General features: G+C 40.6%; 1 protein-coding gene and 1 non-coding gene across 2 annotated transcripts; one reads left to right on the top strand and one right to left on the bottom strand.

Moving 5' to 3' along the window:
• Positions 1–34,690: 34,690 nt before the first annotated feature.
• On the bottom strand, positions 34,691–34,765 carry Trnat-ugu (transfer RNA threonine (anticodon UGU)). Its single transcript has one exon. It is a non-coding gene; the product is annotated as a tRNA-Thr (tRNA).
• Positions 34,766–129,397: 94,632 nt separating this feature from the next.
• Positions 129,398–268,427, top strand: LOC126412674 (cytochrome P450 4C1-like). Its single transcript, XM_050082378.1, has 7 exons — positions 129,398–129,490; positions 159,773–160,022; positions 174,884–175,085; positions 185,328–185,552; positions 212,460–212,690; positions 250,848–251,048; positions 264,975–268,427. The coding sequence occupies exons 2-7, from the start codon at positions 159,808–159,810 to the stop codon at positions 265,410–265,412; spliced, it is 1,512 nt and encodes a 503-aa protein (XP_049938335.1). The 5' UTR covers positions 129,398–129,490; positions 159,773–159,807; the 3' UTR covers positions 265,413–268,427.
• The last annotated feature ends 19,931 nt before the right edge of the window (positions 268,428–288,358 follow it).

Here is a 288,358-nt window from a genome sequence, read left to right as displayed (position 1 = left end):
ATGAGTATTGCACAATTATTTTGAAAGAAATATGGTTAGAATACAGAAAGGAGGTATAGATAGGACTTTTTGGGAATAATGATGATCGAAGGGAGATCTCCAAGAACAAAAAAAGGTTTTGTTCGCAAAATACTGCAGTACCAAATGTTACACTGAAAACGAACCCTGTCCTTTCCATTGTGTTATCCCCCTAAGTGTTTGTGTACCCTTGTGTATTTGTTTTCTTCCTGTCGCTGTGTACTGTTTCATAGAATTTTTTCTCTTCTAATACTAAGCTACATTCACTATGATGAGGAATACTGTTATCCTCAAATATAATTTGCATTAATAATATGTTATTTACTTCGTAAAGATGTTTAGACATTATTTATTCTGTTTTGTTGCTCATATGTGAAGTTGATGTTTCAAAAGTTAGTCTGATCTTTATGTGTGTACTTTTGTCATTGTCCTTGTAACACTGATGTACATGTTTATTTCTATTCTTTTGTAAAGCCTGTTTTACTACAAATGTCATCTATATTGTTATATTCTTTAATGATGTATTTTGTACCTTTGTTATTGTATCCTTATGTTATAAAATTGTAATTGTCACCAGTTTATCAAATTAAGTAACTCATAAGTTTCATTTCACTGCACACGTTTCTGTTGGTTATAGTATATGGACAATATGTGAGAAGTAGGGACTGTTAGTGTTTGCACATGTGTTGATAATTCAGCAAGGGACTGGATAACAGCATTGCTGGTTCTAAGGACAATTCCAAAAACTTTGTGAGTGCACAAGTGGTGGTTATGGACTTGCTATATTATCCGCAAGACTCTTCAATGGTGACTGTGCACCCACACAGTCACAACAGGTGGCTACTGGCCATCTCTACAAGGACTACAGTGGGTCTGCATCTCTGATGACCCACCAATACCAGTATTTCTACAAGGACTACAGTGGGTCTACACCTTTGATGACTCACCAGTACCATTATTTCTACAAGGACTGCAGTGGATCTGCACCTCTGGTGGCCCACCAATAACATAATCTCTACCAGGACTACAGTGGGTCTGCTCTGTGATGACCTACCTACCAATATTCTTCAAAACGTCGAATGACTCTGCTGTGGGTTTCCTCTGTTGTGGCCCATTACCTGTCTGCATGTCAAGAGTCAGCACTGTCTTTCCGTTGGAAGGACAACAGTACTTCTTCAAGACTGCATGGAAATCCACTACTTCCGTGTGCATTCTCTTTTACTGCTCAGACTTTGAGAAAAACACTGCAATTTTATTGTGATGAACGATCAGGACTGTCTTTATGGACTGTGAGAAAATTTTAGCTTTTGACCAACATTGTATCGATAAGTGTGTGCATCTGATTTCTTTGTTATTGTAATTGTGAAAATTTTTTTCAAATCTGTATTGGCCACTGCCCAAAACAATTTGTAAAATTTTTTGTGGGGAGCATGGGGGCTATGTAAGTAGGCTGTTTATGTTTTCTTATTGGCAACGTTACGTAGCGCTCTGTATGAAAATCACTGGCTGTGCTGTGTGCAGTCTGTGGCTAGTTTGCATTGTTGTCTGCCATTGTAGTGTTGGGCAGCTGGATGTGAACAGCGCGTAGCGATGCGCAGTTGGAGGTGAGCCGCCAGCAGTGGTGGATGTGGGGAGAGAGATGGCGGAGCTTTGAAATTTGTAAGACTGGGTGTCATGAACTGCTATATACATTATGACTTTTGAACACTATTGAGGTAAATACATCGTTTGTTCTCTATCAAAATCTTTCATTTGCTAACTATGCCTATCAGTAGTTAGTGCCTTCCGTAGTTTGAATCTTTTATTTAGCTGGCAGTAGTGGCGCTCGCTGTATTGCAGTAGTTCGAGTAACGAAGATTTTTGCGCGGTAAGTGATTTATGAAAGGTACAGGTTAATGTTAGTCAGGGCCATTCTTTGGTAGGGGTTATTGAAAGTCAGATTGCGTTGCGCTAAAAAAATATTGTGTATCAGTTTAAGCACAGTCATGTATAATTGTTCAAAGGGGACGTTTCAGTATCAAGTTTCTAGCGAGCTCTAGTCCACTCTTACTTGGGATGTCAAGTACTAAAGTAGCATAGCCTTCAGCTAATAGGAAGCAACCTCTAACAAGGCTCTTAGTAACGTATGGCCTAAGTGAGGCCTCAATAACTATCTGTCTATAATTATTTGTATGCCGCCAAGAAGAACCATGTACAACCAGTTAAGTACAATATATATTATTTTTTACCAACTAATTCTAATTATTTTAGTCGTTACATATCCAGACCATACAGTCAGCATCTTATCGACGTTACTGACAAACCTGCTGTGATTTATATGTTTCTATTTAGCATTGGCCACCAGTCAACATCGGCGACGACTCGTTCGTCGTCATCATAACATGGAATGGTGTACACTAATGGCTCAATGGTCGATGAATGAACCGTTTTTGCATACAAATGTACAAGGTGGAGTGAACTACACTCCTTGCTGAATGGATGCATTGTCTTGAGTGCTGAATTGGTGGCCATCAAACGAGTTCTTAGCCATTCTCATTCCTTCACTGACAAGATGCTTCTGATCTTCAGTGCTACAGCAACTCCCTAAGCAGCCTTCAGGCTGTGGACCAGTGCTACTCTAGTCACCCATTACTGACAACTATCCAAGGTCTTTTTTCTGACCTCCATCAAGCTGGATGGCCAGCCATTTTTGTTTGGGTCTCTGGACATATTGGGATCTCAGGGAACGAACATGCTGATCACTTGGCAAAGTTGGCTACCATGATGGCAATTTTAGAAATGTGGGTCCCAGTACTGGACCTCTGATCGACTCTAAGCCATCAATTCTTGGATGTCTGAAACTAACAGTGTTTCACCCTGGGTTCCCCAAACAAACTGAGGACAATAAACGCGACCATGACAATGTGGCAGTCTTCCCTTCGGGCTTCTTGCTGTGAATCCCCTGTCCTTTGTTGGCTACACTGTGTCCATACTTGGCTGACACACACCCAAATTCTCCCACGTGATGACTCAGCCTACTGCCGATATGATACCTGCCTGATGGTGGGCCGCATCCTACAAGGCTGCCCAAATTTGGATGTTTTGCGGTATATCTTAATCTTCCTGACACCCTACCTCTGCTGCTAGAAGATGACTCCGAAGCAGCTGACCTGGTTTTACATTTCACTCGAGAAGATCGTTTATACTTGTCTCTGTCAAATGGGGCGTATTGGTCTCAATGACAGCCTGAGAGTTGGAGGGGCACCCTCGCTTGCTCTGGCCCCTATGCTTCCAAACTTCTTAATCTCTTTTACCCTCGACGTTTTCAATGTTTCATCTTTCCTAAACTTTTATCATCTTGTCTGTAACGCTCGTTTCCTTGGGGTACGGATGGTGAGGTGGTGCTGGCGGGATGCAGAGGATGCATCTCCTACTGCATACCATGCTCCAGGGAGCTCCAACTGCATTCTGGCCAGAGTAGCTCCCTCACCTGATCCCCACTCGCTCTCCTTCTTCTTGATTTTAACTTCTCTTATTGTGTCTTGCATACAATTTGGCTGCCTAGGATTTGCCTTTCTATGAGGGTCACTCCAAAAGATATGCACACTATTTTTGTAAAAATACAGTTTTCATTCTGCATGTGTGAAAGTTTTACAGTGTGTAGACACATCCTTCCTGCTTGTTTTCAAACTTAGTTCAACCCGTTCCCGTGAGTGGCGCCGTCGCAGCATGTGTTCAAGATGGCTGCTACACTTGACGTTCGTCAGAAGCAATGTGCTGCCATAGAATTCCTCAGCTGTGAAAACGAGACAGTGGGAAACATCCACAAGCTGTTGAAAAAGGTGTATAGAGATCCTGCTGTCGATCGCAGTACAGTTAGTCGGTGGGCAAGCAGCTTACATGATGAAAGCGGGCACGGCAATATTTAGGATTGTCCTCGCAGCAGCAGGCCTTGTACTGCACGCACTCCAGACAATGTACAGAGAGGTAACGAACAGGTGACTGCTGACAGACGCATCGCAGTGAACGAATTGTCACGCTACGTTGGGATAGGGGAAGGATTGTTTGCAGAATACTGAAAGTGTTGGCGTTAAAAAAGGTTTGTGACAGGTGGGTTCTCAGGATGTTGACAGTGGCTCACAAAGAAACAAGAAAAACTGTATGCAGTGAAATTTCGGAACAGTAAGAGTATGGTGGAGATGAATATCTTGGAAGAATTGTGACAGGTGATGAAACACGGCTCCATCATTTTTCATCAGAGGCGAAGAGGCAATAAATGGAGTGTCATCGTGCGTATTCATCCAAGAAAAAAAATTCAAAACCACACCTCCTGCTGGAAAAGTTATGGCTACGGTGTTTTTCAATTCCAAAGGACTATTGCATGTTGACATCATGCCAAGTGAAACCACCATAAATTCTGATGCATATGTGACAAAACTGAAGAAACTTCAAGCTCGACTGAGTCGTGTTCGACCACATCGGCAAAAGCAGGATGTTTTGCTGTTGAACGAAAATGCACGGCCACATGTCAGTCAAAAAAACATGGAAGCAATCACAAAACTCAGATGGATAACACTAAAACACCCGCCTTACAGTCCTGACCTGGTTCCATGTGACTATCATCTCTTTGGGAAACTGAAAGACTCTCTTCGTGGAACAAGGTTTGAAGTTGATGACTCCCTTGTACACGCTGCCAAACAGTGGCTCCAACAGGTTGGTCCAGAATTTTACCGTCCGGATATACAGGCGCTGGTTCCAAGATGGCGTAAGGCAGTTGAGAGGGATGGAAGTTATGTGGAGAAATGAAAATATTGTTCCTAAGGGATGTATCTACACACTGTAAAACTTTCAAACATGTAGAATAAAAGATGGATTTAAAAAAAAAATAGTGTGAATTTCTTTTGGAGCGACCCTCGTATCTTTCTTAGGGTTATTCCTAATTCTATACATACAAGACGAAGGGACTGATGACATCGCAGTTTGGTCCCTTGAACTCCAACGACGAACCAATCAACCTATCTGTTTCACACCGTGCCTGCACTATGGCTCATGTGTTGCCTCAGTTCTAACTGCTAATATTTCCTGTCACATAATTTTCGTTTTTGCGTTCCCAATCACGCAGTACTTTATGGAATTTTGTGGGAGTACTTTCATGCAGTATGTGGACTCTCTGCCATCCCCTTTTTATTAAACTTACACGTCTCAAGAATATGGTGACTTTTGCTGTCCAATTGTGATGTACGTTTTTTTTTGGGATTTTTCTAGGTCTCTTTTGTCCTTTTGACAACACTGGGGTGAGAATGATCTCAGATACTTCAGTGATTTTATTTGTAATTAACGTCCTGTACTCTCTTTTCATTTGCTTCATTTTAGAAATTTTAGCCACCTAGTTCCCTATCTGACATTTTAGACTTGAGGATCGCTTCCCACTGCCATATAACGCAATATTTTCGTTATTACAGTTTGCACCAAATGATGGAGCTTTAAGTGTTCAGAAACCGGTCGAGTACACAATAAAAGATTGTGATTTAAGCAGCTGTTGTACGGTTTCTTAATTTTACAAAATGGGCCATATGCTCTCATTATTAAACATTGAATGGTTATAGTATGGGTGATTTGCACTCCGTCTTAATTAATAGGTAATTTTTCACGCATCTTAATATTTAGGATGTCATACCTCCTAAACTATGAGTCGTGCAGCGATATAATTTTGCTTCTAAATTCTTTGGTATATGTTCACAATGTCTGGAAAATTTGTTGCGAATGTAGCAATAATAAATTAAAACAACAGGCCTGACGCAACAGTTTTCAGCAGCTAAAATGCAACAAGGGATTAGTTTTTCTCCTTTCATGATTTTGTGACCGGAGGGAGGAGGGCGTTTGTAGCGAGAAGAAGTTTCATAAAGGTTTGAAATTTTGTGCAGAGTTTGCTGCAAGTCACCAAGCGCTCGCACTCTGAAATACTGGATGAATATAGTCTGGATATTTGCGCATGATGAGCTGCACTGCCCCAAGACAGATATACGGTCTCTAAATGTAGTACACTATTGTTTGTAAGAAGTGGAACACTCAAAAGTAATGGTCTGCAACACGCCACAACAAGCCATGTAGAACAGTGGAACCATAATAAGCGACTTAAATGGAACAAAGGTGGGGTGCACGTAGACCTAACTACGCCGTATCTTGTGTGACCAGGCAGGTCAGTGTCACGCAACAGTGAGGCGTATGTGGAGCCGGTGGAGAGAAGAGGGCAGCACACAGCGCTGGCAGGGGTACTGAGCGACAAGATGTGACTACACCGCGAAAGATGACTGCTGTCTTGTCCGCCTGGCCCTGATGGACAGAGCAGCATCGTCCACTGTACTGGTGCGACGTCAGAGCACTGCAAAAGGTGTGGACTTGTCTGCGTCGACGGTTTGACGCCATCTTCTATGGGCTGGAATGGTGCCATTGCGTAGGCTTCCACTGACCAAAACCCATCAACGCTGCAGTCTGCAATGGGCTGCATTGGCGTGCTGAGTGGCAAAATGCAGTCTTCCTGGACGAGTCTCACTTCAGCTAGTCCTACACTGATGGCCGCATGCGCGTTCGGCGCTGCCTAGGTGAACGCAGTCGTGCAACTGTATTGTTGAATAGCGTAGTGGAGGAACACCGAACGCAGTGGTTTGGGAAGAAATTGCCTGTAACACGTGATCGCGCCTTCTTCGCCTTGAGGGCAGTCTGAACAGCTACCACTACATGAGGGAAGTTTTACAGTATGAGGCCGCTCCGGCAACCCGTTTCACATGCCATATTTCAGGAGGACAATGCACGATCGCATGTGGCGAGGGATCTGCGTGCCATGTTGAAAGAACGGTGGGTACCGCTGCTCGCCTGGCCTGCCCCTCACCTGACATGTCCCCCATCAAACATGTCTGTGATGTTCGTTCAGGTCCTCCTGCAGCCACAGTGGACGCTTAGTGGACTCACCCACAAACCGCCCAGCAGAGTTCAAACGGTTCAAATGGCTCTGAGCACTAGGGGACTAAACATCTGAGGTCATCAGTCCCCTAGAACTTAGAACTACTTAAACCTAACTAATCTAAGAACATCACACACATCCATGCCCGAGGCAGGATTCGAACCTGCGACCGTAGCGGTCGCGCGGTTCCAGACTGAAGCGCCTCGAGCCGCTCGGCCACACCGGCCAGCCCCAGCGGAGTATTCCCCGACAACATATTCAGACGCCCTTAGATTCTATGCCCAACGTCTAATGGCTCTGCATGCAGCACGTGATGGCGCTATTCCGATCTGAATTTCCACAGCCAACGGGCATGTACAGGTCTGTAATGCAGTCATTAGTGTAGCGTCATGTCCTTAATCGACGGAATAAATTTCCTTGTGATCACATCTCTCGGTCTTGGTGTTTCACTTTTTCCAACCATTAGTGTACTTGTCTTACTGTTTTAAACCTGTAATGCCAGACTATACCTCTTAATAAATAGTTTACGACAGCATTTTAAATTCTTAAATATGGTCAACAATTATATGAATTATTGAAAATCAAAACTCTGCTGTCTCTCGATGATGTTAGGCAGACAATCTGCAACTCAGACAGGGTTAGCTATTTAGTGGCAAAATTGTTCAAATAAAGCGATAACTACTGTTTATTCAAAATTCTCTTCCTATTAATTTGCAGCCATCACCGAGAATTCTATTACTGTAAATGCGAAAACGAATTGAAGAAAAAAAATATAAGACACTTTTTTTAATTGATTGGAGACTTCTTTTTAAGCATACAAACGAATGGAAAAACTGGTAGAAGTCGATCTCGGGGAAGATCAGTTAGGATTCCGTAGAAATGTTGGAATACTCGAGGCAATACTGACAATACGACTTACTGTAGAAGATAGTTTAAGGAAAGGGAAACCTACGTTTCTAGCATTTGCAGACTCCGAAAAAGCTTTTGACAATGTTGATTGGAATACTCTCTTTCAAATTCTGAAGGTGGCAGGGGTAAAATACAGTTAGCAAAAGGCTATTTACAATTTGTACAGAAACCAGATGGCAATCATAAGAGTCGAGGGACATGAAAGGGAAGCAGTGATTGGGAAGGGAGTGAGACAGGCTTGTAGCCTATCCCCGACGTTACTCAATCTATATATTGAGCAAGCAGTAAAGGAAACAAAAGAAAAATTTGGAGAAGGAATTAAAATACATGGAGAAGAAATAAAAACTTTGATGTTTGCTGACGACATTGTAATGCTGTCAATGACAGCAAAGGACCTGGAAGAACGGCTGAACGGAATCGTAAATGTCTTGAAAGAAGGATATAAGATGAGCATCAAGAAAACAAAAGGAGGATAATGGAATGTAGTCGAATTAAATCAGGTGATGCTGAGGGAATTAGATTAGGGAATGAGACACTTAAAATAGTTAATGAGTTTTGCTATTTGGGAAGCAAAATAACTGTTGATAGTCGTAGTAGAGAGTATAGAAAATGTAGAATGGCTATGGAAAGGTAAGCGTTTCTGAAGAATAGAAATTTGCTAACATCGGGTATAGATTTAAATGTGAGGAAGTCTTATGAAAGTATTTTACGAAGTGTAGCCATGTATGGAAGTGAAACTTGGACGGTAAACAGTTTAGACAAAACGAGAATAGAAACTTTCGAAATGCGTTGTTACAGAAGAACGCTGAAGATTGGACAGGTAAATCGCGTGACTAATGAGGACGTAATGAATAGAATTGGGATGAAGAGAAGTTTGTGGTACAACTTGACTAGAAGAAGGGACCGGTTGATATGGTACGTTCTGAGGCATCAAGGGATCACCAGTTTAGTATTGGAGGGAAACGTGGAGGGTAAAAAATCGTAGAAGGAGACCAAGAGATGAATACACTAAGCAGATTCAGAAGGATGTAGGCTGCAGTAGTTATTCGGAGATGAAGAGGCTTGCACAGGATAGAGTAGCATGGAGAGCTGCATCAAAACGGTCTCCGGACTGAAGGCGACAACAACATTGTTACTTTTCGCAGGTGGTTTTTTGTGAGAAATATTTCTCATCATTCGTTAATTTTCCTTTAATTACCTTAGTTAGTACAATCTCAGAATATTAATCATCCTTGCAGGTACTGTACATCACGCTAAATTTATCTTGAGCATCTCATTCAAAATGGTTCAAATGGTTCTGAGCACTATGCGACTTAACTTCTGAGGTCATCAGTCGCCTAGAACTTAGAACTAATTAAACCTAACTAACCTAAGGACGTCACACCCATCCATGCCCGAGGCAGGATTCGAACCTGCGACCGTAGCGGTCACGCGGTTCCAGACTGAAGCGCCTAGAACCGCACGGCCACACCGGCCGGCGCATCTCATTCAGTGATAATTCTGATTTCTTGCAGTCGCATGTCACTGTGTGTTTCGACATTATGATCCAGAACTTGGTGGTTGTGGGCAGTAAGATACATTTGGGAGGACGACGATTCAATCCCACGTCCGGCCATACTGATTTAGGTTTTCCGTGATTTCCTTAAATCGCTCCAGGCAACTGCTGGGATGGTTCCTTTGAAAGGGCACGGCCGACTTCCTTCCCTGCCCTTCCCTAATCCGATGAGACCGATGACCTCTCTGTCTGGTCACTTTCCCAAACAACCCAACCCAGCAGTAAGATAAAAGGGCAAAGTCGATTGATGGAATTTTAATTTCCAAACTAATAATTACAAGTGCATTTTTTACACAAGGAACACAAGAAAGATAACAGTTTTCAGGCACAGATTTTAACTTGGTCTCATATGACCAAACTAGCAAGCATCAGGTTTTCCTGTTAACAAGAATTAAAATACCACATTTAGAAACAGCATGCTATTAATAAAAATAAAAAGGAGCTGAATAATGATACAGCAGACTTACAAAACAGACCTCACAAATTCTCATTCTAGTACGGGTATCAAATGTTTAACATGGAGAAATGTAAAAGAACAGAAGCTTTCCTTATGGAAAAATCATCGACGTTTGTCTTTTCTGTTGGCTGTCATTAACATACGCTTTGGTACACAACAGGCTGCCTGCATTCTCACACAGAGTTTATATGAAAGTTTACAGTGGAATGATTTACATGAAACAGTTTAAAGTGAGGCATAGTACACAGCAATCCTGTATCAGCATCCATAACATCAATAGTGAATCACGAACTATGGCCAGTCTCTTTAACACATTGGGAAAAGTCTGCATTCAAGAATTTGCGTAATATGCCCTAGTGTCTCATATCAAAAATGATAGAAACCACAGGACAGCTGAAACCTAACGTCCGCAAGCCATAGTTCCACCACTTTGTCCACTTGGCCAGTAGTGACCTGTCCTCCACCATCACGAGCCAACACCCGGCTCGCTGCAGACTCAGTTACGTCTGGGCCTCCTTCACAGTGAGCAGACAAGCAGTTCGGTTCACTTTGGCCTCCCCACTTCCCCACCCCACTCGGCGTGGCCAGACATTAGAGCTTCCAGCTTCCACCATCTAGGGCATATTATCGCTTCCAGTGACTTCTCTGTATACATTTAGTAATCGTAAGTTTATTTTAAAATCCTGTGTCATATATTTACATTCATGGCATGCACTACACATTTTCTGTAATGACTAATACTGTATGGTGGCTTAAACAATTTTAATCCCCATCCATGAAGGTGGTCCAAGACCGAAACCGGTAGATACGAGGCGTGTTTTTTAAGTAAGTACCGTTTTGAAATTAAAAAAAGACATGCTAAGATATCTCAATAATTTTATTTTTACATGAAAGCCTATACCTTAGTCTACTTTTCTACATAATTTCCGTCAATATTGAGGCACTTGGCATAACGTTGTATCAGTTTTTGAATACCCTCCTCATAGAAGTCTGCCGCCTGACTTGTTAACCACTGCATCACCACCGTTTTGACTTCGTCATCGTCTTGAAGACGCTGACCGCCCAGGTGGTAGTCATTGGGTGCAAGATCGGGGCTGTACGGAGGATGATCTAGAGTTTCCCATCGAAAAGATGTGATGATATCTTTAGTCTGATTCGCCACATGCGGACGGGCGTTGTTGTCTTGGAGCAAAACGATGCCCTTGCTCAACTTCCATGGACTGTTGCTTTGATTCTGGTGTGACGTAGGCCACCCATGTTTCATCACCCGTAACAATTTGGCTTAAGAAATCATCACCGTCGATATGGTACCGCTCAAGGAAAGTCATTGCACTGTCTAAACGTTAGGTTTTGTGCACATTCGTCAACATTTTCGGTATCCAACGTGAGCACAAATTTCGGTAATTCAAGTGCTCGGTCACAATGCCATACAAAACACTGCGAGAAACATTAGGAAACTCATCCCGCAAGGAGGAAATCGTAAAGCGTCTGTTTTCTCTCACCTTATTGTCCACTTCCTGCACCAAACTTTCATTAACGACAGAAGGACGCCCACTCCGTTGTTCATCATGCACATCTGTGCGGCCATCTTTAAATGCTCACACCCACTTTCTTACCATTCCATCACTCATAATGTTTTCTTCGTAAACTACACAGATCTCACGATGAATATCGATCGCTTTTAGGCCTTTAGCACTAAGAAATCTTATAACACTTGGCGGGGCTCACGATTATCGGAGGCATCTTAAACACTCACAACGTAAACAAGGAAGAATCAGACTGTAATGGCGTCAGTGCGTAGATCAAGGTACAGGCTTTAGTGTAAAAATAAAATTATTGAGATATCTTAACACGTCTTTTTTTAATTTCAAAATGATACTTACTTAAAAAACACGCCTCATATTTGGGTTCAAAGTAATATTTGGGTTTAAAACATGAACAGCTGATGTTTCAGACGTGCATTTTATGCAAATGATTGTCTTCAGATTCAATATTTGTTCAGAATGTGGACCGCCCTTTTTAAAACCACCTTGATATTCACCTAAATTGCTCTCCAGAGCTGTTTCTATCCTGTTAAGAACAATAATAGAAAATATGTTATATGCAACTGGCTGCAAGAAAATTCTTCTGTTTTGTTAGCTTCTTGTTCATTGCCTTTCTTACGTAGTGGCTGTATCAAGGCCATCTTCCGCTCTCTGGAGAGTTTTTCTGTTTTCCAAGTTTTCTCTAAGATTAATTTTAACTCTTTTTTTATTTATGGTAGAGACCATTTCAAAAGTTCTCCTGTAACAGGGTTCTCCATTAGTTTTATAAAATTTTCATAATTTTTTCAATGTCTTATATAGTGGGGGTAAATTTTCCTCTTGAATTTCATGAGTGTTTAAATATTCGAGCTTATGAATTGATTTTGGACAACTAATAAGCTGATCAAAATATTTCGGTGAGCCTGGTCCCATGCGTCTCCGTTGCTGGTTTTATATTTGAAGTACATCTACCCAACTCTCTAAATCTCAATTTCTCATCCAAATATTAATGGAGAAAAGCCTCTTTACCAGGTCATCTAAAGGAAACAGTTTCCTAATAAACTTCGTTGTATAATCGTTCGTTTTATCACCGTCTAGCCTATAGCCTTTTTTCTTTCAAGGGTAGTAACCGTCACTGAACCGAATCAATTGATTTTACATCTGTAAACTGAACTGTTATTTTTAAATTTTGTAATAAATACTTCAACATAATGAGGGAAAAAAAAACAAAGTAACTGGTACCAGCGAGAACTGAACTTTCTAAGGTTCCATGCCCCAGTCGGCAAAAATGGAATCTTTATATCACCGCATTGTTTACGTCTATCTGTCCGACCGTTGGAAACTTCTTTTCCCAGGAACGGGTGGACGTTTCAAGTTGAAATTTATGTCACATACTGATGTCTATGGTCCCTCGGCGATGTACAGAATTTAAGTTTCTAAGTCAGTGCAGTGAAAAGACACGGCCATGCATGTCACGTGTTTTGACACTCGCAAACTCACACATCAAAACCTATAGGATACTGTCCCATGGCCTAGTGTCATAAAATTTGGCAAAAGGAAGGTTTCACAGTATAAGTAAGGGGGAAAAAATCCGAAAATTGTTAATATATAATTACATCACACGAAAAAAATTCTTTTTGCATTTGTCAGCAGAGATTGTAATATTATTGGGATTTCTGTCGTATGAAAGCTGTGAGTACCCTTGGAAAGGCATTCACCTATCTGTATATTAAATGATCAACTTATGAGATGAGACCTATTCTTTGAAAGACATTTGTTTTATATAATATACGTAAGTGTAAAGATGCGCATCTAGCGCGGACGCTAAAACATCGATTGCGCAGTCAAAGAAACATTTTAACAGAAGCTGAACTGAACGTTCCGCTTCGATCTAAATAAAAGATGATAGTAAAAACTTTTGTAGATCTTCAGATTTTATCGTAATTCTGCTTGTAATGTGAAGGCGTAAAGAAGGTCGACTTTAAGCCATAAAAGTGAGCAGTCTTGCCAGCGTGCAGACATTATTAATTAATATAATTCGAGTAATTTATGTTCGATACAGTAAACCGGCGAGTTATTGTTATGACGGTGTTGAACGGTGCAAGAATTGTCTTGAAGGAAGGAGTAAAGTAATGACTGTAATTTGTGACAAAAACGTGAACCAAGGAGCTAGCACAGGACAGGCTGAAATCTGATCGCACCATACGGTTAGAAAAGTACTTATGTAAGTAAAACTGTTTATAAATAAGCCCTAATTGCTTGTGAGAATTGTTTGAATATATTTAGTGTTTACCAGATTTTTTATTCTATTCTTTTCCTTTATATTTTTTTTTACCTCCATGTCATATTATTTTTGTAAATATCAAACAGCCTTTACTACAGCAAAGAATACTGCGGCATCCTGGTCGTAGACAAAAGGCCGCTCCTTGTCTTCAATACAACTCATAGCTGCCCCATTTATTAAAGGTTTCATTTGCAAATGCAATTTTTTATTGTTCATTGTTAAAGGTCCCTTAGGTGATTATAAATTTCATACTGATTACATAAAGAAATCCGGGTTGTTCTTTTCCAAATAATAGAAGTCTTTGCGTAATCAAAAACTAGCCTCCTTATTTTTATATATATATATATATATATATATATATATATATATATATATATTTATTTATTTATTTATTATCAGATTAAAATTGAAAGAATTGAAATATATTTAACTTATTTGTGTTTTTCTTTTATCATACTAGAAGATCAAATTGAAGTTAAAAAGGTTGACGCGTTTCGGAATTTATCCATCATCAGCTATCCAGGAGCGATTGCTGCACGCAGATGTGGCGTTTCAAGTTTTACGTGACACAAACATCAGCAGACTAGTCTGCAGAGTAGTCTGAGAATGTTCGTTTCACATAAAACTTGAAACGCCATATCTGCTGTGAGCATCAGAACACGCGCAGTGGAAAACAGGCGGCTGCGTCGCTTCTCTCTGATTCAATTGTAGTTCGGCCAGGCGTCATTTTAGCGCTCGAGACTGGTTTCCAGTTGTCGTGGAGAGAGCGCTACGAAACGTGTTTCGTCCGTTTTATTTGCAGACCAGCACACATTTGAGGAGAGTGGGCATTATTTTGACGCGATCTCTGCCTCGCATTGCAAGAAAATGGTTGAAATGGCCCTAAGGACCATGGGACTTAACATCTGACGTCATCAGTCCCCTAGATAGAGCGCTACGAAACGTGTTTTCGTCCATTTTATTTGCAGACCAGCACATATTTGAGGAGAGTGGGCATAATTTTAACGCGATCTCTACCTCGCATTGCAAGAAAATCGCTCAAATGGCTCTAAGGACTATGGGACTTAACATCTGACGTCATCAGTCCCCTAGATTTCTTAAGGGGACCGCACCCTACCTATCTAATCCATGTTAATTTAGGCAAGTATCTGACCCATTTCTGAAAAAAACTATTTGATGCAAGACCTTAATATTTTTACTGTATGTTACATGATGCTAATAGAGTCAACTGTACTAAAATCCACTTTATCCATTTTATAGTTTTAAGAAATACTTTTTTAAATTTATTAACAAAAAATGTTAAGTTTTTTCTGCAGAAAATATTTTTGTGAGCTTTCTAATGCAGGAATATTAATGAATTTAGTACCAGAGGTGGCTTTTTATGTTATGGAGAGTCTCTGAAAATTTCATTCATTTATCTATAATAGTTTCTGATATAATGGGGCACATGTACTGAAAATTTACTTTAAAGAAAACACTTTTGAAATTCTTTACTTACAGTTAACTAAAACTTTCCTGTTGCATATGATGGCCCTTCTTTGGCCTCTAGCAGGTCTTCCAGCTTCTTTTTCACCTTCCTGGATGTTTGCCTTTCTTTCTTGGCCATATTATATGCAGACCTGTCTGCATCGGCTATCCTCATTCATTTTATTGTAGAGTTGCAGCCGAGTGATAATATTTTCACCAGGATTAATTCCCAGCTATTTCAGTACCCAGCACTTTCCAATATTACCACAATTGAATGTAATAACAGTATCATGAACTCCTAGTTTCATCGTATGCATGCCTACAAATACAGTTTTAGGAAGGCGGTTCGAAATTATGCTGTTGAAACATTCATTTGGGTTCTGTGTCTGCCCATGCAGACATTTCCTTAGAAGGTCAGGATGAGCCAAGTCTCTGTTAATAGGTTTAATTGCTGTAATAACAGCAGCAGGAAGAGAATGCTGGTGAGAATAAGATTCTCCGTTGCCTGAGCCCTTTGTATTTGCACCACGAATTTTCTCCTGATGGACGCAATCTATGACATGGCTTATCATCGGTAGAGGACGTATGGAAGAATATGGTCCAAACATCTGTCTTCATTGCCTCCAGATTTTCTTTATTTCTCCTAATTGCCTGCCCATAGTATACCTGCAAGTTTTCTGTAATAACTGCTCGCAGTCACACTTGAACAGAACTAACCGCATGTTTGAAAGTGTGTTGTTTACACACAAGAGAAACAAAAGAATACCGACTGTTGCATTCCAAGGATAGCCAACACACTCGGGGGTAAAAAAAAAAATCCCAAACGTGCATTGTCGGGGATATAAAGATCTAAAATATATGCAGAAAAGTGGGTGACAGAAAAGTGGGTGTGGCACATAAACACACGTGGTAGGAAAATGCTCTTTAAATGCTAGAAAAAAATTTATTTCAGCAAAATACTTTTCAGAGTACTTAAATAAAACCTTAATCTATCGAAATATGATGAGAACCGAAAATCGATTTTTTTTACCTGACTCACGGTGTGGCCCCCTTAAACCTAACTAACCTAAGGACCTCACACACTTCCATGCCCGAGGCTGGATTAGAACCAGCTATCGTAGCAGGCGCGCGGTTCCGGACTGAGGCGCCTAGAACCGCTCGTCCACAACGGCCGGCGCATTGCAAGAGAAACAGCATAATTTTAGTGCGATTTAAGCCTCGTATTCGAAGCGAAATGCCATACTTTAGTACGATATTTCCAGTGTGCCACAACGCATTAGCACATGATAACCAGCTGCCACTGATGCCAATCTCTGCACCGAATTGAAACGTACTGCTACACTTGGCACAAGATACGATGATCAGCAGTAAGAAAACGTCTCCTCAATAAACATGGACAGAACACTGAACTAAAAGCTAGTTATTGGCGCTCAGTGAAAAGCAAAGACTGAACCGGGAATAGCAGCGAATACAAGTGGTAACAGAGAGCAGTCAGCAATAATGATCAAACAATGCCAAAATGACCGAATGTGTCTGGACTGCATCCCGTGCTTCCGTTCAGCTGTTCCCACGACTTGCTTCACACAAAAGAAATTACCTAATAATTCACCGTGCACATAAAACTGCAACCTAATTAAGCGACTGTCTTCTTTTGGATTTTCCCAATACCGTATACACGTGCCTTGAGCAGACTACTTCCAGTTTTAACCAAGGTCGCCATCACCTGTGTAACAGCCAATACGTAACAGGCAACGTCAAGGCTGGGACAACATCTTGCAACATTGTGGCACACTGCGGCAATGTGGCGTGCGTCGTCTTGTAGTATGCTACAAAAGGCAACATCATGCGGGCTACGTTGCATAAGGCAGGTTAAGTTATATCAAAGCAACAGAATTTGTGCTAAACTGAGTCAGTCTCGCAGGAGAATGGGCGATGAAAGTGATTGCAGCGGCTGTTTACTTGGTCATCGTACGCGCCACTAACAACAGAAATGAAAATAAACGGAAAAGGAAACGATTGGGGAAGACAAGAATATTTGAAGAAGGCCGACGAACGAGTATACTAGTACGTCTAGCACCAGACGATGGTGTGTTATTTAGAAGTTTTACGAGAATGTCCAGAGAAGACTTCAATTATTTACTACAGTTAACTACACCTCTTATTCTAAACAAAGATACCAATTGCCAAGACAGTATTTCGTAATTCAGTAATTACATAAAGTCAAGTACACAACATTCAATACTCACTTTATGTAAATAATTTTTTATTTTCGTTTTTAAGTAACTTATAACAGAAATTAAATAATTCGTACAAAGTATTTCACTTACTTTTTAACTTGCAAAAATTGTTGGGCTCCTGTGATGTACCTGGTACTTCAATGAATTCTTCACTCTCACCAGTACCGTTGTCAACGGAAATAATTTCACAATTAGCTTCTGGATAGCTTATTTCTGCACTGTCTTCCGATATGACAACCGATAACGATTTGTCGCTGGGAGTTCGTTTCTCATATTCCACCAACGCTCCTTTGAAAAGCACATTTGTAGTGATGTGATTCACATACGTCTATGTAGCTGGGGGAAATTTTCTAACCTAATTGGCGATGAACCGTCCATACACACTCCATTCTTCTCTGTTGTTAACAGTTTTTAAAATCTGGTAGGCTTCCTCAACTCTAACATCTCTCTCCGTTTCCTGAGCAGTTCTTTTTCTTTGGTTTAGTAATTCTTTTCTTCCCAGCATGAACCTTAGACCTTGACGTTGGTGGGGAGGCTTGCGTGCCTCAGCGATACAGATAACCGTACATTAGGTGCAACCACAACGGAGGGGTTTCTGTTGAGAGGCCAGACAAACGTATGGTTCCTGAAGAGGGGCAGCAGCCTTTTCAGTAGTTGCAGGGGCAACAGTCTGAATGATTGACTGATCTGGCCTTGTAACAATAACCAAAACGGCCTTGCTGTGCTGGTACTGCGAACGGCTGAAAGCAAGGGAAAACTACGGCCGTAATTTTTCCCGACGGCATGCAGCTTTACTGTATGGATAAAAATGATGATGGCGTCCTCTTGGGTAAAATATTCTGGATGTAAAATAGTCCCCCATACGGATCTCCGGGCGGGGACTACTCAAGATGATGTCGTTATCAGGAGAAAGAAAACTGGCGTTCTATGGATCGGAGCGTGGAATGTCAGATCCCTTAATCGGGCAGGTAGATTAGAAAACTTAAAAAGGGAAATGGATAGGTTAAAGTTAGATATAGTGGGAATTAACGAAGTTCAGTGGCAGGAGGAACAAGACTTTTGGTCAGGTGAATACAGGGTTATAAATACAAAATCAAATAGGGGTAATGCAGGAGTAGGTTTAATAATCAGTAAAAAAAATAGAAGTTCGGGAAAGCTACTACAAACAGCATAATGAACGCATTATTGTGGCCAAGATAGACACGAAGCCCACGCCTACGACAATAGTACAAGTCTATATGCCAACTAGCTCTGCAGATGACGAAGAAATGGAAGAAATGCATGATGAGATAAAAGAAATTATTCAGATAGTGAAGGGAGACGAAAATTTAATAGTCATTGGTGACTGGAATTCGATAGTAGGAAAAGGAAGAGAAGGGAACGTAGTAGTTGAATATGGATTGGGGGTAAGAAATGAAAGAGGTAGAATTTTGGACAGAGCACAACTTAATCATAGCTGAAGGTTGTATACATGGAAGAAGCCTGGAAATACTGACAGGTTTCAGATAGATTATATAATTGTAAGACAGAGATTTAGGAACCAGGTTTTAAATTGTAAGACATTTCCAGGGGCAGATGTGGAATCTGACCACAATCTACTGGTTATGAACTGTTGATTAAAACTGAAGAAACTGCAAAAAGATGGGAATTTAAGGAGATGGGACCTGGATAAACTGACTAAACCAGAGGTTGTACAGAGTTTCAGGGAGAGCATAAGGGAACAATTGACAAGAATGGGGGGAAGAAATACAGTAGAAGAAGAATGGGTAGCTTTGAGGGATGAAGTAGTGAAGGCAGCAGAAGATCAAGTAGGTAAAAAGACGAGGGCTAGTAGAACTCTTTGGACGACAAAAGAAATATTGAATTTAATTGATGAAAGGAGAAAATATAAAAATGCAGTAAATGAAGCAGGCAAAAAGGAATACTAACGTCTCAAAAATAAGATCGACAGGAAGTGCAAAATGGCTAAGCAGGGATGGCTAGAGGACAAATGTAAGGATGTAGAGGCTTACCTAACTAGGGGTAAGATAGATACTGCCTACAGGAAAATTAAAGAGACCTTTGGAGAAAAGAGAACCACTTGTATGAATATCAAGAGCTCAGATGGAAACCCAGTTCTAAGCAAAGAAGGTAAAGCAGAAAGGTGGAAGGAGATTATAGAGGGACTATACAAGGGCGATGTACTTGAGGGCAATGTTATAGAAAGGGAAGAGGATGTAGATGAAGATGAAATGGGAGATACGATACTGCGTGAAGAGTTTTATAGAGTACTGAAAGACCCAAGTCGAAACAAGGCCCCAGGAGTAGACAACATTCCATTAGAACTACTGACAGCCTTTGGAGAGCCAGCCCTGACAAAACTCTACCACCTGGTGAGCAAACTGTATGAGACAGGCGAAATACCCTCAGACTTCAAGAAGAATATAATAATTCCAATCCCAAAGAAAGCAGGCGCTGAAAGATGTGAAAATTACCGAACTGTCAGTTTAATAAGTCACGGCTGCAAAATACTAACGCGAATTCTTTACAGACGAGTGGAAAAACTGGTAGAAGCCGACCTCTGGGAAGATTGCAAGATACTAACGCGAATTCTTTACAGACGAGTGGAAAAACTGGTAGAAGCCGACCTCTGGGAAGATCAGTTTGGATTCCGTAAAAATATGGGAACACGTGAGTCAACACTGAGCCTACGACTTATCTTAGAAGAAAGATTAAGGAAAGGCAAACCTACGTTTCTAGCATTTGTTGACTTGGAGGAAGTTTTTGACAATGTTGATTGGAATACTCTCTTTCAAATTCTGAAGGTGGCAGGGGTAAAATACAGGGAACGAAAGGCTGTTTACAGTTTGTACAGAAACTAGATGGCAGTTATAAGAGTCGAGGGTCATGAAAGGGAAGCAGTGGTTGCGAAGGGAGTGGGACAAGGTTGTAGCCTCTCCCCGATGTTATTCAATCTGTATATTGAGTAAGCAGCAAAGGAAACAAAAGAAAAGTTCGGAGTAAGTATTAAAATCCATGGAGAAGAAATAAAAACTTTAAGGTTCTCCGATGACATTGTGATTCTGTCAGAGACAGCAAAGGACTTGGAAGAGCGGTTGGACAGTGTCTTGAATGGAGGATATAAGATGAACATCAACAAAAGCAAAACGTGGATAATGGAATGTAGTCGAATTAAGTCCGGTGATGCTGAGGGAATTAGATTAGGAAATGAGACACTTAAAGTAGTAAAGGAGTTTTGCTATTTGAGGAGTAAAATAACTGATGATGGTCGAAGTAGAGAGGATATAAAATGTAGATTGTCAATGGCAAGGAAATCGTTTCTGAAGAAGAGAAATTTTTTAACATCGAGTATAGATTTAAGTGTCAGGGAGTCGTTTCTGAAAGTATTTGTATGGAGTGTAGACATGTATGGAAGTGAAACATGGACGATAAATAGTTTGGACAAGAAGAGAATGGAAGCTTCCGAAATGTGGTGCTACAGAAGAATGCTGAAGATTAGATGGGTAGGTCACATAACTAATGAGGAGGTATTGAATAGGGTTGGGGAGAAGAGGAGTTTGTGACACAACTTGATTAGAAGAAGTGATCGTTTGGTAGGACATGTTCTGAGGCATCAAGGGATCACCAATTTAATATTGGAGGGCAGCGTGGAGGGTGAAAATCGTAGAGGGGGACCAAGAGATGAATATACTAAGCAGGTTCAGAAGGATGTAGGCTGCAGTAGGTACTGGAAGATGAAGAAGCTTGCACAGGATAGAGTAGCATGGAGAGCTGCATCAAACCAGTCTCAGGACTGAAGACCACAACAACAACAACAGTAATCTTTTTCTGTTGCTGCGCTAGTATTAGCCTTAGTCGTAGGAAAGGGGAATTTTGTTCTAAATTCAGTAAAGGCGCAGTTGGGCGATAAGTCTGGGGCTGCTGGCTGTGTGTGGTAATAGTCGGCAGCCAGTAGGCCAGACAGGGTAAACAACGCGCGGAGCTGCAGCGGCGTATTTCACGTACGATTTGTTTAGAGTGGAGCAAGAGCGAGGAAGGGAACTGCAGCGTTGCTTTAAGTTATTGTGATGTATGAGGCGAAGCAGTAGGTCAGAGCCGGGAGTGGCGATGTGTAAGTGACTGACGTATGGGAATTTACCCCTGCCATAGTTTCTGTCTCTCTCTGACACTACGTCAGAATCGAGGGGAAAAGTAAATAGTCAGACACTTTTAGCTTGAGGGGTGTGTGCCAGGTCAGTCGAGGACCGGTCACACCTGTGCCAGTCTGGCAGCGATGTTGTAAATACTCTGTGTAAAGCTGTACTTTGTGTGGTGTCACCGCCAGACACCACACTTGCTAGGTTGTAGCTTAAATCGGCCGCGGTCCATTTAGTACATGTCGGACCCGCGTGTCGCCACTGTGAGATCGCAGACCGAGCGCCACCACAAGGCAGGTCTCGAGATACGATATAGCACTCGCCCCAGTTGTACGACGACTTTGCTAGCGACTACACTGACGAAGCCTTTCTCTCATTTGCCGAGAGACAGTTAGAATAGCCTTCAGCTAAGTCCATGGCTACGACCTAGCAAGGCGCCATTAACCGTATCTGAAGATAGTCTTATTTGTATTATCAAGAGCGATGTACCACAAGGATAGAATAAAGTTAAGTATTCGAGGAGCTGCATACTTTTCTTATTAGCATTCAATACTTATCCTGTTCCAGAATTCACGCCCGTCTGCGTTAGATTTCGGCCTCCTCTATCTACAAGGTGTTGGCACATTTACCAACACATCACTTTGTTTATATGTACTTGTTCGCGCTGTATTCCGCGTCTGGGGACACAACACCGGACTGGAACGGGACGGCAGCCGGGTACTTGGAGATTGCACGGTCAGCCTGAAGGAGGGCAGTCACAGCGGTCTGCAGCGGGTCCAGGACGGGCCACGTTTGCTTCCCACCTGGTGTACCGGGGTCCGGGCAAGGCGTACACTGTGGGAGGCGTGGCAGTGCTGCAGCATTGCCAGAGACAGCGGCGGGTGTTGTCACCCGGCAAGCACCACTGGTGGCAAGTTGCGGCACAGCATCCAGGAGGGCGCGGGTTCGAGTGACAGCAGCGGCGGCCCGAGGGCCACAGATGACCAGTACATCCACCTTCATCTTATGATCGGATAGAGCAGGCCAAATGGGTCAGAGGTCAGTCTCTAGAATAGTGGGCAGCTACATGGCGCAAGATGTGACGCCTCTGTGGGCGGTGAACAGGCGAGTGTGGCTGACTTCCATCGTGGGGCGGCCTTGATGACCACAGCAGTGGTGTCAGCAGTCCAGGAGTGCTGAGACGGCTGGACTCGTGGAACAGCGTGCGGGTGGCATGCCGACATTATGCTTCTGTAAACTAGTTGAATAAAGGAATACTTCCGAATACCGCTGTATCACTCTACACTGCCCCCTGACGCTACTGAACTTGCTCGGCCTCCTATCGAAATATGGCGCGGTGGGTCCCGGCTTCATCTCAGCCATCTTGAGTCCCGGGTTCGACCATCGACGGCCCCACAATAGTGGTGTCAGAAGTGGTGCTGGTTACAACCCTGGTACCGGATTTCCACTCCCACATATTATATCGAGCAATTAGCGCTGAGGTGTGCCTGTGTATAGGTGTAGTTGAGGAGTCTGGTTACGTTTGTGACAAGTTCAGAATCCTTTGCCCCGAGGATAGAACCTGCAACTGTGACAAACAAGCGATTTCGCACTCAAGATGGTGATGGTGAGGATATGGCTGTGCCTTCTGCAACCTTCTCCGCATCGGTTGTGTCCCTCACTCCTGGATGCTACGATATCTCCCGTCCGTGGTACGGCGATTGGCGAAGAAGTTATTTCCAGCAACCCTCATGCTCGCGAAGTGGCTCCTCCTGAGCTGCCTGTGTGTGGAAGGAAGAGGAGTCCGCCCCGCCCCCCCCCCCCCCCTTCGTCTTTGTGTCCTCCGTTACAGTCTGAAATGCAATATCTTCCTGCTCCTTCGTCTTCAGACGCCGACGGTTTCCCGAATTTGCCGCCTACAACAACTTATGAGGAGAATAAAATTAGCGACCAAGTATCACCTGCTGCATTGGTTGTTCCACAGAGTCCTTCCGCCTTAGTTACTGGAACTGCATTACATGACCCTTGTTCTGAGGGGTAGGAGGCTGTGCCTATGACCCCTCCCACACATCCGTCTGCAGAGGCCAACATGCCATGTTGCCGACAGAAACAGCGTATACAACCTGACCGTGCGGCGGCATGTAAGAAATCTAAGAAAAAAGGTTGCGATGTCGAGGTTTCTGCGGTGTCTGATTATTCTGTGGACTCCGCAATGGATCTTGACTCTCAGCTCTCTACCTAGTTCTGCTCTGTACGTTCCGTACATCCCCGTAGAGCTGTGATGAATGATCTAAGCCTGCACGTTCCTTTCCTTAAATGTTAATTACGTGGAATCACAACAGCGATTGGTTTCGCTGGGTCAGTTCATTTATGATTCATGTGCGGACATAACATTATTACAGGAGGTGTTATTTAGGCATTTCTGCTTAACTGGTTTTCGTGTGATCTTTAATGTAACACCCAAATATTCTACGAGGACCGCGTTATTCATTTGCGAAGGCATTCCTATTGCTGAGGTGGAAATGTTGGATTCTGGTAGGAGCATAGGTTGTCACTTTTTAATCTTACCTCGGTTCTTTTATATGCCCCTTCTGGAACTGGTGGCGCAGTGGATGGTTTCGCGTTTTTCCAAAGAGGAAATTGTTTATCTGTTGTGTTAGGGTCCTCCGGGTATTCTGTTGGGTGGTGGTTTTAACTGTGTGTTGCGCCCTCCAGATCAATCTCCAAATTTTAATTTCTCTCGTGAATTAATGAATTGCTCCGCTCCCTACGTCTGAAAGACGTCTGGATATGTAAATATCCGACTTACTTAAAATTGCCCACTGCACTGCGATTTCTAGTAGCAGGTTAGACAAGTTTTACTTATGAGACTACTTGCGCGAGAGTATTCTTAATGTTGAAGGCATCGACGCTCCCTTTACGGATCACTGTGCTGTGACCACAACTCTCAATCTTGAACGGCAACCAGCCAAATTGTGTCGCCCTCCGTGGATGTTAAACGTCGCTCACCTATCTGACCCCTCTCTCGATGCCGTGATGCCAGTCGTGTGGGAGCGTACCCTGTAGTCCACTGGGAAGTACTCTTCTATCCTCGACTGGTGGACACAGCTGACAAAACCGAGGCTCAATCAAACTTTGATACTTTTCTGTTCCGCCAAAGTGCGAGACTTTCCTAGAACTTACGAAAATCACTATTCCACCCTGTGTGAACTTTATGATGCTGTGGATTACGCCCCTCTGCGTATTGCGGATGTCAGGTGTGTGAAGATAAAATTGTTGACCTTGAAGAGAATACGAATGGAAAGTTTGAAAATGCGATCCAAGCGACGTTCATTGGTGCATCTAACAGGCTGAAACGTGCCCGCAGCGATTGCTGCGTTTCGGAAGAACTGACCTCTTTATATCATTTGCTTTGGCATCAGACCCGTCTCACGACAAATAATGGCGTCTTGGATACGACAATGACATCTGAACATAATGAAACGCTCTTAGATGCCTTTCAGCCAGAGGAAGTTTGCAAACTTGTTGTGCGATCGCTTTCGCAAAAGTCCCCGGGTCTGGATGGACATCCCAAGGAATTTTACGTGCGCTTTTGGACGTTGTTGGTAGCTACCTTTACCACCCCATTTGAATGAAGTGTTACAGATTAGAGTAGTGACGACCTAGTACAAGGTAGGAAAAATTGTTTTGATCCCAAAATGCTCTGGACCGGCTGCCACTGATAGCTTTCGACCAATTACTTTGTTAAGCTCTGATTATAAGACTGTGGCAAGGGCAGTTAGTAGCAGGGTGTCGGCTCTGATGGAAATGATTGTTTCCAAAATCAAAGCAGCGTACCTGGTCGTACCATTCTTCCCGAATTTTGTGTCGAGTGTCATGAGGTGGTTTCTCTTGCTGTTGTCACGTCCGTCCCTTGTGCCCTTGCTTTTCTAGGCTTTGATTAAGCGTTTGATCGGCTTTATGCTTCGGATTCTGGAGGCGGTTGGTTTTACTGTCGACATACGGCGGGTTTTTCAGCTTCGATGGATGTTAATGGCCAACTGACGCCTCCGATGACGTTTTTTCCTCAAGAATTATGAATTATTGTTTCAGCAAATGTGTTTTGAAAAGCTTACGACACTTTTCGAGATTTTTAAAAGAGTAACACAGTTAAATAATGATGTTAATGTAAATCCATTGTATTTAGTGGAAAATTATTCGATCTGTGTTATAAATATGATTCAAACAATAAATGTTTTACCTCCAATAAATAACAATGACATTATGTGGTACTTTTAACGATAAAATTCCAAATTACACACTTGCATATGTAATTGCGTATGGTGAAAATAATTTAACTTACGAACCACAGTGCAGAATATTGATTGATTTTTTTTAATTTCATCTAATTTTTTGGTTACTCAGTAAGAAACTTCTTTTAAAAATATATGCATAAATATAATCTCTTTTAAAAAATTATTAGATTCAAAGATGATACTTTTAGAAAATTTCTTGACATAAGGCCATAAAGAAAAACGATAAATCTTAGATTATGGCTTTTTTTAAAAATTTTACAGAAGCATGCCTTGGTCCAGAATTCTCAGATTTTACTGCTTGTGAATGACAGATAAAGCAGGTTGATTAAGGTGTTCCCTTTGAATTTTTGCCAGGTAAGGTTGTGCAACCAAGCAATGACTGGAATCTGTGGCAATTTTTTTCAGCTCCACAGTAGCTCGAATGTAAAGTTGTATCTGATGTATTGCACAATTCACATCATCAGAGCCACACAACTGCAATGCTTTAATCATGTTGGATACGCAATCACGAACAATACAAACAATGCTTGATGATTTATGATGCATTATTGAAGTATCATTCCAAAGTTTGTCGATATTAAGGCACCCGTATGACACCTAGTCATGACTTCACGTTTCAAAATTATAAAAATCTTGCGACAATATTTACAATGCCATGAGAAGAAAAACTAAATAATGAAGTTCCAGCATGTAGGTAAGACAGTGTCAGCTGTGAAAGATATTTTTTCAAATTCGTCAAGTAAGTTTTTTACTTTTCTAGCCAGCTTATTGTATAAGTTATTGCAGAACTATGAAGTAAAAAAAATTATGACCTTTCGACTTCCACTTTGAAGAGCAGCATTCATTTCTCTGCAAAAGCCAGTACCTCAACAAAATTGCCCTCCAGAGGGCAATCATTTCAGCAATCACACAATCCATTTGTTGAGACTTTAGGTATGATGAATCCCAATAAGTATTAACTTGCACACTTTATTGTAGTGTGAGTTGTTATTTACCATCTTTGACCAAAGAAAAAGAAACCTATAACAACAACAGCATAAAAATAGTAAAATACCCCAAGAAATTAAATATGTAAAAAGTATTACAAATATAAAATTCCAAGTTGTTAAGTGGAGCATGTCAATAATCCGCAGTGTGCACAACTAAAGCTACAACTGTAAATGAAACGTTTTTGAAGCAGTGTGTAAATCACACTGCAGTGTCTCAGTAGGGTGTTAATTTACAAATATTGTATTTTATTCTTCATATTACATACTAGGTTTTGGTAACTTACCATCGTTAGTGTTTATTTTAGAATTGATGACGGTTACCGACTCCTAAATGGGAGATAAAATTCTTAGAAACATTTTTATACAGAGTGCGATAACTTTTTAAAGTGCTCACCTCAGATTAGATGAGAGGCAGGGACGTAAAACCAGTTTAAATTTCGTGTAGTGCTGCCAACATCACTCGTGTACGACTCATGTACTACACGGTGTATCTATCCCGTGACATGGACTATTATGTGCTTGTATCGTTAAGTACTGGCAGCAACGAGAAAAGTCACATTCTCTATCGACATGTACCAACGCGACCCGACCAGATCTAAGGGTGGGGTGAGCTGTTTAAAATTTTACCGTATTGTGAATCATTCGGATAAAACAGCTTTGCACCAGCAACGGACAGAGCTCACCCTATAACAATCGAAACTATATTATCAGTACCGACTGTATTGTCATATAAATACTGACTAACCTTTTCATTTTTCGCCTCTACTGGAAGTTTGATAGTTTCTCTAACTTCTCAAACACTGCAAATTTCGCGACGTGTAATGATTTAAGATGTCTCTTAAAAGCAATGGTAGTGAGCCCTTTTCGCGAACGTACCTTGTCACAGATTTTAATTTGGCAATCAAATCATTAAGCTCAACGAAATAGTACCATATAAGACTTGTTTTTGGTTTCATTATTGCTCTCTTTAACTAACGTTAAACCACAAAACTGTTGACTAAGAAACACTGTACAATATAGTGATATTAGGTAGCAACACAGATTAACGAGCGAGAAAACGCTATATTTTCGCGGTGATGGACAGAGATGACTGCGTAATAAACCAATAAACGCAGCAATCGCTGAGGACACGTTTCAGCCTGGTACATGCCCCAGCCGAGAACTCCCATCTTCGCGTTGGCGCAATAAGCGGGCGCATCGACAATCTCGCCAGTGTTGAAAGTGTCGATATAAAACTGCAGGAGCGGATGTGCAAAAAAGTGCGGAACTGTCGCATCACTAATCTCTACCTTCCATCTGTCACCGAACTTGTTATTTAGAAGCCCACGGAGATAAACCCTAAAATAAGGAGATGCTCCATCTTGTATGAAGTGCATGTATCCTCGCACAAGTAAAGGCGAATCTTCTGACTGTTGTGCAAGGTCATGACGCACCCGACTGGTTTTTCCAGTTGGGTGCAAGACCGCTGTTGCCACACGCTGCTTGAGCCGGCAACACACGTTTGAAAAGTCTGGCGCGAGTTACTTCTTTACAGCTGATGACAGTAGCGTTGGGTCGAAGCACCAGTGATGTAGACCATTCTCAGGAGAGCTTGATATACAGAGTATTGCAATGTTGACCGGTGTAGAGAAATTTAACAAAGGTACGATATGTGCGCTCATATACATGAATATTTTAAATTAACAACTAACAAGTTGGTAGATGATCTTCGACGGAGATTTCTTTGGATATTTGTTTCTGTAACACGTGTATTCGACATTCACTTATTTACCACACTTGAATGTTCTGCTGCACATTACTATGAACGGACTGAACGCTCGTACCCGTTTATTGCTCGGTTCTATAGTTCTGAAAAGCTTGCTAAAGAAATGGACTCTATAACAACACATTCAGAAGGTACTACCTACCGGTGGACTAAAGAAGCTGTGAACTGGTGCAATGCGACCTTTCAGTCGACTCAGTAAAGGGAACTGCAGTTCTGTTTACATCGAGATACAAATATACGCAAGTCCTCACTTACAGAGAATGTTATTTCCCACAAACAGCATGAAAGCATGTCTTACTCCAGTGAACTTGGTTTCGGCGGTTACAACACCCGAACACGTAAAATCACTTTTTTTTTAAGATTTTCATCGGCTGCAATGGAAGCAGTATGAATATACAGGGCGATTCCGTGACATTACAAACTTTCAGGGATGATAGGAAAACGTAAGTATATCAGTTTGCAATATGGGACTAGACCGAAAGTTAACAGCGAAGATCATTCTGATACCTATGACAGTAGACCTCCTGTATTGCAAGTGCGTAGCTTTCCATATATTGAGAGATAGTAGACGAAATTGGCTACGGAAAGGGACGCTGTTTATAACAATATGGATTGTGCAGAATTTGGATTCAAAGAAAAGAGAAGTATTCCAGGAACTAGGGAGGTTGAAGATAGATGCACGTACCGTCAGTGAAACAAAAATCAAGGGGATGGGAAATGAAAATATAGCAGATTATAATCATTTTTACAGTGGGGTTAAAAAGGAGAAAATGACAAAGAATAGGATTTCAGCAGCTGTCCATGACGAGCACAGAAGAGATGTCAAATGCTGAGAGGAAATTGATGGAATAATCACCGAATAAATCTCAGAATATGGCCACAAACTGATCATTGTCGAGGCTTATGCATCTACAAATGACGCTTACAGCGAGTTTAAGATGAGCTATATGAGACATTAACAACTGTGCTAGAGAGCACAGGTGCCCACCAAGAAATAATTTTATTGGGAGATATTAATGGAAAACTACGGGTGACCACTGATAGTGTAGTAGTGGGAAGATATCGAGATGATACAACAAATGTCAATGGAGAAAGGTTAGTAGATATGTGTGAGACATTATCTTTGAAGATTTTAAATGGTTTTTTTCCTCACAACCAGATTCACACGTATGCATCCAGAAATATCTGCTCAATAATAGATCATATTAATCAAAATAAAAATTACGATAAGAAAAAATGATGTTAGAGTCTACAGCCGTGCATAATGTGACTCATACCACTTCGTATTAGGCGTCACGGTGGTTCTAACATCCAAGGGCCAAAGATAAATTAATGAGGCAAATATTCCCACAAAGACAGTGGATACTATGAAATACAACTTAGATAGGTTGAAACAAGAGTTTGTACAGTGATTGACGAGAACATTATGACTACCTACCTAATAGTCAGTACGTCCACCTTTGGCACGGATAATAGCGACGACACGTCGTGAGATGAAAGCAATGAGGCTTTGATAGGGAGTTGGTACCACATCTGCACACAAAAGCCGCCTAATTCCAGTAAATTCAGAGGAGGGGGACGATGAGCTCTGACGCCACATTCAATCACATCCCAGATGTGTCTGATCAGGTTGAGATCTGGTGAGTTGGGGGGTTACCATATCAACTGTAACTCGCCACTGTGTTCCTTGAACCACTCCATCACACTGCTGGCCTTGTGAAATGGTGCATATCTTGTTCAAAAATGCCACTCCTGTCAGGGGTGTACGTGGTCTGCAATCTGTGTACGATACTCCTTAACCGTCATGCTGAACTGCCCGGGCTCCACTCGACCCATGGATGCCCTCGTGAGTGTTCCCCAGAACATAATGGAACCGCCACCAACTTGTCTTCATCCCAGAGTATGGTTATCAAGGAACTGTTCTCATGGAAGACGACGGATTGGCGCCCTCCCATCGGCATGATGATGAAGGTTGTTGTTGTTGTGGTCTTCAGTCCTGAGACTGGTTTGATGCAGCTCTCCATGCTACTCTATCCTGCGCAAGCTTCTTCATCTCCCAGTACCTACCGCAACCTACATCCTTCTGAATCTGCTTAGTGTATTGATCTCTTGGTCTCCCTCTACGATTTTTACCCTCCACGCTGCCCTCCAATGCTAAATTTGTGATCCCTTGATGCCTCAAAACATGTCCTATCAACCGATCCCTTCTTCTAGTCAAGTTGTGCCACAAACTTTTCTCCCCAATCCTATTCAATACCTCCTCATTAGTTACGTGATCTACCCACCTTATCTTCAGCATTCTTCTGTAGCACCACATTTCGAAAGCTTCTATTCTCTTCTTGTCCAAACTGGTTATCGTCCATGTTTCACTTCCATACATGGCTACACTCCATACAAATACTTTCAGAAACGACTTCCTGACACTTAAATCTATACTCGATGTTAACAAATTTCTCTTCTTCAGAAACGATTTCCTTGCCATTGCTAGTCTACATTTTATATCCTCTCTACTTCGACCATCATCAGTTATTTTACTCCCTAAATAGCAAAACTCCTTTACTACTTTAAGTGTCTCATTTCCTAATCTAATCCCCTCAGCATCACCCGATTTAATTTGACGACATTCCATTATCCTCGTTTTGCTTTTGTTGATGTTCATCTTATATCCTCCTTTCAAGACACTGTCCATTCCGTTCAACTGCTCTTCCAAGTCATTTGCTGTCTCTGACAGAATTACAATGTCATCGGCGAACCTCAAAGTTTTTACTTCTTCTCCATGAATTTTAATACTTACTCCGAATTTTTCTTTTGTTTCCTTTACTGCTTGCTCAATATACAGATTGAATAACATCGGGGAGAGGCTACAACCCTGTCTCACTCCTTTCCCAACCACTGCTTCCCTTTCATGGCCCTCGACTCTTATAACTGCCATCTGGTTTCTGTACAAATTGTAAATAGCCTTTCTCTCCTTGTATTTTACCCCTGCCACCTTCAGAATTTGAAAGAGAGTATTCCAGTTAACGTTGTCAAAAGCTTTCTCTAAGTCTACAAATGCTAGAAACGTAGGTTTGCCTTTTCTTAATCTTTCTTCTAAGATAAGTCGTAAGGTTAGTATTGCCTCACGTGTTCCAACATTTCTACGGAATCCAAACTGATCTTCCCCGAGGTCCGCTTCTACCAGTTTTTCCATTCGCCTGTAAAGAATTCGCGTTAGTATTTTGCAGCTGTGACTTATTAAACTGATAATTCGGTAATTTTCACATCTGTCAACACCTGCTTTCTTTGGGATTGGAATTATTATATTATTCTTGAAGTCTGAGGGTATTTCGCCTGTCTCATACATACATCTCATACATACGATGAAGGTATCGGGGTTTATCAGATCACGCAACGCTCTGCCACTATGCCAACGTCCAGTGCCGAGACCCACGTGCCATTTAAGTCGTAGTTACCAATGTCGTGGCGTTAACATTGGCACATGCATGGATTGCAGAGGTCCATCGTAGGGATGTTTGGTGCACTGTCTGTTCAAACACACTTGTTCTCTGCCCAGCATTTAAGTTCGATACTAGTTCCGCCACAATTCGTCGCCTACCCTGTTTTACGAGTCTGCCCAGCCTACGACGTTCGACATTCTAATGAGGGATGACCGCCCAACCCCACGATGTCTGGACGTAGTTTCACCTTGGTTTCCTCAGCTACTGAAGACCCTCAGCAAAGCATTCCTCGAACAACCGACAAGTCGTGCAGTTTCCGAAATGCCTGCCCTGAACCCCTGGGCCATCACAATCTGCCCTTGGTGAAACCTGGGCAGAACTCTCGCCTTCCCCATTTTACACCGAGCGAGGTGCCGCAGTGGTTAGCACACTGGACTCGCATTCGGGAGGACGACGGTTCAATCCCGCGTCCGGCCATCCTGATTTAGGTTTTCCGTGATTTCCCTAAATCGCTCCAGGCAAATGCTGGGATGGTTCCTTTGAAAGGGCACGGCCAACTTCCTTCCCCGTCCTTCCCTAATCCGATGAGACCGATGACCTCGACCTCACTGTTTGGTCTCTTCCCCCAAACAACCCAACCCAACCCCATTTTACACACAGACAGCTCGCTCACTGATATTACATGCATCATGCGTGTGTGTGACTAGCATTCATTCCTCGCCAGGTGATTCTGCTGTCGCCAGCACAGTTTTATGTTGGTAGTAGGTCGATAATCACAAGTTCTGGCTTATCAGTGGACAATTTCATAATAAATTACGGTTGTCAAATAAACTGAGTTACTCAGAAGAAGAAACGACGTAGCGTATGTACCAAGAAATTAGAGAATTTATGCATGAAGCAGCATTTGAAGCATTGGGGCAGTAAGAGAAAGAAACAAAGCGGCGCCCATTATGATCGACTCAAAAGTACTGAAGAAAAATTTGTTGAAAACACCGGAGAAATATGGTAGAGACTTGTATGTTAGACTGAATAGATAAGTAAAAAAGGACATTTGCAAGAGAAAAACTGAAACTAGAAAGAATAATTGCGAAGGAGACGATCGATGCATGGGGGTCACAAACGTGGCGGCAGCATGGATAATGATTGCATGGCTGAGGAAAGAAATAAGAGAAAAAGCAAACCTACCGATTATCTGTCTGGTAGAGTGGAAAACCATTTTAAAGGCTTACTAACAGACGAAAGGACAGATTATAAGGATATAAAGTGGGAGATATGGGAGAACCAGGAGGGTGAACAGTTGGAGAAAACTGCGGAAGGGGTACAGAAAGCTGCTGCGCAAATGGAAACTGGGAAATCACGAGGGCCTGAAAATGTAACAGTAGATTTAGTGAGGTGTGGCGCAAGTATTCTGCACGAATATCTTACCAAGTTCTTAAATAAAAGTATGTGGAATGGGGAGAAGATTCCACCGGAGTGGAACTTAGTGCATCTAAACCGGCCACATAAGATAGGAAGCAATAAAGTGTGTAGCAAATTATCTTGGCATAAGTCACACAAGTACATTTAGCAAGCTGTATTGGAGGATTTTAAAATCAAGAATGGAGAAGTTTCTAAACGTAAAGAAAGAACAAAGTGGCTTCAGAAGAGGCAGGTCATGTGTAGATAACATCTATACTGTGAGACACATCGTGGAGAAGAGATTGGAAACCAATCTAAGCAGTCACTTGATCTTCATAGATCTTGAGAACGCATATGACACAGTGATACTAAAGCTATTTTTCGAGGTGCTGTGCTCAAGAGAACTGCCAAAACTTTATGTAAGAAGCATCATAAATCTCTACAAGTCAGCAGAATGTGTCATTAACATAAGGAAATAAATTTCTAGAAAGGCCTCTAGAATAACTACAGGACTGAAACAAGTGTGCTGCCTGTCTCCCACACTCTTTAAGAGTGGTGTAGAAAGTGCATGGGCATGTGGATTGTGGACTGAACTAGGGAACCAGCGTATGTACACACTTTGCTACGCTGATTATCAGCTCAATACAGCGAACGATGAAGAGGACATATCTTACATACTAAGGAAATTGTTGGAATTTAAAAATTATTTTTGAGAAGATGGAATATCTGTGGAGATGAGGGAAGCAACCTGGACATTGATGGACATCTTATTAAAGTGTGTGTAAAGAGTTTAAGAACCGGGGTAGTATCCTACCACATGATGGGAGATGTGACAGAGATATCCCACAACGGTTCAGACAGGGAAGGCCTGCTATCCCAAAACTAAACCCTGTACTTTGGTAATCAAAAACGAGTTTTAAGGATAAAATTCATTCATACAAATCCATCGTGGAAGCAATAACAGCCTATGGTTGTGAGTACTGCCAGCTCTGAGAAGTTAACGCAGAACAGGAAATCAGCGATCATAAAGCGGTTACTGTATCGATGATTTCAGCCGTAAATAGAAATATTAAAAAAGGTAGGAAGACTTTTCTGTTTAGCAAAAGTGACAAAAGGCATATTACAGAGTACCTGATGGCTCAACACAAAAGTTTTGTCTCAAGTACAGATATGTGTTGAGGATCAGTGGACAAAGTTCAAAACCATCGTACAATATGCGTTAGGAATGAAATGATAATTAAATGGACACCCTAGCTGAAACAGGCGTTGATGTACTTTATTGGGGACATGTTGAAAATGTGTGCCCCGACCGGGACTCGAACCCGGGATCTCCTGCTTACATGGCAGACGCTCTATCCATCTGAGCCACCGTGGGCACAGAGGATAGCGCGTCTGCAGGGACTTATCCCTTGCACGCTCCCCGTGAGATCCACATTCCCAGCATGTCCACACCACTACATTCGTAGTGCGCCTAATAGATGTTTGCCCATCATACTCATTACTCGTGGCAGATTAATCTACCATTATATAACCATATATAATATGCGTTAGATGAGTATGTGCCAAGCAAGATCGTAAGAGATGGAAAAGAGCCACCGTGGTACAACAGCCGAGTTAGGAAACTGCTGCGGAAGCAAAGGGAACTTCACAGCAAACATAAACTAGCCAAAGCCTTGCAGACAAACAAAAATTACGCGAAGCGAAATGTAGTGTGAGGAGGGCTATGCGAGAGGCGTTCAATGAATTCGAAAGTAAAGTCCAATGTACTGACTTGGCAGAAAATCCTAAGAAATTTTGGTCTTATGTCAAAGCGGTAGGTGGCTCAAAACAAAATGTCCAGACACTCTGTGACCAAAATGGTACTGAAACAGAGGATGACAGACTAAAGGCCGAAATACTAAATGTCTTTTTCCAAAGCTGTTTCACAGAGGAAGACTGCACTGTAGTTCCTTCTCTAGATTGTCGCACAGATGACAAAATGGTAGATATCGAAATAGACGACAGAGGGATACAGAAAGAGGAAAGGCCGCTGGACCTGATGGGATACCAGTTCGATTTTACAGAGAGTACGCGAAGGAACTTGCCCCTCTTCTTGCAGCGGTGTACCGTAGGTCTCTAGAAGAGCGTAGCGTTCCAAAGGATTGGAAAAGGGCACAGGTCATCCCCGTTTTCAAGAAGGGTCGTCGAACAGATGTGCAGAACTATAGACCTATATCTCTAACGTCGATCAGTTGTAGAATTTTGGAACACGTATTATGTTCGAGTATAATGACTTTTCTGGAGACTAGAAATCTACTCTGTAGGAATCAGCATGGGTTTCGAAAAAGACGGTCGTGTGAAACCCAGCTCGCGCTATTCGTCCACGAGACTCAGAGAGCCATAGACACGGGTTCACAGGTAGATGCCGTGTTTCTTGACTTCCGCAAGGCGTTCGATACAGTTCCCCACAGTCGTTTAATGAACAAAGTAAGAGCATATGGACTATCAGACCAATTGTGTGATTGGATTGAAAAGTTCCTAGATAACAGAACGCAGCATGTCATTCTCAATGGAGAGAAGTCTTCCGAAGTAAGAGTGATTTCAGGTGTGCCTCAGGGGAGTGTCATAGGACCGTCGCTATTCACAATATACATAAATGACCTTGTGGATGACATCGCAAGTTCACTGAGGCTTTTTGCAGATGATGCTGTGGTGTATCGAGAGATTGTAACAATGGAAAATTGTACTGAAATGCAGGAGGATCTGCAGCGAATAGACGCATGGTGCAGGGAATGGCAATTCAATCTCAATGTAGACAAGTGTAATGTGCTGCGAATACATAGAAAGATAGTTCCCTTATCATTTAACTACAAAATAGCAGGTCAGCAACTGGAAGCAGTTAACTCCATAAATTATCTGGGAGTACGCATTAGGAGTGATTTAAAATGGGTAAAGTTGATCGTCGGTAAAGCAGATGCCAGACTGAGATTCATTGGAAGAATCCTAAGGAAATGCAATCCGAAAACAAAGGAAGTATGTTACAGTACGCTTGTTCGCCCACTGCTCGAATACTGCTCAACAGTGTGGGATCCGTACCAGATAGGGTTGATAGAAGGGATAGAGAAGATCCTACGGAGAGCAGCGTGCTTCGTTACAGGATCATTTAATAAACGCGAAAGCGTTACGGAGATGATAGATAAACTCCAGTGGAAGACTCTGCAGGAGAGACGCTCAGTAGCTCGGTACGGGCCTTTGTTAAAGTTTCGAGAACATACCTTCACCGAAGAGTCAAGCAGTTGAAACACGTATGTAACGTAGCAGCGATGGTGAGGCACGTTAAAATCTTTGACCAGAGAGCCTATTATCGTAGTTAGTATGCGCTTGACCGCGCGAGTGTTACGAGCAGTCTGTTAGTGGTAGTCGTGCAGTACAGTTGCGAGCGATACGCTAGTAGTCGTCATGCAGAGCAGTCGGTCAGTAGTAGCAGCCCAGTGCGGTTGTGTGATGTAGTCTGTCGGCAACACTGGTCAAGATGCTGAATGAGGTATACTGTTAATTAAGATAATCATCGGATAATGTAAAGTTTATTTATTGTAATTAATTTCCAACAAGTGCCCCCAATAATAATTTTGATTTCAAAAGCAATTTTACAAAAGATTTTATTTAATTGAAGTAACAATTTCGTTCCACTTCCCTTAAAGAAAAGTTTCAGTTTTCAGTTAACTCACAAAAAAAAAGGAATATTATTATTTGCAATGCAGTTCCTCCAAGCCGTGCGCAAGAATAAGAGCAGAAATTTGACTAGCAGTTACAATGAGGTAAGAATTTAATTCTGATTTTTGCACAGGGCCAAAGACCGATATTTCGGTTTAGTTGAATTATCATTATCACTGAGATTTTCTTATCACTGAGTAGACTTTAATTTTTTGTGTGAAGAATTTATATTTGAGTCAGATCGCGATTCTCACTTTTATTGTCATTAAATTTAATTGCTAGGGAGGTTACGTTTGGCTCCCATTCATTTATTATTTCTGTCATTAAAATTTTGCTAGGGAGGTGATGCTTCTTGGCTCCATTTCTATTAAATACTGTTATTAAAATTTCAGTGGGGAGGTTACACTTAGCGCAATGTCCATTAGCATTCAATAATAATATCATTTAAAATTTTTGTGGGGAGGTTACACTTGGCAACACCCAGTCCAGGATCGTATTTCGTTGAGAGTCTTTTGAGCAACAGTCAGATATCTGCTCTTATTTGCTTAGATATAATTAGGATTTGGCGCAACGCTTTTATTAATCTTGTGACTTTCTTTCTACAGGTCAACGGCAATTCGTTGCTTTGTTGTATTTGTGTGTTGTTTTTGCATTTGTGCTTATTGTTTTGTGAATAATTGTGACCACTGTAAAAATGCCGCGAAAGACTGTGAATAGTGTATCGCGAAGTATTATGAATGAAATTACCGACTCAAACAACTTTACCGATAGGACATATGACACGCAGTGTAATGATGACAATCCTGCGTTCACTAACAATCAGTGCATTCCAACCACTAGTGATGACTTTTACCCTGATAATGAACAAACGAACTCAATTGTCTCGTCTGTTAATTTGACGACAATTGATGACGCAGAACGCTCTATTGTAATGAGCGCTGCCGAGCTTAACACACCCGATTTGGAAAATTCAAGTAACGTACAGACAAATTTGTCTAGTGAAAATGAACAGTGTACTGAAAGTAGGACGGATTTATTTAATTCCGAAATAATGTCTGACAGTGTACATCCGACTGACAAACCTTTTTCTAAATCTCAGAATAACCAAATGGTTACGGTAAGCGAGAAAGTTCCAGATCCACCACTAAACAGCACAGAGAGTATAAACGCTAACTTTGGCTTTGAACAAATTATGGCAAGATTGCTACAACAACAATTTAGTGAACAGAACGAAAATTTTAGACAACTTAGTGACCAGGTCAGACAACAGAGGGAAGATAGCAAACAAGATAACGAAAATCTCAAACAGCACTTAAATGAAAAACTTTATAATAATGACGAAAATCTCAAACAGCTTAGTGAACAAATTAGAGCCGTTGCCGCGCAGTGTCATGACACTAAGGAACAGTTGCGCGTGGAAATTGAGGCTTGTTCACGAAAAAATAGCGAAGAAATTAAGTCTGTTGCGCAAGAATTAAGGGAAATGCAAACAGCCGCAACAGAAACACTCAGAGACGAAATTAGCGGAGTCGCTAAACAATGCTCTGAGAAAGCTACACAATTACGGGACGAGTTTAAAGCAATGACGGTAGAACTTTCGCGCACAATGGACGCAAAGATAGACGCGAAATTCGAACAACAGAACACTCAGATGAACGAGCGCTTTAATCAGCACATACAAAACAGTGATACGCGTTTCCGCAAATTTATTCAAGATCAAAACAAAGTAAAACGACAAGTCATGGAAACAATCACTGCACAAAGACAAGAGGACAAACGTAAAATGTTCGCGAAAGCGAAGACGTATGTAGACAATAATATTACTACAGTGTCCGACAAAATTAATACCATAGAACAGTTGAACGCGGAATTACGGGATGAAATTTCTGATCTTAAATCAAAAACAGATACACACACAGTAAATATTCAAACAGTGACAGACAGATTCGAACAATTAGAACTAACACAGGATTGCGATGTCATCAAAGCTGATGTTAAAAAACTGAGCGAAACTACGCGTAAGTTGCAAAAACAGATTAATGCGTCTGATTCTAAAACCGATGATCAGGTTAAAATACTGACTGAAAAATGTGATGAATTGGCCAGTCGTATTGATGTTATCGAAAATACTAATGACAATAAATCAGACGATACTGCACCGGTTTCATTTAACCAAACACCTGAATTTCAAAATTTACAGCAGACAATTAATGAGATCGATTCATCTAACAACACGTTACGTAGGAAGTTGTCAAATTTACAACAAGAAGTAACAGAGATGAAAAACATTTCAGTTAATAACATACCACAACAGACGCCACTTTATGAACATCTGTCAGACTCACGCAGCGCATATAATTTGGGTAATCTACAGAGAGTACGGGACTTAGATTCCGATCAACCACAGTTCAATAGATTCTCTTACGATCCTGAACCTGTTCCATCACACAGAGATGATAATTTCGATTACAAACATTTTCTGTCAGTGAGAAAGTTTAAAGTATTTAAAAACGATAGAACGCAGATTCACCCACTGGATTGGATTCAACAATTTAGCTTTGCTCTTCCACCGACTTGGCCTGTAACACATAAACTTGAATTTATTTGCAGTTTTTTGGAAGGCGAACCGGCAACTCGTATGAGACCGATCGCGAGACAGTGTTACTCGGTAGAGGAATTTCAGAATGCTTTTCTGTCAGCGTACTGGTCGAAGACGACACAGCGTGGAATTAAAGATCAGCTAATTACACTCCTGGAAATTGAAATAAGAACACTGTGAATTCATTGTCCCAGGAAGGGGAAACTTTATTGACACATTCCTGGGGTCAGATACATCACATGATCACACTGACAGAACCACAGGCACATACACACAGGCAACAGAGCATGCACAATGTCGGCACTAGTACAGTGTATATCCACCTTTCGCAGCAATGCAGGCTGCTATTCTCCCATGGAGACGATCGTAGAGATGCTGGATGTACTCCTGTGGAACGGCTTGCCATGCCATTTCCACCTGGCGCCTCAGTTGGACCAGCGTTCGTGCTGGACGTGCAGACCGCGTGAGACGACGCTTCATCCAGTCCCAAACATGCTCAATGGGGGACAGATCCGGAGATCTTGCTGGCCAGAGTAGTTGACTTACACCTTCTAGAGCACGTTGGGTGGCACGGGATACATGCGGACGTGCATTGTCCTGTTGGAACAGCAAGTTCCCTTGCCGGTCTAGGAATGGTAGAACGATGGGTTCGATGACGGTTTGGATATACTGTGCACTATTCAGTGTCCCATCGACGATCACCAGTGGTGTACGGCCAGTGTAGGAGATCGCTCCCCACACCATGATGCCGGGTGTTGGCCCTGTGTGCCTCGGTCGTATGCAGTCCTGATTGTGGCGCTCACCTGCACGGCGCCAAACACGCATACGACCATCACTGGCACCAAGGCAGAAGCGACTCTCATCGCTGAAGACGACACGTCTCCATTCGTCCCTCCATTCACGCCTGTCGCGACACCACTGGAGGCGGGCTGCACGATGTTGGGGCGTGAGCGGAAGACGGCCTAACGGTGTGCGGGACCGTAGCCCAGCTTCATGGAGACGGTTGCGAATGGTCCTCGCCGATACCCCAGGAGCAACAGTGTCCCTAATTTGCTGGGAAGTGGCGGTGCGGTCCCCTACGGCACTGCGTCGGATCCTACGGTCTTGGCGTGCATCCGTGCGTCGCTGCGGTCCGGTCCCAGGTCGACGGGCACGTGCACCTTCCGCCGACCACTGGCGACAACATCGATGTACTGTGGAGACCTCACGCCCCACGTGTTGAGCAATTCGGCGGTACGTCCACCCGGCCTCCCGCATGCCCACTATACGCCCTCGCTCAAAGTCCGTCAACTGCACATACGGTTCACGTCCACGCTGTCGCGGCATGCTACCAGTGTTAAGGACTGCGATGGAGCTCCGTATGCCACGGCAAACTGGCTGACACTGACGGCGGCGGTGCACAAATGCTGCGCAGCTAGCGCCATTCGACGGCCAACACCGCGGTTCCTGGTGTGTCCGCTGTGCCGTGCGTGTGATCATTGCTTGTACAGCCCTCTCGCAGTGTCCGGAGCAAGTATGGTGGGTCTGACACACCGGTGTCAATGTGTTCTTTTTTCCATTTCCAGGAGTGTAGTTTACCAAATTATGAGAACTCCAATTTTCCCAGTGTCACGCAATTTTTTGAGCATATGGTGCAACAAAACCAGTACCTAAGTGAACCATACAGTGAATCCGCACTTATACAATTATGCATCTCTAAATTACCACGGTCATTACGAGTGTCACTTCTAACGGGCCAGCAAAAAGAAAATATTTCAGCATTCAGAGATCTTTTACAGCTCTTGGAAGTACAGCAATCTGATTATTCTTTTGTAAACAAAAACCTTTCGTATAATAACCAAGGTCAACAAACTTACGGTAATTATGATCAGGGACGTAATTTCAATAGGAAAAGTAACAGAGGCTTTAGGAACGACAACTACCAGAACTTAAATCACAGACAAAATTCAGATTATCAATATCGTCAAAATTTTCAGCAACAGGAAGCACATTTTGGTAACAATAGACGTTTTCCACCACAACAGCATGAAAGTCAGCCGGTTGGAATACATAACCAACAATGGAATGCACAAGGTCAACCGGGCTTTAATGTTCCGCCGCGTGCACGTATAGTCCCTGATGCAAGAAATAGTAACGTACGGCAGCAAGGAAACAACTACGTACAAAGAAGGCAGTATTTCAATTCCTATCGCAATACACCGTATAGGAATGACTATTACGACAGACGTAAAAATAATGAGAACAATTTTCAGCGTACATCTAACAACAGTCGGACATACCAACAGCAAAATTTTACACAAGAACCTATTCTCATGAATGAACCCGACAGTAGGTACCATCTAGAGCGTAATACGTCTGGAAGAAGTAATAGGACAGTTCAAATAGTCGAAATGCCACAGAATACTCCTAATAATAATAACACGTCAGATAGAATCTGACTAGATACTGTACAGATCGCATCTTCCAATAATACAAGCACTACTTTTGACACGCAAAATGTTGTTCGTGAAAATGTAATTACTTTTGACGATATCAGAGACACTCTCTTGCAGGAAATACCATTTGTTGAGAAAACTATTTCACATCCTGTCATCGAAATTAAAATTGGTTCATCGAAATTCTCAGCAGTAATTGATTCCGGATCGCCTATATCAGTAATAAATGAAGAGACTTTTAACGAGTGTAACAAAGAGAATACTTATCCGACATTACCTTTAGGCAAAACGAAAGTGAAGGGAGCAGTATCGAGTAAAGGTGTAGACGTTAAATTACAGACGCATTTATCATTTTGTATTGGAGGTCATACTTACCACTCAAATTTTTGGATTGTTCCTTTATTGACAACAGACGTAATTTTAGGTACGAATTTTCTGGTACAACACGACGCAGTCATTGATTTTCAGAATTCTTATTTAATGTTAAAGGATGAAAATATACAATTTGCTATAGAATTTCAGCACTCACTATCTGCGGAAGAGCAAACAATTAACCGCACAGAGGTCATTTCCGCAACACGTAACATAGACTGTAATCCCACATTGTTCACGGATACGTACGTACACAACTATAATACTCCAGACGAAGCTGACTACGACGTAATGCAATTGATTTCTGATAAGGTTAAAGAGAGCAGTGCAACTACAGACGACGAACGAACGCAATTACACAAAATTCTTTTACAGCAAGCTCCAGTTTTCGACAACATTCCTGGTACTATGTCCGGCTTTATGTATGAATTTCAAGTGAAACAGCACGACACATTTAAAGCAAAGCATTATCCCATTCCATATATTCACAGAGAACAAGTTAAAAAAGAATTGCAGGATATGCTTGACCAAGGAATTATAGAATCGGCAGTTAGTCCGTACATAAACCCGCTACATATTGTTAAGAAAAAAGATGGCTCACTTCGCCTTGTACTTGATTCACGTCACATTAATGAAATTATTATTAATGAAACAGATCGACCACAGACCTTAGAGGAACTTCTACAGAAATTTCACGGTACAGCTATTTATTCTACACTAGATTTGAAATCGGGATTTTGGCAAATTCAACTTCATCCGAATTGCAGAAAATATACAGCTTTTCTCTGTTTTGGCGACTGTTATCAATTTCGGAAATTACCGTTCGGCTTAACTATTTCTTCTGCAGCTTTTATTCGCGGTTTGAACACAATACTTCCGACAGAACTTAAAGACAGAATTACGACGTATGTAGACGACATTCTTATCGCAGAAGCTAACTGGTCTGAACACAATCTGGTTCTTGAACAACTGTTACAAACTTTTCATGCACAAGGACTTACAGTTAACCTTAGTAAATCGCACTTTGGCAAAACTACTATAAAATTTCTTGGACATGTAATTTCAGCAGAAGGCATTGCACCAGATCCGGAAAAACTTCAAGCTCTACGTGACATTACTGTTCCTACGACAAAGAAGCAATTACGCAGTTTTTTGGGTTTAATTAACTTTTTTCGTAAATTTATTCATCACTCCGCTTTAGACACGCCTAGACTATGCCAATTAACAGATAAAAACAGTATTTGGTCTTGGGATAAGCAAGCACATTCTGAGTTCATGAACCTGAAGCATGCTTTGTTGAATGCTCCACTGTTATCGCACCCAGACCTTACTAGAAATTTTTCCATTGCCACCGACAGTTCTAACGCCGCTTTAGGCGTACATATTTTCCAGGAAATTGAAGAAGATGGTTCAATAGTAATTAAAAACATCGCATTTGCAAGCCGCATTTTGTCACCTGCTGAACGAAATTATTCCGTTACAGAACTGGAAACATTATGTGTTGTATGGGCTTTTACGAGATTTAGGCACTTTCTTTATGGCAGACATACCACCGTCTACACAGACCACAGAGCGATACAATTTTTACTTTCGGCTAAGTTCACTCACGACAGGTTAAGTAGATGGAAACTATATTTACAGGAATTTAATTTTACAATAGTTCACATTCCCGGCACACAAAATGTTATAGCAGACGCACTATCGCGTTCTCTGAGCAACAATCAGCAAGACGTAGCAACCAACTTCTGCAAAACAAATTTCAGTGTCATGTACATTCAGCAAGTTGCATTTGAAAACTTTATTTCATCGTCATTACAGGACATAGCAAAGGAGCAAAATAAAGACAACGTGTGGAAAGAAATTAAACAGCTTTGGCAAGATAAGAATAATGTTACGATTAGGAACCACTACACTGTACGCAATGACATTCTGTTTCGCCGCTCACATCCTGACAGCAACAATTGGTTATTATGCATTCCTGACGAACTGGTCAACAAATTAATATGGTACACTCATTTAAGTTACGCACATTACGGAGCAAGAAAATGTTTTCTTATACTGAGACAGAACTGTTATTTTACCAACATGGAGAAACGTATACGACGAGTTTTAGCGTCTTGTAAAATTTGCCAGAAAGCTAAATCAGACACCACTTCACATATTCCTCCTTTATATCCCATTATACCTGTTAAATTAAGACATATGGCCGCTGTAGACATTTTTGGCCCGATACCGAGAACTAACAGAGGTTTTTGCTACATCTTTGTCGCTGTTGAGCTCACTTCAAAATTTGTTACTTTCACTCCGTTACGCAAAGCTACTGCTAAAACTGTTTCGAAAGCATTTGTAAAACATTTTCTATTTCATGTAGGGCATGTGATGAAAGTAATTTCTGACAATGGATCTCAATTTCGTAGTAGCGTATGGACACGCATGTTACGAGCCAGAAACATTTCTCCGATCTATATATCCAAGTACCATGCTTCTTCGAACCCTTGTGAAAGATTAATGAAAGAAATTGGTAAACTGTGTAGAATATACTGCCACAAAAGACATATTGATTGGGATACACACATACTCTCATTCCAAGATGTAATTAATTCCATTCCAAATGAATCCACTATGCTATCTCCGTCTGTTATACTGAAAAATGTTGAACCACCAAACAAAATTAAAGAATTAGTAAACTTCCCTAAATGTCGTCGACTAAGACACCACGAAATAATTGACATTGCGCTGAACAACATCAAACGTGCCGCAGAGCGCCGGAGAAGACAGCAAAAACAGGTTTGTAGACGCCGAGACTTTCATGTTGGACAGAAGATATTAGTACGTACACACTATTTATCCAGTAAATTAAAAGGTAAGTGCAGTAAATTTGAACTCCTATACGCAGGTCCATATCGGATTCGCAGCATCCCTCACCCCAATGTTGTACACGTCGAAACTTTGAGAACCAGAAAATCGAAAGGCAACCACCATATCTCAAACATTAAACCGTTTATTGAATGAAGACACTTTATGATTCAACACACTATGATGTCATTTACTAATGCAATTATTTCACCTGACTAATTACTGATGATTATCGTATTTTTTCTTGGCAAGTGCCCGGCAAGGTAAGGTTAGCAGGTCGCTTTTCTTGTCGTTTCACATCAGACCGTGCACATTTTCCACTTTTTTTTGTGTATATGATTGTACTCCAGTTTTGTTTGTATGCACTATGAAATAGTTAAGATATAACACACCAGTCGACTTTGACATTTTTTTTTTGCCTTATGACATCTCAACATCGTGACTGTTTTACATTTTTTGCTGCTGCATTGTGATATTCTGTGTACATTTTTGCATCTGAACACTGTCAATGTCTTTGACATATTACGTTTTCTGTCATGTTATGCTGTATGGTTAATTATGTTACCATAAACCAGTCATTATTTAGTGGGTATATGATTTAAATGCAAGACATTAATCTTTGTTCATCAATTTCAGAAAGAAATGATGCGTGTAAGAAATAAATCCAACAGAAATGGGAATTTCACCTACGGAATAAACGAAAGAAAATGCAATAACTTTATGAGGAAGAGTAAATGGATCAGGATTAACAAACATTAACAAGAATATACTATACTCATCGTAGAATAGCAGTCTTAACTAATTTTTTCTTTCAGAATACAAGGTGATTGATGCAGGCTGTCAGACAGAACTACACATCTTAGTTTTAAGTGATGAAATATGCTAGAGATAAGGAATAGTTGTGTAATGAGTAATGAAGTGATTTTTTTGCAGATAATAATGAATGCTGATGAATAATGATGAAGAATATGTTGATATGAATAATGAAGTTTTTCTTTACAGGTGATGATGATAATGGTGTTATGATGAGATGTATAATGAAGTTTTCTTTACAGATGAGGATAATTTTAAAGTTATATGTTTATGCTATGTAGTTATTTAAGTATTTGTTGCAGTTTGTTTTGACAGCAGGTGTTATATTGCATAGTAGGATGACGGAAAGTTTTGGAAAGGACAGCTATGGAACACATTTTTATACACATTTCACTACCTGTTAATTCGAAGTTCACTACTTTTCAGCATAGTGTGCGTTTCTTCTTTCAGGTCAATAATCCATTTTGTATTTTTTCCAGGAGATGCTTGTCATGATACTTACTAAAACTGTTACTTATTATACCTGTTCTAGTACTTGCATTTATATTTTTTACCCATTTTTGTTTATCATTTATAAATGTGATCACATATACTGCCTTGTTACATAACCTTGCTACAGCTGACTCATGATGAATGACGTTAACCATCCTCATTTGCAGCAATAGGTCAAATGCAAATAGTGTTATGGCTCAATAATTAATTATCGATCCCAACGCAATGCATTGCTAATAAAAAAAAAATGTATTACCAGTCCCAAATAGTGATACCAGTTTGAGAAAGTTCTGAGTAATGCTGAACAGCAATGGATAATATGTCACTTGGAAAATGATTAATTAATTATGCTATGCTTTATAATTGGAAATGAATGTGATTGTTTCATAATGCTTTGTAATTAGGAGAAGGCTAATGATTCTTAATTATGCTTTGTAACTGGAAAAGAATGTGACTGTTTAATAATGCTTTGTAATTAAGAGAAGGCTAATGATTAATACTATTGGAATGACAAATGATTAATTAACTATAATTAGGAGAAGGCTAATGATTCTTAATTATGCTTTGTAACTGGAAAAGAATGCGACTGTTTAATAATACTTTGTGATTAGGAGAAGGCTAATGATTCTTACTATATTAGAATGACAAATGATACTATGCTTTGTAATTAGGAGAAGGCTAATGATTCTTAATTATGCTTTGTAACTGGTAAAGAATATGACTGTTTAATAATGCTTTGTAATTAGGAAAAGGCTAATGATTAATACTATTGGAATGACAAATGATTAATTAACTATGCTATACTTTGTAACTGGAAAAGAACGCGATTATTTCATAATGCTTTGTAACTAGGAAAAGAAGGCTACTGATTCTATGTAAAACAATTAATGAACATTTTCTGTAATACTACATACTTGGTACAGAAATGTTCAATAACTGGGCTATGAATGCCGCAAACTACTACTATAATTGTCAATATTATGTGACTTAATGTCCTTCACCTTATGAGCTAACTACCCTGAATTACTGCAATGTCGATTTGTCCTGTTTATCCTAATGATCATGGAGCACTATATTTGGTTTTTGCACTAATTCTACGTTGGTGTGCCTTGTAAGAGCGTGGTGTTGACACGACATGCTGTCCACCACTGTGAGCGATGAAGACGTTATTATGGTCCCACTGTTTGGTGTACCTAATGTACTGCCAAAATGAAAACATGGAACATTACTACGACAGTTCAGTGTCTTGGCTACACTGATAAATTCTGATGGGAAAAGAACTTCAAGTTGTGTCACTTGGTGTTGTACTTCTGTGGGAAGATATGGACTTTCAGAACAACTGTGTGCAATCTAAAGTGCTACAACCATGATGCAATCCTTCCCTTTCCTATCCTAATTCTTGTCACATAGTGAAAATCATTTTTTGCTAACATTATTTATGTTCATGGGTTATACATTTTTTCGATTCGCTGAACTCCAGTGCGAGTACACCTTTCTCATTTTTCAATATGATGATTTTTTTGCCATTATGTTTATTTATTGCGAAAATGCTAAAGACATTTTTTCGATTTGTTCTGAAGTACAGTATATGTGCACTCTTGTCTTTTATATTGTATATACATTTTTATTTTAATGATATGTTCTGAACTACAGTGCATGTGCACTTATGTTAGGTGTTAATATGTTTTCTATTGAGCTTCAGTGCCTGTGCACTTTTCTCATTTTTCAATATGATTTGTACTCATTCTGTATGTTCAATACTTCAGTGTATGATTTTTTTGCCATTCTGTTTATGCTAAAGAATTTTTTCAGTGCCTGTGCACTTCGTTTTCTGTCAAATAATTTGTATATACAGTTTTCTGATTTACTACTATGTTTTGTACTCACATTTTGTCTTTGTCTGATATATTTTGTACTCAGTGCGTGTGCACAACATTTAATTTATGTACTAAATTTGAATATTCTGTAGATTGTAAAAATTTCTTGCGATGGCAAGTCTAACTGACTCACCATCGCTGCCAAATTTTTGCCCCCCCCAGTGGAGGGTTATGAAACACGTATGTAACGTAGCAGCGATGGTGAGGCACGTTAAAATCTTTGACCAGAGAGCCTATTATCGTAGTTAGTATGCGCTTGACCGCGCGAGTGTTACGAGCAGTCTGTTAGTGGTAGTCGTGCAGTACAGTTGCGAGCGATACGCTAGTAGTCGTCATACAGAGCAGTCGGTCAGTAGTAGCAGCCCAGTGCGGTTGTGTGATGTAGTCTGTCGGCAACACTGGTCAAGATGCTGAATGAGGTATACTGTTAATTAAGATAATCATCGGATAATGTAAAGTTTATTTATTGTAATTAATTTCCAACAAGTGCCCCCAATAATAATTTTGATTTCAAAAGCAATTTTACAAAAGATTTTATTTAATTGAAGTAACAATTTCGTTCCACTTCCCTTAAAGAAAAGTTTCAGTTTTCAGTTAAATCACAAAAAAAGGAATATTATTATTTGCAATGCAGTTCCTCCAAGCCGTGCGCAAGAATAAGAGCAGAAATTTGACTAGCAGTTACAATGAGGTAAGAATTTAATTCTGATTTTTGCACAGGGCCAATGACCGATATTTCGGTTTAGTTGAATTATCATTATCACTGAGATTTTCTTATCACTGAGTAGACTTTAATTTTTTGTGTGAAGAATTTATATTTGAGTCAGATCGCGATTCTCACTTTTATTGTCATTAAATTTAATTGCTAGGGAGGTTACGTTTGGCTCCCATTCATTTATTATTTCTGTCATTAAAATTTTGCTAGGGAGGTGATGCTTCTTGGCTCCATTTCTATTAAATACTGTTATTAAAATTTCAGTGGGGAGGTTACACTTAGCGCAATGTCCATTAGCATTCAATAATAATATCATTTAAAATTTTTGTGGGGAGATAACACAGTATATTGCTCCCTCCTACGTATATCTCGCGAAGAGACCATGAGGACAAAATCAGAGAGATTAGAGTCCACACAGAAGCATACCGACAATCCTTGTTTCCACGAACAATACGAGACTGGAATAGAAGGGAGAACCGATAGAGGTACTCAAGGTACCCTCCGCCACACACCGTCAGGTGGCTTGCAGAGTATGGATGTAGATGTAGATGTAGATGTAGAAATAAAATGAGACTCAGAGCTTTATAAATAGACCACTTGAGAAGAGCCTGTAGAGTTTCTCCTCTTGACCACGTGATAAATGAGGCAGTAAGGGAAAGAAGACAGATTCATTATTGCATTACGGATAAAATATTAGAAAGACAGCTAGGACGGATTGAGAATGTCAAAAGAATGGATGAAGACAAATGGCTCAAGAATGTAATTGCGTGGCAACCTCCTGAAAGAAGAAGAAGAAGAAGAAGAAGAAGAAAAAGTGTCGCTAAGTGGTATCCAAGAAGCGACGGAGATAGGGGGAATGGAAGAGTATGAGGAAGAATGGCGAGATCAAAGAATTTAGCGACACGGATGCGGGATGCGGTGATGATTTTAGGACCCTTGCAACAAGGAAGGAAGAAATACTACGATCAAAAAAAGGAAGGAACGTCCAGTAAACATGGGCTCTAAAGTGCATACCTTAACAGCTATGAGCATTTGTCTACCTTTGCTACTGCGAAACGCATGTCTTCACATCTCTTAAAGCATGTATCTTAAAGCCCATGTTTAGTGGATGCTTTTTCCTTGTTTTAGTCTATACTGCCTCTTCCTAAAATATGGATACCAACGAGTTTGCAGTAGAAGGGGTCCTCTGTCATAGGTATCAGAACGCTTTTCGCTAGTAACTTTCGACTTCACCGTTTCTGAAACTGATACATTCACGGTCCTGCATCACCACTGAAAGTTTGTAACATCATCATAGAATCGCCCCGTATACTGCACATATTGTGGAGGGTAGGACTGTCAAAGTAAACCGTGGATACATTTTATTCGCATCTAAATACACACCGATCAGTCAGAACATTACGACCAGCTACCTAAGAGCAAGTATGTCCATCTTTGGCACGGATAACAGCGGCGATGCGTCATGACATGGAAGCAATGAGGCCTTGGTATCTCGCTGGAGGGAGTTGTCGCCACACATACACAGACAAGTCATCTAATTCCAGTAAATTGCGGGGAGGGAGCCAGTGAACTCTGTTGTCACTTTTAATCGCATCCAACATCCTTTGATCAGGTTTAGACCTGGAGATTTGTGGGGCTAACACATCAATTGGAGCTCAACACTGCGTTTCTCGAACCACTCCATCACACTGCAGGTCTTGTGAGATGGCGTATTATCTTGTTGAAAAATGCCACTGCCGTTATGATACATGATCGTCATGAAAGCGTGTATGTGGTCTGCAAACAGTGTAGACACTCTTTGGCCGTCACGGTGCCTCGGACGAGCTCCACTGGACCCGTGGATGCCTACGTGAGTGTTCCCCAGAACATATTGCCGCCGCCACCAGCTAGTCTCCATTCCACAATACAGATGTCAAGGAACTGTTCGCATGGAAAATAACGGATTGGCGACCTCGCATCGGCATGCTGAAGAAGGTATTGGGATTCATCAGATCATGTAACGCTCTGCCACTGCGCGGGTCCAGTGGCGAGGGTCACGTGCCATTTCAGTTGTAGTTGCCGATGTCGTGATGTTAACACTGGCACATGTATGGGTCTTCGGTTGCACAGGTCCATCTGTAAGAGGTCCATGACTAAGGAATTTATTGCTGGAGCACTCGAGCAGATGTAATTTCGATGGATTGCTCACACGCTGCCTGCGATATGTAAGCTACAATAGAATCGCAGTGTCGGCTGCAGTAGCTCGCAGTCGGGCGGTTGGGCCGGTCGTGCCTGAGCGATGTAAGCGCGAGCATACGTAATTTGTAACAACTGATTTTGTGCTATAGTTATATCAAGTGCCATGTAAATGTTTTTAAAATCTTTTAATAATAATCTTTCTTATAAAATTAACTTTTGACAGTCATTCAGCTGAATTTAAAGAATTTACTAATTTCTCCAATCCATGTTCATTCCGATTATCGTAACGGAAAATCAGTTGCTTCTTTTTATACATGACAAATCTAGCGGACAGCATTGCACTGGGCTGTGCCAGAAAAATTTCTTATAGGAGCAAATATATACGCCTTATCCGGCGACTTAATTAAGGTAAGAATTTTCAATTTATTCAGAATGATCTGTCAGGGTCATGACGTTCAAATTTACCAATTTAGGTTCACAGTCAGTTAATTACTGAAAGGTTATATATGGGTCACATTTTTATTGGGAGGTTAGTCAGATTTTTATTGCGAGGGTAATCTGTTGGGAGGTTACACTAAATGCAAATGTTATATAATTATATTTTTTCTGTTGGGATGTTGCACTTGGCGACAGCCGGCCAGGATCGTATTTTTTTGTGAATTTCTGAGAAGTAGTGAGTTATATATCTGCTCTTATTTACCTAATGTTAAATGTAGTTTGCATCTGGCGCAACGCATTTACTAATTTGTCACTCCTTCTTTGACAGATCATTGGCAGTTTATTGCTCTTTGTTGCTAGTGTATTTGTTCCATTTTTGCTTTGTCTTTGATTTAGTACCTACCTTTGACTTGCGAAAATGCCGCGAAAAACTGCGTACAGTAAATCGCGATGTGTAATTAGTGAAAAAGCCGACTTGAATAATTTGACTGATAATACTAGCGACACTCACTTTCATAATGATAATCCTCCAATTACAGATATCAGTGCTTGCGACCACCAGTAATGATTTTAATCCAAATGATGAACAAACAAATTCAATTATGTCCACTGTAAAGATTATTTGTATATATTGAAGCCAGCATGTTCGAGTATCTGTGTTCCACTGAGAATGAAACTGAACCAGTAAGACTCTCTTCACCTGTTGGGAAACATGCTGAAGCCTGTGTCAAAGGGAGACAAACAGATATGGTTGGGGGTCTATCAGTCGGCAGCAACTCATGTAAGGCTAATAATTCTGTCCTTTTAGGAAAATAACAGCAAGGACAGAATGCAATGAGCACTCAATGTGTATGTCTGGGGACCTCATCCAACATGTTGAACAGGCTGTTGCGGCACCCATTGAGGGAATAGGGTGCAGTCAGTTCGAGATTGTGACTCACATTGGGACAATCGATGCACGTGTTCTGGGCTCTGAGGTCATGCGTGGGTCAATCCAGCGACTGGTAGAGAAGGTTGAGAATACCAGCCCTTCTCATGAAGTGTCAATCTGCAGCAATCTCCTGAGAAAAGATCTTGGCCCCAGTTCAGAGTCAAGTGGAAGACTTGAGCCAGAGATTTCGAGGGTTATGTGGAAAGCTGGACTGTGACTTCCTAGACGTGCGCCATAAGCCTGAGAACTGTAGGGTTACTCTAAACGGATCAGGTATGTTCTACACCTCAAGGCTTCTGCCCAGGTATCTGTCTATTTGTGGGGAGCACACAACAATTTCTTAGATTAGTGACTCTCCACCCCATCTAGATAACGACAGTTATAGAAAACCCAGAAGAATCAGCGTAAGATCGAAAGAAATGACACCACAACTGGGAGTATTAAATTTGTAAAAGTCAACTGCCAGAATTTGAACCACTCCTAAAAAGGAGTGAGCCTCACATAATAGTAGGAGCAGAAAGGTCATTAAAACCCAAAGTTTACAGCAGTCAGTTTTTGGATAACATTCAAGCATACATCGAAGGGATAGGCTAATGGGAAAATGTTGGTAGTGTACATGTAGCAATAGACAAGAAACTCAAATCCAAGGGGATACAAATCGAGGCTACATGCAAGATCATTTGGACAACACTATCAGGAGTGGGCATAAAATATTTGGGTCCTTCTCTCGACCACCAGACTGATTTCCTGATATAACGGAGAACTTTCGATAAAGACTCTGTTCACTAACACGTTAAGTTCCCCAGTTACACTGTAATCATCGGAGGTGACCAGAATCACATGACAATCAAATGGAATAATTACTATTTTTGCTAGTGGTGGACATAATAATACATCCCGCGAAACATTACTAAAAGCTTTCTCTCGAAAATTACCTACAACAGACGATTCGGAAACCCGCTCATGATGGAAATAAATTAGACCTAATAGCAAAAAAATAAACGTGACCTCTTTAAGGATGTGGTATCAGTGACCATTAGGTAGGTGCAACAACAAAGGGCAAATAAAACAAGTAGAAAATTTTGTATGTTCAGTAAACTAGATAAAGAAGTAGGACTGTCATATTTCAATGGGGAACTTGAAAATTTTAACTTAGGATGTGAGCATGTAGAGTAACTATTTAACAGAATAATTTATCATGCACTGGATAGATACAGTGGTGGACAAATGTATGGAAAATGCAAAAAACACAACACATGCCTAATACTGACTAGGACACCCGCTGGCATTCAAAACAGCTTCCAGTGGTCCTGAAATGGATAAATATAGGTCCTGTACAGTTTTCAAGAAAATCTTATGCCATTCTTTCTGTACGATAGTGGCAAGTTCAGGTAACGATGGTACAGGTGGATAGGACCACGCACCCAAGTCTCCAAATGAGACCACACAGGCTCAGTAATATTAAGTTCTGTTGACTGTGGCCAGGGGACATGCGACAATTCATCCTCGTCCTCACAAAACCACCCCTGGATGACGCGAGCCTTGTGAACAGGGTCCCGTCGTCTGGAAACGTTCGTGCTCCCAACTTGCCGGCTCGGTTGATGCCCGCATTTATCTTGACGCATCCATTTCTCGAGGTGGCTCTACATTTTCGCCCGTCCCCTGCACGTACCTAGTGGAAAATTTCGTGATAGGAGAGACCCTGTGTGTAGTCACTGTGAGGAAATTCATAAAGAAGTAGAGACTCCTACAAAACAGATGTAAAACAAAGGATATGAAACATGTTTGATTGTCAGGAAAACAGTGCATGAAGTTTAACAGGACTGACGCAGCAGAGTATTGGTGAAAGACCCTTCACAAAATCCAAAGAAATTCTGCTCATTTTTATAAACTCCTGTTAGTGGTATCGAAAATAGTGTCCAGTCACTCATGGACGAGACAGGATCCCAAATTGAAGATAGTATTCTACCGCGATCCTTGCGGTAATACGATGAGATAAAGCCCTAAATAATTGGCAAAACGGGATGTACTCTGTGCCATGCAGTTCGCAGTGGCTTGCAGAGAGTAGATGTAGATGTACAGAATTGTAGTGACATTACAATCACCACTGAAGTCTTGTTTTATTTCCTTTTTACTTACGAAATTATGATTTTATTTCATTATCTATATAAATAAAAACGTGAATTTTAGTTCGTTGAAAATAGTGTACCTCTGAAGGTTCTGGACCCATTTTTTTCATAACAACGTTTCCCTTTCGTTATATATCAGAAGAATGCTGAAGATTAGATGGGTGGATCACATAACTAATGAGGAGGTATTGAATAGAATTGTGGAGAAGAGGAGTTTGTGGCACAACTTGACTAAAAGAAGGGTTCGGTTAGTAGGAAATGTTCTGAGGGATCAAGGAATCACTAATTTAGTACTGGAGGGCAGAGTGGAGGGTAAAAATCGTAGAGGGAGACCAAGAGATGAATAAACTAAGCAGATTCTGAAGGATGTAAGCTGCAGTAGGTACTGGAAGATGAAGAAGCTTGCACAGGATAGAGTAGCGTGGAGATCTGCATCAAACCAGTCCCAGGACTAAAGCCCACTTTTTGAGATTTTTTGTAACAACATTTTCTTATTGTTAAATTTATAAAACAACTATCTGGGGTAGCCAGCTTCTCTCAGGGAGTTGATATGACATTGTATGGTAGTTAGAATAACAGGATAAACTTTAAAGTATAAGAGGTAAAAAATGTTCTAGCTATTTACAATACTTGTTCGTAAACAACATTTTTCATTTTGTTATCCGAGGTATATATGAAAACAATTTTCGAATTTTCTACTAGAGAGCAAGCTAGGTATCGTTGACCATGAGAAAAGCCGGAGCCTTTGACGTTGATGCTGCAATATTATGTTGTCCTGGCGCTTTGTTAATTGTAGAACTGTAGGCTAATATAATTGAAAATTGCAGTCTTTTAAATAGGAATGGCAGTTCAGTAGAGATAAGTGCTATTCTGGGGATAAATAGTGTGTGTGCGCTGTACTTTCCAGTTAATCAGTAGCTGATTGACGATCATCCTCGTTCCATTACATAGTTTTGGTGAGTTGACATTTCCGAGTAGTATGATCGGAGATCCAGTTTTAAGTAGAAGGCAGTATAATTGTATTTCTGATACTTGCAAAGAGTTTAGAAACTATGTAGAAAGGTCACTGTTTCTTTAACGTTTAGCACCATGTCGATCAATTTGCATATTCTGTCTTCACCAGTAATTTTCATTCGAATATTGAAGTTGATATAGTCGAAATATTAATTCTGTCCTTATAAATAGCCAGTCCGGATTGGTATAGTTGTGAAATTTTTTTGGATAAATTTGGTGGATGAGTCTTTTTCATCAGTGGCTATGTTGCAGAAATAACTGTTGAATTTAATGAAGCTGGTCATTTGGTCAGTAGGATATGCGCCTTCGCCTATTTGCAAAAGTTATTGACCAAAATGTACTGTTGTTTCGTCTTTCAATAGTTCCACTCTCATATTTTTTGTTAGTCGCAGCATTTGTATGTGTGTCAAGAGATGTGATTTCTTATAGCATGCTTTGATTTCGTCTGCTGGTGTTGACTTGGGGATAACTGGAAGTGTTTGTCGAAAATCTCGTGAGAGTATACATAGGGCTCCTCCTATCACTTCAAAGCTTCCTCGCAATTCTTGTAAAGTTCTGTCCATGGCTTCGAGTAGTTTTTTTTAAATGCTGTTGTGCATTCGTCCCAGAATATAATTGGAGCTTCCTTTATAAGTTCATTCCGTCCATATGCTCTTGATATTTTCCATATCAGGAATTGTTCTTCGGCTAATGTGAGCAATGTATTGAAGTATTTCGTTGATGTTGTAGCCTTTTGTTTCCGGCCGCGGTGGTCTAGCGGTTCTAGGCGCGCAGTCCGGAACCACGCGGCTGCTACGGTCGCAGGTTCGAATCCTGCCTCGGGCATGGATGTGTGTGATGTCCTTAGGGTAGTTAGGTTTAAGTAGTTCTAAGTTCTGGGGGACTGATGACCACAGATGTTAAGTCCATAGTGCTCAGAGCCATTTGAACCATTTTTTTTGTAGCTTTTTTCATTCGAAACTTCGAAGTTTAGGACACTGATCGCATCTTCTCGGGGTGCTTGCATTCCAAGTTGTACTAAGGTCTGGTTGTTTATGGCTCAACATTTATCTTCTAGGAGAATGAGTGTTTAATTGAAGATGTCTTTGAATTCGATGATCAATTCTGAATGAACTTGTCGGATTTGGTACAGTACGTCATCACTTAACACTCTCTTTGAAGGAGTCCTATAACTGTTTTGGATTCGGTGGCTTATATGTTGTTAGAATTACACAGGCCAACGATGGAAAATATTTTTTGCAGAAAATACCTTATTCTTATGTTTTTATGGTGGGAAATCCAAATATGATACTTAAAAACTAAATCTCCCACCATTTCTTCACATTTTACGGTTAAATTTATTAAATTAAGCGATTTTTAAAGAATTTAACAGCTTTCAAATAGTTAAAATAATTTAAAAAGAAGGAGTAATGAATGTAGATGACGCTGTTAGCACTGCTGAAAAACATTTTCTGGCAAAAAAACATCGCTTCTATTTTTGTGTTAACAGATGGTGTTTTATTTCCTGTAAACTTAACCTCACTTTCCAGTTTCATGTACATGTGCTCAGTACAGTGACTAATCGTGGTTGTAAAAACTCTGCTGACGGTTTTTGTTATATTTGTGGTGAATTTGTGATTAAGAAAAACAAAGAAACATAACAGACTTTGTGAGAAAGGTTTATCTATCATACTTTGGATCTAAACTTGGTGAACAAGATAAATCTTAGGCGCCGCATAAGGTATCTTATGTGTATGTTGAAGATCTGAGAAAATGGTCCAAAAAGGAGAAAAAAGCCTTTAGATTTGCTGTTCCAATGATATGGGGGGAGCTAAGAAATCAATCCAATGATTGCTACTTTTGCAGTGTTGATATTACTGATTACTGGTGAAACACGTATGTAACGTAGCAGCGATGGTGAGGCACGTTAAAATCTTTGACCAGAGAGCCTATTATCGTGGTTAGTCTGCGCTTGACCACGCGAGAGTTGCGAGCAGCAGTCTGTCGATAACAGTAGCTCACTTCAGTTGCGTCCAGCAGTACGCTAGTAGTCGTCATGCAGAGCAGTACGCTTGTAGTAGTCGTGCAGTACAGTTGCGAGCAGTCTGTCAGTGGGCAGTCTGTGAGCAGTGCAGTATGTCGGTAATAGCAGTCGAGTGGAGTTGTGTGTGTGAGGAGTCGGCGAGCGTCGACATGGCATTCTGGTCAAGATGCTGAATGAGGTATATTGTTAATTAAGGTAATCATCAGATAATGTAAAGTTTATTTATTGTAATTAATTTTCAACAAGTGCCCCAATAATAATTTTCATTTCAAAGCAATTTTTACAAAAAAAAAAAAAAAATCATTTAATTACGATTTCCTTCGTTTCCCTTAAAGAAAAATTTCAGTTAAATTAAAAAAAAAAATATTATTTGCAATGCAGTTCCTCCAAGCTGTGCGCAACAATAAGAGCAGAAGTTTGACAAGCAGTTTCAATGAGGTAAGAATTTAATTCTGATTTTTTTTGCACAGGGCCAAAGACCGATATTTCGGTTTAATTGAATTATCATTATCACTGAGATTTTCTTATCACTGAATTGACTTTCATTTTTTTTTTTTTGTGAGGAACTTATACTTGGGTCAGATTGCGATTCTCATTTTTTATTGTCGTTAAATTTAATTGCTAGAGAGGTTACGCTTTGGTCCCATTTCTATTAAATATTGTCCTATTTTCTTTTAAAATTTTTGTTGGGAGGTTACGTTTGGCTCCCATTCATTTATTATTTCTGTTTTTAAAATTTCAGTGGAGAGGTTACACTTAGCGCAATGTCCATTAGCATTCTTAAATAATATTGTCAATTATTAAATTTTTGTGGAAAGGTTACACTTGGCGACACCCAGTCCAGGATCGAATTTCGTTGAGAATCTTTTGAACAACAGTCAGATATCTGCTCTTATTTGCTTAAGTATATATAGAATTGGCGCAACGCTTTTACTAATCTTGTGACTTTCCATCTACAGGTCAACGGCAATTCGTTGCTCTGTTGTATTTGTGTGTTGTTTTTGCATTTGTGCTTATTTGTTTTGTGAATATTTGTGACTATTGTAAAAATGCCGCGAAAGACTGTGAATAGTGTATCGCGAGGTATTACGAACGAAATTACCGGCTCAAACGACTTTACCGATAGGACATGTGACACGCAGTGTAATGATGACAATCCTGCGTTCACTAACAATCAGTGCATTACAACCACTAATTATGACTTTTATCTTAATGATGAACAAACGAACTCAATTGTCTCGTCTGTTAATTTGACGACAATTGATGACGCGGGATGCTCTATTGTAATGAGCGCTGCCGAGCTTAACACACCCGATTTGGAAAATTCAAATAACGTACAGACAAATTTTTTTAATGATAATGAACAAGGTACACAAAATACGCCGGAGTTCTTTAATTCCGAAATAGTGAATGAGAGTGTACATTTGACAGGGAAAGCTTTTTGTGAACCAAAGAATGACCAAATGGTCACACAAAACGTGACAATTGCATGTACTCCATCACAGAGTACTGAGAATGCAACAGCTACTTTAAGTTTGGATCAATTTATGACAGTAATGCTACAGTTTAAGAACGAACTTAGTGTAGATATCAAACAACAGAGTGTAGATAACAAACAAGATAATGAAAAACTCAAACAACACTTAAATGAAAAATTAGACGACAATTCCAGACAGTTAAATGAAAAATTAGACGACAATTCCAGACAGCTTAGTGAACAAATTAGAGCCGTTGCCGCGCAGTGTCATGACACTAAGGAACAGTTGCGAGTGGAAATTGAGGCTTGTTCAAAAAAAAGTAGCGAAGAAATTAAGTCTGTTGCTCAGGAATTAAGGGAATTGCAAACAGCTGCAACAGAAACACTCAGAGACGAAATTAGCGGAGTCGCTAAACAATGCTCTGAAAAAGCTACACAATTACGGGACGAGTTTAAAGCAATGACGGTAGAACTTTCGCGCACAGTGGACGCAAAGATAGACGCGAAATTCGAACAGCAGAACACTCAGATTGACGAACGCTTTAATCTTCACATACAAAACAGTGATACGCGTTTCCGCAAATTTATTCAGGATCAAAATAAAGTCAAACGTCAGGTCATGGAAACAATCACTGCACAAAGACGAGAAGACAAACGTATAATGTTTGCGAAGGGAAAAACGTATGTAGACAATAATATTGCTACAGTGTCCGACGAAATTAATTCCATCAAACAGTCGAACACAGAATTACGTGACGAAATTTCCAATCTTAAGTCGAATACAGACACATACACAACCGATTTTCAAACAGTGACCGACAGACTAGAACAATTAGAACTAGCACATGATTCAGATGTCGTCAAAACTGACGTTAAAAAACTGAATGAAACTACGCGTAAATTGCAAAAACAGATTAATGCCACTGTCACTAAAACCGATGATCAGGCAAAATTACTGACTGAAAAATATGATGAATTAGCCAGTCGTATTGATGCTATTGAAAGTAATAATGATAATAAATCAGACGATACTGCACCGATTTCATTTAACACCTGAATTTCAAAATTTACAGCAGACAATTAATGAGATCGATTCGTCTAATAACACGTTGCGTAGAAAATTGTCGAGTTTACAACAAGAAGTAACAAAGATGAAAAACATTTCAGTTAATAATAACATACCACAACAGACGCCACTTTATGAACATTTGTCAGACTCACGTAGCGCGTATAATGTGAGCAATTTACAGAGACTACGAGAATTAAAATCCGAAAAGCTACGCGACTTAAAATCTGAAAAGCTACGCAACTTGAAATCCGAAATGACACAGACGAACCGATTCACACACAAACCTGAACGTGTTTTCAAATTCAATGACGAGAACGTAGATTCGAGCAATTTGCATTTGTAAGAAAATCTAAGGAATTTAATAATGGCGGAACACAGATACACGATTTGCACTGTATGCGACAATTTATTTTTTTGCTTTCACCGCTATTGCCTGTAATGCGGAAGCTAGCTTTGAACCAGATGCGACAATTTATTTTTGTATTTACAACAGCATTGCCTATAATGAAGAAACTAGAATTAACTTGGATACAACTATTTGCTTTTGAATTTATACCGCAATTGTCTGTAACGCAAAAGCCAAAATTTATTTGCAGTGCGTAATAGACCTCAGGGGATTCATTACGCTTTAATGAATATGTGCCGTAGCGAGCATAGGGCCCCGAGCTGTAGTAGTGCTGTTTCATCTTTAGTTTTCTGCACTGCTGCCTTTTCTTCTACTATCCTTTATATCTATCAAAACAGCTCTTTAACTATTGCTCTATCTAGGATTAAGAATATGTAATGAAAACCGGATATGACAAATCTTTACCGAATGTGACAATTTTCAGTAGGCACTCCAGTAATGACAACTACCGCCGTAATTTTAATTACAGATAAAATCGTAATCATCAGTATGTATAAAATTTTGAGCAATCGGAACCACATTTTTGTAACAATAGATGTTTTTCACCACAATAGCATGAAAGTCAACCGCTTAGCATACCTAACCAACAATGCAGTCTACAAGGTCAACCAAACTTTAATGTTTCGCCGCGTGCACGTATAGTCCCAGCTCCAACAAATAGTAACGCATGGCAGCAAAGAAATAACTACGTACAGATAACACACTATTTCAACTCGTATCGCAATGCGCCGTATAGAAATTACTATCATGACAGACGTAAAAATAACGAGCACAATTTTCAGCGTACATTTAATAACAGTCGATCTTATGAGCAGCAACAACATCAGCAACAACAAATAATCATGAATGGAACAGACAATAGGTGTCATCCATAGCGTAACACGTCAGTAAGAAATAACAGAACAGTTCATATAGTGGATATGCCACAACATTCTCCCGTAAATAATAACACGTACGATAGATTTTAACCAGATACAGCACAGATTGCATATTACAGTAACGCAAACATTACTTTTGACACGCAGAATTTTGTTCACGAGAATGTTATTTGAAACATGCTTTGTTGAATGCTCCACTTTTATCGCACCCAGATCTTACCAGAAATTTTTCCATTGCCACCGACAGTTCTAACACCGCTTTAGGCGAACACATTTTTCAGGAAATTGAAGAAGATGGCTCAACAGTAATTAAAAACATCGCATTTGCAAGCCGCATTCTGTCACCTGCTGAACGAAATTATTCTGTTACAGAACTTGAAACATTATGTGTTGTATGGGCTTTTACGAGATTTCGGCACTTTCTTTATGGCAGACATACCACCGTCTACACAGACCACAGAGCGATACAATTTTTACTTTCGGCTAAATTCACTCACGACAGATTAAGCAGATGGAAACTTTATTTACAGGAATTTAATTTTACATTAGTTCGCATTCCCGGCACACAAAATGTTATAGCAGACGCACTATCGCGTTCTCTCGGCAACAATCAGCAAGACGTAGCAACCAACTTCTGTAAAACAAATTTCAGTGTCATGTACATTCAGCAAGTTGCATTTGAAAACTTTATTTCATCGTCATTACAGGACATAGCACAAGAACAAAATAAAGACAACGTGTGGAAAGAAATTAAACACCTTTGGCAAGATAAGAATAATGTTACGATTAGAAACCACTACACTGTACGCAATGACATTCTGTTTCGCCGCTCTCATCCTGACAGCAACAATTGGTTATTATGCATTCCTGACGAACTGGTTAACAAATTAATATGGTACACTCATTTAAGTTACGCACATTACGGAGCACGAAAATGTTTTCTTATACTGAGACAGAACTGTTATTTTACCAACATGGAGAAACGTATACGACGAGTTTTAGCGTCTTGTAAAATTTGCCAGAAAGCCAAATCAGACACCACTTCACATATTCCTCCTTTATATCCCATTGTACCCGTTAAATTAAGACACATGGCCGCTGTAGACATTTTTGGTCCGATTCCGAGAACTAACAGAGGTTTTTGCTACATATTTGTCGCTGTTGAGCTCACTTCAAAATTTGTTACTTTCACTCCGTTACGCAAAGCTACTGCTAAAACTGTTTCGAAAGCATTGTAAAACATTTTCTATTTCATGTAGGGCATGTGATGAAGGTAATTTCAGACAATGGATCTCAATTTCGTTCTGGTACATGGACACGTATGTTACGAGCTAGAAACATTTCTCCGATTTATATATCCAAGTACCATGCTGCTTCGAACCCTTGTGAACGGTTAATGAAAGAAATTGGTAAGCTGTGCCGAATATACTGGCACAAAAGACATATTGATTGGGATACACACATACTCTCATTCCAAGATGTAATTAATTCCATTCCAAATGAATCCACTATGCTATCTCCGTCTGTTATATTGAAAAACGTTGAACCACCAAACAAAATTAAAGAATTAGTAAACTTCCCTAAATGTCGTCGACTAAGACACCACGAAATAATTGACATTGCGCTGAACAACATCAAACGTGCCGCAGAGCGCCGGAGAAGACAGCAAAAACAGGTTTGTACACGCCGCGACTTTCACGTTGGACAGAAGATATTAGTACGTACACACTATTTATCCAGCAAATTAAAAGGTAAGTGCAGTAAATTTGAACTTCTATACGCAGGTCCATATCGGATTCGCAGCATCCCTCACCCCAATGTTGTACACGTCGAAACTTTAGAACCAGAAAATCGAAAGGCAACCACCATTGGTCAAATATTAAACCGTTTATTGAGTGAAACCACTTTATGATGTAACATGCTATGATGCCATTTACTTATGCAATTATATTCACATGACTAATTACTGATGATTATCGTATTTTTTCTTGGCAAGTGCCCGGCAAGGTAAGGTTAGCAGGTCGCTTTTCTTGTCGTTACACATCAGACCGTGCATATTTTTCCAGATGAACTTAAGTATTTTATGAATAATTATGCAATTCTATGTAATGACGTATGAATTTTATCAAATTCTCTCTCCATTAAAGTCTTTAATTCTCGCCTCGATTAACTACACTACATACAAGCTGAACACAACAAACGTCACATTTTGTCTTTTTATGTATGATTGTTTTCAAGTTTTGTTTGTATGCACTGTGAAATAGTTAAGATATAACACACACCAGTCGACTTTGACATTTTTTGCCTTATGCCATCTCAAGATCATGACTGTTTTACATTTTTTGCTGCTGCATTGTATTATTCTGTGTACATTTTTGCATCTGAACACTGTCAATGTCTTTGACACATTACGTTTTCTGTCATGTTATGCTGTATGGTTAATTATGTTACCATAAACCAGTCATTATTTAGTGGGTATATGATTTAAATGTAAGACATTAATCTCTGTTCATCAATTTCAGAAAGAAATGATGCGTGTAAGAAATAAATTCAACAGAAATGGGAATTTCACCTACGGAATGATCGAAAGAAGATGGAATAACTTTATGAGGAAGAGTAAATGGATCAGGATTAACAAACATTAACAAGAATATACTATACTCATCGTAGAATAGCAGTCTTAACTAATTTTTTCTTTCAGAATACAAGGTGATTGATGCAGGCTGTCAGACAGAACTACACATCTTAGTTTTAAGTGATGAAATATGCTAGAGATAAGGATTAGTTGTGTAATGAGTAATGAAGTGATTTTTTGCAGATGATAATGAATGCTGATGAATAATGATGAAGAATATGCTGTTATGAATAATGAAGTTTTTCTTTACAGGTGATGATAATAATGAAGTTATGATAATATGGATAATGAAGTGATGGATAATGAAGTTTTTTTTTTCTCTTTACAGATGAGGATAATGTTGAAGTTATATTTAGGCTATGTAGTTATTTAAGTATTTGTTGCAGTTTGTTTTGACAGCAGGTGTTATATTACGCAGTATAATGACTGAAGGTTTTGGAAAGGACAGCTATGGAACACATTTTTATACACATTTCACTACCTGTTAATTCGAAGTTCACTACTTTTCAGCATAGTGTGCGTTTCTTCTTTCAGGTCAATAATCCATTTTGTATTTTTTCCAGGAGAAGCTTTTCATGATACTTACTAAACCTGTTACTTATTATACCTGTTCTAGTACTTGCATTTTTATTTTTTTACCCATTTGTGTTTATCATTTATAAATGTGATCACATATACTGCCTTGTTACACAATCTTGCTACAGCTGACTCATGACGAATGACGTTGCCTATCCTCATTTGCAGCAATAGGTCAAAAGCAAATAGTGTTATGCCTCAGCAATTAATTATCGATCCCAACGCAATGCATTGCAAACAAAAAAATGTATTAACAGTCCCAAATAGTGATACCAGTTCGAGAAAGTTCTGAGTAATGCTGAACAACAATGAATAATATGTCACTTGGAAAATGATTAATTAATTATGCTATGCTTTGTAACTGGAAAAGAATGCGATTGTTTCATAATGCTTTGTAATTAGGAGAAGGCTAATGATTATTACTATATTGGAATGACACATAATTAATTAACTATGCTATACTTTGTAACTGGAAAAGAATGTGATTGTTTCATAATGCTTTGTAATTACGAGAAGGCTAATAATTCTTACTATATTCAAATGACAAATGATTAATTACGCTTTGTAACTGGAAAAGAATGCGATTGTTTAATAATGCTTTGTAATTAGGAGAAGGCTAATGATTAATACTATATTGGAATGACAAATGATTAATTAACTATGCTATGCTTTGTAACTGGAAAAGAATGTGATTGTTTGATAATGCTTTGTAATTAGAAAAAAAGCTAATGATTCTTACTATATTGAAATGACAAGGGATTAATTATGCTTTGTAACTGGACAAGAATGAGATTACTATTGGAATGACAAATGATTAATTAACTATGCTATACTTTGTAACTGGAAAAGAATGCGATTATTTAATAATGCTTTGTAACTAGGAAAAGAAGGTTACTGGTTCTATGTAGAACAATTAATGAACATTTTTCTGTAATACTACATACATGGTACAGAAATGTTCAATAACTGGGCTATGAATGCCGCAAACTACTAATGAAGAATGGTATGTGACTTAATGTCCTTCACCTTATGAGCTAACTACCCTGAATTACTGCAATGTCCATTTGTCCTGTTTATCCTAATGATCATGGAGCACTATATTTGGTTTTTGCACTAATTCTACGTTGGTGTGCCTTGTAAGAGCGTGGTGTTGACACGACATGCTGTCCACCACCGTGAGCGATGAAGACGTTATTATGGTCCCACTGTTTGGTGTAGCTAATGTACTGCCAAAATGAAAACATGGAACATTTCTACGACAGTTCAGTGTCTTGGCTACGCTGATAAATTCTGATGGGAAAAGAACTTCAAATTGTGTCACTTGGTGTTGTACTTCTGTGGAAAGATATGGACTTTCAGAACAGCTGTGTGCAATCTAAAGTGCTACAACCATGATACAATCCTTCCCTTTCCTATCCTAATTCTTGTCACATAGTGAAAATCATTTTTTTGCTAACATCATTTATGTTCATGGGTTATACATTTTAGATTTGCTGAACTCCAGTGCGAGTACACTTATGTCACTTGTTGATATGATTTTTTTTTTGCCATTATGTTTATTTGTTGTGAAAATGCTAAAGACATTTTTCTCGATTTGTTCTGAAGTACAGTATATGTGCACTCTTGTCTTTTATTTTGATGATATGTTCTGAACTACAGTGCATGTGCACTAATGTTATGTGTTAATATGTTTTCTTCTGAACTTCAGTGCCTGTGCACTTTTCTCATTTTTCAATATGATTTGTACTCATTCTGTATATTCAATACTTCAGTGCGTATGCACTTATGTCATTTGTTACTCATTGTATATACATTTCGTCATTTGCTAATATGTTCTCAACTCCAGTGCGAGTACACTCATGTCACTTATCAACACGATTTTCTGCCATTCTGTTTATTTGTTCTGAAAATGCTAAAGAATTTTTTCAGTGCATGTGCACTTTGTTTTCTGTCAAATAATTCGTATATACAGTTTTCTGATTTACTACTATGTTTTGTACTCACATCCTGTCTTTGTCTGATATATTTTGTACTCGGTGCGTGTGCACCACATTTAATTTATGTACTAAATTTGATTATTCTGTAAATTGTAAAAATTTCTTGCGATGGCAAGTCCAAATGACTCACCATCGCTGCCAAATTTTTGCCCCCCCAGTGGAGGGTTATGAAACACGTATGTAACGTAGCAGCGATGGTGAGGCACGTTAAAATCTTTGACCAGAGAGCCTATTATCGTGGTTAGTCTGCGCTTGACCGCGCGAGAGTTGCGAGCAGCAGTCTGTCGATAACAGTAGCTCACTTCAGTTGCGTCCAGCAGTACGCTAGTAGTCGTCATGCAGAGCAGTACGCTTGTAGTAGTCGTGCAGTACAGTTGCGAGCAGTCTGTCAGTGGGCAGTCTGTGAGCAGTGCAGTATGTCGGTAATAGCAGTCGAGTGGAGTTGTGTGTGTGAGGAGTCGGCGAGCGTCGACATGGCATTCTGGTCAAGATGCTGAATGAGGTATATTGTTAATTAAGGTAATCATCAGATAATGTAAAGTTTATTTATTGTAATTAATTTTCAACAAGTGCCCCAATAATAATTTTCATTTCAAAGCAATTTTTACAAAAAAAAAAAATCATTTAATTACGATTTCCTTCGTTTCCCTTAAAGAAAAGTTTCAGTTAAATTAAAAAAAAAAAATATTATTGGCAATGCAGTTCCTCCAAGCCGTGCGCAACAATAAGAGCAGAAGTTTGACAAGCAGTTTCAATGAGGTAAGAATTTAATTCTGATTTTTTTTGCACAGGGCCAAAGACCGATATTTCGGTTTAATTGAATTATCATTATCACTGAGATTTTCTTATCACTGAATTGACTTTCATTTTTTTTTTTTTTTTGTGAGGAACTTATACTTGGGTCAGATTGCGATTCTCATTTTTTATTGTCGTTAAATTTAATTGCTAGAGAGGTTACGCTTTGGTCCCATTTCTATTAAATATTGTCCTATTTTCTTTTAAAATTTTTGTTGGGAGGTTACGTTTGGCTCCCATTCATTTATTATTTCTGTTTTTAAAATTTCAGTGGAGAGGTTACACTTAGCGCAATGTCCATTAGCATTCTTAAATAATATTGTCAATTATTAAATTTTTGTGGAAAGGTTACACTTGGCGACACCCAGTCCAGGATCGAATTTCGTTGAGAATCTTTTGAACAACAGTCAGATATCTGCTCTTATTTGCTTAAGTATATATAGAATTGGCGCAACGCTTTTACTAATCTTGTGACTTTCCATCTACAGGTCAACGGCAATTCGTTGCTCTGTTGTATTTGTGTGTTGTTTTTGCATTTGTGCTTATTTGTTTTGTGAATATTTGTGACTATTGTAAAAATGCCGCGAAAGACTGTGAATAGTGTATCGCGAGGTATTACGAACGAAATTACCAGCTCAAACGACTTTACCGATAGGACATGTGACACGCAGTGTAATGATGACAATCCTGCGTTCACTAACAATCAGTGCATTACAACCACTAATTATGACTTTTATCTTAATGATGAACAAACGAACTCAATTGTCTCGTCTGTTAATTCGACGACAATTGATGACGCGGGACGCTCTATTGTAATGAGCGCTGCCGAGCTTAACACACCCGATTTGGAAAATTCAAATAACGTACAGACAAATTTTTTTAATGATAATGAACAAGGTACACAAAGTACGCCGGAGTTCTTTAATTCCGAAATAGTGAATGAGAGTGTACATTTGACAGGGAAAGCTTTTTGTGAACCAAAGAATGACCAAATGGTCACACAAAACGTGACAATTGCATGTACTCCATCACAGAGTACTGAGAATGCAACAGCTACTTTAAGTTTGGATCAATTTATGACAGTAATGCTACAGTTTAAGAACGAACTTAGTGTAGATATCAAACAACAGAGTGTAGATAACAAACAAGATAATGAAAAACTCAAACAACACTTAAATGAAAAATTAGACGACAATTCCAGACAGTTAAATGAAAAATTAGACGACAATTCCAGACAGCTTAGTGAACAAATTAGAGCCGTTGCCGCGCAGTGTCATGACACTAAGGAACAGTTGCGAGTGGAAATTGAGGCTTGTTCAAAAAAAAGTAGCGAAGAAATTAAGTCTGTTGCTCAGGAATTAAGGGAATTGCAAACAGCTGCAACAGAAACACTCAGAGACGAAATTAGCGGAGTCGCTAAACAATGCTCTGAAAAAGCTACACAATTACGGGACGAGTTTAAAGCAATGACGGTAGAACTTTCGCGCACAGTGGACGCAAAGATAGACGCGAAATTCGAACAGCAGAACACTCAGATTGACGAACGCTTTAATCTTCACATACAAAACAGTGATACGCGTTTCCGCAAATTTATTCAGGATCAAAATAAAGTCAAACGTCAGGTCATGGAAACAATCACTGCACAAAGACGAGAAGACAAACGTATAATGTTTGCGAAGGGAAAAACGTATGTAGACAATAATATTGCTACAGTGTCCGACGAAATTAATTCCATCAAACAGTCGAACACAGAATTACGTGACGAAATTTCCAATCTTAAGTCGAATACAGACACATACACAACCGATTTTCAAACAGTGACCGACAGACTAGAACAATTAGAACTAGCACATGATTCAGATGTCGTCAAAACTGACGTTAAAAAATTGAATGAAACTACGCGTAAATTGCAAAAACAGATTAATGCCACTGTCACTAAAACCGATGATCAGGCAAAATTACTGACTGAAAAATATGATGAATTAGCCAGTCGTATTGATGCTATTGAAAGTAATAATGATAATAAATCAGACGATACTGCACCGATTTCATTTAACACCTGAATTTCAAAATTTACAGCAGACAATTAATGAGATCGATTCGTCTAATAACACGTTGCGTAGAAAATTGTCGAGTTTACAACAAGAAGTAACAAAGATGAAAAACATTTCAGTTAATAATAACATACCACAACAGACGCCACTTTATGAACATTTGTCAGACTCACGTAGCGCGTATAATGTGAGCAATTTACAGAGACTACGAGAATTAAAATCCGAAAAGCTACGCGACTTAAAATCTGAAAAGCTACGCAACTTGAAATCCGAAATGACACAGACGAACCGATTCACACACAAACCTGAACGTGTTTTCAAATTCAATGACGAGAACGTAGATTTCGAGCAATTTGCATTTGTAAGAAAATCTAAGGAATTTAATAATGGCGGAACACAGATACACGATTTGCACTGTATGCGACAATTTATTTTTTTGCTTTCACCGCTATTGCCTGTAATGCGGAAGCTAGCTTTGAACCAGATGCGACAATTTATTTTTGTATTTACAACAGCATTGCCTATAATGAAGAAACTAGAATTAACTTGGATACAACTATTTGCTTTTGAATTTATACCGCAATTGCCTGTAACGCAAAAGCCAAAATTTATTTGCAGTGCGTAATAGACCTCAGGGGATTCATTACGCTTTAATGAATATGTGCCGTAGCGAGCATAGGGCCCCGAGCTGTAGTAGTGCTGTTTCATCTTTAGTTTTCTGCACTGCTGCCTTTTCTTCTACTATCCTTTATATCTATCAAAACAGCTCTTTAACTATTGCTCTATCTAGGATTAAGAATATGTAATGAAAACCAGATATGACAAATCTTTACCGAATGTGACAATTTTCAGTAGGCACTCCAGTAATGACAACTACCGCCGTAATTTTAATTACAGATAAAATCGTAATCATCAGTATGTATAAAATTTTGAGCAATCGGAACCACATTTTTGTAACAATAGATGTTTTTCACCACAATAGCATGAAAGTCAACCGCTTAGCATACCTAACCAACAATGCAGTCTACAAGGTCAACCAAACTTTAATGTTTCGCCGCGTGCACGTATAGTCCCAGCTCCAACAAATAGTAACGCATGGCAGCAAAGAAATAACTACGTACAGATAACACACTATTTCAACTCGTATCGCAATGCGCCGTATAGAAATTACTATCATGACAGACGTAAAAATAACGAGCACAATTTTCAGCGTACATTTAATAACAGTCGATCTTATGAGCAGCAACAACATCAGCAACAACAAATAATCATGAATGGAACAGACAATAGGTGTCATCCATAGCGTAACACGTCAGTAAGAAATAACAGAACAGTTCATATAGTGGATATGCCACAACATTCTCCCGTAAATAATAACACGTACGATAGATTTTAACCAGATACAGCACAGATTGCATATTACAGTAACGCAAACATTACTTTTGACACGCAGAATTTTGTTCACGAGAATGTTATTTGAAACATGCTTTGTTGAATGCTCCACTTTTATCGCACCCAGATCTTACCAGAAATTTTTCCATTGCCACCGACAGTTCTAACACCGCTTTAGGCGAACACATTTTTCAGGAAATTGAAGAAGATGGCTCAACAGTAATTAAAAACATCGCATTTGCAAGCCGCATTCTGTCACCTGCTGAACGAAATTATTCTGTTACAGAACTTGAAACATTATGTGTTGTATGGGCTTTTACGAGATTTCGGCACTTTCTTTATGGCAGACATACCACCGTCTACACAGACCACAGAGCGATACAATTTTTACTTTCGGCTAAATTCACTCACGACAGATTAAGCAGATGGAAACTTTATTTACAGGAATTTAATTTTACATTAGTTCGCATTCCCGGCACACAAAATGTTATAGCAGACGCACTATCGCGTTCTCTCGGCAACAATCAGCAAGACGTAGCAACCAACTTCTGTAAAACAAATTTCAGTGTCATGTACATTCAGCAAGTTGCATTTGAAAACTTTATTTCATCGTCATTACAGGACATAGCACAAGAACAAAATAAAGACAACGTGTGGAAAGAAATTAAACACCTTTGGCAAGATAAGAATAATGTTACGATTAGAAACCACTACACTGTACGCAATGACATTCTGTTTCGCCGCTCTCATCCTGACAGCAACAATTGGTTATTATGCATTCCTGACGAACTGGTTAACAAATTAATATGGTACACTCATTTAAGTTACGCACATTACGGAGCACGAAAATGTTTTCTTATACTGAGACAGAACTGTTATTTTACCAACATGGAGAAACGTATACGACGAGTTTTAGCGTCTTGTAAAATTTGCCAGAAAGCCAAATCAGACACCACTTCACATATTCCTCCTTTATATCCCATTGTACCCGTTAAATTAAGACACATGGCCGCTGTAGACATTTTTGGTCCGATTCCGAGAACTAACAGAGGTTTTTGCTACATATTTGTCGCTGTTGAGCTCACTTCAAAATTTGTTACTTTCACTCCGTTACGCAAAGCTACTGCTAAAACTGTTTCGAAAGCATTGTAAAACATTTTCTATTTCATGTAGGGCATGTGATGAAGGTAATTTCAGACAATGGATCTCAATTTCGTTCTGGTACATGGACACGTATGTTACGAGCTAGAAACATTTCTCCGATTTATATATCCAAGTACCATGCTTCTTCGAACCCTTGTGAACGGTTAATGAAAGAAATTGGTAAGCTGTGCCGAATATACTGGCACAAAAGACATATTGATTGGGATACACACATACTCTCATTCCAAGATGTAATTAATTCCATTCCAAATGAATCCACTATGCTATCTCCGTCTGTTATATTGAAAAACGTTGAACCACCAAACAAAATTAAAGAATTAGTAAACTTCCCTAAATGTCGTCGACTAAGACACCACGAAATAATTGACATTGCGCTGAACAACATCAAACGTGCCGCAGAGCGCCGGAGAAGACAGCAAAAACAGGTTTGTACACGCCGCGACTTTCACGTTGGACAGAAGATATTAGTACGTACACACTATTTATCCAGCAAATTAAAAGGTAAGTGCAGTAAATTTGAACTTCTATACGCAGGTCCATATCGGATTCGCAGCATCCCTCACCCCAATGTTGTACACGTCGAAACTTTGAGAACCAGAAAATCGAAAGGCAACCACCATTGGTCAAATATTAAACCGTTTATTGAGTGAAACCACTTTATGATGTAACATGCTATGATGCCATTTACTTATGCAATTATATTCACATGACTAATTACTGATGATTATCGTATTTTTTCTTGGCAAGTGCCCGGCAAGGTAAGGTTAGCAGGTCGCTTTTCTTGTCGTTACACATCAGACCGTGCATATTTTTCCAGATGAACTTAAGTATTTTATGAATAATTATGCAATTCTATGTAATGACGTATGAATTTTATCAAATTCTCTCTCCATTAAAGTCTTTAATTCTCGCCTCGATTAACTACACTACATACAAGCTGAACACAACGAACGTCACATTTTGTCTTTTTATGTATGATTGTTTTCAAGTTTTGTTTGTATGCACTGTGAAATAGTTAAGATATAACACACACCAGTCGACTTTGACATTTTTTGCCTTATGCCATCTCAAGATCATGACTGTTTTACATTTTTTGCTGCTGCATTGTATTATTCTGTGTACATTTTTGCATCTGAACACTGTCAATGTCTTTGACACATTACGTTTTCTGTCATGTTATGCTGTATGGTTAATTATGTTACCATAAACCAGTCATTATTTAGTGGGTATATGATTTAAATGTAAGACATTAATCTCTGTTCATCAATTTCAGAAAGAAATGATGCGTGTAAGAAATAAATTCAACAGAAATGGGAATTTCACCTACGGAATGATCGAAAGAAGATGGAATAACTTTATGAGGAAGAGTAAATGGATCAGGATTAACAAACATTAACAAGAATATACTATACTCATCGTAGAATAGCAGTCTTAACTAATTTTTTCTTTCAGAATACAAGGTGATTGATGCAGGCTGTCAGACAGAACTACACATCTTAGTTTTAAGTGATGAAATATGCTAGAGATAAGGATTAGTTGTGTAATGAGTAATGAAGTGATTTTTTGCAGATGATAATGAATGCTGATGAATAATGATGAAGAATATGCTGTTATGAATAATGAAGTTTTTCTTTACAGGTGATGATAATAATGAAGTTATGATAATATGGATAATGAAGTGATGGATAATGAAGTTTTTTTTTCTCTTTACAGATGAGGATAATGTTGAAGTTATATTTAGGCTATGTAGTTATTTAAGTATTTGTTGCAGTTTGTTTTGACAGCAGGTGTTATATTACGCAGTATAATGACTGAAGGTTTTGGAAAGGACAGCTATGGAACACATTTTTATACACATTTCACTACCTGTTAATTCGAAGTTCACTACTTTTCAGCATAGTGTGCGTTTCTTCTTTCAGGTCAATAATCCATTTTGTATTTTTTCCAGGAGAAGCTTTTCATGATACTTACTAAACCTGTTACTTATTATACCTGTTCTAGTACTTGCATTTTTATTTTTTTACCCATTTGTGTTTATCATTTATAAATGTGATCACATATACTGCCTTGTTACACAATCTTGCTACAGCTGACTCATGACGAATGACGTTGCCTATCCTCATTTGCAGCAATAGGTCAAAAGCAAATAGTGTTATGCCTCAGCAATTAATTATCGATCCCAACGCAATGCATTGCAAACAAAAAAATGTATTAACAGTCCCAAATAGTGATACCAGTTCGAGAAAGTTCTGAGTAATGCTGAACAACAATGAATAATATGTCACTTGGAAAATGATTAATTAATTATGCTATGCTTTGTAACTGGAAAAGAATGCGATTGTTTCATAATGCTTTGTAATTAGGAGAAGGCTAATGATTATTACTATATTGGAATGACACATAATTAATTAACTATGCTATACTTTGTAACTGGAAAAGAATGTGATTGTTTCATAATGCTTTGTAATTACGAGAAGGCTAATAATTCTTACTATATTCAAATGACAAATGATTAATTACGCTTTGTAACTGGAAAAGAATGCGATTGTTTAATAATGCTTTGTAATTAGGAGAAGGCTAATGATTAATACTATATTGGAATGACAAATGATTAATTAACTATGCTATGCTTTGTAACTGGAAAAGAATGTGATTGTTTGATAATGCTTTGTAATTAGAAAAAAAGCTAATGATTCTTACTATATTGAAATGACAAGGGATTAATTATGCTTTGTAACTGGACAAGAATGAGATTACTATTGGAATGACAAATGATTAATTAACTATGCTATACTTTGTAACTGGAAAAGAATGCGATTATTTAATAATGCTTTGTAACTAGGAAAAGAAGGTTACTGGTTCTATGTAGAACAATTAATGAACATTTTTCTGTAATACTACATACATGGTACAGAAATGTTCAATAACTGGGCTATGAATGCCGCAAACTACTAATGAAGAATGGTATGTGACTTAATGTCCTTCACCTTATGAGCTAACTACCCTGAATTACTGCAATGTCCATTTGTCCTGTTTATCCTAATGATCATGGAGCACTATATTTGGTTTTTGCACTAATTCTACGTTGGTGTGCCTTGTAAGAGCGTGGTGTTGACACGACATGCTGTCCACCACCGTGAGCGATGAAGACGTTATTATGGTCCCACTGTTTGGTGTAGCCAATGTACTGCCAAAATGAAAACATGGAACATTTCTACGACAGTTCAGTGTCTTGGCTACGCTGATAAATTCTGATGGGAAAAGAACTTCAAATTGTGTCACTTGGTGTTGTACTTCTGTGGAAAGATATGGACTTTCAGAACAGCTGTGTGCAATCTAAAGTGCTACAACCATGATACAATCCTTCCCTTTCCTATCCTAATTCTTGTCACATAGTGAAAATCATTTTTTTGCTAACATCATTTATGTTCATGGGTTATACATTTTAGATTTGCTGAACTCCAGTGCGAGTACACTTATGTCACTTGTTGATATGATTTTTTTTTTGCCATTATGTTTATTTGTTGTGAAAATGCTAAAGACATTTTTCTCGATTTGTTCTGAAGTACAGTATATGTGCACTCTTGTCTTTTATTTTGATGATATGTTCTGAACTACAGTGCATGTGCACTAATGTTATGTGTTAATATGTTTTCTTCTGAACTTCAGTGCCTGTGCACTTTTCTCATTTTTCAATATGATTTGTACTCATTCTGTATATTCAATACTTCAGTGCGTATGCACTTATGTCATTTGTTACTCATTGTATATACATTTCGTCATTTGCTAATATGTTCTCAACTCCAGTGCGAGTACACTCATGTCACTTATCAACACGATTTTCTGCCATTCTGTTTATTTGTTCTGAAAATGCTAAAGAATTTTTTCAGTGCATGTGCACTTTGTTTTCTGTCAAATAATTCGTATATACAGTTTTCTGATTTACTACTATGTTTTGTACTCACATCCTGTCTTTGTCTGATATATTTTGTACTCGGTGCGTGTGCACCACATTTAATTTATGTACTAAATTTGATTATTCTGTAAATTGTAAAAATTTCTTGCGATGGCAAGTCCAAATGACTCACCATCGCTGCCAAATTTTTGCCCCCCCAGTGGAGGGTTATGAAACACGTATGTAACGTAGCAGCGATGGTGAGGCACGTTAAAATCTTTGACCAGAGAGCCTATTATCGTGGTTAGTCTGCGCTTGACCGCGCGAGAGTTGCGAGCAGCAGTCTGTCGATAACAGTAGCTCACTTCAGTTGCGTCCAGCAGTACGCTAGTAGTCGTCATGCAGAGCAGTACGCTTGTAGTAGTCGTGCAGTACAGTTGCGAGCAGTCTGTCAGTGGGCAGTCTGTGAGCAGTGCAGTATGTGGGTAATAGCAGTCGAGTGGAGTTGTGTGTGTGAGGAGTCGGCGAGCGTCGACATGGCATTCTGGTCAAGATGCTGAATGAGGTATATTGTTAATTAAGGTAATCATCAGATAATGTAAAGTTTATTTATTGTAATTAATTTTCAACAAGTGCCCCAATAATAATTTTCATTTCAAAGCAATTTTTACAAAAAAAAAAAAAAATCATTTAATTACGATTTCCTTCGTTTCCCTTAAAGAAAAGTTTCAGTTAAATTAAAAAAAAAAAATATTATTTGCAATGCAGTTCCTCCAAGCCGTGCGCAACAATAAGAGCAGAAGTTTGACAAGCAGTTTCAATGAGGTAAGAATTTAATTCTGATTTTTTTTGCACAGGGCCAAAGACCGATATTTCGGTTTAATTGAATTATCATTATCACTGAGATTTTCTTATCACTGAATTGACTTTCATTTTTTTTTTTTGGTGAGGAACTTATACTTGGGTCAGATTGCGATTCTCATTTTTTATTGTCGTTAAATTTAATTGCTAGAGAGGTTACGCTTTGGTCCCATTTCTATTAAATATTGTCCTATTTTCTTTTAAAATTTTTGTTGGGAGGTTACGTTTGGCTCCCATTCATTTATTATTTCTGTTTTTAAAATTTCAGTGGAGAGGTTACACTTAGTGCAATGTCCATTAGCATTCTTAAATAATATTGTCAATTATTAAATTTTCGTGGAAAGGTTACACTGGTCATAATTCGAAAAACAAAAAGGTAATAAGCTACCCTAACCTTCTGTCTGCCATTCGACCAGTAGGGCATGGTGTAGATTTGCCGGTTCTTGAACCAACAGATGATTTAAATCCTATTCCAACAGAAGTATTTTCTGATGTATGATGTGATTTACATGAACCAGATGACGATGAATTCCATTGTAATACAGGAAGTCTAGAGCCCAAATTGCTTAATCAGACCGAGCTTAACGATTTGGTTAGGGATCTGGGCTTAAAAAAAGAAAAATTTGAATTGTTTGGCTCAAGATTAGAAGAAAAGAACTTATTGGCAGTTGGAACCAGCATACACATGTATAGAAAGGGAGAGCAGCAATTTTCCAAGTTTTTTCAACATGAAGGTGATTTAGTGTACTGCTCAGACATTCCCAGTCTGATGAATGAGTTCGGTATTGAATACCAAAAGGAAGACTGGAGGCTGTTCATTGATTCATCCAAAACTATTTTAAAGGCTGTTTTATTACACAATGGTAACATGTATGCTTCTATACCTGATGGACATTCTGTGCATATGAAAGAAGCTGTGAAAACCTAGAAATAGTGCCAAATAAAATAGGTTATTCTGCTCATGGTTGGATGATATGTGGCGATCTAAAAGTAACATGCATTCTCCTTGGCCATCAAGGTGGCTTTATCAAATTTCCATGTTTCTTGTGTGAATAAAACAGTAGGGCTAGGGATCAACACTGGCCTGTGCAAGAACTGGCCCGTGAGGGAGTCTTTAAAACCTGGTGAGGAGAACATTCTACGCAAAAACCTCGTAGAGCCAAAAAGCATACTCCTACTACCTCTACAAATAAAGTTAGGCCTAATGAAACAATTTATAAAGGCTTTGCCTAAAGATGGACCATGTTGTATCTCTGCCAAAAGTTTCCACACCTTTCAGAAGCTAAAGTAAAAGAAGGCGTCTTTGTCAGACCTGACAATAGAAAATTGATGTTTGATGTTAACTTTGAATCCACAATGACCTTAAATGAGAAAGAAGCATAGGTATCATTCAAGCAATTCATTACGAAGTTCTTAGGACATGAAAAAAACAGAATATGTTTCTATTATAGCTATAATGTTAAAGAAGTTTAAAACTTCGGGATGTTTAATGAGCCTGAAAGTTCACTTTTTGGACAGTCACCTTGATCACTTCCCAGACAATATGGGAGATGTTAGTGAGGAGCAAGGAGAGCGTTTTTATCAGGACATTAAAGTGATGGAAAAACGCTACCAAGGGCGCTTGGACACCAACATGATGGGGGCTACTGTTGTTCACTTCACTGAGAAGTTCAGCAAGCGACTCATCGTAGAAAAAGCTACACACCAAGCTTCAAAGAAAAAAGAGAAAAAAATACAAACCAATTCCTGCTGACAAGTGAAACCTCTTCTAACATACATAATTGTTTTAAGTAGCTTACTGTAAATACAAACCATTCTTATGTTGTGACAAAGCGTTTCATCAATTTTACCCATTTACAGTATAGCATAGGATTTTTATACTGTATAGTAAAAAGCATATTGCTCGAAAACTGTGGGTGATACAAAAAAAACTAAGGATAGATTTGGATTCAGCTCATAAAAATATATAAAGATCAGCTATCAAAGTTAAAAAAGTATTTTAAAAAAATTTCGTTGGCCTATGTTATAGCGAATAAGTCTCTCATTTGTACAACTGAGACTGTGAGTCAGGCTACTGGTAGAGTTAATTCCCAGTGGTTGTCGTTTTCCAGTAGTCCTAAGCGTTAGAATGCTTCTCTATAAGTCTGGCAAAGGTAACCGTCTAACAGTCTTGAGATCTGTGAAACTTGTTGGTCCCTGTATTTCGTGTAGCAACATCCGCAGATAGAAACATTCGGCGTTGTTCGTATGTACGGCTTATACTCGGTCTACTGTTCCAGTTTTCGTGATTCGAGTCTGATCTACTGGAATTCCTCGTTTCCGTCGTTGACAGGTTTTTCTTGTTTTGTTCAACGTATAATAGGTAGGGACGTCAACACATAGTAATGTTTTCGCGAATGGATCCATTAGGAACAGTTCATAAAAAGTTATTGATGTTGTGTTCTGAAGTGGTTCGCTTGCAACTTTTCTGCTTGTGTCCTTTGTGAAGTAAACTCCCTGTCCTTCCGTCCCGGAAGACTCATGAGCTACAATGACATCCAGCCGTTAAAGCCTCCATTGTGTATACAGGATGATTTAGCTGCCCCAACCTGTGGCTTCTATGCATCCTGCAACACCTTCCACTACCACGTGCACGATTTTCATATTCTCTCGGTCACTATACGCTAGCTATTAGACCTACAGAAAAACTGAAAAAAACCTTTTTGTAGAAATTTCTTGTACTTAAATTTTCTACTGCTATACGTTTCCGCTAAAGGCCACCGTTTTCGAATTATTGAAGAAAAAACGTGCAAAGGTGGTCTTCAATCACGTTTAGAATGAAAATGTATCCCTGTACAAAATTTAACTGCAATAAATTTCATAGAATGCACATATCAAGCCAGAGAACGTGCAAATCGTGCATGTGGTATTTGAAGGTACTGTGGGTTGGATAAAGCCGTATGTAGAAGCAGCTGAATCAGACCGTATAGCGAGTGGATTTATATTGACTATGAAGTGAGTCCTTATTTGCAACTGTGCAAAAAGATTCGTCACCTTGAATAGTCATCTGCCTACCATGCTGCGGAGCCTGTCCCACGTGCAACAGGCTGTCAATATGTATTCGTATGTGTTAATTTCATCCTCTCCACTATCACTGTCTGCAATAATTTTCATGTCATGAGGGGTATCAAATTCGTCACCTCAGCATCAGCTCTCTCAACATCTGAAGAGATCCAGAGGCTTAAATTGTATACCTCTCCAATACAAGTAGGTAACCTACATGTTATGGAATTTTAGATATTTGAACACAAGTCAGGCTAAGAATTACAGCAGATTACTGTTCTAAACTTGATCGTGATCAGTCCCATTCCATCACACATATTCACACACATCTTGATATATATACCGTGAATGTGTGGTAAGTGGCTCCACTCACTACGGCCCACTCTGCAAGTGCCAGCAATTCCTGTCTGGAAGATATTTACGCGGCCTGCCAGTAACACAATTAATGTTGATAGACGTGTAGTAACTTCCTGGTCATTCGTCAATTCATCAACAGGAGACTACAACACAGTTACACAGGTCTAAAACAGCCATTAAGGATAAACAACAATGACGTGCCACATTTACCAATCCTATCCATTTCCCGCCGGCGCTACAAGGTCACTGACAACATAACAGTTACAAATTAAATACTTCTCAGCCAATGTTTATAGGAACCTACACTTATGTACAGGGAGAAACAAAAAACCTTGGACTATAGATAGGAAGTTTATATTCACAGTACATGCAAATTAATATGATCTGCAGAAATGATTAGCCCTTTAGTCACCTCGGCTCATCATGTGTTCTTTTGCCGCTAGGCACAGAATCTGCCATGGGCCGTGATAACTTGTTCCATACATGATAGCATCAACTCGTATAGCGCGCGAATAGCGTCCTATGGTATTGCCATCCATGCTGCATTCACCTCTTCCCAAAGTTCATCTGCGCTGGTTGGTATTTGGCCAAAGCGCTGCACCCATCTTTTCCCCGTATCACACACATTTTTGACTGGCGATAAGTCTGGTGATCTGGCAGGCCAGGGCAAAAGGCATGAGGTCGTGCACCAACATGCCGTCGTGCATTGTCATGCTGAAAAATGGCGTCTGAGCTGTTGTGCGGAAAGGATATAGCTACGGGTCACAGGATGTCCTTCACGTAGGTCATAGTGCCCTGGACACCCACCAACTGTGATTTGTGGCTGTACCCAATAGCACCCCACACCATAAGGTCTCGAGTTGGGACTGTATCTCTTGTGTGAATGCAGCTGCTGTGATGCTGGTCTTCTTGTCTGTGGGGATCCAAAATACAGCCATAATTATCAAACAAACAGATCCTGTGTTCCTCTGGAAACACTATCTGAGGCCATTCCTGTCCCATCGATATCATTCCATACATCATTTCAGTGTAGCAAGTTGTAACCTACCCACAAAATAAAATAAATAATATGAATAACATTCTCATTTAGTGTAACCTCAAAACAGAAAAATTCCTAAACCTCTCAACAGTAAAAATTATAATTATGTCGTTCACATTCATGTGTAATGTCCCAACAAAAAAAAAAAAAATCAGTAACCTGGTAATAATACAATGTAACTAACCTCTCAATTAAATTGTCACTCACTTATGACTTTTCAATAATTGACTGTGAATTTAACCTGGTACATTTTGGACGTCAGCAGTGCTGCGTCATGGCCCTGAAAGATCATTCTGAATAAAAAACAGAAAAATTGTTACCTCAATGATGTCACCAGATAACGCATATATATCTGCTCTTAAAATAATGTTTTCTGGCACAGCCCTGTTCAATGCTGGCCGATAGGTTTGTCATTTATGAAAGGAAGCACCTGATTTTTCTTTTGCAACAATCGGGATGATCATGGATGGGAGAAATTAGTAAATTCTTTACATTGAAATGAATGGTTGTTAAAAGTTACTTTTTATATGAAAGATTATTATTACGAAATTTTTAAAACATTTACATGGGACTTGAGATGACATTACTACATATGTGCGAGGCTGCTTTTTACCTTATACAATAATACTCAGGCTCCGGCATCACTGCACCACGACCGGCCCAGCCAACACGATACACCAGACCAGACCAGAGCAGACTGCAGACTAGCAACAACTTACTGCTACAGCTACACAGTTCCTACTGCAGTCAACACTGCTCTCTGGTCAGAGATTCTCTTATACCTTGCATATCGCAGGCAGCGCATGAGCAATACATCGAAATTACATCTGCTCGGACCTCTTACATAACCCTCCACTGGGGGGGCCAAAATTTGGCGGCGATGGTGAGTCAATTGGATTTGCCATGAGCAACAAATTTTTCTATAATCTACTTAATTAACTAAGTCTACAGTCACAGAATATATATATATATATATATATATATATATATATATATATATATATATATATATATATATATATAGGTGCAGAACATGAAATGAAATAGAGTGCACATTCACTGAGTACAGAACATATCAAGAAATGACAAAATGTATACGCAATGAGTACAAAACATTTTAACAAATGACATAAAGTGCACACGCACTGTATATATTTTTTACCATTTTACAAGAACTAGGAAAGGAAAGGGAAGGATTTCATCATGGTTGTAGCACAGTAGGTTGCACATAGCTGCACTGAAAGTTCATATCTTTTCACAGAAGCACAACACCAAGTGAGACAATCTGAAGTTCTATTCCCTGAAAGTATTAATCAGTGTAGCCAAGACACTGAAATGTTGTATTAATGTTCAATGTTATCATTTTGGTAGTACATTAGGTACACCAAACAGTAGGACCGTAATAACATCTCCATCGTTCAAGGTGGTGGACAGCATGATGTGCACCGAAAGAGGTGGCGCAGTGGTTATGCGCTGGACTCACATTCGGGAGGACGACGTTTCAATCCCGCGTCCGGCCATCCTGATTTAGGTTTTCCGTGATTTCTCTAAGTCGCTCCAGGCAAATGCCGGGATGGTTCCTTTGAAAAGGGCACAGCCGACTTCCTTCCCCATCCTTCCCTAATCCGATGGGACCGATGACCTTGCTGTCTGGTCTCCTTCCCCAAACAACCCAACCCCAAGCATGATGTGTCAACACCACATTCTTGTAGAATCCATACTCTTTCATCAACGTAGAATTAGTGCAAAATCCAAATATAGTGGTCCATGATCATGAGGATGGACAGGACAAATGGATATTGCAGTAATTTCTGGTAATTAGGTCAGAAGGTGAAGGACATTAAGTCTTATGCTAGTTATCATTGAGAATTACACTAGTCTATCAACCGATTTGAGTAATTGTTGGCACTCATTGCCTAGTTACTAAACATTTCTGTACAGAACATTATTCATAAGTCATCTAATTACAGTAAATATTGGCACTCATTGGCCAGTTACGAACCATTTTTGTGCATTATTCAGAAGTGGTCATTCAAAGCAAGAGTTAATTAATGGCATGGCATTTACATAATTCATCTAATTATAGTAATCATTGGCACTCATTGGCCAGTTACAAACCATTTTTATGCATTCTTCAGAAGTCATCATTCAAAACAAGAGTTAATTAATGGTATAGCATTTATAGAGTATAACAAAAATATTATTTTACAGAAATTATTGGCATAGCATTTATGCATTATTACAAAACATCATGCAGTATTACTCAGAACTCATCATTCAAGTGACATAGGACATATTTAAAATGTAACACACTGTAATTATTACTCAAGGTCTGTGGTCCAATAATACATAGATATAATGTGTGGTGTCACCGCCAGACACCACACTTGCTAGGTGGTAGCCTTTAAATCGGCCGCGGTCCGTTAGTATACGTCGGACCCGCGTGTCGCCACTATCAGTGATTGCAAACCGAGCGCCGCCACACGGCAGGTCTAGAGAGACTTCCTAGCGCTCGCCCCAGTTGTACAGCCGACTTTGCTAGCGATGGTTCACTGACAAATTACGCTCTCATTTGCCGAGACGATAGTTAGCATAGCCTTCAGCTACATCATTTGCTACGACCTAGCAAGGCGCCATTATCATTTGCTATTTATCTTGTGATGCATGTACCGTCAGACCGATGTTCACCAATTATGAATTAAAGTTAAGTATTCCAGTAGTTACTTACGTTCTTTGCTACTATAAATTCCCTTACCTGTTCCAGACCTCAAGAAAGCCTGTGTGAGCTTAAACGCGTGCCTTTCGGCTTCCTCTCCTAGGGGCTTGGCTGTCTTGCCAAGTCACAGAATAATGGATTCAATACATCTGGGAAATTTGCGTTATATTTAGAACTAGAAATATCTCTTAAACTAGTAGCATTATTTGGTTGTATACTGGTAATAGCTGGGCCCGGTAAAAAAAAAATTTGTTCTTTTTTAGTGGTAGCAAAGCATTGCGTTGGGATCGATAATTAATTGCTGGGGCATGAAAATATTTGCTTTTGACTTATTGCTGGAAATATGTATTAATAACGTCATTCGTCATGAGTCAGCTGTAGCAAGGTTATGAACAAGTAGAGTATATGTGATCACATTCATGAATGACACACACAAATGGGTAAAAAAAAAATGCAAGTACTTGAACAGGTTTAATGACTAACTGCTTATAGCACATTAATTTCATGAATAGCTTCTCCTGGAAAAAAATACAAAATGGATTATTGAGCTGAAAGAAGAAATGCATATTATGCTGAAAAGTAGTGAACTTCGAATTAACAGGTAATGAAACGTGTACTCAATATGTATGTACTCTAGCTGTCCTTTCCAAAACATTCATGCAACATAAGACATACTGTCAAAACGAACTGCAACAAATACTTAAAAACTACATAGCATTTCTTAGCTAACAGTAAATATATAAACTTCATCATTATCCTCATCTGCAATGAAAAACTTCATTATTCATATTACCATAACTTCATTACTATCATCACCTGCAAAGAAAAACTTCATTATTCGTATTAGCATATTCTTCATATAATTATTCATCATTTATTATCATCTGCAAAAAACACACTTCATTATTCATTATTCATATTATCATTTACTTCATACAACTATTCATAGTATAGATTTTCTTATTTCTAGCATATTTCATCATTAAAACTAAAATGTGTAGTTCTGTCTAACAGCCTGCATCAATCGCCTCATATACTGAAAGAAAAAATTAGTTAAGACTGCTATCATACGATGTATATAGTATATTCTTGTTAATGCTTGTTAATTCTGATTCATTTACTCTTCATGACATGGTATTGCATTTTCTTTCGTTCATTCCGAACGTGAAATTCCCATTTCATAGTAATCCACTGTGGTTTGTTTAAGTTATTTCTTTTATACGCTATTGCTTTCTGAAAATGATGAATAGGGATTAATATCTTGCATTTAAATCATATACTCATTTAATAAAAACTTGTTTCTAGTGATATAATTAAGCACACAGCATAGCATGACAGAAAACGTATTATGTCAAAAACATAGACAGTTTTCAAGTGCAAAAAATGTACACACAGTATGATAATGTAGTGGCAAAAACTGTAGAATAGTCAAGATATTGAGATATCATAAGGCAAAATGTCAAAGTCAACTGGTGTTTGTTATATCTTAAAGATTTCGTAGTGCATACAAACAAAAGAGGAAAACAATCATAAATCCACGAAAAATGGAAAATGTGCTCGGTCTGATATGTAACTACAAGAAAAGCGACCTGTTAACCTTACCTTGCTGGGCACTTGCCAACTTGCCAAGAAAAAATATGATCATTATCAGTAAGTAGTCACATAGATAGAATTGCATAATTGGTCGTAAAATATGTAAGTTTATCTGGAAAAATGTGCTCGGTCTAATGTGTAACGACAAGAAAAGCGACCTGCTAACCTTACCTTGCTGGGCACTTGCCAAGAAAAAATATGATAATAATCAGCAAGTGTTCATATAAATATAATTGCATAAGTGGTCATATAAAATTCAGGAAATGGCATTACAGTGTGATAAATCATAGAGTATGTTCATTCAATAAAGGGTTTAATAATGGAGACATGGTGATTGCCCTTGCTTTTTCTGGTTCTCAAAGTTTCGACGTGTACTACATTGGGGTGAGGAATGCTGCGAATTCGATATGGACCGGCGTATAGAAGCTCAAATTTACTACATCTATTCTTTCCTCTGTTGGATAAATAATGTGTGCGTACTAATATCTTCTGTCCAATGTGAAAGTCACGACGTGTACAAACTTGTTTTTGCTGTCTTCATCGGCGCTCTGCGGCACGTTTGATGTTGATGAGTGCAATGTCAATTATTTCATGGTGTCGTAGTCGACGAGAGGTAGGAAAGGATACTAATTCTTTAATTTTGTTAGGTTGTTCAACATTTTTCAGTATAACTGTTGTGACTTGGCAAGACAGCCAAGCCACTAGGAGATAGCCGAAAGGCATGCGTTTAAGCTCACGCAGGCTGGCGTGAGGTCTGGAACAGTTAAAGGAATAGAGTCTAGTAAGTAAAGTACGGAGCTTCTGGAACACTTAACTTTAATCCATAATTGGTGAACATCGGTCTGACGGTACATGCATCATAAGATTAATATCAAATGATAATGGCGCCTTGCTAGGTCGTAGCAACTGACGTAGCTGAAGGCTATGCTAACTATCGTCTCGGCAATTGAGAGTGTAATTTGTCAGTGAACCATCGCTAGCAAAGTCGGCTGTACAACTAGGCGAGTGCTAGGAAGTCTCTCTAGACCCGCCGTGTGGCGGCGCTCGGTCTGCAATCACTGACAGTGGCGACACGCGGGTCCGACGTATACTAACGGACCGCGGCCGATTTAAAGGCTACCACCTAGCAAGTGTGGTGTCTGGCGGTGACACCACAATAACAGTCGGAGATAGCATAGTAGATTCATTTGGTATGGAGTTAATTACATCCTGGAATAAGAATATGTGTGTGTCCCAATCAATATGTTTTTTATGGCAGTATATTCTACATAGTTTACCAATTTCTTTCATTAGACGGTCACAAGGGTTCGAAGAAGTGTGGTACCTGGATATATAGATCGGAGAAATGATTCTTGCTCCATATAGCAGATCGAAACTGTGGTCCATTGTCGGAAATTACTTTCAATACATGCCCTACATGAAATAAAAAATGTTTTGCAAATGCATTCGAAATCGATTTAGCAGTAGCTTTGCGTAACGGAGTAAAGCTTACAAATTTTGAAGTGAGTTCAACAGCGACAAAGATGTAGCAAAAACCTCTATTAGTTCTGGGAATCGGACCAAAAATGTCTACAGCGGCCATGTGTCTCAATTTAACAGGTGCAATGGGATGTAACGGGGGAATACGTGAAGTCGTGTCTGACTTAGTTTTCTGGCAGATTTTACGTGACGCTAAAACTCGTCGAATACGTTTCTCCATGTTGGCAAAATAACAGATCTGTCTCAGTATAAGAAAACATTTTCTGGCTCCGTAATGTGCGTAACTTAAATGAGTATACCAAATTAATTTTTTAACAAGCTCATCAGGAATACATAATAACCAGTTGTTGCTGTCAGGGTGAGAGCGGCGAAACAGAATATTATTGCGTACAGTGTAATAGTTTCTGATGGTAACATTATTCCTATCTTGCCAAAGGTGTTTAATTTCTTTCCACACGTTGTCTTTACTCTGCTCTTGTGCTATATCTCGTAATGATGCCGAAATGAAATTTTCAAATGCAACTTGTTGAATATACATGACGCTAGAATTTGCTTGGCAGAAGTTGGTTGCGATGTCTTGCTGATTGTTGCTGAGAGAACGGGATAGTGCGTCTGCTACAACATTTTGTGTACCGGGAATGTGAACAATTGTAAAATTAAATTCCTGTAAATAAAGTTTCCGTCTGCTTAACCTGTCATGTGTAAATTTTGCAGAAAGTAAAACTGTATCACTCTATGATCTTTGTAAACGGTCGTCTGTCTTCCATAAAGAAAATGCCTAAATCTCGTAAATGCCCATACAACACATAATGTTTCAAGTTCTGTAACAGAATAATTGCGTGCAGCAGATGACAGAATGCGACTCGCAAAGGCGATATTTTTAATTACTGTATTACCGTCTTCTTCAATTTCCTGAAGAATGTGTACGCCTAAAGCTGTGTTAGAACTGTCGGTGGCAACGGAAAAATTTCCAGTAAGATCTGAATGTGATAAAAGTGGTGCATTCAACAAAGCTTGCTTCAGATTAGCAAATTCAGACTATTGGTTTTTCATGTAAAAGTGTGTCTCGGATGTCGTCAAAAGTAATAACATTTTCGTGAACAAGATTCTCTGTGTCAAAAGTATTGCTTGCGTTGCTGGAAGATGCAACCTGTACTGTATCTAGTCAAATTCTATCTGACGTGGTATTATCTGCGGGAGGATGCTGTGGCATTTCAACTATTTGTAGTGTTCTGTTATTTCTTCCTGATGTATTACGTTCGGGATGATACCGACTGTCTGGTTCATTCATAATAATTTGTTGTTGTGGATGATTCTGTTGCTGGTAAGACCTACTGTTACGCTGAAAATTGTGCTCATTACTTTTACGTCTGTCATAATAATTATTGCTATACGGCGCATTGCGATATGAGTTGAAATGGTGTGTTTTCTGTACGTAGTGATTTCCTTGTTGCTGTGCGTTACTATTTGACGGAACCGACGTTATACGTGTAGGCGGCGAAACATTAAAGTTTGGTTGACCTTGCACACTACATTGTTGGTTAGGTATGCTAACCGGCTGGTTTTGTGGCTGCTGTGGGGAAAAACCTCTATTGTTGCCAAAATGCGTCTGCGATAGCTGAAAATTTTGCACATACTGATGATTAAAATTTTGTTTGTTATTAAATTATGCTAGTAGTTCTTGAGTGTCTAATGAAAATTGTCACTTTCGGTAAAACTTGTCATATCAGGTTTTCTTTACACATCCTTAATCCTAGATAGATCGATAGTTGAAGAGCTGTTTTGATAGATATAAAGGATAGTAAAAGAGAAGACAGCAGTGCAGAAAACTAAAGATGAAATAGCACTACTATGGCTCGGGGCCCTGTGCACGCTACGGCACATATTCATCGAAGTGTAATGAATCCTCTGAGGTCTCTTATGCGCTGCAAATAAATTTTAGTTTCTGCATTACAGGCAACGCCGGTGAAAATTCAAAAGCAAATTGTTGTATCCAATCCAAGGGGTGAATCTGTGTTCTGTCATTATTAAGCACTTTAAATTTCCTCACAGATAGAAAGTGCTTGTAATCAAAATTATCGTCTCTGAATGTATAAACAGGTTCAGGGTTGTATGATAATCTGTTTGTCTGTGACTGTTCGGAATCTAACTCACGTACTCTCTGTAAATTACCTAAATTATACTGGCTGCGTGAGTCTGACAAATGTTTGGAAAGTGGCGTATTCTGTGATGTGTTAAAGGCTGAAATATTTTTCATCTCCGTCACTTCTTGCTGTAAAGATGACAATTTTCTACGTAATGTATTATTGAATGAACCTATCTCACTGATCGTCTGCTGTAAATTTTGGAATTCGGGTGTTTGATTAAGCGAAACTGGTGACGTATCGTCTGATTTGGTGTCATTATTATTTTCGATAACATCAATACGACTGGCCAATTCATCATATTTTTCAGTCAGTGCTTTTACCTGATCATCGTTTTTAGTATCAGAAGCATTAATTTGTTTTTGTATTTTACGTGTGGTTTTGTTCAATTTTTTAACGTCTGCTTTGAAGGCATCGGGATCCTGTATTAATTCCAGCTTTTCAAGTCTGTTGGTCATTGTCTGAAACTCTAATGTGTGTGTGTCTGTTTTTGTTTTAAGATTGGAGATTTCATCATGCAATTCGGTGTTCAACTGTTTGATTTCGTCTGATACTGTAGCAATATTGTTGTCTACGTATGGTTTTGCTTTCGTAAACAATTTACGCTTATCTTCCTGTCTTTGTGCAGCAATTGTTTCCATGACTTGTTGCTTTACTTTATTCTGTTCCTGTATAAATTTACTGTAACGCGTTTCACTGTTTTGTAAGTGGTGATTAAAACGTTCGTCAATTTGTCTGTTCTGTTGGTCAAATTTCGCGTCTACTTTCGCATCCAGCGTGCGTGAAAGTTCTGCTGACATTAATTTAAACTCGTCGCGTAACTGTGTTGCGTTTTTGGAACATTGTTTAGCGACGGCACTAATTTCGTCTCTAAGTAATTTAGTTGTGGCTGCATGTGTATTACTTAATACTTGTGCCACAGATCTAATTTCTTCACTGCTATTCCTAGCACAAGCCTTAATTTACTCACGTAATTGTTCTTTAGTATCATGACATTGTGCGGCAACGGCTGCAATCTGTTCACTAAGCTGTTTGAAATTGTTATCTTGTTTTTCATTCAACTGTTTGGAATTGTTGTCTAGTTTTTCATTAAGCTGTTTGTAATTGTTGTCTAGTTTTTCATTCGACTGTTTGGAATTGTTGTCTAATTTTTCATTAATTTGTTTGTTCGATTCATTACTTTGTTGTTTGAAATTTTCATTAAGTTGTAGCAATAATGCCATAGCTTGATCCATGCCAATATTACCTACTCTATTCTCTGTGCTGTTTGATGGCGCACCTGCAATTGTCGCGTTTAGTGTAACCATTTGGTCATTCTGCGATTCTCGAAAAGGTTTGCCAATCGGATGTGCACTGTGGGTCACTACCTCGGAATCAAATAAATCTGACGTATTTTGACTACATTGCTCATCTTCGTGAGAAAAATTTATCTGTTCACTATGCAAATTTTGCAAACCGGGTGTGTCAAACTGGGCAGCGTTCATTGTAGCGGAACGTGCCGCGTCATCATTTGCCGTTAAATTAAGTGTAGACATAAATGAATTTGTTTGCTCATCATCTGGAATAAAATCATTACTAGTGATCGGCACGCACTGATTATCTGTAATTAGAGGATTATCGCTATTACACTGAGTGTCGCAAGTTTTATTGGTCAAATTATTCGAGTCGGCTATTTCACTCATTGCACATCGCGATGTACTGTTTACAGTTTTTCGCGGCATTTTTCACAAATCAAAATTAAGCACAAAATGAAACAAAGACGAAGCGAAATAGATCACACACAATTACAACAAGGAGCAATAAATTGCCGATGATCTGTGAAAGAAAGAGTGACAAATTAGTAAATGCGTTGCGCCAGATGCAAACTACATTTAAGTAAATAAGAGCAGATATATGACTACTTCTTAGAAATTCACAACGAAATACGATCCTGGCCGGATGTCGCCAAGTGTAACCTCCCCACAAAATAAAATAAATAATGTTAATAATATTCTCATTTAGTGTAACCTCAAAACAGAAAAATTCCTAAACCTCTCAACAGTAAAAATTATAATTATGTCGTTCACATTCATGTGTAATGTCCCAACAAAAAAAAAAAAAAAAAAATCAGTAACCTGGTAATAATACAATGTAACTAACCTCTCAATTAAATTGTCACTCACTTATGACTTTTCAATAATTGACTGTGAATTTAACCTGGTACATTTTGGACGTCAGCAGTGCTGCGTCATGGCCCTGAAAGATCATTCTGAATAAAAAAGAGAAAAATTGTTACCTCAATGAAGTCGCCAGATAACGCATATATATCTGCTCTTAAAATAATGTTTTCTGGCACAGCGCTGTTCAATGCTGGCCGATAGGTTTGTCATTTATGAAAGGAAGCACCTGATTTTTCTTTTGCAACAATCGGGATGATCATGGATGGGAGAAATTAGTAAATTCTTTACATTGAAATGAATGGTTGTTAAAAGTTACTTTTTATGAGAACGATTATTATTACGAGATTTTTAAAACATTTATATGGGACTTGAGATGACATTACTACATATGTGCGAGGCTGCTTTTTACCTTATACAATAATACTCAGGCTCCGGCATCACTGCACCGCGACCGGCCCAGCCAACACGATACACCAGACCAGACCAGAGCAGACTGCAGACTAGCAACAACTTACTGCTGCAGCTACACAGTTCCTACTGCAGTCAACACTGCTCTCTGGTCAGAGATTCTCTTATACCTTGCATATCGCAGGCAGCGCATGAGCAATACATCGAAATTACGTCTGCTCGGACCTCTTACAAAGTTTCTTCACATACATCAAAGGTAGGAAGGAAGAGAACGAAGCGCACGTAACCTATACCAAAATAACCTGCGACGGACTGTCACCCCTGATAGTGTACCATAGCCGGTCGCGGTGGTCTAGCGGTTCTAGGCGCTCAGTCCGGAACCGCGTGACTGCTACGGTCGCAGGTTCGAATCCTGCCTCGGGCATGGATGTGTGTGATATCCTTAGGTTAGTTAGGTTTAAGTAGTTCTAAGTTCTAGGGGACTGATGACCACAGATGTTAAGTCCCATAGTGCTCAGAGCCATTTGAACCATGAGTGTACCATATGTTACATTGTTCCACTGTTGGGCCAGGGCCGAGGAGGACTCAGATGTGTGCTGCAATGCCATTCGAATGCGGTGCCCATCTTCTCGAGGGGTAGTCTGGATGGTTTGACCTGACCCATCTCGTCGTGTTCTACGGGCTTCTGTGAACCATTCTGCACACAGTCGTTGCACTGCCGAAACACTTCATCCCACACGAGCAGCAATTTCCCGGGTGAATGCACCACATTCTCTCGTGCCGTCAATGCACCCTCTTTCAAACTCGCTGGTTTGACGGTACGGTTCGCGCATACGTCTACGAGGCATCCTGCATTTATGCTCAGATCACACTGATCCTTTACCTTCGGTTTATGGCGACAACGAGACCCACATACACATTTTACCAGTAGCTGTCGTTGCTCCGCGATTTCAATTTTGGCCTTGAATCCGCAGGTCGACATGGTTCAAATGCTAATCACTTCTGCAGAATGTACTAGTGTACATGTGCTGAGAATATGAACGTCCTATCTCTAGTCGTTCAAGGTGTTCCGTTTCTTTTCTGAAAATGAGTGTATTTCACATAAAGGCTCACATAACAACTTCAGATAAGTACCTATTTAATAAAAATAACATCGCTATCTACGAGGGTTGGAACCTTAATAGTGGCAACTATTTATTTACAGCTCGTACAAAATGGATACGTGTTTCAAAGTTTTACTGACCTTCAAAGTAGTCACCAGTATTGTGTAGAGCCCACGCTAGCGATGTGCCAGTTGTGATGACAGTTCGAGTGGCGCGGTCTATTGCCGGACGAATTTGTAGCATTGCATGGGGGCTTAATTAAAAAGAAAAGACTAATATTAATGAATAAATGCAATACTTTTACTAGCTGCGTGACCGGTTACGAAGTCTCGTAACCGGTTGGCCCTGACTACTATTAGCACGCAATCTGACTGCATAAAATAAAATAGACAAGGAATTTCCATTAACACAATTGATTAATTAAGCCCCCTGCAACTATAAAAGCTACGAAACTACAAAGCACAAGTGTAACTGTTCTGTGTGTGGTAGTGTGACTCAACGTACATGTATCTGGCTCGGTTCTATCTCAATATGACAAAATATTTTAAACACCATTTACAATGAACTAATTGAAAAACCATAAATACTATAATTGTACATAGAAACCAGAATTACAAGTCTAATAAATGAACACGAGCCAGGTGCTTTGTTGACTGTACCTGTGAGCAAGAGGGATTGTTATTAAAGAAAACTGTAATACCTTTATACCTCATTATATATTGACGAAAATATCCATTACACCAGCATCATAAATCAAAAAGCCCATCTCCTTTCTCAAATATATTCTGACAATTGCATCTTCTTCCATCTATACATTACACCAACCGAACAGTACAACATTTCAGTCAGATCGTCTACTCTCTCGCCCAACAGAACAACGACTGCCCTTGACATCCTCTGACCTACTACTGCAGCCAGTGGAGGCGGCGGAATAATAATCTTTGGCGCAATCTCTGGTGCTGTGACTCAGTGTAGCCATCTTTCATACGCCCCTCCTCCACGTGCTAGAATTTGGTGGTATTTTTGCCAGCATTGGTGGAGAAAATACCACCAAATTCGTCCAAAAAACACAGACAAAAATAAAAAATGATATTAATAAGTAAATATCACATAACTAAATAAATTTTGGCTTTGAACTGACCCTTCAATAACCTAATATATAAAAATACAGTAAGGAATACAAATGCTTACATACATATGATTTTACGTAATAGTTTATGCAAGTATCATTTCTCAGAGTAGTTAAACAGTGCAATCAATGGCATCAGCAATGACAAATAGGTGCAGATAAGAGTCCCATAACATTTCACAAACAGTAAATACACAATAAATCAGTTTACACAAATAGTCACATAAAATCTTTTCAATAGTTCAATAAACAAGTAGCACTCCTCAGAGTAGTTGACAGTTCCAACAGTAGCACCCAGCAATGGTCAACAGGTGCTAGTAGCAGTCCCATAACATTTCAACAGCAGTATTTGAACAGCTCCAACAGTGGCACCCAGCAATTTCGAGCAGGTGCAGATAGTAGTCCCATAAAATTCACCCGTAGTAATTAAACAGTTCCAACAGTGGCACCCAGCAATGGCGAGCAGGTGCAGGCACGAATGAGTTACATCACATCAGCGGTTGCAGTTCCAACAGTGGCACCCACCAATGTTGAACAAGTGCAGGTAACAGTCCATAATATTCACCAGCAATAATTAAACAGTCCATCACATTTTATCAGCAGAAATTAAACAGTTCATCACATTTCATCAGCAGAAATTAAACAGTCCATTACATTTCATCAGCAGAAATTAAACAGTCCATCACATTGTAAGTAGGCTGTTTATGTTTTCTTATTGGCAACGTTACGTAGCGCTCAATATGAAAATCACTGGCTGTGCTGTGTGCAGTCTGTGGCTGCTTTGCATTGTTGTAATACTCGCCATTGTAGTGTTAGGCAGCTGGCTGCGAACAGCGCGTAGCGTTGCGCAGTTGGAGGTGAGCCGCCAGCAGTGGTGGATGTGGGGAGAGAGATGGCGGAGTTTTGTAATTTGTCATGAACTGCTATATTTATATATGATGATATCAAGGTAAATACATTGTTTGTTCTCTATTAATATCTTTCATTTGCTAACTATCCCTATCAGTAGTTAGTGCCTTCCATAGTTTGAATCTTTTATTTAGCTGGCAGTAGTGGCGCTCGCTGTATTGCAGTAGCTTGAGCAGCGAAGATTTTTGTGAGGTAAGTGATTTGTGAAAGGTATAGTTTAATGTTAGTCAGGGCCATTCTTTTGTAGGGAATTTTGAAGGTCAGATTGCATTGCGCTAACAAAATATTGTGTGTCAGTTTAAGCACAGTCATGTATAAATTGTTCAAAGGGGACGTTTCATATGGCGACCCTGCCAGGATACCTCACTGGAGTCTTCTGATTTTTTTTCTTGTAGTTTGTGTAATTAGTGTAGCATTTGTTTATTGCTAGCACGTAACTGTAGAGAGAATCTCCTTTGTAGTTGCAGTCTTTCATTGTTGTACAGTAAAACAGTTGTGGCATGCATGTAGATTTGCACCAAGTATTTCGCAGCTGCAGTTAACTAGATATTATTTTCAGTGCTATTTTAATGTGTTCTCTTATTTTTGATCTTCAAATTGTGGTTGTCGTGTGAAATACTGTGACAATAATGGCGTGTGAAAAACGTAATACTAGGCTCCAAAGTAAACTGAGAAATGACAGTGAAAATGAAAGCAGTGTGTTAGCGCCACCGAGTAATGAATTAACTGATGTTCAAAGTAGTAATTTGGTAATTGTGCATAGGGAAATGGAGCGGGCGGCAAACAATGGCGTGGACAGTGAAACAATTAGTGAAGAGGGAAGCATTATCGATCGATCGGTCGGCAATAGCTCGCCTCAGGAAGCCGAAATGACACGACACGATTTCGCAAATACTGTAGATTCAGGTTTTGGATCCTCACCGTTTTCTCAAATAAGTCAAGACACATTTTCTGCTTGTCAAAATGTGAATGTTTCCGGTGCAAATTCACTGCCGAAAAGCACTGAGCAACATGTTTCAGACACCAATGCATTGTTATTACAATTAATACAACAAATGGGACAAACACAGCAAAAGCTTCAAAAGTTAGACACAATGGAACAAAATCAGAGACAAACACAGCAAAAGCTTCAAAAGTTAGACTCAATGGAAATAAATCTTAAGAAGTTAGACGCAATGGAACAAAATCTTCAAAAGTTAGACTCATTGGAACAAACTCTTGAACAAACACGTGAGGATTTAACTACTGAGTTACATCACATTGAATCGAAATGTCAAAAAGTCTGTAATGACGTAAAAACACAAATTTGCGAGCATTTTCAACCTATTTTTTCGCGGCATGAAAATGCATTACAGAATCACGAAGCAGCCATAAAAGAACTGCAAACCATTGTTCATGAAAATCATGAGACCTTGTGGGCTAAAATTGACTCAGTTGCATCTACCGATTCGGTTACGCAACTTGCAAAAACTCAGGAAAACTTTAAGGACACAGTAGATATTCTGAAACTTGGTTCAGAAAAACACACTGAAGAAATAAGTACACTATCGGAGAAAGTAGCCGAACTTTCGGATCAGGTCACTAACTTATCTACAAAGGTAGATGATGATCTGAATGACACAAGACCCGTAGCCTTCACTGACACAGAAGAGTATGAACAAATAAGAAAATTCAAACAAAATCAGAATCAAATTAATACACAACACCAAAGAGAAATCCGGGAAGTACAAGATCAGCTGACACAGGTAATACAAGAATTACGTATTTCAGAGGACACTGGCGCTCCAACACGGGAAGAGGGACTTAGAAATACGGAAAAGCCGCAAAATAATAACACAGGACATTTCAGAAGTTATGAAAGAAATTGGCAATGTGCACCGAATTTTGAGATGGAACGGCCGACACGACCTAACAATGACCGATATGCGACTCGCCGACATGACGATTTTGACTATAAGCTGTTCATTACTACACGTAAATTCAAAACATTTAAGAATTCTGGCAACGACATTCATCCACAAGCATGGCTCCATCAATTCTCTCATTGTTTTCCTCCCAACTGGTCGTTGGAACACAGATTAGAATTTATGTGTGGCTACTTAGAGAATGAATCAGCTGTAAGAATGCGATCGGTCATTCACGATTGCCACAGTGAAGGAGAATTTTACCATGCCTTCCTCTCAGCGTATTGGTCTCAAGCCACACAAGACCGCGTAAAACATGGTATCATAATGATGAAACATTTCGAACAATCTGAATTCTCCAGTCTTGTGAAATATTTTGAAGACATGTTGCACAAGAATCAGTACCTGTCAAACTCATACAGCCCCTCAGAACTCATCCGCATTTGCTTAATCAAATTACCTGAACATTTACGGCATATTATTTTAGCAGGACGTTGCAAAGACGACATTGAAGCATTTCAGGGACTGTTACAAGAACTGGAAATTGACACATACCGTCGCCAGATGCGAAAACACGAATACAACTGAAGTGGACTGACAAGGCAGCCAGTCCACAGTGACGGGTAGCCAATAGAAAGGCAGGCACGCGTACACACACACGCCGACGGGCGTCAATTCTGGAACAGGATAACTATTGAATGGTAGCAAGAAAAGTACGTAACTGCTTTATACTTAACTTTATTAGTTGATGACTACAGCATTCTTCTTGAGACATTTATACTATAACTCTCAAAGTAGGTAAGGCTAATGGCGCCTTGCTAGGTCGTAGCCATAGACTTAGCAGAAGGCTATTCTAACTGGCTCTCGGCAAATGAGAGGAAGGCTTCGTCCGTATGGTCGCTAGCAATCTCCTCGTACAACTGGGGCGAGTGCTATATCGTCTCTCGAGACCTGCCTTGTGGTGGCGCTAGGTCTGCGATCACACAGTGGCGACACGCGGGTCCGACATGTACTAAATGGACCGCGGCCGATTTAAGCTACCACCTAGCAAGTGTGGTGTCTGGCGGTGACACCACACAACAATTACAGGTCACATCCGTCGCAATTCCGCGATGAAAGAAATAATAACTGGGCGCGACAAGGCTATTCTCACAACGTAAATCGTGACCAAAACAGACACCACCCGTATGACAACCACTGGCAGAGTAATAGTTACAGAGAAAGATCGCACTTCCATAATTATGAATATGACAGAGATAACCATAGAAACAGACAATATGGAAACCAAAACAATTATTATCAAGGGAGACAAAATAACTTCAGACGCAACAGTTCAGCGCGCAGTTACGATTCAGGGAGAAATTCTCCACCACTTAACCGACAAGAAAGAAACTACAGGAACTACTGACATGACGACAGACGATGTGATCGTAACGACAGACCTGAATTGCATCAGAACTGGCGGGATTCGAACAGAGCAGGGCCTTCTCGTCAGAGTGAATTTGTAGAAGTTAGGTCTCCTAATCCCAGTAACGACGCGCGGCAACAAAGAGACAGACAATGACTCGCACCGCAGGCATACACGTGCGCCGGCTGGCTCCGAGAAAGATAACATTATACCAGTACTGCTAATGAGATTTTAATGCAACATTTTGGTTTATTTGAAAATACATTCTGAATTTAAAGTGCTTTCTGAGAGATACCAGATGACACAGAGGTTAGTTTATGTGACAGCTACACGATTTTTATCACGACGCTACTAATGAGTGACAATTTACAATGTTGCTTTTGCGGTGTATCTGTTTTATATCTGCACAGTTTTCTGAATTCTTCTGGAAAGAAAAACATGTTTTAGTAGTAACTTTTGTGGTATAGCAACAATGAGACAGCCTTTTTCGTGGCACAACATTACATTACTGTACAGTACTTTCTTCATCACGCCAATAAGCATAATAACTACGACATCTATACGCAAAGCATTTCACTTTTGTTTATCATGAGGTAAGTACATTGACTTCTGCAGAACTTAGCTTTCGGAGGACGATAACTACGACACTTCCACAGAGATTATGTTGCGACAAGATGCACAGTTTAGCGCTACAGTACACGCATTTGAGTGATTAATCTTATACTTAAAACACTTATTTTTAAAGATTTTTTTAATTACAAAGAAAGTTTTCCGTGATACATTTCATTCCATTGCGGTAATTTGTAACACCTGGGAGTATAATTACATTTATCCTCAGGGGGGTATACGCCTACTTTGTGTACCATGTGTTTGGCAAGCACAAGGAACCCTAGCTAATATGGTATTTGCTTATACAACTTTACACATCGGTACCATATTTCTCTAACACACAAATTACACAGCTATCTGATCATTTAACTGAGAGATAAACATGTTTTTTACTACGTCAGTGACACATGTTTACGTAATTACACCGTTGGATAACTTCATACTTACGAAATTGTATTTTGTTTGTACTGTGTGAACTCTTCATATTTTTTCGGACCCATTGTGATACTATGAGAGCTTTGAATGATGTATTTGGTATGAGATCATGATTTTTAAAGTACGTTTGAGGCAGATGACACTATTGAAATGAGCAGAGAATATTTTTTATGGTTTGAAATTATTGCAGAAAGCTACGACCTTTTTGAGATTTGAATGAGGTGTTATGATGTTATTTTTACGACGACGATGTGTATTATGCTGTTGAGGTATGTTTATGTCAATAAGATGATGCTACCGTATATGAGGAATAAGATGTTGGAAACCAAGAATCGTACTTTAAGAGTTATGAAATGTGCGTAAATGCGTGACTGTATCACAATGCTGACGAATATTTTATTTGGACACTTATATTTATAGGATTTTCTTTCTACGGATTTGCAACGCTAATTCTTGACCTGTGAAATATTTTTATGTGAGACTGTCACTGTAGCGGAAACTGCTGTCGTAAATATTTCCGTAAGAAAGTTAAGTGACCACCTGCACGTAATGCGTCGTGGGCACCCAGCTGTGTCGGACGCCTGGAGAGAGGGCCATTGGCGCGTGCCTTTCAGAGCACAGGAAGGAAAAAAAAAAAATAGGAGGCCATTATCCTGGCCATTGTCATTCCTTTAGAGAAAGCATCGCAAAAACGACACGGTCGAACTTGAAAACATATGATTACACTGTGCTCTTAATTTATGATATTTACTGAAATGCTTATGAATTGATGGGAAATATTCTTACATCTGCAAACCCGATAATGACAAGTGTCTTTCTACGAGATTTGAGAGCTACTGACTTACGAAATGCCACATAGCTATTGAATGATGTTTTTATGCTTTGGTTTGCGTAATTGCTTATTTCATTTGACATCTGTTTTCCAGCTGTGTTGCAGCATTGGTTTCATAAAATAAAATTAAATGCATTTGCTAATGTGAACACTTTCTGTCAACAGATCTATTAAATAATAATTTTGTGATCCACATTCTTCAAAAAAGGAGCACTCGGAAAGGAAAGAACAATAAGAAGGAACTAGTAACAGTAACTGCATACATAATATTCTTTTCAAGTACATGGTAATATTTTTTGTACAATAAGTTGTTGTGGTGCACCACTTTAATTACTTAGCCATTAAGATGTGATTATACATTTCCCTTATCTGCATTGTTGTTTTTACTGTAATATTTTTTCTGCTTGAGCTATGTCATGTTTAGGTATAAGTTACTGCTGTTTGCCAGGCGTAGTGCTACTGAACTTTAATTTGTGTTACTCTGCTAAGCCAGATTTATTTTTTTGTTGCTGCACATTGGCTCATATTAGTTGTAATGTTGCATTGCTTGGTAATTTAGATTTACTGTAGCTTGCTTTGCAATTTTCCAATTTTTTGGTCATTGCTGTTTGTGTTACTTATTTTGTGCTGCTGCATTGCCTCGTCCCTTAGTTTAGCATCTGAGCTCAGTAGATTTAAGTTAGCTTAAGAGGGGGTAGCCTCTAAGAGAATGAGTTGCGATGAATTGGAAGAAATGCATTGAGAAAACAGGTTTAGGTAGGATTTTCTTGGAAATAAATGTTGAGGTAAGAAATGTGTGAACATATAAATACAGAAAGCATGCTTAGATAGAATGTTTTTGGTGGAAACAAAGGATGAAATAAGAGGAAAGATATATGAAGTTTTGGGTCGGACTGCAGTACCAAATGTTACACTGAAAACGAACCCTGTCCTTTCCTATTGGTGTTATCCCACTATGTGTTTGTGTACCCTTGAGTATTTGTTTTCTTCCTGTCTCTGTGTAGTTTCATAGAATTTTTTCTTCTTTTAATATTAAGCTACATTCACTATGATGAGGAATACTGTTATCCTCGAATATAATTGGCATTAATAATATGTTATTTACTTTGTAAAGATGTTAGACATTATTAATTCTGTTCTGTTCAATGCTCATGTGTGAAGTTGATGTTTCAAAAGTTATTGTGATCCTTTATGTATGTACTCATGTCATAATTACACTGATGTATATGTTTATTTCTATTCTTTTGTAAAGCCTGTATTGTTATGTTCTTTAATGATGTATTTTGTACCTTTGTAATTGTATCTTCATGTTGTAAATTTATAATTGTACAGACACCAGTTCTTCAAATTAAGTTACATTTCACTGCACACGTTTCTGTTGGTCATAGTATATGGACAATATGTGAGAAGTAGGGACTGTTAGTGTTTGCACGTGTGTTAATAATTCTGCAAGGGACTGGATAACAGCATTGCTGGTTCTAAGGACAATTCCAAAAACTTTGTGAGTGCACAGGTGGTGGTTTATGGACTTGCTATATTCTCTGCAAGACTCTTCGATGGTGATTGTGCACCTGCACAGTCGCAACAGATGGCTGCTGGCCATTTCTACAAGGACTGCAGTGGGTCTGCACCTCTGGTGGCCCACCAATACCACAATCTCTACCAGGACTACAGTGGGTCTGCTCTGTGATGACCTACCTACCAATATTCTTCAAAACTTCGAATGACTCTGCTGTGGGTTTGCTCCATTGTGGCCCATTACCTGTCAGCATGTCAAGAGTCAGCAATGTCTTTCCGTTGGAAGGACAACACTACTTCTTCAAGACGGCATGGAAATCCACTACTTCCGTGTGCATTGTCTTTTACTGCTCAGACTTTGAGAAAAGAAACGGCAGTTTCACTGTGATGAATGATCAGGACTGTCTTTATAGACTGTGAGAAAATTTGAGCTTTTGACCAACATAATATCAATAACTGTGTGCATTTGATTTCTTTGTTATTGTAATTATGAAAAATTTTATCAAATCATTATTGGCCACTGCCCAAAAAAAATTTGTAAAATTTTTTGTGGGGAGCATGGGGGCTATGTAAGTAGGCTGTTTATGTTTTCTTATTGGCAACGTTACGTAGCGCTCAATATGAAAATCACTGGCTGTGCTGTGTGCAGTCTGTGGCTGCTTTGCATTGTTGTAATACTCGCCATTGTAGTGTTAGGCAGCTGGCTGCGAACAGCGCGTAGCATTGCGCAGTTGGAGGTGAGCCGCCAGCAGTGGTGGATGTGGGGAGAGAGATGGCGGAGTTTTGTAATTTGTCATGAACTGCTATATTTATATATGATGATATCAAGGTAAATACATTGTTTGTTCTCTATTAATATCTTTCATTTGCTAACTATCCCTATCAGTAGTTAGTGCCTTCCATAGTTTGAATCTTTTATTTAGCTGGCAGTAGTGGCGCTCGCTGTATTGCAGTAGCTTGAGCAGCGAAGATTTTTGTGAGGTAAGTGATTTGTGAAAGGTATAGTTTAATGCTAGTCAGGGCCATTCTTTTGTAGGGAATTTTGAAGGTCAGATTGCGTTGCGCTAACAAAATATTGTGTGTCAGTTTAAGCACAGTCATGTATAAATTGTTCAAAGGGGACGTTTCAACATTTCATCAGCAGAAATTAAACAGTTCATCACATTTCATCTGCAGAAATCGAACAGTTCATCACATTTCGTCAGCAGAAATTAAACGCTCCCAAGTGGCACCCAGCAATGATAATAGGTGTAAGCACGAACAACAGTTTGAATGCACACACAATGGCTTTTACAAAATTATTATCAATACTCTTACACTAAACATACAGATTATAATAAACACACAAATGATACCAGATAATTATCATATTAATTATTACAAATACACAAATATCAGAAAACCTATAATATTTGTGGGTGTCAGTGCAAGCCACAACAAATAAGCAAAATTACACTCAGGAGGTAGGTCGGTACCAATTATTTGGGATTAGGAAAGGAAAACACACAAAACACACTCACTCATCTTTCATCCACTTACTAAATACTATTGTGTAATTGAATAGTGTTAACTGTGTAAATGCAATTCTGTCAAAATTTGATGTGTAACATGTGTATCAAGATTAGTAGTGGCAGCAGTGTATAATAGTCATTAGTAGTTAGTCAACGTCACAGTCATCATGTTAAGACCAATGTTTGCCAAGCCACATCAAAATATACGGTTGCTGAACAGCTGTCAGTTTGCCCCCCCCCCCCCCCCCCCCAAAAAATGTATATATACTGCTTATTGATTTAACAATGTGAGTGTGTAGACAATCTTCCTTCCACTGGAGTGCTCTAGTCTGGCATCTTCATCCTTCTTGTTCCATATGAACCAACAACAAAAAAATAGCAGAAGAGCCAATACCGTGTTACGAGTGGAGGCCGAAATGCACGCGTTTTAGCTCACGCAGGCTGGCATGAGGAGGGAAGAACTATACTGACGTGAGGTCTGGAGTATGACGAGGAATGAGAATTCAGAAAGCGGACGTAATTAGTTTGATACTTAACTTTAATCCATTAATGATGAACGTCGCTCTTGACGGTACATGATTCACAATATTATCTCGTTCAGAATAGTAACTGAATATGGCGCCTTGCTAGGTCGTAGCAAATGACGTAGCTGAAGGCTATGCTAAACTGTCGTCTGTGCAAATGAGAGCGTATGTAGACAATGAACCATCGTTAGCAAAGTCGACTGTGCAACTGGGACGAGTGCTAGGGAGTCTCTCTAAACTAGACCTGCCGTGTGGCGGCGCTCGGTCTGCAGTCACTGATAGTGGCGACACGCGGGTCCGACGTATACTAACGGACTGCGGACGATTTAAAGGCTACCACCTAGCAAGTGCGATGTCTGGCGGTGACACCACATTCCTCCCCCGCAAATCGGCGTACGGTTGTGGTATAAGGACTCCGCCCGCCGCATGGAGGACCCCATGTTGACGTATGCTACGAAGTGGGGAGCCTAACAACAGGCGAGGCTGTGCCACCCGCACCCTGCCATTCGGACCGCGGGGAGCTAGGGAACGCCTGAAACTCTACTCCAGGGTGCACGCCAACATGCGGTGTATGCGCCCGTAGAGAGACGGGAGGGACCATAGGGTCGACCTTCATCGGGCCGGGGCACCCGACGGGCGAAGACGACATACAGTCCGGAGCGGGCAATAGCTCCATGTCGGAGGACAACTGGTCACAGGGAGCGATCGGCGGCGCCTGACCCAGGGTGGCGCCCGGCGGCTGCAGCGACGCGTCCACTGCGGGCGTCGCTGGCGGGAGAACAGACAGGCGTCTAAAGCTAGCGAAATGAGGGATGCTCAACTACCGGACCTACCGATAGATGGCTATACCAGCTGATTACTGTCGTCTGTATTGCCCGCCATATTTGAATTTGCCAAGAAGTTTCTCTCGGTCTGTACGGTGTATAAGGAATTAAGGATTATCGAAATGGTGATTTCTTGTTCCGTTTTCAAGTGTACGAAGCGATGGAGTAAGGAAAGTGACTTACCATTTCACAGGTAATAGAACTACCGATACAATACGACAACAATACAGACTTAGTGCGTTTGCTAATTCGATGTTTGTGAACAGGTTTCCTCTAAAGCACCCAGAGCTGCTAAAGAAGTGGATTACTTCCGTGAAGCGGAAAGATTTTAAACCTACGTCTTGCAGTTTTCTTTGCGGAAACCTTTTCCGGCAAGATGATTACGTAGTGAGCCCTGGAACGTGGAAGAAACGTCTCAGACACGAAGCAGTGCCATCAATTTTTGACTTTCCGACACATTTGATGCCACCAAATAAACAGCCACGACGACATGTTAGGATTTTGAGTGACAACGATGCTTCGCCATTTGAGGTAGCTAATTAATTTCCTTGCTATGTGTGTGGTTTTGACTTTTGTGAATTTATTTCGTACGGACACAAATGGGCTACATAGGTCTAAGCAATGTTGTAATACAGTTCCATATTTTTGTTTTTAGCGTTCTGTCCTGGAATCCGTGCTTGATTTGCCCTCTGCAGAAGCTACTGATTGCGTGGAGAATGTTGTCAATGAGAATTCTTCCGTGGAAAGCATGTCCCATTTATCCAATGCAGAAGCTGCGAATTGTGTCGAAATCGTTAGTATAAGGATGTTTTCACACCCCCAAAGTTTTCTTATAATATTTTTTCATCAAGCCTTGAGTTATTTCAATCATATATAACGAAATTATTTCTTTATTTCAGAGTGCAGTTGGTTCTCAAGTAATTGATTGTGGTATACAGCCGAGAGTAGAAATGGAAGACAAGGCGACCAAAACTTGCAATTTTTTCTCAGACATTGTGCACGAATTAAAACGTAAACTGAAGTGTGTCCGTGAAAAACTTCGAAGAAGAGAGAAGAAAGTGTTTTCCATGGATGACATCATAAGTTTATTGAAGGAGAAGGGGCATCTTCCTGAGAAGTTACATAACTTCCTCAATCATCAGAAAGGAACACAAGTGGAATTAGTGTGCAATTTAGTGGACAACTCTCTCTCGTCAAAGGGTAATAGATACACAACAAATGTGAAAATGTTTGCGATGACTGTGTACTTTTATTCACCAGCAGCATATGAATACCTGCAAAAATTAATGCCTCTGACCCATAAATCATTGATTTCCAAATGGGTGGCAAGTGTCGACTGTGAAACTGGCTTCTTAAAAAATGTTTTTAAGTACGTTGATTCGAACCCAATCGTAAGGGACAAGTTCAGCGATTCATGTCTAATTGTAGACAGTGTGGCACTTAGGAAGCAAGTAGTTTGGGACCAAGGAACTAAGCAATACACAGGTTTTTTAGAGTTTGGTGCGGAAGTGCCTCAGTCAAAAGAAGTAATAGAGGCATCTGAGGCTCTGGTTTTCATGCTTGTCTCTATTAAAGGCAAATTTATATGCCCGATTGCATACTTCTTTATCAACGGTGTGCAGGCAAATAATCAGGCCACACTGATGAAATCCGCTTTAGAGAGGCTGCATGGTTCTGGCATTAGGGTTTGGTGTGTTACATGTGATGGCTGCAAGGTAAATATAAGCACTTTACGTACACTTGGCTGTACTTTAAATTTTTCCAAGGGTGATTTTAAGAGCTACAATGTTTATTGTATGTTGGACATGTCATATGATGAAGTTTGCCAGAAATGCTCTAGCAGAAGTATCTGCTATTGAGTCTCCAACTGGCATTATTAGATGGCATTTCATTGAGCAATTGAACAAGGTACAACAAGAAGAAGGTATGACATTTGCCAAACAAACTATCAGGACAACATATAAGTTATGTAAATAGAAAAATGAATGTTTCATTAGCTCCACAGACTTTGAGTTCTAGTGTGGCAGATAGTATAGAGTTTTTGAGGTGGGTTGGTGATCCAAATATTAAAGGAAGTGAAGCAACAGTAGAATTTTTGTATAATATTGATAGGATTTTTGATATTCTGAACTCCAGAAATCCATTAGGTAAAGAGTATAAGAGCCCCCTGAGACCTGACAACAAATCTTATTGGCTTGGTATTTAAAAAAAATTAAATTTAAAAAAAAATAGTTCAAATGGCTCTGAGCACTATGGAACTTAGCATCTATGATCATCAGTCCCCTAGAACTTAGAACTACTTAAACCTAACTAACCTAAGGACATCACACAACACCCAGTCAACACGTTGGTATTTTCAGACACACTGAAAATTATATCAAAAGCTTAAAAATCATTGGTGTTCCATTGCTGCTCCATGCAAGAAATACTTTTGCTTTTGGGATAATTTTAAATATGCAATCAGTAAGACACATAGGTCTGACAAGTATGCTTCGTGTTGAATATCCTTTGAAGCATTTGCTAACATATAAACTGTCACAAGACCACATAGAGCTTTTTTCCCCCTGCATTCGGTCCAGATGTGGTTGGAACAACAATCCAAATGCATACCAGTTCAAATGTGCCATGAGAAAGTTGCTCTTGGGTAACAGTGTCACTGCAATGAATGGGAATTGCTCAAATTTTAATGTGTGTTGTTTGCCACCTGTTTATGATTTTCATGCAAGAAAGCATGTAGTAGAAAGTGATGAAAGTGCTGCAGGAAATGAAGTAGAGGAGTGGTGTGCACTTCTTGATGATAAGATTAAGTTCTCATTTCACAAGTAAAACATACTCTATTATATTGCAGGGTATGTGTCATTGCGCCTTTCAACGCAGATCACATGCAAAGACTGTCTTCACATACTGAAGCCACCAGTAGTTAAATCTGCATTAGAATGTGATTCTCTCTATGCTTTTCCCAATATGGCCAATAAAAATGCATTTGTAAATTTTGTTAACTGGGGAAAACTGGTTAAAACACGTGACTGCGTGTACTCTGTTGTAGAATACTCAGAAACTGTTTTAGATGTTTGTGACTGCTGGGGATATGTGACAGAAATATATACAGGCCAAGATTTTGCATTGTGTTAAAAATAAATTTGTAGATTACCCATTTCCTGCTCTTGGTCATGATTACCGTTATGAAATTAGGATTGAGGACTTACATCAGACTCAACTTGTTTGTAAGATTGCATCCCTACACTCCTGCATACGCTGAAGACATGTGGAAAAAAAGCCTGCTGAGAAAATTTTGAACAACAAATCAAGTATAAGGCAGAAGTGGAAATACGGAACCATCCGATCCCACCCGTCTGCTTTGACCCATGACGTCACAAATATGGCGGAAACAAAAACAAACACACACACTTTCCACAAGAAGCCTAATGACACTAACGGGACAAGCAAGGGAAATGGGGTGTTTTGGGTGGGGGGCAAACTAAATATAAACAAATTTAGACGCCTTGCGTAGCTACAATGTGTAAGTGAATACAGCCATGCGTGAATACCCACCCAATTCCCCAGGGGTCGTAACCCATGCAATCCATAGAATATAAAGATGCTTCAGTAGCTGATTAGTGTTTTTTGTCTTTAAAAAAAAAAATCTCACGGGATGGAACTAACAGATCAGAAAGATAAATATAATAAACTAAAACAGAAATTCGAGGAAACAGATAATTAAAATAAGTAATAAGTGTTTTTAAATTTAAAAAAATCTCACGAGATAGTACGAACAGATCAGAAAAGTAAATAAAATAAGATAAAACAGAACTGGAGACAGCCACACTCAAACCAAACTCCGCGCCGTCATGACGTCACACACGACAACACCCTTACGTCACGGGTCAAAGCCGACGCGTGGGATCGGACGCTTCTGTCGACCCGCAGAAGTTAAATAAACACATATTGTTTAATCATGTAGAGTGCTCAAATTGGAAAAATTATGTAATGGAACATTCCATGCAGATGGGTGTGACATTTTGACAGATTTTTTAAAACTATTTTGTCCATAGATTTGTTGTTGTGTAATGATGAACTTCAAAAGATGAAATACATTGAAGTAAAATTAAGTCTTTACATCCTGTGTAGATATTGTAACAAAACTATAATTGTTTATTATATAAGCTTATTTTAAGATGTTTGGTGTTACAGAATATGCACTTGCATTAAAAACGGGTGATTTGTGTGAAATTAATGAAAAAAAAAGTTCTGAGACTTATTTGACAGATGGCTTTCTGTGTGAGAAAATATGTCCCTCAATAACTATGTTAACTTGAATTTTTCACTTTAAGAAAACAGTTTAATCACAGGATGGGTGTGATCTAATGAAGTATGCAGTGGCCCTATGTTTCAAACAGTAATGTTTGTGGATACTCTGCAACATAAGAGCAATAAAATTGTTACTCTGTTAATTCTTGTTTTAATACTTCCTATAATGAACACAATGTTCCAGTTGATCATACGCATTCTTATTACTTTATAACTATTCTAGAATACGGGGACCTGAGTCAGGCAAAACCTAATTTTCTGAATTTTGTCTTTATTTTGCTAGGATGTCTTTCTATTATATTTTTCTGTGTTGAGGGGGGGGGGAGAAGAGAATGCAAATAATCATATAGAATTATCTTTCTAGCACTACAAAGTGCAGAATACAGTGACTACAGGTACACGTGGAAATCTAGGAAATTTCAGTAATGTTACATGCCTAATTTTCATTAACATTTACCTTAATTATACGGTTACACTTTTTGCTGATTTGAACTGTGTACTACATGTTAAAAAGATTTTGTTTGGTCATAGTAATAAAAGCATTTCATTTTGTTAGTTCATATGTCCAATACGAAACTGAAATTATCGAGTTATGATGACAAAGGAAGGAAATAACATTAAGGAATCTTACTTCACAGAAATTATGTAACAATGGTTACACTTTTTGCTAGTTAACTTTAACATAAACCATTTAGTTTTCCATTAAGAGTGAAAGCAGCTGCACGAGTCACGTAAAGAACAAAGTTTCCCATAGAAAACTAAAGTATTTTACGTTTGAGTTATTGCGGACCCAAAGTATTGTGATCTTCATATTTCTATTTAAAAAAGTTTGTAACTCAAATTCACAGACATTTTGGAATCTGTACATACATGTGTGTAGCAAGGTACTTTTCATGTGCCATGTGGAACCTTTAATTTTCTGGTTTAAATATAATGTATTTCATGAATTACTTTTAATACCAGCACTGTCTGAATGCATTATTTACCATTTAGAAGAAGAAATATTAGTGTACAGAATAACAAACCTCATGAAAAATGCGAGAGATTGTTCTGTACAGAACTTGGAATGGCTCTTTATCAATAGCAGGTAAAAAAGAAGGCTTCTATTAAATGTTCAAAGAAACCAGTCAGTACCTCTTAATTCGCCATAGAGGTGATACAGTAATAAAACAATTTACTTTTTTCAGAATTTCTGCTAAGTACGAGGGCCGTTCAGAAAGTAACCTCTGGTTGATTTAAAAAAATACACCAAGTTAAATAAAAATATTTTAATATGTACATCTTACAACTACATCTTTGCACTATTTTTCTACATAGTCTCCATAGCGATTGAGGCACTTATCGTATCTCTTCACAAGCTTTGAAATTCCTTCTGCATAAAAATCACCCGCTTGTGCCTGGAGCCAGCCTGTGACCGCATCTTTGAGATCTTCGTCGTCATCAAACCGCTGTGACCCGAGCCATTTCTTCAAATGCATGAAGAGGTGATAATCACTTGGCGCCAGGTCTGGGCTGTAAGGTGGATGGTTGATAACGTCCCACTTGAAGGACTCAAGAAGGGCCGTTGTTCTGCGAGAAGAGTGAGGACGGGCGTTATCGTGCAAAAAAACGATACCGGAAGTCAGCATACCACGGCGTTTGTTCTGTATAGCCCATCGTAACCTTTTTATTGTTTCACAGTACACGTCTTGATTAATGGTCGTACCACGTTCCATGAATTCAACCAACAACACCCCTTTGGCATCCCAAAACACCGTTGCCATCAGTTTTCTGGCAGAAAAATCTTGCGAGGCTTTTCTTGGTTTGGTAGGCGAATTTGAATGTGCCCACATCTTTGATTGTTCTTTTGTCTCAGGGTTCACGTACTTAATCCAGGTTTCGTCACCGGTCACGATTCTGTTTAACAATGGTTCTCCTTCGTCCTCATAACGTGACAGAAAGTCTAATGCAGAGGCCATTCTTTGAGTTTTGTGGTGGTCGGTAAGAATTTTGGGCACCCATCGTGCACAGAACTTACGGTAACCCAATCTTGCTGTCACTATCTCGTACAAGAGAGTCTTAGAAATCTGTGGAAAACCAGTAGACAACTCCGACATTGAGAAACGTCGATTTTCACGAACTTTTGCATCAACTGTCTGAACGAGTTCGTCAGTCACCAATGATGGTCTACCACTCCTCTCTTCATCATGAACGTTTTCTCGTCCACTTTTAAATAAACGTACCCATTCACGGACAACTCCTTCACTCATAACTCTTGGTCCGTACACGGCACAAAGCTCACGATGAATAGCTGCTGCAGAATATCCTTTGGCTGTAAAAAACCTTATGACAGCACGCACTTCACATTTGGCGGGGTTTTCTAATGCAGCACACATTTCAAACTGCCACAAAAACTAAACTAGCGCAGGTACGACATTCACTCGACCACGGCTTGATGCCGACTGACCTGTTGAGTGCGTGAACGCACAGATGGCGTCGCTACTCCCCCCACAACCCGCACTGTGACCAATCGGAGGTTACTTTCTGAACCGCCCTTGTATTAAAAGTGTGAAGACGTATTCAATTAGTATTTGCTTTACCAATAACCTGAAGTACAAGCACACGTATAAGCAGATAATTATGTGAGTCAAGAGGTATGTTAAAATTAAAGATACTGACTGTTATTACTTGCTCACAAAGCATTGTAGTTGCTGTACAGTTTATGCTGTATGTGGTGTACTCAATGTGATTCCTGGAGGACATAATATTCTGTTATCCCATGGGAGTGCACTGGTACCACACCTATTGAAATTACGTTTTGTTGTGGAATAGTTGTATCAGATGTCTGTACCAGAAAACAAATCTCCACTGTGACACTCTTATGTTCTTGGTATGCTATTAGCTATTATTACAGGAATACTCTTCACATGGAGGAGGAAGCATAGTGAGATTTTCTTTTTCATCATTTCCAACATTGTACACAACTTTCTTGCACTTTTATGTTATCACATTTTTTCCCTTGATAATCGAAAAGAGAGAGGGGGGAAAAAAAATTTAAGCGAGCTTTCATAACTGAAAACTCTACTTGCGTCATTTGTTATTTTCAAAATGTTACTCTCTTTCCAAATACTGTCCTATTTCTTCAAACCAATTTTGAATTTCTCAGGTTATTACATATTATTTACTGTACATTGTCCACCAATACTTCTGTTATTACCAGATAGTTCGTAATGTGGCACTGCCTTTGTGCCACTGGTATTGGCTAGTGTACTTTTGCAGATAAGAAAATCGACTGGACTAGATTGTCCTGTCAGTATAGGACAAATTCAGACAATATGGAACTTTTTACACTAAATTTGCAATATAACGTCACCCATGTCTCACACAGACTGTAGCAGCCATTGGGGTGCCTGTCTGGCCAGCTTCTGCAGCTTTCACTTTCAGGTTTGTTTTTTTCTTGGGCCGTATACTGACAACGAGTTATTCCTGTAATTGACACCATGTCAAAGACTGGAACCAAGATTCACAGAAATAGAATTCTATGGTTGTAATTCAAAGTGTAATTAATTTTGCTCCCTGACATGTTTTGAATTCAATTTTAAAATTGTTCGGGTGTCAGACTGGAAAATTACAGTTTTAAGACACCCCAACCTTAAAATTAACAGCTGTGATCGAGGTTATTTTCAACAAGTTCCTTCACTTCCTACATCATCATGGATCAGTCCAATATAATATTATTACTAGACTTAACTTCCAAATGATACAAGTCAAGCATTTAAGAGGAGCCTTAACGTTGGGCTTTGTGTTTATCTCATTTAAAGGTATTTCTTGTCTTGTATCAAAGACTGTAGCACTGTTAAAAACTGGTGCTTCTACCATATCACTCAGTTTAAATACACCATGTCATGTACAGGCGTTAATAAAATCATGGCATTTAAATTACTGATCAAAGAGAGAGCCAAATTCATAAGTGCATGTTGCAATTACAGTGTCAGCATATATGCAGATCGGTAATGCATCACTTCAGATAAAGAAAAAATAACGATTTTTTCTGTTTATACGTAAGTAATACTTTAATAGTTCAGTTGTAATTTCTGTTGTCAGTAAAGAAACCCCTAAGCACACGGTGTCAACTTTTTTTCAAGAGACGTCTTCACTGTGTCCACACTTGATATTCCGAATTATACCAGTAGTTAAAAGCTTCGGCAAGTAAGGTAATTTGTTGACCACCATTGAATCTTAAATAGTGTTTTAAAACGCGCAAATAAGTAAAGCACTCATAAAATAGTAAACAATTTATAGGTCAGCTTGTCAAACTTTCAAAACACACTCGAATTTAGGAATTTCATAGCAGAACTGTCACTGTTTTTTCTCGCTAGATGAGAAACACTTCATTATGTTGATGTGTAGATATCTAGTACATCCAATATAAAATACTTATGAGGGCGCAGAACGAAAAACATTTTCATCCGTGTTTTGACACTTCGTTTTTTTTGCCAAATTCAGATATGGCGGACACTCAATGATATAAGCTCTTGGCGGCACGCGCTAGAGCCATCTATCTAGCTTTAGACACCTGTGGAGAACAGGCGGCGGCGGCGCGTCGCCATGGGGCAAAATGGAAGGCAGCGTCGGTAACACCTGCGGCTGAGGCGAGTCAGTAGATGGGTCCCCAGGGCGCTGACCGGACGGCACCATCGCTGAAAGCAGACGGGGAGCGGCAGATCCCGTGCGACGACAAAGGCGCAGCTGATTGAGATGCCGACGCACCTCACCTGAGGCCCCCAAAACCAGATACATAGCGCGTCCGAGGCAGCGAAGAATGCGCCCTTCGAGCCAACGCCGTGAACCTCGATAGTGGCGGTAGTAGACAATGTCGCCTGGGGCAAAAGCAGGTGTCTGCCGCTGCACAGGAATCTGACGCGGCGGATGTAGCAAAGACATCAAGGTTCGATGATGGCGACCGTGGATCAACTCAGCCGGCGAGCGACCATCTCGGGGCTGAGAGCGATATGAGGACAAAAAGAGCAATAATGCGTCCTCCCGAGAATGCGACTCTTTCACCCTCAACATCTGTGACTTGAAAGTCCTGACCAATCGTTCAGCGGCACCGTTGGACTGTGGCGAAAAAGGCACAGACGTCAGGTGCTGAATACCATTGGCCTTGCAGAATGACTGGACTTCTGCAGACATGAATTGTGGGTCATAGTCGGAAACAATTGTCTGTGGAAGACCTTCAATGCAAAAGATAGCAGATAATGCTTGGATGGTGGCAGATGGTGTCATGGAAGACAGCCGGAAAACAAAAGGAAAATAACTGAATGAATCTATCACAACCAACCATCGAGCATTCCAGAATGGACCAGCAAAATCGATGTGTAAGCGTTGCCAAGGGAAAGTGGCTTTTGGCCATGCAAAAAATTTCCACGGTGATGCTGATTGTTGTTCGGCACACACCATGCAAGAAGAGCACATTTTCGTAATCGCAGCATCGATTCTGAACCAAGTACAGTGCTGACGAGCAAGTTGTTTCGTTCTCACTATACCCCAATGTCCTTGGTGGAGAAGCTTTAAGACAGAGGACTGTAACGAACGTGGGACCACGACCCTGGGCTGATCATTATCAGAGCGCAACAGCAAAACACCACGTCGAACAAAAAGTCTCTCCTTGTGAGCAAAAAATCGGCGAACCAACGGGTCCCCGATCCGTGACTTTGACAAGGGCCATTGCCCAGCAACAAAATGCCGAATGGTAGCAAGGACAGGGGCGGCAGTTGTGGCTGTAGCTACAGGACGAAAATCAATCGGAAACGATTCGACCACGTCATCGGTTTCCGAATCAATGAACATGCAAGCAAGTTCGGAGGAATCGAATGCCCTATCCTCTGCAACAGGCAAACGAGACAACGCATCGGCGTTTCCGTGCTTAGCAGTGGACCGATACAAGACATCGTAGCGGTACTGCGAGAGGAAAATAGACCAGCGAATGAATTTCTGCGCTGTACGTGGAGGTACAGGCTTGTTCGGATGAAAAAGCTATGTCAAAGGTTTGTGGTCTGTGATTATGGTAAAGGGACGACCATACAAGAAGTCATGAAACTTCATAACACCAAATACAAGAGCCATTGCTTCTTTCTCGATCTGTGAATAATTTCTTTGCACAGACAAGAGCAATTTGGACGCAAAGGCAATAGGGCGATCGTGCGAGCCATCTTTGTGCGCAAGCAAAGCACCGATCCCGAAATCCGATGCATCCATCATCAACAGAAGGGGCTTCTAGGGATCGAATGGCATAAGGCAAGTGTTGGAAAGCAACGCCGATTTCAACCGGCGAAAGGCGCGTTCGCATCCCGTCGTCCAGACGAACGGAACACCAAGATGGTGTAAGCGATGACGCAGAGCTGAAATGGAAGAGGCATGCGGCATATATTTATGATAATAGTTTATTTTTGCCAGCAAAATCTGGAGCTGCTTCAAATTCTGCGGTGAAGGCAAGTCTTATATGGCACAGAGGTGCATGGGACTGGGATGTATGCCTTGGGCATTGAGCACATGTCCCAGGTATGGCAAGTCACGAGCAAAAAACACACATTTGTCCTTCGGTAAGCGAAGACCATTTTGTCGCAAGACCTGAAGTAATGTTCTGAGATTGGCTAAATGTTTTTCGTCTGTCTTTCCGGAGATCACAATATCGTCCAGATAGTTTGCTGCAGTAGGGACCGACACACAAACAGTTTGTAGATACTGCTGAAACAATGCAGGGGCGGATGCATACCCGAATGGCAGTCGTTTGAATTGATACAAACCGAGATGCGTGTTAACCACCAAAAGGCGCTGGGATTCTTCGTCCACCGGCATTTGCAAGTACGCATTTGCTAGATCCAACTTCGAAAAATATGTGCCTGGGCACAGTCTGTCAAAAAGATCTTCCGGGCGGGGTAAAGGAAAAGTTGCAGTCACTAGTTGTGGATTCACTGTTGCCTTGAAGTCCACACAAAGTCTCAATTTTCCCGAAGGTTTTTGCAAAATTACTAAGGGTGATGCCCAGAGAGAAGCCTGCACACGTTCAATTAGACCTTGTGATTAAAATCGTGTAATGTTTTTGTGACCTCATCACGCAGTGCGTGTGGAACATTGTGCGCTATGAAAAATTTCGGTTGCGCATGTCCTTTCAGTTCCAAATGTGCTTTATAGTTCTTAGCGCAACTGAGGTCTGCTGCAGAAATGTCTGCAAATCATTCACATATACGAGAAACACTGTCTGAAGGCACAGTCTGGTTCACTGATAGGACCTGACAGACAAGTTAAACAACTGAAATGAATCGAAACCAAACAAGTTCACTGCAGAAGAAGAACGAAGGACGTAAAATAACACTAGTTTTGTTTGTCCTTTGTATGTTGCAAGAAGGCTGCACTGTCCTAACACAGGGCTCTCTTGACCTGAATAGCTAGTTGCGGCACGCAACAGAGGTATGCCCAGCAGTTTGTTAGTGTCTCGATTGATCAGTGAAACTGCAGCTCCAATATCAGGCTGGAATGGTATCACTTTTCCGTTAATGTCCAAGTCGACAAAAAAGTTTATTGTCCTGCTGACGACAAGAGCGATTGTCTCGTGCAACGTGAACTGATACTGGTACAAAATCACTTGAGACTAGACGGGAGTTCCGGCGATGTCGACACACACTATTTGTGGGACGAACACAGTCACAGTCAGAGAGAGTCGCACTGAGCGGAGTGGAATGAACGTCATGAATTTCCATGGTCGAAGTTTCGCGAGCCTGAGTATCCTTGGTTCGATTCCGATTCTGGCACGAAGCAAAGGGCCTGGAATGGTTTTGAGGTTCCGATCTGAGCTTTTTCTGGCAAACACTCTGAACATGTCCTTTTTTATTACAGTGAAAGCAAATATCTTGGCTTGATGGGCAATTTTCACGCGAATGTTTAGTAGCGCACCACGGCCATGATTTGAGCAGTGCATTTGCTTGCTGGCGCGGCACAAATGGCTGAGAGCCTGGCGGCAGCGGCACGGACGGGCGCGAGGGCTGTTTACTGACCCGTGCAGCTCGCCCGGCGGACCGGTTAACCTGAAACACGGCTGGCGAAGTTTCAAATGATTCCTGAGCGAAGTCAAGTGTGTCCTGCCGATCCAATATGTCCATCACTTGTTCAAGGGAGGAACTGACTAGTTTCAAAATCTGTTCCCTTATACGAACATCAGAAATATTACGATTTATTCATTCAAATTCTTAACACTGTATACTCAAACCTATTTGCTAAAAGTTATTCAAACTGAAGGCTGTTAGAGGTCATGTATGCATTTCTTTTATTTTATGATGGACAAGGTAACCAAAATATCTTTTATAATTCATAATGAGTAGAAGATTTGGCTCAGGCGGATTACACAGAAGTTGTGTGTGGACATTGTGTCTTCGGATTGTATGGGATGATGAATTGAAGTTTGCACTAGTATTTTATCTGTACTTGTTCGAGGAGACTGACTAGAGGAAAGAGTTGTTATAGAAGTGAAATGATATTGGTGATAAGGTTTATATGTATCGATGTATTGAAGAGGTATTATTGAAGTATTGAGATTGTGTGACGCTGATGATTATTGGAGTTTTGGTGGATAAGATGTAAGGTAAGAGCGGAGCATATATATATATGTGGTGTCACCGCCAGAGACCACACTTGCTAGGTGGTAGCCTTTAAATCGGCCGCGGTCCATTAGTATACGTCGGACCCGCGTGTTGCCACTATCAGTGATTGCAGGCTGAGCGCCACAACACGGCAGGTCTAGTCTAGAGAGACTCCCTAGCACTCGCCCCAGTTGTACAGCCGACTTTGCTAGCGATGGTTCACTGTCTACATACGCTCTCATTTGCCGAGACGACAGTTTAGCATAGCCTCCAGCTACGTCATTTGCTACGACCTAGCAAGGCGCCATATTCAGTTACTATAACTCTGAACAGATAATATTGTGAATCATGAACCGTCAAGAGCGACGTTCATCATTAATGGATTAAAGTTAAGTATCAAACTAATTACGTCCGCTTTCTGAATTCTAATTCCTTGTCATGTTCGAGACCTCATGTCAGTAGAGTCCTTCGCTCCTCACGCCAGCCTGCGTGAGCTAAAACTCGTGCATTTCAGCCCCCACTAGTAAGACGGTGTTGGCTCTTCTGCCAACACAACAGTTGTCAACCGATTTTCCTTTAAAAATAATCATTATGAACTAAATAATACTGTCTAATCGCTACACTTTCCTTTCTTTTCCACTTCTCCTTAATGTCCTTCCAGATTGGATCCTTGTTTTGATCCTTAGCGATGTCCTGGAGCGAAGACGAAATGAAATTTTCAAACCCAACACCTTGAATACACATCAAACAGTAACTGTATTCTTTTCAGTCTTCTCAGCACTTTGTTTCAAACCCATATGTTCACGTGATAAAGCATCAGCAATAATATTAGAAGAACCCTGGATGTAAACAATACTAAAATCAAATTCCTGTAGATGTAGTGCCCATCGTGATACTCTTCCATGTGTTAATTTTGTTGACATAAGAAATTCCAGAGCTCGATGATTGGTGTAAACCTTAGTATGTCTGCCATACAAAAAGATGCGAAATTTTGTGAAAGCCCAAACAACAGCCAATGCTTCAAGTTCTGTGATCTAATAATTCTTTTCTGATTTAGAAAGAACACGACTTCCAAATGCAGTAGTTTTCTGTACTGCAACGCCGTTTTCTTCTATCTCTTGAAATAAGTGTGCACCTAGGCCTTTGTATTATGAGTCCGTTGCCAAATAAAAATCTTTAAATAAATCCGGGTGTGAAATAAGTGGAGCAGCAACTAAAGCATCACGAAGTTGTTCAAATTCTAATTGAGCTTCCTCATCCCAACACCAATTATAATTCTTTCCAGAAAGTTCACATAAACGAGGTGTGGCCAAATTGTCCAATCTAACAAAGTGTCTAAGAAAACTACAGACACCAAGGAAACTACGAACATCTCGATTTTGGTAGTAGGAACAGCATAATTACGAATAGCGTCTAGTTTCTCTGGATCAGGAAGAATACCTTGTGCTGAAATAATATGACCAAGAAATTTCACCTGAGAACGACCAAGTTCAGATTTTTCCAAGTTCACTGTAATGCCAACTCCTCTAAAAAATACGTAATAATGAATCCAAAATTCTGTTATGCTCACTCCTAGAACGTTTAGCAATAAGAATATCGTCAATATATGAAGTAATATTGTTACAAAGATAAACAGGTAAAATTTCATTTAAACCACGAATGAATGCTGCTGAAGATACAGTAAGACCAAATGGTAATTTCCGAAATTGATAACAGTTACCAAAGGCTAAAAAAGCAGTCTATTTTCTACAATCAGAGTGGAGTTCAATTTGCCAAAAACTTGCACGGAGTTCAATTGTGGATAAAACTTCAATTCCATGGAAATGTTGAAGAAGTTCATCTAAATTTTGTGGACGGTCAGTTTCAGGAATGATGATATTATTTATCTGTCTCGAATCCAGAACCAGACGAATTGTGCCATACTTTTTAAGAACGACATGTAATGGGCTGGTATTAGGACTGACTCCTGGCTCAATAATGCCTTGATCTAATATGGATTGAAGTTCATTCTTAACCTTGTCTCTATAAGCCAAAGGAATAGCGTACGTTTTTCCCCAAAATGGTGTGTGTTCTTTTACTTTAAATAAATATTGTAAGCCTTGTATAGTCCCTGTGTGATGACTAAACACTATAGCATGTGAAGTCAAAATTTGATGCAATTCTTCTCTTGCAGCATCATCTGTCACTTCAGCTTTGTTAACCTTTTCATTAATTAATTCTTCACTATTAATCATATCATCCATCGCGTCTCTGTATCTATTGTCGTTGTCATGAATTAACACATTGTCGTCATAATACTCAGCGGAAACATCAGAAGCAAGAAACCTTAAACAATTTGTGTCTGATTCAGATTTCGTTACACACTAGAAAAATTTCAAACATCTCGGCATTCCGGCAACTGTCAAGTTCGCACTTCCTTCCTCAAAGCTTAAAATTGCTTTATATGTGTTGAGAAACTCCATACCTAATATAATTTGTGTACTGAGTAATGGAACAATAATAAAATTAGCAGAAAATTGATGTCCTTGACAAATGAAATTTAAGTTGGTCTGTTGTTTGACTTCCAGACTTTTTCCAGAAACAGCTTCTCGAATTGTGGTTTTAGAAACAGGTAACACAGAACAAGCAATAGTTCTTACACATGTACAAAAAACTGATTCACTAATAACATTCGTCGGCCAGTGTAGCTGAGCGGTTCTAGGCGCTTCAGTCTGAAACCGCGCGACCACTACGGTCGCAGGTTCGATCCTGTCTCGGGCACGGATGTGTATGATGTCCTTAGATTAGTTAGGTTTAGGTAGTTCTAAGTTCTAGGGGACTTATGAACTCAGATGTTAAGTCCCATAGTGCTCAGAGCCATTTTTAATAACATTCAATGGGCTACCAAAATCTAAAACCGCGGTGAACTTATTCTTACTCACACATACTTCAATAACAGGACGTAAAAATGCGTCTACATTATTTTCCTTTTCGTCTAGCAAAATATCTCTCATGTCTTCCAAGGGTACTTAGTGTAAACTCGTAGTGTCATTACTTTCTGAACCGTCTGTATTGCTGCCAGAAGCCGAAACTACAAATCGTTGTCGACTGTTTGCGTCACGTCTTTGATTATTCGCGTCACTTTGCGGATCAATTTCTACGATTTACACTTGTCTCTCTGAATTTCTGTCACGTGGAGGATGCCAATTAGATCTCTCCCGTTTGTTAGGTGTAAATTCTTGGTTGTGTGTGTTATTAAAATTTCTATTTTCATGGCTATCTGCATGACTACTTCTTGTGTAATTTCGACTGTTACTTCTGAAATTATTGTTAGGTCTACTACCCTGGTTATTTTTGTAGTAAGAATTTCTATTATTGTATGAATAATTTCTGTCTTGACTGTACCGATTACTGTTTCCGTATGATTGATCATTCCGATAAGAATTTCTGTTATTATAATTGTCTATGTAATTTCTGTTATTGTCATAAGGCTGGTATCTATTGTCCTGTCTGTTTCGTCTGTCATTTCCAAAATTACCGTTATAATGTCCGTTCCGATCATTATCCCTTTTCTCTGAAAATCTATTGCGATTATCGCTACTGAAAAAATTACAAGAAGTTCCGTCGTCATTGTCATACTCAAGTTCTTGTAGCAAAGTCTTAAAAGTTTCAATGTCGTCTTTACATCTTCCGGCTAAAGCAATGTATCTTACCGATTGTGGCAGCTTAGTTAAACAAATATGAATTAATTCAGTCGGGCTATAAGGGTTGGAAAGGAATTGATTCTTTCGAATCATGTCTTCAAAGTATTCTGCCGGCGTGTGGAACTCAGACTGTTTAAAATTACGCTGCATAATAAGACTATGTTTGACTCTGTCGTGTTTTCGGACCAATATGCCGATAGAAATGCATGATAAAAATCATTTAAATTATTACAATCTCAAATAAGTGCTCGCATGCGCGTCGCCGGTTCGTTTTCTAAATATCCACACATAAATTCCAGTTTGTGACTTAGTGGCCAATTCGGCTGAAGTGCGTACATAAATTGATCTAACCATGAACATGGATGTATGTCATTCTTAGAATTGCGAAAGATCTTAAATTTCCGAACAGTTAAAAAGTGTTTATAGTCAAAGTTTTCGCCTTGTGGCGACAAAGACATACCGCGTCTGTCCCAGTCCGAATGTCGATTATTGTCAAGTTCGCGCGCCTGGCGCTCTCTTGTTGCATCTCGCAAATAAAATAAATTATTTTCTTTAAAACCCCCCGCTAACGGTGATTCTAAATTTCTTCTACTGTCTTTTCCTACTATTTCGCTTTCAATTTGTTTAACTTGCTTTCGTAAAGCCTCAAATTCCCTTTTAGCGCGTTCATTAAATTTTCCCTGATTTTCAAGTTGTTTATGTATATTCTGATACTCTTCTGTTTTTGCAAATGACAATGGAGCTGTATCATCTGAATCTCTGTTCCCATTTAAACTAAGACTTGTCAGTTTATCTGAAATTCCTCAACTTTTTCCGTTAAGTCACCTATTTGTTCTTTCTGTTTATTTACGTCTTCCGTAAGTGTCGTGACTCGGGTTTCAATATTGACACATTTAGTACTTAACTGTTCATATTGTTGTGTTAGGTTATTTATTCTGTAATTTGGTACGGATTCCTCGATTCTTTTAAATATTTCTTCCTTATCGTGTGCACGTTGTAAATTAACATTGAAAATTTTTGTACTATTACGCGATCTCTTTCTCCCTGTTCTCTATCCTATTCCTTTTGTCGATTTTCTATTGAAGTTAATCTATTATTGTGAGAATTCAAAATCGGTCTTACTTCTTCCCTACTTTCTTTCTTTAATTCATCTTTCATGTTTTCAATATATGTCCCTATTCGTGAGTCTAACCGTGTTGCCATTGTTCTCAACTCTGTTTTAAATTCAGATCCTAACTGTGTTTCCATTGTTCCCATATCAGTTTTAATTGTTCCTATTTGTGACCCCAAGTTTAATATTACGCCCATCATCTGCTCCATATTAACTTGTTCGAAATTCTTTTCGCCCCTAACATTTCCCCTAAAACTAACGTCCTTTGTCATAGCCGTAAAGCTGTCTGTGTTCGATACTATTCCAAAATCTTCTATCGTTAATCTCGTATTCTGAAAATTTTCCGATTGTGAAAAAATTCGAACTGGTTCCGAACTATTTTCCCGGCTTATTAAATTGTTTTCTACTTCATTATTCACCATACTGTTCTTCTATGTTGGTGAGTTCGCCATGTTAACAATTTCGTTATTCTGACCATCCATCATTCTTGCCATTTTCATCGATCGCGTAATCATTTACAAAACATGCAAAACTCGTCACTATACGAAAATTACACGCAATATAGCACTTTATCCCCAACAATACCATTCACAAAAAATGCTTCCCGACCAACACGATTAACAAACAATTAAGACCTTCACAATTGCACAAAATTGTCAAACCCGTATGCGACACATCAAAAATTAAATTCAGCAAAAATACCATTAGAAGAATGACAAAACAACTACAAATGTTCAATTACAAAATTTACACATGCAATATAGACTACAATTACTAAACTACAAATTACTAGATCAATACTACGGTCTACTATTTTTACTATCAAAAGAGTTCCAAAGGACGATCCGAAGCAGCGGTCGCCACGTGCATGGGGGCCATGACTATTATTAACATGCAATCTGACTGCGTAAAATAAAAATAAAGAATGACAATGAATTTCCATTGATTAATTGATTAATTAAGTCCCCTGCAACTATAAAAGCTACGAAACTGCAAAGCACAAGTGTAACTGTTCTGTGTGTGCTAGTGTGACTCAACGTACATGTATCTGGCTCGGTTCTTTCTCAATACGACAAAATATTTTAAACACCATTTACAATGAACTAATTGAAAATCCATAAATACTATAATTGCAAATAGAAACCAGAATTACAAGTCTAATAAATGAACACGAGCCAGATGCTTTGTTGACTGTACCTGTGAGCAAGAGGGATTGATATTAAAGAAAACTGTAATACCTTTTTACCTCATTATATATTGACGAAAATATCCATTACTCCAGCATCATAAATCAAAAGCCCATCTCCTTTCTCAAATATATTCTGACAATTGCATCTTCTTCCATCTATACATTACACCAACCGAACAGTACAACATTTCAGTCAGATCGTCTACTCTCTCGCCCATCAGAACAACGACTGCCCTTAACATCCTCTAGCCTACTACTGCAGCCAGTGAAGGCGGCGGAATAAAAATCTTTGGCGCAATGTCTGGCGCTGTGATTCAGTGTAGCCACCTTTCAGCAGTTCTGAAACGAATGCCGTGAAGTGTTTCCTTCAGTTTAGAAATCGAGGTGACCTTACGAGGGCTTAAGTCAGGGGAGTGCAGTAGTCGGTATAGCACTTAGCAGCCCCATCAGTCAAATAAATCAGTAACAGCTTGCACTGTACATGATTGAGCATTGTCCTGCAAAATGATGGTAAGGTCCTGCAGAAAGTGTCATCACTTCTGTCTCTATGCCGTTCAGTTTTGGAACACAACCTACGACCAGCTTAGAGACAGAAGTGATGACACTTTCTGCAGGACCTGGCCATCATTTTGCAGGACAATGCTCAAGCACGCACAGTGCAAGCTGATTTGTTTGACTGATGGGGCTGCTAAGTGCTATACCACCTACTGCACTCCCTTGACTTAAGCCCTTGTAAGTTCAACTCGATTTCTAAACTGAAGGAAATAATTTACGGCATTCGCTTCAGAACTGCTATAAATTCGTCGGGCAACAGACCGCGCCGCTCGAACTGTCAACACAACTGGGACTGCTAAGAGTGTCCTGCAAGTTCCACACCGCTGGCAACGGCTTATACACAATGCTAGTGACTACTTTGAAGGTCAGTAAAACTTTGAAACAAGTATTTATTTTTTACGAGCTGTAAATAAATAGTTGCCACTATTAAAGTTCCAACCCTCGTAAACACGAGCTCAGTGAAGTTATTTTATCCACGCAAGTAAGAGAACTGGAAAGGAAACGCCGGGGAGAGATAGTCTGTCTGTAAACCGAGAAGCGAGCAGCGCTCCTAGTAGGCAAGTTGCCTTTCCCCCAACAACGCTACAGCTGCTATACACCATGACTAAGAATCAATATGCCTTCTGCTAGTGTAGAACAGTGAGCAAAAATTTGTGCATTTTCTGTAGACATGCGTTAATTGCGTTATTTTAGGTGTACCATGTAATATTGTTGTTGTGGTCTTCAGTCCTGAGACTGGTTTGATGCAGCTCTCCATGCTACTCTATCCTGTGCAAGCTTTTTCATCTCCCAGTACCTACTGCAACCTACATCCTTCTGAATCTGCTTAGTGTATTCATCTCTTGGTCTCCCTCTACGATTTTTACCCTCCATGCTGCCCTCCAATACTAAATTGGTGATCCCTTGATGCCTCAGAACATGTCCTACCAACCGATCTCTTCTTCTGGTCAAGTTGTGCCACAAACTTCTCTTCTCCCCAATCCTATTCAATACTTCCTCATTAGCTATGTGATCTACCCATCTAATCTTCAGCATTCTTCTGTAGCACCACATTTCGAAAGCTTCTATTCTCTTCTTGTCCAAACTATTTATCGTCCATGTTTCACTTCCATACATGGCTACACTCCATACGAATACTTTCAGAAATGACTTCCTGACACTTAAATCAATACTGGATGTTAACAAATTTCTCTTCTTCAGAAACGCTTTCCTTGCTATTGCCAGCCTACATTTTGTATCCTCTCTACTTCGACCATCATCAGTTATTTTGCTCCCCAAATAGCAAAACTCCTTTACTACTTTAAGTGTCTCATTTCCTAATCTAATTCCCTCAGCATCACCCGACTTAATTCGACTACATTCCATTATCCTCGTTTTGCTTTTGTTGATGTTCATCTTATACCCTCTTTTCATGACACTGTCCATTCCGTTCAACTGCTCTTCCAAGTCCTTTGCTGTCTCTGACAGAATTACAATGTCATCGGCGAACCTCAAAGTTTTTATTTCTTCTCCATCGATTTTAATACCTACTCCGATATCATTTTTGAGACGTCTGTATTCGTTTTTGCCTGCTTCATTTACTGCATTTTTATATTTTCTCCATTCATCAATTAAATTCAATATTTCTTCTGTTACCCAAGGGTTTCTATCAGCCCTCGTCTTTTTACCTATTTGATCCTCCGCTGCCTTCACTATTTCATCCCTCAAAGCTACCCATGTAATAACACTGAATAAACTCTAATAAATATGCTGAATATGTATATATTTTCTCAGAGCTCAAAATAGCATACATCACAAAACAGTATCCCAAAGAACTCAGTCCTTACACGTTGGTACCACAAGCTATTCATAACCGCAATCAAATCGATTCCGCCACATTAGTCGCTCCGCGTCCTTGTTGCAGTAGTTGCAGCTGGTCTAACAATATGCATAGGAACAGAATGCAAATTACAAATTTCAAGAAATGTTTGTAAAACTAGGCGCCCCTGATACTTTGGCTACTGACATACAATATTTCTACCTAACCGAGTTTGAATAACATATGGTAGATTTACTTTTACGCCGTTCTGGTTTGCCGTTCCTTTGAATCATAAATACCTTGTCGTCACGCTGTAGGACCCTGAAAGAGCCCGAAAAGTGAGGGGTACGGAGAAATCTGATAGCATCATCACATAACCAAAAATAGTGACACGTATTCAAGTATTTATGTACGAAAACAAGTTTGGTCCTATTTCTAGTAGTGTTCCTGGGAACCAAACATTGCACAAGTTTTCGTAGTTTGTTTATAAAATCAGCAAGCTCCCCAGACTGCAACGAAGAAAGTTCAGATGGCGGAAAAAAATGAGCAGGTACCTTTATTGGTTCACCATAAACCAGCTGTGCAGGGTTGCATTGGGAGCCCTCCTTAATACTAGTAGGAAATCCCAATAAAACTAAAGGCATTGGCAAAACCCTAGATTGTGGACGGCATGCCAACACTGTCTTGAAGGTCCAGTGCAAACCCTCTACCATCCCGCTACTGGAGGGATGGTGGCTCGTAGTACAGACATGCTTGCAACCAGAAATATGCAATGGTTCTGTGTATAACTGGCATTCAAATTAGCGTCCCTATCTGATGTAATGACCTGTGGGGTACCAAAACCGGCGAACGACACAGATACTGTAACAAAACGCGAGCAATAGATGCTGCAGAAATATCCTGAGCAGATACAGCCTCTGGCCAAGGAATAAATTGCTCGATCACCCTTCAGTATGGGTAGCGGCCCAGCTGTGTCGGCGTGCAAGTGAGAAAATCTCCTAGCATGGGTGGGAAAATCAGCCGTAGGAGTATCCAAGTGTCTGCTAATTTTGCGTGTTTGACACTTGATGCATTCCCTCCCTTCGAAGTGGATAGTTTCAAGAGCTAATCTTTTATTCTTCTGTCTGTCTATCGATGGCTTGGTATTGACATGGAATCGACGTAAAATATTAAGCAAAAGAATCTCATACTTCCACACCTACTTAGTTATTTCTTAGACCTGCTGATTGTCTATGTCGTAATGCACTATCAAATAATGTATCACCAAATTGGATTCCATATTTAATTCTGACAGAATTGTTTAACACACATCATGCTGTAACTAACTACTGATATTGTGCAATTGAGTTGAAGATCTATAGCTGTAGTTGCAATTCGCAACTTGTTTGAAAGAGTACCAAAAGTACATTGAATCATTCTTTCTTGTGTAAGTCGTCTTTGTAAATATGTTGTTGCACAGATAAGTTACTATTCGGATACGGGTTTATAACATGTCTAGATAAAACAAACGCCCTTAGTTTTCTGTTCGGATTATTACGTAGTATTCTCGGTTCTGGTAAACTGAATTGCCCCAGTTCCAGTCTCCTTTTAAACGATGCATTTTTAAATACATTTGGGTCAGCGGAAACACCATATGCTCCTACTTTAATGCAAGGAAAGCAATAGTTTGCATTGAAAATTGCCATTAAATTAATAGAAAAGTAATTCTAATAATTGTAGCACAGGAAACCAATTTGACCGGGCCTTGTATTCCAATTAGTTTGCCGTCTACGGGCCTGAGCACATTAGGAAAATTACTGTTGTGATAAATGTCTTCCGAAATTTTTAAAGATCATCCTTGTTCTTTTTCCCAGCTTATACTTAGTCATTAAATAATCCAATATTGCGTCACAAACTTGCCTATCAACAGAATGTATGGTAGACACTCCATGTAGAAACTTAACGTAAATGTTGTCTGAGACTATAAATCTGTAACAAATCAAATTCAGCTACGAGTAGGTAAATAAATAGTCTCAGTTTTTTATATTTACTCAAAGACATTCAAGCGAAGTTGAAACACACAAGAGACAATTTTCGGCGTATCAAGCCCAGAAAGCTGTTACATCGGGACATGGTGCAAAGTAGAGAAAAAAATGCAAATATTACGACGAATTGCTATTTCTTGTTCCACACGTCGAAGATGCCGAAACTTTCGCAAACTACAACACCCCAGGAAGTCAACACAACCAAGTGCTGAAAACTACGTATGGGCATCGTAAAGTCCTGGAAATTCAGCAGATTGTCATCCACTTTCTTTAGTATGGTTCAAGAACCACAATTAATAAGAAAAAGAAAATGTTTACGTCTTTTGAAGACAAGATTATAAAAGCTATAAGAAATGACGCGGCATCGTCTGATGAAAAGGGAATATTTCGTCTCTCCTTCATCAAATCGCCGAAAAAGATGGATGATGGCTCTGAAGTGTCAGAAAAAACTGAAACATTAAATTCAATTTGAGCATCCAGTATGGCTGGAGACGTGTGCGCAAGTACCGACATGGCCAGCAAGGGTGCGGGCCTCAGTCTTCTGGAAGGCGTGGACGGTGCGTGTGCGTGTCTGTGTGTGCGTATGCGTGATCGGAAGGCTTTTTTCCTGCCAGGTATGTTTGGTTAAGGTAGAAGCGTTGGAGGAGGGTGCTAGTGTTCTCAAACATCAGTGCATAGAAAACCCTGGATAATCTATTTGTGGCGCAAATTTATATTTAGATGTGATTCACAAACGCTGAAAATATGTTTTTTATTATGAAGAAGACTCTTCATAAGGTGATGGCGAATGTCTTAAGCGATCTATTTGACTCTTGTAAATTGTTAAACAACTGAAATGAAATGATCGTATGGCATTGTTGGCCGGGAGGCCGCATGCGGGGGAGTTCGGCCGCCGTATTGCGAGTCCTTTATAGTTGACGCCACTTCGGCGACTTGCGAGTCAATGAGGATGAAATGATGATTAAAGACACACAACACTCAGTCATCACGAGGCAGGGAAAATCTCTGACCGCGCCCGGAATCGAACCCGGGACCCCGTGCGCGGGAAGCGAGAACGCTACCGCAAGACCACGAGCTGCGGACGTTAAACAATTAATCTGATAAGATAGTGCAAATTTATCTGCAGCCATTTACGATGTTGCAATTGCTGCGATCTCGCAGTCGGGAGCTTGTGGAATCACGCGTTATGTATTTATAACGGATTTCACTAAGCTCTATTTTGCTTACTATTAGCGACAGGCTAAACCACATCTGAAGAACCGGTATCTCTAGCTACCGGACGACGAGCAGGTGGGGAGGAGGGGAGGTAGGCTGGGACGTAAGAGTGAGCTAGTAGCTGTGCATCGAGCCGAAGGTATCAGCAGCTGCCGCCACGCTGTCCTGGTGACATTTTCTGGGATCAGTTTTTCAGGTAGTTGTGTTATTACAATGATTTTTCTCAATTCCCAGTGCGTGTGACGCACTATGATCTGCTGTTTACGAGTATGTTTTCTTTTTATTTTCCATGATAATTTTGATGTGTTAATTAGGGCTGTGAAGCATTTTTCGTCAGTTGTGGCAATGTGTATTGACCTTCCAATATTTCAGTGATAGTCTGCTGCCCTACCTCTTCTTACCACGTACCTGTCTACAAGTTCCTCAGCAGCTACACACTTGTAGGTCGGTAGGAGGCAATTCTTCCGGCGGCAGCTGTAGAACAGTCCCCTGCCAATTTTGAGTAGTGCTGTGGACAAGAGCACACAGCAAGGTGAACATATACACACACGTGATCGAAAAGGCGACCAAAATCCGTTTCAAGCGTTTCGTATACACGAAGGCGAACAGCTCTGGCGCATTCAGTCTGGGGTAGGGGAATAGGGCGAAACTGTCTCCTGCACTGTGGGTTTATGGGCCATTTCATATAGGTAACAAGCGAGGGTTACTATACTTTCAACTACTTAGTTTCAACTACATTTCAAGGTCAGTCCCACTCTATTTTTCCCTGTTCTCTACATGCAAAAGGCACACACAGTGAATTACATGTAGTTTCTATTCATATTAATGCAGAATTTCTGGTTCGCGAGTGCTTTTTTAGTGTAAAATTTGTAAAAATGCCACGAAAATGTGTAAATATGGTAAATAACTTTTGTTATATTTGTGGTGAAACAACATTTTCCTCACAGAAACGGAATCTGACGCCTCTTGTAAATACTGCCTATAAGTATTATTTCGGTATGATAAGAGATCCTGTTAGGATGTTTGACAGAATAGAGAATATGAAAGCAAATACTCCTGAACAAAAACTTTTATTAATGTTGGCATATACATTTACACACAGAAAATAACTATTTCTTTATTTTTGTTTCTTGTAGTTTTAATAACATCCAGCAAAAATTTTAAGGTATTAGTTATGTCTACATCTGAATTATATATTTCATTCTCCAGCCAGTAATTTGACAAGTACAAGGAAGGTATGTTTTTGGTTTCCAATACATACCTAGTTTTTTCCTGTAAACTACCTCCTTTATGGCTTTATCAGTTAGTTCTATTCCGTCTTGCAGTTCTTCTAGCTGAGAGCATTCGGGAATTTTAGTTTTCCCTCTTATTTGGTTGGTTGTTTGGAGAAGGAGACCAGACAGCGAGGTCATCGGTCTCATCGGATTAGGGAAGGAAGTCGGCCGTGCCCTTTGAAAGGAACCATCCCGGCATTTGCCTGGAGCGATTTAGGGAAATCACGGAAAACCTAAATCAGGATGGCCGGACGCGGGATTGAACCGTCGTCCCCCCGAATGCGAGTTCAGTGTCTAACCACTGCGCCACCTCGCTCGGTCCCCTCTTATTTCCGGCATAACACAGCTATTTAAACACTCCACATAATCCTGGGTATATGTTGACAGATCATCAGCTCCATATACTTTCAGAATTTCCATACTGAACTTAAACTTTACAATTTTTACAAACTAATTCCCATTGACGATGTTACTCACTCAGTTTGAAACTCTGCAAACGGTTTTTCTGTTACTAAGTGCACAAAACGGAGTCCAAAAGATTCAGAAACAATGTAACCATCCTTTTTAAGCAGATCCAGATGAGAATGGGGCTTTATAAACAGATTTTTTTTTCTGTCCTTTAATGTAGTAAACGTTCTCGATGCCGGCATTTTCGGCCAGTACTTCATCATATGGTCTCTTACCACAGCTATTTACAGTAAATACTGACAGCTTATATTCTCCACTTTCTATACGCTGTGTGTAAAGTAAATTGTTAGTCTTGCCTGTACATCCGCAGTGGCAGGAGCAGTTTATGCTCCTTTGCGGCAATTGTTTTATCCATGTATCCCAGTTTTCGTTTTATGGCTTCGACCTCTTCTATTTCCAGTTTTTTTCGCACACTGAGTACGCTAACACGACAGAATGGAGTAATTTCTTTAGTGTGGAATGATTTAAGCCCGTTTGAAATGGTTCAAATGGCTCTGACCACTATGCGACTTAATTTCTGAGGTCATCAGTCGTCTAGAACTTAGAACTAATTAAACCTAACTAACCTAAGGACATCACACACATCCATGCCCGAGGCAGGATTCGAACCTGCAACCGTAGAAGCCGCTCGGTTCCAGACTGCAGCGCACGGCCACTCCGGCCGGCAAGCCCGTTTCATAGATTGTTTTTTTAAGACTTATGGTCTTAAGACTTATACTATTTGTAGGAATAAATCTCAATTCGGCCATGTCTGTATCCGACGATATTGTGGAGAAAATGTCCCGGATTGAGACAAATATGTTTCTGCTGCTTTAATATAGCAAAAAATGGTTCAAATGGCTCTGAGCACTATGGGACTTAACATCCATGGTCATCAGTCCCCTGGAACTTAGAACTACTTAAACCTAACTAACCTAATGACAGCACACAACACCCAGTCATCACGAGGCAGAGAAAATCCCTGACCCTGCCGGGAATCGAACCTGGGAACTGGGGCATGGGAAGCGAGAACGCTACCGCACGACCACGAGCTGCGGACTTTAACATAGTACTTCTGTGTAATACTTACATTGACTTTGTTGGAGTCAGTTTTAAGAATCTCCACGTAATTTACAGATGGATAATTGAAACTGTATGCCGGCAGAGCATAACCTACAAGCTCTTCTCGACCCCAGTAAACAAGCTGTAGAACGTTGGTAAACATAACACCGCAACTGCTCTGTCAGCTGACACCACATGGGTGTGATTGGCACAGAGTACAGGGGCGCACGTTGTAAATACTCTTCGTAAGAGTTTAAAAGACTTCAACAGTTTTACACAGGGTCAAACACACAGTCCATTCTGTAGTTGTATACTGTAGCCTCCAGTCTGGTAATATCAAGTTGTTTAGACAAGGAGAATGTGAATGTGAAAACACACTTGACCTCTTATAGTTCAATTCTTTTATCTTGGCGGCTCGCACATGCCCGCCTAGACGCGGGAGATTGCTGCGTTGCCAGTTGCACACGACGCACGCGCCAAGAGAAGCAGCGTCATAGTATAGCATAGTTCGCAAGCTTACGTTTACGGAGGAGCGCGCAGTTCGTGAAGTAAAGCCACTTTACCACGGCCGCATTAACCCTTTCGCTGCTACAGAGACGTGCTCCTGGCATTCCGCGCTGTGCGCGATTTTGTCACTGCACTGCTCGCCTGTGCTGACACATGGTGTTCCGACTGCTTTGACACTCTTATCATTCGATTCCACAAAAACTATTTGGCCCAAAAATTAGATTTTTACACATCTTCTTGACCGATACCTTCCCCCCATAAATGACTTAATTTTGTTTCGTTGTTCAACGCAGTTATTATGCAACATTAAATATAGTAAACCATTGCACGAAATTTTGAAGAGTTTGCAGAGGTAAAAGTCCATATAGTATACTTTCCGTATGGTCGATTTTAGTTGCCACAATGTTGAGAATGAAATGTGGACAAGATACCTAAATTTCATACAAAATTTACTGTATAACAATATCTCATTTAATTTAAGTACCACATAGGTGTCGTATGTAATATTGAGAAATATTCCGTCTTTCGCGACTGTAACAAAAGTTTTATTTACACCGGGCACGTTTGGCTTCTAATTTTTGGGCCAAATAGTTTTTGTGGAATCGAATGATAAGAGTGTCAAAGCAGTCGGAACACCATGTGTCAGCACAGGCGAGCAGTGCAGTGACAAAATCGCGGAATGCGGGTCTCACGTGTCTGCAGCAGCGAAAAGGTTAATAAAGAGACAAAGCACTAGAAATTTCAAAAAATTGCATTCAAACGAATAAAACCCGTGATGTAAGACACTTCGATATTGTTTTTAAATAAAGAAAATGTTTAGCACCACACGAGGTTTGAACTGGTCACCTTTTCAGTACTAACCCAACGCCTTAACTGTTACGCTAACGCATCTCGACCTGTTATGTAACTCCATAAGGGTTCTAACAGGTCACGTAAAATTCTGACACATTTGGTATGACTATGAATTACTCACACTTAGTCGAAGTACAATACGAAATAAACAATTACCGCTGTTCTTTATTGCGAAAAAGCGGTTCGTGAAATTGATACAAACACTTTTCCTTGCTATCGCCTGAATTAGAAGTCTTATTGCTTCTTTGGTTTAATTAATTAATAGAATATGAAGCAATTGGTACAAAGAATGCTTTTTCCAAACTTTCTATAAAACAAAGTCTGCTATCAAGACATTGCTTTTGTTCTATTACTTTATTTATGACTGAACGTTTCTAAAACTGAAGACACTCGTCCGTGCTGTGCTCTGCTCTGCAGTGGAGATCTGGCAAAGTTGTTCTCTGTTCATTGGCTGACTGCGTTTTGTGACGTCAGATGCGCAGAACGAACCTAAACTCGGCCGCCAACATAAATGACGCGCACTTTAGCAACAAATAATCCTGAGTTAATAATCAGCACCAAAACCGATACAGGGATTAGTGAACACAGGGTTCTCGTAGCGAGATTGAATATTGTAATCCCCAAATTCTCGAAAAATAAGCCAAAAATATACCTATTCAAAAAAGCAGATAAAAATTCACTTGACGCCTTCCTGAGAGACAATCTCCACTCATTCTAAATTAATAAATAAGTGTAGACCAGGCGTGGCTTAAATTCAAAGAAATAGTATCGGCAGCAATTGAGAGGTTTATACCAAATAAACTTACAAACGACGGAGCTGATCCTCCTTGGTACACAAAACGGGTTAGAACACTGCTGCAGAAACAACGAAACAAACATGCAAATTTAAACAGACACAAAATCTCCAAGATCGGCGATCCTTTACAGAAGCTCTAAACTTAGCGCGGAATTCAATGCGAGACGCCTATAACACTTTCCACAACGAAATTTTGTCTCGAAACCTGGCAGAAAATCCAAAGACATTCTGGTAGTTTGTGAAGTATGTTAGCGGCAATAAACAAACAATGCCTTCTCTGTGCGATAACAAAGGGGATACTATCGAAGACAGTGCTGCCAAAGCAGATTTACTAAACACAGCCTTCCGAAATGCCGTCACAAAAGAAGACGAAGTAAATATTCCAGAATTCGAATCGAGAACAGCTGCTAACATGAGTAACGTAGAAGTAAATATCATCGGGGTAGTGAAGCAACTCAAATGACCTAATAAAAGAAAGTCTTCTGGTCCAGACTGTATACCAATTAGGTTCCTTTCGGAGTATGCTGATGCGTTAGCTCCATACTTAACAATCATATACAACCGTTCGCTCGACGAAAGATCCGTACCCAAAGGCTGGAAAGTTGCACAGGTCACACCAATATTCAAGAAAGGTAGTAGGAGTAATCCACTAAATTACAGGCCCATATCGTTAACGTCGATATGCAGCAGGATTTTAGAACATATATTGTGTTCGAACATAATGAATTACCTCGAAGGAAAAGGTCTATTGACACACAGTCAACATGGGTTTAGAAAACATCGTTCCTGTGAAACACAACTAGCTCTTTATTCACATCAAGTGCTGAGTGCTATTGACAAGGGATTTCAGATCGATTCCGTATTTCTGGATTTCCGGAAGGCTTTTGACACTTTACCACACAAGCGGTTCGTAGTAAAATTGCATGCTTATGGAATATCGTCTGAGTTATGTGACTGGATTTGCGATTTCCTGTCAGAGAGGTCACACACAGTTCGTAGTAATAGACAGAAAGTCATCGAGTAAAACAGAAGTGATTTCAGGCGTTCCCCAAGGTAGTGTTATAGGCCCTTTGCCGTTCCTTATGTATATAAACGATTTGGGAGACAATCTGAGTAGCCGTCTTCGGTTGTTTGCAGATGACGCTGTCGTTTATCGACTACTAAAGTCATCAGAAGATCAAAACAGACTGCAAAGAGATTTATAAAAAATATCTGAATGGTGCGAAAAGTGGCAGTTGACCCTAAATAACGAAAAGTGTGAGCTCATCCACATGAGTGCTAAAAAGAACTCGTTAAACTTCGGTTACACGATAAATCAGTCTAATCTAAAGGCTCTAAACTCAACTAAATACCTAGGTATTACAATTACGAACAACTTAAATTGGAAAGAACAAATGTTGTGGGGAAGGCTAACCAAAGGCTGCGCTTTATTGGCAGGACACTTAGAAAATGTAACAGACCTACTAAGGAGACTGCCTACCCTACGCTTGTCCGTCCTCTTTTAAAATACTGCTGCGCGGTGTGGGATCCTTACCAGGTAGGACTGACGGAGTACATCGAAAAAGTTCAAAGAAAGGCAGCAGGTTTTGTATTATAGCGAAATATGGGAGAGAGTGTCACAGAAATGATACAGGATTTGGGCTGGAAATCATTAAAAGAAAGGCGTTTTTCGTTGCGACGGAATCTTGTCACGAAATTCCAATCACCAACTTTCTCCTCCGAATGCGAATATATTTTGTTGACACCGACCTAGATAGGACGGAACGATCACCGCGATAAAATAATGGAAATCAGAGCTCGTACGGAAAGATATGGGTGTTCATTCTTTCCGCGCGCTATTCGAGATTGGAATAATAGAGAATTGTGAAGGTGGTTCATGAACGCTCTGCCAGGCACTTAAATGTGATTTGCAGAATATCCATGTAGATGTAGATGTAAAAAATTCTCGTGGTCGTATGTCTGGACACTTTATAAAACATATAAGGTGGTTATCGATACCGGTACTCATACCTGGGCTTGTGTTGTTACATTTACATTTCTGATATACCTTTACGCTACTGTTGTACACTATGTGATCAAAAGTATCCGCATACCCCCAGAGTCATACTTTTTTCATATTAAGTGCATTGTGCTGCCACCTACTGCCAGGTACTCCATATCAGCGACCTCAGTAGTCATTGGACATCGTGAGAGAGCAGAATGGGGCGCTCCGCGGAACTCACAGACTTCGAACGTGGTCAGGTGGTTGGGTGCCACTTGTGTCATACGTCTGTATGACTCCTAAACATTCCTAGGTCCACTATCTCCGATGTGATAGTGAAGTGGAAACGGGAATGGACACATACAACACAAACCGTACAGGCCGACCTCGTCTGTGGACTGACAAAGGGCTGTAATTTGTAATAGGCGCATCTATCCAGACCAGTTGAAGAGGGTTGTAATGTGTAGTAGGCGCATCTATCCAGACCATCACACAGGAATTCCAAACTGCATCAGGATCCACTGCAAGTACTACGACAGTTAGGCGGGAGATCGCTACCTCTCCTCACAGCAACACTCCGTGAAAAATGGGCTGCCATTCCTCACGAAACCTTCCAGTACATGATTGAACGTATGCCTGCGAGAGTAGCAGCTGTCATCAAGGCTAAGGGTGGGCGAACACCATATTGAATTCCAGCATTACCGATGAAGGGCGTCACGAACTTGTAAGTCATTTTCAGCCTGGTGTCCGGATACTTTTGATCAGGTAGTGTAGGTCACCCACGTTAAACAGTCTATTCCAGCGTTCTTATCGTTTTCCACAATCACACTGCTGCTTCCCTGGCGTTCTGCTTCCATGTAGAAGTCGCGGATTGATATTAGGTAGTAGCAAATTTCGATTTTATTATAAATCCCGGAGAAAACTTGCGTTATGTACATTTCTTTTCTGTTTCATTTTATTTGTGGCCTTCAGAAATGATCCACTCTGCCAGTCTCCGATATATGATGTGCCAAAAACTAAAAGACGCATTCGATCACACACACATGCAACCACTAATTGCACAGAATAATTACATTCTATACGAAGACAGTAACTTGTTCTCGAAAGAACAGTTACTGCTGATGACCGTGCAGCTTTTCCTTGGAATAAATGGTGACTAACTGAAAACCTCAGCTGCCGATAGGTGTTGTTGATATACCTCGATGTGGACAGCTGAAAATGTGTGCCCCGACCGCGACTTCTAAGTAGCCATAAAAAATTCCATTTCTGCCTCGGTTAACAAGTTTGTCTTGTTACTTAAATACTAGGACACAGTACTCATATTCTATAAAAATAGCAAGTTATTTTAACTGTTTCATTGAAACCAGGAAATATTTAGCAACACAAATGGAGGAGGAAGGGCCTTATAATTTATACAGCAAACAAACTAAAAATGCACGTGTCAGAAGACTTTATGTCAGTATTGATCAAAAAGCATAAGTTACTTTACTGATTAGACATTGATATTTATTTGCAGAAGAAAACTGTGAACTTCTTTCCTTTTTTTCCGAACAAGTCAACCACTTTATCTTCGAAACCAAGATTTTTCGCTTTTTTCCTGTGGAACCTAAGAAGACACACGTCTGACAGAGAGTCCACGCCAGTTGCACTTCCGATCCACATCTTTACTCTACGCAGTGTGTTCAAAGAACGCTCTATATTGTAGGCTGATGGGGGTATAGTTTGGCAGCATATAAGCAATCTCCTAACTGCTGGGTAAAACCAAGTTTCTGCAAGTATATCATGGAGCTTTGTTTTCTCCACACACTGTTTATTGGTCCAGGCTTCGTACTATAATCTGGCTCCTGCCTCCACATTATTGATTTGATAAAACATTTGCGATATTTTTAGTCTCTCATTAAATCTTCTTTCTTCTACAGTTTCGTTGAATATGGGGAAAAATTCCACGCTGAAAGGTATGTCTTTACCTTTTTCAAATCTTGTGATAAGTGACGAGATTATAGAATCGATGTACGGAATGTAAACTGTCTCTTTGAAGTAGTCGCATCTGTGGGGCTGTCTTCCTGCGAGTCTAGGGATTTTTATATCTGTGTCAAAATCCTTACAGTTTTCTTTCACTGCCTCGAAAATGTTCGAGAATTTGCTTCCTCTCAGCTTTTGAAAATTAACTAGCACTCAGTGTTGTATCTATAGACAGACTGGAGATCAATATCAGTATCCTGGACTTCGTTTGCTACTGGTTCTAGATACGATGACTACCTTGAGATAATGTGTAGGCAAATAATAAAAACAGCTAACGGATTTGTACTATCTAGTTGCCTGCCATGTGATCTGATGTGCTGATTGTTTTCACCGTCGTTAGCAAGTTGACAGAGGCTAACCTTTATTGCCAAGACGCTTTCTCTGAAAACCTATATTGATTTATATTTGTGTGACCACCTAGTTTCACAGAACAATGTAATGTTAGGTATTGTTTTCCTACGAATTACGTATTTCCTGCAAACTCTTAAGGTCATTAACACTAAGTTAAGTATGTGCAATGCACAGTGGAAATAGCAGCTCAAGGATACTTTTCTCTGATCCTGACCTGGACTCCAATTTGATGGCCTGCGACTGTCGAACAGCCATCACAACCCAAGCCAATTAACTTATTCATATCAGTACCCAAATTTTCTACAAATTTTAACATAGATGAAAAAATTCTCTCACTTCCAATGCAGATAGCTCTGCAAACGCTTCTTTTAGTGTAAAGTTCAATTTCTCGTCTACAAATCGTACTCCCAACGACAGCTGTTCTTTCCGGCTAACATCAGCCATTTCATCAGCCAATAAGAAAACCACGGCTGATCAGTTTACCTCAACAACTATCTCGTGTTATAACATAGAACCACATGCACTTGTTAAAATGTTTTGAACTCTTTGCAATGTATATTTTGCTTTTGCTCTGTGGTTTTGTAATTGATCCTCCAACACGTTGTCTCCCACACTTACTCTAAAAAAAAGTTAAATCTTGAAAATTTATTTCACTCGAATTCTTTCCTCTAATGGACATGTCATGAGTGGCAAGAAATATTAATTTCACAAATCCCTTTGGCCTCGTGTATATTCGTGGTGCCCACTGCTCTTCTCATGGCCTCGAGCATCATCATGAAAGTGTTAATAATGTTGTGAGCCTTAAACACCTAAGTACCGAATATTCCTCTTTTTAAAACTCGTTTGAAAAGACTGAAAACGTTACATAGTGCTCCATTCAACTTGGGTGAGTATATTAGCCATGAATAGTTTCCTAGCCAAGTTTTCTGAAAAGGGCCTTTTTATAGATTTTTTGTCGTCAACATCCTTTTTTGTCGTCAACATCACGAGAAGAAATTAGAGCATGTAGGCGTGTTAGCAACAGATACTTGACTTGGCCTAGCACTGAATTGTTTACGCATTCGCCTGAATCAATGCAGAGATTGACTGCTAATGAATGTGACTCCCCTGGCTTGTTGACAGTAGGAACTGACGTTGATAGGCTGACGGCACCCAACTCAGTTGCGTCAAGAGTGCTGATACCAGAACATTCAACACTAACGGTGAGAGAACACTGCAGCAGTGACACTTTAGATGACTGGCAGTGCTGAGGATCCTTCTCGACAAATAATGTGAAGTTAGAAACTTGTGTTGGTAATAAACTAGTTGTTGTGGGACGCATTTTAGAAGGTACTGGTCTTAGACATTCTAACGAGTCATTCAGGTTCCTTTTCTCTGTAGCAGAACATCTTTCTGTTGAAACAAATTCATGATATCCGTTTGTGAAATAAATAAAAGAAAACTTTACTCCAGATTAAGTTAATATTAATACCCATCAGAGGATCCCCAACCTGTCATAGTAAACCGACTGAAGAATTTAGAGTCATTTTTATTATAAACAATAGTATGCATTATTCATAATGGTGTTTACTCATCTGAAATACTGTGCATATTTTGAGCCGATCCAGTGAAACAGGAAAACTTAAGAACATTACACAATAACCATAACGTTTTCATTTTTACACTTCTCATCAATTTATTCACACTACTTTGAACGTTATTTGCACCGACAGAATACAGTGAACTAAGTCCAGACCAGACGTTGGGTTGCAAAATCTTGATACTAAGACGTGTTTTATATCCTGTGATGTCGTAAACTTCTTCCATTTCTGTCCTATAAAATATGAGGCATTATCAGTAAGTATCACTCGTGGCTATATTATCCTCTTCAATCAATCTTCTTCGATCCTTTTCCTGATGGAGCTCGCTGTTGCACTACGTACAGTGTACACAGTAACATGTTTTGTGAAAACATCATATAGTGCTACTACGTATCTTACTCCACCCTTACCTCTTGGATAGGGGCCAGCTACATCTAGAGACACTAAATCTAGAGGCTTCTTATTTAAAATCGGGTGAAGCTCTATATTTTTGGAAGGTTAAAATCTTTTGCCTTCTGAAACACTATACATTTTCATAGTACTTGAAGTACTCGTCGTCTCAAATTTGAAAAGTAACAATGTTAACCTATCTCCTCGATAGATTTATTTACCCCATAGTGTCCTGTAGTCAGATTGCGGTACTTTACTTTGCATAAGATGAGTTCTTATTTCACAGTCCTGTTCCAAAAATTCACTAAATTCATCTAGACCTTCAGGTAACCTTGATAGGACATCGGCAATGATGTTCTGACTGCCCTTGATATAAAGAATTTCGAAGCTGAATTCTTGCAGATATAGACACCACCACCTTGCCAATCTACTGTGCAGTAATCTGCATGTCAACAAGAATGAAAGGGATGGGTGATCACAATATACATTTGTGCTCTTACACCATAAAAAGTACTCAAATTTTTTGAATGCGTAGACTACTGCCAAACTTTCTAATTCTGATACAGAGCATGAAGTTTCTGCCTCAGTTAATGTGCGGCTAGCAAAACTAATTACCTTTGACAGTATCTTGCTTGCCATCTTCCTCTCTCATCAGGAACGGACACGCCCCCAAACCCTGCGAGGAGGCATCTGTGCAGCGTGGACAGACAGAAGCCCTTCTCCATATCGGGGTGACTAAGTATATTTACATTCAATAATGCCTCTTTAATATCACTGAAATCCTCTTGGCACTTGTCATCGCATAGCCGTGGTTTGTTTTTGCTTAATAAATTAAGCAGGGCGTCACTGTTCATCAGTTGTTTGAGTATGAACTTACGGAAGAATGACACTAATTCTAAATAAGCTTTAAGATGTTTCTTGGTCCTAGGTGTTTGGCATCGGGTTTCTTAGGATGAGGGAGGATACCTTGTTCGAAGACAAAGTGACCAAGAAATTTTACCCTCTCCCTGCTGAAGACAAAAGTTTTTAAATTGGCTGTCAGCCTGTATTCTGAAAAACGTTTGCCGGCCGCGGTGGTCTAGCGGTTCTAGGCGCTCAGTCCGGAACCGTGCGACTGCTACGGTTGCAGGTTCGAATCCTGCCTCGGGCATGGATGTGTGTGATGTCCTTAGGTTAGTTAGGTTTAAGTAGTTCTAAGTTCTAGGGGACTGATGACCACAGATGTTAAGCCCCATAGTGCTCAGAGCCATTTGAACCATTTGAAAAACGTTGTAAAATCTTCTCAGTCAGCTGAATGTGTTCTGACCAAGTGCGGGTGGCGATTAACAAGTCGCCAACATAGACCATAATCTTGCTAAGTAGCTCTCGTCCTAATACTTCATCTCACGCTGCGATGAATACACCTGTACTTATATTTAGACCAAATTACAACACGAAAATACAAAGCTTCTTACCATCATCACAAAAGCTGTATACTTTCTACTTTTTGGATGGAGTTGGATTTGCCAGTATGACCCTCAGAGGTCCCATGTGGTAAGATACCGGGTATTATGGAACTTCAACAGTTGTTCGCCCAGGTTTTCAGGCCTGATTCGAAATGCTACTAGGATCTTATTAATACCTCGAGCATCCAGAAACAATCTGCCTGATCCGTGTGGTTTACTTACAGACAATATGGGGACACAATAAGGTGAAAAGGAAGGTTGAATGATTCCCCATTTACTCATTCGATTGATTTCTTATTGTACTGCTTCTCTTTTCGACCAAGGAATGGGATATGACGAAACACAAAAAATTGCATGTGTGTAAACATCCATTTTGTACTGATAATCCTTGAAAACTCTGGGTTGTTTTCCAAATACATGTGCATCCTTAGACAACAGATCTGTAAATTCCTGTTGCTCCTGTTCATTTAAAGTGCTGGAATCACTTACATTTTGCTCTACGATTTCATAGTTTACATCTTATTCTGGCACTTTTTCATTATAGTGAGTGTTTACAAATAATACAGTAGGAAATACAAATTGAACTATAAAAACAGACTCTTCCTTCTGCTTGGCCTTGTCTGACGTTTTTATTGAATCGACAGAAAATACCTTTTCGTTTGCACTGAATTAGCGTTTGCCACGTCCTATGTCAATTTAATTTGTCAGTGATGAGGAAATTACATTTGACAGTGAACTATTTTCAATGAAATAATTGCGTGTAACTTCACTACTTTTTTTTTTGTTTCCGATGGCCATCTGTATTCTACAATGCTGCACTGGGAACTTGGGAATTTTACCTCTTTTCCTTAACTCTTGGAAAAACTGAGTTGCCAAATGTTAGTGGTTGAGCCTGTGTCTAGAACTAAGTGTACTTCCATGTCAAATATAGTTGTCTTTATAACTGCCTGTACCTGCTCTTCGTACTAGTTTTCCTGAACTTCCTCCTCATGGCGATATAAATCATCTTTCATGTAACCTTGTTCGCAGTATCTCACAAAACATGTGTTTATAAGTGTATGGCCCACACTACTTACCTGGTCAGCAGTGTGGGGTCTCACTGCGACCGGTTGGAGATTTCTCACGGTGCACGAGCGCTGACCTCGATAGCCGGAGTAATTTCAGCGAGTTGCACACTGTGTGTGACTGGCGGCGGATAGCCTTGCACTCGCGGATCGTAGTTCCCTTATTGCTGTTGTTCTGATACCCTCCCTTAAGTCTTTTGTTTTTCCAATTTCCATTACCATATACACTCCCTTTTTGTATATACTGTGTCGGATATGGTTGTCATGCTTGTTGTGCAGTAACATTATTATTTACAGATTGGTTCCCAAAGACGGGTTGAGGTGTTTGCTTATCTGCTGCTTTATGTTGCCATGGTGCCTCTTCATAAATCAACCGACAAAAAGCACTCAGTGTCGTGTTCCGGTGCGGTTAGTAATTTTTTCCTTATGTGTGGCGGAGGTCGGCTCTTTAATATCTTCAGTACACCTACCTGTGATATGGGATTGGTCCAATATCTGGTTTTATTTAATACTTTTCGAAATAACCCCTAAGCTTCCATGCTTGCTATGAAATGAAAACCGGGTTAGTAACTTTACGTCTTAATCTTTCTTGAACGGCTTCCGACCAGTTCTTGTCCAAGAAAGCACGTTCAGATTGCTCGTAACTGTGACAACGTTCTGCCATTTCAGTGGCCTACAAAAGAACATCACCTTGGGCGTAACCAACAACAAATCTTATCTTTTGAGCTTCTGTCTAGTTACTCGGAAACAGGTTGCGGAACGCAATGATAAAAACTACCAGGTTCATCCGCTTTCCATCTGTCGAAGGACTCTAGGAATATACTACAACCCCCTACATATTGCTCCCATACTGATGGTGAGGATAAGATTAGATTAAATAAAGCATGCACAGAGGCATTTAAACAATCATTTTTCCCATGCTCCATACATGAAAGGTACAGGAAGAAGCCCAAACAACTGACACAATGTAACGTTCCTTCTGCCATGCATTCCAGACTGGTTTGTAGTGTATAGAGTACATGTATACAAACAGTTCAAGCAAACAATCAAACGAGTGTGGTGAACAAGCAATTTACATAAAATTCAGCCATATGGATGTCTCACCCACTTCTCTTCCTGAAATCTTCTGTCAAATCTAAAAGTCGTAAATTCGATAATACCTAGGAATTACAATATGACCAAATTAAATTGGAAGGAAAACATAGAAAACGTTTTGTGGCAGGCTAACCAAAGATTGCGTTTTATTGGCAGGACACTTAGAAAACGTAACAGATCTACCAAGGAGACTATCTACACCACGCTTTTCTGTCCTCTTTTAGAATAGTGCTGCGCGGTGTGGGATCCTTAACAGATAGGACTGACGGACTAGATCGAAAAACTTCAGAGAAGGGCATCACGTTCTGTATTATCGCAAAATAGGAGAGACAGTGTCACTGAAATGATACAGGACTTGGGGTGGACATAATTAAAACAAAGGCTTGTTTCGTGTCGGCGGAATCTTCTCACGAAATTCCAATCACCAACTTTCCCCTCCAAATGCGAAAATATTTTGTTGACACTGACCTACATAGGGAGAAACGATTACCATGATCAAATAAGGTAAATCAGAGCTTGTACGGAAAGATATAGGTGTTCGTTCTTTCCATGCGCTATACGACATAATAGAGCATAGTGAAGGTGGTTCGATGAACCCTCTGCCAGGCACTCAAATGTGATTTGCAGAGTATCCATGTAGATGTTGATGTAGAATACGTGGGAAACTGCCTATGTCTAAGCAACCCTATCTAACTTCTTTCTCTTTTGGCACATTCAGACTCTAATTCCAAGCTTTCTACTCTTGCGTTATCTCCTCTACTACCAATGTAAACCTTCACAGTCCTTGTGTAGCTAGTTGATAGCAGTGGTCTCTCTCTTCATAGTATTACACATTTGGTTTTGATTTGCTCTTATGCTATTATTCGTTTTCGTGATTTTCCTTAACCCACTTCCCACGTGTTCTTGATTGTCACTAATTGGACCTACCTTTTCGTTCAAAACATCAATACTTTCTTTAACGTCAGAAATAACCTCCTCTTTTAATTGTATTCTCATTTCTTTCAAATTTTCAGGTATCTCTGTGTGTAGATTTTCTGTCGGATCATTGAATTTTGGTTTGACACTGTTTTGGAAATCTGTTCTCTTTTGAAATCCGAAAAACCTTGTGACAAATCGCTACATTTTTTGTTCAAGTTACTAAGCTGCAACAGCTCATTGGTGGTACTATTATCGTTGCTATCAGCTGTACTTTGCATGTTAATATTCGAATTACCGATAATCTGTGTACGTCCTATGTTGTCAAAATACAAGCTGTTTCCTGTTCCTCTGCTTCTTTTAGCAGCGATATGTCGCTTCGGGAGATCCGTGAAACAGACTCATCGATAGTAATCGTGGTATCGTGATAGTTTGTCTGTGTATCTTTGCTGTCATTTGTTACATCTATCTCTGATGTATGTCAGCTTTCTGCTAGCTACGCTTCGTTTTCATTTATCTTTCGTGCAAATCACCACCATATTGGCCGACTGCACGTTCTGCATTACTATCAACAATGGGTAATTTTTGGTCAGCCGTTTTGATCGTGCTTACAATTACCAAAAAAATTAGTAAAAATCAGTAGAAAATTTTTATTCAAATAAATCTGCCACCTGAAACCTGCAATTTCCTGTGAAATCGCGTTTCGATAAATTCCTGTCAATTTATCGAATAGTATTATGACACAAATGTTTGTAAATTTCGCAATAATTTACACTAGACTGATGAGTTAAAGTTTGGTATGAGTTTTGAGTCCTTTACATTAATAAGTTTCCTACTAGGGAAACGGTGAGGAAAAAGGAAAGAAAGAGAAATACGGCAAGAGAGGCGCTAATAAGGGTAATCATGCAACGTATTGCGCAAATTTCCTACCTTCTCTGCGTAATCAAGTAGCTCACTTAACTCTTCCGTTGGTGGATAAATTGGTCCTTTTAATTCTCTGTTCCTCGTTATTATATAATATGGCTTTTATGGCATTCGTATCCATGCAATACGGAAACAGATAAAAATTTGGTTTTCCTTTACAGAATAATGACAAAATTATTGCGTATGTTCATTTAACATTCGCTAGAAAAAATCTGTTCATGTTTAACTATCACTTTGTCCTGGAAAATCTGTCGCCAGTTGTTTTAGTTCTGTGGGTCGATATAACCGTGCCGGGAGGCAGCCCAGCAGCTAACACAAAGAGTATGAATCGGCATGAAATTTGCAGTACTGCAATTAAAGCACAAATTCTTCCTCGCAACCTAAGAAAAATACAATGCAACGTACCGATACTGAAGTCACACAAACCGTATTTTACAGCAAACTTGCTTAACAAAAAGTCAACTTTTCTGATTATTACGCACACACACACACACACACACACACATATATATATATATATATATATATATATATATATATATATATATATATATATATATATATTGCAAGATGGAAGAAATTACTGCCTCTTCTTATGATTGCAGGTGAAGGTTAAGCTTGTGAACAGTGTTGGCGTAATGAATAAATTCGATTGCACTCTTTCTCGGCGTATTCTAATAATGAATTCTTCTCAAGTTATCAGCCGACTGGTGGCGTCGTCTTGTCGCAACAATCGTAATAAATAAAACTATTCTTCATCTATGATAACTCTTAATATACATTTTTTCTTTTGCATTTTTATCACACGTAGCATTTACTACAGATATTGTTGACACACAAGCAAAAATTACACACCCTTTTCGTATGAGATCTAAAACTTAAGTACTGCCAACGAGATTGAAACAAAAGTTGTTAAAAAATCGAATATTCTCCTGACATTGTTCTTTCGTACAATGATAATTTTAAAAGCCTATCTTTGCCAACTTCTGCGACGATGTACCACTTTCTTATTACTAATGCGGAAAACATTCATTTAAACTGATATTGCGAGAAAATAAAATAAAAATGTATTACACAAGGTGAAATGGATAGTGGGAAGGCTATAGAGTGAGGAGGACTAATGATGGCGGAGAGAGTAATGGTACAAGAAGAAAGGGATAGGGGTGGATGGAGAGGGGAAAGAAGAGAGGAGCCCTGATGTGGAATGAGGCAGGTGGGGAAGGGTTAAAGTTGGTGGGAGGGATAAATTTGAGAGCAGATCTCATTGCCTGAGAGAGGGAGTTGATTGACGATGCAGTTAGAGAGGACATGGAGTGTGTGTAGGTGCAGGGATCGAGGGATATGTTTGTCAAGGCGCAGCAGCATATCAGGATTGGTGATCAGAGGCAAGACATTGAGGTTACCAGAATCTAATTTAAGGATAGTATCGGAGACGTGTAGGTGTTCAGCGTGGGTGAGGAGGGAAGGGAATTAGATAAAATGGTAGAGGATCCACGTCGGGGAATGTAAACGGATGCGGAAGACAAGAGGGAGTGCATGGTGTACACATGTGTGGGTGATACCCCATCTTAAATTCTGTGCTCTCTTCACGTGCTCACGGCTAACGAACTGCTGGTTGACGTTTCGTTATAGATTTTTGGGATGTGCAGGCACCCACAGAACGTTAGGATGGTTCCGTTGGCCAGCAAACTCGCTCACTATTGCGGTCACCACATTAGGTACACTACATAATATCATCGAATAAACACTATTAAATATACTGAAATTTCTTCGATTTATTATATACTTTCTTCAGAGCATGTACAAAAGAATACATCACAAAAATGTATCCCAAAATACTCAGCCATTACACATAGGTATCACATTTTATTCTAACTTAATAACTTGATCCAAATCGATTGCGCCACATTAATATTATTAGTATATATGTGCATTCCATAACCTGCCAAGTTAGCCGAGCGCGCTAATGGTCTGCTTCCTGGACTCGGGTAGGCGCGCCGGCCCCAGATCAAATCCACCCGGCGGATTAACGACGAGGGCTGGTGTGCTGGCCAGCCTGGATGTGGTTTTTAGGCGGTTTTCCACATCCCCCTAGGTGAATACCAGGCTGGTTCCCACGTCCCGCCTCAGTTACACGGCTCGCAGACATCTGAACACTTTCGTACTATTCCATGGATTACACTAGTCGCAGACATTTGGGGTACACTGATTCCATCCCAGGAGGGTATGGGGTGGCGGCAGGAAGGGCATCCGGCCACCTCTTCAACTAACATTGCCACATCTGATTACCCATGCGACCCTGTGTATCTGCGCGAAAAACGGCACAAGCCAAAGAATATGTGCATTCCACATAGTGTTAACACATTTAGTGTGAAATAAATATTTACTGACGACGCAGTGTGCAGACATACTGGTGGGATGTTAAGTTAAGCCAGTTGGGAAGGAAAAACAAACTCATAGCGTTCGAATACAGCATTCGTAATGTGCTGCTCCTATCGATTAGATATCTAGGCGTAACGTTGCAAAGCTACATTAAATGGAATGAGCATCTAAGGGCCGTAATAGGGAAGGCGAATGACAGATTTCTGTTTATTGGGAGAATTTTAGGAAAGGGTGGTTCACCTGTAAAGGAGACCTCGGATAGGACTCTAGTGCGAGATATTCTTGACTTCTGCTCGAGTATTTGAGGTCGATACCAGGTCAGATTACAGGAAGACACCGAAGCAGGCCAAAGGCAGGCTGCTAGGTTTGTTACCAGTAGGTTCGAACAACACGCAGGTATTATGGAGATGCTTTAAGAATTCAAATGGGAATCGCTGGAGGAAAGGAGACTTTTTTTCTAGGAGCCCTGTTGAGAAAATTTAGAGAAAAGGCGTTTGAGGCTGACTGCAGAATGAATCTATTCCGGTAACGTACATTTTTCGCAATGCCCATCAACTTAAGATTTGTATAAATTAGTGCTCATTCGGAGGCCTACTCCGTTTGCGAGTGGAGCAGGGAGGGAAACAACTAGTAGTGATACAGGGCACCCTTCTCCATATGGTGGGCTGCGGAGTATGTATGCAGGTGTAGATGTAAATGTTTCATAAAGTGCGATGTAAAGGGTCGGCACAGTTTCGTGAGACATACTGTCGTTATTTCTGTAGCACTCTAGCTTACGGATGGTGCCGGAGTTGGCGTGTCAGTGAAGATCCTGCGCATGCCGCGAGCGGAGCTTTGAAGATCACCACGAGCAGGATGACCAGACCAATGAAGAGCCTCCAGGACCCCAGGATGGAATTATAGTTGATGGGCACCTGGGCTAGCTCGAGATTAGTTTCGCGTTCCTACAGGGCGCCAAACGTTACACCAGACTGTTGACAGCTACCTCTACCGGCAAACATTCGGTGTACTTAGACGTACGTCCGCTTATATCTAGCCACGGCCGCCACAAGTGGTCAACAGTGTAGCAGTTCTTCAGCAACACGTCGAGTAAAGTAATTGGTGAGTCTCAAAGGACTTTACAGATTTGGGATGATATAGAAATTTATTGAGATAACTTACAGAATCGCTAGATGTGTCATTTTGTAACAAACAAGCTCAACTTTCACATAAAAATGTAGAGGGGCACTTGGTTCGATGCGACTACCATTTGTGATGCGGCAAACATCCCACTGGTAATCAATTTTGTCCTACACTCGTTGCACAAAATCGGGTGTAACTTGTGCAATGGCAGCATAGATTCGATTTTTCACATAAGCTGTAGGTCTGTTTCGAGGTTCTATAGCGTATTCGGTGCGACATTTACGCCGAACAGTTGTTGCACAGCTCGTTTCGTGAAACCAAAACACCCAGCAAGCACGCGCCGCACCAACGAAAGTAGCCATTTTAATTATGCACTATACTAGCGCTCACGGTGGCGGAATTGGGTACTGATGCACTACGTTAATCAAACTTTAGGTTGCTTGCTACAGAATGGCTCCTCTACCGATTCTGTAAGTTATCTCAATAAATCTCTGTATCATTCCAAAGTTGTATAGTCGTTTATGACTCACCCTGTATATTTGAAGTGCACTTGTGTCACCTAACCCTTTCCTTGTCTGTCCACATCCCTATGGCGACAGATCTCTTCCACCTATTTATCATTAGGAAGAAGGACATATAGTTTGGCCCCTCGGAAGATAACGGTTGCCAACTCCTATAATAACAGTTTCTTGTGACATAGTGGGGAATCACTTGCTGCATTTTCAGTTTGCTGTTGAAGGAGGGAAGTATATGAAGACAGTGTGGCGACCTACCTTACCCTATGCCTCCACCCTACACACCCCGCTCTTCAGCTGGTTGCACCTCTGGGACACAGTTTATCTCTTAATACGGTTCTACTGCACTTAAATGCTGTGCACACATTCCATCTACTTCGTTTAAAGATGAATGTGAATCCTACCCATTAAAACAGTATTTCTACTAATCTGCAGTTTTTCTGTCCCCTGCAACGCGGAAACTATTAGCCACAGAGAAGAAAAGAATGGGACATCTTTGTAGGAAATGAAATGCAGTGTAATTTTGTACTGGGAAACATTTTCTCTAGGAGCCGCGGATTTCGATTTATGCGAGAAAAACGCAACAAAGTGACCTTTAAAAGCCTCCACGCCTACCCCGCAGCCCCTCCTAATCCCACACTCCCCACCGTTCAGGTTTTTTAGAATGTTGTTCATGACACTCCCTCTTAGCACGTTGCAAAATTTGGAGTCTCCATGATTTTTCCGCCAACATTCCTTCGTTGACTGCACTATTACAGCTAGTACAGGATAAGTCAGTGTTGGCGACAAATTCGAGGCTTCAAGCTAACCTTGAATATGTTTCGAGAGCATACTTTATTTCAGGTTCATTCATGAACAGGTGTTAGGATTTACGAAGTGAGGTTTTGCATCTTGACAACACGTGTTCTTGCAGTAAGGGAACATACTGATATACTTCTAGATTTTCCCAGGAAATTAGGCGTTACTATAAAGTTGCACTCATTTATGCACTATGTTTCAAAATCTGCATAGATTCTTCTTTGCGCTATGAATATAATGAATTTCCTTGAGACAGAGAAGTTGCTGTCCATGCATCAGCACGGCTTTAGAAAGCATCACTCCTGCGAAACGAATCGCCCTTTTTTCACATGATATCTTGCGAACCATGGTTGAAGGGTAACAGGCGGATGCCATATTCCTTGACTTCCGCAAAGCGTTTGACTCGGTGCCCCACTGCAGACTCCTAACTAAGGTACGAGCATATGGGATTGCTTCCCAAGTATGTGAGTGGCTCGAAGACTTCTTAAGTAATAGAACCCAACACGTTTTCCTCGATGGTGAGTGTTCATCGGAGGTGAGAGTATCATCTGGAGTGCCCCAGGGAAGTGTGGTAGGTCCGCTGTTGTTTTCTATCTACATAAATGATCTTTTGGATAGGGTGGATAGCAATGTGCGGCTGTTTGCTGATGATGCTATGGTGTACGGGAAGGTGTCGTCGTTGAGTGACTGTAGGAGGATACAAGATGACTTGGACAGGATTTGTGATTGGTGTAAAGAATGGCAGCTAACTCTAAATATAGATAAATGTAAATTAATGCAGATGAATAGGAAAAAGAATCCTGTAATGTTTGAATACTCCATTAGTAGTGTAGCGCTTAACACACTCACGTCGATTAAATATTTTGCAGAACGATATGAAGTGGGACAAGCATGTAATGGCAGTTGTGGGGAAGGCGGATGGTCGTCTTCGGTTCATTGGTAGAATTTTGGGAAGATGTGGTTCATGTGTAAAGGAGACCGCTTATACAACACTGATACAACCTATTCTTGAGTACTGCTCGAGCGTTTGGGATCCCTATCAGTTCGGATTGAGGGAGGACATAGAAGCAATTCAGAGGAGAGCTGCTAGATTTGTTACTGGTAGGTTTGATCATCACGCGAGTGTTACGGAAATGCTTCAGGAACTCGTGTGGGAGTCTCTAGAGGAAAGGAGGCGTTCTTTTCGTGAATCTCTAATGAGGAAATTTAGAGAACCAGCATTTGAGATTGACTGCGGTAAAATTTTACTGCCGCCAACTTACATTTCGCGGAAAGACCACAAAGATAAGATAAGAGAGATTAGGGCTCGTACAGAGGCATATAGGCAATCATTTTTCCCTCGTTCTATTTGGGAGTGGAACAGGGAGAGAAGATGCTAGTTGTGGTACGAGGTACCCTCTGCCACGCACCGTATGGTGGATTGCGGAGTATGTATGCAGATGTAGATGTAGATGTAGAAAGCGTTTCTGCTTCTTAATATCAGATCGAAGCCAGATCGCGTTAATATTAACGCTTGGACAAAAGTTTTCCATAAAAATTTGAATATTTTCAGGACATTTTCACTGAAGTCATATCAATTAAGTATTCAGTTTAGTTCAACAAAAGTTGACCAGGTACGAGTAGGACTCACGCACTGATCGTCGCGCACACACTTAATTATGTATACAGACAGTCTATCCATTTCAGGAATCGAGAGTCTCTACCATTTTTGCCTGTTTCCGACATAGATACTGCCAAATATCGGTCACAGGTACTCCAAGATTTTCGAGAATGTTTTAATTTCAAAAATATAAATGTGGCATAAAGTCCTGCAGGAGGCAGCCGACCACTATTATAATAACCAGTAGTTCTCTGTTTAGGCTAACCGGGTCGGAATGGTAAAAGTCAAACATCAGTCAAGGAATGACTCTATTATTCATACGACGCGTTTCGGAATTTATCTATCATCATATATCCAGCAGTGATTATTGCACATAGATACGGCGTTTCAAATTGTCTGTGACACAAACATTCGCAGAGAGTCTCGAAACGCCATATTTACCTGTAGTAATCACTCCTGGATATCTGACAATGGATAAATTTAGAAACGCATCATATGAACAATAAAGTCATTCTTTGCCTGATGTTTGACATTTAGCATTGCCACTCAGTCAGGGTGAATGGAGAACTACTGATCGTTTTAATTTCAAGTTTTTCGTCGGATAATAAATGACAAACGAATTTTTCGTGTGATTTAATTAAAAAACAATAATTTTCGGATTTTTTCCGTTACTTGTACTGTGAAACCTTTCTTCTTACCAGATTTCGACATTCTAGATCAACAGGAACTACCCTATAGGTATTGATGAATGACTTTCCAGCTATCAAAGTGTGCGACATAAACGGCCGTTCCATTTGATTGCATTGACTTAGAAGCTTCAGTTTTCAACAATACCAAGGCACCATTGACCTCAATATGTGAGATGAATTTGAGCTTGATACATCTATTCTTGATAAAAATGGTTTTGAAGAGTCAAGCAGAAAAATAGATACACAGACAGATGGACAACAAACCGATCCTTTGAGCGTCCCTTTCTTACCGTTTACGCCTAATCCGATCCGCATGGAACCCTTTTGCAGCGCGATGGGCGCAAGTTCCTCGTACATAAACCGTCAGGGTGTAATTAACAGGGCACTGTGTGACATGTTGGTAGGCCTGCCTGGTGCCGCAGATACCCAGGAACCTAGCGGGGACTCGTCAGTGACATCGATGCCACGCGGGATCGCCGCTGCACTGCGCTCCGCTAGTGAGCGTCTGGCCACAGCCTTTTCGCTACTCAGTGTTCAATGGCAGGCCTCACTGCCAGCAACCACATACGAAGACGCTTTGAAAGGGCGGTGGCCACTGTAGAAAGTTTTACTAGATGACATGAGAATCACAGTGCACTACTTTTGCAGCGAATGTGCAACACGAGCTCATTTTTCATGTATTGTTCGTGAAAGTGTCGTGAATTTCTCTCTATAGCTCTTCTTTATACGTTCTAACAACCCTACCACAACAAAGGTCAAAAATTAATTATGAGTGTAGTGTTGCTCACGCTGCTAAATATTCAATTTCCGGGCAACAACAAAGTTATATTATGTGGCAGGTGTCATTAGAGCACAGTTAATGAAGTCATGAAATAATAGATATACTAGGCACTCATTTTTTCGTGTTTCCCACGCTGGTCTCGCTGTGAAATCATGGCTCAATTGTCGAAAATCTAGGTAGTGATGATTCCAAGCTCGGATGCAAAGAGGCCTAGGTGTTATTCTGCGATATCCAAAAGTTTTATAGATGTGTTTCATAAATTATTCTTGAAGATTAAACCTTTGCAAGTTAGCACAATGGTGATGTAAAATAGCAATCAGCACTCCGAATTTAAGTTACACTTCTTTTTTATTACTTTTGTTGCAATATCACCATACAATATAAAACATACTTGAAAATATCTTCCTCACTGTTAAAGTTCGCATTTCATAAACTGACTACAATTTGCGTCTTTTCAACATGACGACCAAGACTTGACACTCTAATAGCCGCTTACGCGACCAAAAATCAGAGTTACAAGTACGTCAAAGATCATAGTGACAAAAGTAAGAATACACATAAGAATAATATCTTTGCAATATAAACAAAAAATGGTTCAAATGGCTCTAAGCACTATGGGACTTAACTTCTAAGGTCATCAGTCCCCTAGAAGTTAGAACTACTTAAACCTAACTAACCTAAGGACATCACACACATCCATGCCCGAGGCAGGATTCGAACCTGCGACCGTAGCGGTCACGCGGTTCCAGACTGTAGCGCCTTTAACCGCTCCGCCACCTCGGCCGGCGCAATATAAACATATCGATGTATCAAAGTACCTCTACATTATTCAAATCAAATCTGAATATTGTCACAGAAATATGTTAACTATTCTACAGAAACACTGTAGAATATTGCTGGTATCGAGAGGTTGAGGTGAGGTCCCATAATGGTTACGTAATTCAAGTACCATTACAACGTCTATTATGGTAGTAACTATTTATATTTATGTGTTGACATTCGATAGAACTACATTACTTTTTATTCAAACAGAGTTTCCTTTACTTCACAGGCGGATTTCTGTATGGTTAATGGTGCTAACCACCGCCATTCTTCTCCATCTATTATGTCTCCCCAAAAAGGATTAACGGGGCAAGAAGGTTACCGAATATCATTTGATGAAATTCCTTGAAGTGACTGTGGTGTCACCGCCAGACACCACACTTGCTAGGTGGTAGCCTCTAAATCGGCCGCGGTCCGTTAGTATACGTCGGACCCGCGTGTCACCACTATCAGTGATTGCAGGCCGATCGCCACCACACGGCAGGTCTAGTCTAGAGAGGCTCTCTAGACTCGCCCCAGTTGTATAGCCGACTTTGCTAGCGATGATTCACTACCTACATACGCTCTCATTTGCAGAGACGACAGTTTAGCATAGCCTTCAGCTACGTCATTTGCTACGACCTAGCAAGGCGCCATATTCAGTTACAATGTCTTCTGAACAGATAATATTGTGACTCATGTACTGTCAAGAGCGACGTTCATCATTAATGGATTACAGTAAAGTATCAAACCAATTACGTTCGCTTTCTGAATTCTAATTCCTTGTCATGTTCCAGACCTCACGTCAGTATAGTTCTTCCCTCCTCACGCCAGCCTGCTGTGAGCAGGTAAAAACTGATTCGATAGATAGCACGAAAATTAAAAGAAAGTTATAGCAAGTAGAACCACCAATTATCGAACTTACATACTGTAAGGGGGTGATGGTTATCTGTATTTAATAATATGTTGTTGTTCCCCCATGAACCACGGACCTTGCCGTTGGTGGGGAGGTTGCGTGCCTCAGCGATACGTATAGCCATACTGTAGGTGCAACCCCAACTGAAAGGTATCTGTTGAGTGGCCAGACAAATGCACGGTTCCTGAAGAGGAGCTGCAGACTTTTCAGTACTTGCAGGGACAGCAGTCTGGATGACTGACCGATCTGGCCTTCTAACATCAACCAAAACGGCCTTGCTGTGCTGGTACTGCGAACGGCTGAAAGCAAGAACAAACTACAGTCGTAATTTTTCCAGAGGGCTCTACTGTATGGTTAAATGATAATTGCATCCTCTTGGCTAAAATATTCTGAGGGTAAAATAGTCCTCCATTTGTATCTGTGGGCGGGGACAACTCAGGAAAACGTCATTATCAGGAGAAAGAAAACTGGCGTTCTACAGACCGGAGCGTGGAATGTCAGGCACGTAGGTTAGAAAATCTAAAAATGGAAACTGATAGGCTGAAGTTAGATATAGTGGGAATTAGTGAAGTTCAGTGGCAGGAGGAACAAGACTTCTGGTCAGGTGAATACAGGGTTATAAATAAGAAAATCAAATAGGGATAATGCAGGAGTAGCTTTAATATTGAGTAAGAAAATAAGAACGCAGATAGGCTACTAAAAACACCATAGCGAACACATTATTGTAGCCAAGATAGACACCCACCACAGTAGTACAAGTTTATATGCCAACTAGCTCCACAGATAAGGAGGTAATTGAGGAAATGTATGATGAGATAAAATAAATTATTCATATGATGAAGGGAGTTGAAAATTTAATAGTCGTGGGAGACTGGAATTCCGTAGTAGGAAAAGGAAGAGCAGGAAAAGTCGTAAGTCAATATGGACTGGGGAAAAGGAATGAAAGAGGTAACCGCCTTGTAGAATTTTGCACAGAGTATACAAGAATCATAGCTAACGCTTGCTTTAAGGATTACGAGAGAAAGTGGAGTATGTGGAAGAGACCTGGAGATACTGGAAGGTTGTAGATTGATTATATAATGGTTAGACAGAGGTTTAGGAACCAGATTTTAAACTGTAAGACATTTCCATGGCAGATGTGGACTCTGACAATAATTTATTGTTTATGAATGGCAGATTAAAACTGAAGAAACTGTAAAGAAGTAGGAATTTAAGGAGATGGGACCTAGATAAATTGAAAGAACCAGAGGTTTTAGAGGGTCTCAGGGGGAGTATTAGGGAACGGTTAACAAGAAAAGAGGAAAGGAATACAGTAGAAGAAGAATGGGTAGCTGTGAGAGATGAAATAGTGAAGGCAGCAGGGCTAGTAGAAATCCTTGGGTAATACAAGAGATATTGAAATTAATCAATGAAAGAAGAAATTGTAAAAACGTAATAAATGAGGGGGTGCAAGGGAATACAAGTGTTTAAAAAATTAGATCGAGAGGCTGTAAAAAATGGCTAAGCAGAGATGGCTAGAGGACAAATGTAAGGATGTGGAAGCATATATCACTATGGGTAAGACAGATACTGCCTACAGAAAATCAAAGAGACATTTGGAGAAAAGGAAACCTAAGGAAAGAAGGGAAAAGATGGAAGGAGTATATATGTAGTCTATAGAAAGGAGATGTACTTGAGGGCGATGTTATGGAAATGGAAGAGGACGAAGAGAAAGATGACTGACAGACTTAAGTAGAAACAAGGCCCCAGGAATAGCCAACATTCCGTACAGCTACAGACAGCCTTGGGAGAGCCAGTCATGACAAAACTCTTCCATTTGGTGAGCAAAATGTATGAGATAGACGACTTACTCCAAGAATAATATAATAATCCCGATTACAAAGAAATCAGGTGCTGACAGGTGTGAAAATTACCAAACTATCAGTTTAATAAGTCACAGCTACAAAATACTGATTAGGATGATTTACAGAACAATTGAATTACAGATAGAAGCCGATCTCAGGGAAGATCAGTTTGGATTCTGCAGAAATGAAGGGACACACGAGACAGTGCTGACTTCTCATTGTAGATAGTTTAAGGAAAGGAAAACCTGCATTTATAGACTTAGAGAAAGTTTTTGATGATGTTAATTGGAACATTCTCTTTCAAGTCATAAAGGTAGCAGGGGTAAAATACAAGGAACGATGGGCTATTTGCAATTTGTACAGAAACCATACTGCAGTTATAAGTGTTGAGGGACATAAAAGGGCAGCAGTGGTTGAGAGGGGAGTGAGACAGGGTTGTAGCCTATTCCTGACGTTATTCAACCTGAACATTTAGGAAGCAGTAAAGAAAACAAAAGAAAAATTTGGAGTAGGAATTAAAGTAGAGGGAGAAAAATAAAAACTTTGAGGTTTGCCGATGGCATTGTAATTCTGTCAGAGACAGCAAAGGACTAAGAAGAGCAGGTGAACGGAAAGGACAGTGTGTTGAAAGAAGGATATAAGATGAACATCAACAAAAGCAAAACGAGGGTAATGGAATGTTCTCGAATTAAATCAGGCGAGGCTGAGGGAATTAGATTAGGAAATGAGAGACTTGAAGTAATAAACGGGTTTGCTATCTGGAAAGCAAAATAACAGATGGTGATCGAAGCAGTGAGGATAGAAAATGTAGACTGGCAATGCCAAGAAAAGCGTTTTTGAAGATGAGAAATCTGTTAATATTGAGAATAGCTGTGTCAGGAAGTCCTTTCTGAAAGTATTTGTATGGAGTGTAGCCATGTACAGAAATGAAACGGAGACGATACACAGTTTTGACAAGAAGAGAATAGAAGCTTTTGAAATGTGGTGCTACAGGAGAATGCTGAGGATTAGATGGTAGATCACATAACTAATGAAAAGGTACTAAACAGAACTGTGGAGAAAAATTTGTGGTAGTACCTAACTAGAAGAAGGGATCGGTTGGTAGGACACATTCTGAGACATCAAGGGATCACCAATTTAGTACTAGAGGGAAGCGTGGGGGGGGGGGGGGGGGAGGGGGAAGGTAAAAATCTTAGACGGAGACCAAGAGATGAATACGGTAAGCAGATTCAGAAGGATGCAGGATGCAGTTGTTACTCGGAGATGAAGAGGCTGCAGAGGATAGAGTAGCATGGAGAGCTGTATCAAACCAGTCTTTGGACTGAAGACGACAACAACAAGTTTGTTGTTATTAACATTAACTAAAGTGTCATAAGTGAATCTAATTTATAATATGCTGATTATTGCTCATGCCCCTCTACGATAAAACTTTATTACGTTTACCTCCCCTCAAAGAGTTAAGTGGTCTTTTATTCAAAAATATTTTTCATTTCATGCACTATTTATAAGGGGCGATCAAAATGTTTCCGTTTGGCGGCATTTCTGCAGCACATATGCAACATAGAGCGACGGCCATGCTGGTATATAAGCACCGCTACGTAGGCAAGGGATTAGCAGACCACTCGTAACTTTTTCAGGTGAGTCTGCAGTAAATGCAGAAACGACAGCAATGGTGACGTTGTTACCATATGCTTCCAAACAGGGCCAACGAGCTGTTCTTCTTTTCTTGGTTGTCAAATGACAAGCGGGGGTCAGGTCCATCAGACGATGAATAATGTGTACGGAGCAGTATATCTGCCGCAAACCACCGCTGTGGAATAGTGTGCCAAGGGCCTTGCTGGTCTCGGTTCCACAAAGGATGGCGCTTGGCCTGGGAGGCGAGCCCCGTCCAGCCAACTCAACTGAGAGGCAGTCGAGCACCCACCCTGCAGTCCTGGTCTCTTGCCATGTGATTATCGCGCCTTCGGTCATTTAGAAAAGGCCTTGAAGGGCCGCCGAATCCTGTTGGGAGAAGCTGAACATTTGGCAGTTACCGACTTATTCACGCAGCAGGACACTATGTTTTACCAAATGGGTATTCTCAACACGGTGCATTAGCTGGATGATTGCCTCCTTGACTATGGCGATGTTGCCTGACTGCCATACCGATTCTGGACTGTATGCCTTCTAACAGAAACTTTTTGATCTCCCCTTACATGAACGCAATACTTTTAAAACGCCAGTATTATTGACGAAACATCTGGTGCTGACCACTATTTCTCAATGTCCCCGTACACAATTCCAAGAAACATGAGAATATTTTACCCACTATGCTTCTGACTGCAGGTCGGTTATTGGGAGTCCTCATTACCTGTTGACCAATGGCGTGGTGGCTGTGGCTGTTGGTGCAGTTGGTGGTGTGCTGCTGTGCTGGCTTGGTGGCGGTGCTGTGGTGGAAGTGGGCCAACAAGCCCCACATCGACGCTCCAGGTCCACCAACACTGCCGATAATTGGGAACATTCTGGACTTCCTCGAAATGCCACTGACCCTCCATAAGATATTCGACCTGCACCGCCAGTATGGGGACTTGACAAGGTAAGCTTATGGTATCTGGTGGGATAGTGGTCGACCTCAACAAAACATACAGACTGAAACATGACGTCTAATCTCTGGAAATCAGTAGCATAACTTTGGGTGATGTGGTAATTTAACATAATTTGAGGCATTATGGTATTAATGAAGTGTACAATGGTTCTTTTGACACCTATAAACTAAAACTGAAGGTAAATGTTACTGAAGTGGGGTAAAGTGGGGTAGCACTCAAGGTTCTGTTCCGATACATCACTTTTATTAACAACCTAAGGTGTAGTCCTGAAGGTTTGATGATCCCCTCAAAAAATAGAGTCCGCAGATCATGGTCTCGCGGTCGCATTCACGCTTCCCGAGCACGGGTTCGATTCCCAGCGGGGTCAGGGATTTTCACCTGCCTCTAGATGACTGGGTGTTTGTGTTGTCCTCATCATTTCATCATCATTCATGAAAGGCGCGAGACTGGACTGAGAAAAGGTTGGGAATTTGTCCGGGCACTGATAACTGCACAGCTGAGTGCCCCACAAAACAAATATCATCATCATCATCAGAAAGTAGAGTTATATGATTAAGTACTTTGTAGAGGCAATTTTATGGTGATGTGCCCACGGGCACTGATAACTGCACAGTTGAGGGCCCCACAAAACAAACATCATCATCATCACCATCATCAGAAAGTAGAGTTATGTGATTAAGTACTTTGTAGAGGCGATTTTATGGTGATGTGCCCACCTGAGTAGATATGTATTGGCGAGACAGGCGCAGTTTTACAAATAGAGGCTTTTTATTTACAAATAATTGTAAAAAATCAAACTTCCCATTCTTTTAGAAAAAAACAGAAGCTATTTACATGCATATAAAATGACATTTTTATATGTAAATAACCACAAAAACACAATTTACACTTTCATCACACCCATGAATGCAAATTGACAGGTAGCTGAAATTGTACTTTAAGCTTAAAACCAAATTCAGAGTAAAAATTCCAGATCACGAAACTCATTATTTTTAAGCTTCTTCAGTGCATCTAAGTTTAATATTTCTGTCTTCAACAAAAAGAAAAACGCGCCCAGTAATTAATTAACATCTATTTGGTAAATTGCTCTTAAATTTATCATCAAGTTCAACACAACCTTTTTCCCCATATATAGGATTTAAACATTAGCAACCCCTAACATAGTAAAATTCATTAATTTCTGGCTCACTAATCTTTATAAACATATTGGAGTTGCCTGCATTATTAAGCTTCTTCTGAAGAGTATCCATTGATTTAGATTAGAATTTAATAGGTATATAAATTTTTAGTCTTATAACTATGACTAATGTGTGCGACTAATTTCAATTTGATGTTTTTGTTGAGAGAAATAATAAACCAGGAGAGAGACAAGTTGAATGTAATATTTGCAAAGAATATTTTAAACCATCATTAATTGTAGAACATTTGAGAAGCCAGGGCCATATTGTCAGTATTGATGTATTAAAGCAAACTTATAAAGAAGAAGAATACAAAATAGAATTTTCTGGTTATGAGGAAAGTGATATAGAAATATGAGTAGAAATAGGAAATGCAGATTTTCTATTTTTTATGGTTGTCAAAAAAATTGAGAATTGTTTCTGGCCAATAAATAATTTACCAAAGTATTACAAAAATATATTGAAGCCTGTGTGATTATTTTTAAACGTTTTTCACCCAATAACTAGAGGTTTAGGAAACAGAGAGTACAAAAAAATCAACTAATAAACTTATTCCATTTGTATAATAAATATGGTATGGATTTTATGCTTATGTTAGAAGAGATAGAAGATCTTTTTCAGTACGCACAGCCTCCATTTATACAGAACATTTTTATTTATATTCTGCTTATTAGATTTTGAATGTTATAAATGGACGCAGAAAACAAAAACAACAACAATTCTACAGGGGTTTATACTGTGGAAGAGGTAGCAGAAACGATATATAATACACATGAATTAAGGTATTCACTTTTTAAAGAAGATAATGACTATGAATGTGTAAACTTTATAGAAGATGATAATAATGAATAATGACCATATGGTAAAGTATTTATTTCATTTTTCAGTGCATATCTCTTATCATGATGAGGCACAATGCTTTATTGTTTACCTCATCTGTGTAGATTTCATGTTTTTCACTTTGAATCATATTTGTAGTTCTGTATTTTTCTAATATTGTTAAATAAACAATAGTTATACTCCTCTATAGTTATTCTGTTTTTAACAACACATTTCTTCACACTTTTAGATTTTTTCTCTATTTAACACCAACTTTATATAACAAACCTCTTTGTTCTCAAACTACAGAATTGTTCAATTATTTTTCTGTTACATTCATGTTTCATATTTCCTAAGCCTTTTTCGTTTCTTGTGGAATACCATAAATGTTATCTGTTGGATAATCTCTCATATCAATGTAATCAATCATCAACTTTATGTCTTCATACAAATCTTTAGTCTGTATATTGTAAATATAACTGTCTGTGTCTTGATAATGCAATACAATACCTTCTCCATATTTCGGTTTCATTATTCTGTGATGAAAATCGTACAACGTTTCTTTAGACAGATCGAGTATGCTCATGCTGACATAAATTGGTTTATTAAATTGCATTTTTGTCTTATTCATTTGAATAGCAGCGAGATTATATCCACTCTGTTTCTTATATTTTCGATTGTCTTACCAAATACTGAATTATTCACTACCTTGTAGAAATATTTTTCAAAATCGTTCTTAGATTGCATCCCCATTTGAACATTCTAATCAGATTATTTAAATTTTTAAACTCTGTGCATTTTTGTTAGCATTATTCCTAGATACAGATCTTGGCTAAGATTACTGTGGTGAACTACATAATTATTTTTATCATTCAGAGACTCAATGACTTACTTTCCTATGTTCCTGGTACAATTTTATTTTCAGGAGCGAGGGGTAAATCTTCATCCAGATCATGTAATTCTTTTGTATATTCTAGATCCACTTCAAATATATGTACAATTTTAGCAGTGTCTGAATGTCACCTATTTTTGTACAATCAGAATTAGTTGTTTCATCTCATTCAGATCCAGAATGTGGTAAATATAGATTCAGAGCATAACCATGTAATTTGTTTGCATCTAAATATGCTACATAATTTAATATCTCTTTATCATCAAAATCTTTCATATATTTATTATTTGCTTTGACATGTCTTTTACAGCTTTCAGACACTCCTTCTCCTATTCCTTTTTCTACCATTAAAAACATATCACAATTGTGTAATCATTCAAGCATTCATTTTGAACTGTGTATCCCATAGTAAACAAGGTACAGCTTTTCTAAAATTTTCAAATTCACCAGCCAATTACAAAACATCACTTTTCAGGTGGAGATCATGATAATCAGAAAAAATTTTAATATTAATTTTTCTGACACCAATTGAGTATGATAGTAGTCTTATCAGTTATGTCACACTATTTCAGATTACTGTAAAATTCTTCTTTTGGTGGATACCATTCTTCTTCAAATTTTTTCTATGAATCCATGTAATCGTATAGATATACAACTCTTCGGATCACTAGGTTGAATACCTCTTCTGATGTTTTTCATTTGATTCCGTTCAGATATGATGAAAGTTTGCCAAGTGAAAAAGCCGTGAACCGAAATGTGTCAATAAATCTCATCTTCAAACTTTCTGTCTTCTTTGAAAAACTAATACATCTATCTTCATTGCTTGATATTAAATCTATGTCTTTATTATCATAGCCAAGTTCTTTCACAAATAAATGAGAATCATATCGTGTATTATTAAAATATATATTATGTAAATAAATTGGTACAAGAGTTATTTCTTGTATAATGATGTCTACACAGTGTACAAGTTTTCCATCTTTTGTTTCTTGATTGTTCGTCATGAGTTAATGATCTCGTTTCTTCAATTGCAAAATAAATTCTCCCAATTTTTTCCGCCTCTTTTTTTATACATTCAGTAGATTTTTTTCAAAGCATTGTCCTGTGTATACACTGGACTGTTTTCTAATCTCCATTAATGTGTTAGATATAATAATAAAATCGACTTGGTTCATGTTTTTCATACTTAATTGCTTATGAATATTCTGGATTTTGTTGACAGTGGTCCATCTTTTTAAAGCACTCTCAAAATCTGCATAAATAACAATTGTGCCTTTATATGTATCTCCATAATTTTCAAAACTTATATATGACCCATTTTCTGGTAATTCTACTTTTAGTCGGTTAAATGAGTAATTTCGTGTGTGTCTAATTTTTCTTTACTATTGAAGTTGAGTAATCACATCTCAGAAAAATTTTGATTCTTTATGTTTTGAGATTCGAGCTGAAAAGAGTCAAGGAAAAACCTTTAATTCAACAATAATGTGAATATTTATTGTTTTTAGAATGCAATAAATTTACATGTTTTTCTTTCATGCTTTTCGTAATTTTTAATGGATACACTTGATATTCATCATCAAATGAATAAACATTAATAACTGAAGCCCAATAATTCTATTTAATATCCATCCTTATAATCATTCTTGAAAATTAGAATATTTTGTTAAAGTATCTCACATTATGCTCTCAAATTTTTTAATCAAATCCTATTCCATAATGTAGTGTAGATTTGTGTTTGTTGTCCAAATTTCAGAACATTATCAATTTTCTGCAGTTTGTACTCACTAAAAAAGTTAAAATTTACTTCCAAGCATTAAATAGTTTAAAAAATGTCTTTAAATATTTTCATAATTTTTGGTTTTGCTGCATTTAAGAAATGATGAGGCTTTATTCAATTACTAATATTTTCAAAAGTTATAGTTAGCGATCTGTTTTTAATTGCTTTATGAGCTAGACAATCTCAGATTGTTTTTCTGACTGTTTCCTCTCAGATCCATTTTTATAAAACGGAACTATTTATTTCAGTAGTTTATTCTGAAAAATTCCATCATTAATTTCGATTTTTTTGAAATGGTAATCGTTTCCAAAGATTTTTCGAGTATTATAATGTCAAGTAATAAATGTAATTGAATCAGCTTTTCTAAATTTGTAATATTCTTTGCAAATTATTTCGTCTATAATGGTCATGAAGTTAAGCAACTGTGAATTGCTCTATCTGTTAAAAATAAAAAAAACACTAGACTTCTGAAATATGACTTTCGTTTTCAGTTAATTTTTTTATGGTTGTATGTCCATAAACATTTTTGAGATTCCTTGTAATTATCTCTTTTCCATATTTACACACCATTTTTAACTTATCTCCTAAGTGGCAAATCTTGCATTTACTTGAGAGCTTGTCCCTAGATGTGGGATTTAAGTCAAAACCATTGAACTCTTTAATTTTTTGGGAACCTATACATTGTTGCTGAACTATCAAAATCATCGGTTTTCATGAATAAAAATGTTTTAGAATTCTCTTCACCCCAAATTTGTTTTAAATATTTCTTATAATATTCAGATGTAATATTTTTCCCACACACACAATGCACTTTGATACATCTATTTCTTTGATTGTTTCTAATTCATGCTTTACAAATATGTGAATATTTATCCTTTGTATATTTCTGTGTGTGAAAGCTATGGATTGACTTCTCCCATTCAAAATTTCTACACTTCTTGAATATAAACACTTTCATTTATTGAGATTATCTTTCATTAGTTTCATTAAAATTATTATTTAATAAATACAATCGAAGCTTCTAAGCTGTTACTGTTGGTAACAAAGTATCCAAAAACATATAAATTAAAAAAGCATCATTGTGTTATTGATGAAGCAAAAATTAGAGAATGCTTTGAGAAAGAATTTGGAAAAATTAAAGATGAATATATAACAATTACTCGTGAAAATAATGTGTACTGATATGAGAAACATATTGAATATTGGGCAAAAGAATATAATAATTATCATCACCATGGTAAAACTATTTACCATTTTGTGTGTTCTGTTACAAGCAGATCAAATAAGATTTTCATGCAAGAGAAATCAGAAGATTTAGAAAAAGGCTATGATTTTTATGGCCAAACAACTCAGTACTTTAAAGATTAGCTTTATTTTCTCTATCTAAGGAATCATTCATATTAATAATTGAATCCTCTTCCATGTTGCTCTGGAGTAGATAACTGTATAAATGAAATATTTTTTATTTCTATCAGTAGCTTTTATATTTTGTATTTTTTATTTCAGTTATGTGTTTTTAGTGCAATACATGTTCCATGAAAACGAAATTGTGATCTACAGTGACACACACTTAAGGAAATTACGGAAATCTAGCTAACATTTCTATCAAATATTTTATTCAATGTAAATGAAATCAGTGACTGTTGAAACAGCCAGTAGACTACATTCGGTTGCAAATACCTCAACAACCACAACATCTTTGATGAATATATTTTAATCTGTCTACAATAACAATTAGCTGAATCTAGGAAACTGGTTTAAAGACATTTGGTTTCCATTGTTTGAAGAGAAAAATGATTAATTACAAATGAAAGTTTTTAATTTTGACACGGAATTTCAGAGGGACTTATTTATGCTTGAGGAAATTTTAAACAAATGGAAAAGGTTTATATTAGTTTTCTTACAGAAAACGAAATATCATACACCAAAATAAAATATTATGAGCCTTTGGCTCTACAATATGAATTTATTCAAAAGTAAATTAAAACATTAAGACCTAATAATCTTGTTCAAAAGAAATGGATTAATTAACTGTTGAAAATTTTAAAAATTCGGTAAGGAGACAATGTTAACCTTACTATAGTAAAAATTTTACTCCATTATCTGAAGTATATGAGAACTGTTAAAAAAATAAATCCCAAAAATTATTGAACAACAGGCAATAGAAGTACAAGCAAAAGATCAAGTATGTGTACAACTCAGAAGTATACTTTCTGATGTAGTAGAGATGAAGAAAGAACGAAATATTTACATTAGCACTTCTAAGATGTATGCCAAGAAAAAAAGTTGGTGGCATATTGTTTAAAAATCGTCTTTCAGAAAGATAAATGGACTCGATCATGGACCAGGTTAAAAAGAAACATGCATATACTGGCAAGCAAGTCTAAGTGATAACTGATGATCAGAATAATCCATGGTTTCAAAGAACAGATTAGCTAGAATTTTACAATATAAAAGACCTAGAGAAGCTATTTATGATAATATAGATAAAAATGACACACAAACAAACATCAAATTAGGCATCAGTCATTCACTGATACCTTGTAATATAAAACCAAACACAGTTTATATAAATGAATCAGCATTCAAATATAACATATTTCCAGCTGAAAAATTTTCAGATCTGGTGACTAAAGAAGTTTTACTGTCAATTAGAAGATAATATTAAAAAAGAAACAGTAGTTTCCTACAGAAATAGAAATAAAATATTTACAAGAAATATGTGAATTGGATGAAAAACTAATAAAATATTGGAAGAAACAGTTGATCTGGCTTTCAATGTATAAAACAGAAGAAACAGAGAAATAGATGTATTGTTACCTAATGTTGTTCCTGAAATTGAAAACTGTAATTTAAGACAAACTTCTGTTCTTTTAAGATTATTCGATGATGACAGTGACTATATCTACTTCATCATTAGAACACAAAGGTAAAATTTACAAAACCAGTTGCACCCTGTTCAAGATAGACATCCAAACTGTGAAGAAATGTTAAGATTAATTATGTTCCTAATTCAGTAAACTTGTATGAAAGAATGAAAGAAAACTAACATATTGTTTGCTATCGTAATTGTTTTAATATTCCAAATGATTACACGGAAGAAGAATTCATTAATGATACAATAAATCTTCACCAAATTGAGTTGTACTTTCAGACCTGTCTATTTGCCTCACAAATATTCAACTTTACAAAAAATTGGGCTCCTATTCGGTCCCTCCACAAAAGTTCAAAAACAGTTCATTAATTAATTTTTATTCATAAATAAGGAGGACGTATTTGTTACAGCCGCAAGAATTCAGCCTTTCATCTCAGATGCAAAAAATTCATAATACAATTATAATTATTATATGGAAAGTCATCAATCAGAACAATCAACTGCTGAATTTTGAAACATTTTATGTATCGATAATCTGATATTTAAAATATGCATATGCAACACAAATAGCATTACCTTTCAGATAATATAAATAGTTCACATTTTTAACACTTAAGTGATTTATGAGTATAGATGTATCTTCATTAGGGTAACATAGAAAGAATAAAACTGGAAGTTTTATCATTCTTAGCGAAACCATTTACATATAAAAATTTGTATAAGATCATAGTTTCTTTCTCTACCCAACTATTATGTGAATTATCAATTCTAACTATCTAACATATACTTTAGCTCCTTTTGTTCTTCATATTTTTGCAATAAGATACACATCTCAGTACTTTGTTTTCTGCAGTTATTGTTCATTTAAATTTCCATCAGCATCTTTCAATTTATATGTAATTGAATCTGTTATTTATTCCAACCCAAATTCCAATTAGCTGTGAATCCTTTTTCGACATCTCCATTACATTTACTGATTCTAACCTTATCTCCTTTTTTAAATTTCGGATTTTCATTAGACGCAACAGTAGTGGTTTTGTAAATCCTTTACCATTATCTGTTTGTAAATTTCCTGGTGATCATTTTCTAAATATTTTTTTCAAAAGTATCAGCTATATTAAGTAGCACAAGCTAATTTTGGAAAAGTCAGTTAGAGTTACTAAATATTTATATCGTTTTCTTTACTTTTAAATTATCATTATAATTTTCCAGGATCCATTCCACTCAATCAGCTTGCTATAAAATATCAATACCAAAAGAAATGACATTTCTTCATTTAAATTTATTCTCATTGTTTCATGTAAATCATAAATAATTTCTTCACGAGTAGTAACGTCACCTACAAATTTTTTTCAGTAATATACTTTTTTTACTTTTACAAATAGAACAAAGACCTTCGATTCTTTGTCTTCCATTTTTACTTGTCACTCTATAAGGATTATATGTTTCAACAAACTTGTTAATCTTCAAACAGTAGATGTAATTGTCCATTTATACAAAATGAAAATTTAATAGGATTTCAAATATTTCATCAAATATAATTAATAATTCCTTTAAGTCAGAAGCCATCTTCAAAACTGTATTTCTTGTTCATTTGCATTCATAAAAGTAAATTAAATTATTTGTCTACCATGTATTACTTTTCTAATCTATTATATTTACCTAAAGCAAATACTTTTCATATTTATCTCAAGATTTGTTATAGAGTTATAGTTATCACTACAAAGTTCATTAATCATTTTATCAAGATTTATTTTAGTGACATAATTAATGAATTTTGTTAGAATACATGTGTATTCAGGTTTTTTGTTTTAGTGACATAGTTAACGAATTTTGTTAGAATACATGTGTATTCAGGTTTTGTAACAAGATTTAATAATTCCTTTTCTAAGTACTGTTTGGTAACTGAATCATAACCACTTACTGGATCTTCTATCTTTAAGATCAGTATATCATTTACTTAATTTGAAAATGGCTGAGTTCACCATGAAACTGTTTAATTATGTTTTCAATTTCTTGATCAATTAGTGCTACTACATTAACTGCTTCAATGAAACTAATTCATTAATTTGTTTATTTATCTTATTTCCAAAAATACCCAATTGTTAAAGCCTAAATAACATTGAATTTATATTTATCCAATAACAGTTTTGAAACAAATTTACACAAATGACTATAAATTACCTTATGTAATTTGCATTTCCCAAATAGTGAACTAGTCGTTTAGGTATATTTCCTCCAAGTCAATCAGCAACAAATTGTATATCTTTATTCTTGTAATAACAAATCCATTGAGTAAAAACATGATCAGATGTATCTAAATGTACTATTCCACATTCATACTCTCTGGGACAATTAGGTAATACATCAGTCATATATCCTCCATGAAAGTATTTATTTTTTATTGCTTACCAAGTTTCTCTGTATCAAAATTAGATAAAGGATTATTATAATCTTTTATTATATCTACGATTTTTTTTGTTTTTTATTCCAGTACCAGATTTTTTTCTGTATTGCTAGGTTGTGTCTTTTTACTCATCTAATTCTTTATCAGCTTTTTTCTGGTTTACTACTGCATTTACGATATCAGCTGTTGCATTTGCTGCTGCATCTCCAGCAGCTGTATATGGTAAAACTGTACTTATTGCTGAAAGAAGTAATGGTAGAAATTCTGCCTCATGTTTTGTTAACCCACATCATGTTTCTTTTTTTTTTAAAAAAAAAGCTTGTAATACAACTCTATTGCAACAAGTATAGGCCCTATTAGCGGTAAAGTACCACCTTTTTCAATTTTATCATCGTTCTGCTCCTTTAGAGTGTCATTTAAATATGGATAAGAAAACTATATTCTTCTAATTCTGTAACTGGATTCTTAATATTAATTACTTTTGGTTGAGTTTTGCCACTTGGTAGCCTTGCATAAACTATGCTGAAGTTATTCATTTATATAGAAAATAATTAAAGGATTAATGTTTTTATACTCCCCAATCATTTTCATCCACACCTAAGCCCATACCTAATTTTCGTTTCCCATACATTATTTCCCTAACTGCAGTTACAGCTAATTTTTCACATAAAGCAGTCTTGGAAGTGTACACTCTTTAATGAAATTTTCACTCTACAGCGGAGTGTGCACTGATATGAAACTTCCTGGCAGGTTAAAACTGTGTGCCGGATCGAGACTCGAACTCGGGACCTTTGACTTTCGCAGGCAAGTCCTCTACCAACTGAGCTACCCAAGCGCGACTCAAGCCCCATCCTCACAGCTTTAATTCCGTCAGTACCTCGTCTCCTACCTTCCAAAATTCACAGAAGCTCTCCTGCGAACCTAGCAGAACTAACACTCCTAAAAGAAAGGATATTACAGAGTCATGGCTTAGCCACAGCCTAGGAGATGTTTCCAGAATGAGATTTTCACTCTACAGTGGACTGTGACCTCCAGGTCTTATTTTGCAAACATTTATTAGAGGTGAAAAACATTAACACATTATTTTAAACATTTATATTTAACCTTCTTGCTCAACATTCATGAAATGTTGTATTTGGTGTCTGAATGTACCTTTATTTTGTATTCTACTCATGTTTGTCATAAACAATCCAAACTGGTCATTCCAACTTTTACTACACATTTCTTTAAAATCGTTGAACATTAAATTTTCCCCAACAAACTTGTCATGGATATGATTTAAGTATGTGTCATCTCACCTGAAAATATTTAAAGAATTAAGATTATCTCTGACTAATTGTTTTGGTATTTTTGAGTAAGTGTGAGTTAAATAAAAAATTCTTTTCATTTATGTCTACTTCTAGTAAAATATTTTCGCATTAGTCTAGAGGTATAATTTCATCATTACTTACGGTAAAAGTAGTAATGTTCTCATTGGGGTTATCTTCAATTTTATTTCCACATTTTTATAAATTCTCTTTATTTTGGTTGATCCATGCTTTTAAAGTAAATGTACAAATGATTAATTTTTTTCCAGTTCAACCATCCTGGAGTTAGACTATAGTTGGCAATCATTAATGTCGTTTTTCCACAACCACTTGGTTCTATTACTGCATCAAATAGTATTTGCTAAAAGCTTACCATGTTTACATTTTGGTTTCTTCTCTGGAATTCTTATATTTGGTTCCCAGTGCGGTTTCATTAATTATATCAAAAATTTATTAATAAATGAGCATAACATTTCAGTTGAGTGGTAAGTCATTTGTTCTGGAAAAAAGTTTGACTGTGCCTATACGAGACAGCTTTAGTAATGTTCCACTGGTTGATTTTTATTCAACTTTTGTAACTCTGAATATTATATTGATAAACAGTAAACTATACTGTGATGGAGAAATAATAGATTCCTGTGTGTCAGGATAGCTTGACAAATTTCGAAAACATTATTCATTTGAAAAAGCCTAATATAGACATTAAACCATGTGAATTTTAAACAGTATTGGAGGTGTGCTTGGATTTATGGAGCAAATTGTTGAAGCTATTGAAGAGACTGCTGCCAATGACGTTCCTAACATTATTTCATTCGAATTAATCAACACAGACATTAACCTAGCTAATGCAATATTTGTAAATCGTTTTTCCATCAAGAAACTAGTATTATTGTTTTTTTTCCAAGCCTAGTGCTGAATTTGATGGACCAGTGATTCATGAACTACATTATCCAGTATATGTTCCAGGTTTTGATATTATTCAAGATTTATAAATTACTGTAGCTGATGAGAATGTGCTGTAAATGGGCGACCAGGTCTGGGATCATCTTGCACTGAATCCCTGCCTTCACAAAACCTTTTGTGTCACTCGAAACCATGACTTCTTGAAAGTGCTTGAAACCACAATTTCTTGAAAGTGCCTTGCATGTGTATGCCTGCTTAATCATTGCTCACATTTCACTAGGGATTTACCCGAGCTTAAAGCAGAACTGAAAGCTCACTCTTTGCTCACAATCAGCATCCATTGTGTCACCGCAAGTAATGCGTCAATAACCCAAACAGTGTGTTGCTAATCACAGCCCTGCCACCTAGTGAGTTTGTGCAGAAACATGGCCAAGGTCATCTCAAGCATGCACATATACTAGGAAACAAAAAAATAGCATTTTTTCCTTTTTAGTACTGCAAACTCTGAAATAAAAAAAATCTCTCCTGGAAATTTTTTGACAATGGAGCACGTTGCATTATATATCCATGTGGATTATTTTGACAACGATGTAAGATATTGACATTTGTTAGTTGTGATATAACATTTTTTATGTGCTATATGAAGATGCACAGGAATATTAATGATTTGTACCATTGACTGCAGGAGCCTGTACGGATGCCAAGTGAGATAGCGTAACACCATCTGTTTTTTGTGGGGCTGTCTTCAGCACTAGGCTTTAGTCTGTTTCAGCTGCAGTTGGTGAACACGTCTACAATGTGAAATCGTTCTGATATTCACTGTGACTATGTATTATGTGTATACTGGCTACTGTAAGTGTAAATTGACTGTCAACTAACCAAGCACTGTTAGAAAAGGTGTATTATACTTTAGCGAACAACTAACGAAATTTTATGACCTATATTTTACTTTTCTAATTTTTATGTTTTCTTATAATGTTTTATATTTTATCTTCAAAAGACCTGGGTTGGAAATTACCTTTGTAGTTTGAAACTAGTTGCCAGCATAATGAAATGCAACTGTGATGCAGTTATGTGATCCACGTTGCCGACCATGTCTTGACTTCATGTTGTAAATTCGTAGAAATGGTCCATTGTTCGCCTTTCTCGTGTAATTCTCGATCTGTTTAACATGCCATATGACCATCTTTTAATCTGAAAATTACGAGTTTCATCAAAAGCAGCAGCTTCGAAAATGGCCATGATTGTTGTTAACAAGATATCCTCATTTATGATCTCACATTATGTAAAGTTAAATGTCTTCTTGTCCAGCTCTTTGTGTTTCAGAAAGGTGAGTACACCACCCTCTACTTCGCAAATCAATTTTTTATTCCCAGATTTCTTGATCACATTGGATGGAGGTACAACATTTCACCTGTTTCGAATCTTATGAGCTATTATCTTCTTATGAAAATAATACGTTGGATAGTCAGCTAAAACTTATCTTGGTGTCTTGACATCTTGATTCAGTAGCAGCATTCATGTTACTCTTTTGTCTGGGCATCTTGTTTGAAGAGGTTCTCTGGAGGCTGGATCCATATCACATATACTATTATGCTTTCAAAAAATCATAAACCACATACTGTTCGAGAGGCACATGAATGTCAGTCTTCATTTGCTGAGGTAAGGGTCGTATTTTATTACTGTTAATCATTTCAAAATGTCTTACAGTGATGGTTCTTTACGTATTAGGTGTTACCATGGTGACTGCAGTTCTAGTACAATAATTTGTTCAGTGGCCTGCCAAACGAACTCTCAATGGAATTGGCTTGGGTCAACATACAATCTCACCTCCTACAGGGAGGATTTGGATCTTGATGTACTGTTCTGTCTTGAGGTAACACCATATGGCATACTTCAGCAAGACAATGCCCAGATAGGCGCATGAGGAATGATGAAATAATCTTTGAAATATGATAGCATCGCAACTCTGTTGCCCTGCATGTTTACTCCATTGTTAGTGCGTCGAATATGGCTGCCGTGAGACACTGGAGGGAAAGTGTCATGGTCGTGATACAGGATTTGAGGTGGATAAAATAGAAACGAGGCGTTTCTCGTTGCGGCAGGACATTCTCACGAAATTTCTATCTGCAACCTTCTCCTTAGAATGCGAAAATATTTTGTTGACGCCGACCTATGTGGGAGAAACAGTCATCATAATAAAATAAGGGAAATCAGAGCTCTCACAGATAGATATAGCTGTTCGTTTTATGTGTGCGCTGTTTGAGAATGGAACATTAGAGAGTTATTGTGAAGCTGGTTTGACGAACACTCTGCTAGGCATTTAAGTGTGATTTTCGGAATATCCATGTGCATGTAGATATAGACTATTTGGCAGCACTTGTTCATTGCAAACCGCCGTTGCTACTAATGAATTTTTGTGGTCAAAGACGAATGAATTATTTATAGAAATCTCCAGAAACAGATGCACTCCGTCTTTGACTTGCTGCCAAGACGTTTAGAGACTTTGATTACAGAATTTGAAGACATTAAATCGTAATGAATTCTTAGAGCGTTTTACTGATCTTATACAGTCACTGGTATATTGTCGTTTTCCTCAGCTATTGTGTCATTGTCATTAGTTATACATATACAGGATTTTGCCTGCCATGCCAACAAATAAACACATGGCTACCCTGGTTATCCTGTGGCAGGCTGTATGTGGGGCCAATGCTGCTGGTGATGGTGGCACACCCAGACGATGTGCAGCACGTCCTGCTGACGTCAAAGCTGATAGACCGTGGCACCTTATGCACCAACGCTATGCGGGCCTTCGTCGGTGATGGGTTAGTCACCATTGATGTTAGCCGGTGGAAGGTGCACCGCAAACTTATCAACCCCACATTCCACTCTGAGGTGAGTTAACCAGCCCAGGTAAGGTGCATCCTTTAACAGCAGCCGCTGGAAAACCTACTGGGTACTCAAGAACCTCACAATCAGCTCTGAGGTGAACAAGCTAGCTTTCATTGTTCGAGCTAGGCAGTTTTCGTTGTTTGCAGGGACTTGCAGGAATGGCCAAAATACACAAGCAAGAAATGAAAAAGGAGCCTCTTGTCCCAATGGGTGTACGTGAAAGAACTTTTATTCACAACATACAGAGATTGTAGGTTGTTTAAATCGAAAGCTCAAGATCATACTTCAGAGGACTGAAACCCTTCGACTATACTGTCATTGTCTTGTTCATCATATCATATGCGCAACACATAAATTGGAATCCAAAATAAACAAGTTAAAATTTATACTCCAAAAACGTAGTCATTCTGGTCGAGAGGAAAAATATTAGGTTGTGGCATAAGTTCGATGCGTTTTTGTTTTGTATTTTGGTATTCCAATAGCTATGGGCTTATTTATCGATTGCATTTTTTATTTGTAGTTCACTGTTCCTATCTGAGTTTACATGTTATCATTTTGTCGTTTGGAGATGGTGAGTGGAGCTGTGGATGCGTTAAAATGGGGTGCTGAGTACAGAATAGGAACATTTCCGTCAAATTTTGTTTGTTTGATTTCAGTAGAGGGGTGACAGCTGGGGAGGCAACCAGAAACATCGTTATGGGGAAAATGCCAATGGACAGAGCATGACAAGATAATGGTTTTCTCGTTTTAAGTAGGATTGTTTTTATGTTAGTGACTCTCCACATTTAAGAAGATGTTAGATGTTTGATGAAGATCGTTTAAATGCACTAATCCACACTCATGCTGGTCAGTGTACTTGAGAACTGGAAAAAGTTATGAACTTTGATCATTCCACTATGGTGCATGCAATGGCAAAGGTTCAAAAATCTAGTGTATGGGTACCATGTGCTCTTAGACAACATCACAAGACTCAGAGGTTGACCATTTGTGGATTGTTGCTTGCTTGTCATCAATTGGCTTCCAGACAACAGTGACCGTTCCTGTCATTTATTAGTACTGGTGACGACAAATGGTAGCCCTATGCTAAGATAATAGTCCTGGGCTCGGTGTGGGGCAGCGGTGGTGGGTGGACTGCTGTGACCTGTTGTGGGGTTCTGAACCACTGAGGGCTACGGCGGGACGAAGCCTCTCTAGGTCCTTCGTTTAATAGATAGTACGTACATACATATGCTAAGATACGGAAAAGGGACGAAAGTTTGAGCCCAAATAATGTAGAATCTCCCCATACAAAGATCTGCATGCATTCACAAAAGATAATATTATGTGTCTGGTGGAACAGCAACTGCGTGGCATACCATGAATTCCTGCCGACATTTATTGTCAACAACTGAGACGTCTTACAGACGTAATCCAAGAACAACGACCAGGAAGACTGTGTGAAGTGATGTTACTCCACGATAACGCCTGCCTGCATCTTGCTAGACTGGCAAAAAACACTATACAGGAGTTGGGCATGGAAGTCACTCTGTGCTCATGTTATTCACCTGATCTTGGCTCTGAGATATTTCGCTTTCAGTCGAACAATCTTCAAGGAACTTCCTTTCTGTATGAAAATGCGCTCCAAACATGGCTTCACAAGTACTTCTCCTCAAAACCACGTGATTTCCAAGGTCGTGGAATCGAAAAGTTATTCCAGTGTTGGTAGACTTGTAAATAATGAAGGATAATATATTATTGGTGACTCTGTTGTTTATAACTGTAGGGTTTATTAAACTTATGGGAAATGCTGCGCAAAAAACCAATATTATACAAGTAGTGGGGCTAGGCTGTTGCCACCCCACATTCCTTTGTTGCCAGATGTATCCAAGATGCGGCGATGATGTCATCCAATATGGGGATGTGTAAGCTTGGCAACAACGCATGACGTCTTCCAAGATAGCGTGTTTTGGCGGGAAGTTTGAATTTTCGTGGGAAGATAGGTCAACTGGGATAACTCCACTAACCTAACTGCATCCCCCAGAAAATGGCGGGATGTTCAAATTCCATCAGAACAATGCAACACACCTCTACTAACATAAGAAAATGGCGGGAAAATAGGTCACTTGGGCTACCTCTACTAACTTAAGTCATCCGACCGTCACCTCTTCCTAGGGACTGGTGGGAAGTCTGAATTTTGAAGGTAAGATAGGTCCATCTAAATCAGACTAAGAACAGCCGACCAGTTGCAAAGGATAAAGTAATCTTTACCTAGGTTTCAATAGATATAAATCTATCTTCTTCAGAAGACGGCAGTATTATAACATGAAGTGATATGTCCTTATCGTTTAGGCAAACATCCGCATAGTTACATTAATCATATAAAATATAGCCCTGAAAACAGGGTTTGTCAAACAAATAAAATAGGTACATAGAAGTTGCAGAGCGCCTAAGCGACTTAGGCGCTCTGCAACTTCTACGTACCTATTTTATTTGTTTGACAAACCCTGTTTTCAGGGCTATATTTTATATGATTAATGTAACTATGCGGATGTTTGCCTAAACGATAAGGACATATCACTTCATGTTATAATACTGCCGTCTTCTGAAGAAGATAGATTTATATCTATTGAAACCTAGGTAAAGATTACTTTATCCTTTGCAACTGGTCGGCTGTTCTTAGTCTGATTTACGTGGAACCGTTGCTGTAGCGCAGCTATGTTTAAAGTACTAAGATAGGTCCATCGGGTTATCTCTACTAACATAAGAAAATGGTGGGAAATATAGGGCAGTTAGGCTACCTCCACTAACCTAAGTCATCCAACCGCCATCTCTTCCTATGGATTGGCAGGGAAAAGGACCCAGCCTGTGCTGGGCACAAGTTTTTATTTTGCATACAATCTTTGTTGGAACAATTTGAGGCACTACCGCCATCCAGTGTGGTCACCATGGGGTCCAGAGTCCAACTGACCTAGTACACAGTACCACCACCAGAGGGAGCTGTCGTCAGCTCTGTGACGTAATCCAAGATGGCTGTTTCGAGAGAGGAAGGAGTGTACATTATACGTTTTGGAACAATTTACTTAGGGATCTATTATATTTATCACACTGATACAAAACACTCACTCTAACATGCTCGGGGTCACACCATACAGCCCACAGTAAAATAATGCACAACAAACAACTCCTAAATTACTGAAATAATTTCAGTACAGGTCTGTTAACTGCTCCTAAATAATGCAGTACGCTAATGTGCAGACACGAAATCGTAAACTGTCCAAATAATGCTTGGCACAGCCAACAGACCTGCTCGCAAAATAATACAATATACACTCAAACAACGCATACAAGCACTGCCTGCCACCCCCTGTCCACTGGACTGCACAGGCTACAAGTGGCCCTCATGAAGTGATGCGGCTGTCAGCTGCCAAGTCACACACAGGTGCCCACAAACATAAGGTGGCGGCATCCCTTTCATTTAGACACCTGAGGGATTCCTCTTGAAATATGTGATCACCTAGGCACCATTGCTGATGCGACCGGACGGGATCGAAGACCTATTTGCAGAGTGTAGATGGTCCAAGGCGCGGGTCGAGGACACAAGTCCCACGCCACTGCTGCCTGCAGCGAGCATGTGAAAGTTGCTTCTGTTTTTAGGTATACAGTTAGAGTTCTCTGAGTGTTATACTGATGTCACAGAACACCATGCCACGCTCATGCCAGCCCCGTATTCGAGACACATCTAGCCCCACTTACCTGCCAAGGTGACTACACACCATCGCAAGCGCATTTAACAAGGTTCTCAATATTATACTGATGTCACATCGCTACGTAAAAAATAATAACCGGGTCGACCTCTTGGAAATTGTATAGTGTCCCAGGAATAGTTAACGCTCGCTTTCTTGATGTCTCAGCTTGTCCACATGGAAAAATTCTTTCTCTAACAGAACCTGTTCACGAAAATAACGCAGAATAATGTCGAATGCATTCTTCCTCGTGTTCCTAACGTGGCATCCCATCCATCACATGTTACCCTTACTGCTTTCAACATACGCAAACGTTCTCACAGCACGTAGAGACTATTATATCCCAGCACAAAGGATGAATCGAGCATTATGATTGTCTCTTATCGAATTTTCCCTCCAAATTACTGATGCAGCAGGTGTGGAAGCACCATCCACCTTTTCTTTCTTTCTGCAGGTGAGATTTTCAGCGGTAATAAAACTATTTTACACAGATCGTCACATTGCACTGACAAATAAACCCTGCAAATTGCCCCTATATATCGTCGAACACAGAAAGACTCTTACTCAATTACACCACGCTTCCACTGAGGACAGGAGCGTGAAACCTACCCCCAACCCATCAATATATCACCATGTACCGTGTCGATGCAGTAAAAGTACAATTCTTATCCTCAGTCATACATCCAACTCCAACATGTGACCAGAGCGACCTCAGCGGATCAAAGTCCCTCTCAGAGCTGTTTTATAAATTCAGGCTTGTTTCCCCTCGGCACAAACGCGTTACTGTTTCTGGTCCACACCTGCTTATTTGCTTTTCTACACCCATCTCCAGACTCTGGGATTACAAGAACACATGTATTTTCGGATGGTTTGCCCGAATATCATACCATTTTCGCGCTACTTCTCGATATCAAGCACATAGCAGTATCTTACCAATCGCTCACACAACATAATTCAGAAGATATAGACTGGAAATTATTTCTGTACAAACCCGAAATTTTAGCACTTATCCCGCCTGCGAAGACCTTTACATGAGAATTCGAAACAAATAGACGAAAATGATACTTCCACTCGCGAATACCGATCTCGGTGATGTAACAGATTCGAAATCATCACTATAATTTACAAAGTCAACTAAGGTGTTTCTCATGTCTAGAGAACCAAGAAACGTGTCCTCCACCTGCTACATGCGGACATGACAATCGATGTTCTCTCATCTAAATAAAGATGTGAGATGAGAAGAAGCACTCAACCGAATAATTTACATGGAAGGGAATAATAGTCCAGTGCAAACACATGTCCACATTCAATCTTCTCAATTTTTAACGTGATCACGAAAGCTATGCAACACATACTGAGTATTAGTTCGCTATTCGGCCGTCTAGAGGATGACACAGTTAATTCAGCTACATTCCTGCATTCCAACAGACCTCTCCATACGGACGACTCCTACAGTTAACGAGACATGTGAATCATTCACGCACAAGTCACCGGCGTTGCAGGCCAAGCACGCATGGACAGAATCATCCTACAAAATTGGCCTTATGTATATTTTATCCCAGTACTTACAACTAAATGTTACGATTGCGGTCTCAGTTGAACAACATTTGACAATTAGCGAAGTATCGGAAATACACCCTGCTGATGGCGGTGGCTCTGGAAATAGAAATATCACTACCATTCTTATGACTCAACATACTCTTCCCTTTGCTATCACAGTACTCCAAGTCAAATCCATACCCTCCTTGCGGATGGACATAGTCATTACCTTTCCACATACACATTTTTTATAAGCCTGATGCTCAATGCGAATCTGTCACACAACCCCCCCCCCCCCTCCCCCTACTACTAAGTATAATACTTCATCAATAACTGTTTGCTAGTGATACGAAATAATACTTACCGAGAATCAATGATGGGTCGAGATTTCCATAAGTTTATCTTGCAAGTGTCTTACAAAGAGACACATAATCGTCTTACAGCGAATGTTAAAAAAAAAAAAAAAAAAAAAAAAAGACACAACCATATTACCATCACAAGTGGTCTTGGTTATACAGAGGCATACAAGTATCAATGGTAAAAGCTATACTCGCTTTATAAATCGAGGTATGGCATTACTTAACGAATCATATGGTTTTTTTGTCAAGACAAGTACGATGATGGTGATCATAGGAGTGTATATTATCACACCAACAGTGTGCTTACAGATCGCCAATGGTGCAAACTCGTAATAGAATCGCTGAATTTTGAAAGTGATTCGGCTAAGGAACGTGGTATGAAACCGGTATTTGCGAATCCGTCATGACACCACAGCTAGATATTTCTACAGTATTAGTAATACATTCTGTCTCGATGCCATGTCAGAGGTTTGGTGATATATCCACTGGACTATAGGCAATAGTTGATTGAGAAGGATCTCAAACAGTAGTAGATGGTGTGATGAGGTCGTGAGAAATCTAGACTAACTTTTCAAATCTCTAATGCTACGCTATCCACTAGAAATTCTGTCTGGGATTTGGAATCAAGTCCCTCCATTCAAGCACATACCTGCGTTGGACCATATAGAGAAGCCATTTAAGGTCCACTGGTGCATGTCACATCAGTGTAAGATTGAGAACCTTGTTAGATGCGCTTGTGATGGTGTGTAGCTATGCATGCTCATTTTACGGCGTTGCATGTCATGCTGGGCAGGTAAGCTGGGCTACATGCGTCTCAGATATGGGGCCAGCGTGAGAGCATATTGGAGTTCTGTGACGTCAGTGTACACTTGGAGAGCTCTAACTGTATACCTGTAAATAGAAGCAACTTTCAGATCCTCGCTGCAGGCAGCAGCAGCGTGGGAGTGGTGACCTCAATGTGTGCACACCTTGGAGTATCTGCACTCTGCAAATAGGTCTTCGCTCCTATCCAGTCACATCAGCAACAGTGCCTAGGTGATCAGGTATTTCAAGAGGAATTTCTGAGGTGTCAACTATGAAAGGAATCCTGGCCCCTCCTGCTTGCAGGCACCTGTGCCTGACTTGGCAGCTGACGGCCATGTCACTTCACTGAGTCTCCCAGTAGCCTCTGTGGTCCAGTGGACAGGATGTGGCAAGGGGTGCTTGTGTATATTGTTTGGGTGTATATTGCATTATTTTGCGAGTAGGTCTGTAGGCTGTGCTATGCATTATTTGGACAGTTGATTTCATGTCTGCACATTAGTGTACTGCATTGTTTGGTAGGACTTTGCAGGTCTGTACTGAAATTATTTCAGTAATTTAGGAGTTGTTTGTAGTGCATTATGTAGTTTACATGTCTGTGGGCTGTGTGGTGTGACCCCAAGCATGTCAGAGCGTGTGTTTTACATCAGTGTGGTAAATATAATAGAGCCCTAAATAAACTGTTCCAAAAAAATAAAGCACACTCCTTCCTCTCTCCAGACAGCCATCTTGGGGTCACATTACAGAGCAGATGACAGCTCCCTCTGGTGGTGGTACTGTGTACTAGGTCAGTTGGACTTTGGACCTCATGGCGGCCACACTGTCTCCGACCATTTCCCCCACCATCTTGGATTACACCACATGAGGGATGACAGCACCCTCTGGTGGTGGTTGTGGTGTCACCGCCAGACACCACACTTGCTAGGTGGTAGCCTTTAAATCGGCCGCGGTCCATTAGTATACGCCGGACCCGCGTGTCGCCACTGTCAGTGATTGCAGACCGAGCGCCGCCACACGGCAGTTCTAGAGAGACTTACTAGCACTCGCCCCAGTTGTACAGCCGACTTAGCCAGAGATGGATCACTGACAACTATGCTCTCATTTGCCGAGACGATAGTTAGCATAGCCTTCAGCTACGTCATTTGCTACGACCTAGCAAGGCGCCATAGCATTTGATATTATTTTATATTGTGGATATAACATGTACCATCAAGAGAGATGTTCTACGATTGTGGATTAAAGTTATGTATTACATCAACTACGTACTTTATTTGCTACTATTAATTCCTTTAACTGTTCCAGACCTCACACCAATCTGCGTGAGCTTAACGCATGCCTTTCGGCTTCCTCTCATTGTGACTTGGCTGTCTTGCCAAGTCACAACAGTGGTACTGTGTACTAGGTCAGTTGGAGTCCAGATCTGTGGTGAACACACTTAATGGCTGTACTGAATCAAATTGTTTAAATAAATAGTGCATGCAAAATAATAAAGATTTATGTCCAGCACAGGCTGAGTCCTCTCCCCACCATTTCCTAGGATGATGTGGCGGTCGGGTGACTTAGGTTTATGGAGGTGGCCCAACAGTCCTTTGATTCCCGCCATTTCCTTAGGTTAGTAGAGATAGCCCGATTGACCTATCTTCCCTCCAAAATTCAGACTTCCTGCCAATCCCTAGGAAGCGGTGGCAGTTGGATGACTTAGGTTTGTAGAGGTAGCCCAAGTGGCCTATTTTCCCGCCATTTTCTTAGGTTAGTAGAGGTGTGTTGCATTGTCCTGATGGAATTTGAACTTCCCATCATTTTCTGGCGGAAGGGTTTAGGTTAGTGAAGATAGCCCAATTGACCTGTCTTCCCACCAAAATTCAAACTTACCACCAAAATCCGCCATCTTAAAAGACGTCATGCACTGTTGCCAAGTCTACATGCCGCCATTGTGGATGACGTCATCGTCGCCATCTTGGATATATCTGGAAACAATGGAATGTGGGGTGGCATTGACCTAGCCCCAGTATTTGTATAATGTTGGTTTTTGTGCAGCGTTTTCCATAAGCTTAATAAACACTACAGATATACACAACAGAGTCTCAAATAATATACACTGCTGGAAAGAAGATAGTACACCTGGAAAGACGGCATCGATTTTGATGTGATGAGAGTATATGCCACCTACAGGATGGTAGATGTAACGATAATGTTTTCAAAGTTGTCCACCAACAAATAGTGTAGTGGCACAGGTACCAGAGTACTGTCTGTGTGTACTCTTTAATAGGGAATGGTCACACCAAGAGTGTTCCATGTGGTGCAAAAGCGTGATGCAAGTAGGCACCCATGCCACAGAGACACACTCATGCTTCCACAGCCAACTGGGCGAGTTTGAAAGGGGTTAAATTGTGATCTTCCGAGTGGAGAGATGATCCCTTCGCAGACTGGCCACATAAGTTGGATGTGCTGCTCAGTTATTGCAGCCGTTTGCTATCAGTGGGCACGTGGGCACACTCACACTGCAGATGCAGCACATATGTCTGCCAGGATCGTCATATTGTAAGAACACACTTAACATATCATACAGCAACCACAGCGCAGATAAGAGGGCTTGGGAGCCCAGAAATGTCAACATGAACCAATGCAAATCGGTTGTTAGCAGTGAGATTACAGGCAGACACACCTCTAGCCCTTCTTCCTCTCGCCCCTCAGCACAGAAGTGATTGGGTCGAGTGGTGGCGTCAGAGAATCGCAATTGAGATGGAATGACGTGCTGCAGTGTTCAGTGATGAAAACAGATTCTGTCTGCGGGCAAATGATGGTCGTTTGCGCTACGATGCACTCCAGGTGAACACCGTCGCATAGAATTCATTTGTCCAAGACACACTAGTCCCTCTGCAGGCCTTATGGTCTGAGGTGTGATAAGCTACAACTCTCGTTCACCTTTGATGTTTCTCGAGAGGACGCTGACCAGCGGTCGGTATATCCAGAAGGTTTTTACCACTGTTCGTTTGTTGATTTTGCACATACTGCCCATGAACTTGAATGTGCTCTACAAGATGTGCAGAAACTTCCCTGGAGAGCAATATCGTTGGACTTGTCTCCAATGAAGCATGTGTGGGATATGATAGGACGAGAAGTGACTTGTGCCACTGGTCAGATACGAACTGCTACAGAGCTGGTGCGACCGAGTGGTTCTAGGTGCTTCAGTCTGGAACAGCGCGACCGCTACGGTCGCAGGTTCGAATCCTGCCTCAGGTGTCCTTAGGTTGGTTAGGTTTAAATAGTTCTAAGTTCCAGGGTACTGATGACCTCAGATGTTGAGTCCCATAGTGCTCAGAGGCATTTGAACCCAACTGCTACAGAAGTGTGTGAGCTGGTCAAGCAGGCGTGATGTAATGTGTCCCCAGACAGTACTAGCGATCTCTACTGTCTAGTGGGTGCCAGGGTCAGTGCCTGCATTGGGGCCCATGGCTGCTACAGCACATACTAATATGATGTTTCAGCATAGGTCGATGTGTGGTATGTCAGAACTGCTTATGCTGTTTATCTGTAAATGTAAATGTAATGCACTGTTGCAACAATAAATCTTGAGCGAATTGGAAACTTCTAGAAGACTATTCTAATTTTTTTTTCTGGAAGAGTATATTAGAAACTATAAGGGACCCAAGATAGAACCCTGTGGTACACAATTCCTGATTCCTATCAGCTCAGAGTGCTTGCTGTGGGATAGACAAATAAGCGAGACACTATGAATTCTAGCATGCAAATCGGATAAATGGTTATTTCTGCCAGATATAATTGGAAAGTAAGCATGCCAAAAGTGGGCTGCTGGGTTACAGATTCTGGAGGGATTTCTGGAGGCTTTCCACGATGGCGGTCTCTTCGTGAGCGAGCGCCTAGCCCAGACTAGAGGCGCAGCTACCGAGGTTCACCCTTCAGTGTTCTTGGCAGCCTTCCGTGACTTCTGCAGCACCGTCATCGGCATGAACCCCGACCTTGTCATACCAAACGCCTTGGCAGAGGAGATGTCTGCCGCAGTGAACGATGGTGTGACCACTGTGCAGGTAAGATCGATTGAAACAGTGAGTTTACTGACTATGAAAGTACACATGTGCACTGGCTGTTCAGAAGAAACTAAATGAATCGTGGTTACTGAGTGCCGAATTGATGCAAGCTCAGAGTGGCCATACTGTGGCTTCACTACATTAACTAGAAAACACAAGTTCACAGACACCTATTGACACAGTTATGATAGCAATGAACACAGGTTCACAGACACTTATTGTCACAGTTCTGATAGCAATGGTGCGTAGGCACAGTTCACAGGAGACATGACCCTCTTCACTCTCCGACGGTGCACGCCGGCTGTGTGACAGCGAGTATGGTGCACAACGACACTGCTCTGACAGGAACTTCCCGGAAGTGGGCAGCGTCCGATCTCAGACTGAACTGCCCTCCTGGCCTCTGGCGACGCTGTTTCAGTGCACAGGCGCCGTGGTGGCCCCTCGGAACGAAGGGAGGCGCGGCTTCTTCCTAGCATCTCATTGACACCTCGTGATATTGCTTTGCTGTGCTGTATCTCTGTGGTGGTCGATACTTCTTGCGCCACTCTCGATAATCGATGACACCACATTTGTACCGCTAAACCTCAAGGGTATGTAGAGCGTGTCTTGAGGAACAAAATGAGGATACCAATTTGTGTCCGGAAATGTCATTCAGAGACGTTACAGAGCGTCAAAGTTATAGACGTTGGCACTTGTATATGTGTGTGTGTATATGGTAATTCCGTGATGAAGTTACAAACTTTCTGGATTGATGGAAAATGGTTAATGTATCAATCCGAGGTAAGGGACTGTGGTCCGGAAACAAACGAGTCGAAAGTTACAAGCATCTACCAGTGGAGTACGCGTGCTCGTACTTTTGTTGCTAAGACTGTAGGGCAGGCAAGTTTCAGAGGTGGTAGTATGAACCAAAACAAGAACAAAATGTCTAGTATAAACGGGCTCTAAAATGCATACGTGAAGAGCTTGAGCACTTATTGAATAGAGGAGATGTGTTTCACTGTAGCGAAGATGAATAAATGACCATAGCTCTTCAGGTATGCATTGGACAGACCATGTTTACTGGAAATTTCTTTCCTGTTTCGGTCCATACCTCTGAAAGTGCCTCCCCTACACTCTTACCAACTACAGCACTAGTACATGTATTCCGGAGTCAGAGGCGCCATATCGATTTTCGCTTTTAACTTTCGACTCGTTCTCTACCGGAGCAAGGTGCCTTGCTCCGTTTACCCTTCTCCATCATGCCTAAAAGTTTGTAACAACTTCACGGAAACACCGTGTACGTTGATGCATACACAGGCGCTGGCGTCTATATCTCCGAAGCGCTGTACCGTCGTTGGATGATGTTTCAGGACACTGGTTCCTATCCCCATTTTGTTCCTCAGGACGCGTTCTACATCCCCTCGAAGTTTAACGTTGTAATTTTGAAACCCCCTGTATATCGAGTCTCTCTCCTAAAAGCGGTCAGGAGTGTTTCCTTTGGTGTTCGGAGGATATTTGCAGTTTCATTTTTGCTTTGTGTCAGCCGAAACAAATATTGCTCATGACTTCTTTCATGCGGCACCCACTGTCAAACGGTAATGTTAGGTTTGTTTCCCTTTACAAAGCCGGCCGGAGTGGCCGTGTGGTTCTAGGCGCTACAGTCTGGAGCTGAGCGACCATTACGGTCGCAGGTTCGAATCCTGCCTCGGGCATGGATGTGTGTGATGTCCTTAGGTTAGTTAGGTTTAATTCTAAGTTCCAGGCGACTGATGACCTCAGAAGTTAAGTCGCATAGTGCTCAGAGCCATTTGAACCAACCCTTTACAAACAATACGATTTTGAAAGCGGAATTTTACGTGCCCATACAACAGGGTGATTTTTTCCACTGTGTTCAATTCTAGGGATTTATCGCTCAGAGGATACGGAACAAAAAAGCTCTAATGAGCTTATGTCTGGAAATGAATGTTTTCCATGCTAGAGACCATTTATTCATACATACATTGTTACAGACACTGTGGTCTACTTCACGTTGGACAATTCAGCTATATTTACAGTATGGATGGTTTCCTCCTAGAGGGTGGTACTGTTTCTCTTACGTCATGCCCTAGCGCCTTCTCCTGCCATAGTAATTGGTAATATTGTGTCCGATTCGCTACTCTTACTGAGTCACCTTGTAGTGGATGTGGTAACAGGTTTTTACACATGGTTCCATATTCTAATCGAGAGTTAACGACACGGTATTCACTTACGGAAAGGAAAATGACAACGGGCGGCGGTCAGCAAGGTTGTATCGGGAAACCTATCCGTGCCGAGAACAACCACAGCATTCAGTGTTTGTTAACAGTGTTTCGCCATTTGTCTGAGACAGGATCGTTTCAGGAAGCAGGAAATCACGAAGGACACAGCCGAAATGGTCGGACGCCAGACTTGGAGGAAAATGTGATTAACGCAGGCAGCTGGCCCGCCAGTACAGGGTAAGCCAGACGACCGTGTGGAACATTCTCCATGACAGTTGTTACTACAGCGTGTGCAGGGCTTATTAGCGACAGACTGTCCACATCTGGAGCAGTTTTCTCACTGGTTTCTTCACCAGGCAACCACGATTCCGCGATTTGTGTAATCAGTCCTATTTACAGATGAGGCCACGTTTACGCGGAGTGGTATCTTCAACTTTCGTAAGAGCCATCTGTGGGATAGCAAGCAGAACTTCCATGGTATGGTGACAGCGAATCATCAGCATCGGCGCAGCCAGACTGTGTGGGCCGGAATAACCAGCTACTGTATTTTGGGACCAGCTTCCTTCTACGTTCCCTAACAGGCCGGAACTATCGGTGTTTTTTGCGGGCGACTTTGCCTCCCTTGCTGAAAGAAGTGCCATTGATGGTTCAAAGGGTCATGTGGCTGCTCCAGTCCACTTCCCCGTTATCCAAAGAGAACTGATATTCATCAGTTTCGAAGTGCTTACAAGGGAACCTCCCCATCGCACCCCCCTCAGATATAGTTATAAGTTGGCACAGTTGATAGGCCTTGAAAAACTGAACACAGATCAATCGAGGAAACAAGAAGAAGTTGTGTAGAACTATGAAAAAAATAAGCAAAATATACAAAGTGAGCAGTCCATGCACAACACAGGCAACAATCTAGGAGCTTCTGTGCTGAGGAGCGCCGTGGTCCCGTGGTTAGCGTGAGCTATTACGGATTGAGAGGTCCGTGGTTCAAGTCTACCCTCGAGACAAAATTTTGCTTTCTTTATTTTTGCAAAGTAACAACCTGTCCGTTCGTTCATTGACGTCTCTGTTCACTGTAATAAGTTTAATGTCTGTGTTTTGCGATCGCACCGCAAAACCGTGCGATTAGTAGCCGGAAGGACGTGCCTCTGCAATGGGAACCGAAAACATTTGGTCGCAAGGTCATAGGTCAACCGATTCCTCCACAGGAAAACACGTCTGATATATTCTATACGACACTGGTGACGGCATATGCGACACATGACAGGAATATGTTGTCGATCCACCTAACTTGTACCCTTGGCGAATGGGTAAAAAGATTCTTCTACCTTGCCCGATTTAGGTTTTCTTGTGGATGTGATAATCACTCCCAAAAAGTGATGAAAACATAAGAATTTGTCACATAAACTGCAACAAATGAATGCAACAGTTTCACAGTCGCACAGTGCTCTGTCAAAACATAAGTTTTTAACTTTTTCAAATTTTTCCGTGCGTAGACCGTCAAATCCTGCATATGTCGAAGCAAATCTGAACATGTCCTGGAATTTTGGAGAGCGAAGTTGATTATGTGTGAGTGCCTGAATTTTGATAATTGTCTGAAAATCAAAAATCAAACTTTTACCCTAGAGAAGACTTGAACCAAGGACCTCTCGTTCTACAGCTGCAAACGCTAACCACGGGTCCACGGCGCTCTTAGGTTCATAATTACCTTGATGTTGCTTATGTTCCATATGGACTACTCGGTTTGTATGTTTTGCTTATTTTTCATAGTTCCACACAACTTCTTCCTGTTTTCTCGATTGATCTGTGTTCAGCTTTTCAAGGCCTATCCACTGTACCAACTTATAACTGAATCCGAGGGGGGCGCGATGGGGAGGTTCCCTTGTTAGAATAAAAAGGTTCACAAGGGTGTAGAAGTGCTACACTCGCCATGACTTAGGACTCCCAGTTAAGTGCTGTAGGCGAGACGCAGCAGTCTGCTACAAATACGCCAAAACGAGACACATTCATACCGATTGTACTGACAAGGCGCTTGCTTGCATGCTGTGTAAGTACAGAAACCGCACTTGCAACAAAACAGGAGATCCGGAATGCCCCACATACAAACAGTTACTTGAAAAACTGATCGCTAAGACAGACTACAATTATCAAAACCGTGCTTACTAAGAGTACGTCATGTGAAGAGGGCCTTCATTCCATACATCTCGACAGCACATACGAAGACAGTCACTACCAGAAACTCAACTCTCCACCTACCAGCGCGAGGTCTTGATGCCGCGCTATGGCAAGGCGGCAACAAACAGGCATCTTGCCGAAGATGTTCTGTGATACTGAAATCCCCCTGTCATTGATTGCCAGCGACACGGTACCGCGTCATTACTTACCGACAATGGAACACATCGACCTAATGTGCATGTAAGTTGTCATGGACTACGAGTTAGCTAACTACCTAAACCGTGAAATGTACCAATCGGCTATCCTTATTATTAAGAATAGAAAAATTAGAAGTAGAATTAGTTAGTAACGATTGCCGAAAGGATAGACATCACAAACAAGAACAACACGAAATTAATGACGACATGTGCACCAACAACTACACAGCTCACGCTACTAGTACAGACACCCAAGGATACACACAAAACACAGACATTGGAGAAAGCACCGTGAAAGAACACAAACATGACACACTGAATCGCAACAGGTTATTGTGACGGGGAGGAAAATAAGTGCGGTTGAAGAGTTCAGACGAATGTGCATATACAAATGTTCGTTAAAAAATGTTAGTGCGAATTTTGGCTCTCACATAAGTCTCAGGGGATGATTTCCACACTTAGTGCATTAGTACACTGTTCCACTCCCGCGCATTAGTTATAGATTTCGAATTAATATTCACTCAGACATGAGTACAGTTTATGCTAGGGAACAAAAATTAGGCGATTATTACAGCAAAATCGTTTTTCACGACACAGTTCAATTAAGTTTTTATCAGAACTATTTATTGGCGTTGTCCTTTTCTTTCACACAATGAAATTAGCACTGGTGAGACGATTTACAGTTTTACTTTAATAATAATTTGACTTCGAGCCGCCAATAGCAGTAATGTAGGGTGCTATAATCGAAAGTTAATCAACTCGAACAGAACCACAAGTCCCACTGTCGTCTTTGTTCTAACAGTTCTGGCGCGAAATCACAGATCGCCACATATTCACTTGCGCCGATGTATACCTCGTAATTCGTACACACACAAATAATCGTAGCACTTTCAATTCACCGAATATATGCTTGCACACTTGCACTATTAAACAATACTCTTTCACGAAATAAATCGGGGCCAAAAATTCTTACTCAAACGACCACATGGGCCACCCACAAGTGGGGCTCGCTCGCCACCCACCCGCCAAATGACTGACCAACGACTGACCAATGACTGACTCCTGGCCAAGATGGCCACTCGCTTATATAGGCTCGGATGTCTACACCCCAGATTATGCAAGTACCAATCTCACCAGTTAAGGTTACAAATTTTGACACATACATTCCTCAACAGAAATAATTACACCATCGGAATTGCACTAAAAAGTACATCTTATGTTTATGTTACATTAATTTCTAGGATTATTGCCGCGCGGGATTAACCGAGCGGTCTTAGGCGCTGCAGTCATGGACTGAGCGGCTGGTCCCGGCGGAGGTTCGAGTCCTCCCTCTGGCATGGGTGTGTGTGTGTTTGTCCTTAGGATAATTTAGGTTAAGTAGTGTGTAAGATTAGGGATTTCACACACATTTGAACGTTTTCTAGGATTATTTTATCGCCCGTAAATCAAGTTTTAGTTTTGGCAAAGTTTCGCCACGTAGCGCAAATTTGTTTGTTTGCATCTGTGCTGCTAAGTTTTAACATAGAACTGCATATAGCACTGTTTTTAGACATAATCTATAGCGATCTACACATTGCGCAGCTCAAAATCTTCGTATCTATAATAATTAATTAATTATTGGCGATAAATGTTAATAATAATTTGCAAACAATGAAAACTATTGCAAGTTAAATATAGTATAACTTAACTAGTTTAAAATACGTGTGATGCCACCCAAAATATTATATACTGCCGTTCTTTACGTCGTGAATTTTCTATTGAATTTTATAAACAATTTCCCATCAAACTTTGTTTATTGTTTTTTACGATCTTAATTATTTATGAATTTTAACATATGACTATGGCACTTGATCCGCTATGACGAGACGTTTTTAATGAGCCCTCGCTCATCTCTGTAAGTTGCATGGTTTCCGCGTAATGCACGAAAGACCAAACAATGCCCCAAGCTGCGGGCCACATGTCCGCCCGGCGGCAGAGACCATCCCACCGACCGTTGCAAATCTCGCGCGGGCGCGCCACGCGCTTCCGCGAATGGCGCACCATGTCGCGCGCTCGCTCTCCACAAAGCAATCCTTGCATACTAGACCTATTCATCTACTAAGGGGGTTTGTACCATCACAGTATATAACACCAGAAGTGCAAAACCTACATCAAACCCGTGACATTCATCTCAGCGGGTTCACAAATGCAAATAGCGCAGCACACAATATCACAATGTATGATGATGAACAGCACGGAAGGAAAAAATGTAAAAACTTTAAGATTGCAAAACAACAGAAACAGGCGGAGAACCCAACGCAACTTCAGCCACATAAACTCGAATGTAAACAAGAGCATGACACAAAACACACTCGCAGCCCGAGCAGACAGCGAGAGAATGATCAGCCCCAGACAAATAACACAGACCTTGGGGAACAGTCGACATTAAAGCTGGAAGAAAACATATGCCATCCTAATAGCACTGCGACTTGTGACTGGAATTGGTAGTTCAAAATGTGCCACAATCTGCTATCCGACGACCGAGCAGACGGAAAGTCGTTTGCTGAAATCAGTCAATATACCGACACACATTAGAGAAATGACTGCACTACTACACAGAGCCTGCACTAGAAGGGGCGAAAAATTCAATCTAGAAAATGTATATAAAGACCTTGTGAGGGCCCACAGATTTCGATTAGAATGGAGAGGGATCTAAATGTCTCTATATACATGATGTTGTGGCGTAACAAGACAGTCACGCCACGGAAGTAGCCGGAAGGCACGCGTTTAGCTCACGCAGGCAAGAGATAGGTCTGTAACAGGATACGTAATTAATGCTATAAAGAAAAGTACTTAGCTGCTGGAATACTTTACTTTAATTCATCCTTGGTACATCGCTATTGACGATACAAGTGAGACTCTATAGTTTCAGCCAATATACTGCTAATGCGGCCTTACTAGGTCGTAGCCATTGACTTAGCTGAGGGCTATTCTATCTGCTCGGCAAAGGAGCGAGGCTTCGTCAGTGTAGTCGCTAGCAAAGTCGTCCGTACAACTGGGGCGAGTCCTAGTCCGTATCTCGAGACCTGCCTTGTGGTGGCGCTCGGTCTGCAATCACACAGTGGCGACACGCGGGTCCGACATGTACTAATGGACCGCGGCGGAGGACCCCATGTTGACGTATGCGATGGGGTGGGGAGCCTAACAACAGGCGAGGCTGTGCCACCCGCACCCGGCCATTCGGTCCGAGGGGAGCTAGGAAACGCCTGAAAACCTAGTCCAGGGTGCACGTCAACATGCGGTGTATGCGCCCGAAAAGAGACACGAGAGGCCGAAGGGTCGACCTCCATTGCATCGGGGTATCCGACGCGCGATGACGGCATGTGGTCCGGAGCGGGCAAGAGTTCCACGGCGGAGGACAGCTGGTCACGGGAAGCGATCGGCGGCGCGTGACCCAGGGAGGCGCTTGGCGGCTGCAGCGAAGCGTCCACTGCGGGCGGCGCCGGCTGGAGGACAGGCGGCGGCGGCGGAGGCGGCAGCGGCGGCGGCGCGTCACCATGGGGCAAAATGGAAGGCAGCGGCGGTAACACCTGGAGATGAGGCGAGCCAGTAGATGGGTCCCCAGGGCGCTGACCGGACGGCACCGTCGCTGAAAGCAGACGGGGAGCGGCAGAACCCGTGCGACAACAGAGGTGCAGCTGATTGAGATGCCGACGCACCTCACCAGAGGCCCCCAAAACCAAATACATCGCGCGGCCGAGGCAGCGAAGAATGCGCCCTGCGAGCCAACGCCGTGAACCTCGATAGTTGCGATAGAATACAACGTCGCCTGGAGCAAAAGCAGAAGTCTGCCGCTGCACAGCAACCTGATGCGGCGGGTGCAGCAAAGACATCAAGGTGCGATGAGGACGACCGTGGAGCAACTCAGCCGGCGAGCGACCATATCGGGGCTGAGAGCGATACGATGACAAGAAGAGCAACAACGCGTCCTCCCGAGAATGCGACTCTTTCAACTTCAACATCTGTGACTTGAAAGTCCGATCCAATCGTTCAGCGGCACCGTTTGACTAAGGCGAAAACGGCGCGGATGTCAGATGTTGAATACCATTGGCCTGGCAGAATGACTGAAATTCTGCGGACATGAATTGTGGGCCATTGTCGGAAACAATAGTCTGCGGAAGACCTTCAATGCAAAAGATAGCAGACAACGCTTGGATGGTGGCGGAGGACGTCGTGGAAGACATCCGGACAACAAAAGGAAAGTTACTGAAGGCATCGACCAGAACCAACCATCGAGCATTCCAGAATGGACCAGCAAAATCAATGTGCAAGCGTTGCCAAGGGGAAGTGGCTTTTGGCCATGCAAAGACTTTCCGCGGCGGTGCGGATTGTTGTTCGGCACACGCCATGCAAGAAGAGCACATATTCGTAATCGCAGCATCGATTCCGAACCAAGTACAGTGCTGACGAGCAAGTTGTTTCGTTCGCACTATACCCCAATGTCCTTGGTGAAGAAGCCGTAAAACAGAGGACTGTAACGAACCTGGGACCACGACCCTGGACTGATCATTATCAGAACGCAACAACAAAACACCACGTCGAACAAAAAGTCTCTCCTTGTGAGCAAAAAATCGGCGAACCAACGGATCCTCGATCCGTGACTTTGACAAGGGCCATTGCGTAGCAACAAAACGCAAAACGGTAGCAAGGACCGTGTCAGCAGCTGTGGCTGTAGCTACACGACGAAAATCAATCGGAAACGATTCGACCAATTCATCGGTTTCCGAATCAATGAACATGCAAGCAAGTTCGTAAGAATCGAATGCTCTATCCTCAGCAACAGGCAAACGGGACAACGCATCGGCGTTTCCGTGCTTAGCAGTGGACCGATACAAGATATCGTATCGGTACTGCAAGAGGAAAATAGACCAGCGAAGGAATTTCTGCGCTGTACGCGGAGGTACAGGCTTGTTCGGATGAAAAAGCGACGTCAAAGGTTGGTGGTCTGTGATGATGGTAAAGTGACGACCATACAAGAAATCATGGAACTTAGTAACACCAAACACGAGAGCCAAAGCTTCTTTCTCTATCTGTGAATAATTTCTTTGCGCAGACAAGAGCAATTTGGACGCAAAGGCAATAGGGCGATCATGCGACCCATCTGTGTGCGCAAGCACAGCACCGATCTCGAAATCCGATGCATCTACCATCAACAAAAGGGGTTTCTGGGGATCGAATGGCGTAAGGCAAGTATTTGAAACCAACGCCGATTTCAACTGGCGAAAGGCGCGTTCGTATTCCGTCGTCCAGACGAACGGAACACCCTTACGGCGTAAGCTATGAAGCGGAGCTGAAATGGAAGAGGCATGCGGGATATACCTGTGGTAGTATTTAATTTTTCCCAGCACACTCTGTAGCTGCTTCAAATTCTGCGGCGAAGGCAAGTCTTGTATGGCACGGAGGTGCTCTGGACTCGGATGTATGCCTTGGGCATTGATTACATGTCCCAGGTATGGTAAGTCACGAGCAAAAAACACATATTTGTCCTTCCGCAAGCGAAGACCATTTTGTCGCAACACTTGAAATAATGTTCGTAGGTGTGCTAAATGCTCATCTGCTGTCTTTCCGGAGATCACAATATCGTCCAGATAGTTTGCTGCAGTAGGGACCGACGCACAAACAGTTTGTAAATATTGCTGAAACAATGCACGGGCGGATGCACACCCAAATGGCAGTCTTTTGAATCGGTACAAACTAAGATGCGTGTTAACCACCAAGACGCGCTGGGAATCCTCGTCCACTGGTATTTGCAAGTACGCATCTGCTAGGTCCAACTTTGAAAAATATTGACCCGGGCACAGTTTAGCAAAAAGATCTTCCGGGCGGGGTAAAGGATAAGTTGCAATCATTAATTGTGGATTCACTGTTGCCTTGAAGTCCACACAAAGTCTCAGTTTTCCAGAAGGTTTTGGCAAAATTACTAAGGGTGAGGCCCAGAGAGAAGCCTGCACACGTTCAATTACTCCTTGTGATTCTAAATCGTGTAATGTTCTAGCGACCTCATCACGCAATGCGTGGGGAACATTGCGCGCTCTGAAAAATTTCGGTTGCGCATTTACTTTCAGTTCCAAATGTGCTTCATAGTTCTTAGCGCAACCAAGGCCCGGTGCAAAAATGTCTGCAAATTCTTTGCACAGACGAGAAACACTGTCTGAAGGCACAGTCTGATTCACTGATAGGACCTGATTTACTATAGACACGTTAAACAACTGAAATAAATCTAAACCAAACAAGTTCACTGCAGTAGAAGAACGAAGAACGTAAAATGACACAAGTTTTGTTTGTACCTTGTATGTTGCAAGAAGAGTGCACTGTCCTAACACAGGGATATGCTGTCCTGAATAACTAGTGAGCTGAACATTTGCGGCACGCAACGGAGGTTTGCCCAGTTGTTTGTACGTGTCGTGATTGAGCAATGAAACTGCAGCTCCGGTATCGAGCTGGAATGGTATGACCTTGCCATTAAAGTCCAAATCTACAAAAAGTTTATTGTCCTGCTGACGACAAGAGCGACTGTCTCGTGCAATTTGAACTGATACAGGTACAGCATCACTTGCTAATTGACGTGATTTCCGGCGACGTCGACGCACACTTTTGTGGGACGTAACACAGTCACTGTTAGAGAAAGTGGCACTGGACGGAGTGGAATTAACTACATGAACGTCCACGGGCGAAGGTCCACGAGCCTGAGTGTCCTTGGTTCGATTCCGGCGCGAAGCAAAGGGCCTGGAATGATTAAGAGTGTCTGATCTGAGCTTTTGCTCGCAAACACTTTGAACATGTCCTTTCTTATTACAGTAAAAACAAATAGCTTGGCGCGACGGGCAATTTTCACGCGAATGTCTAGTAGCACTCCGCGGGCATGATTTCACTGCATTTGTATGCTGGCGCGGCACACCTGGTTTAGAGCGTGGCGGCAGCTGCGTGGACGTGCGCGAGGGCAGTTTACCGGTCCGTGCAGCGCGCCCAGCGGGCCGGTTAATGTTACACACGGCTGGCGAAGTTGCAAATGATTCCTGTGCAAAGTCAAGTGTGTCTTGCCTATTCAATATGTCTATCACTTGTTGAAGGGAGGGATTGATTAGTTTCAAAATCTGTTCCCGTATACGAACATCAGAAACGTTCTGTGCTATTGCATCACGTACCATAGTATCTGAATAAGGGAGTCCACATTCACACTCAAAAGCACAATCCCTTGTAAGGCCTTGCAAAGTTGGAACCCACTCCCGATTAGTTTGACTGGCCGTACGTTTTGTACGAAAGAACGTATACCTTTTTGCAACTACATTAACTGTTTCCTTGAAATAGACATCTAAAGCAGACAAAATTTCTTCATAGGATAGAGTTGCTACGTCGCGTCGGGGAAATAATCTCACTATCACACGGTACGTTTGCACCCCTCCACACGACAATAAGTGAGGCTGCCACTCGTTACCTTGAATTCCGTAGGCGGCGAGATGAAATCCAAATTGGAATGACCACTCCGTCCATGTTTCCACGTCCGCTTGAAAATTACGGAATGGGCGTGCAACTGCATGTTGTGGCTGCGGTAGCGGTGAAGCGGCGGCTGCCGCATCGTTTTGCAGTGCACGTTGACCCTGGACGAGCTGTCCAAGGGCATCCAATAACGCCTGCGTCTGCTGGTTCTGCAAGCGATAAAATTCGGACAGTACTTCTGGCGAAGCCATGACACAAGTAAATGGAAGCAAGTAGAAAGAACAAGACCCTTTTTTGACTCGTCGCCAACTGTTGTGGCATAACAAGACAGTCACGCCACGGAAGTAGCCGGAAGGCACGCGTTTAGCTCACGCAGGCAAGAGATAGGTCTGTAACACGATACGTAATTAATGCTATAAAGAAAAGTACTTAGCTGCTGGAATACTTTACTTTAATTCATCCTTGGTACATCGCTATTGACGATACAAGTGAGACTCTATAGTTTCAGACAATATACTGCTAATGGCGCCTTGCTAGGTCGTAGCCATTGACTTAGCTGAGGGCTATTCTAACTATCTGCTCGGCAAAGGAGCGAGGCTTCGTCAGTGTAGTCGCTAGCAAAGTCGTCCGTACAACTGGGGCGAGTCCTAGTCCGTATCTCGAGACCTGCCTTGTGGTGGCGCTCGGTCTGCGATCACACAGTGGCGACACGTGGGTCCGACATGTACTAATGGACCGCGGCCGATTTAAAACTACCACCTAGCAAGTGTGGTGTCTGGCGGTGACACCACACATGACATCCGTGAAACTCTTACAACTGAATGCAAACAACCAGACACTAGTTGATATGGAGCTACTTAAACTAATGCATGAAGCGCACGCGGACGTTGTCTGCTTGCAGGAACCTTACACCAGGAACGGCAGACTAGTAGGTTTTGACAGCAAACAAACCATTCTAACAGGTACACCCAATGCGAAGGCTGTGATCGTTGTCACAAATCGAAACTTTACAGTTACACAGATAGCTCACCTACGTACCGAACACCTCACAACAGTGGAAACAGTGCACGAAGCCAAGAAGTGGGTTACTGCATTTTTATACCCGCAGTACCCGCATGATATTGAACCATATGTCAGTTACATCAAAGACGTTGTCGAATATACCAATAACAGAAACATGCTAAAACCTGTAGATATAAATGCTAGGGCGACGATACGGCACTTTGACACAATGGACGACTGGTAGCACCGACTGCATGAGGTGCTAAACGAACACAACCTCTACATCGTTAACAGTCTGAATCAGCGACCCACCTACATAGCGCCAATGGGAGCCAGGAGCAGGATTGGCATAACAACTGCAAATGCAAATGCACTGCCACTTGACCTCTCATCTGTTACATTACCAGATGCTAAGGTTTTTTGTTTGCAGATGATACAAACATTGCAATAAGTAGCAAGTCAAGTACAGATTTAGAAACAACTACTAATCAAATTTTCGCTGACAGTAATAGATGGTTTAAAGCTAATTCACTGTCTTTAAACTTTGAGAAGACCCACTATATGCAGTTCAGAACCTGTAAGAGATTTCCTGTAAGAGATTTCCTTCCAGCAGATCGAAGAGGTGCAAGCTCCATAAGAGTCCCATAGTCCTCGACAGAGCTTAGGGGACGATGCGGCAGACCTACACCGCTGTACTAGGCAAGGTCCTAGTGGAGGTGGTTTGCCATTGCCTTCCTCCGAATGAATTAAGATGATGAAGACGGCACAACAACACCCAGCCATCTTGAGGCAGGTGAAAATCCCTGACCCCGCCGGGAATCGAACCCGGGACCCCGTGCTCGGCAAGCGAGAACTCTACCACGAGACCACGAGCTGCGGACTCTGGGATTACAAGCCGATAATAAATTGAGTTGGGAAGGACGTACCACAGAATTGCTTAAGCGCCTAAATAAGTCTGTATTTGCAGTGAGAATCATGTCAATTGTAGGAGATATAAATATAAAAAAGTTGCATACTTTGGTTACTTTCATTCTGTTAAGTCATATGGGATCATATTCCGGAGCAACTCATCAACCCGAGCAAAAGCCTTTAGGGTGAAAAAGCATATGATAAGAATCATTTGTGGTGTAAATTCAAGAACATCATACAGAAACATATTCAAGGAGGTTTGTATTATAACCACTGCTTCTCAGTATATGTATTCCTTAATGAAATTTGTTGCAAGTAATACATCTCTATTCCTACCAATAGCTCAATACGTAATATCAATACTAGGAATAAGAACAATCTACATAAAGACCTAAAATCACTTACCTTGGTCCAAAAAGTGGTCCAATATTCAGGAACACACATTTTCAATAAATTGGCAGCAACCATTAAAAACTTGGTTTCAGATAAAGCACGGTTTAAACGGAGTTTGAAAGACTTTTTGATAGGCAACTCCTTCTACTCTATAGATGAATATCTTATTAGAGACTGTTAAGCCACTTTAAGTAAAACTGTCTGTTAGATTTCAGTTTTGACAGCACTTGGACACAACAGTCAAGATTATCTATTTTATGTATGACAAATTTACTAACAGTGCATAACAATGTTTCATTCTGACAGCGTGTTAATTCTGTAAATATTAGCTGTTCCGGTTTACCGCATTGTATTCACCCATTTCGAATTCCGCCCCGATAGCTGAATGGTCAGCGTGACGGACTACCATTCTATGGGGCCCGGGTTCGATTGCCGTCGGGGATTTTCTTCGCTCAGGGACTGGGTGTTTTGTTGTCTTCATCATCATTTCATCCCCATCCAGGGCGCAGGTCGCCCAATGTAACATCGAATGTAATAAGACCTGCACCAAGGCGGCCGGACCTGCCCCGGAAGGGGCCTCCCGGCCAATGACGCCAAACGCTCACTTCCATCTAGCTATTTCGACAACCTTCTGACAAATGATCAGGGTTGTAAGTATTATATTAATATGTTTTATGTTTTGATGTTATACTATCTGACATGTTCCTCTCCCACGAGAATCATCTAATTTTGTGTGTCTATTGAACGAAAACTGAATTTAATGTAATCATGAACACAGATACACAGATACACATACCCACACAGGACAGACATCAGTGATTGTTATTTCATAAGGCTGACTGGGCAAAACTAAGACAGATGAATGAGGCCTTCCACCTGCATGCAGTTGCTGCTAAACAAACTCCTCCCCGATGACGAGCAAGTCGGATGAACAGATTCAAGCTGTACAGTGAACCTTGATGAATTCTTGCTATGAATATGGTACCGTCATTATTCCCTTTGCATATGAGGAGGTCACGCTAACGATTGCCAAACTAAAGAACAAAACAGTCCCTGGGCTAGATTGTATTCATTCGGAGACTGAAAATTGTCGTTCCACAGATTGTTCCATACCTGAAGCATCTCCTCAACGAAGCGCTATGGCTGGGACGGGTACCTGACGTCTGGAAAACAGCAAATTCCATCATAATTAAAAAATCAGAGGACAAGGACCCCTCAGATCCAAAAAAACGTGTAGACCTATACGCTTAATTGACACCTTGGCCAAGGTCCAGGAACGATTTCTGCATTCCTTGGCCTTAGTCCGCACCAGTCCGATTTCAAGACGGGAAAATCTATAGATGACGCATTAAATGAAGTTCTAACCGCTGTTCATAACACAGAAAACAAATACGTAGTTGCTAGGTTATAGACATTTCAGGCACCTTTGGTAATCTCTGGTGGCCCGCAATGTTTGCAACATTCAGAGAGATACCGGTACACACGGCCCTCTGCGACAGCCTCTCGGACTACTGTAGAAAGAAGATTCTTGAATGGCGCGCGGGAAGTCAGAAAGTGATTAAAAGAATCACCAAAGGTTGCCCACAGGGTTCATTCTGTGGGCCCATCTTTTGGGATATCGCCTTTAAACCCATCCTACATTAACTGGATTGGAACAGCCGTGTCAATGGGGCGATAGCATACGTAGACGACATCCTGGTGGAATCTCTGCGCATTGGTGCGCAACTTGGTCAACATAGCTACTTGCAAGCATCAGCCAGTGGTGCAAACATAATAAACTTTAGATGGCTCTACACAAAACAGTTTATATACTGCTCAAAGGAAAGTTACAAAGTAATCCAACCATAAAACTACACGACATTGGCATACGCAGAAAACGGTAAACACGATATCTTGGTGTGCTACTCGACGAACGACTGTCCTCTGACGAACACATCAGAACAACGACTGACAGGGCTGCCAAGAGCATGCACAAGCTGGCCAGACTCAACATAACACTCTTTAGGGAACCATTACACACATCGAGAACTTACCATTGTGTGCTCTTTTAGTCTGAAGTTTGTTTTGCAGCCAGTGCACGGGCCCACCGAGTACGTCTGGTGACGAATAGGACCCTTGCGTCGAGGGCAGAGAAGAGACCTGGTAAGGCAGCCAGGAGCTTTCAACATTGTGCCAGTGGAATCACTGCGTGTGGTGCTTGAAACCTTGCTTATCGACATAACAATTCGGTTTTGGGCTGCAATGGACTGGCTGAGGAGGGGGAGACGGGATAAGGTAATCGAGATTACCGGACAGAACATCAAAGAGAATCGCCAACTCGTTAAATGGCGGATGGATACCTGGCAAAGGGAATGGGGGTTAAGTGATAAGGACTGTAGAGTATATCATTTCTTCCTGGACATGAAGGCACGTCTGAGACTGAGCCATATCAACCCCGGGAGGCGTACTTATACTGCATAGGCTGCAGATAGACTGCTACTTGTAGATGTGGAGAACATAGATCCCCAGAACACATCTTTTTTCACTGTCACCGATACAGAACAACACAACAGACACCCACGCAGTACAACAATAACTTGATACGGTCAACAAGAGATAAAGATGAGTGGGAAATAATCAATAAAATCGATGATGACGTCTCAAGAACATTACATGACGAATACAGACAGATGCGGCCATGTGACAGAACACTGCAACAAACAGCAAATACTTTTACCAACGCGTACTGCAGACAACCTTACACAACATCTAGAATGATTAAACTGTATTAGAATAAACAATTTAATGCCATCAACGCTGTAAACGAGTGATAGCTTAAGTATAAAAAGCAGGCATATCCATCTCGCGGTTATTATATCGCTGTTGGGTTGTAACACTTGTAACTGAATACTTAGTATAAAAGCAACGTAATAGGTAAAATTCAAGACACGTAATATATGAACTGAAAGTTAATTAATAACCCCAAAAAATTACATACTTTACACACCAATGTACATAATAGTTATCGTTTTTGTAAACAGAGTTTGGAAATATTAATCTGTAAATTAAACTGTAGCGAACCAGGACTGCAAGGCTCGAAGTAGTTCTGAGGCTGTCAGGCCAGGCTGGCACAGATAGGGTAACATTTCTCTCTCTCTCTCTCTCTCTCTCTCTCTCTCTCTGTCTCTCTCTGTCTCTCTCTTTCTGTCCAAGTCTTTCCTGTCATCATAGTTCCTTAGAATTTGAATATTTTTGTGTTCTTTTGCATTTTCTAATCTATCTTTAATTTATTATTACTGCCATTCTAATTACCGAAAACAATAATTGCCGTTTGTAACAGGGAAAGTGTTGTGTTATCCACACGAAAAGCCGTAAAATGAACGACCTGTTATAAAATGTAAGCCAACAGGTCTGTAAAGTATCAATAAATCAAAGCAAATTATATCCCCTTTAACGTCCAGATGCATCTCAATTGTGTCTTCTGCGGTCGATGGATCAGACGAGGGGGTCCAGTTGCATGGCCTGCTCGTTCACCGGATCTCAACCCGTTCGATTTCTGGTTATGGGGCCATCTCAAAAATATCATGTATGCAGAGACCATCCAGATGTGGAGACACTGTAGCAGCTTATTAATGCTGCGTTTGACACGCTTCTGATGCAGCCTGGCTGGTGTGAACGTCTGAGACAGAACATGCTACGGCACGTACACGCATCAGTTGACGCACATGGAAACCATTTTCAAGACATGCAGTAATTGCGTCTGCATGGTACAGGATGTATTAATACTGCAGTCTCTGCAACAATATAGGAGTGAATTAATGGTATCTAGCATGGATACCACGCATTTCCGGACATGAGTTCACTAGAACTTTTTTGTTCCGTATCCTTTCATCGATGAATCCGTAAAGTTTGCACATGGTAGAATAAATCAGCGTGTATAGAGTGGTCCCAACATAGCTCGATGATCTTGGTACGTACACAGAGAGAACGACAGTTTTATTCGAAGACAATAATACACAGAAGTCACCACTATTTATGGAGGTCCCCTCTACTAACAAAAGGTTGGACATGGCTTGTAACACTGTGCGCGATCACCATGATCGGCAGTGCATGCTCTACAGGATGCCCTCTGGTGGCCGCGAGGTTGGTAAGGGGCTCTTGTGGTAGGGTGTCCCATTCCTGCATCAGCCTGCGTGATGTGGTGGATCGTCGTTGGGGCATCTGGACGCACCCCACACGTGGTCGATGGGATTTAATGCACAGGAAAGGGCACGCCATTATATTCGGCGAACATCCTCTAGTTCCAAGAGCTCATGCATATGCGCTGTTCGGACATGAGGACCAAATGAACCGCGGAAACACACTCGTGTGGATGAAGTACAGTGTCATAATAGCGTTGACTGGTTGCTGAAAGCATAGGGACGGGACCAAAGAGGAGTAGGGGTCGCGCGCTCTTCCCGAATGGGAGCGGATTCTGTCTGAGTAGTGATTCCGGACGTACCCTCATACGGCGAGAGGGTTGGTTGGTTGGTTTGGGGAAGACCAGACAGCTTGGTCATCGGTCTCATCGGATTAGGGAAGGATGGGGAAGGAAGTCGGCCGTGCCCTTTCAGAGGAACCATCCTGGCATTTGCCTGGAGTGATTTAGGGAAATCACGGAAAACCTAAATCAGGATGGCCGGACGCGGGATTGAACCGTCGTCCTTCCGAATGCGAGTCCAGTGTCTAACCACTGCGCCACCTCGGGCGAGAGGGTGCGAACACGCAATGCACACAGGGACAGTGTTGAACATCACTGTTTTGGTGGTAGAGGTGTTATGGTGCCTCTTCAACAGTGCATTCGCACCTGACTTCGTCTTTATGAATGACATCGAACAACCAATGTGCGTCATTTGAGAGGCGCGATCGGCCATTCCGAAATTTTTGTGGATTACCATGGGCAATCACACGATCGCATCGAACAGCGCAGGCTGACAAGCTCTTGGAAAGAGAGGGTATTCGGCAAATGGACTCTCCTCCTGATCTACCTCGACTCCAGTTCCATTGAGCACATGTGGGATGCTTTGGGTCGACGTACTGCGGCACCAGTGACCATCCAGTAACCATGGGGCGGTGAGGGGGGGGGGGGGGGGGGGGGGGGGGAATGGAGCGCTTTGGCACAAGAACTCATTACCGTCTTTGTAGTCAGCATGGGAACACTTTGCACAGCGTGCACTGGCCTGACGCCTGGGGTCATAACACATCCTGTGAAGAACCGTGTCCCGCCTTTTTTGGTGTCCAAGATGTCGGGGACTTCAGTGTAATTATTATCTTTGTTTAGAAGTCTCATTTTTTATCGTCTAATTTCTTGTTTCTTCCAGTTGCCTTCTGTTCTATACTGTAGCTTTTTTTTTTCCTGATCGGTGGAAGCCCTTTCTCTTCATCTCGTGCATTTTATGTCAACTGTATTCACCGGGAGTGTGGCTGTATTAATTCATCTGCCTATCGTCAAGATTGTACAGCGTTGACGAACCATTTTAATGTTTGTGTAATGCAGCGCTCTAGTTTGTATGGGCTCGCTGACGCGTGACTCAAGTTTAGATTCGCAGCAACACCTGGAGCAGATATTCGATCGGTTGTAAAGCAACACAATTTCGTCGGTGATTTATTCCGCTCCTATCTTTCTTTTGGCAGAAATTCTCACTTTGTGTGAATGCAGGGCGAGGCATATGCACAGTAATCTTGCATGTTTGTTATTCCATAAATAAAGCTCTGAACGTCAGTCCAGAGCAAATTTTGAATCCATCTTCTTTGTGTTTGTATTCAGGTTTCATGGTGCTTAATAGGAAAAGTAAATATATTCCTTTGTACTACTGCGAGAACAAAAGGGTTTTGACTTGATAATCGTAGTCTTAAGATCACGTAGCTTTCCATACTGGGTAATTTCGTTGTGACAACCTTGCTAGTTATTAAACTATATACATCCCTTAATTTGTAAAACAGCTGCGCGGTATGAATCGCATTACGGAATCGTTACAGTGCCTTGCGCTGGAGGTTCAACATCCGTGTCATTCGCAAACGGCATTTGACACTCACGGGGTGTCACACGTCTACTTCCTTTAATGTTATTGCGTAAACCAAGTTAATATAAATTCCACTTTGTAGTTGGCTGTAACAATTCTAAATCTGTTTTAAAAGAATGATAATGATAACAACCTTACACAAGTAACTGCTCTTAAGTTAAAGTTTGTAACCATTTGTAATGTATAGCTGACAATTAGTGGTGCTGAAACAGAAGAGCTCCTGGAAGCATACCGCAGATTTTTTTTTAAAAAAAAGCATCGAATATTTAAGGGTTAAATGGTTTTCAGGAGAGACAAGCACATGAACACGAATGTACATAATGCTTTGAAATTTGGCTAAATTACATTTTACGATTTTGCGTAGACTCTAAGACTGCGGTATTATTTGGTTTATGAAAAATGTTTCAGATTAGTAATTTACAAAACTCTGTAGAATATTATTCTTATGCGCTTTGTGTAATCACCAGTTTACGAGTACGGGATGCATCTTAAAGTAAATATTTTATGTTTCTAAATTTTTCGTCATCTTAATTACTGACTAGATTAATTATCGAGAGGTGTTTTCTGATTTAGAAAAAATACTGCAATAAAATTATGTTCTCAAAATTCAGAATCTTGCAGTCATTAAAGCAAAACAGGTGACTGAAATTTTGGGCGTCCAAGCTTTCAATGTCAACATTTCATAAGCTAATTAACGTCAGATGATTCCAAATATGTGCTCGAAACATTGGGAGCGTCTGCTTCCGAATGAGTTTTGACAATAACTCCTCTGCTGCTTATTTGTTCACAGTGTTTTTCCCATTATATGATGTCGTAAGTTTAATAGCTGTCACTTTTAAGCCGGCCGCGGTGGCCGTGCGGTTCTAGGCGCTGCAGTCCGGAACAGCGGGACTGCTACGGTCGCAGGTTCGAATACTGCCTCGGGCATGGATGTGTGTGATGTCCTTAGGTTAGTTAGGTTTAAGTAGTTCTAAGTTCTAGGGGACTGATGACCTAAGATGTTAAGTCCCACAGTGCTCAGAGCCATTTGAACCATTTTGTCACTTTTAATTATTCAGGCTTCAGGTGAAAGCAACTGCACCATTACACTCATGAACATAAATGTAAACAACAGACACATGCTTAATACAGATTATGTCTAAATAAAATTTTACATGTTACTGTACTGATTACATATTATGTGTGCAACTGCATTAGACATAGAATGAGAAACGAAAAGCGAAAAAGTTTTAGCTGACCTTGGGAGCGGGAAATATGAATGGATTAGATCCCCATTTGCTACGTCTCAAGGTGTTTTCAGTGGTCGTTCAGATTGTATCTGCGATGAGGCCAAACAACAACAGCATCGTTTACATATCTGAACATACACGTAGGTTCCAAAGCCGCTGACTCCAAGGTACTTTCCTCGAAGTCTTCCGTAAACAAATTGGCAGTAACAGGAGGCAAGCGGCTATCCATCGCAGCTCACGTGACTGCTCAGAGTACTTGTCATTCAATAGAAAATAAGTCGAAGTCAACACATACCGAGTTGGGTACGTTAATACGAGTACAACAAACCTTACCTCAGTTAAACGTAACGAATCAGAGGAACACGAGAGAAGAGAGAGACCACATTAAAAGTTACTAGAATATCACTGTCATTTCAGACGCATTGCCTCTAATCTACGTGAGCAATTCGACTTTTTCTTAATGTGACTCTCACACTGACCTACTAATGGGCTCAACAGGATAGCGAGGTGTTTTGCTACACGCTGTGTCGAAGCACCTACATTACTCGCAATCAGCCTAAGAGGGACCCTTCCTCGTGACTTTAGAAAGCCTTATAACATAGAGAGAACAGCACAATAAGAATTATGACGATAGTCTCCTGTGACAATGAACCTGTCTTCAGGGGCTTGTTAGTTTTTTCTAACAATTTTTGTGTGTCAGCATCGGTCCTGCGATGCGCTGAGTCAGACAGCAAACATTGCATCTTTCGGACGTAATACTGTTTTTCGAAAACAACTGTAGCATTACGCTAGACCGTGGGTAAAATAACAGTATCCGGATCAAGTCAAAGCGAACGTGAGGCAGCCCTCTCAGCCGCCGTCACATTACACTCGGGCGGACACGCCCCAGCCAGCATACGACATGGCTCCTTCCTTACCTCCTCTTCAACATTAGAAGGTAGTTTAAAAACAGCCTCTTCAATAAAACTAATAAAAACCATACAATGGCAAGCGCTTGGGAATCGTTGCAAAATTTAAGCTCTTCCGTACCACGGATGAAGCTGTGTCGTCAAGAGCCTCCTCCGTGAGATTTATCACAGGTTTCTCCAGATACAGGATTAGATGGCGAGTCACCGAAACGTTCAAACTTCACAAAATGCCGGAAAGTTATAAAATGAAATTCCCAGTCAAACTGCACCGTCCAGCCAATCCCAATAAAAAGCTGAAGTTTTTGAAGTAATCATTAAATGATGCCGAAACAGTGTCATGTAAACAATATCCAAGTGCCGGTGAGTGTAATAGATCCTTTCACGAACAAGAGACGGGGGGTAGGGCGGTGGGGGGGGGGCAGGAGAATTAATGTGGTGTACAACTTTAGCAAAGTTTGGAACAGTATTTTGATGACGACACCTCAACAAATGCGACAACGCGCATTGTACTCTTACTGTACTACTGAGAAGTTTATCCCACCTCCGCAAGCAAGGATACATTTGCTCCCTGTAGAGGTAAATGATGCAGGACCTGGGTGTCTCCCGGCACATAGGATGCTCAAATTAATTGCAGGTGTACAACTGGGTGACATCGTCAGCACTTTTGCTTTGAAAATGGCAGCGTGTTCACCTCTCGAAATATCGGCGGCTGTCGTCGAGGTCACCCGGCTGCATTTCTGTAACGAATTTGAACGTTGTTTATGCCCAGAAAAACCCAGGACCCACAATATTTACTTGTAATTTACACAATTTTTACACAAGCATAAGAATGTAAAACTATACTTTCACGTAAGAATTTGAACAGTGAATGCGTGTAATGTTATGGGAGAAAAGTCGAGTTAAAGAGAATCGCATGGTAATGTCGACATAGCAGTATGAGCGAACGAGTAAGAAGCAAAAATTCAGTGTCGCACGCAACAGTCGGAGTGAATATTCGTGGTCGTTATTTTGAGACTCTAGTTTTGGTGTTGCATATACGGTTTAGGCACATACCGCAGACGAGGAAGCTAAACTGTAGACGTATTACTGTGCATATCGTAGGCCAACACTTCGGAAATTGAATCTGAAAATACGACTTGCAGCCAGCAGAGTCACGTGGCTACAGGGTGGAAGGTTTCCAGTGCGCGCAACTCAAACTGTTTCAATGCATATCGAGGACCGCATATTTCAAATACAGACGTGGTACACTAAGATGACAAAAGTCTTGGGGCCCGACCTTTGTCCGGAGTAGTGCAGCAGCTCGACATGGCAGCAGCAATCTGAACAGCTCCTGGTACTCCAGTGACACAACAAACTGTTACAAATCGGTTACTTCAAGGACAGCTCCGAGTCATACGTCCTGTAGTATGCATTTTACTGACGCCAAACCATCCGCGACTTCAATGGTGTCAAACAAGAGCTGATTGGTGGACAGCGAGGAGGTCTGTTTTGTTTTCTGATGAAACCTGGTTCTGCCTCGTTGCTCGTCATGGCTGTGTGTTGCTCTGTTGAAGGCTTGCGACCAACCTGTCTGTGTGCTAGGCGCACTGATCCTGCATGTGTTGTTATGGTCTGGGATGCGATTTCGTATGATAGCTGGAGCACTCTCATGGTTATCGCAAGCACCCTGACTGCAAGACCTGTGCGTGAGTCCCGTGATTTGACCTGTCATGCTGCCATTAATTAACATCATTCCAGGGGTGTTTTAGAACAGGATAATGCCGGCCCACGTGCCGCTGTCGTAACTCAACATGCTATACATAGTGTCGACATTTTGCCTTTGTCCGCTCTACCACCAGCTCTGTCTCCAGTCGAGCACATATGGCACATCATCGGACTATAACTGCAGCATCATCCACAAACAGCATCAACCATCCCTGTACTGACCAACCAAGTGCAACAGGAATGGAACTCCATCCCACGAACTGACATCCGGCACCTGTACAATACAATGCATACACGTTTCCATGTTTGCATTCTGGTGGTTACACCGGTTGTTAATGTACCAGCATTCCACATTTGCAATGGCTTAGCTCGCGCTTTATTTAACTGTGATTTTGCAGTGTTAAAGACTTAAATATGTTACCTGGATAATTTATTCCCAAAATTTAACAAGTCTATATTAATTATTTTTATGTTGGGATTTTTTTCTGTCATTGTATTTGGGGGGGGGGGATGTTTCCTTATAATGACAATCTATCGTTAAAGGAGAGAAGTGCACGCACGAAAACGCTACAAGTTTCCACTGGAAAAAACTGAATTTACTGTCTTCTGAAGACCTCACCAACTCTGCCTTGCTGTTACCAAACAGTACCTCCGGCTAGCTGTTTTCTGCGTGTTCTAGTATGAAAGCTTTGTCTATCTAGCAAATGCTAGCTCATTACCTCGTTCTGTTTCTTACAAAAAGCGGAAAACAACAACACTGATGATTACCAGTCGCTCTGTTTCTTACAAAACGCGGAAAAAAACAACACTGATGTTTACCACTCATTCCCGACTTCATACATCCTGAAATTTTTAAACCACAGGTCTGCTCCATAGGGCCTACGACTTTCGTCCTACCTTTGCGAAGTCTGTAAGCAGACTGTGAGCAACTAAAATTTCTCCACGAAATTATTTGAAGCTGCTGACCTTTCGATTAACCAGTTTCTAAGGCGGAATATACACTGATAAGCAAAAATATTGTGAATACTGGCCACTGCGGCGTTCAATGCCGCCTGATGGCGTTGTGGGCAGGTGACGCGGTAACAAAAGTATGAAAGCGGAGCAGACACAGAGGGGGGATCACCCTAGCGAAGATACGGGCTGCAAATGGGGAAATCCATTTGACATATACGGCCTTGGTAAAGGGCAGATTATTACTGCACAGAGCCTGTGAACGAGCATCGGAAATGGCGGAAGTTGGTCGAATGTTCACGTGCTACTGTCATGGGCATCTATGGAAAGACGTAGAAGGACAGTGAAACTACCACTGGGCGCTAAGTGATTGGACGTACACGAATCTGCTCTATTATGTAGGATAGATGGTGAACTGTGGCATCTCTGACGAAAGAGAACAAAACTGGTGCACGTAGAAGTGTTTTGGAGCACACCATTCATTGTACGTTGCTGAAAATGGAGCTCCAGACCAGACCGTCCCTAGAATTTCACATGTTGACCCAATGCCATCATCAGTTATGTTTGCTATGAGCACGGGACCTTCGGTCTTCGACCATCAATCAATAGAAACATGCTGGCACTTCGGGTGAATCAAATTCTTGCTACACTAGATCGATGGCCGTCTCCATAATTGCCGTCAACTGTACGAACAGTGGCTCGAAATGTGCAGCGCTCCAAGTATGCAAGCTTGCAGGAGCAGTATTATGCCATGAGAGATATTCTCGATTTCTTGCATTGGACTTGTGGTAGTAATCAAAGACATACGGACAACTGTGAACCACCTGCATCACTTCATATCTGATAACATCGATGAAGGCAATGTCATCTTTCAGCAGCATAATTGTCCGTGACTCGGAGCCAGAACCATGCTGCACTGGTCTGAAGAGCATTACAGTGAACTCTCATTGATGTTCGGCGACACATTCACCTGATGTAAATCCTATGGAATTCACCTGGACCACTACCAGGTGCCATCACTGTGTATGCATTCAGCAGTCCGTTTTATACGCGTATTATACGGCCTGTGCGTGGACATCTAGTGCTACATGCTTACACAAACCTGCCTACTAACTGTCGTATCCATGATACACAGAATCAGTGATGTATTTTGTTGCAAAGACGGATGAACAAGCTAGGAAGCAGGTGGTCATGAAAGTTTTGACGCATCAGTATAGGCACTTCATTCGGATATGTCCCAGTAATGCTCATACTACTTATTGAAAGATGCTTCTTTCTGTCAGTCCTCTGAGAAATTTCTTTTTCAAAAGTGTATGGCCAAATACTGGAGTTTCTTTGGAAATCACTTGCCTTTGCAAACAGGAGGCTTTTAGCTAGATAAAGGGAAGGATGATCCACCGTCTCTAGGCTCGAGAATGGTACCCATTTCCCGGAAGCTGGATTACTGACATTAGCTTTCACAATAGCGACCACTACTGACAGATAGGAGCAACCAGGAACTGATACGTAACTGTTTATACATTTAATTAATGTTTTTACTTTGACCATGAATTAAATTTTGGCTCTTATATTCTTGATTTTATTTAGGGAGTTTCACCAGTATTCATAATTTGGGCGATATGATTTGATTAACAGACACTACTGTTCGTGGCCTTTTGTCTGTCCCTGCCCCTAGGTGGAGACTAGCACTGACGAGTTCCACACGGTTTTTACAGATGATGATACTGCGGCCATGGATGCAGAACAAGTTCCTGCTGCAGCTGACCTCCAAAGGACGTGGTGTGTTCAAGTTCGTGAAAATTATGCAGGACTGGGCCCTTAAGTGCATCGCCATGGGGTCGGCAGCCGCAGAGGATGGACCTACCAAGACACGCCAGCGTCTGCTGGAAGCTCTTCTCAAGCCAGGCAATCAGACTGCAATGCCACTCGATGAGGTTCAGGGAGAGGTGAGTCATAGGCAGAGACACTCATCCGTCCTCCATTTTCTCATTGTTTTCCTCTTCCTGCTAATTCTCTACTACCTTGCCCCTTTACACTCCATCCACACCTGTAGCCTCCTCCTCCTCCTCCTCATCCCCATTCGTCTTCTTCTCCTCCCATCTACCTGTTTTTTCCAACTTCATTCCTTCTGCACTTCCATCTTCATCTACACTTCTCTTCCTCCTCTCTCACTTTAACCTTATCACTGCATCATTTCTACTTCTTTTTCATTCTTGCTTCACCACTTCATCCAACTCTTCCTCCTCCTGCTCATCATCCATTGTTTTACTCCCCATCACTTTATCCACATCTTCTGACCTCCATTCCGTTTTCCTCATCCACATCACTTTCTCTCTTGCATCACATTGTCCTACTCATATTTCCAGTTTGCCTTCATTTTCCCTCGACCACTTCATCCAACTCTTTCTCTGTCTCATTCTCCTTCATTTCTTCAGCTCCTGTTTCTGCTCCATTTCCATTTCATTTCTTTCATATTCACTTTTCTTCCACCTCCTTCACTTTATCCTTATCTCTCTCCTAGTTCTACACCTCTTTCAGCTTTCCTCGGACAATTCATCGAAATCTTCCTCTACCTGCCCACCCACCTCTACTTTATTCCCCGCAGCTTCTTCCTCATATTGATCCTTCACCTTCCTTTTCTTCTTCCATCCTGAATTCTCCTTTTGCTCCTTTTTTTCTTCTTCCTTTCTTTTGAATCTTTGGTTCAGTATCACCTTTATTTGTCTGTTTTTATACCTTTTTCTTTCAGCTTGCCTTCATATAATACTGCCTTCTTTGAGTATTATTTTCTCTTACTTTTTTGCTTCGTTTTCGTCCCTTACCCACATTATCTTTCTTCTTCTCCTCCCTTTCTTTCCTCTCCCAGTTCTTTCCTCCTTCTTCTCCCTCCTCCTTCCCTTCACTCCCATCATTATATTTCTCTACTGTCTGTTACACATTTCATTCTACTTTCTTCTCCCACTTCTTTTCTTGTCTTTTTTCTTCATCTTGTTCTTCTATTCTTAGCCTATATCATTTACACTCTTATGTCCTCATTTACATCTCCATTCACTATTGCTGTATTTTTAGACTTCTCCTGGTTTTTCGTCTTATCTCTTGTTCCCCTCCTACCCCTTTTATCTTTGTTGTCCTACTCATTCGCTTCATCCTCCTTTTCCTCCGACCTTTTCTCCCTTATAGCTCTTCATCTTGCCATTTTTCTCCATTTTTCATAGACAAAAAATATGCTCTTACGAACTAAATCGGTAGGGTGAAAAATTCTCAGCTTGACAATGCATGTTTTTAAAGGAAAAAACACATTTCTTTTTTTACATTGCTCACATAATTATTTTACTCAGTAGATTCCATTAATGAAGAGCAATTTGTTACAATCTGTGAATAAAACCATCTTTCCACTTTCATCAATATTGTCCCTGCAACGTGAGAAATTATCACTTTGATCTAGTAACATAGAGTTTATTAATGAAACACTTAAAATAAGAACAACAAACTTAGAAGCAGAAAGACTCTTTCTTTTGTCAAGATACGTTTTTATTGTAGTGAACATTAGCTTATCAGTAACCTGTTAGTGATCATAAAATGTGTATTCATTGGAGGTACAAGAAAAGACGAACCTCAAGTTCTTGTTGTTTGTCAGTTCTTCTATTTTACCGAAAATATTACGTCGCATAGCTCAGAAAAGTTCACGTCTTTCGAGTGCTTGACATTTTCCCATTTTAAGCACATTAATATGATGGCTATGATTTAACAGTGCTATTATTTGTTTCAACGTCATCTGGGTGCAATACCCTGCGAACTATCACATATATATATACAGGGTGTTACAAAAAGGTACGGCCAAACTTTCAGGAAACATTCCTCACACACAAAGAAAGAAAATATGTTATGTGGACATGTGTCCGGAAACGCTTACTTTCCATGTTAGAGCTCATTTTATTACTTCTCTTCAAATCACATTAATCATGGAATGGAAACACACAGTAACAGAACGTACCAGCGTGACTTCAAACACTTTGTTACAGGAAATGTTCAAAATGTCCTCCGTTAGCGAGGATACATGCATCCACCCTGCGTTGCATGGAATCCCTGATGCACTGATGCAGCCCTGGAGAATGGCGTATTGTATCACAGCCGTCCACAATACGAGCACGAAGAGTCTCTACATTTGGTACCGGGGGTTGCATAGACAAGAGCTTTCAAATGCCTCCATAAATGAAAGTCAAGAGGGTTGAGGTCAGGAGAGCGTGGAGGCCATGGAATTGGTCCGCCTCTACCAATCCATCGATCACCGAATCTGTTGTTGAGAAGCGTACGAACACTTCGACTGAAATGTGCAGGAGCTCCATCGTGCATGAACCACATGTTGCGTCGTACTTGTAAAGGCACATGTTCTAGCAGCACATGTAGAGTATCCCGTATGAAATCATGGCGGTGAATCGAGGAAGTACAGTACATACTGACAAAACTAAAATGAGCTCTAACATGGAAATTAAGCATTTCCGGGCACACGTCCACATAACATCTTTTCATCATTTGTGTGTGAGGAATGCTTCCTGAAAGTTTGGCCGTATCTTTTTATAACACCCTATATATATATATATATATATATATATATATATATATATATATATATATACTGTCTTCATGAAAGAGATATTTTAAAAAAAAAGTGGTTTCCTTTCTCAACTAGCGTGACATATTTGATATAATTTTGCAAATCCACAATACATAATCACAAAAGTTCTCAAACCAAAGATGCATGTTTAAGAAAGAAGATGTTACTAAATTGAAAATTTCTTCCACAAATACAAAGTAGCTTATTTTGTTAGCATATCAACTCTGAATTGGTGGTGTTAATATAGTATGCTCTGTGCAAGATGCATCAAAAGCTCCAGTCTCGTGCAGGAGATTGTGATAATGAATATTGAACACTTTCTGTTTTTCGCTTGTCTGTCCTGTTGGTACGTGAAGTTAGGGCGAGGAACGAAATCAGGGTGTGCAGCAATTCAGCCTAATTTTACTGCTGCTGGTAGCCTTCCAACAGACTTACCTGCTCACCCTATAACAGAAAGAGTATGTAGCGACCCTCCACTCTGTTTTTACGCAAAACCATTTAAATTTTTCGAATTTCAAACATATCTAATGAAATACACCTTTTTAGCTACTGAAACGTTACTAAAGTGCAGCTAATAAATCACCGAGATGGAAGATAGAGCTATGATAAATTATATTTTAATCTTTTTCTTGTTGCTCCTCACTGAAAGTGTGGTTCACTGAAAAATATGGCTCATTGGAAGAGTACTTTGTGTCCATGGAGTATGAACCAGGTTTGATTATTTCAATTAGAACACTAAGTATGCTTTTGCCATTTTAATTAACTTTTAAATAGAAAATCTTCACTTTAAAATTGTTTAGGAATATGCAACAACTATAACCACATCACTTATAAAAGGTCAGAACAGGCTCTACAACAGAGTCCAGCAATCATTTTATAACAGCGCAGATCAGTGTCGAATTATTAATGCATATCAAAAGATGTTAGGTCAAGGAGAACACTGATAGGAAAGTGACCAATCTGATAGTACACAGAAGTTGTTGTTTAAATATCGACTTTCTACAGTCATAGAAAATCAGACATAGGAAATCTACTTTACAAATGTTTTCAAATTAATAGCTACGCTAAATTATAAAAATAACAATAGTGCCAATAACATTTATTAATTTTAAACATCATTCTACAATTTAGAACAGTGTAATTACTATAAATGGGAAAAAGTCCGTGTATTATCGTGCGATCTGGTTATCTGAGGGTGCTTTTTACTCCGAGTATTTGTATATATTGAGCACTCCAGTTGTTTGTGGGCACCGTCAAGTACAAACATAACGAAAATGAGCCATTCATCAGTTCCATGCAACATCCAGACTGCTTGCTTTTCCCTTGTAACATTTTCATTACATCATAATGATGCAGAGAATTTAAATCTGTGACGCAATCCATTAAGCCTCCTGACAAGAACAAAATCAAATATGGAATAAGACGATTTAGTGTGGAGACTCAGTGGCAAAGTCTTCCTTTGAAAATGGTATCACTACAAAAGTCTGCACCTGACAACATATCGCAAAATTCAAATTTGGAAAACCATAGAATCAGAACTTGCCTTCCCTAAGCGTTCTACGTGAAGTTATGGAGTTTATGGAAATTTTATCTTCATATAAAACGAGAGCTTCACCTTATTCATACTAATAACACTCTTCGAAACATATTTTTTGTGCCACGTGGGTCTCGAAATATAAATATTTGAACACTGAGTGTCCATAAAATGGTTCACAGAACAGATTTCAAAATGGTTCAAATGGCTCTGAACACTATGGGACTTAACGTCTGAGGTCATCAGTCCCCTAGACTTAGAATTACTTAAACCTAACTAACCTAAGGGCATCACACACATCCGTGACCGAGGCAGGATTCGAACCTGCGACCGTAGCAGCAGCGCGGTTCCGGACTGAAGCGCCTAGAACCGCTCGGCCACAATGGCCGGCGAACACATTCACAGTTTGAAGGTAATACTAACCACATACGGCGCACTGTGCCGTCGCAATTTCGTCATCAGCAATAAAGTCATACAGAAAAGGTGACAACACATATCCTGCACATAGCATAGACATACTTGTTCATGTGGGACCAAGTTCCATTCCTTATCACATTACTCGTCGTTTCAGAATAGACCTTAAACTAAACTCGTGAAGTGAATTTGAATGGTAGGAACTCATTGTCCTTTGAACTTTGGCTCTTACAGAGTGTGCACACTTAAACAGCTGCTGTGTGACAGACTCAACTTACCTCTGTGATGTCCGCCCCCGCCTGTTGCTGATTCCGCCACCATTCATTTCCTTACCCTCTCAACGTTACATTTAGGCGTATCCTGCAGCTTCTTTCATCATTCCTTACTGTCGCATCTGATGCATTTTACATATCTCTAACATATTTTTTCCCTCAAATGTCAAACTTCCCTATAGCGTTGTAATTTTCTACTCCACTATTTTTCATTCCGGCCCCATCTAAGTCAGAGGCATAAGTCCACCCACGTACCTGAGGACCGTCTTTGTTGGTTTACTGCATCTTAACAATTCTGTAGACTGGAAGTGTACCTACTCACAATGTTCTGTAAGATTCTCGAATCCCATATAGTCCATACATGTGGACACCTTCCTATTTATGTGCTGACTGCGTATCTCTCCTTGGTTAAGGGTGTAACATATATGGATAATTGGCCATTTGCTATCTAAAAAATCTCAGATATCACCTTGGTTTACTGCGAGACAATTATCGGAAGACAACTAATTCAGGAAACTGCAACTGTATCATAGCACAATGTGGTATAAACTCATGAAACACTGGGTACGTGGACGATCATATGGAACGACTGAGAAATTCGTTTTTTCATCTACCACTGGCTGTCGAGAGCATGCCCTTATAGGGACACGTTGCCTATTCTGGCCTCTTATTGGCTAGCATTCGAGGACAGAGACCCCCAGACACCGTGACCCAATGAGTTGTGCCAATCTGAGGGTGAAGGTGCGTGGAGAAAGAAGTACATAGTATGACAGTGCTTTATATCCTGTTTCAATTCTGTGGAAACATTTTCATGTGGCTTGCGATAAGCTGTGGTGCACATTGCACAGTGGCAAGTTAATGAAAAATAGCGTGGCATCCTTCAAAAATACTCATTGCTGGTAGATTGAGCAGACTGCTAAAATCATTCCGACCCTTGCTGCAGTCAAGGTCAGTGTGGTCAATGGACATACGACCATGCAATGTACAGGGTGATTCACAAAGATAAGCATATATTTTAATATGTTATTCTACAACTAAAACTAAAGAAAAAAATTTCATTTAAACATAGGTCAGAAAATGTTTAGTTACGGAATTAGGGCTAATGAAAGATTTTGCCTGAAATTTAACAACTTCGCTAATATGAAGCCATCGCAAAACTGTACGAGGTTAAAGTAAAGCAAGATTTCCATTTATTTTGTTGTTATCGGTCTGATGAATCTAATAACGCATGTCCCAGACGAGTATGTGCAGTAGTTTTCCAGAACATTCAGAGAAACAAAGATTATTATAAAAGTGAACTTGTTTACTTTCCATTAAGATTGCAGAAACGTTTATGTCATTGTTGGCAACCGTTAGTGAGCTGTTTCAGAGTTTCCTAACCTTCAAACGAGTTAGTTTTCTGTATTGTTCAGTGAAAGAACATAATAACAACAGTGTATTTAAGTGAAACCACATAGTAACTGTTGTACTTTGTAGATTATTTATGAAACAGGGATGCATTTCAAATTTACGACAGAGGAATACGCCGATATGTTGTTTATTTTTTATTTTATTTTTCCAAAATTAAATTGTCTACAACTTCTGTTGAAAACTTTGTGCAGTTGTCTGAAATTTACAGAACAAATTGGGTCAAGTAGCTAATAAATTAAAAATTTTACGAGATTACATCATTGCTTCTGTGGATGTACTAGAAAACTACTGTAAATACACGTCTGGGACATGTTTTATTAGATTCCCCAGATCTATAACAACAAAATAAATAGAAATCGTGCTTTGCTTTAACCTCGTACAGCTTTGCAATGGCTTCATGTTAGCGAAGTTGCTAAATCTAAGGCAAAATCTTTTAAGCAGTAACTCCGCAAGTAAACATTTGCGGACCTGTGTTTATATGAATTTTTTTCTTTAGTTTTATTTGCAGAATAACATATTAAAATATTTGCGTATCTTCGTGAATCACCCTGCATTTTGCATAAGGGACACAACGGGAGAGAACGAAACATTAGTGAAGTGGGCCTGACAAGTACACATTCACTTGTAATGCCCGTGTGAAAAGTCTGGCTCTTATGTAAAGTCCACGCAATCACGTTTTCGGCTGTAGAATTCACTGGAGATGACTCGAAGAATGAACCTACGTCTTACTCTGAACTCTGTCGCACTGCTTAAGTCAAATATAAAAATGGGTTGTTGCATAATTCTTTGCAGCCTGTGGTCTTGTAGATTTACTGTAAATTAATTACCAGAATGTTTTTCTAGTTTCACTTAAAAATGATTACATAAATCTACACACAAATAAGTACTCTTTCATACAGCTGTACAGCGATTGTTTCATCTATTACATTAGAATAATATTAACACAAACATGAATCATTAGATATGGAATGGAGTGCGAATGCTAAGATTCTGTAAGGGGCAAATCCTGAAAAACACGAGTCGCCATACCCCGAGCCCTTCGGTCCCATTCATAAGAAATAGCGATCAGGAGGCCCCCATTTCTCGATTCACACCTGGCCTATTATAAGGACACGTTTATGCACCTCAGGCACGCCACACGTCCTGCTCGGCAGAATCCTTGTTACATCTACGCTGAAGCCTCCCTGATCAGTGCTCGCCTGGAGTAATTACCCTGCAGCCGTTCACATAGCTCGCAGTCAAACACGGCCTCGCTGAAGTGACATTGAAGAGGCCAATCATGGCTACAGTTCGAGGCCATGTGGCGATGCTCACGGCTCGTAATACAAACCATCTTTGTATCATCGCCTGGCGAGGGTCACAGCGAGCAGCGATGCTGTGGTTCAAATGGGCCGTTAAGGCTCCGCAGGCTTGCTGCCGCCAGGACAAGCCGGCGAGCAGGGAGTAGCGACATGGCAACAAAAATCCACCCTAAATATTGCTGGGTCCACAAGAAATAGGACCTACACTACTGGCCATTAAAATTGCTACACCACGAAGATGACGTGCTACAGACGCGAAATTTAACCGACAGGAAGAAGATGATGTGACTTGCAAATGATTAGCTTTTCAGAGCATTCACACAAGGTTGGCGCCGGTGGCGACACCTGCAACGTGCTGACATGAGGAATGTTTCCAACCGATTTCTCATACACAAACAGCAGTTGACTGGCGTTGCCTGATGAAACGTTGTTGTGATGCCTCGTGTAAGGAGGAGAAATTCGTACCATTACGTTTCCGACTTTGATAAAGGTCGGATTGTAGCCTATCGCGATTGCGGTTTATCGTATCGCGACATTGCTGCTCGCGTTGGTCGAGATCCAATGACTGTTAGCAGAATATGGAATCGGTGGGTTCAGGAGGGTAATACGGAACGCCGTGCTGGACCCCAACGGCCTCGTATCACTAGCAGTCGAGATGACAGGCATCTTATCCGCATGGCTGTAACGGATCGTGCAGCCACCTCTCGATCCCTGAGTCAAAAGATGGGGACGTTTGCAAGACAACAACCATCTGCACCAACGGTTCGACGAAGTTTGCAGCAGCAAGGACTATCAGCTCGGAGACCATGGCTGCGGTTACCCTTGACACTGCATCATAGACAGGAGCGCCTGCGATGGTGTACTCAACGACGAACCCGGGTGCACGAATGGCAAAACGTCATTTTTTCGGATGAATCCAGGTTCTGCTTACAGTATCATGATGGTCGCATCCGTGTTTGGCGACATCGCGGTGAACGCACATTGGAAGAGTGTATTCGTCATCGCCCTACTGGCATATCACATGGCGTGATGGTATGGGGTGCCATTGGTTACACGTCTTGTTCGCATTGACGGCACTTTGAACAGTGGACGTTATATTTCAGATGTGTTACGACCCGTGGCTTGGCTCTGAGCACTATGGGGCGACAGTAGCGGTCGTGCGGTTCCAGACTGAAGCGCCTAGAACCGCTCGGCCACTCCGGCCGGCTACGACCCGTGGCTCTACCCTTCATTTGATCCCTGTGAAACCCTACATTTCAGCAGGATAATGCATGACCGCACGTTGCAGGTCCTGCACGGGCCTTTCTGGATACAGAACATGTTCGACTGCTGCCCTGGCCAGCACATTCTCCAGATCTCTCACCAATTGAAAACGTCTGGTCAATGGTGGCCGAGCAACTGGCTCATCACAATACGCCAGTCACTACTCTTGATGAACTGTGGTATCATGTTGAAGGTGCATGGGCACCTGTACCTGTACACGCCATCCAATGTCTGTTTGACTCAATGCCCAGGCGTATCAAGAACGTTATTACGGCCAGAGCTGGTTGTTCTGGCTACTGATTTCTTAGGATCTATGCACCCAAATTGCGTGAAAATGTAATCACATGTCAGTTCTAGTATAATATATCTGTCCAATGAATACCCGTTTATCATCTGCATTTCTTCTCGGTGTAGCAAGTTTAATGGCCAGCCGGCCGGAGTGGCCGTGCGGTTCTAGGCGCTACAGTCTGGAGCCGAGCGACCGCTACGGTCACAGGTTCGAATCCTGCCTCGGGTATGGACGTGTGTGATTTCTTTAGGTTAGTTAGGTTTAATTAGTTCTAAGTTCTAGGCGACTGATGACCACAGAAGTTAAGTCACGTAGTGCTCAGAGCCATTTGAACCATTTAATAGCCAGTAGTGTACTTCAATAGTGATACCGTTAATGTTACACAGAATACCGTATCCCCAGCGCACAGACAACTGCAGTAAGCCTCAGATCGACAGTTGTAGAAATTAGTACCACTGGTTTCGGAAAATTTGAAATTTGTGGTAAGTTCCTATGGGACCAAACTGCCAAGGTCATCAGTCTCTAGGCTCACACACTACTTAATCTAACTTAAAATAACTTACCCTACGGGCAACACACACACCCATGACCAAGGGAAGATCGAACCTCCAACAGGGGGAGCTATGTGAACTGTGGCAAGGTGTCCCAGACCACACAGCTACCCCGTGTGGCGCTTGTTTCGTTTTGAGTCATCAGTCCACTGACTGGTGTGATGCAGCTAGCCATCCTCTTTGTACCAACATCTTCATCTCAGAGCAGCATTTCCAATCTCTTTCCAGCCCTACAGTTTTTACGCTCTACATTTCCCTCTACTACTATAGAAGTTTTTATCTGATGTCTTCTGTCCCAAATACATTACTGAGATGGGGTCGCCTGCATGCCTCAACGATACAGATAGTGATACTGTAGGTGGAACAAAAAAAAAGAGAGGGATATCTATGGAGAGATCAAGCAAACTTTGGTTGCTGGATGAAAGACTGATCTGGCCTTGTAACGTTAGCCATCACAGGTTGCTGTACTAGTACTGTGAATAGCTGAAAGCTATGGGAAACTACTGGTTACATTTCCCAAAAAGATATTGAATGGTAAAATGATGATGGCATCCTGTTGAGTAAAATATTCCAGAGGTAAAATAGTCCTCTGTTTGTATCTCTGGGTGGGGACTACTCAGGAGGATGTCGACGTTAGGAAAGCAAAAGTGCTATTCTACGGATAGGAAGTGATGTTGGATTCCTTAAGCTGGTAGGTAAGTTACAAAGTATGATAGTGAAATGGATCGGTTGTATGCTGGCGTAAGCTGTCGCCAGCGAGCAGGCAGAAAAGAGGTTGCGAGAAGATCGATAGAGGCTGAAGATGGAGTGGTAAGAAAAGCGCCGCCAATGCCCTCTCAGCCGGCAATATTTAGATCGCAGCCGCGGACCGGAGGGGCTAGTCAGTCATCCTGCGAGTCATTTGCAGTCGCAGACAGCCGCAGTCGCAATCAGAGTCTCAGTATCGGGCAGCACATAGATACCAGAGTATTATTTATAGCTGGACTTGTACTTCACCTGGACTGAGGCTAACGTGGACTATTACGGAAGAGCTTGTACCACAACCCCTGGACCCTTTGTTTATGTTAATAAAGAACCCAGTTAATACATCCATGCAATTGTGTTATAGAAAAGGATACTAGCCACCAAACGACATCCTCTCCTTACTTCCCATGGTACAAGCCTATAGTGACGAGGTGACACAAAAGGTTGCAGTGAGATATAGTGAGCATTAGTAAAACTCAGTGACAGGATGAATAGGGCTTCTCATCACTTGAGTACAGGCTATAAATACAAAAACAAACAGAGGTAACGCAGGTGTATGTTAACAATGAACAAGAAAATAGGAATGCAGGTAAGCTACTATGAGCAACATAGTGAATGCATTACCGTAGCCAAGACAGTCATAAAGCCAACAAGTTTGTACGCCATGTAACTCTGCAGATGATGAAGACAAATATGTTGAATTAAAATACTTTATGCAGATAGTTAAGGAAGAAGAAAATTTAAGTGCGACAAGTGATTAGAATTCGGTAGTAGGAAGACAAGGAAAAACAGTGTGAGAATATGGACTGGGGGAAAGGAATGAAAGCGGAAGCTGTCTGGCAATACTATTAACAGAAGACAATTTAATCGTCGCTATCACTTGGTTTAAGAAGCCTAAAAAATGGTCGTATATGTGGAACAGACCTGGAGGTACCAGAAGGTTTCATATTGATTATATAATGGTAGAACAGAGATTTCAGAGCCAGACTTCAAGCTTTACGACACTTCCAGGCACAGTTATGGACTCTGACCATAACTAATTGGTTACGAAATGTAGATTAAATCTGAATCACTTGAAGAACCTTAGAAAAGTAAGGAGATGGAAGCTTGATAAGTTGAAAGAAGGAGAAACTGATGAGAGTTTCAAAGGAAAACAATGGAGACGAATACAGTAGAACGGGTAGCTTTGAATTATGGAATAGTGAAGGCAGCAGTGAATCAAACAGCCAAAACAAAACAAGGTCTAGTAAAAACCCTTGTGTATCGCAGGAGATACTGAATTTATTTGATGGAAGGAGAAATTATAAAAATGCAGCACATAAAGTAGAAGAAAAGGAACGCAAATGTCTAAAAAATGAAATTAATAGACAGTACAAAATGGCTAAGCAGTAATGATACGAGGATAAATGTAAGCCAATAGAAACCTGTATAACAAGGAGAAAGAGACACCACCTAGAAGGAAATTGAAAAGGCCTTTGGAGAAAAGGGAAGCAGCTGCATGAGTATCAAGAGATCAGTTGCAAAACCAGTACTAAGTAAAGATAGGTAAGCTAAAAGGCAGAAGGAGTACATGTTGTTGTTGTTGTGGTCTTCAGTCCTGAGACTGGTTTGATGCAGCTCTCCATGCTACTCTATCCTGTGCAAGCTTTTTCATCTCCCAGTACCTACTGCAACCTACATCCTTCTGAATCTGCTTAGTGTATTCATCTCTTGGTCTCCCTCTACGATTTTTACCCTCCACGCTGCCCTCCAATACTAAATTGGTGATTCCTTGATGCCTCAGAACATGTCCTACCAACCGATCCCTTCTTCTGGTCAAGTTGTGCCACAAACTTCTCTTCTCCCCAATCCTATTCAATACTTCCTCATTAGTTATGTGATCTACCCATCTAATCTTCAGCATTCTTCTGTAGCACCACATTTCGAAAGCTTCTATTCTCTTCTTGTCCAAACTATTTATCGTCCATGTTTCACTTCCATACATGGCTACACTCCATACGAATACTTTCAGAAAAGACTTCCTGACACTTAAATCTATACTCGATGTTAACAAATTTCTCTTCTTCAGAAACGCTTTCCTTGCCATTGCCAGCCTACTTTTTATATCCTCTCTACTTCGACCATCATCAGTTATTTTGCTCCCCAAATAGCAAAACTCCTTTACTACTTTAAGTGCCTCATTTCCTAATCTAATTCCCTCAGCATCACCCGACTTAATTAGACTACATTCCATTATCCTTGTTTTGCTTTTGTTGATGTTCATCTTATATCCTCCTTTCAAGACACTGTCCATTCCATTCAACTGCTCTTCCAAGTCCTTTGCTGTCTCTGACAGAATTACAATGTCATCGGCGAACCTCAAAGTTTTTATTTCTTCTCCGTGAATTTCAATACCTACTCCAAATTTTTCTTTTGTTTCCTTTACTGCTTGCTCAATATACAGATTGAACAACATCGGGGAGAGGCTACAACCCTGTCTTACTCCCTTCCCAACCACTGCTTCCCTTTCATGTCCCTCGACTCTTATAACTGCCATCTGGTTTCTGTACAAATTGTAAATAGCCTTTCGCTCCCTGTATTTTACCCCTGCCACCTTTAGAATTAGAAAGAGAGTATTCCAGTCAACATTGTCAAAAGCTTTCTCTAAGTCTACAAATGCTAGAAACGTAGGTTTGCCTTTCCTTAATCTTTCTTCTAAGATAAGTCGTAAGGTCAGTATTGCCTCACGTGTTCCAGTGTTTCTACGGAATCCAAACTGATCTTCCCCGAGGTTGGCTTCTACTAGTTTTTCCATTCGTCTGTAAAGAATTCGTGTTAGTATTTTGCAGCTGTGACTTATTAAGCTGATAGTTCGGTAATTTTCACATCTGTCAACACCTGCTTTCTTTGGGATTGGAATTATTATATTCTTCTTGAAGTCTGAGGGTATTTCGCCTGTTTCATACATCTTGCTCACCAGATGGTAGAGTTTTGTCAGGACTGGCTCTCCCACGGCCGTCAGTAGTTCCAATGGAATATTGTCTACTCCGGGGGCCTTGTTTCGACTCAGGTCTTTCAGTGCTCTGTCAAACTCTTCACGCAGTATCATATCTCCCATTTCATCTTCATCTACATCCTCTTCCATTTCCATAATATTGTCCTCAAGTACATCGCCCTTGTATAGACCCTCTATATACTCCTTCCACCTTTCTGCTTTCCCTTCTTTGCTTAGAACTGGGTTTCCATCTGAGCTCTTGATATTCATACCAATCGTTCTCTTATCTCCAAAGGTCTCTTTAATTTTCCTGTAGGCGGTATCTATCTTACCCCTAGTGAGATAGGCCTCTACATCCTTACATTTGTCCTCTAGCCATCTACATAGTGGGGTTATAAAAGGTAAATAAACTTAAAGGCAATGTTACAGACAGAGAAGAAGATATACATGAAGGTTAGATGGAACATAGGATACTGAGAAGAGAATTTGACACAGCACTTAAAGTGGTAAGCCAAAATAATGGCTCTGGAGTAAATGACGTTCCCTCAGAACTGCTGATATCGTTGAGAGAGGCAGCCATGACAGAACTCTCATACGAAATAGAGAATGGGGAAGAAATGGATGGGATGGATGGGGATTCGTAACTCCCAGCCGCACAGGGCACTGTGGTAATGCAATGGCGGAAGTTGAAAATTGCTTTCAGACCGGAACTCGAACCCAGAAATATCGCTGCTCATGAGTGGTTGCCTTAACCACTTGAGCAATCCGGACACAACCTCTGACTAAAATTTTCAAACTATTGCAACCTGTAATGCATCAAACCAGTCTTCGAACTGAGAAGTACAACAGTAACAACGTCCTACATCTTAACACTTTTCCTATCGCCTGGTTCCTCCTTGTTTTCAGTGTTTCCTTATACTCCTTCCTCGCCCATTCTTTGGGGAACATCACGATTCCTCATCTGTCCACGTAATTTTCAACACCCTTCTATAGCAAGATATTTCAAACGCTACGTTTCTCTTTTTTTCTATTTTCCCTCAGTCCATGACTCACTTCTGTATAATGCTGTTCTCCAGACGCATTTTCCAAAAACCTGTTCCTCTGATTTAGTTCGATGTTCGACACTGGTAGAATTCTTTTGTCCGGGAATATATTCTTTGCTTGTGGTGGTCTTCTTTTTGTGTCCTGTTTACTTCGTCTGCCATGTGTTATTTTCTTTTCCAGGTAGCAAAATTTTTTCACGTCATCTATTCCTTCGTCACCAATACTGATGTTATGTTTACGCCTAATCTCATTAGTACTACTGCTTATTACGTCTGTCTTTCCTCAATTTACTATCAATCAGTATTCTGTACTGACTAGAATGTTCATTTTATTCCAAGCACATTCCATTCTTATCGCTCCCTCTTGGTTCTCGCACATATTAACCGTCATTCCTTATTCTTTGATGCGTCACGAATAAGTATTGGGGAATTCTTGTAAATTTCGAGCACCTATAGCTAGGAGTAGCCAATGGCCTTGCCGCAGTGGTAACACCAGTTCCGTCAGATCACCGAAGTTAAGCGCTGTCGGTATGGCTAGGCCTTAGAAGGATGACCATCCGGTCCGCCGTGCACTGTTGGAAAGCGGGGTGCACTCAGCCCTTGTGAGGCAAACTGAGGAACTACGTGATTGAAAAGTAGCGGCTCCGGTCTCGGAAACTGACATACGGTCGGGAGAGCAGTGTGCTGACCATATGCCCATCCATATCCGCATCTAGTGACACCTGTGAGCTGAGGACAACACGGCGGCTGGTCGGTAGCGTTGCGCCTTCATGACCTGTTCAGGAGGAGTTTAGATTTTTTTATACCTAGAAGGTAGTAGTTAAGGGACCGATTGCCACATCGAATGGCAGCCGCGAGCAGTGTTGTTATTTAGCAAATGATTCTACGAGGCAGATTTATGATACAATTTGCAGGCGAGAAGGTGTGGTGTCACCGCCAGACACCACGCTTGCTAGGTGGTAGCCTTTAAATCGGCCGCGGTCCGTTAGTATACGTCGGACCCGCGTGTCGCCACTATCAGTGATTGCAGACCGAGCGCCGCCACACGGCAGGTCTAGTCGAGAGAGACTCCCTAGCACTCGTCCCAGTAGTACAGCCGACTTTGCTAGCGATCACTGACTACATACGCTCTCATTTGCAGAGACGACAGTTTAGCATTGCCATCATCTACGTCATTTGCTACGACCTAGCAATGCGCCATATTCAGTTACTATGTCTTCTGAACAGATAATATTGTGACTCATGTACTGTCAAGAGCGACGTTCATCATTAATGGATTAAAGTTAAGTATCGAACTAATTACGTCCGCTTTCTGAATTCTAATTCCTTGTCATGTTCCAGACCTCACGTCAGTATAGTTCTTCCCTCCTCACGCCAGTCTGCGTGAGCTAAAACGCGTGCATTTCGGCCTCCTCTAGTAACACGGTGTTGGCTTTTCAGCCAACACAACAGAAGGCACGGCCAAGAGGGTGCCGTACGTATGTGTGAAGCAATCAGAGCAGCACAGGGCGCTGACGTGCTCTGAAAAACCCATAAATTGCCGTTTCAGCAATGCCTAATGATCTATGTCTAGTGGAAGCAGTGCCCAGTGACCTCTGTGTAGGGGCCGAAGCGGGCCGAGGAAAGCTGTCGTTGTAATTATCAAAGAGCACTCCACTTGTCCCCTCAAGAGGAACTACGTCAAAGGCGTAGGGAAAAAACGTATAAATATGCAAGCCCTGAGGCTCAAAGCAAGCAGTCTTGTCGCCGCTCTGTTTGCGTCTAGAACCGGAGAGAATGACGATTCTTTAAGTTGCGGGCCAACCACGAAGACCTTCTGGTGAGGGACATTGGCGGCCCACTGAAACTACCACCAACCTCCACTGCACGGACGCACCATAGCTGCAGAGGGGAAGGCCCCACCGTGGAGCTTCACAGGCCTGAGGAGCGAGAGGCCTGCTACCCTCTTCTCTGTGGGTGACATTGGTCGGTAGACAGCAACTGCCATTCACAGGAGTTGGTCCGGGGACTCGAACTCACGGCAGATCTATCAGCTATCACGGACCGATCTGTACTCAGCGGACGACGGGAGCTTCTAAGGCTGACTCTTTCCCTTCGGCGCTCTGCATGGGGTCTCTGAGTTGCGCTTGAGGGAGCAGCCAATCGGGTCCCAGGCTACCGGCGCATGCGAAACACATGGCGGTCACTTAGCCGTGTCGTGAGTAATAACGCCAGATCTGGAGGGCTCGGCAGATTCTGCCATTGGCATTGGCGCTGACCCAAGCATGCACGCTGTGCAGCGCTATCAACAGCGTCGGTGGAAGGCTCTGTGTACCTTCCACGCAATTGATGTCAATGACAAACTTTCTAATGTTTCTCTGCATGCTTCGGCATGAGTCACCCCTCTCTCCCAAACCACATCTTTCGGTCGCTCAGACCAATTACCACTCCTGAGCTCAAGGGGGTTGTATCAATTTGGTTTCAGGAAGTGGTCATTCTGCTTTCCAACACAATATGTTGAATCTCGTCTCAGACTTAGTTCTGTGAGCTACAGTACACGAAGTTTACAATTGTTTTTCAGAAGCCACAGTAATCTGTGGTCTTATAATTGTTTAGAGGGATTGGTGAACACAATAATTTAGTGCCAGTGAGGCGTCCATCTTTTGTCTGGCACGAGTTGCTGTTAACCAGTGCTATAGCAGCTGTGTGTTCTGTAAGTAGGCATACTGGTCATCTGTCTAGTAGTTGTACTAAGTGTAGATGGACGATGATTCGCCCAAGGAATTCTTTGAGTAGGTTTAAAGGCAAGTTAGTGTTTCTTTTTTTTTAAAAAAAAAATAGTTGAGTTAAGGTGGAAGTAGAGTATTCAAAAAGGTGGAAACACGTGCTTCTACCTCAGGCGTTGCTGCTGCTTTAACTCAGCAAGTGCATTAACAGAGCAGTGTGATCACATGAAACAGAGAAATTTCGAACTTAATTGTGAGTTAGAAGCTCATAATGACAGTCACGATCAGTCACAATTGGACTCATGGGGAAGGAAGTCTGGATTGAGAGTGCCTTCTGTTCCGTATGACCCGGCAGTGGTGACAATGATTAATCTATTCTCGGGCAAGGAAACGGAGGACGCGACAGTTTTCCTTAAGGATATTAGGGATACTGTGGAAGAATATGGGTAGTCAGATGAAGTAAGCCCGTACATTGCTAACATCTGTTTGGCGGGGAACGCAAAGGCATATGTTGTGTATCACGGAACATTTATTAAATCACATACGTTCCAGGACTGGGCCACTGGTTTGTGCCAGCAGTACCAGAGCAGAACAGTGCGCCGTTTTTTCGTGAGAAATTATGTACGTTTTCGATGCACCGCAATGAGTCCGCAGAAGCGTTCTCGGACAGAACCTGTTAGCTAACTGCAGACACAGAATGCAGCAGCTAATAAGGTACTATTACAGGAGGTAGAAAATAGGTCTGTAGATGGTTCTTTGCGTGGTATACCCTCTGAAATGTCACAGAGTGTATGAATGGAGAACTTAGGATAGCAACAGTTATGGAGGGGGTGGGTATGGTCACAAGGCGGAGAGTGGACCACTGTGTGTTCGCTTCTGATGTCAAGTGTTATAGACGTGGTCAAGAGGAGCACGTAAGGAAGGAACCAAAGTGCTATGCATGTGGCATAGTGGGCCACCAGGCATTTGAGTGTAGAGGTGGGAAGGATGGAAAGCACCGGCAAAGGAAGCAGCCGTTAAACGCAAATGGCATTGCTTCAACCGTCGCGAGGCAGTTCCTGTAGACTGTAATATGGCACAAGAGTAGAGGTATTGTGTAGGTTCACGCCCACTTTTTCCCAAGTTGACTTCGTGAGTAAAAAAGTTCGCTATGCTGTAAAAACCTTACCCAGAACCTACACAATACTTCTACTATACCCCCAATTCTAGGTCACAATCGCGTATTTTCATTTAAAATAGCCTGTTTTATATTAAATTACTTCAAAAATTAATAAAAATTAGTATTTTTTGTTATCACATTCACTTACTATAAATTAATTCTTTTTCTCACAAAAGCTGAACGTAACAAAATAAATTTGATATACTTCTTTTACAAAAGGTGAACGTCAGAATATAAATAGAATGAATTAAGGTGGACATAAGAAATCCATTTCTTACCTAAAATTTATCTAATTCTTTCTTCTTGAGTAGCCAAAAAAATTTTATGAACAATTGTTTGCAAATGTTTTCTGAGATGATTCTTCACTGTACTTCCACCATGTTCACATGTACCTTTAATTTTGAGATATTCTTTACAGCATTCATTGCATATGAAGGGCATATTTCAATAGTGGTACAGGTCCATTACCTCCATTTTTCTGTCTATAATGCTTCTGAAATTAATGAGCCAGACAAACAGAAAGAAAGGTTCATCTCTAGCAAGAAGCCATATGCTTGAATATTTCTGGTATCTCAACTGCAGATTTTTCAGCGTTCATTTAACTTTAGGACTCTATATCTCAATATGAAGAAAAGTGGACTTGTACCACTATTGAAATAAGGCCTTCATGTATTACGATATCCATCTTTCTGAAACATTTATGAAATTCTTAAATATTTTTCTTAGTCATGATATTTCTACACTGCTTTAGCTGTTTGGTGTTGTTGATTTAAAAGATATAAAATTTAATAGGAGAATTAAAATTTTTAAATAAGTTTCACTGTGTGAATTCCTGATAATGAAATTAATTATTTCTATTTTATTTTAGTTTCCTCTGTTCTTTTTCAGTTAATCGTAAATTCCAGTTAGTAATTATGTTATGGTATCTATCTGGTTTCAGACAGATTATATAATGGTAAGACAGAGATTTAGGAACCAGGTTTTAAATTGTTAGACATTTCCAGGGGCAGATGTGGACTCTGACCACAATCTATTGGTTATGAACTGTAGATTAAAACTGAAGAAACTGCAAAAAGGTGGGAATTTAAGGAGATGGGACCTGGATAAACTGACTAAACCAGAGGTTGTACAGAGTTTCAGGGAGAGCATATGGGAACAATTCACAGGAATGGGGGAAAGAAATACAGTAGAAGAAGAATGGGTAGCTTTGAGAGATGAAGTAGTGAAGGCAACAGAGGATATTGTAGGTAAAAAGACGAGGGCTAGTAGAAATCCTTGGGTAACAGAAGAAATATTGAATTTAATTGATGAAACGAGGAAATATAAAAATGCAGTAAATGAAGCAGGCAAAATGGAATACAAACGTCTCAAAAATGAGATCGACAGGTAGTGCGAAATGGCTAAGCAGGGATGGCTAGAGGACTAATGTAAGGATGTAGATACTTATCTAACTAGGGGTAAGATAGATACTGCCTACAGGAAAATTAGAGACACCTTTAGAGAAAAGAGAACCACTTTTATGAATATCAAGAGCTCAGATGGAAACCCAGCTCTAAGCAAAGAAGGAAAAGCAGAAAGGTGAAAGGAATATATAGAGGGTCTATACAAGGGCAATGTACTTGAGGACAATATTATGGAAATGGAAGAGGATGTAGATGAAGATGAAATGGGAGATACGATACTGCATGAAGAGTTTGACAGAGCACTGAAAGACCTGAGTTGAAACAAGGCCCCGGGAGTAGATAACATTCCATTAGAACTACTGACGGCCTTGGGAGAGCCAGTCCTGATAAAACGCTACCATCTGGTGAGCAAAATGTATAAGACAGGCGAAATACCCTCCGACTTCAAGAAGAATATGATAATTCCAGTCCCAACGACAGCAGGGGCTGACAGATGTGAAAATTACCGAACTATCAGTTTAATAAGGCACGAATGCAAAATACTAACGCAAATTCTTTACAGACAAATGGAAAAACTGGTAGAAGCCGACCTTGGGGAAGAGGAGATCACATTCAAAATTTAAATGCAGTTAAGGTAGAGCTATTGAAAGTTTACATAAAAGAAATGTAGAAATAAATACACTAGTACATCATGTGTTTCCTCAAACAGTTAATGAAAATTTAAGACCGACTTTCAGTTTTTAAAATTATTTGACAATAATTGTGAATACCCTTCTTTTGTAATTATAACATAAAGCAAAAATTAAAAAAACAAATGTATAGGATTAAAGATAGACACCAAAATTGTGAAGAAATGTTAAATCTTAATAGCAAACATAATTCAGTAAATTTATATCAATTAATGAGATAAATCTTAAAAATTATTTGTAGGCATAATTATTTAAATATCTTAAGTGATTACATAAAAGAACAATTGATTAATGATTTAAATACATTTTATCAAAATTTATTGCACCTAATTATATACTTCTAATAATTTTCTACATATTGGACATTTCAGATTTTCCTTTAACCTTTCAATAATACACTTTTTATGAGAAATATGATTACAGCTTGTTTTTACAAATTGATAATTTGCATTACTTAAACATATACAGCAATCATTATCTTCAGTTTACTCTATTGTGTCATACAGTTTAAATACATTTCGTATAAATGATTCAGGTATATATATATCGACATTCTTTAATTTATCTTTAAATTCTCTAATAAAATCTTCAGATAAATCTTGTGTACTTGATGTATATCCCCAATATAATCCGTCTTTAAATACTTTATTTAAGTCTTCAGATACATTTTAACATAAGGATATAAATCTCCAGTATACTTTATCTTGAAATTCTCGAATACTATTTTCAGAGATGATTTTTTGGCGTGATATCACCCCAGTTTAATCTTTGTTGAAGTTTTCTCATGAGACCATCAAACAAATCATATTTTCATATGATATACCGAAGTTCTTTATTCTGATAACGTCTTGTAAATTTTCCACATAAGTTTTCATTACTTGATGTAATATTCAAATCTAATTTATCTTCAATTTATCTGATGAATTTTTTAGGTAATCTACATTGAGGTATATGTCCCCAGTTCTATCTCTCTGCAAATTTTCTCATGAAATTAATAATTAAACTAGGAGATGGTATTTTATTTGTTATTAAATTATTTTTGAATTCTCTCATATAATTCTCAGGTAATCGTTGATGAGTTGATGTGGAAGTCTAACCTAATTTATCTTTAAATTCTGTCACAAAATCTATACATAATTCCAAATGTCCTGATATATATTTTCAGTTTCCTTTACCAAATGAATCTTTATTTTTAATATACTTAACAATTTTACTTTAATATGTCTCAATTGTTGTTGGATGCAATTTATACAAATTTCTTGAAATTTATATTTTTAAAATTATAATTAATCAATGCATCAAGTTTTTCCTTTCCCATTTTAGATTATTGTTTAATTCCTATTTTTTAACTTTTAATTCCTTAAGGGTATAATTTTTCACTTCATTGTTGTTGTTCTTCATTTCTTCAATATTATAGTTATTAATAAGTTCAATAATTTGATGTTTTCTCTGTTCTGAAAAACCTTTAGGTCTCAATTGTTTTTATCTAGCTTTCAATTCGTTGAACTTTAGACTATTTAGACTCACCATTGATTAAAAAATAAATTTTATTAAATTTGTAAAAAATGAAAATGTTTATTCATCTACAATGATATAGATTTATAATATTTCACGGGTCTAATTACCGACCTGTGAAAAGTTGTATAACATATGTTGATTCAAAATGATATTTAAATTTTCGGTATGGAATTCCAGGTGCTAAATATTTAGCCCCTAAGAGTTTTAAACAAATCAAAAATGATTACATTGACTGTAATGTTATTTTATCTTTTCTGTCTGCAATATTTATTTTCTGGAGATTTTATACAAATGATATTTTATATTTCATTAAATATTGTATTTCAGGGCCTACAACAAATGAAAAAATTATAGTGAATACTTTTTTTTTTTGGTCATCAGTCTACTGACTGGTTTGATGCGGCCTGCCACGAATTCCTTTCCTGTGCTAACCTCTTCATCTCAGAGTAGCACTTGCAACCTACGACCTCAATTATTTACTTGACGTATTCCGATCTCTGTCTTCCTCTACAGTTTTTGCCCTCTACAGCTCCCTCTAGTACCATGGAAGTCATTCCCTCATGTCTTAGCAGATGTCCTATCATCCTGTCCCTTCTCCTTATCAGTGTTTTCCATATATTCCTTTCCTCTCCGATTCTGGGTAGAACCTCCTCATTCCTTACCTTATCAGTCCACCTAATTTTCAACATTCGTCTATAGCACCACATCTCAAATGCTTCAATTCACTTCTGTTCTGGTTTTCCCACAGTCCATGTTTCACTACCATACAATGCTGTACTCTAGACGTACATCCTCAGAAATTTCTTCCTCAAATTAAGGCCGGTATTTGATATTAGTAGACTTCTCTTGGCCAGAAATGCCTTTTTTGTCAGCGCAAGTCTGCTTTTGATGTCCTCCTTGCTCCGTCCGTCATTGGTTATTTTACTGCCTAGGTAGCAGAATTCCTTAACTTCATTGACTTCGTGACCATCAATCCTGATGTTAAGTTTCTCGCTGTTCTCATTTCTACTACTTCTCATTACCTTCGTCTTACTCCGATTTACTCTCAAACCATACTGTGTACTCATTAGACTGTTCATTCCGTTCAGCAGATCATTTAATTCTTCTTCACTTTCACTCAGGATAGCAATGTCATCAGTGAATCATATCATTGATATCCTTTCACCTTGTATTTTCATTCCACTCCTTAACCTTTCTTTTATTTCCATCATTGCTTCCTCGATGTACAGATTGAAAAGTAGGGGCGAAAGGCTACAGCCTTGTCTTACACCCTTCTTAATACAAGCACTTCATTCTATACTGATGAAATTTTATATTTTATTCATTATGGGTCTGTGACAAATGGCCCTGAAAAAATTAGAAAAGTGACATTTTTACAGAGGATTGTAATTATCCAACGAAAATTTATTGTTTTTTGTTGTTTTTTTAAATCTTATGGGGCTTAATGATGTGTTGGTAAATGTGCCAACACCTTGTAGATAGAGGCGGCCTAAATGCACGCTATCTAACGCAGACGGGCGTGAATTCTGGAACAGGATAAGTAGTGAATTCTCATAAGAAAAGTATGCAGCTCCTCGAATACTTATCTTTTATTCTTTGATGTGAATACAGCAGTCTTGATGAGACATTTCATACGATAACTATCCAACTATGTAAGGTTAATGGCGTCTTGCTAGGTCGTAGCCATGGACTTAGCTGAAGGCTATTCTAACTGTCTCTCGGCAAATGAGAGAGAGGCTTCATCAGTGTAGTCGCTAGCAATGTCGTCGTACAACTGGGGCGAGTGCTGTCCCGTATCTCGAGATCTGCCTTGTGGTGGCGCTCGGTCTGCGATCACACAGTGGCGACACGTGGGTCCGACATGTACTAAATGGACCGCGGCCGATTTAAGCTACCACCTAGCAAGTGTGGTGTCTGGCGGTGACACCACACTTAACTGCTAAGGTAATCAGTCCCTAAGCTTACACACTACTTAACCTAAATTATCCTAAGGATAAAAAACACACCCATGCCCGAGGGAGGACTCGAACCTCTGCTGGGACCAGCTGCCCAGACCATGAGTGAAAATTAAACATTATTCATTTCAGTATTTCAGGGTATGGGAAACTGAGCCGTGAAGAAAACTGAAAAACACAGAAATAATTCAAATAATCTTTTCTATATGGGAATCAAGAGATTAAAAGTTTCCTCCCTGAATATCTGAAAGAAAAGAACAATCACTAATGATATTTTATAATTTTCATATGTTATCCCATGGTCAATTATATGAGCAATGTAAACCTTAGATAAAATAAATTTTATCCTTTATTTATGAAGTTTTTGAAGTGCATAAATACTTACACACTTGGACGAATATTATGGGACATGACGGAGATGTCTCTAACACTTAATTGTATTACAGGTCTGAAATTAAATAATCAGTTTAAATCAAATTTTATTAAATCCTAAAAATTGTCAAAAATAATATACGTAAAATTACAGGGAGCGAATATTATGACCACTGAAATAAGAATGAGAAAGCCAAAATTTTTATTGGAAAAACTTTTAAAATATATTTCTTAATAAATATGAGAAATTCCAAGTACTTCTAATGCAGTTGTCACTTTATCAGAAACACATATAGTGAATATAATATAATTTATTAATCAAAATAATTATATACTAAATTTAGGGTCTAGGTTTAGATATATGGGTTCAAGTATTTGAAGAGTAAAATGTTTTGGTTACAAATGATGTTTTTTCTATTATATAAAATTTTAGTAATAATGTTTATGCACATCTATTACACAAAATCAACAAAACCATCTGTTTCCCTCAACTCAGATTTAAGATCTGCAAATGATTGTGGCACTGAATCGTATTTCAATATCAAAATATACTGTATCTTCTTTAAAAAACAGTTGGTAGAATGAGCAGTATAATCAATAGAATCCAAATTCAAAGTTTCAATAATGCCGTACATTTAAATATAAATTTATTAAAAATAATAATATGTTTATTTATGTAACTATTATGTGCACTATGATATCCTAACCAATCAATATACACTTTATCTCCTTTGTTTTTCTAAAGTTTCTCAACAGGGTACAGATCAGGATATACTGACAATTTCCTTTTACTTGTTCACCATTAAAATCTCTTAATACATATGTTATTGAATGAGAATTAATAATTCAATGTCAAAATTACAGTTGACAAATTGGCTGTATATCCTTTCTCGAATATTCCTTTTAATTTACTAATTCAGACCTTATCACCTATTTTAAATTTCGCTTTTTCATTAGTAACAGCAGTATTCGATTTATAATTATTTTCATTAACATCTGTTAGCTTCATTTTAATTGTTGATGATTTGTGTTATTATATTTGTCAAATTTGAGTCTAGATCAGTCCATTTATAATTTCCTTGTAATTCAAATTTTGTTGAGATATTTTTTATGAGTTCTTTTAAATCTTGCAATAATGGATGCTTATAATTTTGTAAAAGATTAATAATGATTAATATATTTTTGCATAAATTCTTGAAAATCTTTATTACAAAATTCTTTACCAATACCTGCTTGTTATTTTTTTGGATTTCTTTCTCTACATATTTTTGCAATGGCATAAACTACATTCTTACCTGCTTTATCTTTAGCTCGAATAGGCGCAGCAAATTTTGAAAAACTCATCTATAACAGTTAATAAATATTTATATCCTTCATTTATTGTTGAAATTCCTTTCAAACTATCTGAATCCATTTCTACTAGATCTGCTTGTTTCTTCCATTAAAATTTTTTGCTGTTGGTTGATGAAATTCATTAATAATTCCCTCACACATGCTGGAAGGTTAAAGTGATTTGCTACCCCCTTCACCTACAAAATTTTTTGGATGAATTTACTCTTTTTACATTTACAAATTAAACAAACCTTTAATTCCTTGTCTTTTGTTTTTAGTTGTTACTGTGTGAGGATTATGTGTTTCAGTATTTTTTTACACCTAAAACACATCTGTTTATATTGATGGAAAATTTAATAAGATTTGAATTATTTTTCCATCCTATCATCATTTGATTCTAATATGAGATCACCAAACATAATTAATACACCTGAAACAGCTACAGTTTTAACTCATTGAGTCAAGGTTATAAATATTTTATCTTTCATTTTCATTTCAAGTAGTGGTTTACTGAAATGTGTTGGATACAAAATTTGTAATTCATCGTTATTATGCCTTTTTATCTCTACTTCAAAATCAGAACTTGATAAATCATCTATATTACCCCAAATAAAATAATTCTCTTGATTTTTACATCATACTCTAAAGTATATTTCACCTATAACAAAACGAAATTTTAGTTTTTATTTTGTTGTACATCCTTTTTGGAAGATTACTTATCTGTCTTAGGTACCGTTATAAACATGCTTTTCAGAAATAATCTCTTAAAGCTTTTTCTGTTGCTTTTTTTAATGTAATAAGTTATATCACTGTTATTAAGTTGTTTAGTAGTGTTATAATTACTGAGTTGTGTTCAAGTTTTGTAACAAGATTGGATAACTAATTTTCTAAATACTGTTTTGTAACTGCATCATAACCGTTTACTGAATCTTTTAAACCTACTATTCTTCTACCTTTAAAATCAATATATCCTTTAGTTGTTTAAAGTGGCTTGTAATTCTTTTGAAACTGTTTAATTGATTTTTCTATTTTTGGATCAATTCATTTCTTATGTTTTCTAAATTTATCTGTGTTGTGGACTGACAAGACAGCCAGTCCACAGTGACAGGTAACCGAAAGGCATGCGCTTAAACTCACGCAGGCTGGCGTGAGGTCTTCAACAGGATACATAATGAATGCTATAAAGAAAAGTACGTAGCTGCTGGAATACTTAACTTTAATCCACAATTGGTGAACATTGGTCTTGTTGATACAGTATATGCGTCATTAGATACATAGCAAAGGATAATTGGCGCCTTGCTAGGTCGTAGCAATTGACGTAGCTGAAGGCTATGCTAACTATCGTCTCGGCAATTGAGAGCGTAATTCTCAGTGAACCATGGCTAGCAACGTCGGCTGTACAACTGGGGCGAGTGCCAGGACGCCTCTCTAGACCTGCCGTGTGGCGGCGCTCGGTCTGCTATCACTGATAGTGGCGACACGCGGGTCCGATGTATACTAGCGGACTGCGGCCGATTTAAAGGCTACCACCTAGCAAGTGTGGTGTCTGGTGGTGACACCACATTCCTCCCCCGCAAATCGGCGAACGGTTGTATTATAAGGCTTCCGCCCGCTGTGGGGATGACCCCAAGTTGACGTATGCGACGAGGTGGGGAGCCTAACAACAGGCGAGGCTGTGCCACCCGCAACCAGCCATTCGGTCTGAGGGGAGCTAGGAAACGCCTGAAAACCTAGTCCAGGGTGCACGCCAACATGCGGGGTATGCGCCCTAAGACAGGCAGGAGGGGCCGAAGGGTCGACCTCCATCGAGCCGGAGCACCCGACTGACGAAGACGACATCTGGTCCGGAGCGGGCAAGAGTTCCATGGCAGAGGACAGCTGGTCACGGGAAGCGATCGGCGGCACGTGACCCAGGGAGGCGCTTGGCGGCTGCAGCGAAGCGTCCACTGCGGGCGGCGCCGGCGGGAGAACAGGCGACGGGGATGAGGTGAGCCAGTAGATGGGTCCCCAGGGCGCTGACCGGACGGCACCGTCACTGAAAGCAGACGGGGAGTGGCAGAACCCAGGCGACGACAGAGGCGCAGCTGATTGAGATGCCGACGCACCTCACCAGAGGCCCCCAAAACCAAATACATAGCGCGGCCGAGGCAGCGAAGAATGCGCCCTGCGAGCCAACGCTGTGAACCGCGATAGTTGCGATAGTATACAACGTCGCCTGGGGCAAAAGCAGGCGTCTGCCACTACACAGGAACGTGATGCGGCGGATGCAGCAAAGACATCAAGGTTCGATAAGGACAACCGTGCAACAACTCAGCCGGCGAACGACCATCTCGGGGCTGAGAGCGATACGATGAAAAAAAGAGCAACAACACGTCCTCCCGAGAATGCGACTCTTAACTTCAACATCTGCGACTTGAAAGTCCGGACCAATCGTTCAGCGGCACCGTTTGACTGAGGCGAAAACGGCGCGGATGTCAAATATTGAATACCATTGGCCTTGCAGAATGACTGAAATTCGGCGGACATGAATTGTGGGCCATTGTCGGAAACAATAGTCTGTGGAAGACCTTCGATACAAAAGATAGCGGATAACACTTGGATGGTGGCAGATGACGTTGTGGAAGACATCCGGACAACAAAAGGAAAATTACGGAATGAATCTACCACAACCAACCATCGAGCATTCCAGAATGGACCATCAAAATCGATGTGCAAGCGTTGCCAAGGGGAAGTGGCTTTCGGCCATGCAAAGAATTTCTGCGGTGGTGCGGACTGTTGTTCGGCACACACCATGCAAGAAGAGCACATATTCGTAATCACAGCATCGATTCCGAACCAAGTACAGTGCTGACGAGCAAGTTGTTTCATTCGCACTATACCCCAATGTCCTCGGTGGATAAGCCGTAAGACAGAGGACTGTAACGAACGTGGGACCACGACCCTGGACTGATCATTATCAGAACGCAACAGGAAAACACCACGTCGAACAAAAAGTCTCTCCTTGTGAGCAAAAAATTTGCGAGCCAGCGGATCCGTGATCCGCGACTTTGACAAGAGCCATTGAGTAGCAACAAAACGCAAAACGGAAGCAAGGACAGGGTCAGCAGCTGTGGCTGTAGCTACACGACGAAAATCAATCGGAAACGATTCGACCACGTCATCGGTTTCCACATCAATGAACATGCAAGCAAGTTCGGAAGAATCAAATGCTCTATTCTCAGCAACAGGCAAACGGGACAACGCATCGGCGTTTCCGTGCTTAGCAGTGGACCGATACAAGATATCGTAGCGGTACTGCAAGAGGAAAATAGACCAGCGAAGGAATTTCTGCACTGTACGTGGAGGTACAGGCTTGTTCGGATGAAAAAGCGATGTCAAAGGTTTGTGGTCTGTGATGATGGTAAAGTGACGACCATACAAGAAACCGTGAAACTTTGTAACACCAAATACGGAAGCCAAAGCTTCTTCCTCTATCTGGGAATAATTTCTTTGCGCAGACGAGAGCAATTTGGACGCAAAGGCAATAGGCCGATCATGCCATCCATCTTTGTGCGCAAGCACAGCACCGATCCCGAAATCTGATGCATCTACCATCAACAAAAGGGGTTCCTGGGGATCGAATGGCGTAAGGCAAGTATGAGAAAGCAACGCCGATTTCAACTGGCGAAAGGCGCGTTCGCATTCCGTCGTCCAGACGAACGGAACACCTTTACGGCGTAAGCAATGAAGCGGAGCTGAAATGGAAGAGGCTTGCGGCACATAGTTAGTATAATAATGAAGTTTTCCCAGCACACCCTGTAGCTGCTTCAAATCCTGCGGCGAAGGCAAGTCTTGTATGGCACGGAGGTGCTCTGGACTCGGATGTATGCCTTGGGCATTGATTACATGACCCAAATATGGTAAGTCACGAGCAAAAAACATACATTTGTCCTTCCGCAAGCGAAAACCATTTTGTCGCAAGACCTGAAATAATGTTCAGAGGTTGGCTAAATGTTCTTCTTCTGTCTTTCCGGAGATCACAATATCGTCCAGATAGTTTGCTGCCGTAGGGACCGACGCACAAACAGTTTGTAAATATTGCTGGAACAATGCAGGGCGGATGCACACCCGAATGGCAGTCGTTTGAATCGATACAAACCAAGATGCGTGTTAACCACCAATACGCGCTGGGATTCTTCGTCCACTGGTATTTGCAAGTACGCATCTGCTAGGTCGAACTTCGAAAAATATTTACCCGGGCACAGTTTGTCAAAACGATCTTCCGGGTGGGGTAAAGGAAAAGAGGCAATCACAAGTTGTGGATTCACTGTTGCCTTGAAGTCCACGCAAAGTCTCAATTTTCCGGAAGGTTTTGGCAAAATTACTATGGGCGATGCCCAGAGAGAAGCCTGCACATGTTCAGTCACACCTTGTGCTGCTAAATCGTGTAATGTTCTTGCGACCTCATCACGCAATGCGTGGGGAACATTGTGCACTCTGAAAAATTTCGGTTGCGCGTTTACTGTCAGTTCCAAATGTGCTTCATAGTTCTTAGCGCAACCAAGGCCCGGTGCAAAAATGTCTGCAAATTCTTCACATAGACGAGAAACACTGGCTGAAGGCACAGTCTGGTTCACTGATAGGACCTGATTTACTATAGACAAGTTAAACAACTGAAATAAATCTAAACCAAACAAGTTCACTGCAGAAGAAGAACGAAGGACGTAAAATGACACAAGTTTTGTTTGTCCCTTGTATGTTGCAAGAAGGCTGCACTGTCCTAACACAGGGATCTTGTGACCTGAATATGTAGTTAGTGTAACATTTGCGGCACGCAACGGGGGTGTGCCCAGTTGTTTGTACGTGTCTTTATTGATCAATGAAACTGCAGCTCCGGTATCGAGCTGGAATGGGATCACGTTGCCATGAATGTCCAAGTCCACAAAAAGTTTATCGTCCTGTTGACGACAAGAGCGACTGTCTCCTGCAACGTGAACAGATACTGGTACAGAAGCACTTGCGACTTGACGCGATTTCCGGCGACGTCGACGCACAATATTTGTGGGACGAACACAGTCACTGTTAGAAGAAGCGGCACTCGGCGGAGTGGAATTAACTACACGAATGTCCACGGGCGAAGGTTCATGAGCCTGTGTATTCTTGGTTCGATTCCGGCGCGAAGGAAAGGGCCTGGAATGGTTGTGAGTGTCCGTTCTGAGCTTTGTCTGGCAAACACTCTGAACATGTCCTTTTTTTATTACAGAAAAAGCAAATAGCTTGGCGGGACGGGCAATTCTCACGCGAATGTCTAGTAGCACACCGCGGGCATGATTTCACTGCATTTGCATGCTGGCGCGGGACACGTAGCTGCGCGGACGTGCGCGAGGGCTGTTTACAGTTCCGTGCAGCTCGCCCGGCGGGACGGTTAATGTGACACACAGCTGGCGAAGTTTCAAATGATTCCTGAGCAAAGTCAAGTGTGTCTTGTCTATCCAGTATGTCTATCACTTGTTGAAGGGAGGGATTGACTAGTTTCAAAATTTGCTCCCATATACGAACATCAGAAACGTTCTGTGCAATTGCATCACGCACCATAGTATCTGAACAAGGGAGTCCACAGTCACACTCAAAAGCACAATCCCTTGTAAGTTGCAACCCACTCCCGATTAGTTTGACCGGCCGTACGTTTTGTACGAAAGAACGTATACCTTTTTGCAACTACATTAACTGATTCTTTGAAATAGGCATCTAAAGCAGACAATATTTCTTCGTAGGACAGAGTTGCTACGTCGCGTCGGGGAAATAGTTTCACTATCACACGGTACGTTTGCACCCCTACACACGCCAATAAATGAGGCTGCCGCTCGTTACCTTGAATTCTGTAGGCGGCGAGATGGAATCCAAATTGGCGTGACCACTCCGTCCAGGTTTCCATCGCCGCATCGAAGTGTCAAAACGGTGGTGCAACTGCATGTTGTGGGTGCGGTAGCGGGTGAGCGGCGGCTGCCGCATCGTTTTGCATCGCACGTTGACCCTGGACGAGCTATCCAAGGGCATCCAATAAGGCCTGCGTCTGCTGATTATGCAAGCGATAAAATTCGGACCGTACATCTGGCGAAGCCATGACACAAGTAAATTAGGGCAATACGAACGCTAAATTCTCTTTTGAGACTCGTCGCCAAAAATGTTGTGGACTGACAAGACAGTGACGGGTAACCGAAAGGCATGCGCTTAAACTCACGCAGGCTGGCGTGAGGTCTTCAACAGGATACATAATGAATGCTATAAAGAAAAGTACGTAGCTGCTGGAATACTTAACTTTAATCCACAACTGGTGAACATTGGTCTTATTGATACAGTATATGCGTCATTAGATACAAAGCAAAGGATAATTGGCGCCTTGCTTGGTCGTAGCAATTGACGTAGCTGAAGGCTATGCTAACTATCGTCTCGGCAATTGAGAGCGTAATTCTCAGTGAACCATGGCTAGTAACGTCGGCTGTACAACTGGGGCAAGCGCCAGGACGTCTCTCTATACCTGCCGTGTGGCGGCGCTCGGTCTGCTATCACTGATAGTGGCGACACGCGGGTCCGACGTATACTAACGGACCGCGGCCGATTTAAAAGCTACCACCTAGCAAGTGTGGTGTCTGGCGGTGACACCACAATCTGACCATTAAATTTGTGACATTCAGACTGCAGCTTATCTCCAAAAATGTCAGTTTATTAGATTCAAAATATTAAATTTGTAGTTATCTGATAACAGTTTTAAAACAGAGGGGACTGATGACCATAGATGTTAAGTCCCATAGTGCTCCGAGCCATTTTTAAAACAGACAGATACAAGTGACCACAAATTATTTCATTGTAGTTTTGTATTCTCTTGATATTGTAGTACAGATCATTTATTCCCAAATAGTTAACTAGTTGTTTTGGTATATTATCTCCAAATGAGTCCAAAATAAATTTTATATCTTTATTCTTGTAATAAATCCAATGAGTACCCAGATGTTCAGATGTATCTAAATTAACTATTCCAAAATAATTATTGTTTGGTTGTTTAGGTAATTTCTCAGTCGTAAAAACACCTGTAAAATATGTAATTTTTAATTCTGTAGCAAGTTTTTCTATATCAAAATTAGATAAATGATTATTATATTTTTTGATTATTTTTACGAATTTTTTCCCCTACACCCACTTTCTTTTCCATTGTTAAATTATGTTTCTTTTGTTCTTATAATACTTAATCAGCTATTTTCTTTTTTATTACTGTGTTTCTGATTGCTGCAGAACCACCAGCAAGTGAATAACAGTTTAAGATATGGTGATACAGGTAGTAGTAACAGTAAAAATCCACCTTCATGTTTTATCAGTTGGTAACCTTCTTTCTTCTTTCTTAGATATTCTATAGTCTTTTACAGAACAGGAATATCTAATGTAATGAGTAAATTTCTGTCAGTTGTTTTATCTCTTTTTCTTTCTTGTGCATCAGTTAAAAATAGATCAATACTATATAACTCTTCCTTATTTTATTTTATTTTCATTGATTTTGGTTGAGTTTTGCCACTTGGTAGGAAAAGTATAACCAATATTAAAATTATTCAGTTATATATAGAAAAGATTTATAAAGATTAATAATTTTACAATCCTCAACCATTTTGATTGACATCCAAATTTTCGTTTTCCATACATTATTACTCTAACTGTAGCTGCAGCTAATTTTTCATCAGTTGAAGCATCAAAAGCATACATTCTTTCTTTTGCAGCTAACTAAAGTTCTTTATCAGCATGTCGAGATTCTAAAATCTTTATGATCATGATAGGTGATGTCATGTTGTTTGCATACTTCATCTAGTGGGTTAATTCCTTTATCTCCATATGTTAGTCTTTCATCAGGCTCAGTAAATGGTCTGCAGTAATTATATTTTGATAGATGTGTCTCTGGTATTGGAAAATTATTTAAAGATAGTGTGGTTTCCAGTGGATACCGATTTGCTGAGGGAAACATTATATGTGGTTCAGCCGCTTTTAAGCAATGAAGAGTTGGATAATTCATGTTGTTTTATCCGCAAGGGTTTGGCGCACGTGAACGACATTAATTGGTAACAGATGATTCTGGTTAGTGTGGATAACTCTGGCAGAGGGGAGGTAACTTTATCAAAGGGTGCAATGATAGCCATCCTGGAGGTCTTGGAAAACGAGGATTTCGATAGATCGAACCTAGAGGCAAGCCACAAGAAAACTGTTAACAGAGATGTGTGGCAGGGGAAAGTAGGGTATTTGAAGGGCAGTAGTTGAATGGCCATCAAGAACTTGTTGCTGAGGTTTAGTGATTTACTTTGTGAGAACAGGGGGTTACAGGCAACACTGCTGATGCAATATAACATACTGACAGGGGATAGTGCACCAATTTATAGGGAGCCATAATTTATAGTAAAACAGCTGGAACCATTGATGGAAGAATTTACTGAACAACAACTATGGGTTGGGATTGTAGAACCGAGTGATCATCCCTGGAGCACAAACATTGCCATCCTGTCGACAAATTCATCTGATGGGACACGAAAAAATAGATTTTGCTGTGATTACGAATACCTAAATGCGCAAACCATTTCCGCCGCTTATCCAATTCCAAACATCACGGAAAGTTTGGATAATCTGAGTCAGTGACGGTTCTTTAGAATTACGGACCTCAACAGTTGATACCACCAGTTGGAGGTGGCGCCTGAAGTTAGGTCAAAAACAGTGTTGACCATCTCAGCAAACGCGTACCATTTGGACTAAAGAACCTGCTGCAACTATTCAGCAGTTGTTAGATGGGGTACTGAGAGGATTAAACCGAAAAATTTCTTTAATCTACGTCGATAACATAACTGTCAATTCAAACGATTTACCACCATATGTGAGACGTTCGGAAGGTGTTTTTAGTAAACTACGATCGGCATCTTTGACGTTAAGTGCGGACAAGAGTCATTTTTCGCGAACTCAGATGAACTATCTGGGGCACGTGATTTGTGAGCGTGACATACAGACCAATCCTCATCTTACAGATGCAGTTCAGAATTACCCGATGCCACAAGCAACTAAGTAGTTACAGTCTTTCATCGGCGGCTATAATTATTATAGACAGTTCGTGAAGGAAATAGCAGGACCGTTGAACAAGCTACTGAAGAAGGGGCGAAATTTAGTTAGTCTCAGGAATGTCAGTGGAGTTATATTTGTATGTTATACATACATCCAGCGCCAACACTTGTCAGTGATCGATATGAATGGCTCAATTTTACACAAAGAATACATGCAACACATGCGATCGTAGAGACAGCCCAATGCATACTGAATATTAGTTTGCTATTCATCTTACCAGACAGCGCCACCACTGGGACTTGCCCCTGCAACTGCGAGCAAGAACCGAATAGCAAGCTGGTTGGAACTTCTCTCTGTACCAAAGTTAGCGACAGCCTGGAGTCGGAAATGTCCTTTCGTTCCGTCTCCTCTATTGAACTTAAAAAGAAGAATATGTTTGAAATGCTCCAATTTCTCCACTTGGCACTCCATTTTCTAGCGTCCACAGCTGCACCCACTATCTTCATATAGCTATTTGCAAACTAAAATAGCAATAGTGAACTAAAAATAAAAAATGACGATCGATAAATAAACTCATGGCAACCTAAATACCAATATGCAAAACAGAAACGCTATGAATCTATGCCCCAACCAAACATGTTGGTGTTGTTAAGATAGAACTGTAAGATATTTTCATGGTCTGTACCCTACTTATACATCAGTAAGTCTTTAAAAAGTATGCTGTTAATAAAATTGAAAAAGAGTTATCGAACTTTGTGTTTTCTAGCTTTGATAGTTGATGCTTTGGCAACACATCCACGTGAATTACAGTAGCACGGTCCCAAAACATTGCCATGATTTTTGTCAGCAAGGGAAGCTGGGCTGATTTTGTCTTCTTTCGTGAATGCAGGTGTGCCACTACAATGACTGCGTATTCATTTCTGGCTCGATATCGAAGTTGCATCATCTGCAATGGTCCGTGACAAGAAGGCCTCTCCATTGCCCTCAGACTGCTCCAATAATTGAGATGACGAGGTTTTTTATATGTTGTGGTTTCTTTTGAGCATTTGCGGAGGAGAACTTTGAATATCCAAGAGACTCAGTTACTGCACACACACTTAGGCAATACTCATTGACAGCCATAGAGCCTACTGTCGAGTTATGATACGTCATTCTGCACGAATGACGACATTTGCCTGATTCACCATGTCGCACACGTGCAGAAAAGGAACATCAAATTTGAAGCATGTAAAGTAAATTTTTCTATATATTACGTTGTTGGTGCGTAGGTTCATAGCGTTTTTGTTTCGTATGGTGGTATTCCGGTTGCTGTGGGTTTATTTATCGAATTTAATTTTTTATTTGTAGTTCACTGTTTCTGTTTGAGTTTACATATTGTCATTTTGTCATTTGGAGATAGTGAGTGGAATTGTGGACGCTAAAAGATGGAGTCCCAAGTGCAGAAATCGGAACATTCGCGACATGTACTTCTGTTTGAGTTCGTGCAGGGATGATAAAAGCGGAGGCAGCCAGAAACATGTACGCTGCATATGGGGATAATGTCATCGGACACAGCACGAGAGTAACATGGTTTTCTCGTTTTAAGAAGAATCGTTGTGATATTAGTGACCCTCCACGTTGAAGAAGACCTTTAGGGTTTGATGAAGATTGTTTAAACGCATTAATCCACAATGACCCACGTCAGTGGAGTCGATAGCCGGCAGACGTGATGAATTGTGATTATTCCACTAGTGTGTGACATTTTTGTGCAGAGGGGGAGCCTCAAAACTCGAGTGTATGGATTGTGGTGTCACCGCCAGACACCACACTTGCTAGGTGGTAGCCTTTAAATCGGCCGCGGTCCTTTAGTATACGTCGGACCCGCGTGTCGCCACTGTCAGTGATTGAAGACCGAGCGCCTCCACACGGCAGGTCTAGAGAGACTTCCTAGCACTCGCCCCAGTTGTACAGCCGACTTTGCTAGCGATGGTTCACTGACAAATCACGCTCTCATTTGCCGAGACGATAGTTAGCATAGCCTTCAGCTACGTCATTTGCTACGACCTAGCAAGGCGCCCTTATCAATTGCTATTTATTTTGTGATGCATGTACCGTCAGACCGATGTTCACCAATTATGGATTAAAGTTAAATATTCCAGCAGCAACGTACTTTTCTTGCTAGTATAACTCCTTTAACTGTTCCAGACCTCACGCCAGCCTGCGTGAGCTAAAACGCGTGCCTTTCGGCTTCACCTCCTAGTGGCTTGGCTGTCTTCCCAAGTCACAACATGGATACCACGTTTTAAGCCAAAATCACCAAATGTGCATCTCTACTTGCTCGTGATCAATTTTCTTGTCAACAACAACGACCACTCTTATCCCGTGCCGTTACTGGAGATGGGAAATGGTGTCTTTACACAAGGATAAGACAGGAATTATTGAGCTCAAAGAAAGCAGCAACTCCCCATACAAAGACCTGTGCGCATCCACAAAAGATAATACTAAGCAAATGGTGGAACAGCGACGGTGCACTGTACTAAGAGTTACTTCCCTGAGGTCACTGCTGACATTTACTGTCAACAACTGGGACGTCTTGCAGCCGCAATCCGAGAACAACGACCAGGAAAATTGCGTGCAGTGACGCTACTCCACCATAACGTCCCCCCCCCCCATCCCCCCCAAATAGTGCTAGACCGACAAAAACCACTATACGGGAGTTGGGGTGTCATTCCGCAGCCATCAGATTCATCTGAACTTGTGGCATCAGAATTTCACATTTTTTAGCTCTCTGTCGAACATAGTTTGCAAATAAACCATGAACATGTGATTTATTGTGATTCTTCAGTTTCTCCCGACGTATTTGTTGGTCTAACAGTCCGCAGGCGTACAAGGTCGAAGTCGTTGTCGAGAACACCACAGGTTAACTCGACTAACGTATTCCAGATAGTCAGCGGTCGCAAAGCACTGTTCGTCCTAGAGTCATGTGATGGAGTACGAGCGCAGCAGGAACTTGGAACAGACTTTCAAATACTGGGACAGAGGCCACAGAAGTTCGCACCAGGGACGATCTCATTAGGCGAGGTGTAATCTTAGGAAGGTTTGGGAAGCAGCGCTGAGTTTAATTAAGAAGTCTCTCGGCAAACAAATCGGCCTGGCGACCAGGGCGGACAGAAAACTTACACCAATGCTGCCGACGCGCAGCTGCGGGCACGGACCGCGGTCGGAGCTGTCTGCGGGGGCAGGGGCTACTGGTCGGCCGCGCGCCCCCAGGAGCTCAGGTCGCCACCACACCAGACGATGGCGACGTGTCTGAGTCCCGAAGTGTTGTGCCCGTTGGACGCTATGAACTGTCAGTACACTCGTAGACTGCTCTACCATCTTATTGATTTAGAAATATTCTTCTGTTCCTTGCATGGGTAGGTTTCGGCTAATGGTGTGTTCTGGATTTCCCACGCTCACGAACATTCCTTGATGTGGTCCTACAGAATGCAAGCTGATCTAATTGAAATGCCTTACAGCTGATGAATCTTCTGATAGCCGGCACGGAGACGACGGCCGTGACCGTCAGCTACACGCTGGCTCTGCTGGCCCTCCACCCCGAGTGGCAGGATGCAGCCCACCAGGAGCTGAAGGACGTCTTTGGCGAGGGTGACGACTACCTGCGGGCACCCAGCCTGGCAGACCTAGGCAGACTCAGGGTGCTGGAGAGCATCATCAAGGTGAGCCGCTATCCACTGGCTGTCTGTGCGGTCGCAAGGCATGCTACTTTACCGTATGTGGACCGACATAGTAGGACCCCCTATTCTACACTTACTGGCGCTTGGAACACCGACCGGTACACTTTAGAAATAATATATGTTTCAGTCAGTCTACAATCGCAATCTTTTATTCTGCCGACTGGCTACCAGTTTCGATAAAATGTGTCATCCTCAGGCCAACCCCCAGCACAGAGTCATCCTGCTCACTTCCAAAGTAGATGCATCAAATACTGAATACACTGACGTGACAAAATCCATGAGATATCGATATGCACACAAACAGATGGCGGTAGTATCACGCACACGCGACGGAAAATAACAGACTTTGAACACATAATGGTAGTTGGAGTTAGACACACTGTACATTTCATTTCAGAAATCTTTAGGGAATTCAATACCCGAGATCCACAGTGTCAAGTGTGACCTGAGAATACCAAATATCAGGCACTACCTCTCACCACAGACAAAGCAGTGCACAGCAGTCTTCACTTAACGACCGAGAGCGGCAATGTTTGCGTAGAAGCATCAGTGCTAATAGACAAGCAACGCTGTAGGACAGTCTGACGAAACTTGGCGTTAAAGGGCTGTGGCAGCAGACGACCGGCGCTAATGCTTTTACTGGCAGCACGCCATTGCCTGCAGTTCCTCTCCTGGGCTCGTGACCGTATCAGTTGGATCCCAGACTATAGGGAAACAGTGGCCTTGTTAGGTGAGTCCCGACTTCAGTTGTTAACAACTGATGCTACGCTTCAAGTGCAGCACAGATCCCACGAAGTAAGGGACCCAAGTCTTCAACATGGCACTGTGCAAGATGGTGGTGGCACCTTAACGGTGTTGGCTCTTAACATCTAATCGACTGACTCCACTGGTCAAACTGAATCAATAATTGACTGGAAATGGTTATGTTTGGCTACCTGTTCCCAAAAAAGGATGTAATTTTTATGCATGACAATGCGCCATTTCACCAGATCACAACTCTTCGCGATTGGTTTGGAGAACATTCTGGACAGTTCAGGTGGATGATTTGGTCACCGAGATCGCCTGACGTGAATCCCATCGAACATTTATGGGACACAATCGAAAGATCAGTTCGTGCACAAACTCCTGCACTGGCAACACCTTCACAATTATGTATGTCTATAGAGGCAGCATGGCTCTTTATTTCTGCAGGGGACTTCCAACAACCTGTTGAATTCGTGTCACAAGTCGAGCTGCTGCACTACACTGAGCAAAAGGCACTCTGACACCACACTAGGAGATAACCTATGGCTTGTTCATCTCAGCGTATACACTTGGAAAGTGATTGTGACGACTGCATGCCAGGGCATCCCCTGAGGAGGTACTCCGTAAAGGAACCAGTTGCCAGACTCCAAAATAAGAACTGCTACTGTAGACTGAAATCCCTGGACTATCAGGACAGAGCAGGTGAGGTTACATTTGTGGAAAGGGGGTACAAAAAATGTTGCTGTCAACACTCAACATATAAATTATATTACTTAAAACACAATAACATAAGCGAGAATTAAAAATTCTCGAGGTTTTAGCGAAAAAGCTCCTTGATTTGATTTAATTCGGCTGAAAGCCACATACTTAAATCCAGGGCCCAAGGCGTAAGCAAGGAATTGAGGTACAGGAGTCCTTCTGGAAGTTTCACTTCTTTCAAAAAAATCTTTTTTTACTTAAAAAAAAAGAGGCTGACGGCCACACATTAAGCAAGAACAGTGTTACAGCTTAAGGCCAAAACAAAGATTTTCAATGTCAATTCTAATTAAGCCGAAAACTCGGCTGAAGGCCGCATATCAACAAAAGAATTTAACGGTTTAGCAAGAAGAGCTTTCAATTTAAAAAGGCTGAGGGCCTTAGCTCAAAATATTTCATGTAACACTCGGCTGAAGGCCTCATACTAAAGAATAACAATGTTATGACTTAAGGGCAAGACCAAGATATTGAAATTTAGCTTCAGAGAAATTAAAACTCGCCTGAAGCCCGCTCACACCATGCAGAAAACAATTTTACGGCTTAAGGCCTAAAAGAAAAGCCTTGCAATTTAAATAAGCTAAAACTCGGCTGAAGGCCACAAAGTACCTAAAAATAAAAGGAAATCACTATGTAAAACGGAAGGAACGGCGAACAGAAGCATCCAAGGGTCGGGCTGGGAAGTAACACTAACGCACGCCTACGTGAGAAAAGCTCTTAATCGGAAGGCAACGCTACCAAGGGACAGTTCACGACCGACCGACAATCTGACCGATTTCCAACGGTCACATCCAGCCGCACCGATAATGGAAAATATGGCCGATGAAGAGTTAATCGAGGTACCAATAACTTCGAACTGGTTCTCACAAAGATCAAGGTATCAAACATCACTCAAGATGAGTTTAAAAGAACCCAAAAACACAAGTCACAACTGTCAAGTCACTAGCAGAGGCTGAAACTTCTAGGCAAGAAAACACACGACTTGTTATCATACATGTCATGGACTGAGAAAACAACAGTCCAGAAATAACGAACAAATCTTAACAGTCAAGTTTTAAGAATGGGTAACTAATAACTCAACCTGAGGATTCTGCTTCGGAAGAAACCGAAAAGTCGCTCACACAGCTAGCGCCTCCAGATGCAACAGCACATGCTCTCTGCCAAAAGCCCCGGCCTGGCTTCGCGCTGTGGAGACTGCGTCGAGTCGAGGCTACGAGTCGAGGCTGCGTACTCAGTTGGATCGTGCAGGCTTGGTACACGCCTCTGGTCGCCGGTGCACGTTACCGGGCAGTGCCACGAGTGATGGGTCGAACATTACGCTATTCTCGGAGCATACAGAGACGGTGCTCCACAGCGCGATGTCGTGGTGTGGGTGAAAACAGGAAAATTTTGCGCGCAAGCTTCACAATCAGCGAAGCTTCGCAGCACGCTCGCAAATGAGCGCACAAGCGAACTGACTAACCTAGCATCGAGTGTACGCCATCTTGCTCCCAGACCAGAATTATCCAAACAAAGGCAGCGACGTTAGGCAGCACGAGATTTCGCACGGGACGGAGTCGCCACTCGGAATGCACCAGATTGACATTTATACCAGACGATTTTTGTGCAGGTTTTGTTTATTTCGGTATTTCTGAACAATAAGTGCACTTTAAGCTGTAACTTAGATAAGCGGTACTAGTAATGTCTGTTTTGCATTGTTATAGAACCTATATTTTTAATAAATTTCATGTATGGTACCAACGCACAGTACAAAGATCGAACTATGCTCGTCTACTAACCTATAATTTATTTTAGTAGTGCCAATAAGAAAGCAGTGTGTAATTTAGGAAGTAATAGAAGCAGTTTGTATGTAGAAATACACACATCAAAAAAAGTTTTGCATCACCCCAGGTCCCAGAACTTCTGAAGATAGATGTTGACTGTGGATATTGTATCACAGTCACAGTCTCTTTGACTGTTCAGAGGTGCCACTAAACCCGCCCCAAGATGTAAACAACCATGCATGAGCAGAACCTATTAGACGGAGGGGGTCCGACAGCCCATCAGTTCCAGTCATTCCACCAGGAAGGAGGTACACAGCTAGTGTTGTCTGTAGTTCAACCATGCCTAGACCGTCAATAACGCAGTTCGATCACGTCCAAATTGTTACTTTGTGCCAGGAAGTGGCACAAGGGAAGTGTTCAGGCGTCTCGGTGTGAACCAAAGCGATGTTGTTCGGACATGGAGATACAGAGAGACAGGAACTGTCGATGACATGCCTCCCTCAGGCCGCCCAACTGCAGTGGATGACTGCTACCTATGGATTATGGCTCGGAGGAACCCTGACAGCAACACACCCATGTTGAATAATGCTTTTTGTGAAGCCACAGGACGTCGTGTTACGACTCAAACAGTGTGCAATAGACTGCATGATGTGCAACATCACTCCTGACGTCCATGGCGAGATCCTCTTTGCAACCACGACACCATGCAGCGCGGTACAGATGGGCCCAACAGCATGCCAAATGCTCGGGATTGTCATCACGTTCTCTTCACTGATGAGCGTCGCATATGCCTTCAACCAGACAATCGTCGGTGACGTGCTTGGAGGCAACCTGGTAAGGCTGAACGCCTTAGACACACTGTCCAGCGAGTGCAGCAAGGTGGAAGTTCCTTGATGTTTAGGGGTGGCATTATGTGGGGCCGACGTGCGCCGCTGGCAGTCATGAAAGGCGCCGTAACGGCTGTGCGATACGTGAATGCCATTCTCCGACCAATAGTGCAAACATATTGGCAGCATATTGGCGAGGCGTTCGTCTTCATGGACGACAATTCGCGCCCCCTTCAGGAAAGCCCACAATGCAGAAAATTAGACGTCAAAGCCCGCATAGTACTGGCAGATGTAGTAGAAGACATAGGCACAACAAAAGGAAAGTTGCTGTACGCATCAATAACTATCAACCAGCGGGTGTCACAGAAAGGACCCGCGAAATCAATATGAACGCGCTGCCAAGGCGCAATACGAGTCGGCCATACAAAGAAGCGCTGGCGGGGAGCAGATTGATGCTCCGCGCAAGAGCGACAATTAGCAAGCAAATTCTCAATTTGTTTATCAATGCCATTGTCAGTTCGCAGCGGTTGTATACAGACAAGTTGTGACGTTGCGCAAAGTAACGTCGAACAAGTGGATCACGAAACTGCGTCGGAGATGGAGGCCATTGAGTACGAATACACTGCAAAAGAATCTGCAAAGAAGCATCGGCGACTGTCGCTGAAGCTATGCGACGAAAATCCACCGGAAAACCATCAGCTAATTCCTTATCTTGCCAATCAATGAACAAGCAGGACAGTTCGGAAGAATCAACCACTTCATCAGGACCGACAGGTAGACGAGACAAAGCTTCAGCATTGCCATGCTGGGCCGTAGGCCGAAACAAGATTTCACAATTGTAGTTAGACAAAAAGGAAGACCACCATTGAAACTTTTGTGCCGTACGGGCTGGAACTGGCTTTGACGGGTGAAACAACGACGTCAAAGGGTTATGGTCGGTGACCAATTAGAACTTGCGACCGTACAAAAAATCATGAAACTTTGTCACTCAATAGACAGTAGCTAACGCTTCTTTCACGATTTGAGAATAGTTTTGCTGGGTAGAATTGAGCAACTTAGACGCAAAAGCTATCGGGCGATCGACAGAATTAATGCAGTGCGAGAGAACCGCTCCGATGCCGTGAGAAGATGCATCGACAGCCAAAACAACTGGTTTGGAGGGATCAAAAAGAATCAAACAGCGATCACTCAATAAAGCAGACTTGAGCTTGTGGAAAGCAGCGTCACATTCTGAAGACCAAACAAAAGGAATGTTCTTACGCCGAAGGCGCTGCAAATGCGATGCAGTCTTTGCTGCATTTGGTATAAACCGAATATAATATGAAATTTTGCCCAACACAGACTGAAGTTCTTTCAAGTTCCTGGGTGCTGGAAGGTCTCTAATCGCACTGAGATGTGGCGGTGAAGGGTGGATACCCTGTCCGTTGATCATATGTCCTAAATACTGAATCTCAGTTTGAAAAAATTTGCACTTGTCTCTGTTACACTTTAGCCCTGCCTGCAAAAGTACAGTAAACAAGGCACGCAAATTCTGCAAATGTTCGTCAGGGGTGCGACCTGATACAACCATATCGTCCAGATAATTGGCACAACCAGGGACAGTGGCACACAACTGCGGCAAATAAGACTGAAAAATAGCAGGAGCCGAAGTACAACCGAACGGAACTCGGCGAATCTTGAACAAGCCAAGGTGGGTGTGGATCAAAAAATAGCACTGCGACTGTTCGTCTAGCGAAATCTGAAAGTATGCGTCCCGCAAGTCAACTGTGGGAAAGAATTTTCCCCCCACCAAAGTTATCAAAAATGTCTTCAGGATGCGGTAAGGGAAGTGTAGCTACCACTGTCTTGGGATTTACTGTAGACTTAAAGTCAGCACAAATGCGGATACGACCATTTGGTTTCTTCACACACACTATAGGCGAAGCCCATGGCGAAGCAGAAACAGGGTCAATCACACCAACGTCTTGCAAATGCTGAAGTTCAGCAGCTACGGCGTCGCGCAGTGCGTGCGGTACCGGGTGTGCGCGCAGGAAAATAGGCATGGCATTGTCTTTAACATAAGTCTGTGGCACAACCAAGGCCATCAGAAAAGAGTTCAGCAAAATCATAACATAGTGCGGCAACATTGTCTGCATGATCACTGGTGTTGATGCAAAGTACATTGTCCTGAATTACAAGGCCAAAAGTTCAAATGCGTCCATGCCAAAAATGTTCGTAGCATCACTAGAGCGGAGCACATGGAAAGACACTGCACGGGTTGTTGCACCATATGTTGCTTGCAAACTACACATGCTGAGCACTGATATTTCCTGTCCAGTAAAAGCAGTCAGCGTGGAAGGCGAACGACGAAGCGGGGGCGAACCAAGCAAGTCATACGTTGATTTGTTCAGTGAAGAAATGGACGCACCAGTGTGCAGCTGCCTGCGAACGGAATGTCCACGAATGTTCAAAGTCACAAAAAGTTTCCTCGCATGGTGCTGAATGTGAGAGGAAGTGTCTGGCAAAACTTGATTCACACGACGAGCTGTAGAAGCACGTGAAGCAGAAGGCTTTGAATAAATGGCATTAACGTCCATAGGCTGATGTGAATCATGATCACGGCGGTTTCTGTTGCGGTGACACCCACGCGAACTGGAGACAGGTTGTGAATTAGAGTTTCTCTTAGTACACACAGCTTGCACATGTCCTTTCTTACTACAAAAATAACACTGTGCTTGATGGGATGGGCAACAGTCCCGTGGGTGGGCACGAAAGCGGTTCGGACATGATTTCAGTTTCTGAGTAGGTGTCTGGTTGGGAACTTGATTAGTGGTGCGCGAGCGGCGCGGCATGGCGTGCTGTGCTGTGGCCGGGCGGGAGGGCACGTGTTGTGCCGCACTAACCCGGGGTCACGTCGAAGCGGAAGCAGCCATGTCTAGTGTATCTTGTCTGTCTAGCAAGTCCACTGCTTCCTGCAAAGACGGGTTTTTAAATTTGAGGATTTGCTTGCGGATGCAGTGATCCGCCACATTCTGCGCAATAGCGTCTCTAATCATATATGCATATGAGCGTCCACATGAACAATTAAACTCACAATCAGAAGTTAGTCCCTGAAGGTCCGCTAACCATGATTTATGTGACTGAGTAGGACCACGCCGAAGACGAAAGAATTTGTAGCGTGCAGCTACCACATTTACACTGTCACGGAAGTGGGAGTTCAAAGCATCAATCACTTCATCGTAAGTTTTAGTTTCTGGGCGGCTGGTGGGAAACAATTTTACGAGCACACAATTTTACAAAACCCGCATTGGCAATGAAAAAGGCAAGCCGCGCTGTACCTGGTATGTTGTGCGCTGCGAAGTGTGCCTCGAGCAGGGCAATGTATTCTGGCCAGCGTTCAATGTCAGGATTGAAGGTACGAAATGGCGGCGCCAGGGGCGTCGTAGGCGGTGGTACAGGCGGAGACGCCGGAGGTGTCGAAGTAGCTGCAGTTTGTAGTGTGACCAGGCCATTTACGGCAGCAAGCAGCTGCATCATTTGCTGAGCCTGAAAACGTACAAGATCGGACAGCGACGCGTGCTCCTGTGGCGAATCCATGGTTGATACAAATGAAAGTCTTAGAGTGAAGGGCGGAAACACTAGCACACGTAGTCACATTGGGCTAGCAGGAAGAGAAAACAGTACCGAGCAACAAAACAGATAAGAGGAGAGGAAAAAGAATGTTGAGTACCTGCTCGTCACCAGTTTTTGTATCCCGCCTGGAAGGCGGCGCGTGGGTCTGCTCCTGTAAACTGAAGTGTAGGCCGAATGTAGGAAGCGAGTAGGAGCAGGTGAGGTAAAGATCTCGGTACTGCTTTTAACGTAAAAGTAAATTTAACAGAGAATAATAGTCAATGACATATACGTGACTATTTGTAAAGATGAGCCCGTACGTGCGAAGCCGGTTGTATCAAAGCTAACAGTTCTAGTAGTAGGACAAACTATCATTCATGGCTAGCTAGCCCCCTATGAAGTAGAAGCTAAGTTACTTGGTCGTCTGCTCTTGATCAAATGTTCAGACTCTGGAGCGGCGCTCGTAGAGCTATACAGCGCCGGCTAGAGGGCGCTGTCGTCGGTGTCGGTGTCGTAGTGCCAACCTACTAACTTGCACCTACGCCCTGGCATCGTAGCTATCGATACCACAGCAACAGCAGTTGCAAGATGGCATCCGTAAGATGCAGCCTCTAAGAACTAAGGTAACCTAGAAGCAATTTGTGTCATTCATGTTTAGCCCATTAGTGCCTAGATTTCTCCAAAATGATCAGTGCTCACACAAACGGACACACACACACACAGGTATGCATTTTACCCCAACAAATCATTACTTCTCTTTGCCTCAGCTGACAACTTCTTAGCACCAAGGTGGTGGTAAATAACATTGTGACTCTTGGGTAAACATTGCGTTTTACATGATGGCGACGTATTTTTGAAGACATTTTAAGCAATATTAGAACACTGAGAAACTAGTCAAGTACCATAGACATCCCTCACTGATTTTTATTTACTCTTTTAATTTATAGGAGTGCGTCAAAAAACAAAGAGGAATGAGTACACTTCTTCTAGTATTGACAAAACTTCAGTTAAAGTTCACAAGGTTTCGGAATTCTAATGAGATTTCCAGATGGAAATTCAATGTTTTTGTATATTAGACAAAAAACTACTTTCTAGCATTTTCTGTTTGCATGTTGGAATAACATGTTAACATAAATGATCAGTTTTGTATCACAAATCGTGGAAGTTTATATGCACCTTTATCCCTTTGCTTACAGAATATTGCGATTTCAGAAAAATCTGATTTACATTTTCTCTATAATGCTTTATCATAGGTTGTTATCATTTCAGTTATCATAAAGTTGCTATTTAGAGCTATAATAAAACATTTAGGTAATGCTACATTAATACCATGCCTTTTATGGCTACTATAGAGAAACAAAATAACAAAGAGTACTGTTTACTGCATTACCCCATAATTGAAAATATTTCCCATCGGTTTGGTCACTTCCTTCTCTCAGGTATCATAAATAAGTTATTTTGATAACATGCTACATCAAAAATCAATATAAGACGATATCAATGTACCTGTTTCGTGACACCTTGTAACTAGTTTTCTTTTTGATCATTGGTGAGCAGCAAAGATTGGGGTTTCACTTGTATCCCTTTGCCACAATTTTAGATGCCTTACCATGCTCTGGATGCACTTATCTCATTTTTATGGGAAAAGTCACTTTTACCTTTTTGCTTCTGATATCCTGATATGGCTCTTAGGAACCGTTTACAAAAAAATATTGTATTTTCTGTATTATAATTTCTTATCATTATTTGTTCTTTGTGCATCATTACTTTCAAATCATAAATCAAAATTTTAAAAGGGCACTCCCAAACAACCACCAGCCGATTTTCTTGTGGAAGCAAGCAAAACACCATCTCTTAGACCAGGAGTATCAACATTACCCAATAACGTGATATACATTGCAAAGAAGTTTGAACTCATTTAAGATAAGACAGAATACTAAAACTCTACCCATTATACAGGTATTTCAAAACGAATGCCCTGGTTTCAAAACTCCACATTATTGATAATATCGTAATACAAACACTGGATGAATTTCAAAATATTCACAAAATCTTAAATTTTTACCTACGCTATAGCAAACGCTCTTTGTGTCCACCAGCAGCAGCATAAACAACATCTAGAGGGGACCCCGGGCCACTGTCCTGTATTATTGGCCTGCAAAATGCCGAACATGACACCATGAGATTTCCTTGTGGGGAAATGTGAAGGAAAGAGTGTTCATCTCCCATTTAATTCTAAAATCATTAGGTGGAGTGGCAATATAACGACCATTCACTTCGGTGTGTAGAATGTATGAGTCTGGCAGTATACCACCTTATTTTCAGAAAAATGTCATCCACATAATTCCGAAGATGGCATGAGCTGACAAGTGCGAGAATTATCGCACAATCAGCTTAACAGCTCATGCATCCAAGTTGCTGGCAAGGATAATATACAGAAAAACGGAAAAGAAAATTGAGGATGTGTTAGTTGAGTATCAGTTTGGCTTTGGGAAAGTTAAAGGCACCAGAGGGGAAATTCTGACGTTGCCATTGATAATGGAAGCAAAACTAAAGAAAAATCAAGACACGTTCATAGGATTTGTCGACCTGGAAAAGCGTAGAATTGTGGAAGATGTTCGAATTTCTGAGAAAAATAGCGGTAAGCTATAGGGAGAGACGGGTAATACACAATGTGTACAAGAGCCTAGACGGAATAACAAGAGTGGACGACCAGGAACGAAATGCTCGGATTACAAAGGATGTAAGAAAAGACTGTAGTCATTCCCCCTTCTGTTCCATCTGTACATCGAATTAGCAATGATGGAAATAAAAGAAAGGTCCAGGAGTGGAATTAAAAATTCATGGTGAAAGGACATCAATGATACGATTCGCTGATGACATTGCTATCCTGAGTGAATGTGGAGAAAAATTACGTGATCTGCTGAGTGGTATGGACAGTCTAATGAATATAAAACACGGATTGAGAGTAAATCGAAGAAAGACGAAAGTAATGAGAAGTAGCAGGAATGAGAACAGCGAGAAACTTCACATCAGGATTGATGGTCACGAAGTAGATGAAGATAAGGAATTCTACTACCTATGCAGCAAAATAACCAATGACGGACGGAACAAGGCGGACATCAAAAGCAGACTAGCAGTGGCAAAGAGGGCATTCCTGGCCAAGAGAAGTCTACTAGTATCAAGCATTGGCCTCAATTTGAGGAAGAAATTTCTGAGAATGTGCGTTTGGAGCACAGCATTGTCTGGTAGTGAGACATGGACTGTGGGAAAACCGGAACAGAAGAGAATCGAAGCATTTGAGATGTGGTGCTACAGGCGAATGTGGATTGATAAGGTAAGGAATAAGGAGGTTCTGCACAGAATCGTAGAGGGAAGGAATATGTGGAAAACACTGGCAAGGAGAAGAAACAGGTTGGTAGGACATCTGTTAAGACATCAGGGACTGACTTCCATGGTACTAGAGGGCAAAAACCGTAGAGGAAAACAGAGATTGGACGGCATCCAGCAGATAATTGAGGACGTAGGTTGAAAGTGCTACTGAGACGAAGAGGTTGGCACAGGAGATAACTTCGTGGCAGGCCGCATCAAACCATTCAGAAGACAGATGACAAGACCTAAAAAAAAAAAAAACTTGTCAGAAAGCAGAGAATTTAACTCTCGTCTAGATGTTGTTCATGCTACTGCTGATGCACACATACATCATTTGTAATGATGTAGCTAAGACTTAAAGCTTTTGTGAGTATTTTACAATTCATCCCATGTTTGTACCATATTTTTATCAATAAATATGGAGTATTGAAATCATGTCATTCTTCGTGAAACACCCTGTACTTGCAGCAGCTATAATTGCTTTCAGACACGAATATTGGCCATAATATGAATCTGATGATGACGAATAGCGCTCACTGCTGAGAGGAATATGTGCAACAGAAATGCTGCAGAGAGTTCGTTGTGCATTGTAATTCACTCTAGAGCAGATTAACACACATTATTATAGAAAATTTCTAATGTAGGTAACTGTTACTCAGTTAATGAGATTCGAGTGATGTAAATATACTAATTTATCACAGGTTTTCTGCGTACTGACTCCAGCAATAATATTGATCATGTTCGTTATTTGTGTGACTTTGGTTTCAGGATCTGGCATACGTGTGGGCTATTACTATTGATACCTAGTGCGAAATTTCATAAATGCGTTTATTATTTTTTATTTAAAATGTCGTCAGTGGCAGGTGTTTCCAGATTTTTTCTTGTTTATTAATGGGACATAAAGTCTGAGTACGTGTTTCACAAGAATTTCCCTCTTTGGCACTGAAGCTGTAAATAAAAGACAAAAGGAGACTGGCAACCATACACACACAGCAACAACGAAACACGTCAAGTGTGGCACAGAATCGTTCTAGGAAGGCAACTGATTCGGATGGCCAACAGCACACACCATGGGCAGCTCTGAGGCTGAAGGGCTCAGGGAGCGAGGGGAAGGACGGTCCACCCCCATACCTTCCCCTATCGCAACGCATCACTCACAGGCATTCGTCTCAGCTACTGCTATAGTAAGCTTCTGCCCAGAAGTCGGCAGCTGCATTGGGCATTTATGCCCACAGAACATCGTCGTAACTGCACGACGTAATTTAGCGACTGAGTATATACTCGTGTTTAACACACCTATAGTAAAAGACTTGTATTACATCCAGAACTAAGGAATTTGTTTACCTGTCCATCTGGTGGTGGAAACACGGTGTAAAACTTGAGATCCTACACTGACGGGAAAAAAATTGTAGCTCAAAGAAGGAGTTGTGCGATATAAACCAAAGTTGGTAGGCGTGTTTCTCCATCTGGAATATGATATCTATTAATATTTTGCTCCCGTCGCATAAGTGTGGCACCAGTACTGCCACTATGAGGCTGCAGATCATGTTAACTTTAAATACACACTGTAACGGTCGTGAGAGTTATTTACAGTTAAGATTAGACATAGTGAGATGATGATGGTGAAGAATGCCTTTCAGGCAACAAAGATGGCATTGTCAACAGCTCACTGACTTTGAACGAGGTCGAGTAATAGGGTTGCAAGAAGCTCGGTGTTCCTTCTGCAATATTGCTTAAAGGTTTGGCAGGAATGTAGCCACTGTACATGATTACTAGGAAGGGTGATCACAAGAATGTACAGTCACAAGAAGTCTGCGCTCCGGGCAGCCATGTGGCACTACTGAGGGGAAAGACCATTGTGTTTGGCGTATGGCTCTGGCATATCATACTGCATCTGCAACAGCGATTTCAGCAGCAGTTGACACCACAAACTCATAACGAACTGTTACAAATCTTCTATTTCAAGGAGAACTCCGCCCAAGACGCCCTGTAGAACGCACTCCACTGGCCGCAACCACCATCATTTACGACTTCAACGGTGTCAAGCTAGAGTTCGTTGCACAGCAGGGTGGAGGTCTGCTGTGTTTTCTGATGAAAGCTGGTTCTGTCTCGGTGCTAGTGATGGCTTTGTGTTGGTTAGAAGGAGCCTGCAACCAACCTGTCAGCATGCAAGACACACTGGACCTATACTTGGATTTATGGTCTGAAGTGCGTTTTCGTACGACAGCAGGAGCACTCTCAACGTTATACCATACACCCTGGACTCCAAATATGAGCGTCAAGCGTCAGTGTGATAGTACGACCTGTTGTGCTGCCATTCATGAACAGCATTCCAAGACGTGTTTTCCAAAGGGATAATACTCGCCCTCATACCGTTGTTGCAGCCCAGCATGGTCTCCAGGCTATCGACAGGTTGCCTTGGTCTGCTCATTTACGAGTTGTGTCTGCAATCGAGCACGTATGTGACATCATCCTGCAAAATCTTCAGCGTTATCCACAACCAGCGTTAATCGTTCCTGTATTGACCGACCAAGTACGTCAGGCACGAAATCTCATCCAAAAAATTAAAATTTGGCACCTCCACATACAATGCTTGCATATTTGCATACTTGCATTCAATATTCTGTCTTCCCATCAGGCTACAGACCATTAAATCTATTATTAATGTATCGGCATTTCACATATGCAATCGCTCATCTCGCGCTTACATTAACCTGTGGTCTTGCAATGTTAATCACTTAAACATATTAAGTACACAAATGTATTCTTGACCTTTCATTATTCTACATTAATTATTTTTTTGAGCTGCTATTTTTTTCGATCAGTGTATCTTCAATCTCTTCCGGTGTGACCTACAGGAGACACTGAGACTGTTCCCAACGGTCCCAATACTTCCTCGGATGGCCACAGGAGACCTTTGGCTGTCTGGAGGGTCTGGACGGAAGGTTTTGGTCCCTGAGGGTACCCTGCTTCTTGTGATGCCCTTCCTCACACACCGCCTGCCGCAGTTCTTCCAGGACCCACAGCAGTTCGACCCTTCGCGCTTCTTGGAGGACCGCGTCGGCAAGGAGCATGCATACACCTACCTGCCATTTGGGTTGGGAGCGCGCAGCTGCGTGGGTTCCCAATACAGTCGCCTGCAGCTCAAAGTCTACCTGTCAGACATACTGAAGCGCTTCCGCTTCCTGCCATGTAGCCAACGGGAGGATCTGGATGACAGTGCGCTCGCCTTCAGCCTAAACCCTGTCAAGCCAATCAGAGTCTCATGCATTCCTGTGGATGGCTGCAATACATAGAACCGCCCTTAACATTGGTGATCGTCATATTGGCAAATGTCCTGAGATGGTTTTCATTCCTGGTCCTGAGAATGTCAACACAGTCTCCGTCAGTGACACTGTCAAATGGAGCACAGTCTCCTGCAAGCTTCTGCATGGTTCCAGCACGTTTGGCCACCCTCCTCACGGCTGAAAATTAATATATTCCAGGCCATTATCCTGAGACACTTCACCTTTCTGCTGCACAGCCACTGGGATGATTCGGTGGACAATGTGCTCTCCATCACGCTACAGACCATTTAAGTCTAAACAGCTTAATGGCCTGTAGCTTCATTGATATCTTTCACGCTGTAGTACATCTGTCTACAAATGCTTCTAAACCTCCTAAATGTGCATACATACCTACAACTATCACCATAGTCATCCACCTCCAGAAACTGAACTTATAATAACATTAAAATCAAAATGACACACTCTAAATACATAGTTTTTTTACTGTGCATTCCAGTAACTTTAGTTGTAACTGCTCCCAAGATCCTGTATACTGTGAAGTATGATCGATGACAATTTTATCTGCTTGGCTTTGCAGATGTCTGCTAACTTGCGAACATTTTGATTTTTCTGTTTTTGTAAGTTGAATTTTTGGAGCTAATACTTAGATGGCTGTAGAGATAGTCGCTCGCAGCCTTTAAAAATCTTTTCAGAGATGTAATGTTGTATTATCGCCAATAAAGAGATATTTAATGGAAAGGATTCCACTGATCTGACTAAAAGCCAAGGGCCTCTGCTGGATTGTAGGACATATGACCACACACCACAGTCCTACATCTGGAGGTCTTCCTCAACATTTTTTTGCGCTGCTTCCGCTTTTCCTCCAAATTGCTGCTATGAGAACCTGGAGAACAATGCAGTCTCTATCAGCCACACACCATCCAGATTTTTAGGCCTCCTACGTGCATCTGCAGGGTTTCGGCATATAGAACCATTCGCTGTAATACTGAAGGTCTTTTTGTCAAATATTCCAGAGTGCTTCTGATCTCTCCTGCGTGCCTCTGCACAGGTCCAGCAGCTAAGGACTACCCCTCGCACAGCTGAAGCTGAAGGACTTTCTAGGCAATACACTGAGGTGATTTTTCTTGCTGCTGCACACCTCCTGAGAGAACCTTGAGGACAACGACCTCGCCATCTACACACCATTCAGCTGATCAGTCGCCTGCATGCCTCTGCAGGATCACAGCACTGCTGATGATGAATATCCTCCTGGCCAACATCCTGAGGTCGCTGGGAGTACCTGGAGGACAGTCCATTGTCCACCACCCTACACATCATCAAATCGAACAGGTTTTCTTTTGTGTCTGTTCATAATCTCAGCACATAAGACCACCCTCCAAGCTACTGAAACTGAAGGTGTTCCAGGTGAACATCACGATGGTGTTTCTGCACAGTGTAGGTACTGGACAAACATTGGGGACAATGTGCTCTCCATCAGCCAACACATCATCCAATGGATCAGTGTGTGCTCTGAGCCTCAGCAAGGCCCTAGTATGTAGGATTATTCGCCACACTGCCAGAGATGGAAGTCCTACTGTTCCATATCCTGAGGCTTTCCCAGTTCCTCCCACACAGCTTCTGGGAGGACCTGGAGGAAAAGCTCCCCACAAGCCAACATACCATCCAGCTGATCAGAGTTTCCTTCATGTCTGCATGATATCCTATCACATAGGATCACCTTCCACACAGCTGGAGCTAGTAGTTCTAATATCCTGAGGTTCCCTCGCTTAATTCCACATTCTGGGTGGTTATAATTCAAGTGGAGCTACTCAAGGAGGTCTAGTGTGGGCCATGATTATCGTACAGCAGTGAAACATGGTAGATATGCTAACGCCTTAATGAAGAACCGATTTACGCTGGAGAACACATTAGTTCCGACTGTGGGCGCTAGTTCCTGTACACTGTTTGTTCAGAGGTATGAGGTCCACGCTGTCATTTGACAAGCCATAACGTGAGTGAATAGTATGGCTATAGAGAAGGGATTGTGAACTATTAGTGAAAGTGTTTTATGTGAATGGCAATCATTACAGTACTGCATTGAGAGAGGCTTGATGAATGAAAGGTCTCAGGAGAGGTCCGATGCCATTAAATAGTTTAGATGATAACAATGAAATTCGAAAACATGGATGAGCTTTACGAGGCACCTACAAGAGAAAGGCATCCTGTCCCACTGGAAGATACTGATGAGTTTTCTGTTGCTGTAACTGACCAAGCAGCATGTGCCCCAGGTAGCGCTAGTGTTCGTTGAATGTCACGAGAATTATCTATCCCATGGCCAACAATATGGAAATTTTTGTGGTCTATTTTACACTGGTACCTGTACAACGTACAAACGGTGCAGCAACTAAAACGTCATGATCTGCAGCAATGTTCTGAATTTGCTGTTCACTTTGATGAAATGTAGCCAGGCAATATTCTATGGAGTGGTGAGGCATATTTTACACTACAGGCTACAGTGAATACACAGAAGTGCCGAATTTTGGGAACTGTTAAACGGTGTTGTACATGAAGAGCCATTATATTTGCCATACTGATTTATTGATCCATTTCATCTACAGCTGCACTATGTGCAAGATATATTTGGATTTTTATGTTAATATTAACAGTTTTACATATAATACACCTTTGTACATAATAACACACATTAATATATGAATTAATGATGAATACTTAAATAAATGTTGTTACGCTATATACAGAGAGATAAAATACAAATGTTCTTCTGAATGAGACTGCATTGGTTTAGAATAGAAAAATTTATTTTTGTAGGTATGCATGTACTGTGTAAAAGCAGTGATCAACCAAGTATGACTTCAATTTAGATTTGAAGTGACCAATGTTTTGTATGTGTTCAATGGAATCTGGTAAGGCACTGTATAACTTGATACTAGGATGGATAAGATCGTTTTGAAATAACTTCGTCTTGGCGCTTTGAACATGTACATCCAATTTTTGTCTTGTATCATAGCTGTGTATTGTGTTATTTTGAGCGATGAGTGGTCTTTTTGTATGTACATTTTGCTTTAAATACTTTATATTTTCAAGTATATATATGCAAGGAAGTGGCAGGATCATCCTTTTTTGAAACAATGGTCTATATGATTTGCGATTATCTACCCCTTTCATTATTCTTATAATTTTTTTTTAAATTTTGAATGTTTTGATGACATCTCCAGAATTTCCCCATAACATAATCCCATACCGGAGGTGAGAGTGTACAACTGCATAATATACACACTGAAGGATGTTGCAGCTGGTACAATTTCTTAATGTATATAACACAAAACAAGAAGTACTTAATTTTTTGTTAATTTGCTCAATATGTGCTTTCCATTTCAAGTTGTCTTATAGATGAAGTCCAAGAAACTTCATACAGGCTGTTTTGGCAGTTGTCTGTCCATTAGCTCTCGATTGGATGATATCAGATTTTTTGTTTGTGCTGTGTGTATATCCATAGCTACAGTTTTTCCAGTGTTTATTATTAAGTCATTGTCATCAAAGTAACTTGTTAGCCTGTCAGTGGCTTCTCTTATGTTTTCTACAAGATTTTCTTCTGAGTTTCCTGTATTTAGAACACTTGTATCATCAGCAAATTGAAATTTTTTACTGCTGTCATTGCTTTTGGTTATGTCATTTACATAGAGTAAGAACAGAACAGGACCCACTACTGATCCTTGTGGCACTCCATATTTAACAGTCAGTAGCTTGGAATTATATTTCCTTATGACATTATCCCTTTCCTGATCTATTTCCACATATTGTTCTCTGTTCTTAAGATAAGAGCTGAGCCAGTTGTTAGCTGTTCCCTAATGCCAAGATTTTCTAGCTTGTGCAGCAATTTGTCATGATTTATGGTGTCAAATGCCTTTGAAAATTCCAAAAATATGCCCATGGTAAATTTTTTGTGTCTAATGCTATCAGTGCCTCTAATAGAAAGGAGTTAACTGCTGATTTGGTTGAATGGTTTGCTCTGAATCCATGTTGAGATTCTGACAGAATGCCATTATACTTCTTAAAGCCTGTTAGTCTCTTATTGAAAAGCCTTTCTAATATTTTTGAGAAAACAGATAGAAGTGCCAGTGGTCTGTAGTTGGAAATATCATCTTTGTTTCTTTTCTTGTATAATGGCTTTACTTTTGCTATTTTCAAACATGAAGGAAAAGTTCCTGTAGCAAAAGATAGGTTACATAGGTAAGTTAAGGGCTCAGTGATAAGTCCCCATATTTTTTTATAATGAAATCAGGTATGTCATCTACGCCTGAAGAGTGTTTCACTTTGAAACTACTTATTTAACCTGTACTTCTTCTACATTTGTTGGGAACAGAAACATTGATGTGCTTGAGACTTTTTTCTCTGTTACTGTATGCTGTTGTCTATTAGAGGTCTGTTGTAGTAGTTTCTCTGTTACATTTATAAATTACACTCCTGGAAATGGAAAAAAGAACACATTGACACCGGTGTGTCAGACCCACCATACTTGCTCCGGACACTGCGAGAGGGCTGTACAAGCAATGATCACACGCACGGCACAGCGGACACACCAGGAACCGCGGTGTTGGCCGTCGAATGGCGCTAGCTGCGCAGCATTTGCGCACCGCCGCCGTCAGTGTCAGCCAGTTGGCCGTGGCATACGGAGCTCCATCGCAGTCTTTAACACTGGTAGCATGCCACGACAGCGTGGACGTGAACCGTATGTGCAGTTGACGGACTTTGAGCGAGGGCGTATAGTGGGCATGCGGGAGGCCGTGTGGACGTACCGCCGAATTGCTCAACACGTGGGGCGTGAGGTCTCCACAGTACATCGATGTTGTCGCCAGTGGTCGGCGGAAGGTGCTCGTGCCCGTCGACCTGGGATCGGACCGCAGCGACGCACGGATGCACGCCAAGACCGTAGGATCCTACGCAGTGCCGTAGGGGACCGCACCGCCACTTCCCAGCAAATTAGGGACACTGTTGCTCCTGGGGTATCGGCGAGGACCATTCGCAATCGTCTCCATGAAGCTGGGCTACGGTCCCGCACACCGTTAGGCCGTCTTCCGCTCACGCCCCAACATCGTGCAGCCCGCCTCCAGTGGTGTCGCGATAGGTGTGAATGGAGGGACGAATGGAGACGTGTCGTCTTCAGCGATGAGAGTCGCTTCTGCCTTGGTGCCAATGATGGTCGTATGCGTGTTTGGCGCCGTGCAGGTGAGCGCCACAATCAGGACTGCATACGACCGAGGCACACAGGGCCAACACCCGGCATCATGGTGTGGGGAGCGATCTACTACACTGGCCGTACACCACTGGTGATCGTCGAGGGGACACTGAATAGTGCACGGTACATCCAAACCGTCATCGAACCCATCGTTCTACCATTCCTAGACCGGCAAGGGAACTTGCTGTTCCAACAGGACAATGCATGTCCGCATGTATCCCGTGCCACCCAACGTGCTCTAGAAGGTGTAAGTCAACTACCCTGGCCAGCAAGATCTCCGGATCTGTCCCCCATTGAGCATGTTTGGGACTGGATGAAGCGTCGTCTCACGCGGTCTGCACGTCCAGCACGAACGCTGGTCCAACTGAGGCGCCAGGTGGAAATGGCATGGCAAGCCGTTCCACAGGACTACATCCAGCATCTCTACGATCGTCTCCATGGGAGAATAGCAGCGTGCATTGCTGCGAAAGGAGGATATACACTGTACTAGTGCCGACATTGTGCATGCTCTGATGCCTGTGTCTATGTGCCTGTGGTTCTGTCAGTGTGATCATGTGATGTATCTGACCCCAGGAATGTGTCAATAAAGTTTCCCCTTCCTGGGACAATGAATTCACGGTGTTCTTATTTCAATTTCCAGGAGTGTATGTGTGGTGTCACCGCCAGACACCACACTTGCTAGGTGGTAGCTTAAATCGGCCGCGGTCCATTTAGTACATGTCAGACCCGCGTGTCGCCACTGTGTGATCGCAGACCTAGCGCCACCACAAGGCAGGTCTCGAGAGACGATATAGCACTCACCCCAGTTGTACGAGGAGATTGCTAGCGACCATACGGACGAAGCCTTCCTCTCATTTGCCGAGAGCCAGTTAGAATAGCCTTCTGCTAAGTCCATGGCTACGACCTAGCAAGGCGCCATTAGCCTTACCTACTTTGAGAGTTATAGTATAAATGTCTCAAGAAGAATGCTGTAGTCATCAAATAATAAAGTTAAGTATAAAGCAGCTACGTACTTTTCTTGCTACCATTCAATAGTTATCCTGTTCCAGAAATGACGCCCGTCGGCGTGTGTGTGTACGCGTGCCTGCCTTTCTATCGGCTACCCGTCACTGTGGACTGGCTGCCTTGTCAGTCCACTTCAGTATGTGGGAAATCTTCATCCTCATCTTGAAGTGTGAGTTGGTTTTTCCATTGGTCATAAGAAAATGTCCTGATGGTGAAAAGGGGCAATTCTCCATCTCTTTGGTCATTTTACTTGTGTGGTCGATGTTGAGGTGGTTTCTGTTTTTGCTGCAAGGACTGCTACTGGAGGTGGTGTTGATACGTGCACTAGTTATCCTAATTTGGTCTTGAGGCTTTCTGGGAATAAAAAAAACCTTGTAAATGACATGGTAGCCTGACATTTCTTCTCACTGGAATTGCTGCTCCTGTTGCTGAGGTGGTGCTAGTTGATTGTTGGTGCTGACTGATTCATGTAAAATTAGATGTCCTTGGTGATAATTGTGAGCCTGGATCTTCTGATGTCCTTAGTGAGTTTCCTGTGGGGTACTGCTTCTGCTTTCCAGTGCCCAGTTGTTCTTGTTGTATCTTCAATATCTTCGGGTGTGGAACTTGATTCAGTTGCTTTTTTTGGATTAGATGCTTTTGCCAGTATCATAGCCTGGTTTAGTCAATGGTAGTTTTGTTTCGCTGTGTCTTCTTTGAATGATGAAGATGTAGTACAATTCTTTTTTGCGACTCCTCGGTTATCTTTCATAACTATCGAGTTGGATAAGTCCGTTTTTGCTGCTGATTTTTCTTGTGTTTTCATCGTCATGTTTGCTGAAAGGTCTTCACATTGTATGTATTCACATAGTATTTGCAGATTGGCACCTAATGCTAGCTGTAAATGTCTACATAATTTCTCTTTGCCTTCCATTCGCAAGGGAAATCCATGCTTTGTATAATGGCTTCTACTGAGGAATGTATTAACGTCCATTACCATTACATGCTCATAATTTTTTGCAGTGCTCATTGAGAATTCGTTTGCAGCATAGATTCTGTTGTTCAGTTTTGGTACATCGTATCTGTCCGGAATTGTGCACATGATAACTTTTGTGGGGATTGTCTTATGAAGAGAATCTGATAAGGCACGCCCAAAATCCTGAAATTTCTTTAGGATGTCGTTTGTCCCACCTAGAATGATGACACTGTCATTTTTCGTATATTCTTTCGCCTTCCCGTCTATGTTACAAAGCACGTCCTTTAACTGTGCGTTAAGTTTTAAAGCAGAAGAGATGTAGCGTTTTTGATTTTGAGAACTGATCATAATTTTTGCACAGTGACGACCATGACTGACAGAAAGAATTAATACGTTCTGTCTCTTGTTTTCACTGTGTATCATTTTTTTGTGGCACTGGTCGATCGCTTTTTTTACACTTTTCATTTGTATTAACGCTGTTGGTTTTATCAGGGCACTTCATAACACAAGTATTTTTGCTTCTGATCCATTCATTCTGCTTTCCTTACTCATTGTTTACAGTTTTTGTAGGTTTTGTTTTGATTGGTGCTCTCGATTTCAGATAACTTAACAGTTCAGTATTTTGATTTCGAAGTTTCGTTAGATCATTCTTTAAAGTGTTAATCGCTGCTTGCATACTTATGGTGCACTCTTTTAAATGTTCAATATCTGCTACACATTTTTACATGGTATATTTTCACTTTCAACGGCTGTATTTCCGTGTGGTAGAACACTGTGCACATCACACTCGTGAGCCATTTTATTTGACTTCATACACATACCAGTAGTTCACTATTTCTAGACCGAATTTCCGGACACTTGAGTCATAATATAACGCACAATGCATTTACAATTGCAGTATTCACTGATTTTTACGTATGTCGTACATTTTTCGTTCAATTTACGTTTATATTTGTAGAGCTAACACACTCGCAGTTTGCACTTCCCGCCATTGTGTGAAATATGTCTGTATTCTTCATGAGTTCTTCTCTGAAGAGAACACAGCCAGAGGGCCTGTCAGGTGTACTGTGACATCTGCAAGTTGTCGAAACCTCCTTGAACAGGTGATTTCTGCTTTGGAAGAGCGCAACTGCATGGCAATCATTGTTTTCATGCAAGATGAGGCAACACCTCATGTCCATTGCCCAGTGAAAGATCAACTTAATGCAACCTTCCACGAATGTGTGATACCTAGAGGTTCTCCAGATGCATGGCCTGCAAGATCACGTGCTCTGATTCCATGTGACTTTTGGCTCTGGGGATATCTAAAAGAAGACATTCGGTCTCTACCTGATCTGAAGATCAGTACGCAAAAAACATTCTCCAGATTGCAACGGAACTGTTGCGAGCAACTGCTGATCCCGTCGTTTTATGGATGCAGCATCTCGTCGACATATTATGTTAGTGGCATTTTATAATAAAATCAACATTAAGCATTTCTGACTTGTTTCACATGTTCTGCCCACGTTCCGTTCCAAATCCATTACGTACAGAAACATTTCTATACGTCTCTCTTGCTTTCACTGCGCCAAATTTGCATCTGATGGCCAGAATTGGAACTAATTTTTTTCCCAGCGTAAATCGGTTCCGTATTAGCGCATTAGAGTATCTATCAAGTCTCGTTCCCATACGATATTAACAGCCCACAACTGACTTCTGTCATTAGCTGCACTGTAATTATGACTATGCGGCAGCTGCCAAGAGAACCTGGAGCAAGCACAGTGTGCTCTTATCCAGCTGTGCAGCATCCCCCCCCCTCCCCCCCCTTCCCCCCCTCCCCCCCCCCCCCCCCCGTGTCTCTCCAATGGCCTCCAACAGACCATATGTAGAGCTGGCCACCAAACATCTGCGCATTTCCTAGGCAATTGTTGTGCATCTTCCTCAATGAGAAAGTTGTATGAAGAACCATACCCAATGAACACTCAATGCAAAATGTATAGCTACTCTCAGTTTTCAACTAGTGTCACACATTGAGTGCATAGCAAAGTTGCAATGCTTTGTCGTGCATTTAGTCCAGTCAAATTGCAGAAATACCTTGCAAAAGGTGGGGTAGAAGAGTTTATTTTTTCAGCTCGTTCATATGTTTGGAAATATTAGAAAACCGAGTTTTGCCAACAAAATTTCGCTTGGGAAAACTTTCTGCAGTCAAAAAACTTGGAAAATTTCGGCCTTTTTCCGTTTTTTCAAAATATCTGTTTCATTTGCTCCTATCGCTTTAACGTCTGTTTTCTTTTTTAAAGAGCACAAAATTCTCTACAAATTTGATTCTTGCCATTTTTTCTACTCCCAATATCTAAGGCGCTACAGCGCCTCAAAAAATACCAATTTTTCAAATTTTGAGCATAGTGGCAAGATATCTTATTTTTTAACACTATTTTTTCAGTTTCTGTTTGTGTAGTGTAAATACATTATACATCATGTTATATGTTGGAATTTACCACCTCACTTTCAAGTATTCAATTTCTCTGGATGCAACATGAGGATTGCTGGGCACCCAACCATTGTGATTCTTACATCACTACCTGAAGTTCACTATGGGCCACCTCAGCCCTGGTATTTGTAAGACTATAAATGTAAAAATACATCATTAAGAAACACAGACACACACACACACACACACACACACACATATATATATATATATATATATATATATATATATATATATATATATATATATATATACACTCCTGGAAATGGAAAAAAGAACACATTGACACCGGTGTGTCAGACCCACCATACTTGCTCCGGACACTGCGAGAGGGCTGTACAAGCAATGATCACACGCACGGCACAGCGGACACACCAGGAACCGCGGTGTTGGCCGTCGAATGGTGCTAGCTGTGCAGCATTTGTGCACCGCCACCGTCAGTGTCAGCCAGTTTGCCGTGGCATACGGAGCTCCATCACAGTCTTTAACACTGGTAGCATGCCGCGACAGCGTGGACGTGAACCGTATGTGCAGTTGACGGACTTTGAGCGAGGGTGTATAGTGGGCATGCGGGAGGCCGGGTGGACGTACCGCCGAATTGCTCAACAGGTGGGGCGTGAGGTCTCCACAGTACATCGATGTTGTCGCCAGTGGTCGGCGGAAGGTGCACGTGCCCGTCAACCTGGGACCGGACCGCAGCGACGCACGGATGCACGCCAAGACCGTAGGATCCTACGCAGTGCCGTAGGGGACCGCACCGCCACTTCCCAGCAAATCAGGGACACTGTTGCTCCTGGGGTATCGGCGAGGACCATTCGCAACCGTCTCCATGAAGCTGGGCTACGGTCCCGCACACCGTTAGGCCGTCTTCCGCTCACGCCCCAACATCGTGCAGCCCGCCTCCAGTGGTGTCGCGACAGGCGTGAATGGAGGGACTAATGCAGACGTGTCGTCTTCAGCGATGAGAGTCGCTTCTGCCTTGGTGCCAATGATGGTCGTATGCGTGTTTGGCGCCGTGCAGGTGAGCGCCACAATCAGGACTGCATACGACCGAGGCACACAGGGCCAACACCCGGCATCATGGTGTGGGGAGCGATCTCCCACACTGGCCGTACACCACTGGTGATCGTCGAGGGGACACTGAATAGTGCACGGTACATCCAAACCGTCATCGAACCCATCGTTCTACCATTCCTAGACCGGCAAGGGAACTTGCTGTTCCAACAGGACAATGCACGTCCGCATGTATCCCGTGCCACTCAACGTGCTCTAGAAGGTGTAAGTCAACTACCCTGGCCAGCAAGATCTCCGGATCTGTCCCCCATTGAGCATGTTTGGGACTGGATGAAGCGTCGTCTCACGCCGTCTGCACGTCCAGCACGAACGCTGGTCCAACTGAGGCGCCAGGTGGAAATGGTATGGTAAGCCGTTCCACAGGACTACATCCAGCATCTCTACAATCGTCTCCATGGGAGAATAGCAGCCTGCATTGCTGCGAAAGGTGGATATACACTGTACTAGTGCCGACATTGTGCATGCTCTGTTGCCTGTGTCTATGTGCCTGTGGTTCTGTCAGTGTGATCATGTGATGTATCTGACCCCAGGAATGTGTCAATAAAGTTTCCCCTTCCTGGGACAATGAATTCATGGTGTTCTTATTTCAATTTCCAGGAGTGTATATATATATATATATATATATATATATATACGCACACAAAATAAATTGTCTCACGAAACTGAACTACTATTAGCTGCAATAGGCAACCTAATTAGGTAGGTAATTATTCTTGTGTATAAAAGCCACACAGTTGACATTAAAAATAAGTAGCTGTATTACAATTAAAATGCTTTGTCAGTTACTAAAAAATATTGACAGTTCTGGGAGTGTAATACTTGTAATATCGCACATTAGCGCACTTGAGACAGATATGAGCATCACTTCCAACGTTTTGATGGGCCAGGTTCCTCAGTTTCACTAGAAATACCTTGAGTTACGGATTCAGGGTCTGTACATAGAATTGATTCCAGATTGACCTCTTCTTTAAACAGCGAGTCAGCCTCAGCAAGTTCGTTGATTTCGTCAACGGTTTCCTCAACATCTTCCATAACATCTTCTTCACTGTCTTCATATAAAAATTTTGGCACGTTTTCACAGTTGACCCCAACGCATTTCTTGCAAATTGAAGAACAGTTCAATCCCGCTTTTCTGCAGGAGCACGCTCCGCCACAGTTCAGCTTGCATGAGCATGAAACAATGTGAAGAAGTGCTTCAGGTGCTGGATCTTGGCTCATTATAACGGGTATTGGACCGTGGTCACTGTGATTCCAGCCCCATTTCTTAGGAGGTTCCCAGTTTCCCATCCAACTTTGGACTTGTTGGTAAGTCCGCAACGAATGATGTTGTGCAGCATCTAGTGTAGGTGGCAACCGTGCAAGATTCAGTTTGCTTTTTGTGGCAGACTTGGTGAATAGCTGGTACCGCAAATGGTCTAGTGTGTGGGAACTGCTAACACCTCCACTATACAATGCGATAGTAACCTGTTCTGTTGTTGTTATTATTTCTTCACGGGTAGAATGTGGTTTATTGAACGTGCAAAGCGCTGAGGTTAGGTGTTCATTTTTCGCAACAATATTGCAGCACTTAATTTTTCCTTGACCAAAAAAAGCGGATGTTGTATCACATCCGCTAAAGGCGTGAGTGAACAGAATATATTCACTGTCAAACTTGTAAGATGCAGTGGAAAACCACTTGTCTTCTGCATTTCCTCTTCCTGGCTTTAAGAAAAATAAGTTTTCAATGCCTTACCCAAAACCGGTCATGAGCACAAGCAGGTCAACATCTTCTCCTACAATGACAACACTTCCAAAATCTTTGGTTCTTGAAATGACAGATGTTACAATCATAACGTCAGCATCTTCTTGTGCCTGGTGCACTTTAACGCTACACTCCAGAAATTCCTTTTTAAGAAGTGTGATCAAACGCATCTTGTTTCGTTCGTTGTACAAGAACTTGTCATGAGGGACTTAGTTCACCATCTCTGATTCAACCACAACGTCAACCGAAGAATGTTTTTTGGACCTACGTTCCTCTCAGCACTCTTTGTGCTACATTTGTCTCCCTCACATGGATACCCATCAAATACAATAGCAAATTGAGATCCAAATTGACGTTGCAGGTAAGAAACATAGCTTTGGGCTATTGACTTGAAGCAAACATTTCGAGTCCAAGTCACTTTGTGGATAAGGTACTCTCCATCAAAATTTCGTTTGGCATATGGCAGTCTTAACGGCTTGGTTAAAAAGTCATCAGAATTCCCTTTTGCAAATAAGAAGCATTTCTCTTTGAACTTGAACTGACCTTTTTCCTGCGACCGACGTAGCACGCCGGTTGGTTCCTGAGGATGTCGAAGGCTAGCTGCTATCAATCTCTCATTAATGTACTTCTTGTAGCATGCTTCATGCACCATCACTTCACTGAGCGTTTTCAAAAATCGGGTGTGAGCAGACTCCCTGTGTTTAGCACTACAATCGATAAGTGTGCTCAGTCCTTTCTTTTTCACATTGCATCCACCACTCACCACAGTTTTTTCGCAAATGAAACACAAATTTATGTCAGACATACTCATTTTCAGCTCCACAACATATACTGAATGGAAGCGACTCCAAACTGCAGGACCCTTACTGTTGTGTGCTAATAGCTGTCAGCGCGCTCTGAACAATCACTAGAGATAATTGCCTTCCGCTCGCCAAAGAATAAATACGCTTTTGTCCGCTAAAGAACAATTCCTACGTACTTTTTCTTATGACTGATCATTAACGCCAATCAACTGGAGAAAATGTACGGCTCTGCATGCAATCGTATTACATATTGTAACACAAATAAACTTCACGCAATCCGACGTGAATGTGTTCGTAGTTACTGAATATGATGCTGTTTGTCCTGGCCCTGCAGCAGAGTGAGATGGTAAATTCCAACATATAACATGATGTATAATGTATTTATATACACAAACAGAAACTGAAAAAATAGTGTTCAAAAATAAGGTATCTTGCCACTATGCTCAAAATTTGAAAAATTGGTATTTCTTGACACGCTGTAGCGCCTTAGATATTGGGAGTAGAAAAAAATGGTAAAAATCAGATTTGTAGAGAATTTTGTGCTCTTTAAAAAAGAAAATAGACGTCAAAGCGATAGGAGCAAATGAAACTGAGATATTTTGAAAAAACTGAAAAAAGTCCGAAATTTTCGAAGTTTTTTGACTGCAGAAAGTTTTCCCAAGAGAAATTTTGTTGGCAAAACTTGGTTTTCTAACCTTTCCAACAATATGAACGAGTTAAAAAAATAAAATCTTCTACCCCACCTTTTGCAAGGTACAGGCTTTTTTTCTGACAGTTTCACTGGACTATTTGCAGCACTGCCAATCGCTGCCCTACTCACGCTGTTCAGTGTTCAGCCCCCACCAGACATATCATCTCTTGCTGTCCACTGTCCAGTTTCTGCTGCTAAATGGAAAGTGGACAGGAATGACATTTAAGGTATTAAGACTGTATGTCATTCGAGCTAATTGCCACACTAAAAGGTATAGCTAGTTAGTTACTTTCATTTTCCATCGATCATTTGGAATGAGACATTTTACAAGCGCGTCGTAAATTAATTTGTGAATATGGTCGCATGCTGAACATTTATATACTGATTCACAGATGAGAGTCAGTGACTTCTAACTGCAGTTCCTTTACTCATTACAATAATAGAAATTCTTGTATAGAATAGGAGGAACTGTTAAAGAGAAACTTCTTCAGTCTGTTTTCAAATTTTACTTTCTTGTCTGTCAGACGTTTTATGTCCCTACGTAAGTTATCAAAGTTTTAGTTGCAGCACTGTGCACCCCTTATTCTGCCAAGGACGATGTTAATATGGAGCAATTAATGTCATTTTCCCTTTTGGCATTGTTATTGTGTACGTCTTTATTCCTCTTAAACTGCAGTGTATTGCTTACAACAAACTTCATGAGGGAATAAACATACTGTGAAGCAGTAGTCAGAATGCCCAACTCCTTAAAAAGATATCAACAAGATGGTCGTGGGTGAACACATGTTATTCTTACAGCACGTTTTTGAGTAATGAAGACTTTCTTTCTTAAAGATGAGGTACTCTAGAACATTATTCTACATGACATTATTGAATCAAAATCTGCAAAATATTTCAGCTTACTGATTTGTCTCTCTCAAAGATTTGCAACGATTCTAAGTGCAAATGTGGCCAAACTGAGTTGTTTTAGGAGTTCCAAAATGTGGTTTTTCCAGTTCAAATTCTCATCAACATGATGAATTAAGAATTTTTTTCCACCCTATTAATTATTTCCTTATCATGTGTTACACTTGTTATAAGTGTAGTACCCCTAGACGTGCATAAATGAATATGTTGTGACTTTTTAAAATTGATGGTGAGACCATTCGCAGAAAACCAGTCAGTTATACTTTTAATAACATTGTTTACCATTTGTTCAGTTTCTGTATGTATGCTTGTAATGATTACAATACCAATGTCATCCATAAAAAGAACTAACTCTGCTTTTTGTGTATTAGACGATAGAGCGCTTACATAAGTGAGGAACAATAGTAGATGTCGGATTTTGGTGAACACCATGCATGATTTTTCCCCAGTCAGACTAATGTCCCCAGACGACATTGATTGAGTTACTAACAAGGGAACCTCCCCATCGCACCCCCCTCAGATTTAGTTATAAGTTGGCACAGTGGGTAGGCCTTGATAAACTGAACACAGATCAATCGAGAAAACAGGAAGAAGTTGTGTGGAACTATGAAAAAAAAAAAAGCAAAATATACAAACTGAGTAGTCCATAAGATGATATGCAACATCAAGGATAATCTGAGCTCAGGAGCGCCGTGGTCCCATGGTTAGCGTGAGCAGCTGCGGAACGAAAGGTCCTTGGTTCAAGTCTTCCCTCGAATGAAAAGTTTTAATTTTTTATTTTCAGACAATTATTATCTGTCCGTCCGTCCGTCCGATGCGATCACTTTTTTGGGAGTGATTATCACATCGACAAGAAAACCTAAGTCGGACAAGGTAGAAGAATATTTTTACCCATTTGCCAAGTGTACAAGTTAGGTGGGTCGACAACATATTCCTGTCATGTGACGCACATGCCGTCACCAGTGTGGTATAGAATATATCAGACGCGTTTTCCTGTGGAGGAATCGGTTGACCTATGACCTTGCGATCAAATGTTTTTGGTTCCCATTGGAGAGCCACGTCATTTCGTCTACTAATCGCACGGTTTACCGGTGCGGTCGCAAACCACAGACACTAAACTTATTACAGTGAACAGAGACGTTAATTAACGAACGGACAGATCATAACTTTGCGAAAATAAAGAAATTAAAACTTTCATTGGAGAGAAGATTTGAACCACGGACCTCTCGCTCCGCAGCTGCTCACGCTAACCACGGTGCCACTGCGCTCCTGGAGTGACGTTAGCCTTGATGTTGCCTATGTTACGCATGGACTACTCAGTTTGTATATTTTGTTTATTTTTTCATAGTTCCACACAACTTCTTCCTGTTTTCTCGATTGATCTGTGTTCAGTTTATCAAGGCCTATCGAGAGTGCCAACTTATATCTAAATCTGAGGGGGGTGCGATGGGGAGGTTCCCTTGTAAGTACAACTCTTTCATTTAATTTGGTCAGAATTAACATTATCTATTGTTTGCCTATACAATCAATCCCTCAGAACTTCAATCTGTTTAGGATAATACTGTGAGTCACACAGTCAAACACCGTAGACAGGCCGCAGAAAATAACATCCGACGCTGTTTCACTATTAGAGGCTTGTACTACTAATTGCTTATACTGAATTACCCATTTACTATTCTCATATACTTTCTATATCTCTCCGTCCTCTGTCTGCGACGTTGGCGTGTATATATGAACTACTGTTGTCTGTGTTGGTTGCTGTTCTCATGAGAATCAACAGTAGACCACCGCCGACAACGACAGATGCTGACGTCGTAAGCACAGGATAAAGATAAAGCGAAAGTATATGAGAATACTGAATGGCTAATTGAGTTGGTAAAGGGAGATAAAAATCTAGTAATCATGGGGGATTGGAATTCAGTTGTAAAGGAGGGTGTAGAAGAAAAGAGTATGGGAGAAAGAATCATTGAATAAAGAAGTGGGATATGGACATACTAGGAATGAAAAATACGCCTGAAGTTCCCTGAGGCTCTAGACACTGTGATACTGATAAGCTCAGTAAGCAGTTCAGTTGAAGAGGAATGAATATCTCTAGAAAGGGTGATCACAGAAGTTGGAAAGAAAACCGTAGGTACAAAGCAGGTAACTGTGAAGAAACCATGGGTAGCAGGAGAAATAATTCAGTTGATCGATGAAAGAAGAAAATACAAAAATGTTCAAGGAAATGAACGTGTACTAAAATACAAGTCACTAAGGAGTGAAATAAACAGGAACTGCTGGGAAGCTAAGGCGAAATGCCTACTTGAGAAATGTTAATAAATCGAAAAAGAAATGATTGTTGGAAGGACTGACTCAGCATATAGAAAAGTCAAAACAACCTTCGCCTTCGGTAAAATTAAAAGGAATGGTAGTAATATTGCTAGTGCAATGGGAAATCTACTGTTAAATGCAAAGGAGAGAGTGGATACATGGAAAGACTACTCTGAAGGCCTCTACGAGGGTGAAGACTTATCAATCAGCTTAAACAGCTCATGCATCGAATTTGGTGACACGAATAATATGCAGAGGAATACATAAGAAAACGGAGGATCAGTTAGACGACGATCAGTTTGGCTTTAGGGATGACGATCAGTTTGGGTTTATGGAAGGTAAAGGCATCAGAGAAGCAGTTCTGATTCAGCGGTTGATAATGAGAGCAAGCCTGAATAAAAAACAGGTTACGCCCATAGTATTTGTCGATATGGAGAAAGCATTCTACAGTTTAAGATAGTGCAAGATATTCGAAATTCTGAGAAAAATAGGGGTAAGTTATAAGGAAAGACAGGTATTATACAATATGTACAACAAACAAGAGAGAACAGTAGGAACGGAAGAACAAGAACTAAGTGTTCGGATTAAAAAGGGTGTAAGGCAGGGACGTAGTCTTTTGCCCCTACTGTTAAATCTGTACATCGTAGAAGCAATGACAGAAATGAAAGTAAGATTCAAGAGTGGGATTAAAATTCAAGGTGGAAGGATATCAATGATAAAATTCGCTGATGACTTTCCTATCGTCAGTGACAGTGAACGAGATATTATGGATCTGTTGAATGGAATGAACACTGCAATGAGTGAGTCGAAGAAAGACGAAAGTAATGAGACGCAGCAGAAATGAAAATAGCGAGAAGCTTAACATCAGAATTGGAGATCACGAAGTAGACGAAGTTTGGGAATTTTGCGACCTAGTCAGCAAAATAACCCATGGAGCACGGAGTAAGGATGACATAAAAAGCAGACTAGCACTGGCAAAAAGGCATTCCGGGTCAAAAGAAGTATTCTAGCATCTAACATACGTCTTAATTTGAGGGAGCAATTTCCGAGAATGTACGTTTGGAGCACATCATTGTACGGTCATGAGACATGGACAGTGAGAAAACCGGAACAGAAAAGAATCAGAGCATTTGAGATGTGGTGCTACAAAAGAATGTTGAAATTTAGGTGAACTGATACGATAAAGAATGAGAGGGTTCTCCGTAAATTTGCGATGAAAGGATAGTCGAAAAAAATGACAAGATGAAAGGACAGGATGATAGGACATCTTTTAAGACCTCACGGAATAACTTCCATGGTGCTAGAGGGCACTATAGAGGGTAAAAACTGTAGAGGAGGACAGTTATTGGCAAATAACTCAGGATATAGGTTGCACTTGCTACTCTGAGGTGAAAAGGTTGGCACAGCAGAAGAATTCGCAGCGGTCTGTATCAAATCTGACAGAAGACTAAAAAAGAAAGGGGGGGGGGGGGGGAAACATTTGGTTAGTGAACATATAAATTGAATTCTCCATAGAACAACTCTTTTGGAATCCAGACTATGGTTTGCTGAGGATATTATTGTCGCTCAGGTGAGATGCTATTCTAGAATACATAACCTTTTCAAATATTTTGCAAATTGGTGTCAGCAGTGAAAACTGGTCGGTAGTTACTGACGTCTCTCCTGTCACGTAACTTCTGCAGGGGTTTAACAACAGCATGTTTCAGTCCCTCTGCAGAAATTTTGTTAGTCACGCATTTCAGACAAGACCAGACTTCTTATAAGGTAACAAATCTTTAAAACTCTATTGAAAACACCATCAAATCCGGATAAGCTTTTATTTTAGATAGAACATATAACTTTCTTAATTGCAGAAGGAGAAGTTCGTAATACATTCATACTATTGACTTTTATGAGAGTTGCTTTTTCAACACACAGAGGTGATTTTTTCTTGAACTGTTTGTCCCTATACTTTCTACTACATTTAGGAAATGATTATTAAATATATTTACAGCCGGCCGAAGTGGCCGAGCGGTTCTATTCGCTGCAGTCTGGAACCGCGAGACCGCTACGGTCGCAGGTTCGAATCCTGCCTCGGGCATGGATGTGTGTGATGTCCTTAGGTTCGTTAGGTTTAACGAGTTCTAAATTCTAGGGGACTAATGACCTCAGCAGTTGAGTCCCATAGTGCTCAGAGCCATTTTGAACCATATATTTACAACCTGTGACTCGTCATTTATAAATCTGTTCTGTGGCTATAGAAACCATAAACTAAGAGGTGACATTTGAAAGATAACAACTAACGCCTAAATCACAGTTAGTTCTGCTCCTCCAGGGAGACACGTTTACTTACATTTGCATGAAACTGGGAAACAAGAGAATCAAAAAAACAGATTAGTAACAGGAAGATGCTGGTACAATTTTCAACATTCTCATGCAAACAAATATCTGCACTTACAAGACAAGAAATGAGGAAATTCTGTGCGGAATCGATGAGGCGAGGAGTACGGCAAAAACATTACCTTTCAAATGGGACAGGATGATAGAACATGTATTCAGACATCAGGGAATGTAATCGGTAAAAATTGTAACTGGACAGAAAGAATGAAATATTGATAACAAGTAAATGAGATAGGTGCATTTCTGAGATGATGATATAGGCACAGGAAAGGAACTCATGGTGAGCCACATCATACTGGTCACAGTTTTCAATAAGTGCCCCTCCCTTCCCTCCAGATAAGAAAATAAGACTAATGGTGCTGAGCTGCATACAAAAGTAGATTGTAATTGCTGAATTACTCGGCATCCACAGCAATTTCACTATCATGTCGATGATCACTACAAGAGTTTATATGAATACTTTTAGGTATAGAAATGAGAACAATACTATTATTTATGAACTTAAAGATAATTTTTCAGTTTGTTCCTACACAAGCAAAATACCAGTAATTGAAGCCCCCCATATTAAAACAATATTTGCATACATAATTTGTTATAACATCTGAATCGTAACCTTAAACGGAAATTTATTTTAATGTATCACCGATTATCAGCTTATCATCTTTTACTGTTTAAGTTTATTTCTGAATAACATTTAGGGGCTTCTGATTGAGACTTGCAAGTTGTTAGCTGAATGACTGATTGGTAGTAAGGATATCAAGCGCCATTAGTATAAGCTGCCTAGCTTTACAAATGATGTGATACTTCTACCAGGCCTAAAAAAATTCGCTTGCACTCATTAGTCACGTACAGAGATTAAACAAACAAAAATGGCTGAAAACAAACTTTAGAAGTATAATAATTGAGCTAAAATGCTGTGGTGGGTTTCTTTGGCTGGTCTCCACAGTGGACGCCGAAGTTACACACTGATTATATTGCTGTCACGTGAGTGGCTCTGATGACTGATGAGTGCCAAATCACTGAAGCTTAACAAGCACAGTACAATTTTACTGAGCTCAGACAAGATTATATGAACGTAAAATGGCTAAATTAAACCATACACTTTAGAAAGGAAGAAATGCGCTACTAGCCATGTCTCCAGAATATCATTCCCTTCAAGAGTGTTACTTCCTCAGGTCTATTGGAGAAACTGTGTAAAGTTCGTAAGGCACCAGAAGGAATACTGGCGGAAGTAAAGCTGTGATGATTGCTTCTCAGTAGTGCTTGAATAGCTCAGTCGTTAGAGCATTTGACCACAAAAGACAGAGGTCCCCGTTCCTAGACCCAGTCTGGTTCAAAATGGCTCTGAGCACAAGGGACTTAACAACTGAGGTCATCAGTAACCAAGAACTTAGAACTACTTAAGCCTAACTAACCTAAGGACATCACATACATTCATGCCCGAGGCAGGATTCGAACCTGCGACCGCAGCGGTCGCACGGTTCCAGACTGTAGCGCCTAGAACCGCTCGGACGCTCCGGCCCCAATCTGGTACCCAGTTTTAATTTTGAGCCATGACTGCGTTATAATCGACATTCACTCGTTAAATCTTGCTGCTCTTGATATTCTAGCGACGGTATCACAAGTATCCTGAGACAGGGAACATGTCTGCTGGCCAAACAAACTCATTCCCTCCAGGTCTCAGCCACTGACGACTGTTTGGCATAGTAACTTGGGTTGATCGACGAGCACTGAGATCCGATTCTTTGTGTTCTCGATGGCTGTGGAAAGCGTGCCTGCCAAATGTATAAAATTACTGCTTCCCTCTGCCCTCATGATCGTGGATTTCTTTCACCAGAGACGGCACACTTCCTGCTCCTACTTCCTTTGGTTTGTGTATGCTGAGTTACCAGTATTTACTATTCTATGCACCCAAATTCTGCCAATATCGTAAAACAATAAGTTTGGCTGCTGTCAAGGAATTGTCTACTGATGTGTTCCTTGGCTGCGATTTTATAAAGAAGACATGGTGCGTTTTAAATATAATGGGTAATAGCTTTTTTAAATTCTAGCACAACAAAAACTATGAATTGTACAAAAATAATTATATTCAGGGTGTATGTAACGTTCAACTCTTAGCTATTCCTTTCAATCTGAACGAACTGAAAGACTAGGAGTCACAAATAAAGTTGAGTATCAAATTCAGCTTACTGATCAAATCCGTCTCCATTAAGTTTCCATTTTACTCATAAAACGAAAGAACTACATAATTTCATGGAACAACATTTTTAACGGGATGATAAGGCACTCAGTTTCACTGTTTGTCTCTCCTAGTTTTCTTCTGGCAAAACCTAAAGGCGCGGCTTATTGGCTGGTGGTGGATTACAAGGTCTTCATCCAAAAGTTGGTGTGGAATTTGTTTCCTAAGCTAACATCCATAAATGTTTCACTTGGTTTGCTACAGCATCGTAGTTTTCAATTCTTGATCGTAATAAAGCCCATCATCAGATGCCACTGACAAGAATCTATGCCTCTTACCGCATTTTGTACGGATTGTTATTTCTGCGAATACATCCGTGTCCCGTTCTATGGGACCGGCTGTGTTGTCACGTTTATTAGATTAAGTTTTAGGTGAGCTTAACTTTAAATGCGATGGCCCTTATCTAGGCGACGTTGTTGTGTACAGTAGAATATTTTCTGAAGATCTTATCATCACATGCAACAGGACGCGTAGTGATAACAGTAACAACATCTCAGCATGAAAGCACTCGTCACGAACTTATTAAACAGGTAGACGATGAATCTCCAGCCACTCACTTCGTAGTCAGCCAAAGTCTCGATTTTATTAATATTTGCAACCTTTTCTGTTGAAGTGAGACTATTACAAACTCATTGCGGCACCTTGTGTACCGTATGATGCGAATTTTAAAAAGCACCCTTGAGAACATAGAATCCAGTAGTGGTGAAATTGGCAGTGTTGTCACTTAATCAAAGTCTGTATTATAGAAATAATTAGCATGCACTGCTAAACAGTCTCACTATTTTAAATGCAGCGATGGATTTAACAATTCTTGTAATACTTGGTATTTTTATTTATTTGACATCTCCTTTGTATTTTTGAAAAAATTACCTGTAAATTGTTTATTTCTTGACGATAACGTAGGTTCACAACAAGCTTGTGTCGGCCTCTGTATCATTTTCAAGTGTTCCTGTTGACATTACTTTTACATATCATTTTATTCCACGTCCGTGTCACACCACTATGAAATATTTATCTAATAGTATACTTATACTTAGATGGAGTGACGTCTACAAGTCATTCTAGATCGTAATTTGTTTTACACTGATGAGCCAAAACATTACGACCACCTGCTTAATACTTTATATATCCGTCTTTGGAAAGAAA

This window comes from Schistocerca serialis, chromosome 7 (assembly GCF_023864345.2).
Source record: "Schistocerca serialis cubense isolate TAMUIC-IGC-003099 chromosome 7, iqSchSeri2.2, whole genome shotgun sequence".
Classification (NCBI taxonomy): domain Eukaryota; kingdom Metazoa; phylum Arthropoda; class Insecta; order Orthoptera; family Acrididae; genus Schistocerca; species Schistocerca serialis.
The sequence above is the reverse complement of the archived record's forward strand: the minus strand, read 5'-3'. Positions and strand labels throughout refer to the sequence as shown.

What these genes read in the sequence shown, in the direction of transcription:
- LOC126412674 (XM_050082378.1), top strand. Translation starts at nt 159,808, where the DNA reads ATGGCGTGGTGGCTGTGGCTGTTGGTGCAGTTGGTGGTGTGCTGCTGT. An exon ending in ATGGTGTGACCACTGTGCAG is followed by an intron (nt 185,553 to 212,459) that starts GTAAGATCGATT and finishes CGGTTTTTACAG; the next exon opens with ATGATGATACTGCGGCCATG. An exon ending in TCGATGAGGTTCAGGGAGAG is followed by an intron (nt 212,691 to 250,847) that starts GTGAGTCATAGG and finishes AATGCCTTACAG; the next exon opens with CTGATGAATCTTCTGATAGC.